The sequence below is a fragment of the Carcharhinus amblyrhynchos genome, chromosome 6, assembly GCF_965287045.1.
Source record: "Carcharhinus amblyrhynchos chromosome 6, sCarAmb.v2.hapA, whole genome shotgun sequence".
Lineage (NCBI taxonomy): Eukaryota > Metazoa > Chordata > Chondrichthyes > Carcharhiniformes > Carcharhinidae > Carcharhinus > Carcharhinus amblyrhynchos.
The window spans coordinates 69258185-69478808 of NC_137329.1; the positions used below are offsets into that span (position 1 = coordinate 69258185).

The 220624-nt window shown below is 44.6% G+C and overlaps 3 protein-coding genes across 7 annotated transcripts; 1 reads left to right on the forward strand and 2 right to left on the reverse strand.

The window, feature by feature from the left end:
* Positions 1-2876: 2876 nt before the first annotated feature.
* On the reverse strand, positions 2877-53401 carry LOC145343993 (differentially expressed in FDCP 6 homolog). Of its 2 annotated transcripts, XM_080190603.1 has the most exons (12): positions 53127-53400; positions 49202-49342; positions 39833-40015; positions 30166-30396; positions 20325-20471; positions 19318-19426; positions 16161-16351; positions 12679-12786; positions 10879-11045; positions 6506-6695; positions 5745-5865; positions 2877-3434 (listed from the first exon to the last, which is right to left on the reverse strand). In XM_080190603.1, exons 1-12 carry the CDS (start codon positions 53220-53222, stop codon positions 3166-3168), a joined length of 1953 nt encoding a protein of 650 aa, XP_080046729.1. In that variant the 5' UTR covers positions 53223-53400; the 3' UTR covers positions 2877-3165. The 2 variants fall into 2 exon arrangements, with proteins under 2 accessions (XP_080046729.1, XP_080046730.1); XM_080190604.1 differs by lacking the exon at positions 39833-40015 and having other exon boundaries at positions 53127-53401.
* A 9782-nt stretch (positions 53402-63183) lies between these two features.
* Positions 63184-85456, forward strand: LOC145344487 (wee1-like protein kinase 2-C). The gene is made up of 11 exons (XM_080191664.1): positions 63184-63501; positions 64906-65126; positions 71616-71673; positions 73117-73289; positions 74197-74318; positions 79260-79406; positions 79892-80002; positions 80346-80431; positions 82808-82978; positions 84106-84251; positions 84938-85456. Exons 1-11 carry the CDS (start codon positions 63184-63186, stop codon positions 85092-85094), a joined length of 1710 nt encoding a protein of 569 aa, XP_080047790.1. The 3' UTR covers positions 85095-85456.
* Positions 85457-89517: 4061 nt separating this feature from the next.
* Positions 89518-220021, reverse strand: braf (B-Raf proto-oncogene, serine/threonine kinase). Of its 4 annotated transcripts, none has more exons than XM_080190605.1 (20): positions 219923-220021; positions 210462-210563; positions 200220-200477; positions 188380-188483; positions 157148-157250; positions 151841-151989; positions 149096-149215; positions 146297-146456; positions 145433-145472; positions 142768-142887; positions 137503-137645; positions 131038-131155; positions 125925-126009; positions 112721-112897; positions 112200-112246; positions 110654-110772; positions 107785-107916; positions 105057-105191; positions 103864-104017; positions 89518-96468 (listed from the first exon to the last, which is right to left on the reverse strand). In XM_080190605.1, the coding sequence occupies exons 1-20, from the start codon at positions 220019-220021 to the stop codon at positions 96443-96445; spliced, it is 2391 nt and encodes a 796-aa protein (XP_080046731.1). In that variant the 3' UTR covers positions 89518-96442. The 4 variants fall into 4 exon arrangements, with proteins under 4 accessions (XP_080046731.1, XP_080046732.1, XP_080046734.1 ...); XM_080190606.1 differs by having other exon boundaries at positions 89518-96465; positions 219923-220006; XM_080190608.1 differs by lacking the exon at positions 142768-142887.
* Positions 220022-220624: the final 603 nt, after the last annotated feature.

A 220624-nucleotide genomic window follows, 5' to 3' on the forward strand; every position in this document is an offset into this window, starting at 1 on the left:
TTATTATATTCAAATGTCACTATCTACTTCAAGTCCCAAGGTCTTCATGATATGGCCAAACGGCATCAAAGAAGGAAAGACAAGGAAGTAAATCCTGTTCTCCGGATCCCAACATCTTCTGAGATATCCCCACCCCATATGCTCACAGATCCGCAGCTTGAGAATCGCTCACATGGCGAAATGCTGAGTAGATGTCACTCTCAAATCGGGGGACAGCACATCATGATAACAAAGAGTCCCATAATCTTCTGCACCTTGCTTAACTGATCGTTTCCCAATCATGATTCCAGTGCCTAGCTTCAGGATATTTAACAACAAGGGACACCACATCCAAGTCTGATCCTGCTCTCACCTGTCAGTGACTGATAACAGCAGCATTAGCTGATACTAACTTGCTCAGAGTTATAGAGTCATTGAGGTTTACAGCGTGAAAACAGGCCCTTTGGCCCAACCTGTCCATGCTGCCCAGTTTCTACCGCTAAACTAATCCCAATTACCATTTTTGGTTACTGACGTTAATTATATTGCATGTCATGTGGAATCCATCAGAAGCCCCCTTCTAACTGGGATCACCTCCTCTTTAGGGCCAGTTAACAAGAAAAGTAACAAGGAAATTAGATAAAAGAGGAGTAGTAGACATGATTTATTTAGATTTCCAGAAGGAAAGGTGCCGCATAGTGGACTGTTAAATGAGTTAAGTGCCCGTGGTGTTAAGTGTAACATTCTGGCATAGATAGAGGATTAGCTGACTGGCAGAAGGCAGAGAGTGGGGAGAAAGGGTTTTTTTTCAGGCTGGCAACCAGTGACTAGTGATGTGCCTCAGAGGTCAGTGCTGGGACCACAACTTTTCACAATATACATTAATGATTTGGAGGAAGGAACTGAAGGCACTGTTGCTAAGTTTGCAGATGATGTAGAGGGATAGGTAGTATTGAGGAAGCAGGGGGGCTGCAGGAGGACTTGGACAGGTTAGGAGTGTGGGCAAAGTAGTGGCAGATGGGAAACAATGTGGAAAAGTGTGAGGTCACGCACTTTGGAAGGACGAATGGAGGCACAGACTATTTTCTAAATGGGAAAATGCTTAGGAAATCAGAAAAGTGACTTGGGAGTCAGTGTTCAAGGTTCTCTTAAGGTTAACATGCAGGTTCAGTCAGCAGTTGGGAAGGCAAATACAATGTTAGCATTCATGTTGAGAGGGCTAGAATACAAGAGCAGGGGTATACTTCTGAGGCTGTATAAGGCTCTGGTCAGACCCCTTTTTGGAGTATTGTGAACAGTTTTGGGCCCTGTATCTAAGGAAGGATGTGCTGGCCTTTGAAATGGTCCAGAGGAGTTTCACAAGAATGATCCCTGGAATGAAGAGCTTGTCGTGTGAGGAATGGTTGGGGATTCTGGGTCTGTACTCATTGGAGTTTAGAAGGATGAGTGGGGGATCTTATTGAAACTTACAGGATACTGCGAGGCCTGGATAGAGTGGACGTGGAGAGGATGTTTCCACTAGTAGGAAAAACTAGAACCAGGGGGCACAACCTCGGGCCAAAGGGGCAATCCTTTAAAACAGAGTTGAGGTGGAATTTCTTCAGCCAGGGAATGGTGAATCTGTGGAACTCTTTGCTGTAGAAGGATGTGGAGGCCAGGTCATTGAGTGTCTTTAAGACAGAGATAGATAGGTTCTTGATTAATAAGGGGGTCGAGGTTATGGAGAAAAGGCAGGAGAATGGGGATGAGAAAAATATCAGTCATGATTGAATGGCAGAGCAGACTCGATGGGTCGAGTGGCCTAATTCTGTTCTTATATCTTATGGGCTTATGTTGACTGCTGGACCTCCCTTCAACCATGAGCTCTTTGGCCTATTCCCCCTTCCTCTCCCCCAAGACCCAGTCGCCCTCTTTATGACTCCCCCTCAAGGCTTTCCCTACCCTCCCTGTCCAGGGACCTCTGCCACTTACCTTGTCCGTTGTTTCCTGGGAGTTAGTGCCGGGCCCTCTTTTAAGGTCAAACCAAATAAATAAACTCAAATTAAATCAGGACAAAGTAAAAGGGACAGGTCCCCAAAAGGAAGGGGAACAGCCCGAACAAAAACAAAATACAAAGGAAACTTAAGAAACATCAAATTAAAATGTGATTATTCGAGTCAGTAATGCACCCCATCCCCTGCAGTGCCCAACAAGCGGAGTTAGTGCCAGGCAGCTCTCTGCAATTCCTCTTCTGGCCACTATGGCACTGTACCTGGAGGGACTGAAGAGTTGCTGGCCAATCTGATTGACTGGCTGTTCTCCAAGGTGGGACTTCCTCCTGGGTGAGGAGTAGGAGTCCTGCCTCATACCAATTACTATTTGTTAGAGTGAAATATGGCATTTGGGCTGCTGGGAATATGTTTACTGCTGATTTTTCAGATGGGGTTAAGCCCCACCTTTCTAAAATTCCAGTCCCTTATCTCCACCCCCACTGGCTCTGAACACCCCCAACATTCTGTCCTGCCCTCTGGCATTTGAACTCAACACCTGCTAGTAATCCTGTTGTGGGGAGGGGTGGTGGATGCTGGGGGTTAGAAATGTCAATCAAGCATCATCCAATTGGATAGTGAATCTTTTTCCTTTACAGTTGATGCGGGAAGGCAGTATTTCACTAGAATGGATGTGTTGGCCGAATGATGGAGGGCCTGCGGGAAGTGTGGGGCAAGTCAAGTGATGAAACCTCCAAGGATACATTTAATCATAGTTGGCAACCCTAACGTGGGCCCCTTTCCCTCAGTCCCAGTGTTGTCCTAGTCATTCAGATCTTCCTAATTGTACTAAGGTTTTATATTCTCCCCAGCACGATAAAAGTAACAGACAGGTGGAAACAAAATAAGGCAACAAAGAAGAATTGCAGTTAGAGATGTTTCTTTATCATTAGTTGGAGTAGAGTAAGATCCAATTTCTTCAAGGAGCAGTTTCAAGTCAGTTTACATTGACGGGTCAGTCCCTGTTGCTATTGACTACTGCAAGCTGCTCCCATTGGGCTCAGCATGTCCAATGAATACAACAGTGTCCCCAGATGTGCAGATATTAGATACTGTCTGGCATAATGAAAAACAGGGAGCCAATAGCTGGAACACACAATGATTAAGTGTTGGTGCCCTGTATGGAGTTGCAAGGGTATTCTCTCCACCTTCCTTGCACTCACCAGTCCATGCAGCCATCATGGCTTTTCATCTTGTGAGGCATCGCCCCTGTCAGTGACACATTCTTCAGAAATTCCTCTATGTTCTCGTAATCCTCGGAGTCGGACTCTAACGTCTCCACGGAGACCGGCGTTGAGTTCTTGGGATCATTGTACCTGTCCTGGGGCCTGGTTTTCCCAATGGTTTCCATAGAGCTGAATTCTTTGGAAGTGAAGGCCCCACCTCCTCTGTGGCTCAGCATATCACTGCTCGGCTGGTTCTGGGTGGCTGTAATGTGAGGGAATGCATTTTACAACAACAATTTACATTTATATAACTTCAGCAAGTTAGTAAAGCACCCTAAGCTGTTACGCAGGATCATTAGCAAGCATGATTTAACATTTAGCCACATAAGAAGATGTCAGGTAGGTTTTACGCAGCAGAGTAAAAGAAGGAGAGAGAGCAAGGTGGAAAGTCAATGAGTTTTAAGGAAGAGATTTCAGAGCTCGGGGCTGAATGGAAAGTTTGGAATGGTGGATATCAGGATGCACAAGAGGCCAGAATTGGAGGAGCATCGAAATCTTGGAGACTTATTGGGTTAAAACCACAGGATCACAGAAACCCTACAGTGCAGAAAAAGGCCATTCGGTCCATTGAGTCTGCATCGACTCTATGATAGAATATCCCATTCAGGCTCAGCCCTCCATCCCTGTAACCCCACACATTTTACCTTGACCAATCAACCCTAACCCGCATGTCTTTGGACTGTGGGAGGAAACCCAGGCAGCCGCCCAAGGCCAGAATTGAACCCGGGTCCTTGGCGCTGTGAGGCAGCAGTGCTAACCACTGCTCCACTGTTAGGGGAGGTGGTAGAGATAGGGAGGAAGAGACCTATGTGGAATTAAAAACATGGATGAGAATTTTAAGATTGAAGGCGTTACTGGAGCAATGTAAGATAGCAAGCACAGGCACAAGATGGATGGAACAAGAAGTGAGTTACAGCCAGGTTAGTGCTCCCATGGATAGGTTATGACAAGAATCATCACATCTGGAGCTCCGTCACCCAGTCAGGACTGCCCCAGGAAAGGATCGCAGACAAACCTCTTCCATTCTCGGGGTGGGGGTAAAGTTATTATCATGCACTCTAGGGTGACTCAGTACCATTTCCCTTCCAGTCAGAACAAAAAAACTGCTGAATTATTTCACCATAAAACGTTTAGGATGATGAATCAGGAAAGGGAGTGAAGGAAAAGAAGCATTTTACAAAGAGTATGGAAATACAGGAATGTGAGAAATTGGAACGAGTCTTCAGCAGTTTGAAGGGGAAAGCGATGAATAAATGGCCAACAGACAAGACCTGCTGCACTTAACCAGGATTATATTTGAAGATAGCATCACCAAGATTAGCTCGTGTTGATAAACTGTACCCAACGATGGTCACTGCTGACTCACATCAAAGTCCACACACAGTGCCTATCTCCATATTGCCAACCAAACCCACCCGAGTCCATACACACTGCCAACTACACCCTCCCACCCCTGAGTCCACACGCATTGCCTATCCCCATACTGCCACCCACCTCCTTCACTCTCAGAGTCCACACCCAGTGATAACGATGAAGAATTGTAAAACCAAGTTTGGAGGTGGCAGTCAGTTACAGAGACTGGATAAGAGCCAGACATTGCAAAGATTGAGCGAGTGGGCAAAAGCTAGCAATAAAACTCAACGTATGAGGTCATCCACTTTGGGTTCCAAGAATTTAACACTTGACAGTGAGAAACTCATGGTCCCAGTGGAGTAGGGACGTGGGCATCCAGCTGCAGAAACCACGACAAGTGGGTAAATGGGTTGTGAAAGTGTAGTCTATGTGCTAAAGAAATGTTGGCTTTTATGTTAAGAAGGCTAAAATGGGAGGATGTTACAGGTGTGTGATACAGATCTTGTCTGGGGTACTGAGGAACAAGATATCGGCCTTGGAGAGAGGTTGCAACACATCTTTATCTCAATGGTACTGGGGCTTAGAGGGCTGAATGATGAGGTCAGCTTTAAAGTCATGATGGACAGAATGACCTCTTGCTGTGGTGTAAAACTCTAATTTGTACATTTCCACCAGTATAGCAGGCTGAGGGATGATCTAACAAAAGATTTTAACGTATTAAAGGAATTTGTCAAGAATAATTAGGGAAACTATTTGAAAGGTGAATTGAGAGTGAGAGGACACAACCCTAACACTTGAGCTATGCCTTAGGAGAGATGGATGGGGAGGGTTGAATCTGGAATTTTCTTCCTGAAGGAAATGGGAATCCAGCACTCCCATCCCCAAAAGGTTGTGGATATTGCCAAAGCTCTTAGCCCTGGGATAGATAGGCTTTTGTTGGGTACATGTATCAATGGAAAGGGATCAAAGGTGCTGTTACACTGCACTCATAATCTGAGTGAATATGGGATCAGATATGAGGAGCTGATTGGCCTACACCTCCTCCCACTGGAAACCTCAGACCCGCTGCCAAGCCACTGCATCTCCTTCCACCTAACTCATCAGCTCACTACAAACCACCTTGCCCCAGGCACTGAGAAGCAGTGTGATTGGCCAATACCCTCAGCAGATGCCTTCCATTTTGCCTTATCCCCAGGCTCCACTGGCTTCATCAGTCGGTTCAGCTGCACATCCCAGTGTTTGACGTATTGGCTTGCTCGCTTCCGCCTCCGTTCTGCCACCTGGAGAAAAGGGAACAGGTCAGAATGGCTGCTCCCATTCATCTACACCCCATCCCCCAACACAAGAGCTGACAAACTGAGCTGGAGCCAATCACAAGTCGCCGCTGTCCCATTGCACAATGGGAAAGGTCTCAGCAGGTAAATCCCATGAGGCTGCTCTCCTCAGGGAGCAGAAGGCAGTCTTATTGTTTTGCTGCTCAGTGTCTGAGTTGTTCTCACTTCACTTGCTGGGTGAAATAGGTGAATTTAACCTGGCAGCGTCCCTATTGCCATTCAGGTTGAATGGTTAGTAAGGTCCAAACCTTCTGAAGAAACTTACTGCAGACTGTACCTGTCCTTGAGTATCTGGTGGGATAGTGCGAGGGGAAATTTGCTCTATATCTAACCCACACTTCTGATGATCGGGTGGCACAGTGGATAGCATGGCTGCCTCAGCGCCAGAGACTAGGGTTCAATTCCATCTGCCACTTACCTACCCATTTATAGCCCAAGACAGTCTGCCTCACTGTTAGCCACCCAGCCAATCTTTGCGTCATCCGCAAACTTACTAATCCTACCCCCCCACATAGTCAGCAATGTCATCTATGTAAATGACAAATAATAGGGAGCCCAACACAGACCCCTGAGGTACGTCACTTACAGCGAGATCCTGCTTATTGCGCTGCCTGGTCTCTCTCAGCTCCTCCATGGCCTGCTGAAGAGCCTGAGCCTTGCTGGTAATCTGCTGCTGCAGCTGCCTCTTCTCCTGCTGCGTTCTCTGGATGATATCCTGTTGCTCAAACTTCAGCCTCATCAGTTCCTTCAGCTTCTCCTCCTCCTCCTGTAACAGCCTATCACAAAACAGCAGCAAGAAGAGAAACATTCAAAAGCATCTTCACTCAGGCGATCACTAAGAACTGTCCTGACTGTCCGTGACCCTCCCAGCCAGGAAAGAAGTACATGTGTCTGTACCTCCCCGTCACATCCTCAGGAGTTCCCAGAGCCAGTTATGGACCATTGAAGTACGATAAGATTCTTGTGCCTAACATTTCCGAAAGCCTTTAACGTAAATCCATCTGCTCCCAATCCATCCCCTCCTTTCCTCCCCCCTAGACAGGAAAGTGTTATTAAGTTATCTCTTTCTCACTTACCTCTTCCTAACCAAATAATCTCCAATGAAATTGGAATGGTGCCATTCTAAATATTCTTTCCCTTCCCCCTCATCAGCACACTCAATGTGACCATCCACACCATTCCTGAAATCTTCAGGCCTGGCATTATTCTAATATTACCGTTTGATACATCGCTTGTTGTTGCATTTGCCTTTGTAGGCCACTCAATGGCCTCTATTCTTGTTAGAAGTCACATGCACCCCCGAAGCCAGGACAGTCCCAGGATGGCAGGAGGTCTGCAATAGACTACTGTTCCTTCTCTTATAACTCTAGGCCGAACAGACTAACTTAGAGTTTAAGAGCAGAGGGCTTATGCTGGAACTATATGAAATGTTCATTAGGCCACAGCTATAGTGTGCAGTTCTGGAATCCACATTGTAGGAAGGATGTAATAGCAGTGGAAAGGGTGCAGAGGAGATTTACCGGGATGTTGCCTCGGCTGGAGAGCTTCAGTTATGAAGAGAGATTGGGTAGACTGGGGTTGTTTTCCTTGGAGCAGAGGAGCAAGTTGGGGACCTAATTGAAACACGTAAAACTATGAGGAGCACAAATGAACAGGAAGAGACTTTTCCCTCTGGTGGAGGGCTCAATAATCAGCGGGCATAGATTTAAAGTAAGGACAGGAGGTTTAGAGGGGACATGAGGAAAAACTTTTTCATCCAGGGGGTGGTGGGTATCTGGAACTCACTGCATGAAAGGGTGGTGGAGGCAGAGACCCTCGTAACAATTAAGAAGTATTTATCATGGAATCTCTACAGTGCAGTCAGGAGGTCATTCAGCCCATTGAATCTGCACTGACTCTTAGCTATTCGTATTTTGTAGTCCTACATATTTACCCTGCCAATTCCCCCTAACCTACACATCTTGGGACACTAACATGGCCAATCCACTTAACCTCCACATCTTTGGGAGAAAACCAGAGGAAACCCACACAGACATGGAGAGAATGTACAAACTCCACACAGTTACCCAAGGCCAGAATTGAACCCAGGTCCCTGGCACTGTGAGGCAGCAGTGTTAACCACTGTGCCCCCTACGTTGATCCATTCCAGTGGACTTTGTATTGGATCCAGTTGGGTCAACAATTCTAGTGTTATGACGTGTTACAATGGTTCACTGGAGGGATCAGAGGTCCCAGGTTCAGTCCATTGTGCCACCCTAAATGTGCACTTTCAATATCAAGGCATACAAGGCCATGGGCCCTGTGGTGGGAAATGGAATTGGAACAATTGGGTGGTTTATCTTTGACTGGTGCAGACACATTAGGTCAGAGCCTTTTTCTGTGCTGTCAACCTACATGACTCTCTGAAATGAAATCATAGAAACCCTACAGTACAGAGAGAGGCCATTTGGCCCATCGAGTCTGCACCAACCACAATCCCACCCAGGCCCTACTCCCATATCCATACATATTTTACCCACTAATCCTCTAACCTATGCATCTGCGGTCAATTTAGCATGGTCAATCAACCTAACCTGCACATCTTTGGACTGTGGGAGGAAACCCACGCAGACACGAGGACAATGTGCAAACTCCACACTGACAGTGACCCAAGCTGGGAATCGAACCCAGGTACCTGGAGCTGTGAAGCAGCAGTGCTAACCACTGTGCTACTGTGCCACCCCAATGGAGCCCATCTGTAGTCAGAGAAGTCACAAACCACTTTGTCGTTCGGTCTCTGTACACAGCAGGCTCTCGACAGCATTCCCAAGTCCTCATGGAATACTGCCTCATTTAGTCAATTCCGGCTGGACATATTCCTGGAGGTCACCACACCACAGAGTCCAACTGCTTCACCACTGCTGCTCTGACATGGCCCAGCATCATTCGTAACCCTGAACAGAAGATAGAATAGACGTAGAAAATCGGAGCAGAAGGAGGCCAATTGGCCCTTTGAGCGTGCTCCACCGTTCATTATGATCATGGCTGATCATTCATTCGCCGAATCCTGCTTTTTCCCCATAACCTTTGATCCCATTTGCCCCAAGTGCTGCATCCAGCTACTTCTTGAATGCATTCAATATTTTGGCATCAACTACTTCCTATGGTAATGAATTCCACAGGCTCACCACTCTTTGGGTGAAGAAATGTCTCGTTACCTCTGTCCTAAACAGTCTATCTCTACCCTGTCTCCTCAGACCGTGACCCCTGGTTCTGGACCTCCCCACCAACAGGAACATCCTCCCTGTCTAGATCTGTTAGAATTTTATAAGTCTCTATGAGATCCCCCCTCATTCATCCGAACTCCAGCGAAAACAATCCTAACCTAGTCAATCCCTCCTCATACATCAGTCCTGCCATCCCTGGAATCAGCCTGTAAACCTTCACTGTACTCCCTCGACAGCAAGAACATCCTTCCTCAGAAAAGGAGACCAAAACTGCACACAATACGCTAGGTGTGGCCTCACCAAACCCTGTATAATCCCTACTCCTGTACTTGAAATCTCTCGCAATGAAGACCAACATGCCATTTGCCTTCTTTACTGCCTGCAGAACCTGCATGCTTACCTTCAGTGACTGGTGCACAAGGATACCCAGAACCTGCTGCTCACTGCCCTCTCCCAATTTACAGCCATTCAGGGAGTAATCTGCCTCCTTGTTTTCGCTTCCAAAGTGAATAACCTCACACTTTTCCAAATTATACTGCAAGTGCGATTGATTAGCCTACGTACCCAACCTGTCCAGATCATTCTGAAGGATCTCTGAATCCTCTCAAAGTTCACCCCTCCCATCCATCTTGATATCATCTGCAAACTTTGAGATGTTACATTTTGTTCCTTCATTTAAATCATTAATATATATTGTGAATAGCTGGGGTCCCAGCACCAATCCCTGTGGCATCCCACTAGTTACTACCTACCAATTTGAAAAGCACCCATTCATTTCTACTCTTTGTTTCCTCTCTCCCAATTAGTTTTCTATCCATCTCAATATACTTCCCCCAATCCCATCTGCTTTAATCTTGCCCATAAGAAATAGGAGTAGGCCCCTCGGGCCTGCTCCACCTTTTAATAAGATTATATCTGATCTGGTTGTGGCCTCACTCCACTTTCTTTCCTGTCCCCCATGATCATTGACTCCCTTGTCAATCAGCAATCGGTGTCACTCAACTTGAATATATCCAATGGGCCAGCCTCTACTGCTCAGTAAGAAAGAGAATTCCAAACACTAACCACTGTGAGAAAAGAAATTCCTTCTCGCCTCCATCTTAAGTCAGCGACCGCACATTTTTAAACCATGCGCACAATTCTAGGTTCCCTCAAATGGGAAGCATCTTCTCAGCTTGATTCTGTCAAACCCCCACTTAGATTTCTCAAGGAGATCATCTCTCGCTCTTTCATGCTCTGATTCAGATGGTGGGTGAGAGTTAGGAGTTTGGGAGGTTTGGAGGGCCCTGCAGAGACTGCCCACAGTAAGGGGTGTTTGAATGCAGGAGGAAATAGGTGGAGATGTTGCAAATGATCTTGTGCCCAAGGGGAATGGGACAGGCAGGAACAACAGAGGCCCAAACCTTCCCTCGAAGTATGAACGCACAGGTGCTATTTCTCTCAACCATCTTGAAGGGGGCTTTAATGTTCAACATGCTGGCTTATCGATAGCTTCCTCTGGTGACTCGGGTGAAAAGTGGAATGGCGATCCCTGTCAAGAATGGATTAATATAATGTTCTCTTAAAGTTGCATGTCATCATATAGCACCATGGTTCCCACTGGGCCTCATCCACTGCATAGGTCCACGGTTAAAATGGGACAGGGGATGGAGCCACACTATTTTAACTCTCTCCCCCCACCACTCCACCTCCCACTGTACCCAGTAATGAGGGATGAGTTACAATTCCCCCAGTGTCGTGTCCGTCACTGCACCTTGCCTGTGCGGATCGCACGGACTGCTCATGAGTATGGGCCTGGATCTCAGCCTTCAGAGCCTGCTCCATGCCTCGCTGCATCGTCTCCAGCTCCTGAATCCGATGGCGCTGGGCTCCAGCTTCCAGCTCCTTCTGCTCCATTACCAATTGCATCTGGAGTTTGTCCTTCAAAGAGGCAAGAACACAGAGAAAGAGAGAAAGAGAAATGAGAAGGACCATAATCAGAAATAGTCAACAAACACTCTCACTCCCTGAAGATTACTGACAACTTTCATCTGCAGAGGGGGAGGGTTTAAAACAAGCCGACACTTGGAAGGTTTCAGGAGTGGGATCCCAGCTGATTTCTTCATTCCGGGGGACCAGAAAAGAGTGGTTAAAAGTCCCACCCAAACTGGGGTCTGCAAATACACCCTCATCTAGGCCATTTATAAAAATGACAAACAGCAGTGGCCCCAAAACAGATCCCTGCGGTATACCACAGCATCTTGACAAGAGATGCTGTGGTACTCCCAGGACTTATAGATAGCCTGAAGGCAGCAGTAGTAGAAAGTAGATAACAATCAATAGTCTCCCTTCTTCCTGCGTGGATCTCCCAGAATTCTTAGGTGGACAGTGGAGCTTTCTCTAAAATCCCATTCAAATATTTTCCAAATTCCCTCTGGGGTAGAATTTTCAATCCGGATTGGGAATAATCTAAACACTTTCATCACATTGACCAAAGCCAAAGTGCTGTTGTTCTCTCATCTACAAAATTTTTATCAGAAACAGGAACAATTAGATGCTCACGCACCTCAGAGCTGCCTTCTGTCTTCAGTCAAAGAGCGAAAGAAGTTATTCAGAGCAAATCCTCTTCCCCACAGAAACAAAACCACACCATTCTCAGTAAAGAACAGGCCATTCAGCCCATCTTGCCTCTGCCAGCTCTCTCTCTGTGATCCAAAGCCATTGAGAAGGTAGCTTTCAAAGTTCAAGAGTTGGCCAATATGTTTATCCCTTCTCTCTTTCAGAAGGTAGCCTTTGTTGTTCTGGAATATTCCATTCCTCTTGTGGTTTTCTGGTCCAACCTCAGTGAAGTTTTCAGCCCCATAAATTCCGAGGGTAAATGCATTTATCCTTACTGAGCAAGAGATGTCAAGTCCGGTGGATAACGGTGATCAAATACTCCCAACACAGGTATAACACGTGGTTAGATACAGAGTAAAGCTCCCTCCACACTTACCCCATCAAACACTCCCAGGATAGGTACAACACAGGGTTAGATATAATGTAAAGCTCCCTCTACACTGTCCCATCAAGCACTCCCAGGACAGGTACAGCACTGGTTTAGGTACAGAGTAAACCTTCCTCTACACAGTCCCCATCAAACACTCCCAGGACAGGTACAGCATGGGGTTAGATACACAGTAAAGCTCCCTCTCTCTATACTGTCCCATCAAACACTCCCAGGACAGTACAGCACAGGGTTAGATACAAAGTAAATCTCCCTCTCACTACACTGTCCCATCAAACACTCCCACGACAGGTTCAGCACAAGGTTAGATACAGATAAAGCTTCCTCTACACAGTCCCCATCAAACACTCCCTGGACAAGTACAGCACAGGGTTATATTCTGAGTGCTGCACAGGACCAAGTTTAAAGTGCAGCCACTGAATGCCTGCATAAGTGCAGATGGTGACCTGGCATAGCCTTTTATTATGGTCCCTTTTCCAGTAGACACAGTAAACCAACTGAAACTCCAGGCCTCACTGTGCAGGCCTAGCCCCAGGCCTCGTTGCCCAGACCTCTTGCATTTCTTACCGTGTGGGCTTTCTGTAGCTCTCTCTGCAGTTTCAGCTGCATGTCCTGCTGCTGCTTCATCCAGTAGAGCTCTTTGGTTCGCCAGAGGACCTGAGCTTCATCCTGTGCCTAGGAGACCAAGCAAACTTTTGCTGAGAAAAGCCACAGGTGAGGGGCCTGAAGATTGGAGGGTTTCAAATGTTGTGCCTTGGTTTAAGAAAGACTACAGGATAAAGCTCGGGAACTACAGGCCAGTGAGCCTAACATCAGAAGATATTCTGAGACAGGATCTACAGTCATTTAGAGAGGCAAGGATTGATTAGGGACAGTCAGCATGACTTTGTGAGTGGAAAATCATGAATCATGAATTTGATGGAGTTTTTTGAAGGGCTAAGAAAGAAGGTAGATGAGGGCAGTGCAGTGGACAGTACATGGTTGTCTACATGGATTTTGGCAAGGCCTTTGACAAGATACCGCATGGTAAGTTGTTGCATAAGGTTAAATCTCACGGGATCCAGGGTGAGGCAGCAATCGGATACAAAATTGGCTGGATGACAGAATGTGGGTATGCCGGCGTTGGACTGGCGTAAACACAGTAAAAAGTCTGACAACACCAGGTTTTAGTCCAACCTATTTATTTGATAATATTATCAAATAAATAGGTTGGACTAAAACCTGGTGTTGTCAGACTTTTTACTGGATGACAGAAGACAGAGGTGGTTGTAGAGGGTTGTTTTTCAAATTGGAGACCTGTGACCAGAGGTGTGTCTCAGGAATCAGTACTGGGTCCACTGTTATCTGTCATTTATATTAATTATAAGAATTTAGGAGGTATGATTAGTAAGTTTGCAGATGATTCCAAGATTGGTGGCATAGTGGGCAGTGAAGGTTATCTAGTATTGCAAAGGATCTTGATCATTTGTGCCAGTGGGCTGATGAATGGCAGATGAAGTTTAATTTAGATAAATGCAACGTGATGCATAATGGTAGATCAAACCAGGACAGGGCTTACTCAGTTAATGGTAGGGCTTTGGGGAGAGGTACAGAACAAAGAGATCTAGGGGTACAGGTTCATAGCTTCTTGAAAGTGGAGTCACAGGTGGACAGAGTGGTGAAGAAGGCATTCAGCATGCTTGGTTTCATTGGTCACAACATTGAATACAGGAGTTGAAATGTGTTGTTGAAGTTATACAAGACATTGGGAAGGCCACACTTGGAATATTGTGTATCGTTCTGGTCCCTTATTTTAGAAAGGATATTATTAAACTAGAAAGAGTGCAGGAAAGATTTACTAGGATGCTACCGAGACTTGATGGCTTGAGTTATAAGAGGCTGGATAGACTGGGACTTCTTTCCCTGGAGTGTAGGAGGCTGAGGGGTGATCTTATAGAGGTCTATAAAATAATGAGGGGCATAGATAAGGTAGACCGTCAAAGGTTGGGGAGTCTAAAACTAGAGGGCATAGGTTTAAGGTGAGAGGGGAGAGATACAAAAGTGTCCAGAGGGGCAATTTTGCACAGAGTGTGGTGAGTGTCTGGAACAAGTTGCCAGAGGTAGTAATGGAGATGGGTAGAATTTTGTCTTTTAAAAAGCATTTAGGCAGTTACATAGGTAAGATGGGTATAGAGGGATATGGGTCAAATGTGGGAAATTGGAAATAACTTAGTGGTAAAAACTGGGCAGCATGGATAAGTTGTGTCAATGCTTCTATGCTGTAAACCTCTATGTCTCTATAAGTGAGATGATGGGGAGTCATTTTATTTTAGCTGCAGTCGGTCCAAAAACCTTGGTGGTATGGAGGGCGATGAGACCAGAGTGCCACCTGACTATGAAATGGGTATGATTTCCCTCCATGGCAGAATGTCCTGCCTAGCCAATCAGCACACAAAGACGCAAAGATGCCAGTCTCAATTCCTCCAGTCCATCTGAATTTGGTCTGAAGAGTGGGAGATCTCTCATACACTCAAACAGGAAAAAAAACACCGATGCACACACAGACATACAAGCATGAACACTGACACACTGGGTGGAATTTTACCAGAGAAGTTCTAAGTGTCCAGCTAGCATGAAAATTGGGGATATACAGATCTGTTTTTTGAGCATGTTTTTTACTCCCATACAGTGCATGAAAATACAGGCTAGACTGTTTCTAGCTACTGGAGGCAGTGAATGGGGCTTAATTTGCCAACCAGCAGCAGAGGGAGCTTTTGCGTATGTGGAGACTTCTATGTCCGCACATGTGGAGTTCCAGGAGCAGAGGCCCAACAGAGAGGGAGAGCTGTTAGGTCTCTGCTTTTGCAGCCAGACCTCAACTCAGCCCCCTGCCTGCAATTGTGAAGGCCAGCGGCCAATCATGAGCCCCACACCGCTCAAAAATGAAGTCCCTGCCACCACCCAGAATGATCATGCTCCATTCCCCCACCGATCTGATACAGCTTGGCAGCAGCCCATCCACCCCCACCCCTATCCACCCCATGACAATCATAGGCAGAATGCGCAGCAGAACACCTCCCTCCCCAATTGGGGCACCCTGGCGTGGCCAAGCCCCCATGGACCTGGCCCTCTAGGCCCTTCCACATCGTGGCAGCCCACAAGTCGGGCATGATTCTGATTTCTTGGCTCTCATGCAATTTAACAGGCTCGCTTTGCCCATTGAGGAGTGGGGCAAACCGGTAAAATCATGGCCACTGTCTCTCTCACACACAGAAACATGAACAGGAACACTGATACCCCCACACACTGATACCCTCACACCCACACACACACACACACACACACAAACAGGAACATTGATACCCTCACACACACACACACAAACAGGAACATTGATACCCTCACACACACACACACACACAAACAGGAACACTGATACCCACACACACACACAAGAACACTGATAGACACCACACACAAACAAGAACACTGATAGACACCACACACAAACAAGAACACTGATAGACACCACACACAAACAAGAACACTGATAGACACCACACACAAACAAGAACACTGATAGACACCACACACAAACAAGAACACTGATAGACACCACACACAAACAAGAACACTGATAGACACCACACACAAACAAGAACACTGATAGACACCACACACAAACAAGAACACTGATAGACACCACACACAAACAAGAACACTGATACACACCACACACAAACAAGAACACTGATAGACACCACACACAAACAAGAACACTGATACACACCACACACAAACAAGGACACTGATAGACACCACACACAAAGCAGAACTGATACACACCACACACACATACACACACGCCACACACAAACAAGAACACTGATAGACACCACACACAAACAAGAACACTGATAGACACCACACACAAACAAGAACACTGATAGACACCACACACAAACACTGATACACACCACAAACAAGGACACTGATACACACCACACACACACCGCACACAATCAAGAACACTGATACACACCACACACACAACCACACCACACACACACCTGCTTAAGATGTTCAATCTCCAAGAGTTGTCTCTCCTTCTCCTGTTGAAGCTCCACCAGATGCTCCTCCTCCATTTTCCTCTCCAGCTCCCTCTGTGCAGCTTGCTGCCGCTGCAACCGCCTTTTCTCCTTCTGCTCAATATACAGCGACCTCTTGTTCTCACTCTGAATCCAAATTGAAGCAGAGATACCTGCATTGCACAAAGAACAAGGAAAATTTAGTGATATCTGCACAGTAACAGAGCACAAAGAACCATAAGACCATAAGAATTAGGCCACTCGGCCCAATGGGTTTGCTCCGCCATTCAATCATGGCTGATTTTTTTCTCATCTCCATTCTCCTGTCTTTTTCCCACAACCCCCGATCCCTTTATTAATCAAGAATAGTATGAGTTGTTGTGGTTCAAGCCCTCCCCTCACCAGGACTCTATCCTTGTGTTGCTTTCTGTTGAGAGATACACAAACTGTCACATGGTCAGGCATTTGCCCATGGGTGGAAATCCAAGAGAAAGCAGGACATTGTAGATGAAGAAATAATGTCTCTCAGTCAGAACTCCTGAAGTCAGGAGCAAGGTTTTCACCACTGGGCACAACACTCACTGCTTACTGGCTGTACCAACTTAAACACTTTTGGGAGGCATCAAATGCGTGTGAGGCAGGAGAAATTAATCAGTAAGTACCTGGAGAGAGGTTGATGATTGCATTAATAGCAATGGTGGAGGAGATCTTGAATGCTGCAGCTGTGTGTGATAGACAGTATGTTGGCTGAAGATAGGATGTCAAAAGTAGCAGCACTCCTACCAATTCCAATGCCCAGTTCCCCAGCTACATTTCTCCTCAAAATGATCCCTTCATTATCTCATGGGATGTGGACATTGCTGACAAGGCTGGCATTTGTTGCCCATCCCTTGAACTGAGTGGCTTGCTAGGCCATTTCGGAGGGCAGTTAAGAGTGAACCACATTGCATGGCCAGAGGGTTGTCATCCCCTGATCTCTGCAGATGTGCTACACCCAGCAAGGACACCTGAGGATGAAGCAATGGCGTGTAGAACAAAGGAAAACACATCCTGGCTCTCAACGTATACTAACATAGAGAGGAAAGTGTGTAGATGTGCACCATGTAATACACTCAAGCCTCATCAAAGGAAAGAACCACTGCACCTCCACGAGGCCCCGGAACCTTCCACGATCACTCACTGCAGCAGATGTGTCTGAGCGGAATGGGAGACATCAACTGGTCCTTGTTGATTCATTCTCAGGGTGGTATGAAGCTAATTTCTAACCTGACTTGAAGAGCAACAGAGTATTTGGAAAGCTGAAGAGGCACTTTGCCACATACGGCATTGCCCAGAGGCTAATAACAGACAATGTCCAACAGCTTGTCTCCAGGGTGTTCAAGGATTTTGCATAGATGTGGGATTTTGAACATATTACAATCAGCTCCCTCTACCCAAACTCCCATAGTTTGGTGGAACGTGCAATACATTCAGCAAAGCACCTACTCAGAAAATGCCTCCGTGACAATGATTTCTTCACCGCATTATTTAGTCTGTACAATCTGCCTTCGCCAGCACTGACAATGTTCTCCAGATGCACCAGAACCATGATCCCTGTCACCAAAATCCTGCTGCAGCCTGAAGTGAAAACAAGTGTGAGGGAGCCCTCGTGGAATTGTGACAAAGAGAAAAAGATACCATGACCATAATGCCAGCAGACTCTGCACTCTGGATACCGGATGGTCAGAATGCAAATCACACGTGGCTATGACAAAACTGGCAGTGGTCTACAGCCACGGCTCCCCCCCGCCGCCAACCCAACAGATATGTGGTCATCTCAGGTGGTGCCCGGTATGTCAGGAACTGGCATCATCTGTTACAGACACCTAAACTGCCACAGAGGCTGACACACCGAGTTCACAATCGGTGCCCCCTGCACCAGTGGAGATGGAGTTCCCTCCTGCTATCAATGTTCTGCAGCCAGTGTGACCACCTAGGCTGCCTGATACCATCCTCCATGTGATCAATAACCAAGCACAGCCAACTGGTGTAATGATACTCTCGGGGAGGCTGAACAGACTTTCAACACTATGGTGTATGTAAAGTACAAAGAAAAGTACAATATAAGAAAAGGCAAGCCTTTTGCAAGCCTGCAAGCCTGTGCCAGTCATGATGCCCTAACTAAACTAAAAAAAACCTTCTGCCCTTATTTGGTCCATATCCCTCTATTGTCTCCCTATTCATGCACCCATCCAGTTGCCTCTTATATGTAAATGTGCACGCTGTTCCAGAAAAGATGGGGGAAGGTACACATTTGGGCTTTATGCCAAGTCTTGGTTCAAGCTTGTGTTCTGCGCATCCAAGTTATCTAATGATTTGTTACTGCCATTTCAGTATTGTTCTCTACAATGTAAGAAGTCTCACAACATCAAGTTAAAGTTCAACAGGTTTATTAGGTAGCAAGAGCTTTCGGAGTACTGCTCCTTCATCAGGAGTCCCCATCTGACAAAGGAACAGAGCTCCAAAAGCTCATGATTCCAAATAAACCTGTTGGACTTTAACCTGGTGTTGTTAGACTTCTTACTGTGTTTACCCAAGTCCAACACCAGCATTGCCACATCATGTTCTTATTATGGACTATGGGATTATGGATTGTCCCAGCTACAATGGGGAAGATGTATAATGTGTATACATGTGTATATTGCCATGACCTGGATATAGGAAGTGACATGTGGGCAGTGTAGGAGTTCTCAGCAGTATGGCTATGGGCATGGCATACATATCTCAGTGTTACACAGTGAAAGAGAAGCTGAAAATCCTATAGTGAAGCATTTGGGTTGTAGTCCTTTGTCATCACTCCTACACAACCCCACAACATTACAGTCACCATTACTGAGAATAGGTTTATATTCCAGATTTTACTCATTTCAATTCCACTAGCTGCCATGGTGGGATTTGAACCCGTGTCCCCAGATTACTAGTTCAGTGAAATACCCACCACACCATCCTTTCCCCAGCACCCCACCCCCGGCCAGCAGATTTGCTGGAATTCAGAATCTAGGTGACACACCATGCAGCAGATAATGTTTTGGAACCAAATCACCACCCGTAAGCACTTAACCAGCAGGCGCTACACAGAAAGGTTTGTCTGACCACTCACTGTCTATCCATTCCTGTCGACGCTTTGTGTCGGACGCACTCAACTCGTAAGTACGGTTTGCAGTTTTAATACAGAACAAACATCGCTTCCCTTCTTTATCGGGGAGGACCTGCAGGAGAGAACACAGCACACATTAAAGAATTGACGCAGCAGCATAACAGAACTAAGTCCAACTGAGGGAAAATGACAGAGCAATCAGAAGTAAGAACAAATATAAAAGAGCAGTAACCGAGAAAGCAGAATATTGCTCAGTCAATTAAAAATAAAGAGCCCACGTTTCAGATTGACAGACCTGTCCACCCGGTGATATACAGTGACAGACCTGTCCACCCAGTACTGTACCCCAGTGTTACATAGTGACAGACATGTCCACCCAGTCATACACAGTGACAGACCTGTCCCCACCAATACTGTATTCCAGTGTTATACAGTGACAGACATGTCTACACCAGTATTATAACCCAGTGTTACAGAGTGACAGACCTGTCAGCCCTTGTACTGTACCCCAGAGTTACATAGTGACAGATGTGTCCCCCCTTGTACTGTACCCCAGTGTTGTACAGTGACAGAGCTGTCCCCCCAGTATTTTACCCCAGTGTTATACAGTGACAGACCTGTCCCCCAAGTATTTTACCCCAGTCTTATACAGTGACACACCTGTCCCCACCAGCACTCTACCCCAGTGTTGTACAGTGACAGAGCTGTTTCCCCAGTATTGTATCCCAGTGTTATACAGTGACATACCTGTCCCCAAGAATTTTACCCCAGTCTTACACAGTGACAGACCTGTCCCCACCAGTACTGTACCCCACTGTTATACAGTGACAGACCTGTCATCACCAATACTGTACCCCAGTGTTATACAGTGACAGACCTGGCCCCACCAGTACTGTACCCCAGTGTTATACAGTGACAGACCTGGCCCCACCAGTACTGTACCCCAGTGTTATACAGTGACAGAGTCTATCCAATGTTTGACATGTCAGTCTATCCTCCATGGTTTTCACCTCAACTGTGCTGTCCATATCGAGTTGAATTTCCCCCTTCTTCTCCTTGAGGTCTTCATTGACATAATAGTGAATTTGGGAAGCCTTCAGGACAAACCAGCGCTCATTCCAATTCCGCCGCACCTGACCTTTCTTCCACATGTACCCCTGCAGGAAGTCAACAACAGAAAGCAGGAAGTGAGGTCAAACAAATAAGGGGCAGGAAAGCTTTATGGGAGACAGCCTGTCTGGTTGATTGTCAGAGGGACATGGATAATGCTGTCAAAGAGCATGATCACCTGATGTGATTCCACATGGTTCTCACCTCTAAAGCACAAAGGAGGTGCAGGGAACTTTAACAGACACAGTGTGGTACCTAGAAACTCTGAGTGGCCGGCTCCCTCATAGCGGCTGCTTGCAAAGTAACTTGAGGAAACCAGGCTCTTTATTTGCTCTGGATTCTCTGGCTCGTTCCCCCTCATCCTCCAATGGCTGAACAACACTGTAAACGACACGAATCACAGTCACAGTGCCATCATCTCAAGAAGACCGATTGTAGGGTTTCTCACCACCTCAGTTCAGTGAAATCCAAGGTAGGTTTGCGGTGGAGGTGACATGGTAGCATAGCGGTTAGCACTGCTGTCTTACAGGGACCCAGGTTTGATTCCAGCCATGGGTGACTGTGTGGAGTTTGTGCATTCTCCCATGTCTGCATGGGTTTCCTCCGGGTGCTCCAGTTTTCTCCAACAGCCCAACTAGGAATCAGGCTATTTTGGATCTGGCAATGTGTAATGAGGCAGGTTTAATAAAACAGTCAAAGAATAAGAGCTCCCCTAGAAAACAGTGATCATAACAAAATGTTACTAATTATAGAATTTACCAATCAGCGTGAGAGTGAGAAACTTCAGTCAGAAACAAACCTATATGAGAGTCATTACACAAGAGTCGGTTGGAGTAAATTGGAAAAGGAGTTAAGTACGTTTAGGAAAATAATTCATGATAAATCAACCATGGTTAACCAAGGAAATTAAGGGCAATATTAAACTAAAAGATAAAACATTCAATGTGACAAAGATTTGTGATAAGATAAGAGGATTGGGAAAGTTTTAAAACCAACAAGAGATGACCAGAAAATAATAAAGAGGGAAAAGAAAAGCTATGAGGACAAACTCACAAGTAATATAAAAATGGACAGCAAGAACATCTTTAAATATTAAGTTCCCTAGACCTGATGTGTTTCATCATAGGGTAACAAAAGAAGGAATGGACGCACTGGTGGCAATCTTTCAAGAATCCTTAAATTCTGGAAAACATCTCAGAGGATTTGAAAACTGCCAATATAACATCCTTATTCAAAAATGGAGACAGACAAAAAAAAACAATAGACTGGTGGCTTAATCTGTCATTGGAAAATGTGATGATACTGTGTTTATATATTTTCTGTCTCTGTAAAATGTTTTAAAATTCAATGTTTCTTTTTAAACAGCTCAGGTGCTGGACAGCAGAATCCTTACTCATTTCAGCCAAGTGCTTACTAAGATAGAGTTAATGGACTGTTTATAAATAGAGATTTCCCTTGGGTTAGATTTTATTAAAAGAATGGAAGGTTTTGCTTAGGTGTACAGGGTCGTGCCACGATATGGTTAACAGGAAGAGTTAGGTTTGTAGCAGAGAAACAGCTTCCTGTTTCACTTTAGAGTTCAGTTACTTTTCAAAGACAGAAGCCTGCTCTCTCTATCTCCACAAAATCTCTGTAGAAACTCCAAGGCTATTAACCCAGGTTAGAGCAAGTCTATTTTAAAGTTTATTTATTTATTAGTGTCATAAGTAAGCTTACATTAACACTGCAATTAAATTACTGTGAAAATCCCCTAGTTGCCACACTACAACACCTGTTCGGGTACACTGAGTGAGAATGTAGCATGGCCAATGCCCCACCCAGCACGTCATTCGGACTGTGGGAGGAAACCGGAGCACCCAGAGGAAACCCACGCAGACATGGGAAGAACATGTAGACTCCATACAGACAGTGACCCAAACCAGGAATCGAACCCAGGTCCCTGGCGCTGTGAGGCAGCAGTGCTAACCACTATGCCACCATGCTACCTCATATATCTATGATTGGTAACTATATTTAAAATGGGTTTTAAGTCTAGATGAAGAATGTTGTTTATTTGGAACTGAAAAAGTGATAAATTAGAAATTAGAATTATTTATTTTCATGTTTAAAGATTAGAATCATAGAATGATAGAATTCTGTAGTGCAGAAAGAGGCCATTCAGCCCATCGTGTTTGCACCAACAGTCCCACCCAGCCCTATCATCTTAACCCCAATATTTATCCCACTAACCTATGCATTCTGGAACACTAAGCAGCAATTTACCATGACCAATGCAACTAATCAACACATCTTTGGACTGTGGAAGGAAACTGGAGCACCCAGGAAGAGCGGTAGATGTGGTTTATGTGGACTTCGGCAAGGCGTTCGATAAAGTCCCCCATGCAAGGCTTATTGAGAAAGTGAGGGGGTATGGGATCCAAGGGGACGTTGCTTTGTGGATCCAGAACTGGCTTGCCCACAGAAGGCAAAGAGTGGTTGTAGATGGGTCTTTTTCTGCATGGAGGTTGGTCACCAGTGGAGTGCCCCAGGGATCTGTTCTGGGACCCTTGCTGTTTGTCATTTTTATAAATGACCTGGATGAGGAAGTGGAGGGATGGGTTGGTAAGTTTGCTGATGACATGAAGGTCGGAGGTATTGTGGATAGTTTGGAGGGATATCAGAAGTTGCAGCGTGACAGATAGGATGCGGAGAAGTGGCAGATGGAGTTCAACCCGGATAAATGTGTGGTGGTTCATTTTGGCATGTCAAATGGGATGAAGGAATATAATATTAAGGGTAAGACTCTTAGCAGTGTGAAAGATCAGAAGGATCTTGGGGTCTGGGTTTTAGGGCTCTCAAATCGGCTTCGCAGGTAGAGGATGTGGTTAAGAAGGCGTATGGTGTACTGGCCTTCATCAATTGAGGGACTGAGTTTAGGAGTCGGGAGATAATGCTGCAGCTGTGTAAGACCCTGGTCAGACCCCACTTGGAGTACTGTGCTCAGTTCTGGTCACCTCATTACAGGAAGGATATGGAAGCCATTGGAAGGGTGCAGAGGAGATTTACACGGATGTTACCTGGATTGGGTGACATGCCTTATGAGGATAGGTTGAGAGAGCTCGATCTTTTCTCCTTAGAGAGATGAAGGGTGAGAGGGGACCTGATAGAGGTGTATAAGATGTTGAGAGGTATTGATCGGGTGGATTCTCAGAGGCTTTTTCCCAAGGTTGAAATGGCTGCCACAAGGCGACACAGGTTTAGGGTGCTGGGGAATAGGTACAGAGGAGATGTCAGGTGTAAGTTTTTCACACAGAGGGTGGTGGGTGTGTGGAATCGGCTGCCAGCGGTGGTGGTGGAGGCAAATTTGATAGGGTCTTTTAAGAAACTTCTGGATGAGTACATGGGACTTAGTAGGATTGAGGGTTATAGGTAAACCTAGTAGGTAGAGATATGAAGGGCCTGTTTGTGCTGTAGTTTTTCTATGTTCTATGTTCTATGTTCACCCAGAGGAAATCCATGCAGACATGGGGACAACATGTAAACTCCATAATGACCAAAGCCGTGAATCAAACCCAAGTTTAATCAAAGCCGTTTAAGAGATCCGTGGATAGGTTTATGGATGAAAAGGGATTGGTTTAGGTTAGAGGGTCATTGTTTTTTTTAACTGGTCGGCGCAACATCGTGGGCCGAAGGGCCTGTTCTGCGCTGTAATGTTCTATGTTCTATGTTCTATAAGTCCCTGGAGCTGTGAGGAGTAGTGCTAACTACTGTGCCACCCCAAAAATGTGAAACTTTCCACTTTTGCAGGAAGAATAAAGGAGCTGAATATTATTTAAATGGAGAAAGACTGCAGAAAGCTGCAATACAGAGGGATTTGGGGGTCCTCATACATAAATCACAAAAAGCTAACATGCAAGTACACCAGGTAACAGGGAAAGCAATGGAATGTTAGCTTTATTTCAAAGGGAAGGGAGTATAAAAATAGGGATGTCTTACTAAAACTATACAAGGCATTAGTTAGATTACATATAGATTTTCTTTTATTCTTTCATTGGATGTGGGCACCATTAGCTGGGCCAGCATTTGTTGCCCATTCCTAATTGCCAATCTCAGTGGACAGTTAAGAGTCAACTGTCTAACTGTTAACTGCTCCTCATTGTTCCTGAGGAGCAGTGTCGAGAGGCAACGATTTTTGGGCGCGTGAGGAGGCAGCAAAAAGGTACATTTTTCTGTTTATATTTAACTTTTTATTTCTAGTTTTAAGTCGCGAGTTTCGGCGGGTTTTTTTTTTAAATTAGTTAGAAACCGGAAGTCGTCACTAGGACGCTTGCCGGTAGTTGTAGTTTTCTTTTTCTCGGGCCCCTAACCCTATAATTTAGCACAGAGAGGATACCCGATCCTCTACACTCGTAGAGAATCCCACCCTCCCACCTCCTCTAACCTAATTGTAAGTGTGGGGGAAGTTTTTTTTTTATTTTTATTTTTCTGCTGGTAATTGTTTCAGGGATGGCAGTTCAGGCAGTAAGCTGCATCTCCTGTGGGATGTATGTGGTGAGGGACTCTAGTAGTGTTTTACTTGTAAGAAGTGTGTTCGATTGCAGCTTCTGGAGGAGCGAGTAAAGGAGCTGGAGGTGGAATTAGAGGAACTCCGCATAATTCGGGAGGCAGAAGCAGATATCGATAGGAGTTATAAGGAGATAGTCACTCCTAGAAATGAGGCTTGGGTCACTGCCAGGAGGAGGGGAAAGAAGCAAGTGGGGGGACAATCCCCTGGGGCTGTTCCCCTCCAAAATAGGTTTTCGGTCCTGGAGGCTACAGTTGAGGAGGAATCAACTGGGGATAGCCAAAGGGAGCAGGTCTCTGGAGGTGAGCCTATTGTGAAAGCTCAGGTGGTTAGGGGATGTAAAAGATTGGGCCTCGTGATTGGGGACTCCACAGTTAGGGGGACAGATAGGAGAGTCAGAAGTAATGGTAGGGACTCAGGGCTGGTGTGTTGCCTACCAGGGGCTGGGGTCCGGGATGTATCGGAGAGGGTATTCAGGACTCTCAGGGGAGAGGGAGATCAACCCCAAGTTATAGTTCATGTGGGGACGCATGACATAGGGAGGTTAAGGGAAGGGGATATTAAGCAGAGATTCATGGAGTTGGGGTGGAAACTAAAGGCCAAGTCAGAGAGAGTGGTTATCTCCGGACTCTTGCCTGTGCCACGGGATAGTTTAGAGAGGAATAGAGAGAGGGAAAGTTTGAACTCGTGGCTGAGGGGATGGTGCAGGAGGGAGGGGTTCAGGTACTTGAGCAATTGGGGCTCATTCTGGGGAAGGTGGGACCTCTACAAGAGTGATGGTCTACACCTGAATCAGAGGGGAACAAATATCCTGGGGGGTAAATTTGCAAAGGCTATGAAGGGAGGTTTAAACTGATTCGGAGGGGGGGTGGGGTCCTGAGTAGAGGGGGTGAAAGTAAGGGGGGCTTAGATGGGGACTGCAATGCACCACATCGTGGGGGTGGGGCAGAGCAGGGTTTGAAATGCGTATACTTTAATGCGAGGAGTATTCGCAATAAAGTGGATGAACTTGCAGCGTGGATCAGTACCTGGGACTTTGATGTTGTGGCCATTTCAGAGACATGGATACAGCAGGGTCAGGAATGGATGTTGCAGGTCCCGGGGTTCAAATGCTTTAGTCGGAGTAGAGAAGGAGGTAGAAGAGGGGGAGGGGTAGCATTATTAGTCAAGGACTGTATCACAGTGTCAGAGAGGAAGTTTGATGAGGACTTGTCTGTTGAGGTAGTATGGGCGGAGATTAGAAATAGGAGAGGAGAGGTCACCCTGTTGGGAGTCTTTTATAGACCTCCTAAAAGTTCTAGAGAGGTTGAGGAAAGGATTGCGGAGACGATCCTGGTTAGGAGTGAAAGTAATAGGGTAATTGTTATGGGGGACTTTAACTTTACTAATATTGATTGGAATTGCTATAGCTCTAGCTCGTTAGAGGGGTCAGTTTTTGTACAAAGCGTGCAGGAAGGTTTTTTGACTCAGTATGTAGATAGGCCAACTAGAGGTGAGGCTATATTGGATTTGGTGCTGGGAAATGAGCCAGACCAGGTGCTAGACTTGGAAGTTGGTGTGCATTTTGGTGATAGTGATCACAATTCGGTTAAGTTCACCTTAGTGATGGAAAGGGATAGGCATGAACCTCGGGTCAGTAGTTTTAGCTGGGGGAAGGGTAATTATGAGGCTATTAGGAGAGAATTAGGAAGCATAGGTTGGACTAGGAGATTACAGGGACTGGGAACGTCCGAAATGTGGAGTTTTTTCAAGGAGCAGCTACTGCGAGTCCGTGACAGGTATGTCCCTGTCAGGCAAGGAGGATTTGGTAGGGCTAGGGAACCGTGGTGCACTAAAAAAGTTGATTCGTTGGTTAAAAAGAAAAAGGAGGCTTATGTTCGGATGAGGCTTGAGGGCTCAGGTAGTGCATTAGAAAGCTTTAGATTGGCTAGGAGGGAGTTGAAGAGGGAGTTAAGAAGGGCTAAAAGAGGACATGAGAAGACTTTGGCTGATAGGATTAAGGAGAATCCTAAGGCGTTCTATAGGTATGTCAAGAACAGAAGGTTGGTTAGGGCAAGATTAGGGCCAGTTACGGACAGTAGAGGGAAGTTGTGTGTGGAACCCGAAGAGATTGGAGAGGCATTGAACCAATATTTCTCTTCGGTGTTCACGCAGGGGGACATGAATATAGCTGAGGAGGACACTGGGTTGCAGGGGTGTAAAATAGACAGTATTGCAGTTGATAAGGGGGATGTGCTGAATATTCTAGAGGGTTTGAAAATAGATAAGTCCCCTGGTCCGGATGGGATTTACCCTAGGATTCTCTGGGAGGCAAGAGAGGTGATTGCAGAGCCTCTGGCTCTGATCTTCAGGTCGTCGTTGATCTCTGGTATAGTACCGGAAGATTGGAGGATAGCGAATGTTGTCCCATTGTTTAAGAAGGGGAACAGAGACTTCCCCGGGAATTATAGACCGGTGAGTCTTACTTCTGTTGTGGGCAAGGTTTTAGAAAAAATTATTAGGGATAGGATTTATAGTTATTTGGAGAGTAATGAATTGATTGGAGGTAGTCAGCATGGTTTTGTAGCGGGGAGGTCGTGCCTTACTAACCTTATTGAGTTTTTTGAGAAAGTGACCAAAGAGGTGGATGGGGGTAAGGCAGTTGATGTGGTATATATGGATTTTAGTAAGGCGTTTGATAAGGTTCACCATGGTAGGCTTCTGCAGAAAATGCAGATGTATGGGATTGAGGGTAGTCTAGGAAATTGGATCAGGAATTGGCTAGCAGATAGGAGACAGAGGGTGGTGGTTGATGGTAAATATTCGTCATGGAGTTCGGTTACGAGTGGTGTGCCTCAGGGATCTGTTTTGGGGCCACTGCTGTTTGTAATTTTTATTAATGATCTGGATGAGGGTATAGTTGGGTGGATTAGTAAATTTGCTGATGACACCAAAGTCGGGGGTGTGGTAGATTGTGAGGAAGGGTGTCGTAGTTTGCAGGGAGACTTAGACCGGTTGCAGAGCTGGGCCGAGAGGTGGCGGATGGAGTTTAATGCGGAGAAGTGTGAGGTAATTCACTTTGGTAGGAATAACAGATGTGTTGAGTATAAGGCTAACGGGAGGACTTTGAATAGTGTGGATGAACAGAGGGATCTAGGTGTATGTGTACATAGATCCCTGAAAGTTGGGAATCAAGTAGATAAGGTTGTTAAGAAGGCATACGGTGTCTTGGCGTTTATTGGTAGGGGGATTGAATTTAGGAGTCGCAGCGTCATGTTGCAACTGTACACAACTCTGGTGCGGCCGCACTTGGAGTACTGTGTGCAGTTCTGGTCCCCACATTACAGGAAGGATGTGGAGGCTTTGGAGAGGGTGCAGAGGAGGTTTACCAGGATGTTGCCTGGTACGGAGGGGAAGTCCTATGAGGAGAGACTGAGGGATTTGGGGTTGTTTTCACTAGAAAGAAGGCGGCTAAGAGGGGATCTTATTGAAACATATAAGATGATTAGAGGTTTAGATAGGGTGGATAGTGATAGCCTTTTTCCTCGGATGGAGAAAGCTAGCACGAGGGGGCATAGCTTTAAATTAAGAGGTGGTAGTTATAGGACGGATGTCAGGGGTAGGTTCTTTACCCAGAGGGTGGTGAGGCATTGGAATGCCCTGCCTGCTGCAGTTGTAAATGCGCCTAGTTTGGGGGCGTTTAAGAGATCTGTGGATAGGTTTATGGACGAAAAGGGATTGGTTTAGATTAGTGGGTCATTGTTTTTTAACTGGTCGGCACAACATCGTGGGCCGAAGGGCCTGTTCTGCGCTGTAATGTTCTATGTTCTATGTTCTAACTATATTGCTGTGGGCCTGGAGTTACAAGTAGACCAGACCAGGTAAGGACAGCAAACCAGACATTAGTGAACCAGATAGGTTTTTCTAACAATTGACAATGGTTTCATGATGAGAGCTTAAATTTCAGATTTTTTAACTGAATTCAAATTTCACCATCTGTCGTGGTGGGAATCGAACCTGGGCCCACAAAGCATTGCCTTGAGTCTCCAGATTACTAATCCAGTGACAATACCGCTACACCACCCCCTCCCCAGTCCCTTTATCTCAGGGAAGATACAGGTATAGGAGGCAGTTCAGAGAAGGTTCACAAGGCTGATCCTGGGGTATGGAGGGATTTTCTTATGAAGAGAGTTGAATAGCTTAGGCCTGTACCCATTACAGTTTAGATGAAGGAGATGAATTAGGAATTATAGGATTCTCAGGGGTCTTGATAGAGTAGATTCTGAGAGGTTGTTTCCCCGTGTGGAAGAGTCTAGGACCAGAGGGCAAAATAGAGTAAGGGTGTGGTGATTGTTTCTTTAAGGACAACACAGAAGAAGAGGGTCACCTAGCTTGAGTGGGTAATCACCCCACTCAGGGGGTGATCCATCCCAGGGGGTGGATCTCTCTCTTAGGCAGAAGACAGTCAGAAGTTTGTACCAGGGCAGCTAATGGACTGCTCCAGGGAAACTGTGTGTGTGTGTGTGTGTGTGTGTGTGTGTGTGTGTGTGTGTGTGTGTGTGTGTGTGTGTGTGTGTTGGAGGGTGGGTTGGTGCAGAGGAAGAAGAGGAGAGGTAGAAGAGAAGCAGAAATGGGACAGAGGAGGAGAAGATGGAGAGGAGGAAGATTGGGAATAGGGAGAACTGGAGGAAGAACAAGAGAAAGTAGTGTGGGTACAAAGAACAAGGAGTTGAAGAAAGAATTGCTAACGGGACATGCAGGAGAAGCAATGCGAATAGAGCATAGAAGAGGAAGATGAATAATAATCCATTTGCACCTTATCTCCCCTCGTATTACTTAAGGCTACTTCTCCTCTTTCTACATAGAGGTCCTGAGACCAGTTTAGCTGATGCAACTGAGATTAGCTAATTCCATATGAACGGAATCCACCTGCTCTCTAGACAATGAACGCAAGTTGGTGAATGAGAATGTCATCTTTCCAAGGGCATATTTACATTGCCTCAATCTTGTGAACTCATGAGCCCCTCCAAACCCAAGAGAGTTGTTAAATCTAGGTGTCAGCTCAAAATCCCCATTTGACATAGGCCTTCACTGATTCAGCTCTGAGAACCCCCTTGTGTTTTCCATAGGTTGGGGGAGCAGATATTGGTAACAATTTCAACATGGCTCTGAACATTGTGAAAACAGGGTTATGAGAGCTTTAAAAGATACCCACTGACCTTCTGTGTCACGTCCAATACCAGCTCTTCATAAACTGACTGGATCCCGAGAGCGAGGGACTCCTTACTGACGGATTTGGTAAACCTCCCTGACTCCATCATCTCCAGGAATTGCCAGACTGTGACCGCCCCTGCCAGGGAAGGATTCTGGGTAAAGTAGTCAGTCAGTTCCTCCTCATGAAGCCATTCCTGTCCCATGGCCATGAACAATTTCCTCAGCAAATACCCAACCTAGGCAGAAAAAGAATTAGAGAATACAGGAACAATTGTTCAAACAGGATTCTTTCTCTTGTTCCCTCCTCTGCTAACAATTGCTAAGAGTCAATGGGCATCTCTGGGCCTCTGCTACCTCATGGCACTAACCGTTTGGCTACTTGACAATGGACAGTGAGCAAAGATGGAGCTTCGAACACCGTGCTCACATTTGAACTCACTTAACTATGGGATCTAATGGCATTGGAAGTTACAGATAGTTCTATGGCTTAGGAGGTGTAGATGTGATTGGCACAACTTGTGGGCCGAAGGGCCTGTTTGTGCTGTAGTGTTCTATGTTCTATGTAACGTACACACACAAGCAGAGAATGCTCACTGGCCAGTGAGAGAAGAATGAAAGGATGACTGAAAGGGGAAAAGCATATGTTCTCCGTATACTACACTGCCACGCACTGACTCCCAGCATATATGACTTCAGTATACTACACTGCCACCCACTGAATCCCAGTGTATATGACCACAGTATACTACAGCACTTCCCACTGACTCCCAGAGTACATGATTCCAGTACACGACATCTGTGGACTTATGGGGCTAACAGTGAAATGTCTACCAAGAGCACGATGGAAAAGAGGGTGACTGCCCAGGCACAAAGACAGGAAGAACAATAAACAAAGAGACCATCAAACTCCATAATTGGCCAATAGCTGGTTGTACAGGAGTGTTCCAGAGGAAAATGGGATCTTGATTAACTTAACCTGATTAAACAGGAGAATCCTGTTTATTTCTACTAATAAGTTGAAGTCTTAATGAGACAGTAGAACTTGGGCCAGGTGTGTAAGTGTACCAGACTCAGCGCCAGGGAAAATCTGGATAAGAGAAGGAACATCAGAGTCATCGGCAGCATCGACCTGCAGGAACAACCAACACAAGAAGGAAGGTACCCTGAGTCCAGGACTTGGAGAAAAAGACCACCCGGCTGTAAGGGAGCCTGATCAACTTCCTGGAAAGAATAGTTCACGTTTGCTGTGTTTTTTTAGCCTTATTAAAGATTGAGTTGTACGAAATATTCTGTGCAAGTTATATTTCATTGTTCACCAATAGGGTATCCCAGAATACCCTATTCTGAAGGTCAACCTTTGGCATCCCTGTTAGGTACGGTTAAGTAATTGCTTTAATGAACAAATTCCTCAGCAATTACCCAACCTGGGCAAAAAAATAATTAAAGAGTGCAGGAACAATTAGAATCATAGAGGTTTACAGCATGGAAACAGCCCTTCAGCCCAACTTGTTCATCTTTTTAAAACCCCTAAACTAATCCCAATTGTCCACATTTGGCCCATATCCTTCTATACCCATTGTGCCCCTGTAACTATTTAAATGCTTTTTAAAAAATAAAATTGTACCCGCCTCTACTATCACCTCTGGCAGCTTGTTCCAGACACTCACCACACTCTGTGTGAAATAAATTGCCCCTCTGGACACTTTTGTAGCTCTTCCCTCTTCCCTTAAACCTCTGGCCTCTAGTTTTAGACTCCCCTACCTTTGGAAAAAGATGTTAACTATCTATCTTGTCTATGCCCCTCTTTATTTTATAGACCTCTATAAGGTCACCCCTCAGCCTCCTACGTTCCAGAGAAAAAAGTGCCAGAGTTTTCAACCTCTCCTTCTAACTCAATCCATCAAGTCCCAGTAGCATCCCAGTAAATCTTTTCTGCACTCTTTCTAGTTTAATAATATACTTTCTATAACAGAGTGACCAGAATTGCACACAGTATTCCAAGTGTGGCCTTACCAATGTCTTGTACAACTTCAACAAGATGTCCCAATTCCTGTATTTAATGTTCTAACCAACGGAACCAAGCATGCCGAATGCCTTCTCTGTCCACCTGTGACTCCGCTTTCAAGGAGCTATGAACATGTACTCCTGGATCTCTTTGTTCTGTAACTCTCCCCAACACCCTTCCATTAATTGAGTAAGTCCTGCCCTGGTTCAATCTGCCAAAATGCATTACCTTGCATTGTCTAAATTAAACTCCATCTGCCATTCGTCAACCCACTGGCCCAATTGATCAAGATCCTGCTGCAATTGGAGATAACCTTCCTCACTGTCCACTAAGCCACCAATCTTGGTGTCATCTGAAACTTACTAACCATGCCCCCTATAGTCTCATCCAAATCATTAATATAAATGACAAATAACAGTGGGCCCAGCACTGATCCCTGAGGCACACCGCTGGTCACAGGCCTCCAGTTTGAAAAACAATTCTCTACAACGACCCTCTGGCTTCTGTCAAGAAGCCAATTTTGTGTCCATTTAGATACCTCACTCTGGATCCCATGAGATTTAACTTTATATAACAACCTACCATGCGGTACCTTGTCAAAGTCCATGTAGACAACATCAACTGCACCGCCCTCATCTACCTTCTTGGTTATCCCTTCAAAAAACTCCATTAAATTTGTGAGACATGATTTTCCACTCACAAAGCCATGCTGACTGTCCCTAATCAGTCCTTGCATCTCTAAATGCCTGTAGATCCCGTCTCTCAAAATACGTTCCAACAATTTACCCACTACAGATGTGAGGCTCACTGGCCTGTAGTTCCCAGGCTTTTCCCTGCAGCTCTTTTTAAACAAAGGCACAACATTTGCCACTCTTCAATCTTCAGGCACCTCACCATTGTTCAAACAGAATTCTTCCTCTTGTTCCCTCCTAAGAGCCAATTGGCATTTCTGGGCTTCTGCTACTTCATGGCACTAACCATTTGGCTACTTGATAGTGAGCAAAGCAGGAGTTTCAAACACAGTGCTCACATTTGAACTCACTTAACATCCTCACACAAGCAGAGAGTGCTCACATGGCCAGTGAGAAAAGAATGAAAGGAAGACTGCAAGGAGAAAAGCCTTAATGTCACACCACGTCTCAATCACTGACATGCTGGACAAACGGTGATAACGGCAAGTAAAGTTCAGTACCCTCAGAGTGCCTGAGTCGGGGTCTGGACCCGTAGAAGTAGCCTAGTCAATCCTAGGGTGGGCACAGCTAAGTGATCGCCTTAATGTCACACAGTATCCCAATTAAAATAATGGCTGATAATAATCCAGATTGGGAGAAGTTACTCCAGGAGTACCTGAAACATAAGAACATAAGAACATAAGAAATAGGAGATAAGAAATAGGAGCAGGAGTAGGCCATCTAGCCCTTCGAGCCTGCCCCGCCATTCAATAAGATCATGGCTGATCTGTTGTGGCTCAGTTCCACTTTCCCGCCCTCTCCCCATAACCCTTAATAAAAGGCCAAAGTGGGTCAAATACACCGATTGGCGGGTCCAGGACTGGTAGGACAGAAGCATTAGGAGGATGTTAGAGAAGGACAAGTGAAATACATCTCTAAACTCAGTAAGGCTACAGTGATAGCCAGTGGTATGAAAGAATGTGAAAGTAAATAGAGATTATTTGGTTAAAAGCCGAACCTGAGGAAGCTAATTCCCAGTAAGCAGTCTCAAGTCAAGAGACAGATGATTTGCAGAAAAAAGCTTGTGAGGAGGAGGATAAAGCACAAATGTATTTATTCATATAAGTCATTTCAAACTCTCTCTCATCATGTGAGAGAGAGAGAACAGTGCTGGAGATGGAAGCAGCTAATTTAAATGTGAAATGTTATCATTTATAGGCAGCTTCTAAAGTGCTGCACTAGTCCAGCTTAGAAGGGCAGAATAAGAAAGTGTCAGAAAGAGATAGAGGCAGATAAAGAGTGATGAACTGAAGTCTCTCACTTCAAAGGGGAATCGAGGGGTGGATGGAGACAGTAATTCATTGAAGTCTCTACTATTGATTGTTAAGCTCCCATGGGGATTTGATTTGATTTGATTTATTATTGTCACATGTATTAGCAGACAGTGAAAAGTATTGTTTCTTGTGCGTTATACAGAGTATACTGAGAGTCAGATGAAGACAACAATGGGGACAGTTATTGATTGGTGGGAGGCATGGCAGATGAGGCCCTGGGGTATGGGGACAGGGCTGACCATGGGATAATCCTCTGTGTGACAAGTATTCACCAGCCTCACTCGCACCCAAGCCTCACTTGCAGCGCAAAAAACCCTGGGCCCTTTGCACCAGTACAAAAAAGGGGGAGAAGCAAATGGCGAGGTGCTAGAGAATGGGGCGGGGAAGGAACTATGTCCCTTCACATCATCGGGAAATATCATAAATTGATAAGATACAAAAGCAGGAGTGAGTTCCTAAAGACCCACCTCTGGGCATTAAGCATGATGATAAAACAGTGATCAGTGTTAAAACAATAACTCATGCCTGGAAAAATCTTTCTAACCATCTGGAAAATATTTTGAATCACTGCATTCTGAATGCACATTTAAAACACAATTTCAGTTTATAAGGAACATTTTTGTGGCTGTGTGTATGGCAGTATCTGTGTGCTTTTTTTCTCTTTACTGTGAATCATTGACATGCGTTACTTAACCCCCTCTGGTAGAATCCCTACAATACAGAAGGAGGCCATTCAGCCCATTAAGTTTGCCCCAACTCTGTGACAGAGTATCTTAGGTAGGCCCTTTCCCCCACCCTACCTCTGTAACCCCACACACTTACCACCGAATGAACACATTTTAGGACTCCTAAGAGGTGGCCAATCCACCTAACCGGACACCTTTGGACTGTGGGAGGAAACCGGAGCACTCAGAGGAAACCCTCGCAGACACAGCAAGAACGTGTAAACTCCACACAGACAGACACCCAAAGTCGGAATTGAACATGGGTCCTTGGCGCTGTGTTCTCACCTCAGATGTCTACACCATGGTCTGGTTCTGTTAGTTGTTTTTAAAGTTGCTTGCTTAAAGTTGTATTTTGAATTAGGTTCCTGAGTTTGCATTTTACTTTCGAGTTTAATCACAGTTTTGAAGAATTGTCCATTTCCCTTACATTCTTTGAATATTCTATTTTTATTTCCGTTTTAAATTAAGAGTGACTGAAAACAAAGTTAAACACTGTGGAGATGATGCATGAAAGGGAGGTTCCACGATCGAATGAATGTGTTGTCTAATAAAAAAATTGTATGGATTTTTCTTCCTTATGTTGCTAGCTTTAATGTTTTATGTTGTTTTTCCCTAAATAGAGAGTTTGCAACAGTAGTTTCAATACTGAGTTTAAAATTGAATGTGAGGCAGTAAACTGGATTAAAAGTGTAGAAGTTTGAAATTCCTTAAGCTTGTGCATGGTTGCTGGCCACAATCATTGCTCAGAACATTATTTGGAACACAATTCTCAGAAACTAAGTGAAAATTTTTAAAAATCAAAATATATAAATTGCAATTTGCAAATAACTAGTTTCAGCTTGGAATAATCCTGGATACTCTTAACGCAAATTGGGGAAGAAAGGAATCTGGATTGGAATTGGAAGACACTGATCGTTGTTTAAGGAGACCATGTGCTCCCTCCTTTATTATTTTGTTCTTTTAGGGTTTGTGATGAAGTCGGTACAATTTGAAAACTTTTGTTCTTTTTTCCTCAATGGGTGGAGAGTTCACTGTTTTCTGTTTAAATTCGTAGCGCATCTAATTTACAGACTGAGAATTTATATACAGGGGAGGTTATGAATTTTAATTTTCTTTCAAATTGATAGACATATCTTGTCCAAATTGACTCATCTGGCTCCAAGCCGCATGTACATTTTGTGCTTTTGTTCTTTAAACATCAGTAAATCATGAATCACAGACAAGAGCAGCAGCTTCAAGATTGTTTATCACATCATGGTGATAATTGAGGACCCAAAGGCTTTGCCTTTTGTAGAAAAGGTTAACTCATTCAAACTTAGCTGTTGACCTTTGAATGAAAGTGTTTGTGATTAGTTACTCTTAATTGCCATATCAATTGTAGGCATTATTGCTTCTGATAATTTGATTCTCCTCTTAAAACTACCATACCTGGATGTAATTGTGTTTGATATTTAATTGAATAAATAAATTTAGCGCATGGCAAATAATAACTCATATAAAAGAGGAAGTGACCTAAAATTCAAGAGGGTAATAAACAGTTTTAAAAGTTAGTCTGTATGGGTTTTTGAGTTTCAAAACCTTTTTGTTGTTTGAAAAGAGATAAACATATTCTCAGCCTGTGATGTCTCTATTCTGCTCAGTGGTAAATGGAATTCAATCCGCTAAGTGTGAGGTAATGTATTTATGCAGGACAAACAAGACAAAGGAATACATGGTAAGCAGCAGGGACATGGGAAGTACTGAGGATCAGAGGGACTTTAGTGTGGATGTACACTATTCCTCTTGGTAGGAGGACAGGTGAATAAAGTGGTTAAGACGGCATATGGTATACTTGATGTTATTAGCTGAGGCACACAGTTTAAGAGCAGGGAGGTTAAGTTGGAACTATGTAAAATGTTGGTTAGCCACACTGCACACAGTATTGTGTGCAGTTCTGAAGTTACTGTGAAAATCTTCATTGCAGTGTTAATATAACCGACTTGTAACATTAATAAATACATTTTCCAGCCGCACTAGTCCCAATGCTGAAAATCCTGCTAGTGGATAACAGACCTTTGCAAGGTCCGTGTCCAGCCCACTACGGTTCCTGTGGGAAAATACCACTCTGGGAGTCAGTGAGCGTGGGGTTTAGTATATTGGGATCAGTTATATGATCCCACAATACTAAACACCATCCTCAAGATCCCAGTGTCCTAAACCCCATCCTCACTGACCCTCAGTGCAGATTTGAGTGACTTTCTCATGAACTATTGTTGGTTGTATAGCATTGTTCTGATCGTTGACAATGATATCACCCTGTATTTGGAAAGAATGCGTGTCCTTAATGTGGCTTTAATACAAAGATTGTATCAGTTGGATGTCCCAATTGGTCATCCTCAACTAATTTACATACTTAAAGATGCCCTGCGTATAATTCTCTAGTGAACCAGTGAGAATGCACAGCGTTTAGAAGTAGCTATGTCTCCTTGGTTACCGTTAAAGGTCATCTTTCCATCTCCTTCTCACCAAGATCAGTTGATCAGCATGAGAGGAAGTGAGGGCATGACAAATATCTCACACACTGCCAAGACGTGTGAGTAACTGGGCCAAACTGCAAAGAGTGTGGTTAACCAATGACCACAGCTCCTGGGGCGGAGAGAGGAAAGATCATCAAACTTTACCCTAACTGATAGCTCCTTACTATTGACTGAAAACTAGAGAGACAGAACTCGGGGTCAGCAGGACCTTAATCAGCAGTGTAAGGTCCTCAAAGTGGGATAAACATTGCAATGGTGTAGTTCTGCTTTTAGACTAGTATCCCACAGATGGCGAATTCACAAAATTTCACCAGTTCACATTAAACAATTCATTCAATAACCCAGGAAAGATTTGTGTCAAACCTCCTTTAAAAATTCTGGGGAAGAATTGGATTATGTGTTAACTCTGTGGACTGGGGCCTTATCTCAGTGGCTCTGAGATAGAAGTGTTAGCCTCCTCTCCTACTGGTTTGGCCTACATGTGACTCCTGCCTCACCCTGCTGTGAGTTGTAAAATCCTCTGAAGAGCCTGCGGGCTCCTCACTGCAGCAGGTTTAGGGTTGAACCCAAGACTGGTAATAAATGAACCCTCGCCAGCAGGGTCCACAATCAACATCTCCCTGAATTGGCCTTCTCTCAGAGTATTGGTGAGAGTGTGGCTCGAGCCCCAGCTTCGGAGTTGGAGTAGATAATCTACACTGATAACACACTGAAGGAGGCGGTGCACAGAAGCGGGGGTGGGGGGGGGAATTATTCTAGGAGATCACAATTTGAGACACATTGAGGCTTTGAGACAGCAAATTGAAACTGGTTGCTTGAGACAAACTGATCGCAATCTCCATGCTGCAATTTGACATTAAACTGCTTCATAATTCCACCACACCTCAGTCTTTATAATTCAGAAATTATAAGGAATTACATAGCAATTACAAGGTGGAAACAAGCTATCCATCCCAACCAGACTGGAGAATTAACCATTGAATCTGGTGTGAGAGAGTGTGGGACTGGGAAGAATTAACGAAAGGAGCTAGAGAGAGATAAGAAATAGGAGCAGGAGTAGGCCATCTAGCCCTTCGAGCCTGCCCCACCATTCAATAAGATCATGGCTGATCTGAAGTGGCTCAGTTCCACTTTCCCGCTTTCTCCCCATAACCCTTAATTCCCTTGTAAAGAATGTGGATGTCCCAAGTGCAGCTACACAGAGAGAGAAAGGTGGGGCTGAGGAGAATTAGCTATTGGAGCTGGATAGAGAGAGAGAGAGAGAGCACGCTGGGAGAGGGGGGAGAGAGAGAGAGAGCACGCTGGGAGAGAGAGGGGAGAGAGAGAGAGAGAGAGCACGCTAGGAGAGAGAGCAAGCAAGTGTGGGACTGGAGAGAATTAACTATCGGAGCTGGAGACAGAGAGTGAGCGCTGGGGGAGAGAGAGGGAGAGTATGGGACTGGGGAGAATTGACTATCGGAGCTGGGGAAAAAAATGGGACTGGACAGCTGAATCTGGTCAATTTTGTTTCAAGATGTGTCAAATGGGATATGTAATCATGAAGTGGGAGAGAATAAAAATGAATACTGATGTTAAAATAAAACTATTTCATGATTTTTTTAAAAAACTCTGAAGCCCCTGTCTCTCAAACATTTTCTGGTGTTTTCCACCTGATCTCAGCACAAATAATACTATTCCTGGAATCATTTGAGGGAGAACAGGGACAACAGCTGTTTCTAACACATCTGTAGCTGAGGCTTGGAGCCTGGCTCTCTCTCTCTCTCTCTCAATTAAATCTGCGTTGACCACATTTAGTCTCCAGGATCATGTCAGATCTACAAATAAAATTAATGTCTGACATTGGAAGCCATCAGAGCGATGTGACCACCCAGCTGCTTCTAAACACCACTGCCCAATCAATCCCTTTATTGAACACGCTGCATTAACACAAAAGGAACCATGCCTCACTTAAACACAAAAGAGGGTTCAAATCCCACCCCCCTGCCTCCATTTGGCCCTGGCCCCTTCCTATCAGCAGGACCTCCTCCAGCCCTCTGAGATCTCCAAGATTCTCCAATTCCGGCCTCTTTAACATCCTTGATTTTAATCACTTCACCAGCAGTGCTCATACCTTCAACCTTAGCTGTGACACGCCCTCCAGAAACCTCTCTATCGTAATCTCCTCTTTCACAACATTCCTTCAAATCTGTCCCAGCCTCTCCTTCTCCGACTCGGCCTAAACTTTTATCTGATTACTAAGTAAATGCAAGTTGACGTTGTCTAACGATTTGCCTACTTAGAAGCTGTGGCAGACCCCTGTACATAAACACCTTTCAACAAACTTCAAAATACCTTACAAATCCCTCCCAACACCCTCTCATCACATCACGTCTAACCAGCCCTCTGCAGGTTCTCCCTTTGTGAGGAGCAATGGTATCTCACCTCCTCCTGAACCACGACCAGGGGATATTTGTCCTCTGACAGGAAGTTGAAGAGACACCACAGTTTGAAGGCATCTCTCTCGGAGATTGTGCCCTGCTCCCTCGGCGGTTTGTAGTTCTTCTTGGCTGTTAGAGTCCAGCAAAGTTCATTGAATGTCTCTTTGGCAAAATTCCCATCTTGCACCTGGAGGGAGAAGGGACATTCCATTGGGAAAGTCAGATGTTGAACGTCTTTCATACAAAAAACACTCTGAGAATTAGCAAAGGAGGAACAATTCTCCTGTTGACAACTCCTCTCGATAATAACTATTACCCTCACCAGCCAAACCTCGCATCTCAGTTACAGCTAACCAAGCTTTTTTCTTGTTTGTTCTATTTTCTGTGATGCTACACTGACCCTTCCTCTCATCACAGCACTGTCCTCCTGACAGGAAGATTAGCTGTGATTGAATTGAATGGGGGAGTAGGCTCAAGGGGCCGAATGGTCTACTCCTGCTCTATTACTTATGTCCATGGCACCTGGTGGAGATCCACTTGATCCAATGCAGATCCATTTAGGCTGAGAGGTTGATTCAATCCAAAACGGGAAAATTTCCTGCTCCCTATCAGAACTCTTTGATGTCGAGGAAAGGATTTCAATGATTATCTGAATCTCTGGATTCCTTAGAGCTGTTAGTTCTGACTGGCTGCATTCCTGGGGGTTTCATCACATGATCTCCTATCTCTAAATGTCCCTCCCCCAAGACTGAGCCATTGACACCCACCATAACCCCGCCCTCATTACACCCACCATAACCCCGCCCTCATTACACCCACCGTAACCCCGCCCTCATTACACCCACCGTAACCCCGCCCTCATTACACCCACCGTAACCCCGACCTCATTACACCCACCGTAACCCCGCCCTCATTACACCCACCGTAACCCCGCCCTCATTACACCCACCGTAACCCCGCCCTCATTACACCCACCGTAACCCCGCCCTCATTACACCCACCGTAACCCCGCCCTCATTACACCCACCGTAACCCCGCCCCATTACACCCACCATAACCCCGCCCCCATTACACCCACCGTAACCCCGCCCTCATTACACCCACCGTAACCCCGCCCTCATTACACCCACCGTAACCCCGCCCTCATTACACCCACCGTAACCCCGCCCTCATTACACCCACCGTAACCCCGCCCTCATTACACCCACCGTAACCCCGCCCCCATTACACCCACCGTAACCCCGCCCCCATTACACCCACCATAAGAGAGACTCTTCCCGCTCAGAAAGGATAGTAGGACTAGGGGGCACAGCCTCAAGATAAAGGGGAGGCGGTTTAGAACGGAGTTGAGGAAGAACTTCTTCACTCAAAGGGTGGTGAATCTCTGGAATTCTCTGCCTGTTGAAGTGGTGGAGGCTGCCTCGCTAAATATTTTTAAGACGCAGGTTGATGGGTTTTTGATAAGAGAGGGGATTAAGGGTTATGGGGAGAGGGCGGGAATGTGGAACTGAGCCACGACAGATCAGCCATGATCTTATTGAATGGCGGGGCAGGCTCGAAGGGCTAGATGGCCTACTCCTGCTCCTATTTCTTATGTTCTTATTAACCCCGCCCCCATTACACCCACCATAACCCCGCCCTCATTACATCCATCTTACTGCAGCAATCAACAAGTCAGCATACCCTTCGTACATGGCTGCATGAATCGCAACTTTGGTGCAACACATTTGTTTTCTGATCTTCAAACTCATTGACGAAAGTGTTCAATTTTCTTTTAAAACCCTGTGATTGTTTGAATGCTCTTATGGATCCCAGCAGTAGACTTTTCTCCAACTTGATCAGATCCTCCCTTCAGTCTTCTCTGCTCAGAGGAAAATAACTGGAGCCTAACCAGCCTCTTTCCACAGCTGAAACTCTCCATCCCAGGCAATGTCCTGGCAAATCTCCTCTGCATCCTCTCCAGTGCAGTCACATCCTTCCTATAGTGAGACAATCAGAACTGCACATAGCACTCTAGCTGTGGCTAAACAACTGTGTTATACTTGTCAGCGGCGTAACGGGGGCACAGTGGTTAGCACAGCTGCTTTGCAGCTCCAGGGAACTGGGTTCGATTCCTGGTTTGGGCCACTGTCTGTGTGGAGTTGCACGTTCTCCCCCTGTCTGCGTGGGTTTCCCCCGGATGCTCCGGTTTCCTCCCACAGTCCAAAGATGTGCAGGTTAAGTTCATTGGGTGTGCTAAATTGCCCCTTAGCACCCCAGGATGCATAGGTTAGAGGGATTAGCAGGGTAAATATGTGGGGTTAAGGGGATAGGTTTGATGGGTATGTTAAATTGCCCCAAATTGTCAGGGGGACTAGTTAGGTGATGGGGATAGGGACTGGATGGGATTGTGGTTGGTGCAGACTTGATGGGCTAAATGGCCTCCTTTTGCACTGTAGGGATTCTATATCTAATTCTATATAGCTTCATCATAGTGCCTCATTTAATAAAGTCAAGTATCTCATATGCTTTTTTCACTACCTCATCTACCTCTCCTGCTGCCTTCAGGGATTTTTGAACATGCGCGCCAAGGTCCATTTGGTCCTCTGTATTTCCTACCATTCATTATATATTCCTTTGCCTTGTCAATCCTCCCAAAATGCATCACCTCACACTTTTCAGGGTTAAATTCCATTTGCCACTGCTCTGTCAAGCTGACTAGCCCATCTGTATCATCCTGTAGTCTAAGGCATTTCTCTTCACTATTTCCCTGAATCATGGAATTTGGGGCAATTTAGCATAGCCAATCCACTTAACCCACACATCTTTGGACTATGGGAGGGAACCGGAGCACGGAAGATACCCACACAGACATGGGGAGAACATGCAAACTCCACACAGACAGTGACCCGAGGCCGGAATTGAATCTGGGTCTCTGGCACTGTGAGGCAGCAGTGCTAATCACTGTGTTACTATGCTACCCATACCACCAATTTACCACATCATTGATTTCCATGTCAGCTGTGAATCTACTGCTCATACTTTTTCCTCTGATGGAGAAATCTAGCACGAGGGGGCATGGCTTTAAAGTAAGGGGGGGTAGTTATAGGATGGATGTCAGGGGTAGGTTCTTTACCCAGAGGGTGGTGAGGGATTGGAATGCCCTGCCTGCTGCAGTTGTAAATGCGCCTAGTTTGGGGGCGTTTAAGAGATCCGTGGATAGGTTTATGGACAAAAAGGGATTGGTTTAGGTTAGTGGGTCATTGTTTTGTAACTGGTCGGCGCAACATCGTGGGCCGAAGGGCCTGTTCTGCGCTGTAATGTTCTATGTTCTATACCCTTCACTTTCATGTCCAACAGATAGCAAGGCAATCAGGCAAGGTTGGTAATCCTCGACTCCCCCATCCACCACTTACCCCAAGAGTTGGAAGGGTGACATTGGGAGATGGAGCACCCCCCCCCCACTGACATCCCTGAGAGGAATGGCAAGGATGGTGGAAAGCTGTGAAGGTGGGACCACACAGCACTCTCACCTCTCTGACTGGAGCTGGAGAAGCCCTGGACTGCCAGCCTCAAAACACAGCAAGTATATAGATAAAGTGTAAAAGAGTACGTAGCCTTTCAGTGCAATGAAGATGTCACATGCTATCCATCGTCTTGCTGGCTATAGAACCATGAATTGGAGTGGAAGTAACGACACGGCACAGTTGGTAGCATTCTTACCTCCTGACGCAGACACTTGGATTGTAAATTCTGGACTGGCATGCTACTATACCATAGAGAGAGTGCTGCACTGTCAGAAGTGCCATCCTCCAGATCTCATGTCCAACAAAGGCCCTCTGAGGTAGGCATATAAACTTCAATGGCCACAATGTTAAGACCAGCGGACTTCTCCTTGTCTCCTCGCTGTTACGTATTCCTCAAATCATGTCACTAAAACAGATTATCTAATCATTGTCATGTTGCTGACTGTGGGACCTGGCTGCCTTCAAGTTAATTTGGAAGGTAAAAGTTTGGGATGTGCAGGGGATGACAGCAGGCCTTTTCCAATCACAAAACATAACGGTAAAAAGTGAAAAAGGCTCAATGCTCCAGGGAAGGTGTGGAGTGCGGAGAAGGACATCGTCCCTCTGTGCTGCTGGATCTGAGCACTTGCTAGGAGATGTGACTCTTCCATTTTCCCAGGTCAAGTTCGAGGAGAACTAATAATTCCCCATTTAATTTCACAGCCCCAGCCAAGCCCAAGCTGCTGAATGAGGGTCTACAGTGGGTGAGATTGGAGTAACAGCAGAGTACGCAGCAGGAGAAACGGGACAAAAAGACAGGGACACATTTTGACAACCTCCACCTCCAATCAGGTTTTGCTGCACACACAGAGCAGCCTCCAGTTAATGATATTACACCAAGAGCACAACAAGGGAATCTTAGACAGACACCAACCTCCTGATGTTTCCAAATGTGAAAGTACAGTTACCCATTCTGTGTGTGTCACCCGGGGCAGTGTGACACAGACAGTTACACACCCACTGTGTCACCCGGGGCAGTGTGATACAGACACTTACACAACACACTGCATCACTCAGGGGCAGAGTGACATGGACAGTTATACACTGTGACACCCAGGAACAGTGTGGCACAGAGAGTCACACAGTGTGTATGACAGCCTGGGGCAGTGTGACACAGACATTTACACAACACACTGTCACTCAGGTTCTGTGTGACACAGACAGTTACAAATGCTGTTACACTCTGGGGTGTGACAGTCTTTGAAGGTGGCAGTGCAAGTGGACAGTGTGGTGAAGAAAGCCTATGGTATGTTAGCCTTTATAGGAAGGGGTATAGAATATTAGAGCTGGAGTCTAATGTTGCAGTTGTACAGAACGTTGGTTAGGCCGCATTTAGAGTACTGCGTCCAGTTCTGGTCGCCTTACTACCGGAAGGACGTGGAGACTCTGGAGAGAGTGCAGAGGAGGTTTACCAGGATGTTGCCTGGTATGGAAGGACTGGGGTATGAGGAAAGATTGAATAAATTGGGGCTCTTTTCCCTTGAAAGACGGCGACTGAGGGGGGATCTAATAGAGGTATATAAGATTATGAAGGGTATAGATAGAGTAAACAGAGGTAAGCTATTTCCTATGATAGAGACACATAGGACAAGGGGCCATGGACTTAAGGTGAGGGGGGAGAGGTATAACACAGATATTAGAGGGAGGTTTTTCACACAGAGGGTAGTGGGGGTATGGAATGCTCTGCCAAGTAAGGTGGTGGAGGCAAACACGCTAGAGTCCTTTAAGAGTAACTTAGACAGGCACATGAGTGGGTTGGAGATGGGTGGATATAGGAGATTGTTTTAAATAAGGGTCATTAGCATTGGGGCGTCCCTGGTAAGGTAAATGGATATGGTACAATAATAATGTTTTTTTTTCTTTTCTTTCACAGGTTTTAAGTCGGTCCGCCTTGTGTCCAATGAGGGACATACACGCGATGGGTCGTACTGGGGCTGCTCTTGGTTGTTTGAGATTGGCCTAGTGCCTCATGTCGTTAGTGTGTGCTTAAACTGGACCAGATACTGGGCAACACGACAGCTCAGTGACTATCACTGATTGCTGTGCAGACACATGGATTTGGGCCGGTGTCTGTGGGAGTTTGCGCATTCTCCCCGTGCTTGCGTGGGTTTTCTCCGGGTGCTCCAGTTTCCTCCCACACCCCAAAGATGTGCTGTTAGGCTGATTGGCAGGAATAAATTGTCCCTAAATTAGTTTCCCTCAATGTGGATGGCCATAAAGCATTAGATAAGGGTCATGGGTGGAGTGGGGGACTGGTGGTGTTGGAATGGCGGCACGGGCTTGTTGGGCCAAAGGGCCTGTTTCCTGGGCTGTTTTTGTTCTTTGTTCTTTGAGAGTCACACACTATGTGTGACACCCAGAGGCAGTGTGACACAGACACTTACACAACACACTGCGTCACTCAGGGGCAGAGTGACACAGACAGTTACACACATACCGTGTCACCCAGGGGCAGTGTGACACGAACAGTTACACACTGTATGACACCCAGGGGCAGAGTGACACAGACAGTTACACACTGTGACACCCAGGAACAGTGTGGCACAGAGTCACACTGTGACACTCACGGGCAGTGTAGCACAGAGGGTCACACACTATGTGTGACACCCAGGGGCAGTGTGACACAGACAGTTACACACATATTGTGTCACCCATGGGCAGTGTGACACAGGCAGTTACACACTGTGTGTGACACCCAGGGGCAGTGTGACACAGACAGTTACACAGTGTGTGTAACACCCATGGGCAGTGTGACACAGACAGTTACACACTGTGTGTGACACAGACAGTTACACAGTGTGTGTGACATCCAAGTTCAGTGTAACACAGACAATTACAAACACTGTGACACTCAGGGGCAGTGTAGCACAGAGAGTCACACACTATGTGTGACACCCAGGGGCAGTGTGACACAGACAGTTACACACACACTGTGTCACCCAGGTTCAGTGTGACAAAGACAATTACAAACGCTGTGACACCCAGGGGCAGTGTGGCACAGGGAGTCACACACAATGTGTGACACAGACATTTACACACATACTGTGTCACCCAGGTTCAGTCTGACACAGACAGTTACACACTGTGATGCCCAGGGGCAGTGTGACACAGTCACACTGTGACACTCAGGGGCAGTGTAGCACAGAGGGTCACACACTATGTGTGACACCCAGGGGCAGTGTGACACAGACAGTTACACACATATTGTGTCACCCATGGGTAGTGTGACACAGGCAGTTACACAGCGTGTGTAACACCCATGGGCAGTGTGACACAGACAGTTACACACTGTGTGTGACACCCGGGGCAGTGTGACACAGACAATTACAAATACTGTGACACTCAGGGGCAGTGTGGCACAGAGAGTCACACTGTGACACTCAGGGGCAGTGTGACACAGACAGTTACACACTGTGACAACCAGGGACAGTGTGACACAGACAGTTACACACTGTGACAACCAGGGACAGTGTGACACAGACAGTTACACACTGTGACAACCAGGGACAGTGTGACACAGACAGTTACACACTGTGACAACCAGGGACAGTGTGACACAGACAGTTACACGCTGTGACAACCAGGGACAGTGTGAACAAATAGTCACACACTGTGACACCCAGGGACAGTGTGACACAGACAGTTACACAGTGTATGTGATGCTTAGGGCAGTGTGACACAGACCATTACACATTGTGTGTGACACCCAGGGACAGTGTGATACAGACAGTTACATAATGTGTGTGACCCCCCAAGGGCAGAGTGACACAGAGAGTTTCACACACTGTGTGTGACACACAGGGCAGTGCAAACTTGCAAACAAAGGGCGCCCAACTGCTTTAAGAAATAATTTGAAAAAATCCAGTCAAGGCTTTTGTAATATGTGACAATCAAGGCCACCTTCAGATAAATGTATCCATGGAAACATGTAGAACCTGACCATTATTTAAACTGCTGTTGTTCACCCATAGCGGAGAGAACAACTCTCACATTACCATCAGCCTGGAAACAAGTGTACACACAACAGAGAGAAGTTAGACCTACAGATGGTGCACTGAGATAGGGAGGGAGGGGCTGTTTTACAGCATAGGCCCCAGTCAGAGTTAGAGCTGGGCCTACCACACTCAATAACACTTCACAATTGACCTTGAATAATCCTCCAATATAAAAAAAAGTAACATGTTAGTCTTGTGTCCCCAGCTGTGTTGAGATGCAAGAAGCTGTGCTCAAACTGCAACTGTTTCCTTCCTTGCGTGGGCTGTAGGCAGCCAGGCACAATGAGGGAAACATTTTTATAAGGGTTTAGCTGGGGCTAGGGCAGGGGTGAAAGGACATGGAGTAGGATGGTGTGGTCAAATGTGTCAAAGGCAAGGGATGAAAGGACAGTCTTAGACCCTCCTCCCATCCTATGAGGTATTGGGAGTGGGGTGTGATGGGAGAGAAAAGATCGGTCCATTTAACTTAGAGCCATAGGTGTGAGCAATTAATGCTGCCAATTTCCAATGTCTTGGTCTCAAGGCCTTGGAGAGGGTGCAGGAGTGATTTACTGGAACAGTTCTGGGGTGAGGGACACAAGTTTATGTGGGGTATCCACAGCAGCTGGGATTAGTGTTCTTCGAGCACAGAAGCCAGAGGTGGGATTTTTATTGGCGGTGTCCAAAATAATGACTTTTTGATGGGGTAAGTGAGGATTTCTCCTCCTTCTGGAACTGTTCGCAACCTTTGACACGTTTGACCACACCATTCTATTCCAATGCCTCTCCACTGCTGTCTTGCTGCTGGGACTGCTCTCTGCTGGTTCCATTCTGATCTATCTAATTATAGTCAGTCACTTGCAATGTTTCCTCTTCATGTTTCCACACCATTACCTCTGGCAAGAACCGATCCCCTCCTAGATTCTGCCCCTTGGTACCACCATCTGAAAGCACAGTATTAGTTTTCAGATACACTGATGACCGCAGTTCTGCCTCTAGTATCTTCCACGACTTCTCCACAATCTCTCAATCATCAGGCTGTTTATCCGTCACCCACTACCGATGACTAGAAACCTTCTCCTGATAAATTTTGGGAAGACGTTTGTTTGGAATCCCAAACCATCCTCCATTCCATTGCTACCTCTTGCTGGCGTCTGACTGAGGCTGAACTGGTCCATTTGCAATCTCCCTGTCACATTGATTCCAAAATGAGATGCCTCATCTATCAGATTCTCTCCTTCTGTAAACGTCACGCAGCTCCATCCCAACTCACCTGCTGCTGAAACTTTCACCCACTCTCTTCATTGCCTCGTGACTCGAGTATTCCAGCCAGTCACCCACCCACATTCTGACCTCTGTAAGCCTGAGGTCAGTCTAGACTCTACTCTCCATTCCTTGCACAGAATCCTGTCCACCCACCACCTTGGTGCTCCCTATGTTGGCCTCTTTTAAGGTCAAACCAATTAAACAAACTCAAGTTAAATCAGGAAAAAAGAGTCTCCTAGTTAAGCGATGTCTTGATTTTAAAATTGTCATCCTTGATTTCAAATCCATCATGACCTTATCCTTCCCATCTCTGTAAATCTCCTCCAATCCCTCAGCCCTCCGAGATTTCTGCCTTCCTCCAATTCTGGCCTCTGGGTTTCAGTTCAACCTTCCCTCACCTGTCTGAGTAGAGATCCCCCTTAAACCTCTCCACCTCTCTCTCCCTCCTTTCAAAACGCTTCTTAAAACCTGCCTCTCTGACTGAGCCTCTGATTACCTGTTTCAATATCTCCTTCGTGGCTCAGTGTTATTTGAGAATGCTGGGACAGTTTATGATTAAAAAAATGAGAAGGCTGAGTACTGACTCACTTTATCTAGGATATATTTGTTCAGGTAAGGCATGTAGCCACAGCTGGAAACAGGCCCGTCATTGTCATCACGGAAATGGTCCTCCAGAGTTGAGGGGTCATGAGGGATGTTCAGGACCGTGTACAGGTTGTGTGACAGCACCTGAAAAACACACAGCATTTCAATGGCATCCCATCAATGGGACCAAACAGCACATCACAAACTCAATCCTCCTCTCACACCACAGTCACTGTCTGCCCCTGAGCCAGCTCATTACACCACCCAGTCATAGATCATGGAACCCTACAGTGCAGAAAGAGGCCCTTCGGCCCATCGAGTCTGCACTGAACACAATCCCACCCAGTCCCTACCCCCATATCCCTACATATTATACCCACTAATCCCTCTAACCTACGCTTCCCTAGATACTAAGGGGCAATTTGTTTGCATGGCCAATCAACCTAACCCGCACATCTTTTGACTGTGGGAGGAAACCGGAGTACCTGGAGGAAACCCACGCAGACACGAGGAGAATGTGCAAACTCCACACAGACAGTGACCCGAGCCGGGAATCGAACCCAGGACCCTGGAGTTGTGAAGCAGCAGTGCTAACCACTGTGCTACCGTGCCGCTCGGGCTTCTAGCTCAGAGGTGGGCAACTTCTGACCCCGGTGGGTGGAGGGGGTAGCACATGTGGCCCATCTGGGTTTGGAGAGTGGCCCACAAGATATTTTTAAAACGGTTGCTCGTGCGCAGGTTTGTCACATTCCATTGCTTTGCATCCACATTGTTTCTTTCCACCAGTGTGACTAAAGTGATACACACATAAAGAAAGGGCAAGTAAACTGAAGGGCAAAGTACTAACAGGAAAGACACAGTAGATAAACTATTGAAGCTCAGACTATTCAGGCAGGAGGCACTTCTACATACAAAAGGTGATAGAGGTTTAGAACTCTCTTCCACAAACAGGAGTTGATGCTAGATCAGTTGCTCCTTTTAAATTTGAGATAAATTTTTTTTGTTAAGCACAGGTATTAAGGAATATGTGCCAAAGGCAGGCATATGGAGTTAGGCCTTAGATCAACCACGATCTCATTAACTGGTAGAATGGGCTCGATGGGCTGAATGGCCTACTCCTGCTCCTACGTGGTGGTGCACACAACATTGACTGTGAGAGCTGTGCGGATCCTCTGCATCAAAGATTAAATATTTATTTCGTTCTTACAATTAGAAGTTCACAGAATTATAAAATCCTGACAGTGCAGAAGGAGTCCACTCAAGCCTGCAGCGATAACAATGCCAACCCTACATTTTTACCCTACAAATGTTCCTGACACTACGGCGCAATTTAACATGGCCAATCAACCTAACCTAAAGCGGGAGGAAACCGAAGCACCCGGAGAAAACCCACATACACAATCACCCGAGGCCGGAATTGAACCCAGGTCCCTGCTGCTGTGAGGCAGCAGTGCTAACCACTGTGCCACCCTTGTTGAGTGTGTTTTATTAATATATAAATGTTAAGCATTTTCTACAACTCGCTATGAAATATTCAGCGTGTATTAAATGTATTTAATCTTATTCATGGAGTAATGGTCAGTGAACAAGCCCAATTTTAACCTTGCGGCCCACTGAGATGAAGGAGGGCCACTCATACGGCCCACTCACTAGCCCAGGTTGCCCATCACTGGTCTAACTGCACACTCTCAGTTTTCCACTTCTCAGTGTATCCAACTGATTACTCCCCACTCTCCAGTCCCTTCATATCCATTAATAACAGCTCATTATTCATCACTCTCAACTTTACTCACACTGATTCTCAGAAATCCAGCCCGCTTGGAGTCCTGCAGTCTCACCAACACATTACTACCTACTCTCTGACTCATTACTTCCCACTGTTCCAGTTCAGTATATCCAGTCGGTTGTTCAATGGTCCACCACTGTTCACACAGAGATGTGACAGGACTCCAGAGAGCTCAGGTCTGGTCTGTTGGTCATGGGCTTCCACGCTGCTTCTGCTGTTTAGTATGTCTGCTATGTTGTAGCCGCACCAGGATTGACAGCTCATTTTTAGGAACACCTGGTGCTGCTCCTGACATGCCCTCCCATAATCCTCACTGAATGGGTTTGAACCCCTGACTTGATGGTAATGGTAGGGTGGAGGATAAGCTGGGCCATGAGGTTACAGATTGTGGTCAAGTACATTCCCGCTGATGGCCCACAGCACCTCATGGATGCCCAGACTTGAGTTCCTAGATCTGTTCAAAATCTATCCCATTTAGCATGGTGGTAGTGCCACACAACATGATGGAGGTTTCCTCAACGTGCAGACATGACTTTGTCTCCACAAAGACTCTGTGGTGGTCACTCCTACATCTCCTGTCGTGTATAGATGTGAAGGCCTCAGAAAGGATGCAAAGGAGGATGTTACTAGGGATGAGGGACTTGGGTTCTGAGGTGAGATTGGAAATGTTTGGATTATTCTCTTTGGAACAGGGAAGATTGTGGGATTACCTTTTAGTTTCAAGAGATAAATATACTATTATCATGGTGAGTGGGTCAATAATCCGAGGTTAGAAACTTGAAATTGTCAAATGATCTGGGGGGGAAATGTACCAACTCAAGCACAGCTTCTTCCCTGCTGCTGTCGGATTTTTGAATGGACTTATCTTGCATTAAGTTGATCTTTCTCGACACCCTAGCTATGACTGTAACACTACATTCTGCGCTCTCTTTTCCTTCACTATGAACAATGTGCTCTGTCTGTATAGTGCGCAAGAAGCAATACTTTCCACTGTATGCTAATACATGTGACAATAAATCAAATTAAATCAAATGAGGAAAAGTGTTTTTACTTGGGAGGGTTGTCAGGATCAGAACAAAAGGCAGGACTATGGGACTAAGCAGGGCTCCTTTTCACAGGGTCAGAACTGCCATGATGGCTTCCTTCTGTGATGTAAGCTTCACGGCTTCTCTGTTTACTCCTCACTCTCTCTACTAATGCATTATCCTCACTCTCCTCAACTCATTATTCCTTATGTTCTCCAGTTCCCTGGGCTTTCTGTGTTCATTCCCAGGTTGCCCCATTAACTTTGGTCAATGATGTTGTCTTCCATTGATTTTTTTTTGCACTTTGCCATTTTGGACAGATGTGGACCTCACACCTCCCGGGTAAACGAGGAGGTATTAATGTACTGTGGGGTGATAACTCTTACCTTTCCCCCCTGGGAGTTATCGAATCAATGTGGGACACAGTTCCAGATGGCAGGGTGTGCGTGAGCACTGGGGGGGTGGGGGGGGGGGGCGCAGGGGAGAGGAATTTAGCAAGCTGGAAGGAGATTGTTACAGTCAGTCAAAGCTGCAGCAAAAAAAAACTGATTTGATGTAGTTAAACTATAATAGAGACAAGTTATCTCACTTCAGCAGTGCCCAATAAGGCATAGTTTTAATGGTACCTTCCTTTCCCAATTTGATGTGCCTATATCTTGGTTCTTCCCTTTAATTTGTATATTTAATAACTGGCCTCTTTCCCTTTAAGTTTTATTAATTTAACCCCCTTTCCCTTCTATTGGATGGCACCGTCAACTTCCAGGAGCCTATTCACTGGGCAAAACACCAGAGGGAGAATTACTCCCACTACTCCTCTGCAAAAGTACAAGCCATCACATCCTTAATGTCCACTTGAGAGGGCAAGAGGTTTCAAACTGCAGCAGGAAAACGGCACCACCGATAGTGCGGCTTCCCCCATCCTAGCCCTGGAGCATCAGCTTAAATCTGGGTTCAAATCGTCAGCCCCGAACCTCAGAGGGGCTGAGTACTGCCAACCCCAATGTTTCAAGGACACTGGGACAACATCCTGCACAATGCTTTCCGCACCTTACTGCACACACAAACACTTGTCCAGATACTCTGGACCCCAGGCACACTCCCCCAGCTCTGCAATTACCTTGAGTTGGGACTTGGAAACTTTGCCACTCCTCTCCAGATCTAGGGCGGTGAAGGCGTACCAGATGGATTTAAGGAGCTCGCTTTTTAAATCCATGGCGAACACAGCAGGGGAAGTTCAGCGGAAAACCCAGAAAGAATATTCAATGAGCCAAGAGGCAGGCATTGAGTGCAAACTGATCCACTCATGGAAGGAGGAGGGGGAACGTTCCGTCTTTCAGCCACACAATAAACTCACAGCTCTGATGATAAAAGCCGCTCCACCGGTTCTGCCTTTTCTCACTTTCTGCCTTCTGAACTTCCGCTCTCACTGAGCAAACTTTTCTCTCTCTCTGTGTGCTGGCAGGCAAATACGCCAGTAGCCCCATTGCCCTCACACCCAGGCTGCTCACTGCAAACCTCACTATCAACTCCCCTGAGCACCAGGGAGAAAGTTTGAAACAGAAAATCGAGTTTATCCAGAGATCAGTGACCGAAACATGTTCGTCTGCATGGTCTGTTAGTGATAATGCTCTGTCTGAGGCCAGAACCCTCCATTCACCTGACGAAGGGGCAAATCCCAAAAGCTTGTGAGTTTACTATCAAATAAATTAGTTGGACTTTAACCTGGTGTTGTCAGACTTCTGTGTTTACTCCCGGTCCAACGCCAGCATCTCCACATCATGACTAACAGTCACTGACCAGTGTGTGGACAGATACATTGACCAGTGTGTGGACAGAGTCACTGACATGACACTGGATGACATGGTGACACAGTGGTCAGCACTGCTGTCTATTAGCACTAGGGACCAAGGTTCAATTCCCTTGGGTCAGTATGTGTGGAGTTTGCACATTCTCCCCGTGTCTGCGTGGGTTTCCTCTGGGTACTCTGGTTTCCTCCCATAGTCCAAAGATGTTCAGGTTAGGTGCATTGGCCATGCTAAATTCTCTCTCCCTGTACCCGAACAGGCACTAGAATGTGGCAACTAGGGGATTTTCACAGTAACTTCATTACTTTGTAAATGTAAGCCTACTTGTCACTAATAACTTTAACTTTAACAATGTGTGGACAGAGAGACTGACCAGTGTTGGATAAAGTCACTGACCAGTATGTGGATCCAGACACTGTGACAATGTCAACAAAACGAAAGGAAGCATAGAGGAGAACTTGCCCCTGTCTACACCAACGGAAACAAAGTAGAAAGAGTCAAATGCTTCAAGTTCTTAGGTGTCCAGGTTACCAACAACCTGTTGTGATGACCCATGCTGACACTATAGTTAAGAAAACCCACCAATGCCTCTACTTTCTCAGAAGATTAAGGAAATTTGGCATGCCAGCTACAACTCTCACCAACTTTTACAGATGCACCATAGAAAGCATTTTTTCTAGTCATCACAGCTTGGTATGGCTCCTGCTCTGCCCAAGATTGCAAGGAACTACAAAAGGTCGTGAATGTAACCCAATCCATTACGTAAACCAGCCTCCTATCCATTGACTCTGTCTACGCTTCCTGCTGCCGCAGCAAAGCAGCCAGCACCCCCCGGACATCGTTCTCTTCCACCTTCTTCCTTCAAGAAAAAGATACAAAAGTCTGTGGTCACGTACCAATTGACTCAAGAACAGCTTCTTCTCTGCTGCCTCAAACTTTTGAATGGACTTACCTTGCATTAAGTTGATTTTTCTCTACACCCTAGCTATGACTGTAACACTACAATAAGAACGGTATGTTGTGTCTGTATAGCGTGCAAGAAACAATACTTTTCACTGCCTGTTAATACATGTGACAATAATAAATCAAATCAAAATAACATCAACAAATCAAATTGGCCAGTGTGTGGACAGAGACATTGACCAGTTTGTATAGAGACACTGACCACTGTGTGTATACGGACACTGACCAGTGTGTAGACAGAGACACTGAAACGTGTGTGGATAAAGACAGTGACGAGTGGTTGGACAGAGACACTGACCAGTGTGTGGACAGAGACACTGACCAGTGTGCGTACAGAGACACTGACCAGTATGTAGACACAGACACTGACCAGTGTGTGGATAGAGGGACTGACCAATATGATGACACATAGGTCGGAATTTTCTAGTTGTACTCACCCCAAACTGGAAAATGCCACATGAGGTTGATGGACTTTTGTATTGTCCACATCCCTTCCCCCGCACCCCCCCACCTCCCACCACTCATTACAATTTCCGTGGCGGGCAAGATGGCTATATTCCCTCCATAGACTCACACATTCAGCCATAAACATACACTGAAGGTGTACATATAAAAATACACAAACCCTACTGAGAGGGAGTAAGACCTCACATATATTGTTATAATTTTCATATAAATATGTCCATTGCTATTTCTAAGTTTTAAAAAATGAACAAAAAACCTTAAAATGGCTGACAGTGACTCCCCCTCCCCTCCTCCAAAGAAATGAAATAGTTTTGGGAGAACTTGTACTTTGTTATCTCTGAGGACCACTCACAATGGACTGCACAACTCAAATGCAAAGAAAACAATACAAAGGACATGTGCATTCAATAACCCAGACAGATGTGAATCATCTGACAAAGCCCCCACAACCTGCTTTGAAAGACACGCTAGTTAGATGCATTGACCCAAATAGGCGCCAGAGTGTGGCGACTGGGGGAATTTCACAGTAACTTCATTGCAGCGATAATGTAAGCCTTACTTGTGACACTAATAAATTAACTTTTTAATGGCTGAGATGTTTAACAGTCTTTGGACTCCAGATGATGGGTACACATCCTTTGTTAAAGACCCAGAGGAAAGTGGGAGTGTTGTGACATGAGCCTCTGGCCTGTGGAACAAGTAACTTGATGAACTACATAGTTCAGTCTGCTGTTTAACATGTGACTAACAAATGGAACTCTGGACATCTGGCCACATCCACCCTGCTTCTCACAGATGTTCTGTACCATCATGTAGAAGACTGATTCATCAAGTATGAAATCAACTCCACTGCAAAGTGAATTATCCAGCATTGGTTTTCAACCCACTGACATCAGAAAAGGAATAGCTGATTGGACTTTGATTCTGAACTCTGGGACTCACAAGATGCAATATTTATTTTCTCTGTGGTCTCTGTGCTGAAAACCTTCTTTTCTCTCTCCTCTCTTTACTTGAGTGTGGAGGCAACTTTGTAAACCTCCTTTTGTGTTCTGAGCTTTTGCAAATAAATTAACCCTTTGAGTTTATCCTACCTCAAGTTTAGGGCTATTGATAGAAAATTGGATCACATAAAACCAGGGGGTTGGGAAATACACCACCGCTTATAAAGAGAGAAAAAAATCAAAATATCATAGAACCCTACAGTGCAGAAAGAGGCCCTTCAGCCCATCGAGTTTGCACCGAACACAATCCCACCCTGGCCCTACCCCCACATTATACCCACTAATCCCTCTAACCTACACATCCCTGGACACTAAGGAGCAATTTCTTAGCATGGCCAATCAACCTAACCTAATCTTTGGACTGTGGGAGGAAACTGGAGCACCCGGAGGAAACCCACGCAGACATGAGGAGAATATGCAAACTCCACACAGTCAGTGACCCGAGCCGAGAATCGAACCCAGGACCCTGGAGCTGTGAAGCAGCAGTGCTAACCACTGTGCTACCGTGCCACCCTATTACCTTTTTGTTAATAGTCAGGTGGTGAGAGGAGAAATTAGTGCTGTTTAAATTAACATAAAATCACTGGCCAGTGTACTGGTCAAAGTTATTGACCAGTGTGTGGATAGAGACACATAACTGCCCGTGAGGTTAGTGGAAACAAAGGCAATCAATGATTTCAAAAAGAAATTGATGGGCATTTGAAGGGTTATGGCGTTACAGCAAGGGAGGAAACAGACTGGATTACTCCACAGAGAGCCAAGGTAAGCCTAATGGGCTGAATGGCTTCCTTCTGTGCCCTAAGTAACTCTACAGATACACAGGTATAGATATACATACATATTCACAGGCACAACTATATTCAGGTACACGCACACACACACTCAACACATTCAGCAAATGCAATGAGCTACATAGTGCTGTATGGTACTTCTCTACAGTAGGGATTAACCCATGGCCACATGCCAAAACCTTTCTTGCCCATTTCTATCTCCATAGATACAAATTTCAGGTGTCAATTTTCCAGTGTGATGAGAGTTTTTTAATACATCAGCATTGAGCGGCAGTGCTCATTATAAACAAATTTGAAAGAGACACCTGCACTCTCCAAGCAGCATTACAAGAGAAAGTGTCACAAGGTCAGAATAAAAAGACTATTTGTGAAGAGATTTGTTGAGAGTCAGTAAAGCCTCTAAAGAAACTTACATTGACTCTCCTTGAAGGACAATATCCTTGAGGTTCTAGGATTTGAGTGCTAATTGTCCTCTTGATATTCTGAGCTTTTTCTATGAGAGTGAGCAATCTGTGACAACATGTTGTTCAACCAGGGAAAGCAGTGACAATCAACTTGCACTTTCCAGCAGGGATTACTGATAGCTAGCAGGATCCCAGCTGCAGGTGGCATTTCCCATTCCAGCTTTGGGGCACTCAGGCCAACTGGAGCTGCTCCATAATCAAACTGCCTGAGAACAGCTAACAACTCAAACCCCAAGCTAGCCCCTCTATCTCCTACATAGCCCAGTTATATATCATGTAATGCTTCACTCCCCACATTAGTCCCTACCTTATGCAGTATCTGATCCTCAGAGTGTGCTGAATTAATGTGTCACTTGAGTCGATTAGGGAGCCAATATAGATTTCTAAAGGATAGGTTTTGTCAAACATACCCAGTTGAATTTGTTGAAGTTATTTTGATTTGATTTGAGTTATTATTGTCATATGTATTAGCATACGGTGAAAAGTATTGTTTCTTGCTCACTGTACAAAGCATACCGTTCATAGACAAGGAAACGAGAAAGTGCCAAATGTAGTGTTACAGTCATAGCTAAGGTATAGAGAAAGATCAACTTAATGCAAGGTAGGTTCATTCAAAAGTCTGATGGCAGCAGGGAAGAAGCTGTTCTTGAGTTGGTTGGCACGTGGCCTCAGATTCTTGTATCTTTTTCCCAACAGAAGAAGGTGGAAGAGAGAATGTCCGGGGTGTGTGGTGTCCTTTATTGATACCAGAGATGAGGGGGTTAGCTTATGAAGAGAGATTGAATAGACTGGGTCTGTACTTGTTGGAGTTTAGAAGGCTGAGGGGGGATCTTACAGAGACTTTCAAGATAATGAAGGGGCTAGATAGGGTAGAGGTAGAGAGATTCTTCCCACTTAGAAAGGATAGCAGAACTAGAGGGCACAGCCTCAAAATAAGGGGGGGGGGTGCAGTTTAGAACGGAGTTGAGGAGGAACTTCTTCACTCAAAGAGTGGTGAATCTCTGGAATTCTCTGCCTATTGAAGTGGTGGAGGCTACCTCGTTGAATATATTTAAGTCACTGTTAGACAGATTTCTGATAGACAAGGGAATTAAGGGTTATGGGGAGAAAGCAGGAAAGTGGAACTGATTCACTTCAGATCAGCCATGATCTTACTGAATGGCGGGACAGGCTCGAAGGGCTAGATGGCCTACTCCTGCTCCTATTTCTTATCTTCTTATTATGTTCTTATGTTCTTATTATGCTGGCTACTTTGCCAAGGCAACGGGAAGTGTAGACAGAGGCAAAAGAGTTTTTTGCGTGGTAGACAGAATGTGTCCAAGATGTAGGAGATAGAGAGTAAGGATTCTGGATGTGTCCTCAAATGGACAGGATGTGACTATCTGTACTGAGACCACAGCCTTTCATCATATGTATAAATGACTATGGTGAAGGAATAATGAGCTAGGTTTTACTGATAACAGTAAGTTATATGAAATTCTGTAGAAAGCTGGTTCAGAATATTTCTAAATTAGTGAAAATTTAACAACTATACAGGATGTTAAGATTCATTGACTAAAATAGGAATCTGGAGCTAGTCACTCTTTCCAATTCTCTTCTAGTGCTTCACTAAGACAGACTTTTGTTTGTTTCGAAAACTAGTAATTTCTGGAACAGATCACAAGTCTGATACCAGAGGGCTTATAGCTAAAGGGACATCACTCTGCGTCAAGTGTGGCTGACCAGGAATCTTACCACAAGCCATTGGTGTGTTTGGAAAGATTCTGCAGGTTGACACACTCAACCTGTTTGACCACGTTTGACTGTTTGACCTGGTCATCAAGTCCTGGGGTGGGACTTGAACCCACAGCTTCTGGCTCATAGACAGGGATGCTACCCACTGCACCACAAGATCCCTCAGTCATTCTTTAACATTGGTTTCTTCTCAGAAAATAGACTCTTTTATCTTTCCCTAACATGAGTAGAAACTGTTTTTATTTAAATATAGACTTAGGAATAATGGCCTAACGTTTCCCCAAATTAGTAACAGTTTCCCTCGCTCACAAGCAGAACACACACTTCATTGTGATAGGATTGCAACGTCAGAGAGGAGAGAAGGAAAGTTTTTTTCTTCAGTCCTCTGCCCAGAGGCAGGTCCAATCCACAGCACCGTGATTCCCACCCACCACAGGTGGGCCACGTAGATCTGGTCTGAATGGCGATTGGCACCAGTCTGATCCACACCAGCCGTCCTGCCAACTGAGCAAACTGCTCCCAGCCCCACTGGAGTCTGGCTGGCTATGCTAACATACAGTTTTACGCGGAGCTACGGATAATGATGGCAGAGGCTCCAACTTTCTTTCCATCACAGAGTTGACCCAGAATCTCTCTCACTCTTATCGCCTGCCATTAGCGTGTGTTGGAAGGATTTGCAGATTGGTATTCAACCTGGTCACATTAGGAATGCATCTCCTTGATCCAAGAATCAAAACACTAAAGGCTAATTGAACATAGAACATAGAACATTACAGCGCGGAACAGGCCCTTCGGCCCACAATGTTGCGCCGACCAGTCTTATTTTTAAAAAAAAACATTGACCCACTAATCTAAACCAATCCCTTTTCGTCCATAAACCTATCCACCAATCTCTTAAACGCCCCCAAACTAGGCGCATTTACAACTGCAGCAGGCAGGGCATTCCAGTCCCTCACCACCCTCTGGGTAAAGAACCTGCCCCTGACGTCCGTCCTATAACTACCCCCCCTTAATTTAAAGCCATGCCCCCTCGTGCTAGATTTTTCCATCCGAGGAAACAGGCTATCACCATCCACCCTATCTAAACCTCTAATCATCTTATATGTTTCTATAAGATCCCCTCTTAGCCGCCTTCTTTCCAGTGAAAACAACCCCAAATCCCTCAGTCTCTCCTCATAGAACCTCCCCTGCATACCAGGCAACATCCTGGTAAACCTCCTCTGCACCCTCTCCAAAGCCTCCACATCCTTCCTGTAATGTGGGGACCAGAACTGCACACAGTACTCCAAGTGCGGCCGCACCAGAGTTGTGTACAGTTGCAACATGACGCTGCGACTCCTAAATTCAATCCCCCTACCAATAAACGCCAAGACACCGTACGCCTTCTTAACAACCTTATCTACTTGATTCCCAACTTTCAGGGATCTATGTACACATACACCTAGATCCCTCTGCTCCTCCACTCTATTCAAAGTCCTCCCGTTAGCCCTATACTCAACACATCTGTTATTCCTACCGAAATGGATTACCTCACACTTCTCCGCATTAAACTCCATCCGCCACCTCGCGGCCCAGCTCTGCAACCTGTCCAAGTCACCCTGCAAACTTCGACACCCTTCCTCACAATCTACCACACCTCCGACTTTGGTGTCATCAGCAAACTTACTAATCCACCCAACTATACCCTCATCCAGATCATTAATAAAGATTACAAACAGCAGTGGCCCCAAAACAGATCCCTGAGGCACACCACTCGTAACCGAACTCCATGATGAATAATTACCATCAACCACCACCCTCTGTCTCCTATCTGCTAACCAATTCCTGATCCAAGTACCTAAATTACCACCAATCCCATACATCTGCATTTTCTGCAGAAGCATACCATGGTGAACCTTATCAAACGTCTTACTAAAATCCATATATGCCACATCTACTGCCTTACCCCTATCCACCTCTTTGGTCACCTTCTCAAAGAACATTCTCCTTTATCTCAAGAAGACTACAACACAAATGAGTAGAAATTATTTTACAATTCCATACTGCTTTGTTTCTACTTCATCTAGAAAGCTACATTCAGTTCTGGGCCTTATTTCTCAGGAGGGGTAAATTGGCCTGGGTCAGGGTGTAGCACAGATTCACTGGAATGAGTCGGAGGCTAAAGGGTGTAAAGTATGATAGTACTTTGAGTATTGAATGTTAAGGAGTGATCTAATTGAGGCATCCTAACTGGTTTACCCATGGGACCCTCAATCCAACTGGATTCTTGCCCCAGCTCTGTATACATCCCCAGTAATCACTGTGCAGAGACCAGGAATGATGGGACTGGGCCTGTTGTACAATCCCAATGACCCAAGACAGACTGATTATGGATACACTTAACATAATGTTTGAAACTTGCATTGCGAATGACAGACTTAAAAAAAACAAGATGCAGAGAGAACAAGAATCTCCAACAAACACATTTGTTGGGTGGCATGGTGGCACAGTGATTAGCACTGCTGCCTCACGGAGCCAGGGACCAGGGTACGATTCTGACCTTGGGTAATTACGCGTTTGGAGTTTGCACGTTCACCTTGTGTTTGCGTAGGTTTTCTCCAGGTGCTCCAGTTTCCTCCCACAATCCAAAGATGTGCAAGATAGGTCGATTAGTCATGGTAAATTGTCCTTAGTATCCCAAGACGTGCAGGTTAGGTGGATTGTTGTTTCTAAATTGCCCCTTAATGTTTAAAATGAGGTGGTAAGTACGCAGGGTTGCGGAGATGGGATAGGATAGTGTGCCTGAGTAAGATGCTCTTTCGAGAGTTGATATAGTCTTGATGGGCCGAATGGCCTTCTTCTGTACTGCAGGGATTCTATGGTTATGTGTGTATGTAAAGGTGAAATATGGAGCCACAGATTTATCACATCACTGGACTCCTGTGATGGAATTTTCTCCCTAATTGGCCAATTGTTTGGTGTGAAGGCAGTCATGTCATATCTGATGAGCACTGGAAGAGGACTTTTTAGAATCATAGAATCCTACAGTGTAGAAAGTGGCCATTTGGCCCATCAAGGCTTCACTAACCCAGGCCCTATCCCCATAATCCCAGACATTTATCCAAACTAGTTCCCCTAACACTAAGGGGCAACTTAGCATGGCCAATCCACCTAACCCACACATCTTTGGACTGTGGGAGGAAACCGGAGCTCCTGGAGGAAACCCACAAAGACATGGGGAGAATGTTCAAACACCACACAGAAAGTGACCCGAGGCCAGAATGAAACCCTGGCCCCTAGCACTGTGAGGCAGCACTGCTAACCACTGTACCACCTTGCTGCCCATTTGAAAAATGATTTTATTCCATTTTTAAAGCCAATGTGCAGAGTGGACTGGCAGACCCTTACTCCATCTCTCCACTTGCTCCAAAAGTCAAATACAAATTGAATACAACTCCCTACAAGAGAGATAAACAAGATTCAAGCTGACAAACAAAAGCATTGCACCCCACTCTACTTATCAAACAATTTACACATACAAAAAATGCATTACACTTTCAACATGCCATCTCACAATAATACATTCTCAAGGTGGCATTGCACCCCATCTGATAGAACTGAGTGGGTTCACTATTAATGCACACAGCAAACAGAACCGGATATTGATAGAACCCAGGCGGACTGACACATTGGAACCGTCCCGCCTTAATGACGCAATGGGGGGGGGGTGTGGTTACAAAAGAGATGAATGAGAATCAGGGAGTGAAATTCAAATGAAGGAGAAGGGCGGGGGAAACTAGAGTAGTGCCCGAGAGGAGAAGGGGGGCTTGTTCAACTGGGGGAAGAGATATTGGTGAAAGCGGGAAGTGCAGCTAATCCCACTCCACCCCAAAGCCCCCTTTCCAAGTGGACAGTCCCAGTGGGGGTCTCCACTCCCCCCACTCCCCCCCGGGGTACACAGTCACCGCGGAGATGAGCCGCTCAGCTCTCAGTGCCATCGCCCAGAAGCTGCAGTTCTCCAGCGAGGAGGAGGACGAGCAGGAGGTGCTGAACTTCTCTGACTTCCTCCGAGTCCGGGAAGAAGCTGCCGTCTCCTCCAGGCGGGCTTGTGTCTCCCCCTTCAGCCGCTTCCCAGTCGGTGCCGAATTGGCTGCACCGTCTGGGGAGAGGTGGCCGCCCCTGAGCCCCAGAAGGGTTCGCCTGCCCGGGAGGAGTGAGTGTCCCGGAACTCCCATCGACTGTATGAACTGGAGGAAGCTGCGGCTCTGTGATACCCCTTACACTCCCAAGGTGGGTGCCACAGTCTCAATGTCCCCCCTCCATTATATTCACTGCTGGATAACACCATGGAAAAGCAGGTCTACTGGTGTCACATTGATAAGAGTGTAAACAAACAAAACTGACCTTGGATGGAAGAGGTCCTAGATTTTTACAAGGCGGTGTGCCTTTGTCTCCCTAACCTAGGTTGACGCCGGGTACCTATTTTATTCTCCTTTGGTGTTTACAGAAAGCTTAGGGATGATCTTATAGAGGTTTATAAAGTAATGAGGGTCATAGATAACGTCAAATCTTTTCCCAAAGGTAGGGGAGTCTAAAACTAGAGGACATCGGTTTAATGGGAGAGATACAAAAGGGTCCAGACGGGCAGTTTTTTTTTTGCACTGGGTGGTGAGTGTCTAGAATGAGCTGTCAGGGGCAGTAGTAGACAGTACTGAGACAGTACTACTGCCCCTGAGTATAGAGGGATATGGGTTAAATGTGGGCAATTTGGACCAGCTTAGTGTCTTAAAACTGGGCAGCAAGGACAAATTGGACTGAAGGGCCTGTTTCAATGCTGTAAACATCTGACTCTAAATAGTGGTGAGCTGGGTTGCTTCATATCTGTGAAGAGTAAGCCACAACTTCAGCCATTGCCGCTGTACTTTCTGACCCACACAAATTTAAACAAAGTTGTGATTTTGAAAATTCCCCTGGTTTTTCAAATCCCTCCATAGCCTCTCCCTATCTAATATCCATCCTTGGCTATCTGCACTTCTCTAATCCTGACCCACTGAGCATTTCCAATTTTCTGTTGTGGCTGCCTGGGGTTCTCCCTCTACTTCCCTGAACCCACCACCTCAACCAGCTCCCTTTCCCCATTTAAAATGCTTCTTAATATCCTGTGGCCATGCTTTGGTTGGTTTAACCTAATGTCCCTCATGTGGACGTGTCAAATTTTACGTTATAAAATACCTGCAGCCCCTTGGAATATTTAATGTACAATAGTTTGTGACTAGATGTTTTCAGATTGACTTCTGACACAAGGGCCACTGGGATTTAAATACAAGTCATTTAAACTTGTATTGCTTTGAGTATAGAAATCATCTTACAGTCAAATTGATAGTGACCTTTAAGAGGTCATGTGGAGTGCTGTTGTTGGACTGAGGTGGGCACAGTAAGAAGTCTCCTAACACCAGGTTAAAGTCCAAGGCCAGCTGATGAAGGAGCAGTGCTCCGAAAGCTTGCGATTTCAATTAAACCTGTTGGACTTTAACCTGGTGTTGTGAAATTTCTTACTGCTCACAAGAGGTATCAGTTTTTAGTGCCAGTAACCAAGAATCTGGGCCTCCTGTTCCACACCACACCGCAAATGAATTTCCTACTATTGCTCCTCTCCCTTGAATCTAGAGAAGTTACACTCCATTTTATTTTCAGAGCCTCTTCTCCAAGGCTGGCCAGCTCTCGACTGCCACCAAGGGCCCAATCTCTAGGATCCGCCGGCCACTGGGATTTTCTGCTCACCCTGAACGTCTCCGGGTTCCGTCAGTGAACGTGAACCCTTTCACCCCAACTCTGTACCATGAACTGGGCCTCACCCCTGAGATTATGAGTGCAAAAACTGGAAAAAGGAAGAAAAGGATCGAAGAAAGGGGCAGGTAAACATGGCTGCAAGTTCTTGGGTGTAATCAGTTGGCAATTGCCCTCATCTGAGCTGAGATTGTGAATGAGCCAAGTTGACTTGAACTCTGCTAACAATGGTCAAAGTATCTGCTGTGCTCTGTCCCCCTTTAGCCTGGCACTGCTGTCAAAATATAGGGTAGTTTTCTACCATGTGCTGTGGTGCTAAAACATAGGTTGTCCAATCTGTACATCAGAACTCCCACTTACCTGATGAAGGAGTAGTGCTGCGAAAGCTAGTGGTTTGTGCTACCAAATAAACCTGTTGGACTTTACCCTGGTGTTGTGAGACTTCTTACTGTGTATACCCAGTCCAATGCCGGTATCTCCACATCAATCTGTACAACTGCAGGATTGTGCCGACACTGCCCCATTAAAGTACTAAACTGTTATAATCCTTTTGTTAGCTAAAATTAAAGTTTGTGCACATGAAGGTGAGAGCTGGTTAGGAACTGATTAGTAGTGAAAGACCAAGTGTGATTGATGAGCATATACCTGAATTGGAAGGCAGTGACTTTTGGCTCTGGTTTTTATTACAGAAAGAGATTGAGGGGAGGCATTGGCCTAGTGATATTATTGCTAGACTAATAATTCAGAAACTCAGCTAATGTTCTGGGACCTGGGTTCAAAATCCTGCCTTGGCTGATGGTGGAATTTGAATTCAATAAAAATATCTGGCATTAAAAATCTTCTGATCACCATGAAGCTATTGTTTATTGCTGGAAAAACCCATCTGGTTCACTATTGTCCTTTAGGAAAGGAAATCTGTTGTCCTTGTCTGGTCTGGCCAGGTTGCAACTCAGCAACGTGGTTGACACTCAACTGTTCTCCATGGGCAACTAAGGATGGGCAATAAATGTTGGCTAGTCTGTCATCCACAAGTGAATTTAAAAAAAAAATGACTGGTGGAATGTTATATTGATACAATGGCAAGAGTGTAAATAAAAGCATAAAATTGAGACATTGATAGATTTAATTGATCAAGATTGTGGCTAATAGATTTCAATGCAGGCAAGTGAGGCTATTCAATTCAAATCAAAAATACCAAAATGTTTGAAATGGAGATTGTATAGTAAAACATGACAGTTGCAATCCTGTCAGTGTTCTTGTTTTCAGAGAGCAGCTGTTACTCACTGGAGAAAGGTTTGGGCATTATTCTTGAGTATATGAACTGGCTGCAGATTCCTCCCTTGTTCAGTGAGTTATAACATGTATAAATGTATTCACAAGGATCAGGCTGTGTTGTGTTTGAAGGGTTGTAATGCAGGAAGTAGTTTTCCTGCAGTTGTGTGTAGCCCTAATGAGACCACATCTCCACTGCTGTAGACAGTCTGGGCACCACACTGGAGGAGGATTATATTGGATGTTCGTGAATTGACATGGCACCTCCTGACTGTCACTGAGGCTTCATGAATTAGAGTATTTCCTGAGCGTAGAAGGTTAAGGAATGTTTAGGATTTTGAATGGAATTCATAAAATTATACAAACTTGTTTAGGAGGTCATTTGGCCCATGGTTGTGCTTAGTCCCATATCCCTGCTTTTTGTCTGGAAACCTGTAATTTCGTCATCCTTGATCATCCAACTCTTTGAAACTAGAAGTTTCATCTGCCTTTCAAGTAGAACAATCCAGATTCTGGGTATTTAAAAATAATCTCTACCAATTTTAAATCTATGATCCCTAGTTATTTATCTACTCTAGAGAGAATAGATTTCCTCCGCTACAAAGAAACCGTAGAAAATTACAGCTCAGAAACAGGCCTTTTGGCCCTTCTTGTCTGTGCCGAACCATTTTTTGCCCAGTCCCACTGACCTGCACTTGAACCATATCCCTCCATACCCCTCTCATCCATGAACCCGTCCAAGTTTTTCTTAAATGTTAAAAGTGAGCCCGCATTAACCACTTTATCCGGCAGCTCATTCCACACTCCCACCACTCTCTGCGTGAAGAAGCCCCCCCTAATATTCCCTCTAAACTTTTCTCCTTTCACCCTTAATCCATGCCCTCTGTTTTTTTTCTCCTCTAGCCTCAGTGGAAAAAGCCTGCTTGCATTCACTCTATCTATACCCATCAAAATCGTATATACCTCTATCAAATCTCCCCTCATTCTTCTATGCTCCGGGGAATAAAGTCCTAACCTATTCAATCTCTCTGTGTAGCTCAGCTTCTCAAGTCCTGACAACATCCTTGTGAATCTTCTCTGCACTCTTTCAACCTTATTTACATCTTCCTGTAACTAGGTGCCAAAACACAATACTCTAAATTCGGCCTCACCAATGCCTTGTACACAACCTTACCATAACACTCCAACTTTTATACTCGATACTGTGATTTATAAAGGCCAATGTACCAAAAGCACTCTTTCTGACCCTATCCACCTGTGACGTCACTTTTAGGGAATTCTGTACCTGTATTCCCAGATCCCTCTGTTCAACTGCATTCTTCAGAGTCCTACCGTTTAGCCTGTACGTTCTACTTTGGTTTGTCCTTCCAAAGTGCAATACCTCACACTTGTTAAATTCCATTTGCCATTTTTCAGCCCATTTTTCTAGTTGGTCCAAATCCCTCTGCAAGCTTTGAAAACCTTCCTCACTGTCCACTACACCTCCAATCTTTGTATCATCAGCAAATTTGCTGATCCAATTTACCACATTATCATCCAGATCATTGATATAGATGACAAACAACAATGGACCTAACACCGATCGCTGCGGCACACCACTAGTGACAGGCCTCCACTCAGAGAAGCAATCTTCCACAACCACTCTCTGGCTTCTTCCATTGAGCCAGTGTCTAATCCAATTTACAACCTCCCCATGTATACCTAGCAACTGAACCTTCCTAACTAACCTCCCATGAGGGACCTTGTCAAAGACCTTGCTGAAATCCAGGTAGACAACATCCACCGCTTCCCCTCATCCACTTTTCTGGTAACCTCTTTGAAAAACTCTAATAGATTGGTCAAACATGACCTACCACGCACAAAGCCATATTGACTCTTGCTAATACGTCCCTGTCTATCCAAATATTTGTAGATCCTATCCCTTATCACACCTTCCAATAACTTGCCCACCACCGACGTCAAATTTGCTGGCCTATAATTTCCTGGATTCCTCTTAGAACCTTTTTTCAACAATGGAACAATGTGAGCCACCCTCCAATCATCCGGCACCTCCCCCATGAATACTGACATTTTAATTATGTCTGCCAGGGCCCCTGCAAGTTCAACACTTGCCTCCCTCAAGGTCTGTGGGAATATCCTGTCCAGTCCTGGGGATTTATCCACTCTGATTTGCCTCAAGACAGCCAGCACCACCACCTCTTCAATTTGTAAAAGTTCCATGACCTCCCTACCTGTTTGCTCTTTTTCTGTAGACTCCATGTCCATTTCCTCAGTAAATATGGACGCAAAAAACCCATTTAGTATCTCCCCCATCTCTTTTGGTTCCATACACAATCTACCACTCTGGTCTTCAAGAGGACCAATTTTATCCCTCACTATCCTTTTGCACTCTTATAACATCTATTTTGGAAATCTTCTCTCTCCAATGAGAGCAATCCTAACTTTTCCAATCTCCTTGGATCTGAAGTCCTGCACTCCTGACAATGTTCTGATAAACCTCCGTACTGTTTCTGAAGTTTGGTTCTGAATTGTCCCCAGTGCTTCAAATGAGTTCTAGTCAATGATTTTGTAAAGTTCTAGCATGTTCTGTTTAAATTTCATATTCAATTTCTCTATTTACAACCACAAATGACTTTAATTTATCAACTTGCCATCCAAGGTGCATGCAAGAGTAGACAAGACCCAATAAGCCTGCTCTTTTATTCAAAACCATCAATGACTTGCTGATCTTGGGCTTCAATTCTATATCTCTGCCCTCATCCCATGTCTCTTCATTCACCAAGACCAAAACTCAGTCTATCTCAGCCTTAAATATGTTTAGCAATGGAGCATCCACAATCCTCCTGGGGTAGAAAATTCCAAAGGTTCACAACCCTCTGAATAAAGAAATTTCTCCTCATTTTAATCCTAAATGGCCTCTTATCCTAAACCTGTGCCCCAGATTCCCCAGCTGGGTGGGGAAACCACCCCTTCTACACCCCCTCCCCCCACCCCAGAATCCCAGTGGGGAGACAGTGGTGTTATCATTATACCAATAATCCAGGGACTGAGCATAATATTCTGGGGTCTAGGTTCGAATCCCACAATGGCAGATGTGAAATTTGAATTCTATAAAACTTTGACCATGTAACCATTGTCGATTTTTGTAAAAATCCATCCAGATCCATAACAGCATGTTTGACTCTAAAATGCCCCTCGAAATAGGGGGTTAGTTAGGAATGGGCAAGAAATGCTGACCCACTCAGTGACATTTGCATCCTGAAAATGAATTTTAAAAATCTAGTGAAGTTATCCTTTCTTAATATGGAGAACAAAACTGCATACATGGTTTTGCCTCAAAACTCTGTGCAATTGTATTCTTGTACTCCACTTCCCTTGCACTTAAGGCCAACGTCGTCTACCATCTTGTTGTCCATATACTTAACCTACCTGTCTATATCTTCTTACGGCTTGCATTTCTACCTGGCTTCGTAACACAAGTTGTTAACATAGGTTGTAAATAGCTGAGGCCCCAGCACTGATTCTTGTAGTATCCACTTGTCAGTCTGTTAAGCCTATTCTTTACTTCATGTCAGTTAACTAATCCCCTCTCCATGCTAATATCACCCCCCAACTGAGCTAAATTTGCCATTTACCCTTTGTGTGCCACCTTTCTTTTGGCAATCCAGATTTGCAACATCTACTGGTTCCCCTTTATCTACCCAACTAGTTATAGCCTCAGAAATTCTTAATTAAATTTGTCAAGAAGGACTTCCCTTTTGTAAAGCTGTTTTGGCTCCAGTTATAAGAGCAGGAGGCCATTCAATCCTTTTAATCTGCTCCGTCTTTCAATGTGATAATGGCTGATCATCTACCTCAACACCATTTTCTTGTACTATATCTGTGTCACTGATGTTATTGGTATCTAATTGTCTATCAATCTCTGGCTCAGACAAGCTCAGTGACTGGTACTTAGAGTATTCTAAAGATTCATGACCCTCCGAGTGAAGCAATTCCTCAATGGCCACCCCCTTATTCTGTGACTGTTCCCCCAGGTTCTAGACTGCCCCCAACCAGAGGAAACATACAAATTGGGAGGAGTAGGCGACTTGGTGCTTCAAGCCTGCTCCACCATTCAGTAATTGATCTGATTGTAACCTTGATCTCACATTCCTGCTTGCCCCCAATAACCTTTCACCCCCTTGTAAATCAAGAATCATCGACCTCCGCCATTAAAAACATTTGATTCTGCTTCCACCCTCTTCCCAGCAAGAGTTTCAAAGATGCTCAACTGTCTGAGGAAAAATAAAATCTCTGCTTTCTAAACTGGTCTCAGACTTGGAATGTTAGTTCTACTACTCTCCTCACATTTCTAGCGTGTTGTGATTTTGTTTCCAGAATCCATCATTTTTCTTTTGTGCCAAACTTCTATTGCTCTTTGTGTAGGAGTATTTCCTAGCCTTCCTGAAATATTTGGCTGTAAGTTTTCAGAGATTTCCCCCTAGATTGTCCTACCCAGTGGAAATAGTTTCTGTCCCATTTACTTGGAACCTAATATGAAACTTTCACAATCAAGTTTGCACATTCTCCTCGTGTCTGTGTGGGTTTCCTCCGGGTGCTCTGGTTTCCTCCCACGGTCCAAAGATGTGAGAGTTAGGTTGATTGGCCGTGGTAAAATTGCCCTTATTGTCCTGAGATGTATAGGTTAGAGGGATTAGTGGATAGATATGGGGGTAGAGCCTGGGTGGGATTGTGGTTGGTGCAGACTCGATGGGCCAAATAGCCTCTTTCTGTACTGTAGGGATTCTAATTCATTCTAAGTCATAAGACAAAGGAGCAGAATTAGGCCATTCAGCCCATCAAGTCTGTTCTGCCATTCAATCATGGCTGATATTTTTTTCTTATCTCCATTCTCCTGCCTTTTCCTCCTAACCCCTGATCCCCTTATTAATCAAGAATCTATCTTTCTCTGTCTTAAAGACACTCAATGACCTGCCCTCCCCAGCCTTCTGCAGCAAAGAGTTTCACAGATTCATCACTCTCTCTGGCTGAAGAAATTTCTTCTCATCTGTTTTAAAGGATCGTCCCTTTAGCCTGAGCTTATGTCCTCTGGTTCTAGTTTTTTCTACTAATGGAAACATCCTCTCCACATCCATTCTTTCCAAGCCTTGCAGTATCCTGTAAGCTTCAATAAGATTCTCCTCCTGCCCCCCTCATCCTTAACTCCAATGAGCACAGAGTTTGTCACCCCTCCATTTGTAGTCCTGGATGTCTGTATAATGGGAGGCTTGGTGTGGTCGTAATCAGCACTTCATAAGAATGTCTATAAGCTAGGATTTGAAGTTTGTTTTAATTTTACTTTTTAGGCAAGATATTGAAACCAGAGATGGAGACTTGACTGAAGGATCACTGCTGCATTCAAAGGTGAGGGCATTGAGCCTATGCAACTCCCTTACCTCAGCAATGCTCCATAGAATGGGAATGATGACCTCCTATGAGCACCAGACTATTAATCCAGAAATTCAGCTAACGGAACTGGGTTTGAATACTGCCACAACCGCAGATTATTGAATTTGATAAAATGCCTGGCCTACCTGTGACTCCAAAGCCACAGCAATGTGGTTGACTTAACTGGCTTCTGAACAAGGGTAACTAATAATAAGGATAAATAAATGCTGGCCAGCCAGTGACACCTATGTTCCGCAAATGAATTTTTTAAAAAAAAAACCCCAGCTGAATCTTAACCAGAGACTGGAAACTTTTATACTAAACCTTTCACTTGCTGTTTGCAGTAACCCTGTTTCTGGAGCTAGCTATCCCATGTTTTCTCTTGGGCAACAAGTTTGTGTTTGTGGCACGGCACCAGCACACCCCACCCTCCCTCCAAACCTACTCTTGCAAGCCCTCAAAGTACCATTTACGTGATATTGCATTGTGAGACAGTTCCAAGTGCATCCAGTTATGTCTGTGCACCTCAGTCGGTTTGCCTACCCTCTACTGTGTCATCTGAACAATGGCATTTGTTCTGGGAATGGTTGAGTTTGTAGGGGGCTTCCAGGTATTGGAAAATAGAATTTGTGTCGTAAATGTTGTTGGAAATGTAATGGATGTGTGGTTGGGGGGGTGGGGGGGAGGGGGGGGGGGTGAAGTGAAATAAAAGGGGGTTAGTTTGGGAGGGTAGAGCCTGCCTGTCCAAGGCTTGAATGATAGCAAAACTGAATCAATGTTGGTGTTAGAAGAAACACAAATGCTGAATTTCAATAGATTAGCAGAAGAGGATACTACTTCATTGGCAAGTCAGTTGGAGTTTTTTCTCCTGTAGTACAAATTGTGATCCTTTGAAATTTGGCATTCTGGTATTTGTCCTGATTGAATGCCAGACACAAGCTTCGACTGAACTCAGTAACATCATTTGGGCCTCTCCCTTCCTTCTCTGGGAGAAGCTATCTGTTGATTTGGAAACCAGTTACAGGGCCATTTTCTGAGGGCAGTTAGTCTGACTGCATTGATGTGGGACTGGAGTCATATATTGACTAGACTGTGAAAGGATAGCAGGTGTCCCACCAGGTAGTTCACCAATGTGCTTTTGGGGTTCTTGTGAGCGGTTGGGTCCTTGCTGCACAGTATCCTGCCCCCATTCCTCCTCCATCACTGGGTCAAAATTGTGGATTATTCTCCCTAACAGCATTACACCTGTTTTCACCCATGTGGGCTATGGCAGTTCAAAAATTCCCTGCCACCATCCTGAGAGCAGCTCAGGATGAGTGATAAATGCTGATCAGTGATGTGCACATTCTAATAAATGAAAAGACCCCAGTGTCTCGGTAAATGGGTTTCTCTTGTTTTCTCTTGTTTTTCCTCTTCCAGAGATTAAACCTCCGTGAGAGTAGCATGGGCTCTCGTTATGCCATGGAGTTTTATGAATTGGAGAAGATTGGCTGTGGGGAGTTTGGTGCAGTGTTTAAATGTGTGAAGCGACTGGATGGTTGCCTGTATGCCATCAAACGGCTGAAAAGACCCCTCTCTGGCTCGGTCGATGAGTGAGTATCAAGCTACCAGGATCTTGTTCCAGTTTACTTTATTCAGCTGGAAATGAACGGAAGTAAATAATTCACCTTGTTGCCAATAACGGCAGCACTGTGGTTAGCACTGCTGCCTCAGTGCCGGGGACCTGGGTTCAATTCCTGTCTTGGATGACTGTGCAAACTCCACACAGTCATTCTCCCCATGTCTGCGTGGGTTTCCTCCCACAGACCAAAGAATGGGCTAAGCTAAATGCACAGGGTTATTGGGAATAAGTTGGAGGGGAGGGCCTTGGCAGTATGCTTTTAGAGAGTTGATGCAGACACACTGAATGCTGTCCTTGTGCATTGTAGGGATTCTATAGTTAATGCTCTGAATTGACTGCAGTGAATCTACCACAACAATATGGCTTGTGTGCACTGAGCGCATGAGTCTTATCTTTGCTTCAGTGGGTAGTACTTGCACCTCTGTCAGAACGTTGCAGGTTCAAATCCCATTAGATACTTGAAAACACAGCCCAACGATGGTATGGATTGCTGGAGGTACATCTGTTGCATGAGCACAAAACTGAGGGCCTGCCTACCCCCATCGGGTGGATGTTAACTCTCGGGTAGGGTGGATCTTGCCGATATTATTCTGCAGCCTGCCACTGAGTGATCTGGTCCTTTTTTTTCTCACTGTTTATAGGACCTGTGTACAAATTGGCAAGTTTCCACACTTGGGGAAACCCATTGGCTCAAAAGAGCTGGAAAGTAATGAGATTGAATATAAATCTTCCATTCTCTCTGCCATTGATGCTCTGTCTTGATTTTGTAGAATAACGAGTCAATTATTTAAAAACAAAACTGGATAAGTCAGAGTAGGGCCTGCCCGCAGATTGAAACCAGGTTGTTGTAATCTGGGTGCTGACTGTTTAATCTGCAGGCAGACTGCACTCCGTGAGGTTTACGCACATGCGGTGCTGGGACATCATCCCCATGTGGTGCGATACTATTCCGCTTGGGCAGAGGATGATCACATGCTGATACAGAATGAATATTGTAACGGTAAGGACCACCAGCATCTGACAAACCTAGTGATTGGTTCACTGGAGGGCAAGGACACAGCCACTCTCCTGAACAGGTATCTCAACCCCATTTACGTGTCTTGCTTCTGTAATCCTTGAACTTCGCAAATTGTATGGTCTCAGTTTTGATATTTCCCTGTTCGCCCCCAACCTTAAAACATCTTTGATCGATGGTACTAGATTTCCATTGCCCTTTGCATGTAAAACAAATGCTTCTGCTGAATGTCCTCGGTTTTGTCCTAATTTTGAGGAGATGGGTAAATGGAGAAGATTTCAGTGGCCCATCTGGGTTTGGAGTGCAGCCATGAAATATTGTGATTGTTGCCCACGTGCAGAATTGCCATTTCCACTGATGTCCTGACCGCAATGACTGAAGTGAAACATATGTGAAGTGTTGATTACACACAACACGGACTGAGAGTCAAGCACTGTGTAAATATTTATTATTTGTCATTTTGAAGTGGGTAGTTCTATTAACTTATAAGTATTGTATAACTCATTTGTGCATTAATTTTATTCGTAGTTTGTGGGCATGCCAGATTTCAATTATACAGCCCACTCACTAGCCTAGGTTGCCCATCACTGCTTTAGATCATCTTAAAATGCACAGGGTAAGCACTTTTCTTTGGGTGCAGGGCAAGGTAGACGTAGGGAATGATACAGACCGTTGTTCACAGCAAACTACCCAGCCTTCAGGAGAACAGTGACCACAACACCCCACAACCTTGCCACAGCAACCTCTGCAAGACATGCCGGATCATCGACATGGATACCATCATCACACGTGAGAATACCATCCATCAGGTACATGGTACATACTCCTGCAACTCGGCCAACATTGTCTACCTGATACGCTGCAGGAAAGGATGTCCCGAAGCATGGTACACTGGGGAGACATGCAGACGCTATGACAACGGATGAATGAACATCGCTCGACAATTACTAGGAAAGACTGTTCCCTTCCCGTTGGCGAACACTTCAGCGGTCACAGGCATTCAGTGTCTGACCTTCGGGTAAGCATTCTCTAAGGCGGCCTTCACGACACACAACAGCGCAGAGTTGCTGAGCAGAGACTGATAGCCAAGTTCTGCACACATGAGGATGGCCTCAACCAGGATCTGTGGTTCATGTCGCACTATCTGTATCCCCCATGACTTGCCTGGGCTTGTAAAATCTCACTTACCGTTCTGTCTCTTTAACCTATGCTAATGTTATCTCCACTCACATTGTTTGCATCTTTAAGACTTGAATAGCAGGTTAGCTGTAAAGACTTGCATTCTAATCAGTATTCTGTAAACTGTGTGTGACTTTATATGCCTTTCTCTGATCAGAACCTTCTACACACCTGACAAAGGAACAGCATTTCCGAAAGCTTGTGGGTTTACTATCGAATAAACTAGTTGGACTTAAACCTGGTGTTGTGAGACTTCTTACTGAGAAGTAGGGAACCCAGGATGACTTGGGATATTGAGGCCCTGGTCAAGAAGGAGGAGGAGGCATATGATCCCTTGAAGAAAACAGTAGAATTGAGAGAGATCAGGAAAGCAAAAATGAAACATGAGATTGCTTTGGCAGATAAAGCAGAGGAGAATCCAAAAAGCTTCTACAAATACTTAAAGGGTGAAAGAGTAACTAGGGAGAGAATAAGGCATCTTAAGGATCAAGGTCATCTATGTGCGCAGCCACAGAAGATGAGTGAAATCCTAAATGAATATTTGTCATCAGTATTTACTGTTGAGAAAGGCATAGATGTTGGGGAAATAAATAATGATGTTTTGAGGAGTGTACGTATTAGAGAAGGAGGTGCTGGAAGTCTTAAAAGCACATCAAGACAAATCCACAGGTTGTGGGAAGCTAGGAGGAAATTAAATCTCTCTGCTAGGGGACCTATAATCTTCAGGCACCTCACCTGAGGCTATCAATGATTCAGAGGGTGACAAATGTTGTTTCTTTGTTTAAAGAGAGCTTCAGGATAAAGTCTGGGAACTACAGGCTGGTGAGTCTCACCTGTAGTGGGTAAGTTGTTGGAAGGTATTCTGAGACAGAATCTAGAGGTATTTAAGAGGCAAGACATGTTTAGGGACAGTTAGCATAATTTTGTGTGGAAAAATCATGTCTGACAAATTTTAAGTTTTTTGAAAGGTTAACCAAGAAGGCAGATGAGGTATAGAACATAGAACATTACAGTGTGGAACAGGCCCTTCGGCCCACAATGTTGCGCCGACCAGTCTTATTTTTAAAAAAAAAACATTGACCCACTAATCTAAACCAATCCCTTTTCGTCCATAAACCTATCCACCAATCTCTTAAACGCCCCCAAACTAGGCGCATTTACAACTGCAGCAGGCAGGGCATTCCAGTCCCTCACCACCCTCTGGGTAAAGAACCTGCCCCTGACTTCCGTCCTATAACTACCCCCCCTTAATTTAAAGCCGTGCCCCCTCGTGCTAGATTTCTCCATCCGAGGAAACAGGCTATCACCATCCACCCTATCTAAACCTCTAATCATCTTATATGTTTCTATAAGATCCCCTCTTAGCTGCCTTCTTTCCAGTGAAAACAACCCCAAATCCCTCAGTCTCTCCTCATAGGACCTCCCCTGCATACCAGGCAACATCCTGGTAAACCTCCTCTGCACCCTCTCCAAAGCCTCCACATCCTTCCTGTAATGTGGGGACCAGAACTGCACACAGTACTCCAAGTGCGGCCGCACCAGAGTTGTGTACAGTTGCAACATGACGCTGCGACTCCTAAATTCAATCCCCCTACCAATAAACGCCAAGACACCGTACGCCTTCTTAACAACCTTATCTACTTGATTCCCAACTTTCAGGGATCTATGTACACATACACCTAGATCCCTCTGCTCCTCCACTCTATTCAAAGTCCTCCCGTTAGCCCTATACTCAACACATCTGTTATTCCTACCGAAATGGATTACCTCACACTTCTCCGCATTAAACTCCATCCGCCACCTCGCGGCCCAGCTCTGCAACCTGTCCAAGTCACCCTGCAAACTTCGACACCCTTCCTCACAATCTACCACACCTCCGACTTTGGTGTCATCAGCAAACTTACTAATCCACCCAACTATACCCTCATCCAGATCATTAATAAAGATTACAAACAGCAGTGGCCCCAAAACAGATCCCTGAGGCACACCACTCGTAACCGAACTCCATGATGAATAATTACCATCAACCACCACCCTCTGTCTCCTATCTGCTAACCAATTCCTGATCCAAGTACCTAAATTACCACCAATCCCATACATCTGCATTTTCTGCAGAAGCATACCATGGTGAACCTTATCAAACGCCTTACTAAAATCCATATATACCACATCTACTGCCTTACCCCTATCCACCTCTTTGGTCACCTTCTCAAAGAACTCAATAAGGTTAGTAAGGCACGACCTTCCCGCTACAAAACCATGCTGACTATCTCTAATCAATTCATTACTCTCCAAATAACTATAAATCCTATCCCTAATAATTCTTTCTAAAACATAGTATAGTATAGGTATAGTATGGTATAGGTATAGTATGGTATAGGTATAGTTGACATTGTCAACTGCACTGACATTTGACAAGATGCCACGTGGTAGGTTGTGGCATAAAGTTAAATTTGTCAAGATCCAGGGTGAGGTAGCCAGTTGGACACAAAATTGACTTAATGACAGAAGATGGAGGGTTGTTTCTCAAACTGGAGGCTTGTGACCAGTAATGTGCCTCAGAAATCAGTGTTGGGTCCACTGTTATTTATCATTTATATTAATGATTTGGATGATTTAAGAGGCATGGTTGGTTAGTAAGTTTGCAGATGACACCAAGATTGATGGCATAGTGGATAATGAAGAGGATTATCTAGAATTGTAATGGGTTCTTGACCAGTTAATCTGGGTGAGATTGTGGTTGGTGCAGGCTCTGGGCCAAATGGCCTCCTCCTGCACTGTAGGGATTCTATGAATTGGGTCAGTGGCCTGATGAATGGCAGATTTGAGTTTAATTTAGAGAAATGCAAGGTGATGCATTTTGGTAGATTGTACCAGGGTGAGACTGCTCAGTTAAGAATGTTGGAAAGAGTTTTATAGAACAGATCTAGAGCTTACATGTTCATAGCTCCTTGAAAGCAGAGTCGTAAGTAGACAGTGTGGTGAAGAAGGCATTGACATGCTTGGTTTCATTGGTTAGAATGTTGAATACAGGAGTTGGGACATCTTGCTGAAGTTATACCAGACATTGGTAAGGCTACTCTTGGGGTGACCAGAACTGCACACCATCAGCTATTAAGCTAGAAAGAGTGTAGAAAAGACTTACTGGGATGCTACAGGGACTTGATAGTTTGAGATACAAGGAGAGGCTGGATAGACTGGTTCTCTTTTCCCCCAGAGTGTAGGAGGGTTAGGGGTGATCTTAGAGGCATATGGAATTAATGAGGGGTAGAGATAACATCTTTCCCAAATGACACATCTAAAACCAGAGGGCATAGGGTTCAGAGGGTGGTGAGAGTTTGGAATGAGCTGCCAGTTGTAATAGAGGCAGGTATAAGAATATTTGGTTTAGTGAGATTTGATACTAAACAATATGTTCTTTTGATTTTATTTTAAATTTGAGACCTTCCCCTTGGGCAAAGTGATCTGTCTCTTGATTAACAAATTGTTTGATTTATGTGGGGCACCTGTTTCACTGACCTTTGGATGGTGGAGTGAGGACATGCTGTATGTTTCTGCTCAAGTTAATTTAATCCTGAACCAGCCCATTTCTGAACTGGGGTGAATCCTTGGAAGATTTGATATAATGAGTGGTCAATTTCACTGTCTAGTCAGCCATTTCCTGATCTCATTCAGAGGAGTGATGAAATATAGTGTGTGCTATACCTGTGATTTCACCTCCCTGACTTGGATCTGGTGGGATTTCAGGGGGCAGTCTGGCAGATGCACTGATGGAGAACTCCAAGGAAGGAATATTACTGGCCGAGGGTGAGCTGAAGGAAATTCTACTGCAGGTTTCAATGGGATTGAAGTACATTCACAGCTCCAGCCTCGTTCATATGGACATCAAGCCAAGTGAGTATTGGAGTTCAGTATGAATTAGAGGGAGAGGACAAGCACTTGTGTGCTTGATGCCAAGAATTTAACAAACTATTTTGAAATTTGAGACAGAACCAGCTATATAAAAAAAAAACTTGCTTTCAATATTTTCATTACTGACTTGAGAGATTCCCTCTTAAATTGGTCTTAATGAACTGATGCGTAATTGAAGTGTTAATCGTATACTGGGCGCTCAAACGTGGATGTTAATTGTTGTTCTCTTAGTCTATTTAACTAGTTTCTTTGAGGAAGCTTTGAGCTGAAGGGTTGTTGAACACTGGAGGAGGTGTGAATCCAGTGCTGTTCATCTGGATGCCTCCTATTGGTTGGCATCAAAATTACAGCTGGCTTTCCAATTCTTGAATTTTAAATTCACTCCCCTCCACAGCACCCATCCCCCAATACCCCTATTGAAGATGTATTCAGTAATAGTGTTGCTATTTGTTGCCTGTATCCCTTAGGTAATATCTTCATCTGTCAAAGAGTCACACCTGACGTAATTGGATGTGTAGAAGAGGACAGTGATGCTGATGAGGAGAGTGCCTTGGCCACCAACGTACTGTACAAAATTGGTATGTCTGATAGCTACAGAGACATTGGGGTGCAGTTTGTTATTCATGCAACATGGTTTAACTGAATACTTGCCCTTGGGAGCCAGTTCAATGAGTAAGGGAATCTTGGGATCTCCAAGAAAAGGAATTGGTGGCAGAAATCTTGCCGTAATTAATTTGATTTAAGGCTTGAAATCCTATTAGTTTCCCATCCTGGCTTCAGTTTTTCTTTATTTGTTGCATGTTTCCCATTGGCCAATAGTTTGGAATGCTAATACTGACTCCTTGATTTTAATTTCCCTTGTTAATTAGCATGTAGCTTTGTTTCTTTTTGACTGCTTACTGAAACGTCTCTGCCTTTCAGGTGACCTTGGTCATGTGACATCCATCTGTAATCCACAAGTGGAAGAAGGAGACAGCCGCTTCTTGGCAAATGAGGTCTTGCAAGAGGCAAGTCCAATTGCTAGAAATGTGGCTAAGGGCAGCTTCCCCTCCAAACTAGGGGTTGGAATGGCAAGTGTTGGAAAATGTGACAGACCCCCTCCATTCCTATTGGAGTCCCTGGTCTATCTTTACACTTTTCCTTTAATCTTGTTGACCCATCTGTCTGAGAATCTGCCTGATGAGCTCTTCTACAAGATGGCTGAATATCGATCTTTTGTCTGCACAGCAATACAACATTCCAAAAACATTATTGCGCAGAGAAGATCCTAAAACCAAAACAAAAGAATACTGAAATTGTGACCATCTTGGCTTTCTGAAAGCACTCGCTGAATCCCACTCTGCTTTTTCCCTGCTGTCCCCTCTTCAGAAAATTATTCCATTTGCTTTCAAAATACTTTGTGAATTCTCTCAAATCCACTAATTCAGACTTTGAAGAGAAACGGTGTGTGTACCATCTACGATGTTCATTTATCTTTCGGGATTTAACTAACCTCCTTCAGGAGCTCTTTCCTGAGCTCTTTTGCTCAAGTCCACGTTGGAACTGCCTATAAAAGGCTGCAGTTTTTAATTTATGGCATGTGGGTGGTATTAGCTAGGCCAGCATTTATCACCTGTCCCTAATTGCCCTCAAGCTGGTGGTGAGCTGCTGCCTTTAATCACTGCGGCCAGTGTGGTGTAGTACACCCACAGTTGTTAGGGAAGGAATTCCATGATTTTGACCCAGTAATATAACTTTCAGGTCAGGCTTGGAAGGGAATATGCAGGTGATGGTGTTCCTAGATGCCTGCCACCCTTGTCTTTCCAGGTGATAGTATCACGGGTTTGGAAGGAAAATTGGTATAAACCAATTTGCAATCAGTTTATCTTGCCTCTACTTTGAATTGTTCCATGACCTTAAATTGAGTTGAATTATTTCGCCAGTTTTAATGTTTGGAATCGAGACCATTTCTCTGTAAAATGATGATGAACTGTGACAGTCCATGTGGTTGCTCTATTTATATGTGTATCACTTCCCACACATATTGCGTCCTGCAACCAATATTCCTTTGCAATGTACTGCATGGGTTCCAATCTCCCCTTTAAACTGCTAGTTCACACTGATTTTTTTAATTAGCTATGTTCAGTGTTTAGCCTTTTTATTTCAATGTGTGATACATTTACACACACACACACCTTGGTGGGAACCTGGCGATCAACACGAATAGATTCTTTACTGAAAACAGTGGCAGAACACTGGCAAGTGTTTCACTTTACTCCAAAACCAAATGGCTGGGATTTCTGAGATGTTCTGAATCACCCAGCTAAAATAGGATGTGGGGGAATTTTATCCAATACTTGATTGAGAAAGTTATTAGAATTATAGGATTCTACTAATAACTGGTGTATATCCTTGTGGGACAGTTTTTCATAAATGACAGAACAGATCAACATTTCCAGGGGAACATGTTAGAAATAAGCTGATTTTATACGTGATATTTACTACAAGTGTGAAGTCAAATTTGCTGAACTTGTAGTCTTGCTTTCTTCCGGGTGTCCGAATCCCTGAACTGGAATTTGCTGGAGAGAATCCAGGTGCAGTGCTGTACTGAGCAAGTGTTGCATTGTCAGAGCTGCTGACTTTCAGATGGCGCCACAGTGTCTGTTCATGTACACTGAGGAAGCATTTAGCATGGCCAGTGCACCTAATCAGCAGTCTTTTGGACTGGGAGGAAACCAGAGCACCCAGAGGAAATCCATGCAGATTCAGGGAGAATGTGCAAACTCCACACAATGACTCAACCTGTGAATCAAAGCCAGGTCCCCGGTGCTGTGAAGCAGCAGTACTAACTGCCATGCCACCATGGGGTGTGTCTCACCCCAATGCCCAGGGGCAATGTAGATGTCAGAGTCAATTTTAATCCCTGTAACAATATGGTTAGAACTGATGCTTTGCAGTGCCAGGGAACTAGGTTCAATGCCAGTTTCTGGTCACTGTCTGTGTGGAGTTTGCACATTCTCCCTGTCTGCATGAGTTTCCTCCAGGTGCTCTGGTTTCTTCGCACATTCCAAAAGATGTATAGGTTAGGTTGGTTGGCCATGCTAAATTGTCCCTTAGTGCCAGGCGGATTAGCACAGTAAATAAGTGGGGTTACAGGGATAAGGCATGGGTGGGATTGTTGTCAGTGCTGACTTTGGACCAAATGGTGGCCTCTGGATTCTACAACACCCCTACTTTCAAGGGCGATCTGGTCATTGTCTCCTTGTTTGAGATTTGCTTTTTCTTGAACAGGAAGTACACTTCAGAGCTACTTAATTAGCCGTAAAGCAATTTAATATATCCAGTGTAAATGCAATTCTTCCTTTAGGTTGCAAAAATATGACCGATGCATTCTGATCCCTCAGGACTATTCAAACCTGCCCAAAGCTGATATCTTTGCATTGGGTCTCACTATGGTACTGGCTGCAGGAGCAGAGGAACTGCCTCAGAATGACATAGCTTGGCATTACATCAGGAAGGGTAACCTTCCCACAATTCCTCAGCAGCTGTCACATGACTTTTTCAACCTGTTGGAAGTAAGTAAATTAGTTGTCATTTTTATGATTTTGATAAATCTAACATGGGGCCAGGGTTGATTTTGTCTCTGGAGGTATTAAGTAGCTTGGGGCCTGTATTCATTGGTGTTTAGTAGAATGAGGTGACCTTACTGAGATATAGGAGTCTCTGGAAGATTGACAGGGTAGATGCTGAAAAATTGTTTATCCTTGTGGGAGAGTCTAGGACCGGAGGGCATAATCTCAGTAAAGGGTCACTCATTTAAAACAAATGAGGAGGAATTTCTTCTGAGGATAGTGAACCTGTAGAATTCTTTACCACAGAGGGATGTAGAGGCAGAGTTATGTGTTCAAGGCTGAGACAGATGACAGAGACCATTTTTAATCAGTGAAGATTATTGGGATAAGGTGGGAAATCAGATCAGTCATGATCTCATTGAATGACGGACAGACTCAATGGACCAAAAAGCCTACCTCTGTTCCTACAGTCTCGTAGAGTTGTGCACTTTAATGAACATGTCCAGAGCCAGTGCTGAATGCAGCTCTACCCCTACACCAAAGAATTTGATGTCCTCCATGACTCGATTGCTGGTGCACTCATTCACTAGGGCTTGAGCACAAAAATCAAGGCTAATGCTCTAATGCAGTACGGGAGGAGTGCTGCGCCAACAGAGATACCATTTCTCTGATAAGAAACTAGGAAAAAGTCTGACAACACCAGGTTTTAGTCCAACCGATTTATTTGATACGTTTACTAAAACCTGGTGTTGTCAGACATTTTACTGTGTTTACCCCAGTCCAACGCCGGCACATCCACATCAAGAAATTAGGACCCATCAGCCTTGTGTGAATGTAAAAGATGGCATGGTACTTGGAGGAGCAGGGGAGTTATTCCCAATGTCCTGGCCAATATTTATCCCTCAATCAACATTGCAAAGACATAATTTGATTATCACATGGCTATTTGACAGCTGTTCCCTGAGTGCTTATTGGCTGCTGTTTCCTACCTTACCACAGCTAAGTTGTTCGTTGACTGTAAAGCTCTTGAGACATTCAATCTATGTTCGAATCATAGAACTATAGAATTATTAACAGTGGCTGTGTTCATCACCACGATGTCTGTTTACAATGGCTCTGTATTCTTTCAGCTCCTCATTCATCCCAATCCTGTGGAGAGACCATCCTCGGCTGGTCTGACAAGACACCCAGTCCTTCGCAGGAATTCCAAGAAGTTGGCCTCGCAGCTCCGGAAAGAGCTGAATGTGGAACGTTTCAGGACAGCAATGTTGGAGAGGTATGGAGAACAAAACCTAGAAATTGAGTGCTTGAAAAATCTCAGCAGGTTTGGCAGCATCCGTGGAGAGTTTTCATTTGGAGAACAGGAATTTAGTTTGATTGGATTGAGATTGCAGCATTCCCCATCTCTGTTCACCTGGTGGCTTTACTCCAGTTTGACAGATGGATATTTCAATGGGGCTTTTCCAGTGTTCCTTGGTACTGTTACCCAGGTGATTCTGCTTTGCCAATCACCTTAACGCTGGGGACTGTTTTTATTCTTGATATTGGCAGTTACGAAGACCCACACTGCTTTGCTTTGGGTCTGAAGTCACACAAGCCAAACCAGGTAAGGCCTGCACTTTCCCTAAAGAACATTAGTAAACCAGACGTGTTATGACAATTGATTACTGAAACCACTTTTCCTAATAGAATTTAAATTGCACGAACTGTTGTGGTGAGATTTGAACCCAAGTCCCCAAAGCTTGAATCTGAGTCTTTAGTCCAGTGATATTACCACCATCTTGCTACCTCCCCCCACCCCCAGTCTAACCCCTAATAACAAATAACGACAGTACTGATTTCAGAAGAACTGACTTGACACAAATCTGTTTCCACTGCCTCCAAGTTGACTTGTACAATATGTTGGTACTTGGGGCTCAGTGCTCCCTTTTAAACTTTTTGTATTTTCTCCCAAATCTCTAGGGAGTTGATGAAGGCCAAACTCTCTCAGGATTTCCCACAGTCTGATCCTAAATCCCTGCACACAGTCAAGAAACCAATTCTTCCAGAGAAGAGAAGCCGAAGGCTAGTGGGAGGTAGAAGCAGCCGGTCAATGAGCTTTAATTGTGTTGGATACTGAGGATTGGGAAGGTGATGGCCAGCCTTCAATAGGGCAATAGATCTTTCTACTTGTAGTTCAATCATTGTACCCAAAGTGAAATGAAGACTACGTAAAACAGAAGTTTGACTAGTTTTGTTAAATCAAGAGTCTTAACATAAGTTTTAATCACCTATCATGTTTAGCCCTTCTCTTGATAATGTCACAACTTCAGTGTGTGTAATAGTATTTTTATATTGTCCTCTACAATCTGAGCTTCTAAATCTTTTAGTTTTCATCACCAGGAGCTGACACACTAAGATATAAACCACCACCATATAGTTACAGATATTTGGAATGCTTTTAAAATCCCTCAAGACAGCAATAATTGTGGTGGCTCTTCTATAGACAGTAAAAAGTCTGACAACACCAGGTTTTAGTCCAACCGATTTATTTGATAATAGACTCACAAGCTTTCGAGGTTTCCCTCTTCGTCAGGTGAATGGAGAGTTCTGGCCTCAGACAGAGCATATAAAGCACAGACAGTTTAGAGATTACTGATTAGAACTGTCTGTGCTTTATATGCTCTGTCTGAGGCCAGAACTCTCCATTCACCTGACGAAGAGGCAGTCCCCTCGAAAGCTTGTGGGTCTATTATCAAATAAACCGGTTGGACTAAAACCTGGTGTTGTCAGACTTTTTACTGTGTTTACGCCAGTCCAACGCTGGCATTCCCACATCATGTCTTCTATAGACGCCAGGAACATTCTTGGGAGAGATCCTGAAGCATCAAAAAAGTTTGCAACTGTTGAATTGTCTATATATTTGTTGGTTAGAAATGTCAAGAGCAGACCTGTCCCGTTTGTGGGTTTGATTTTAACTTTGCCCCTCTCTGATTATGGGATATTCCAGCCTCTCTGGTTTGGAGTGAGCCTTTAACAAGAAAGTTAGCATGTCTGATTTCAATTAGAGGAAAGCAGAGTCTTTATTCATGGTACATATTTGAAAGGGAAATGTCCCAAACTCTGTAAATGGCAATAGAAGTGCCTTGTTTTATCTAATTTTATTTAATTTTAATGGATAATTGAGTTCTGTGGAAGTATCAACTAATTAAAGTTTTTTAATTTTTATAATTCCTGTCATCTTCTCATTGAATTCTTTGGAATCTTATTTTGTGGGTCAGCTGGTGTCATGTAGCATGAGGGAGGGTTGACTCTTGGAACCCTGTCCAAAGCTGCTGCTACTCCTAGCCATTCGTTGCAGAAAAGGCCCTTTGGCCCATCAAGTGTGCACTGACAATTACCACTAAAGGCACATTCCCATATCCTTAAATGTTATTTCAAGTGCTCATAGGCAGTGCGTTCCAGATTCCCATCACTCTCAATGAAAACTCTTTTTCTCAAATTCCCCTTGAATCTCCTGCCCCTTGTGATTGACCTCTGAACCAAGGGGAACAGTGCTCCTTACTCACCCTGTCCATACTCTAGTCTGGTTGTAACTCAAATGCTCCATCCCAGGCAACATCCTGGTGAACCATCTCTGGTGCTATCACATCCTCCTTATAGTGAGGTGACCAGAACTGCGCACAGTACGCCAGCCATGGCCTAACCAACATTCTTTACAGCTCTACCAATTACCTCCTTGTTCTCGTACTCTATGGCACCAATGATTTTAAAAACAAGTGTCCCATATGCCTACTTAACTATTCTATTCACTTGTTCTGCTGCCTGCAGAGATCTGTGAATAAATTATCCCAAGTCCTAGCACTGATCCTTGTGGACACTAGCCTCCAGTCACTTGAACAGCCTTCTGTGTCCTCTTACTAAGGTGTGGAGATGATGTTGGACTGGGGTGGGCACAGTAAGAAGCCTCAACACCAGGTTGAAGTCCAACAGGTTTATTTGGAATCACGAACTTTGAGTGCTGTTTCCTCATCAGGTGAGTGGAGATAGGTTTCACAAACACGGCATATAAAGACAAAAACAATTACAAGATAATAGTCAAAATGCAAGTCTTTACAGGTACAGACAGAGCAAGTGGAGAGAGGGATAATTGCAGGTTAGAGGTGTGGATTGTCTCAAGCCAATACAGTAGAATTTTACAAGCACAGACCAAATGGTGGGAGTCACATGTAATGTGATACGAATCCAAGATCCCAGTTGAGGCCATCCTCATGCATGCAGAACTTGGCTTTCTGCTTGGCAGTTCTGTGTAGTCATGTAACTTGAAGGCTGCCTTGGAGAGTGCTTACCTGCAGATCCAAGGCTAAATGTCCTTGACTAAAATATTCCTCAACTAGAAGGAAACATTGCCTGCTGGTGGTTGCATGGTTTGTTCATCTGTTGTAGCGTCTGCATATTCTCACAATGTACCATGCCTCAAGACATCCTTTCCTACAGCGTATGGGGTAGACAATGTTGGCCAAGTCACATGAGTATGTACTGTGTACCTGGTGGGTGGTGTTCTGATGGATGGATACTACTATCACGCGAGGGAACACCACCAAGTACACAGTACATACTCGTGCAACTTGGCCAATGTTGGCTACCTCATACACTGCAGGAAAGGATGTCCCAAGGCATGGTAAATTGGTGAGACCACGCAGACACTACAACAACAGATGAACAAACACCATGCAACAAGCAGCAGTGTTTCCTTCCAGTCGAGGACATTCAGCCTTCAATCTTCAAGTAAGCATTCTCAAAGGTGGCCTTCAAGACACATGACAACACAGAATCACCGAGTAGAAACTAATAGGCTATCCTCATGCATACAGAACTTGGCTAAACCAGGATCTTGGGTTCATGTCACACTAGATATAACCCCACCATTTGGCCTTATTTTGTAAAATCTTAATGTCCTGGCTTGAGACAATTCAGATCTCTTCAATCTATGATTATCCCTCTCTCCTGGAATACTTGCATTCCAACCATTATCTTGCAATAGTGTCTTTGTCTACATATGCCATGTTAGTGAAACCCTACCCCTGCACTCTGAAGGAGCAGTGTTCCAAAAGCTCCCAGATCTCCTGTTGGACTTGAGAGATTAGTTAAAGTTTCCCTTAATTCCATGTGCTTCAACCTTATCAGTCTCCAGTTTAGGACCCTGCTGCCAAAGGCTTTGCTAAAATCCACATAAACTACATCAGTTACACTTCTCTCAACCACACACTTGGTCATTGTTTTGAAAAAATCAAATTTATTAGGCATAACCACCCTCAGATATGGCCATTCTGACTATCCCTAGTTAATAACTTGGACAGACATGGGTTATGAATTTTCTCCAATTTCTCTACTATTGCCATGAGCGTCAGCAATCTAATTTCCTGGTTCAGCTCTGCCACCCTATCATGTGGGTTATGGCTGCTACCATTTAAATGCACAAGGTTCTGGAATGTGGATGAGGAACAGCCAGACCTTGGCATTCATGTGGGAGTCTGAGAAAACTTTACTCTGGATTATACACTGGACAAATTGAAGAATAAACATAATTGTAAAAGGAACGTGCGAAAGAGTTTGATTTTTGGAACTCTCACATTTTTTTGGGACAGTTCTAAACTAATTAATGTTTGGGAGGGTCAAATCACATTGGTCATAGGATGTGAGCTACCTACAGATTCAATAGATGAATGTGCACAATGTAGCTCCCATTGAGACTTGGTGTAATTTGAAAGCTAAAATACTCCCAAGTTATTTGATCTTTAGAAAAGAAAATTGGGAGGCATTGTAACAAAGTCAAAATTGCAAGAATATGAAGGGGATTCTGTGTCATGGACATGTATAAAGAACCTCAACTTTTAAAGTGAAGATGGGTGAACAAAATGTGGTTTCTAACCTACATGGGCTCCTAGTTAAGCAACACTCCCTCCAAACTGCTCTGGACTTTTCAGCATTCCTGATTTTTAATTGCTGTACAAGTGGTGGCTGTCTTTCAACCATCTAGATCCTAAATTCTCATTCTCTCACTCCTCACTTTCCTCAATATACTAAGACATGTCAAAAACTGATGAAACTTTTATTTTTGTCCAGCAACATTGCTTCTCTTGGGATTTTTATATAAAAGATGCTGTTTAGATGCCAGTTGTTATTTTCACATTTTTATTCCTGGGAAAACATGTTTATGCATGTTGCTTACTGAGAGCAGTAATGACTAGAATGAGGATTCCACCAATCCTCATTCCTGGGAAAGGAGCCCAAAACCCTAGTTTCCCTATGTTCAGAGATACCTAGCCTTGTGTTGAACTGCCTCTCTGTAGATTCCAAACTTGCTTCAGCAATGATCTATTGGCCATTAATAGCAGGCTTGTGGACCATGTGGATTTCATTCCCTTTCTTGGTGATTCCCATTGTGAAGAGGAGAATTAGCCAGTGGCTAATTCCTCCTACTCTTTAACTAGGCAGGTTGGTCTGGCTTACTAATCAAAGCAGAGAATAACCAACTTAATAACAGGCTAGAAATAGCCCTCTTAGTTCCATGCAGGTCCTTTATTATAGTGTTTCCCATATTCACATACATATAACTTTTTATAATACAGTCTTTTAAATAACTTTACACAGAATAAGGTTTTTGAATTAATTATCTATCAAAATTTAATATCCATGCTCTATAGCAAACTGACAATATATTCCATTGTACAAATTTACAGTGAGAATCCAAGGGACTGGAGAGGGAGGAAAATGCAATGTGGATATGGTTAGTCTTTACACTCATCCAAGATGAAATAGAAGACTGACTAACCACTTGAAGCTACACTTTAATTTTATAGAAAGAACATGAACATGAGACAATGACTTTTTCTAACTAGGAACCTGCAGCACCTTTGACTTGGCAGGTGTTGAATATGGCACTGGAGTAACTCCTGAAAAATGCAAAGAATTTCTGGCCCCGGAAAAATACCAAAAGGGACAAGTTAATGAGGAATGTACCAAAGGAAAAGGTTGAGGAAAGAGTGGGTGAGTGGATTGCTCTTTCAAAGAGCTAGTATGAGTGTGATGGCCCAAATAGTCTCCCCCTCTGCTGCACCAGTGGGTTTTTTTTTGCTGGAGGGATAGAAATGGTTTATAAGCTTACATTGAACATATTTCTTTTCACAGTACAAAACCTGGCTCCCTATGCTGAGCTCTTGTCCCTCACCCTCCACCTCTTTGGAGAAAAAAAAACTTTACAAAAGCTCTCTACTGTAGTTTCACTATGAGGCAGTATAACAGCAAGTACTCCATGTCTGATACTAAAACAGATCAACAAGTTCGCCAATGGCCAGCAGCTTGCCTGCTCTATTTTTAACCCAGATGCTCTAAAGCAATCCTCAGAGTAATGGCAGCAAAACTCAAAGGAAATGAGTTGAGGATGTAAATGAAACACCATCGACTGTGCTTTTGTTCACATCGCATGCAAAAGCTGAGGATTCTGCCATCTGCAATTGTGGAGTTTGTTTCTTTGTCAAAATGAATACTGAACTGGCCTCCTGAAATGTATGGTTATAGCTGAAAAACACTAAGGGGAAAAAACCATTAGTGGGGGTTATACATAGATCCCAAAACCATGGTGGTGATGGGAATTATATTAAACAGGCAATTAGTGATGCGTGCAATAAAGGAATGGGCGATTTTAATCTCCATACAACTTAGTAACAATACCACCAAGGAGGAATTCCTGGAGGGTATACAAGATGGTTTTCAGGATCAATATATCAAGGAATAGACTAGGTATTTTGTATAATGAGAAAGGAATAAATAGCAATCTCATTGCAAGACCGCTTGGGGAGAACCATAACATGATAGAATCCTTCAGCAATGATGTTGTTTCTGAGATGAGGGTCCTGAATCTTAGTAGAAACTATGATGATATGAAGCATGAATTGGCTGTAACAGTTTGGCAGTGTTACCTAAGAGGGACAAAACTGCAACAATTGTTTGTTCCCTTCTGCCAAAGTAAAACCAGAAAGATGGTCAAACCATGGCTTGCGAGGGAAAGTAGAGATTTTGGATCCAAGGGAGAGGTATACAAATTGGCCAAGAAAAACAACAGACCTGAGGATTGGGAACAGTTTAGAATCCAGTAAAGGAGGACCAAGGGAAGAAGGGAAAAATTGAGTTCGAAAGCAAGCATGTAGGGAAATAAAAACTAACAAAGTTTCTATTAGGTATGCAGAGAGAAAAGGATTGAAGACAAATGTAGGTCCCTTAGTTAGAAATGGGAATTTATAAATGGAAGAATGAGATGGTTGATCAACTAAATATATTGGTTCTGATGAACTAATAGAAATGGTGGGGAACACAGGGTACGGGGAGAGGGAGGAACTAAAGGAAATCAGCTTTAGTAGAGAAATGGTGTGGGAGAAATTGATGGGATTGAAGGCTAATAAAGCCCCAGGACCTGAATCTACATTCCAAAGAATTTACGGTGGTGGATCTGGTAATAGTGGATGCTCTGGTGGCCATTTTTCAAGATTTGATAGACCACAGAATAGTTCCTACAAATTGGAGGGTAGTTAATGTAATCCCACTATTTTAAAAAGGGAGGTAGTGAGAAAGCAGGTAATTATGGACCAGTCAACTTGATGTTGGTAGTGGGGAAAACTCTAGCATCGATTATAAAAGATTTTATAGCAGAGCACTTGAATCAGTGGCAGAACTAGACACCATCAGCGTGGATCAATGAAGGGGAAATCAAGCTTGACTTGCAGTTCTTTGCAGATGTAACTAGTAGAATTGATGAGGGAGAGCCAGGAGATGCTGTTCATTTGGACTTTCAGAATGCTTTCAAACTCCCACTCAAGAGATTAGCATGTAAAATGAAAGTGCAAGGGATTGGATGTAGTGTATTGAGATGGATAGAATTCTGGTCGCCACAGGAATGAATGGATCTTTTTCCAAATGACACACAGTGACTAGTGAGGTACTGCACACATCAGTGCTAGGACCCCAGTTATTCACAATATGTATTAATTATTTAGATGTGGGAACTAAATGCAACATCTCCAGATTTGCAGTTGATACAAAGCTGGGTGAGAGGGTGAGCTGTGAGGAGGTTGCATGGTTAGATGGATTGGCTATGCTAGAATGACCCTCGTGTTGGGGAGGTTAGCAGGGTAAGTGTGTAGGGGGTAAGGGAATAGGGCTTGGGTGGGATTGTTGTCGGTACAGACTTGATATTCCAAATGGCCACCTTCTGTGCTGTAGGGATTCAGTGATACTTCCATCTGATTTGGACAAGCTGAGTGAGTGGACAAATGATTGGCAGACTCAGTATAATGCAGAAATACGTGAGATCATCCAATTTGGTAGGAAAAACAGGAAGGCAGATTATTACTTGAATGGCTACAGATTGAGAGAGGGGAACATGCAACAAGACCTGGTGTCCTCATACACCAATCAAGATGAAGGTAAGCATGTGGGTGCAGCAGGCAGTAAAAAAGCAAACAGTATATTTGCCTTCACAGCAAGGAGCAAGGATGTCTTGCTGCAAGTTTACAGGGCATTAGTGAGGCCACATGAGGAAAGATTGAGTCAGTTAGGATTATATTCACTGGAGTTTAGAAGAACAAAAGGGGATCTGATAGAAATGGGGACTATACAGGGTAGACGCAGGAAGGATCATAATGGTGGGAGACTCCAGAACCAGGGGTCATAATCTAAGGAAACAGGGACTGAGGTGAGAATTTCTTTACCTGGAGAGTAGTAAGCCTGTGGAATTCACTGACACAAAAAGCAGCTGAGGCCAAAACATTGAGTTAGATATAGCTGTTGGGGCAAAGGAGATCAAAGAATATGGAGGGAGAAGGTGGAAACAGGCTATTTATTTGGATGATCAATCATGATCATAATGAATGGTGATGCAGGCTCAATGTCCTACTCTGCCTCCTATTTTCTATGTACTTAGAAAATCTATCCAATACAAGCAGAAAATGATAGTCTAAAGGTGACAGGTCCCCAGGGGTTATAGACAAGGACAGACAAATGGTTATACAGTGATTTTGACTGAAGCACTCGAATCACACTCCACATTACATGAAAGCCAAATTGCCTGACTGGTGACATTTACAGATGCTCCCAGCTACATCTGCAGATATGATCACAGCTTGCTGACAGTGGGGTCTGCAAATGTTTTGGGGTAGTATAGAGTCAGCCGCACACAGTGCTGTCTTCAGTGGATTACAGCAATTTCTTGAGCACCCCAGTGAGGAATGAAATACCTTCCCTTCAATTTGGGTGCTTCTTAAACATGGTGATTTGTAACAGCCTTTTTCCTATTAGTCAGTACCTAGTACTTTTCATTACAATCTCAAGTAGAGGTCCCTTGATGCTGGTTTCTCACGTTTCAGGATTAGAGGCTAAACAATGAATAAAGTACAAAACACAACTGTGTGGAAACTACTTCTGACAAACTGGATCTAATGTATCTGAATCTGCCCAAGTGAGGAGCCACTACTCAGCTACATGACCTGAACAGCACAATGCCTAGTCTGATGGGGAAATTAGGGGATAATAAATTGCGGATGAAGGATTGGCTAAATGACAGCACTTCACGAGATGGTTCCTGACCCGACTCATTGATTCTGTCTCTCTTCTAAGGCCGCAACTACATACACAGTGGCACAGTGGTTAGCACTACTGCCTCACAACACCAGGTCCCGGATTCAATTCTAGCCTTGGGTGACTGTCTGTGTAGAGTGTGGGTTTCCTCTAGGTGTTCCAGTTTCTTCCACAATCCAAAGATGTGCAGGTTAGATTGATTGGTCATGTTTAATTGCTCCTTAGTGTCCCAAGGTATATAGGCTAGGGGGAAATCAATGAGGTAAAAATATGGGGCTACAGGGTAAACCTGGGTAAGAAATGGCTCCTTTTGTACTGTAGGGATTCTATGATGCTACATATAATCTATATGAATGTGTTGGAGGAAGGGACTCAATGTCCTATAGCCAAATTACTGATGATACAAAGATATGCAAGTTGTGGAGGACAAAATGGATGAAGTATGTAGATTTCCAGAAATAGCCATTCTGATGGTCGGAACTTAGTTCTGAGTAGGTACATAGCAGATTTTTAACCTAAAAGCTTGTAACCTCCAACTGAACACCACTAGCACAGCACTAATGGCAATGATGAACACACTATCAAATGAGATGATTTTGGCTCTTTTAAACGCTCATAACTTGAAATGAAATCAAGAAACACCCTTTCCATTAAAACAAAATGGACCAATCTTTTAAAAAAAGATTCAGTAAAGAGCTATGCCTCAAGTGTGTTACTAGAAGCGGGAAAATCTGTTTTTTTGTCGTTTGGTCCCTCTGCTTTTCAGTTTTAGCAATGGGAGGCTACACCCAACTCACCCTCATAAAACTCCATCTATCAAATCAGAATGAGTAGCACTATTACTGAGTTGCTATTGATGTGCAAGATACAATCAGCACCATGGAGAGAGCTGGTCAAATCCCAGCAACTCGCCACAATGAACGCACTGACCTGCTATCAAATTCTATCTTTCTAAGAGTTGAGTTTTACTCCCCTCAATATTACAAACAATCTTCAGAACTAATCCTGGCTGGTATAGAGAACAAGATAAATAAATAAAAACAGTTTTCAGAACAAAACTACATTTACTGAATGCTTCAAAACATCTGTCAAGGTAAGATGATGGAGACACAGGCAGTTAGATCCTGAGTTAAGATATGAAAGATATTAGATTAACAGGGCACTCTGCTCATTGTTACTGTTCAATGTTTGTTTGTGAATTATGAAGTGTAAGGAGATGGAAAAAGCCACCTAACTAACGTCAGGTCTGACGTAAGTGAGTCACTAGTTCTGAGCTCTGCTTTTCAAAGAACATAGAACAAAATCAGCCCGGGAAACAGGCCCTTCGGCCCAACGAGCCCGCGCCGCCATCTCAACACCACCAGTCCCCCTCTCCCCCCCACGACCTCGGTCTACTGTTTTATGGAACCAATAGGGAATCACATCTCTGATCCAAAAGGACTCCAGATTCACATGGGCTGTAGGCTATAGGTATTCTTGGGCTAACTGGTCTCCCACAAACAGTTCACTACAAAGTTCCTGCAAACTGGACGAGTGAAAAGACTGTAAGTGTCCTAAAGTGTCCAAATATAGGATAGGGTCATTAATGCTTTATCAAAGCCATGATCCCTAATGATGAGTAACAAACACTTCATAAAACCTGAATCTCAAGCCTCTGTCCATTTTTTCTCCACCCTTCCTCATGGAATACTATTCTATGGGGTCCTTCAGTACCTATAAGTCTTGGGGTGACTGCCATCAGGTTATTCCACAATAGGTAGTATCACAATGTCCAATCGCTCATGTCCTAACACCCCCACTGTGCCCTTTATCATATAGAGGTCACTGGATAGTAATCCGGATAGCCCAGGAGTGCTATCCATCTCAAGGAGAGATTCATAATCTCAGCTAGGACTGGGGATCAACATTCAGTTCGCTGGTCTGTACTTAAAACCTATTCCTTGATTCAGTGCAAGGATTAAAAACTTATCCCATGAGCTCCTTGAGGACGAGAGCTATAAAACAAGCCAAATTTCACCCACTGCAACCCAAAGGGGCAGAGTGCAAGAAGAGCTTTTGGAGGAAGTTTTCTCCAGGTAAGAAGAGTGATAGCCCAGGGACTGTGCTCCATCCTCTGGTGCTGTTAGTTAATCATTTAGATCTCTGGATGTGTGTGAATGTGTGTGGGTGGGTGGGTGGGTGGGGGGCAGCTCTAGACTTCCAAAAATTCCAAGCATCAAATGGAGAACTCGAGCAGCAGGGATACCAAGTGACAGGAATAGTATGGTGAGCTCTCGGCAAGAAAGGACGAATAAATTATAAAATATATATAAATAAAAGTGTCTCCACGCTCCATCACGTGGGTGGCCGAGGGACACCAGCCAATCAAGTCATTTGACTACAGACCCTCTATTGTAACAGGGCCTTAACTCATCATAAATAAGGTTATTGCACAACCACATCTGGGCAGAGAGACAACAGGAGGGCGCCGGGAGTACAATTTACGATAGGAGGATCGCATTCTATCATAAGCATCCCCTGGTCCCGCAAATACCAAAGACTCCTCTTCACCCTGACTCTGTCCCTCTCCCCAACAGTATCCAGACAAGCCATTTTGTTCTTCCTTGAGGGAGACGACCAATGCATTCAGCTTCTACAGCTGCTTAAAGGGGACTCGCATTTGTGCGTCAAGCAATTTCAAAACTACAGCTTCACAGAAATTGGCAGCAGAGTCTGTCTTTAAAATGATACAAAGGATCTCGGGCAGCTCAATCAGTAGCTGTAGTTTTAGCTTTGCAGGTTAAACCCCGGAACAACTGGGAGGACACAAGATGCGATGGCTGACACCTGCTTTGACAGCTGGTTGTGAAGCTCCATCTACTTGAATGCAGTAAATTCTCCTGCTAAACGAAAAACAGAATTTGAAGATTAGCTTCCCAGAGTGATGATGACAGGCTTCAACATCAAGCTCAGTCAACACTGGCACTGCAAGTAATTGGTTACAACGCGTTCCCTGTTGGCTCTTCACCTCTGGATGTTCGGTTCAGGTGTAGCTCAGTCTGAATGGGCGGCCATCTCTGCTGACTGCAATATTCTGTAGGAGATTGGTTTGGTCAAACACCAGTGAGTATAGCCCAGCACTAACAGTTTCTCTCACAGAGAGAAACTTGCTGTGGGAATTGGGACAATTTGCACTCATGAGACCCACTGTTGAGATAGAGTGAAGGGAACCTCTCTGTGCTATACCTATATCCTGGGAGCGAGTGCAAGCCCATATGGTGCCTGAAATCTAACTCACTCCAGTGCCTTGCACAGTCACATTGCCCACCATAGTGAACACAAGAATGGAGAGCTGTGAAACATTCTGACGTAGCCATACCTCCCAGGAGAGGGATGCAGAGCAAAACGTCTGAACTATTTCTCTAGCAGCGTTTTTATAATCAAAAGTTGTCAGAGTTTGACTTTCAAAATAGCACACAGTAAAAGTGAAAAGGAAAGAGAAAAAATCTATCCAATCACATTGTCAGTTTTACAGTAGCTGTGTGCAGTCTCAGCAGCTTTTCACTTGCAGGACTCAATTGCTGTCACTAGATGTCAGCCTTCCAGAGCCTTTGGATGCTGTGGAATATTTATTTATCCTAGATTCAGAGAGGGGGAACAATCTCCCTGACCGCTAATGAATCCGTATCATATTGCTTTTATGGGAGCTTGCAATGTTTTCTTTTAACAGTGACACCCTTGTTTTCAAATTCCTCCATGGTCCCACTGTTCCCTACCTTGTGAATCTCATCTAGCTTTACACCCTAAGGAATGCACAGGTCTCTTAAGTCTGGCTTTGCGCATCTCTGCTTCACCACCGATGATGTGGAGATGCTGGTGTTGATCTGGGGTAAACACAGTAAGAAGTCTCACACCATCAGGCTAAAGTCCAACAGGTTTATTTGGTAGCAAAGTCCATAGCTTTCGGAGTGCTGTTCCTTCATCAGCTAAGTGGGAGTTCTGTTCACAAACAGGGCATATAAAGACACAAATCAATTTACAAAATAATGGTTGGAATGCTAGTCTTTACAGGTAATCAAGTCTTAAAGGTACAGACAATGTGAGTTGAGACAGCATTAAGCACAGATTAAAGAGACATGTATTGTTTCCAAACAGGACAGTTAGTGAGATGTTGCAAGCCCAGGCAAGTCATGGGGGTTACAGATAGTGTGACATGAATCCAAAATCCTGGTTAAGGCCATCCTTATGGGTGTGGAACTTGGCTATCAGTCTTTGCTCAGCAATTCTGCACTGTCATGTGTCGTGAAGGCCACCTCGGAGAATGCTTACCCAAAGATCAGAGGCCGAATGCCTGTGACCGCTCAAGTGTTCCTCAACAGGAAGAGGACATTCTTGCCTGGTGATTGTCGAGCGGTGTTCATTCATTGTCGTAGTGTCTGCATGGTCTCCCCAGTGTACCATGCCTCTGGACATCCATTCCTGCAGCGTATCAGGTAGACAGCTTTGCCCGAGTTGCAGGAGTATGTACCGTGTACCTGGCGGATGGTGTTCTCATGTGAGATGATGACATCTGTGTTGATGATCCGGCACGCCTTGCAGAGGTTGCTGTGGCAGGGTTGTGCTGTGTTATGGTCACTGTTGTCCTGAAGGCTGGGTAGTTTGCTGCAGGCAATGGTCTGTTTGAGGTTGTGCGGCTGTTTGAAGGCAACAAGTCGGGGTGTGGGAATGGCCCTGGCGAGATGTTGGTCTTCATCAATATGTTGAAGGCTCTGGAGAAGATGATTTAGCTTTTCCGCTCCGGGGAAGTACTGGACGATGAAAGGTACTCTGTCTGCCGTGTCCTGTGTTTGCCTTTTGAGGAGGTCAGTGTGGGTTTTCGCTGTGGCGCATTAGAACTGTCGATCGATGAATTGAGCGCCATATCCTGTTCTTATGAGGGCATCTTTCAGTGTCTGGAGGTATCTGTTGTGACCTCCTCATCTGAGCAGATCCTGTGCATACGAAGGGCTTGTCTGTAGGGGATGGCTTCTTTAATGTGTTTAGGGTGGAAGCTGGAGAAGTGGAGCATCGTGACGTTATTCGTGGGTTTGCGGTACATGAACTGCTGAGACGATCGTCCTTAATAGAGATGCGTGTGTCCAAGAATGCAACCGATTCTGGAGAGTAGTCCATGGTGAGCCTGATGGTGGGATGGAACTTGTTGATGTCATCATATAGTCGTTTCAGTGATTGTTCACCATGAGTCCAAAGAAAGAAAATGTCATCGATGTATTTAGTGTATAGCGTCGGTTGAAGGTCCTGTGCAGTGAAGTGTCTTGTTCGAACCTGTGCACGAAGATGTTGGCATATTGAGATGCAAATTTGGTTCCCCGTGGCTGTTCTGGTGTGTCTGGATGAAGAACTGGTTATTGAAGGTGAAAACATGGTGGTCCAGGATGAAGCGGATGAGTTGTAAAATTGCATCTGGAGACCAGTAGTTGTCGGCTTAAGTACTAAGACAGTTGCAACAATGCCATCGCCCCAGGGGTGCTGGTGTAGAGTGTCGAGACATCCACTGGCTTTAAATTAAGGGGGGGTAGCTACAGGACGGATGTCAGGGGTAGGTTCTTTACCCAGCGGGTGGTGAGGGATTGGAATGCCCTGCCTGCTGCAGTTGTAAATGCGTCTAGTTTGGGGGCGTTTAAGAGATCTCTGGATAGGTTTATGGACGAAAAAGGATTGGTATAGGCTAGTGGGTCATTGTTTTTGTAACTGGTCGGCGCAACATCGTGGGCCGAAGGGCCTGTTCTGCGCTGTAATGTTCTATGTTCTACTGTGACGAGGAGTGTTCCTGGTTCAGCAGTTGCTCCATGTGTTTCGGTAGGAAATCCAAAGCATTGCGACAGAAGCTTGGGGTTCTTTGTACAATGGGTTTCAGGATGACTTCGACATAGCCAGAGAGAGGTTCTTGCACAGAGTCCCATTGCCCGATACGATGGGACGGCAGGGTGTGTTTGCCTTGTGTATCTTCGGGAGGCAGTAGAGATCTCCAACGCGGGGAGAACGTGGGACGAAAGCACAGAGGGTGCTCAGAAGGTCCGGATCAAAGGTCTTGATCAGTCTGTTGCATTGACGACTGTGTTCTTTAGTCAGATTTGCGGGTAACTGTCTGTAGTGTTCCTCGTTGTTCAGTTGTCGTATACTTCGTTGCAGTAATCCGTTCTGTTCAATATGACGATGGCCCCTCCTTTGCTGGTTTGATGACAATGTTGCAGTTGGTCTTGAGAGCATTGGTGGCCTTGTGTTGTGCTTGGGTGATCTTGTGGGTGCGGCTGATGAATCTGTGTGACGTACCTCCTGACAGCTTGGGCATACATGTCAAGTCAAGGGCAGCAGCCTTCCAGAGGAGTCCAATTCAACTCTTTCCTCTTCGGATGCTGTACTGCGGATCTCTCTGTTGGCTGTTCTGGTTCACGGGCTGTCTCATTGTGTTCGCTGTTGGCCTCTTGGGGTTTGTGGAAGAACTTCTGCAGCCTCATTTGCCTGATGAATTCCTCTGTGCCTGCTGCAAGACTGATGGGGTCTGTTTTGGTGATGGGGCAGAAATTGAGCCCTGGGCTGAGAACTTTGATTTCATCTCGGCATCACGACCAGCAACAACCAACCTCTCCTTGGTACCACAGTAGAAAACAGTACCACTGCAGGGAAACCCATTGTCGCATTTCAACCAGATGAAATACTGAACAGAACGGATTACTGCAAAGAAGTGTACCGACAACTGAACAATGAGGAACACTACAGACAGTTGTCGCAGATCCAAACAAAGAGCATATCCATCAACTCAACAGACTGATCAAGACCTTTGATCTGGACCTTCAGAGGGCCCACCGTGCTCTCATCCCAAGTATTCCCCTTGCCTCCCGAAGATACATAAGGCAAACATACCCTGCCGTCCCATTGTATCGGGCAATGGGACAGTGTGCGAGAACCTCTCCAGCTATGTTGAAGTCATTCTGAAACCCATTGTACAAAGAACCCCAAGCTTTTGTCGCAACACTACGGATTTCCTACCAAAACACTTGGAGCAACTGCTGAACCAGCAGCACGTCTCGTCACAATGGATGTCTCGACACTCTACACCAGCATCCCCCATGATGATGGCATTGTTGCAACTGTCTCAGTACTTAAGCTGACAACTGCCAATCTTCAGATGCAATTTTACAATTCATCTGCTTCATCCTGGACCACAATGTCTTCACCTTCAAGAACCAGTTCTTCATCCAGACAACAGAACAGCCATGGGGACCAAATTTGCACCTCAATATGCCAACATCTTCATGCACAGGTTCGAACAAGACTTCTTCACTGCACTGGTCCATAGGGCGGAAGTTGGAGAAGTGAAGCATCGTGAGGTACCCATGGGCTTGTGGTACAATGAAGTGCGGACGTGACCGCCCTTAATGGAGATGCATGTCCAAGAATGCAATCACACACACTCACCAGATATATGGTACATACTCTTGCAACTCGGACAATGTTGTCTACCAGATAAGCTGCAGGAAAGGATGTCCCGAGGCATGGTACATTGGGGAGACCATACAGACGCTACGAAAATGGATGAATGAACACCGCTCAACAATCACCAGGCAAGAGTGTTCTCTTCCTGTTGGGGAACACTTCCGCGGTTACGGGGATTCAGCCTCTGACCTTTGGGTAAGTGTTCTCCAAGGCAGCCGTCACAACACACAATCACTGAGCAGAGATTGATCGCCAAGTTCCGTACACGAGGACGGCCTTAACTGGGATCTTGGGCTCATGTCACATTATCTGTAACCCCCATGAATTGCCTGGGCTTGCAAAATCTCACTAACTGTCATATCTGGAGACAATACACATCTCTTTAACCTGTGCTTAACGCTCTCTCCACTCACATTATCTGTACCTTTAAGACTTGATTACCTGTAAAGATTCGCATTCCAACCATTATTTTGTAAATTGAGTGTGCGTCTTTATATGCCCTGTTTGTGAACCCACTTACCTGACGAAGGAGCAGTGCTCCAAAAGCTAGTGGATTTTGCTACCAAATAAACCTGTTTAACCTGATGTCATGGAGAAGGTTGTGAAGAAAGCCTATGGTATGTTAACCTTTGTAGGAAAGGGTATAGAGTGTAAGAGCTGGAGTCTAATGTTGCAGTTGTATAGAACGTTGGTTAGGCCGCATTTGGAGTACTGCATCCAGTTCTGGTCGCCTTACTACCGGAAGGACGTGGAGACTCTGGAGAGAGTGCAGAGGTGGTTTACCAGGACGTTGCCTGGTATGGAAGGACTGGGTTATGAGGAAAGATTGAGCAAACTGGGGCTGTTTTCCCTTGAAAGACGGCGACTGAGGGGGGATCTAATAGAGGTATATAAGATTATGAAGGGTATAGATAGAGTAAACAGAGGTAAGCTATTTCCTATGTTAGAGACACACAGTACGAGGGGCCACGGGCTTAGGGTGAGGGGGGAGAGGTACAACACGGATATTAGGGGGAGGTTTTTCACACAGAGGGTAGTGGGGGTATGGAATTCTCTGCCAAGTAAGGTGGTGGAGGCAGGCACGCTGGAGTTGTTTAAGAGTTACTTAGACAGGCACATGAGTGGGTTGGAGATGGGAGGATATAGGAGATTGTTTTAAATAAGGTTCATTAGCATTGGGACGTCCCTGGTAATGTAAAAGGATGTGGAATGATACTAACGCTTTTTTCTTTTAATTCACAGGTTTTAAGTCGGTCCGCCTTGTTGTCCAACGAGGGGCATACACGCGATGGGTCGTACTAGGGCTGCTCTTGGATGTTCGAGAATAGCCCAGTGCTTCATGTCGTTAGTGTGTGATTAAACTGGACCAGATGCTGGGCAACACGACAGCTCAGTGACTATCACTGTTTGCTATGCAGACACATGGATTTGGGCCAGTGTCTGTGGGAATTTGCGCATTCTCCCCATGCTTGCGTGGGTTTTCTCCGGGTGCTCCGGTTTCCTCCCACACCCCAAAGATGTGCTATTAGGCTGATTTGAGGTAATAAATTGTCCCTAAATTAGTTTCCCTCAATGTGGAATGCCATAAGCATAGATAAGGGTCATGGGGGGACTGGTAACGTTAAAATGGCAGCGTGGGCTCGTTGGGCCGAAGGGCCTGTTTCCCAGGCTGTTTTTGTTCTTTTTTCTTACGGTGTCCACCACTGATCACCATACCTTCAGCTACCTTGGCCTTGCGCTCTGCAATTCTGTTCTGCTACCTCATTTGCCTTCCTAAAACTGAGGTGCTCCTTTGACAAAGCTTTTATTACCTGTCTTAATGTCTCCTTAAGTGGCTCAGGGTCATTTCTTTTCTATATGTGTGTGTGTGTGTGTGTGTGTGTGTGTGTGTGTGGTGGGGGTGGTGGGGGGGGCATGGTGGCATAGCACTGCTGCCTCTCAGCGCTAGGAACCCAGGTGCGATTCCAGGCTTGGGTCACTGTCTGTGTGCACATTCTCCCTGTGTCTGCGTCGGTTTCCTCCGGGTGCTCCACTTTCCTCCCACAGTCCAAAGATATGGGGGTAGGTAGATTGGCCAGGCTAAATTTTCCCTTAATGTCCTAAGGTGTGTAGATTAGGCAATTAGCGGGGTAAATACATGGGGTTACAGGGTTATGGGCCAGGCAGGATTATTCTTGGTGCAGGCCCGATGGGCTGAATGGCCTCCTTCTGCACTATAGGGATTTTATAATATTTAGTCATATTATATTCATGTTATTGCTATTTTTGACTGTACTTCAAATGTCTTTGCTCCCTCTGGTTGTGCTAGAAGAGGACATCAGCCAAAGACAAATCTTGGCTGATGCTTGTAACACAAAGTACAATCACCTCACAGTATAGGTACACAGGTCAGGAATGGCCCACTGCAGTGAGGGAATCCCTGGAGACTGAACCCCCAACAAGGAACTGATGGTCAACAGAACATTAGTCTCATAACTGATCTCTAAACAGATCCAGATGTGGAGATGCCGGTATCGGCTGGGGTGGACAAAATGAGAGGGCACACAACACCAGGTTATAGTCCAACAGGTTTATTTGAAATCACAAGCTTTTGGAGTGCTGCTCCTTCATCAGATGAAAATCTTGCTCCACTTCACCTGACAAAGGAGCAGCACTCAGAAAGCATGCGATTTCAAAGAAACCTGTTGGACTATAACCTGGTGTCATGTGACCTTTTCATCTTTTACAAATCAATGAGCAGCTTTTCGAGGGTCGAGAGTGGACAATCTGGATAAAGGCTCACTGTGTTCTCACACACTCACCATATCCTCCGGCCTGGATGGGTGTCTTTGGGGAAGCACAATTGTACAGGCTGAAGTCCTCGGTCTGGAAACCAGCCCGATTGAGCGAGGGCTCCGATGCACTGCGATGAATCTTTGGCAAGGATCTGGCCAGCAACTCAATCGAGGCAAGAATCTGCAATGCAGAAGTGCTTCATTATTCAGTAGTCTGAGAACCACTTGTACATCATCAGTCAGCCCTCACTGGAACTCCTCCATCTCCCTATCCATGTCAGAGGCTTCTAGTAAGAACATTGAATTAACGGCTGAATCCATAGATTTAGACACATTTACACTAGAGAAGAAGGCCATTCAGCCCACTGTGTCCATGCTGGTAAACAAAGATCTGACCACATTTGTCACATTTTGCAGCATTTCATCCATTACTCTGGAGGTTATGGCAGCACAAGTGAATATCTAAATATTTATCCAAAGTTACAAGAATTTGTGACTTGCCTTCCCTTTCAGGCAGTGTGTTCCAGACTTCCACTGCCTTCTGGGTAAAAAAGTGTTTCCTGAACTCCCCTCTTAGCCTTCCACCTCTTACCTTAAATCCATGCCCCAGGGTTATTGATCCCTCTACTAATAGAAAAAGTGCCTTCCTACCCACCCTATCTCTGCCTCTTATAATGTTATATACTTCCATCCGCTCTTCTCTCAATCTTTGCTGCTTGAAGAAAACAACCCCAGTCTGTCCAACCTTGGTGCAGAGAGGGCAATGCCTTTTGTTTCCAAGCCTTTGTTGGATTCAAGTCTAGTCTCTTTGCTGGCTCTGTTCCACAACTTCTCGAATAGGTGCTATATGCCGACTGTGACCCCAACAATAAATAAAACACTAAGGAGGCTTTTCAACTCATCAAGTCTATGACAGCTCTTTGTAGAACAATCCAATCAGTGCCATTTGCCCAGTCTATCTCCGTTTCCCTGTCATGCTTAGACAAATCAAAAATCACTTCTTTCTACATTCAGAACCAGTACGAGGGTCAAGAGAACAGGGACCTAATCTCCAGCAGTCAAAGTCACAGCCATAGAGTTTACAGCATAGAAAAAGGCCCTTCAGCCATTGTCTGCTCCAGCCATCTAACACCTACATATTCTAATCCCAATTCCAGCACTTGGTACTGTGACAACATTCTGACTAATATTCGGAGGGAGGAGCCAAGTCTAATACTTACCTGAGGGAACAGAGGGCGTTCATCCCGCTTCTTCTTCAAACAGTCCACCATTAACCTCTTCATTGCCTTTGGACAGTTACTGCGCACCTTACTGAGGTCAGGGGTCAGATAACCTCGGCCAACCATGAAGATTATCTGAAAGCCAATCAAAGGGGAAAACACATCAAATTGACAGCAAACTATTAAACTTGTATGGTATAGATCTACACCTAACCTAGCTGCAGGCCTTAACATATCACTGGAACATTTCAAAACTGCTTTCAGTATTCATAGAATAGAATCCCTACAGTGTAGAAAGAGGCCATTCAGCCCATCATGTCTGCACTGACCACAATCACATCCAGGCCCAATTCCTGCATCTACCCTGCTAATTCCCACTGACACTAGGGTCAATTCAGCATGGCCAATCAACCAAAATATACTGGACATTTTACCTCAGCTGGAGCTGCAGGAATGAAGAGATGGAACAAGGTGGGGCATAGATGATGGGTGACACTCAGATTATACATACAACATTCCTGTTAAAGTGGGGCATACTGTGGCTAATACCGACTCGGGACTATACTTTTCCCTGTCAATTTTTCACCAGAATTCACCAAAAACTTGGATCATTGTTACTTTTTGAAATACAGCAAACTCATTCACAAAGGCACTTCAAGACAGGGTGCGGCTGCTGATGGGCAGGATGGGAGAGGGAATGGGGCTGTTTTGTCTTGCCAGTTTCCCCCTGGCCCCAGTGACAAGCATTCCCAGGTATCTAACAACTACCTTCACATAGAAAATTGTGTCTTCACATAGAAAATTGACCCAAGGTGCACAGTCTGGGCCAGGAACTGGCAAATGGAATTTAATGTTGGCAAGTGCGAGGTGGTCCACTTTGGTAGGAATAATGGTAGGAAGGATTATTACTTACATGGAGAAAAACTGCAGCAGGCGGCGGTGCAGAGGGACCTCGGGGTCCTTGTGCATGAGTCGCAAAAACCTAGCTTGCAGGTGCAGCAGGTGGTCAGGAAGGCGAATGAGATGCTGGCCTTCATAGCGAGGGGGATTGAATATAAAAGTAGGGAGGTCTTGCTGCGGCTGTATAGGGCATTGGTGAGGCCGCAGCTGGAGTACTGTGTGCAGTTTTGGGCGCCGTACTTACGCAAGGATATTTTGGCCTTGGAGGGAGTGCAGAGGAGGTTTACTAGGCTGATGCCGGAGTTGAGGGGGTTGAGCTATGAGGAGAGGCTGAATAAATTAGGCTTGTACTCGTTAGAGTTTAGAAGAATGAGGGGAGATCTCATTGAGACGTATAAGATGATGAATGGGATGGATAGGATAGAGGTGGAGAGACTCTTCCCGCTCAGAAAGGACAGTAGGACTAGGGGGCACAGCCTCAAGATAAAGGGGGGGGGGCGGTTTAGAACGGAGTTGAGGAAGAACTTCTTCACTCAAAGGGTGGTGAATCTCTGGAATTCTCTGCCTGTTGAAGTGGTGGAGGCTACCTTGCTAAATATTTTTAAGAAGAGGGTTGATGGGTTTTTGATAAGAGAGGGGATTAAGGGTTATGGGGAGAGGGCGGGAATGTGGAACTGAGCCACGACAGATCAGCCATGATCTTATTGAATGGCGGGGCAGGTCGAAGGGCCAGATGGCCTACTCCTGCTCCTATTTCTTATGTTCTTATAACAAATCAGTCAGAAATGATCAACTTATTTGAACTTAACAACATAAGTAACACTTCAAAATAGGAATTTCCTGTTAAAAATGTTATCAGGTGTTTGAATTAGATAACTTCGAATGAACAGGATTAAACTTCAGACACAGAACAAATCTACTGTCCTCTCTCTATTGGAGAGGATGGAACAAAGTATGAATGACATGAGCTTGGGCAGTCACAGCCTTGTACACGTGGGATAGGCCAGCAACACTGAACTGGGAACTGTACAAAGAGAAGCAGCCTCTTGGTTGGAAAATGAAGAAATATAGTACTGTTGAGCAGGGGGGACATTCGAGCCTGGAGGCGAGACAGATTTCTGACAGCATGGAGAGTTTTACTCTGTCCCAAAACAGCTCCAGTATATGTTACATACAGAGTAAACCTCCCTCTGCACTGTTCCCATAAAACATTCCCAGAACAGTTACAGCATGGGGCCAGATACAGATTAAAGCTCCCTTTACACTATCGCCATTAATCACTGGAAAACCGGTACAGCACGTGGTTAGATAAACAGTAAAGCTCCCTCTTCGTTGTCCCCATTAAACACTCCAACAACAGTTAAAGCACGGGGTTGGATACAGAGTAAAGCTCCCACTAAACTGACCCCATCAAACCCTCCCAGGACAGATAGAGATCACAGGGTTCAATACAAAACTCACTTGACACGGTCACCATCAAACACTCCCAGGACGGGAATAGCTTGCAGTTAGATAAAGAATATATCTCCTTCTACACAGTCCATATCAAACACTCCCAAGAAGGTACAGCATGGATTTAGATACAGAACATAGCTCCCTCTGCACTATCACCATCAAACACTCCCAAAACAGCTATAGCACTGGTTAAGTGTATTGTCCATGCATTTTTACAACATATCCAACTGATGGTCTTCCTGCTCTGGGTGTTTTTGATGGACACTGATTAATAAGTCTTTCCATTCTCAATTATAAGATTCTCATCTTGAAATTTCATTTTAATCCAATAATGAAAATAAAATAATTCTGCAGCAGGTATATGTTTACTCACCTGATCTCGGTTATTGATGTTTGAATAGGGTAACTGCCCACTCATTAACTCATAAAGAACGACCCCAAACGCATAGACATCAGACTGAAAACTATAGGGGTTTTTGTCTTGCATTCGAATCACCTCAGGTGCCTACAAAAAGGCAAAAGGTTGGATTAATAAGGGTAAGCATCTGGTCTACTGGTGGAAATCAGGTCATTGAAGGGCAGGGAGGTCAGTGAAAGATTCAGAGCTTCCAGAAAGGACAGCTTGCTTCCCAATCTCCATCCAGCCACTGTTGTTTCCAGATGCACTCCTCACTGGGAGTGGTGGATGGTGAAGTAACCTCAGGCACAAGAGAAAGCCATTGTACTCAAGAGCAAAAATTCAACATAACGTAAGCAATAGCTCACAAACTAGCTGGATGAGTTGTGACCATCAACAAAAGAAAAATACTGCAGATGTTGGAAAGCTGAAATAAAAAAAATGCTGGATACATTCAGCAGGTCAAACAGCATTTATACAGGGAGAAACAAAGCTTTATAGCAGTCTTCTGGAAGTTTAGCACAGGAGAAAATAGTGCAAACTGTATAATGAAAAGCCAATTGGCCTGCAATTGGCACACACTTGCTTTCTGCCAGCCTTCTGGTACCTGATCCAAGTGACTGAGGACTGTTAGTGGGGATTATGTCTGTGGAGGGAGTGATGAAATGCTGATCAGCAGCAGGAATCCCTTCCCTTAGGCCGATTTCAACTCAACTGGAAATTGAGCGGGGGAGACTTGGCTGGTGCTGATCTGTGCTACACTAGCCACTCAACCCTCAGTTTTGAATATGCAGCTCATTATTGACTCCTGTCATCAGATCCAAGTCCAGCCCCACTGTACAAACATCTCGCCAACCTCAACTTCCACTGGTAGGAAATTCTCTTCAATGCTCAAAAAGATGAAGGAAATGCCACTTAAAGATTTTTGAACTTGTATTCAACTGCCTCTCACCAAAACAGCTGAGAATCTGTTGGGGGAGAAACTTGCTCTGGATGCCATGTAGAAGCATCACAAAAAAGGACAATTTTTTAAGCTATTTCTGGTGGAACGATGCTGAAAAGCACAGATTTACTGCAAATTAATAACCAGAGGGACTCTCATTATTACTTCACAAGAAGAGCCTCTACCCAGAAGCTTAGTTGTGCAGCCTCCTTCTTAAGAAGGATAGCCAACAAGTAAAAACAAAGCAGCAAAATACTGCAATGCTGGAAACCTGAAATAACATAGAATGCTGGATAAACTCAGTAGATTCGGCAGCATCTGTGGAGAGAGCAATAGAGTTGAGTCCATATGACCCTTCTACAGAACTGAAGAGGGATAGAAATATAATGAATTACATTTCGCTCTCGGTGTTCATTCCAGCCTTCTGGACTCAGCATGGAGTTCAACAACTTCAGACTGTGAACTTTCCCCTCCATCTGGTTTTTTGTTTACTTGGTTTGCCCCAATTCAATCCCATCCCACTCCAGGGCCATCTGTCACTTATTTTTCAGTTTTGCATTCACTGAGCATTGATAATTTGTTCTCTTAGTAACACATTATACTATTTTACCTTTATGCTACTATTAGCCCCTCTTTAGTTCTTAATGGCACCATTAACACTCGCTTTGTATAGTGTCTGGAACATCTTTGTCAATCTGTCCATAGCCATGGCCTATCTCTGGCCCTCCATCCTGCCCTACCCTCCCTTTACAACTAAATATTTCATTACACTTTTATTCCTCTTCAGTTCTGTAGAAGAGTATACAGATTTCAAACATTAAAGGCAGGATTTTATGGCCTTGCTCATCCTGAAACCGTAAAATCCAGCCCAAGGTCAACAGACCTTTCCATGTTCGACTCCTTGCCTGCTCCAATTCCCGTGGTGGTAAAATTCTGGCCTAATCTTTTTCTCTCCATAGATGCTGCCAGACCTGCTGAGTTTTTCTAGCATTTTATGTTTTTACTGTAGTGAAAGATAGCCTCAAATAGAGGGAGGGTTGGTGTGAGAGAAGGAAGGAACAAATTGTGTTGGTGGCTTTGTTGGTTAAAATTTTAGCTAAGGTAAGTGATGTGTTACAATGGGACATAATGCAGATTTCTGCAGCAAATTTGCAGGAGTCCTGGCCTACTGGTGGAGCTGAAGAGCTTCTGATACCTAGCCATTTACTTTATCTTTTTTATTCATTCTGGCTGGGCCAGCATTTATTGCCCATCCCTAATTGCCCTTCATTCCAGAGGGCATTTAAGAGTCAACCACATTGCTGTGGATCTGGAATCACATGTAGGCCAAACTAGGTAAGGATGGCAGATTTCCTTCCCCTAAGTGCTGCTAGTAAACCAGATGGGCTTTTTACAACAATTGACAATGATTTTCAGGATCATCATTAGATTTCCAGATTTTTATTGATTTCAAATTTCACAGTCTGCTGTAGTGAGGTTTGAACCCAGATCTACTTCTGGGTCTCTAGATTACTAGTTCAGTAACAATACCAGTACTCCACTGCATCCCCTATAAAAGTAAATGTTTTCTAACAGGACTGGGTTTTCATCCACTGGGTAACAAAGACATTGATTGGACTGAAGGATTTTACTTTGCTGACCTTGATGCTACAGATGGAAACTGAATGATATGAATGGGTCTTGACATCTGCAATTGATCTTGTATAAATCAGAGTGAATTAAGCTGAAAGAGATTTGACAATTAAATGTTGTTAACATGTATTTAATCTCCTGGTTATGAATATGTAGTACAGGTGCTGACTGAACTGAATCAGTGTACAGTCAAGGTAATACCACACATTGCTCTTCCCTTTCAGCATTAATATTATAATTGCCAACTTCAGGTACAGTTTCAGCACTCACCATCCACAGGATAGAACCGGATAATTGTTCAAATTGGTGGGACCCGCTCCACCGTGATTTCACTGTTGCCAAGCCAAAATCCCCAATTTTCACTGTAAGGTCTTCATGTAGAAAAATATCTTTGACTGGAATTAAGGAACTCAGAGACAACAAGTCTGCACAATACATGTTTCTATTCCCAAATTCCCAAAGTATGAACAAAAGTGTGGCCTTTTGCATCTTGACCCAACTGTCTTCTTGAATTGAAAGCAAATATACCCCACGTGATTTATACAGGAGTTTAAGTATTTATGTCCGAGGACATTTCTCAACTTATTCAGTACAAGAAAACAGAAACAAAACTCTGCTTAAAGTGCAAAAGAACAATTTTCCATCCCATTGACCCACCATTAATTAATTAATTTCACTGATTTACAGAATATATGGTTAAAGGGAATGAAGTGGATATAGACTTTCAAAAGGAGTGTGATAAACTGCCACAACTAGCTATGAAACCTAAGGCACAGAGTATGACAGGGATTGTAGTGGCTTGGGCAGAGGGTACGTGAGGGCAGATATGGTGGTGAACTTTAGGGCAAAAGGTTTTAGGCAATAGTATGCCTTAGGGAGCTATGCCAGGGTCTTGGCACCCGAGGACTGATTTTTGCAGGCTAAAGATACCAAATCAAAAGGCATGGAAAATTGATTAAATATTAAAGATATCAGAGTGCATAAGTTAGTACGGAAACATGGGGAAAAAGGAGGGGAATAGACCTGGGAGAAGGAGGGAGGCAGATGGGGGTGCGGTGGGGAGGGAGGCAGATTGGGGGGTGGGGGGTGGGGAGGGAGGCAGATGGGGGAGGTGGGGAGGCAGGCGGTGGGAGGGGAGTGGTGGAAAGATTGCTGAGCTGATTGTTAGCCCATTGAAAATACTATGAATACTCCTTCCATGGCCATCAAGGTGTGGCATTGGACTTGAACCCAGAGGTTCTGATTCAGACATAGGGGAGCCAACACTGTACCACAAGACCTCCTCATTTCTTCTCACACGAAGACAGCACAATGATCTTTTCAGCTGCCCCAAAGGCTTCTGCAATGCTTTTACACAGAAAAAATTGTGTCATTAGGTCAATAACATCAAAGCTGTTGGGGGGGAGGGGAGGGGGTTCAGGGGCTGCCAACACTAGATGGTTAAATTTGCAACCTTTGCTAGATCGCAACTAACACCACCAGTGCATGTGGTTCAGTTAACTAGCACCATCAGCACATGGTTCAGTTGACTAGTACCACAAACACATGTGGCTCAGTTAACTAACACTACCAGTACCTATGGTTTAGTCAGCTAGAAGTTTCAAGTTTATTCACACTGCAATGAAGTTACTGTGAAGCACCAACATATGATTCAATTAACTCGCAGCACCAACATGTTTGATTCATTTAATTAGCATCACCAACACACAGTTCTGTTACTGACTCCCTCTGCCAACTGTGCTATTAGGGAGGGTTTACTCGTTAACCGTTAAACAGCCACTGCCTCACTGCTCACACACAAAGTATGAAAGGATACTATTACTCTTCAGATCTCTGTGGATAATGGACTTTGCGTGTAGGTAGCTGTGACAAAGAACTGTCGTCATTAACATTTTCAACTTCAGTGTTCACTTTCTATATGAGGCATAAGACTGGTTTATAGGACAACTGGCAAATGTCCTCAATGCCGGCCATTTCATTCAGCGGCTGGTATGAAACACCCCAGGATACACAGAGCTCCTTTACTTCCATTTCTAAGTTTGCTTGCTCCATTTTTGGCAGCACGTTATGATTCACCTCCAGGAAGGGTGACATAGAATAAGGGCATTGTGTCATTTGTAAATTCCAAAAACAAAGTGTTAGCAAAAACTGGGGTTGGGGTCGGCCAGAAGGTGCAACCTTCACCCACAAGGTGAGTGGGGAGGGGGTCACTTTTCTACTCAATGATCTATAAAATAAACCACAAGTTCCTTTGAAATCCCAGTTTTCTTTCTGTGACTCAGGCTCTCAGTTGTCCTACACAGGTTTCTATGGTCAACAGTAAAGTATTGGACTTACTCCATGCCCTGTGCAGTCTGGCGGGCAATGTCAATGAGCTTGATCATCTCAAACTTGGTCTCGATGATGTGAAGGTGGTGATAGAGACTGGAGCCCTCACACCACTGTGTCACAATGGCCAGCTGAGGCTTTGTGGTGTAACCCATAAATAGGAGGATGTTAACGTGCCGGGTTTTTCTATACAGGAAAAGAAACACTGATATTAATTCATCATTCAGAAAATGTTCAGTCAGAAGGTGAGGTAAATCTTTCAGCATCCAAGTCTTCTGGAGTACAGTACTGAGGTAGGCCAGGTGAACCAGATAATGATGAAAGAAGGGACAAGGTCCACAGAGAAGGAAACAGGCTGTTACAGACTAATTCTATTCAGCATAGAATCCTACAGTGCAGAAGGAGGCCATTCAGTCCATCAAATCTGCACTGACCACAATCCCACCCTGGGCTGATTCCCTATCCCATGCATTTACCCTAGCAAGTCCCCCTGATACTAAGGGTCAATATATATGGCCAATCAACCTAACACGCACATCATTGGACTGTGGGAGGAAATTGGAGTACCCGGAGGAAACCCACGCAGACACGGGGAGAATGTGCAAACTCCACACAGACAGTGACCCAAGCTGGGAATACAACCCGGGTTTTTAGCACTGACAGGCAGCAGTGCTAGCCACTGTGCCACCCCCTATTATAAATTCTTGTGTGTTTATTTCCATCCCATGTCAAGCTGAGGATAATGCTCCTGTAACATTCAATAAATTTCTTGGTCCATTTGGTCCAATATTTTACTTGCTCAACCCCAGCAATGAAGGGATTCAATGTTCTGGGCTCATTTCCTGTCATGAGCAGTGGTGGGAAAGAGACAGCCAAAGTGGGAAACATGTGGAGGGGCCTGTAGTGAGAGAACAGGAGTGGAGATGGTGGAGAGGAGGGGAAGGGGAGTAAAGAAAGGAAAATGGGAACGCAGTGGGGAAAGAGGAGTGAAGAAAGAGATAGCTCGCAATTGAGGAGCTGTGAGTGAGGAATGGAGTGTGGATAATGTTCATGGGAAATCAACTGGGCACAATGGTTAATAATCCACACTAGTTTTTTCCAGCTAATAAGCCATTCACATTTTATCCATGCTTTTGTTTCACCCAGTTTTCTCTCTCCTGAAATCACTAACACCTGGCTGGGGTTCAGCTCGCAGGACAACCCTCTCAACTATGTAGCCATTCATTGTACGACCCACAACAGTAAGTATCAGCCGGGCTTCAATGTTAAAACCAGGCATCAACCCACACATCACCCAGTGACAGACTGTGCAGAGCTTACATGACAACCAGAAGTCCCAGACCTCAAATAAACACCGTGAGTTTGTGTTGCTTTGATAGATGGATGCATACCTTAGCTATGTATACAATAGGGAAAATGTTCACTCCAAGCATTAGAAACCAAGATTGCACTGGATACTCCATGAACTGAAGGTTAATTGCCTGGATACTGCTGACAGCAACTCAGAAAATTTACTGAGATTAAAAAAAAGTTACTTTAAATTTACCTGTAAATACTTTACCTTATCAGTTCTATAAAAATATTGAATTTGGGAAGCAACTTGACAGAGTGAGGCAGGAAGATGTGATGAAACCTCCAGCAATGTAGTCAAGCAGAATTGAAAGTTTTACTGGAAATGCATTAAAATATAGGTGGAATCTACATTCATAAAGAGCTAGAAGCTGCCAACAGAAGATCGAAGATGAAATGGGGAGCAGAAGCACAGAAGTTTCAATTTTAGAATGTAGTTTTGAGAGGATTATGTACTATATGTACAATGAAGAGCTATTATACAGCAAGAAATTATGAAGGCAGATGGGATGTTGGCTTTTATTGCAAGGAGGATGGAGTATAGAAGGGAAGTCTTGCTACAACTGCACAGGTATTGATGAGACCACAGCTAGGATACTGTGTATGGTTTAAGACAATAGGATATAGGAGCAGAATTAGGCCATTTGGCCCATCGAGTCTGCGTGCCATTTGATCATGGCTGATATGTTTCTCAACCCCATACATTTGCCTTTTCTCCCTAATCTTTAATCCCTTACCAATCAAGGATCTATCTACGTCTTAAATAGACTCAATGGCTTGGCCTCCACAGCCTTCTGTGGCAATGAATTCCACAGATTTACCACTCTCTGGCTGAAGAAATTCCTCCTCATCTCACTCTGAAGGGTTGCCCTTTATTCTGAGGCTGTGCCCTTAGATCCTAGTGTCTCCTTCTAATGGAAACATCTTCGCCACACCCACTCTATCCAGGCCTTTCAGTATTCTGCAAGTTTCAATGAGACCCCGCCCCCCCCACCCTTCTAAACTCTATCAAGTGCAGACCCAGATTCCTCAAATGCTCCTCATATGTCACCTTATCTAAGGAGGGACCATGATTGCATTTGAGGAAGTTCAGAAAAGATTCAAAGAACAAAGAAAATTACAACACAGGAACAGATCCTTCAGCCCTCCAAACCTGCACCAACCATGCTGCCCGACTGAACTAAAACCCCCTCCCCTTCCTCCATTCCCATCCTATTCATGTATTTGTCCAGACACCCCTTAAAAGTCACTACCATATCTGCTTCCACTACTTCTCCTAGCAGCAAGTTCCAGGCACCCACCAACCTTTATGTAAAAAACCTTGCCTTGTACATCTCCTCTAAACCTTGCCCCTCGCACCTTAAACCTATGCCCCCTAGTAACTGATTCTTCCATCCTGGGAAAAAGCTTCTGACTACAACTCTATCTATGCCCCTCATAATCTTGTAGACTTCTGTCAGGTCGGCTCTCAACCTCCATTGTTCGAGTGGGAACAAACCAAGTGTCTCCAACCTCTCTTCATAGCTAATGCCCTCTATTCTAGGCAACATCCTAGTAAATCTTTTCTGTACCCTCTCCAAAGCCTCCACATTCTTCTGGTAGTGTGGTGACCAGAATTGATCACTATGTTCCAAGTATGGCCTAACTAAGGTTCTATAAAACTGCTACATGACGTGCCAATTTTTAAACTCAATGCCCTGGCCGATGAAGGCAAGCATACCGTATGCCTTCTTGACTACCGTCTCCACCTGCGTTGCCATTTTCAGTGACCTGTGTACTTGTATATCCAGATCCCTCTGCCTATCAATAATTTTCAGGGTTCTGCCATTTGCTGTATATTTCCTATCTGTATTAGACTTTCCAAAATGCATTACCTCACATTTGTCCGGATGTCACTTGGGTGATTCCTGGGGTGAGGGGCCGTCTCATGAGGTAAGATTGAGCAGATTGGGCCTGTACTCACTGGAGTGTAGAAGAATAAGAGATGATCTTATTGAACGTTTAACATTCTGAGGGGGTCTGACAGGGTAGATGCTGAGAGGGTGTTTCCTCTTGCAGAGACAAATTAGAACTAGGCGAGATATTTCAAAATAAGACATCCCCATTTAAGATGGAGGCGAGAAGGAATTTCTTCATTCAGAGAAATTCTCTCCCTCAGTGAGCAATGGAGAGTGGGTCACTGAATATTTTCAAAACTGAGTTATACAAATTCTCTATTAACAAGGGAGTCAGAGCTATATGGGGAAGGCCCTTTGGCCCACTGAGTGTGCACCAACAATAATTACCACTAAAGTCACGCAATCCCATTTTTTTAGCACTTGTCCTATATCCTTATTTCAAATGCTCATCCAAATACTTTTTAAAAGGTTGTAAGGTTTCTGACCTGCACAACCTTCTCAGGTTGTGCATTCCAGATTCTCACTACCCTCTGAGTGAAAAACATTTTTTTCGAATGCAGTCTGAATCTCTTGCCCTTCACCCTAAAATGATGCCCCCTTGAGATTGACCTCTCAACCAAGTGGGAACAGCTACTTCCTATTCACCCTGTCCATGCCCTTCACAAGCTTATACACGTCAATCATGTTCCCCCTGCAGCCTGCTCTGCTATAGACAAAACAATCCCAGCCTATCCAGTCTCTCTTTATAACTCAAACGTTCTACCCTAGGCAACATCCTGGTGAATCTTCTCTGTATTCCCTCCTGTGCATTCACATCCTTCCTATAGCGAGATGATGAGAACTGCACACAGTACTCCAGTGGCTTAACGAACATTCTGTACAATTCCATCATAATCTCCTTGCTTTTGCACTCTAATGCCGAGCCTGATAAAAGCTAGTGCCCCATATGCCTTATCTACCCTATTCGCCTGCTCTGCCACCTTCAACGATCTGTGAATAAGTGCCCCAAGATCCATCTGTTCCTCTGAGCTTCTTAGAGTTGAGGGTTATGGGTGTTGGGTAGGACAATGGAGTTTAAGGCAACAATCAGATCAGCCATGATCTTACTGATTAGCAGGACAGGTTCAATATGCTGAATAGTCTATTCCTATCTACTCCTGATAGTTGTAATGAGGAAATAAAACATTTACAAAAGGATATAGACAGATTAGGTGACTGGATCAAAATGTGGCAGATGGTGTTTAATGTGGGTAAGTGTGAGGATATCCATTTTGGTCAGATAAATGGAAAGGTAACTTACTGTCTAAACGAAGAGAGACTTTGGGACGCTTCAGTGCAGACGGATCTGGATTTCTTTGTGCATGAGTCACAGAAATTTGGTATGTAGGTACAGCAGATAATAAGGAAGTGAACGGAATTTTAGCATTTATAGCCAAAGGAATAGAGCGTTGCTGTAACTGTACAGTTTTGGTCCCCTTTTTGAGGAAGGATGTAGTGGCATTACAGAGGTAGTTCAGAGGAGGTTCATTAGATCGATACCAGAAATGAGGGGCTTATCCTTATGATGAAAGATTGAGTAGTTTAGTCCTATACTCTCTAGAGTACATAAAATGATACTCTTTATAAGATGATAATTGTATTGACAAAGTAGACGTAGAAAGGACGTTTCCTCTTTTGTGGCAATCTAAAACAACAGGTTTAAAACAGAGATGAGGAGAAACGACTTCTCTCAAAGGATGGTGAATTTGTGGAATTCACTACCTCGGAGTGCAGCGGACACTGAATAAATTCGAGGAGATAGATTTTTAATTAGTGATGAGTTGAAGGGTTATGGAGAACAGGCAACAAAGCAGGGGTGAGGCCAAGACAAGATCAGTCATGATCACAATGGACATCAAAGCAGGCTCAAGGGATTGAATTGCTTACTCCGGCTCCTAGATTTTATGTTCTATTTCTTATGTACTGATATTCATACAAAACATTGGAATTAGCAGTACATCATATTAAATCTATCCACAGTAGTATACTTTTGTTGCTTTAATGACAGAGTGCTTATTACATCACTGACACTGAGCCAAGGGAGGGACCAGAGTAGTTTATAGGGCTGGACATTAGTTCTGGTGTTTCTTCTGTCTGGACTGCTGAGCAACTAGGAATTCAAACAATCAAAGACTCCAATTTGGTACAAAGGTCCATGTTGGTTCAGGTCTCCACACTGCATGTTAGCCCTGATTCAGCAACTCTTGGACAGCATGGCATGGAGACAGACTGGGCTACTGTATCCTGAGTCTAGGAACAAGAAAGCTGGCTTGCTTTGGACTTGGGTAAACAGTTACCACTGTTCTATCATCTGGAGATCGATTTTATCAACTATTGAAGTTGCTGGTGACATCAAGTTGTCCAGGTTTGACTGGGATTCACCACATGACATCTTGAGTACTTTCTCATTTGTTTAGCAGATTCAACAATAACTTCAAAAGGTAATCTGACCAAAACTTAAGGGGGTAACATTTATAGGAAAAGGGCAGTGGTGTGGAACTAATTGGAAAAGTAACTGATGGTACAAATATGATGGACCAAATGGTCTCTTTGTATGTTTGATAATCTATAATTCTAGAATGCAAAGCAGATACTTTGTTTTTTGATAAGAGAGAGGGTCAATGAAGGTAACATGGTTGATGTGGTGAAATTTTAACAAAAACACATCTGTTAAAATTTCACATTATAGGTTTTTCAGCAACATTGAGGCCCATGGAATAAAAGGGACATTGGCAGCCCGGATACAAAGTTGGTAGAGCGACAGGAAACAGATTAGTGGTGAACAGTTGTTTTTTTGGACTGAAGGAAGATTTATAACAAGGGATCCTGGGTTGGGTATTAGGAGCACTGCTTTTCCATATAGTATTAATGCCCTAGATGTGGGATTACAGCCCTTAAATTCAAAATTTGCAGATGACACAAACGTGGAAGTATTGTGAATAGTGAGGTGAATAGTGAGGAGAATAGCGATAGATTCCAAGAGATCACAGGTTAGTGGAACGGCAGACAGATGGAAAATGAATTTTAATGTAGGGAAGCATGAAGAAGTGAAACATTTTGGTCTAAAGAACATAGAGAGACAATTTAAAATAAAGAGCACAAAGCACACTGAAAAATCAAATACTAAGGCATACAGAATCCTGAATTTTAAAAATTGAATAGAAAAGCAAGGAAGATAAGGCGAACTATTAAAAAACACCGGTTTGGCTTCAACTAAAGTATTGTGTCTAATTTTGGACATCACACTTAAGGATGTAAAGGGTTTAAAGAAGATGTAGAAAAGATTTACTGGAATGGTTCCAGGAATAAGGGGTTCTAGTTACATGGATAGATTGGATAAACTGTGGCTGTTCTTCTTGGAGAAGGTTGAGGTTCAAAATCATGAGGTGTCTAGACAGTGTAGATAAAGGGAAACTGTGGCCACTGGTGGAAGGATGAAGAATTAGACTATGACAAGATAAGGGGAATGGCAAAAGAAACAATGGCAACATAAGGAATAAATCTTTCCATGCTGTCACTGCATGGAATCTGACTGCACTGCCTGAGCGTGTGGTGGAGGCAAATTCAATCATGGTTTTCAAGAGGGAAGAAAATAAATTGCAGGGCTATGGGGAAAGGCAAGGGGAGTGGAATTAGCCGAATTGCTCTAGTAGACAGCGGGCATGACCACACTGGGTTAAATGATCTGCTTCTGCGCTACAACCATTCTATGACCTGGGCTCAATTCCAGCCTTGGACAACTGTGTGGAGTTTGCATCTTCTCCCCGTGTCTGTGTGGATTTCCTCTGGGTGCTCCAGTTTCTTCCCACAGTAAAAAGATTAGATGGATTGGCCATGTTAGATTGCTGCTTAGTGTCAGGGGACTAGCAGGGTAAATATATGGATAGGGCTTGGTGAGATTGTGGTCGGTGCAGATTTGATGAGCCAAATGGCCTCCTTCTGCACTGTAGGGATTCTATAATTCCAAGGTGCTATTCCCAAGTAAAACCTTTAACATGGGGGTACGTCGTCCTCCTTTCACAAAGAAAGCAATAGCATGTTTTAACTGTTTATGCTGATGAACTATTAAGCTGATGAACTTGTGCTGCCCAATTCCACTCATCTCTAACTGTAGAGATTCAGTCACCTTCAGGCAAAAAGATGAGATCTGGCGGGCAAACATCAACAGAAGGAACATTACTATTCACAACATCCAAATCATCAATCTAGATGACAAATGAGGAAGTACTAAACATACTTTCTCAAAAGATTCATGAATGGGTGTTGCAACCAGACACTGGACATTCTTCTTGTGGATAGGCAACATGTTTTCTATTTCAATAAGACGTCCATGATTTATAGCAGCAGTTGAAAATGCCCCAGCAGTACCTGAAACAAAGCTGGAGAAGCTGAGCGTACTGACAGCAACTTGAGACTTCACCTTTCAGAGGGAGCATTTAAAATATGCCTTCACACAATCTGGCTTCAAGATTTTATCAAACGATCAGTGCAAGAACTTGGTTTTGCTTTATAAACAAAGTTGAATGATTGCACCTTACCCAAAGAGATAAACAAAGATCAATCTACACATTACTGAGCTAAATAATCCCAGTCACAGCTGCATACAGAGCATACAGTTAGCCTCAGGCTGAGGTCAGACAGGTGTGAAAGAAGAGCTAGGATTTCCACTCCTGATCTCTGATGTACATCAGGAATGTGAATGTACATTTAGGGACACTGGATGAAGACAAAATTATGGTGCCCTCCAGAGTCAGGTAATCTGCTGACACTCAGAGTCCTGGCTCTGGGCAGAGGACACCATCCACAAACCGCTAATGACATCACATCATTGAGATATCTCTATCATTGTCAACCTATCCATATATCTTTTTATTCATTCATCGGATGCAAGGTCAACTGTATTGCCCATCTCCAGCTGTCCTTGAGAAGATGATGGTGAGCCACTTTCTTAAACTGTTGCAATCCATTTGCACAATTAAGGAGGGAATTCTAGATTTTCACCCAGCAATGAAGGATGTTTTGCAACATCCTTTTGGAGGGGAACTTGTACCTGGTGGTGCTTGCTGCTCTTGTTTCTTCTAGGTAAAGTTTGTGGATTTGAAAGGAGGACCTGTCAAAGTAGTAATGGGGAATTGCTGCAGTGTATCTCATTGATGGTGGACACTGCTTCACAGGGCATCTGTGGTCAAGGGAGTAAACACAATGTGGTACATGGATCAAGCGTGCTCCTTCGCAACAGATGGTGTTGAGTTTCTCTGTTAAAGGTTTAACTTGGAATAGCATCTTAGAATCACAGAATGGTTACAGCACAGAAGGAAGGCTGGGCAGCATGGTGGCACAGTGTTTAGCACAGATGCCTCTCAGCACCAGAGACTTGGGTTCGATTCTGGCTTGGGTCACTTCTGTGTGGAATTTGCACATTCTGTCCATGTCTGCATGGTTTCCTTCAGATGTTCCGGTTTCCTTCCGCAGTCCAAGGATGTGTGGGTTAGGTGGATTGGCCATGTTAAATTGCTCCTTAGAGTCAGGGGGGCTAGCTAGGATAAATGCATGGGGTTATGGGGATAGGGCCTGGCTGGGATTGTGGTTGGTGCAGACTCGATGGGCTGAATGGCCTCCTTCTGCACTGTATGATTCTATGATATCTGCAAAACCATTCAACCAAGTATATTCATGTCTGCTCTTTGCGAGAGCAATTTTGCTAGTTGCACCCCCCCTTCCATTTTCTCCGTAGCCCTCCAATTTATTTTCGTCACGTACTTATCTAATTCCCTTGCTGTTGGATTTGCACTCATCAAGGTAAACGGAGAGTATTCTATCATTGGGCCTTGTAGATCGTGGGCAGTCTTTGGGGAGTCAAGAGGTAAGTTACTCTCTGCAGACTCACAACCGTTGATCTGTTCTTGCAGCCACAGTATGTATTTGGTCCAGTTCAGTTTCTGATCAATTGTAATCTCAAGATGTTGATAGTGGGGGATTCAGCAGTGGCAATGCTGTTGAATGTCAAGGGGAGGTAATTAGAATCTCTTGTTAGCGATGGTCATTGCCTGATGTCAATTTTACTTGGCTCTTAGCAGCCCAATCCTGAATGTTGTCCAGGGTTTTGCTGCATATGAACATGGATTGCATCATGATCAGTAGAATTGTGAATGGAATCAAACACTGTGCAATCATCAAAAAACTTTCTCACTTCTGACCTTATGATGGAAGAAGCCCTTGATGAAGCAGCCTTTGGTTGGGTCCTAGGAAACTATCTGGGGAACTCCCAGCAACAATGTCCTAGGGCTGAGATGATTGGTCTTTAATTATCTTCCTTAGTGTTAGGTATGACTCCAGCCAGTGGAGAGCTATCTCCCCATTCACTTCAGATTTTCTTTGACTTATTATTGTCACATGTATTAGCATACAGTGAAAGTATTGTTTCTTGCACGCAATACAGCCAAAACATACCGTTCATAGAGAAGGAAACAAGAGAGTGCAGAATGTACTGATACAGTCATAGCTAGGGCGTAGAGAAAAATCAACTTAATGCGAGATAGGTCTGTTCAAAAGTCTGATGGCAACAGGGAGGGAAGCTGTTCTTGAGTCAATTGGTACGTGACCTCAGACTTCTGTATCTTTTTTCTATGGAAGAAGGTGAAAGAGAAAACGTCTGGGATGCGTGGGGCCTTAATTATACTGGCTGCTTTGCCGAGAAAGTGGGAAATGTAGACAGAGTCAACGGATGGGAGGCCAGTTTGCATGACGGCTTCAGCTGCATTCACGACCTTTTGTAGATTCTTGTGGTCTTGGACAGAGCAGGAGCCATACCAAGCTGTGATAAAGCCAGAAAGAATGCTTTCTATGGTGCATCTATAAAATCTGGTAAGTCGAAGCTGACATGCCAAATTTCCTTAGTCTTCTAAGAAAGTTTTTGGGCTTTCTTAACTATAATGATGACATGGAGGGACCAGGACAGGTTGTTGGCAATCTGGACACCTAAAAACTTAAAGTTTTTGACCATTTCTACTTTGCTCTCATTGATGTAGACAGGGGCACGTTCTCCTCTATGCTTCCTGAGCTTGATGACAATCTTCTTCATTTTGTTGACATTGAGGGAAAGATTATTGCCGTCGCACCAGTTCACCAGATTCTCATTCCTGTACTCTGTCTCGTCATTGTTTGAGATCTGACCCACTACGGCGGTGTCATCAGCAACTTGAAAATTGAGTTGGACAGAAATTGGCCAGTCATAGGTGTGTAAGGAGTATAGTGGGGGCTAAGAACACAGCCTTGAGGCAGCAGTGTTGAAACTGATCATGGATGAGGTGTTGTTGCATATCCTTACTGATTGTAAGTTCAGGATCCAGTCGCAGAGGGAGGAGCCGAGGCCCAAGCCAGTTGAATTTGGAGACGAGTTACATAGGAATAATGGTGTTGAAGGCTGAGTTGTAGTCGATAAATAGGAGTCTTTGTTATCTAGGTGATCGAGGGTTGAGCGCAGGGCCAAGGAGATGGCGTCTGCTGTGGGCTTGTTGTGGCAGTAGGCAAACTGAAGTGGATCTAGGCAATCCTGGAGGCTAGGATTGATTTGTGCCATGGCTAACCTTTCAAAGCACTTCATAATGATGGATGTCAGAGCCACTGGACAACAGTCAGTAAGGCATGCTGCTTGGCTTTTCTTTGGTACTGTTATATATCTATGATATCCTTGAGGCTCTATTCAGTCAAATGGACTGAAGTCAAGTCATTGATGTCAAGGGTAGTCACTCTCACCTTGCCTCCTTTGCTGAGAATCCCTACAGTGCAGAAGGAGGCCATTTGGCCCATCATGTCTATATCAGAGTGCCATACCCAAGCCGAAACCCCATCCTATCCTCATAACCCTATGAATTTGCTCCATTAATGCCCCTAACCTACACATCTTGGGACACCGAAGGACAATTTAGCATGGCCAATCCACCTAACCTGCACATATTCGGTCTGCAGGAGGAAACCACAGTACCCTGAGGAAACCTACACAGACATGGGGAGAATATGCAAACTCCACACAGTTACCCAAGGCTAGAATTGAACCTGGGTCTCTGGCACTGTGAGGCAACAGAGTTAACCACTGTGCCACCGCTTGGAAAGCTTGGCCCATGGCTGTAATGAGTTCTGGAGCCTAGTGGCTCTAGTAGAACTCAAAAAGAGTACTAATGAGTAAGTTATTGCTGAGTAAGTGCCACTTAATAGCATTATTGACAACAATTTCTGTCATTTTGCTCATGATCTCAAGAAATTTGACGGGGCAGTAATTGATTAGGTTGAATTCATCCTGCTTCTTGTGGACAGGATATCCACATTTTGGGTGGATGCCAGTTGTACTGCAATAGTTTGGTTAGAGACATGGTTAGTTCAGGAGTCTAACCATTTCAAAACTATAGCTCAGATGTTGTCTGGGCCCACTGCAGTATTAAGTGGGTTCAACTGTTTTCTTGAGCGAATTGAATTGGCTGAAGACTGGCATCTGCAGTGGCACACATCTCGGTAGGAGGCGGAAACAGATCATCCCGTTCAGTGCCTTTGGTTGAGGGTGGTTGTAAATGCTTGTGGCTTGCCTTTTGTACTGATGTTTTGTTACTGCATATATTACTGGACTAGTAATCCAGAGACCTGGATTAATCATCTGGAGAAGTGTTCAAATCCCACCACGGCTGCTGGGGAATTTAAATGTGCTTAATTGAAGAACAAGCTGATTTTGGTGACCTTAGCTCTGGATAACCAGTCCTTTGTCCTGCAGAACTCCCCTTACCCATATCTTGGAACTTGTGATAAAAGTGGGAGAGCTTTCCCACAGATTAGTCAAACAAGAGCTTGGCGTAGTCAGTGTCACCAAATTATAGCTATCACTATCGGGTATGTCCTATCCCAAAAGGAGGACAGATCCATCAGAGGTTGCAACAAAGAGGTATACACTCAAGGAGAGTGTCATTGGGAAGCCTTAGCATTGACTCCAGGACCCCATGAAGTCAAACATGCGCAAGGAAATGTCTTGCTTATTCCCACCCACAGCCTATTTTCAGTTGATGAATCTATATTGAACAGCACTTTGAGAAAGCCCCGAGGATAACAAGGCCACAAAATGTACTCTGGATGGGGGTCATCAATGTCCATCATCAACGGTGGCTCACTAGCACCATTATTGACCAATCTGGCCAAGTCCTGAAGGATATAACTGGCAGAAGTGTCCCAAAAATGAAATACCAAACCACTGAAGTTACAGTACAGGACTACATGCATAGGAACATAGGAACAGGAGTAGACCATTCAGCCCTCGAGCCCATCTGCCATTCAACAAGATCATAAAGAGCAGTAGAAACAGCATGCTATAGGCAGAGCTAGGCAATTCCACAACCAACAGATCAGATCAAAGCTCTAAAGTTCTTCCAAATTCAACCAAGAATGTTGGTGGAATATCAAACAACTGGAAGAAAGCAGTGCCATAAACATCTCCATCCTCAGTGATTTTGGAGATCCTCTGATGGGTCTGTCCTCCTTTTGGGATAGGACATACCCGATAATGATAGCTATAATTTGGTGACACTGACTATGTCAAGCTCTTGCTTGACTAATCTGGGGGAAAGCTCTCCCATTTTTATCACAAGTTCCAAGATGGGTAAAGGGAGCTCTGCAGGACAAAGGACTGGTTATCCAGAGCTAAGGTCAGCAAAATCAGCTTGTTCTTCAATTAAGCACATTTAAATTCCCCAGCAGCCATGGTGGGATTTGAACACTTCTCCAGATAATTAATCCAGGTCTCTGGATTACTAGTCCAGTAACATAACCACAATACTATCGCACCACCCTTCTAAAGACATCCAGAAGGACAGCACATGACCTGTAAAACAATCATCAACACTTCACTTGTGATTATTTCTTTCAGGATTTCTCTGTCACCCTCTTACCTGAGGACTCCCACTTCATTCTTAAAGGCTTGTAGCTGTTGAGGAGTTGGAGCGGTAACATTCAGCATCTTCACTGCAACATCACCTGTGAACAAATAGCATTTACAGAACAGAACATGGTAACCCTAAAAGACAGTAAATGGCTATCGCAGCCACCAAAATACCAGGTGAGTTAGCGCGAAAGAAGGTATACTCACCCAGTGGATGACAATTTATCTAATCAGTAACTAATCTATGAATCTAAGGAATGAAAATTCTCAGGCAGCATGGTAGCACAGTGGATAGCACTGCTGCCTCACAGCGTCAGGGACTCAGGTTTGATTACCGACTTGGGTTTGTGTGTGATGTTTGCACGTTGTCTCCCGTGTCCGCATGTGTTTCCTCCGGCTGCTCCAGTTTTCTCCCACATTCTGAAAGACGTGTTGGTTAGGTGCATTGACCTAAACAGGAGCTGAACTGTGACTACTAAGGGAATTTCACAGTAACTTCATTGCATCGAAACGTATTTGTAAGTCTTACTTGTGCCTAATAAATAAACTTGACTTTTACTTTATATGTTCTAATCTCCATTAACTCAGGTAGGATGGATACTCTCTGAAATGGATGGAAGGGGATGGACAGGGCCACTCTTAACAGCTGCCCAATTACCCGTATTGGAAAGTGAGTGTGCATGGACGCTGTGTTGGGGCAGGATTAGACTCCGCTGAAAGCTAACATGCAGATACAGCAAGTAATTGAGAAAGCAAATGGTATATGCCTTTATTAAAAGACAATTTAAGTAGAAGAGAAAATATGTCTTACTGCGATCATATAAAGCCTTAGTGAGACTGTACCAGGAGTAGTGTGTGCAGTTTTGGTCTCCTTACCTAAGGAAATATATTCTTGTCATTAGAGGGAGTGCAACAATGGTTCACTACATTAATTCCTGGAATGGAGGGATTGTCCAATGAGGAAAGATTATCGATACAGGGCCTTTATTCTCTAGAGTTTAGAAGAATGAGAAGTGATCTCATTGAAACACACAATTTTTACAGGACTTGACAGGATAGGTGTAGGAGGGGTCTAGAACTGGGGGACACAGTCTCAGAATAAGAGGCAGATCATTTTGGACTGAGATCGGGGGAAATACTTCACTCAGAGGTTGGTGAATCTTTGGAATTCAGATGGCTGTGGAGTCTCAATCATTGAGTATGTTCAAAACTGTGACTGATAGATTTTTACATATTAAAAACATCAAAGGACATGGGGGAATAATGCAGGAAAATGGTATGAAGGCAGAAGATCAGCCATGGTCTTATTGAATAATGAAGCAGGCTCTAAGGACTGAATGGCCTACTCCTGCTCCTATTTATTATATTCTTATGTAACCTCCCTGCAGTCAACAGTCTGCTGACACTAGCTGCCAAGGTGACAAAAAAAAACAAGGTGAATGCAGCAGCCACAGAAACCTATTACAGGACAGAGTCTGGGCCTTCAAAGGAGGGTAGGAAGAAAACTGGCAAGTAAAGACCCTAGGCAATTCCAATTTCAGGGAATTGGCAATGTTTTCAAAGGTGACCCTTGCAGATTAATTCCATAGTCAGCACCTTCAGAAGAAAAGGGATGTCCAAGAATCAAGCCGTGTTTTGCACACTTTTGCCAATCAGGTCTTAGGATGTTACTGAATCCATCCAATACTTTTCCTCAAGCATCCTATTGTAAAAGCTGTGAGCCTATCCCATCACTCATTAAGTCCTGTCTATATTCAGCTCTTTTTCCTCACATCTGATTGACATCACTTGATCCCATTACCAAATATGTATTGATCTCAATCTTGAATGTTTCAATTGACCAAACATTAGTATCCATTTTGAGCAGAGTACAAATACGTGCGCAATGCTGTTACTGGGTAGCCGAACTCATGATTCATCTGGACACCATATACGAGGTTATTACTGGTCTCAAACTAATACACCTTCAATTATATCAGAAGTCTTCAAAATATAGTTGGAGGCTAGATTGTGAATAATAGAGACAACTTCAATGGCCTAAATGGTTTTTCCTCAATCTTCTCCCTCATTGGCTATACTACCTGACCTGGTTAAACAAATCTCACCTATCATGGTGAAGGCTCATGGGATACAAGGCCAGGTATGTAGATGGGTGGAGAACTGGCTTGGGAGGAGGAGACAGCGAGTAGTAGTGGAAGGCTCCTTTTCCAATTGGAGGTCTGTCACCAGTGGTGTGCCACAGGGCTCGGTACTAGGACCTCTTCTATTTGTGGTATATATTAATGACTTGGAAGAGGGGGTAGGTGGTGTGATCAGCAAATTTGCTGATGACACTAAGATGGTTGGATTGGCGGGTACTGAGGAGCAGTGCCTGGCAATGCAACAGGACATAGACAGGCTGGTAGATTGGGCAGATAGATGGCAAATGGAATTTAATCCGGAGAAATGCGAGGTGATGCACTTTGGCCGGAATAATGTGGAGGGGAGTTATACGATAAAAGGTAGAACTATCCGGAGTATAGATACGCAGAGAGACCTGGGGGTGCAAGTGCACAAGTCCCTGAAGGTGTCGGTGCAGGTGCAGAATGTGATGAGGAAAGCGTATGGTATGTTAGCCTTCATAGGAAGGGGTATAGAATATAAGAGTAGGAGTCTGATGTTGCAGTTGTATAGAACGTTGGTTAGGCCTCACTTAGAGTACTGCGTCCAGTTCTGGTCGCCGTACTACCGAAAGGATGTAGAGATCCTGGAGAGAGTGCAGAGGAGATTTACCAGGATGCTGCCTGGTATGGAAGGGCTGTCTTACGAGGAAAGATTGAACGAACTTGGGCTGTTTTCCCTTGAGAGACGTCGGCTGAGGGGGGATCTAATAGAGGTTTATAAGATTATGAAGGGGATAGATAGAGTAAATGGTGGTAAGCTTTTTCCGCTATTAGAAATGGATAGAACGAGGGGTCACGGGCTTAGGGTGAGGGGGGCTAGGTATAAGACAAATATTAGAGGGCAGTTTTTCACGCAAAGGGTAGTGGGGGTGTGGAATGCACTACCGAGTAAGGTGGTGGAAGCAGGCACGCTAGGGTTGTTTAAGAGTCACTTGGACAGCCACATGAGCAGGCTACATATAGGGGGATATAGCAGGCCTTACTAAACATTGTAGGCTTGGGATTACGTTTTTGCCTCAGGGATGTTACAGTCTTTGCCTGTTTAATAATGAATTTTTTGTCTCCACAGGCATTTAAGTCCAGCAAGGGGCATGCATGCGGCAGGTTGTAGTGGGCTGCTCTTGGACGTTGCTTCGGGAGTTGCCTATTGCTTCATGTCGTTAGTGTGCTTAAACTGGACCATCTCGAGGGCAACATGACAGCTCAGAGACTATCTCTGTTGCTGTGCGGACACATGGATTTGGGCCTGTGTCTGTGGGAGTTTGCACGTTCTCCCCGTGGTTGCGTGGGTTTCCTCCGGGTACTCCGGTTTCCTCCCACATCCCAAAGATGTGCTTTTAGGCTGATTGATTGGGTACTAAATTGTCCCTAAATTGGACCTCCCTGATCCTCGCACATTAGGCGTAGACTAAAATCATGAATAGGTCACTGAGACAATGGGACGGCGGCGTGGGCTCGTTGGGCCGAAGGGCCTGTTTCCCGTGCTGTGTTGTTCTTTGTTATCATTGTTACACGCCAGGAAAGTTAGTTACATAAAATATATTCTGCATTGATTCCGTACAGTGCTTGGCATTATTTTACTTTTGTCTTTGGGGAAACGGGGGCACTCACTTTCTGTGACTTTCTGCTTTTTTGCCCTGTGAAAAGCAAGATCCTGGAACCTTGGCAATGAAATTAAAACTTAAAGGTTAAAGCTGCAAGAATTCTCTACCACAGCAAGCAACTGAGGCCAAAACATCTTTATGTTTCCAAGGAAGCTTTTGGGGGTGAAAGAATATGGGCAGAAGGTGAGATCAGGTTATTGAGCTGATGATCAGCCATGATCACAATGAATGGTGCAGCAGACTAGAAGGGCCGATTGGCTTACTCCTGCTCCTATTTTCTATGTTTCTATGACATTACATTAAACTGATCATGGAGAGAGTCGGGGTTGTAGCCACATATTCCCAACCAGTGCGCAGAAGCTTCTTAGTCCTCCAGACCTTCAAAGACATTTCAACAGCACCCAGTGCATTCCAAAAATATAAGTTAAAGTTTATTTATAAGTCACAAGTAAGGCTTACAATAACACTGCAACGAAGTTACTGTGAAATTCTCCTAGTCACTGCAGTCCAGCGCCTGTTCCAGTCAATGCACCTAACCAGCACGTCTTTCAGAACGTGGGAGGAAACCAGAGCACCTGGGCAAAACCCACACAGACAGGGGGAGAACATGCAAACTTCACAGAGTGACCCAAGCTGGAAATCGAACCTGGGTCCCTGGCGCTGTGAACCAATAGTGCTAACCATTGTGCCACCTCTAATACTGAATCCAGGAAATAATCACCAGCTAAATACCTATCCACCACTTTTCTAACCAATAAAACAACGGTTAGTTGCTATAAGCATTTCAAATGGGTGGCACACTTGTGACAGTACCTCACATACAGTAGGGTATTCTCACACTCTCAGAGCAAGATAGGGTGAGAATTAACAGCGCATGTTTCATTCTACACTAAATTCTTCACTTTTGGAGTTAGTTCACTAACTCATAAACGCAAAATTCTGGTGATTTGTTGATCATTTTCAGCCAATTTATCTTCTGAGAGCAAATCAGAAGCTTCTTTTAATACCTTTCCTCGGCTCCTGATTACACAATGATATACTGCCATTACCCAATATGCTTCCTGATGAGGATAGATAAATTACAGAACAATCCTATTGCTTTTGAGAGGGAACTCAAATTTTAACATGAAGTCTTTATGCAAATTGTTCCATTATTGACTGCATTCTTAAGAACACCCATCAGTAAAACGCAGCAATTACACACCATAGATGATTCTCAGATGAGATTGCACGTGCCTGAGATACTTCCACTGGGGAGTGACATACACTGAAATGTTTCGGGATCATTGAGATGCTCTGACATATGTCAAATAGCAGCAATCCTTTCCCAAACAAACCCACCCTCTTCACTACGTACCATGCCACTTTCCCTTGTACACTGTTCCAAACGAGCCTGATCCTATCCTTTGGCCCAGTGTGATTTGACCTTCTGAAATCTCCCAGTCGTCACTGGAGTCCCTCCGCCCAAGAGTTTTCTACAAAGCAGAACAAAAATAACAGAAGATAATGAAATCCACAAAGTTTTGTAGCACAACTATTAAACAGCATTCATGATGGAAGCCCCATTTACTTTCTGACTCAATTCATAACAAATGCCATTCACATTTGACTCTCTGTAAGGGCCCAACATTTCAACCATTATTTTGCTCAAAGAATTTTGCAATGTGCAGTGGGACATGCATTTGTCACTGTGAGCTCCCAAATAGCATGTTCTGAGTTCTAATCTCTCTACTGAAAGGCCTGACGCTTCATGTCTTAGACATCTTTCTTGAACTTTGGCAGGATGTGCGCATTTCTATGCCTTTCCATCAATGGAGAGGATAATCAAAAGAATGAACAAGTTACCAAGATGGTCAGACAGATGTGGTACAGATATGGGCTCATTAACAGCCACATGGGAATTTGGTGGTGTTGGTATTCTGGAATGATGGAATTGAGTAGGCCAAAGGGCCTTTTGTATCATCTGAACAGACCACTAATTAAACTCCACACGAGGTGAAACAAATTTGAAAATGGGCCAAGATTACAGTATCACAAACTAACATCAGTGGAAAAGGCATCTAACCACGAAGAACATCCATTCCATCTGATGTTATCTACCCTTCTTTTCCCTCCAACTCCGTACCCCTCCCCGTTCCATCTTGCCATGCCCAGCCGTCCTAGCCCATGGAAGCTAACAATCACTTTTGCCTCCCTTCAGGCCTGAAACTTTACCTGTTGATTGCGCAAATGTTCCAGCAAAGTAGTTTGGCCCCTCACTGCCATTATGTGAGAGAGGGCACGCGCATGAGAGAGAGGGGGAAGAGCGAGAGAGCGAGAGAGGGGGAAGAGCGAGAGAGCGAGAGAGGGGGAAGAGCGAGAGAGCGAGAGAGGGGGAAGAGCGAGAGAGCGAGAGAGGGGGAAGAGCGAGAGAGCGAGAGAGGGGGAAGAGCGAGAGAGCGAGAGAGGGGGAAGAGCGAGAGAGCGAGAGAGGGGGAAGAGCGAGAGAGCGAGAGAGGGGGAAGAGCGAGAGAGCGAGAGAGGGGGAAGAGCGAGAGAGCGAGAGAGGGGGAAGAGCGAGAGAGGGGGAAGAGCGAGAGAGCGAGAGAGGGGGAAGAGCGAGAGAGCGAGAGAGGGGGAAGAGCGAGAGAGCGAGAGAGGGGGAAGAGCGAGAGAGCGAGAGAGGGGGAAGAGCGAGAGAGCGAGAGAGGGGGAAGAGCGAGAGAGCGAGAGAGGGGGAAGAGCGAGAGAGCGAGAGAGGGGGAAGAGCGAGAGAGCGAGAGAGGGGGAAGAGCGAGAGAGCGAGAGAGGGGGAAGAGCGAGAGAGCGAGAGAGGGGGAAGAGCGAGAGAGCGAGAGAGGGGGAAGAGCGAGAGAGCGAGAGAGGGGGAAGAGCGAGAGAGCGAGAGAGGGGGAAGAGCGAGAGAGCGAGAGAGGGGGAAGAGCGAGAGAGCGAGAGAGGGGGAAGAGCGAGAGAGCGAGAGAGGGGGAAGAGCGAGAGAGCGAGAGAGGGGGAAGAGCGAGAGAGCGAGAGAGGGGGAAGAGCGAGAGAGCGAGAGAGGGGGAAGAGCGAGAGAGGGGGAAGAGCGAGAGAGCGAGAGAGGGGGAAGAGCGAGAGAGCGAGAGAGGGGGAAGAGCGAGAGAGCGAGAGAGGGGGAAGAGCGAGAGAGCGAGAGAGGGGGAAGAGCGAGAGAGCGAGAGAGGGGGAAGAGCGAGAGAGCGAGAGAGGGGGAAGAGCGAGAGAGCGAGAGAGGGGGAAGAGCGAGAGAGCGAGAGAGGGGGAAGAGCGAGAGAGCGAGAGAGGGGGAAGAGCGAGAGAGCGAGAGAGGGGGAAGAGCGAGAGAGCGAGAGAGGGGGAAGAGCGAGAGAGCGAGAGAGGGGGAAGAGCGAGAGAGCGAGAGAGGGGGAAGAGCGAGAGAGCGAGAGAGGGGGAAGAGCGAGAGAGAGAGAGAGGGGAAAGAGCGAGAGAGAGAGAGAGGGGGAAGAGCGAGAGAGAGAGAGAGGGGGAAGAGCGAGAGAGAGAGAGAGGGGGAAGAGCGAGAGAGGGGGGGAAGAGCGAGAGAGGGGGGAAGAGCGAGAGAGGGGGGGAAGAGCGAGAGAGGGGGGGAAGAGCGAGAGAGAGAGAGAGGGGGAAGAGCGAGAGAGGGGGGGAAGAGCGAGAGAGGGGGGGAAGAGCGAGAGAGGGGGGGAAGAGCGAGAGAGGGGGGGAAGAGCGAGAGAGGGGGGGAAGAGCGAGAGAGGGGGGGAAGAGCGAGAGAGGGGGGGAAGAGCGAGAGAGGGGGGGAAGAGCGAGAGAGGGGGGGAAGAGCGAGAGAGGGGGGGAAGAGCGAGAGAGGGGGGGAAGAGCGAGAGAGGGGGGGAAGAGCGAGAGAGGGGGGGAAGAGCGAGAGAGGGGGGGAAGAGCGAGAGAGGGGGGGAAGAGCGAGAGAGGGGGGGAAGAGCGAGAGAGGGGGGGAAGAGCGAGAGAGGGGGGGAAGAGCGAGAGAGGGGGGGAAGAGCGAGAGAGGGGGGGAAGAGCGAGAGAGGGGGGGAAGAGCGAGAGAGGGGGGGAAGAGCGAGAGAGGGGGGGAAGAGCGAGAGAGGGGGGGAAGAGCGAGAGAGGGGGGGAAGAGCGAGAGAGGGGGGGAAGAGCGAGAGAGGGGGGGAAGAGCGAGAGAGGGGGGGAAGAGCGAGAGAGGGGGGGAAGAGCGAGAGAGGGGGGGAAGAGCGAGAGAGGGGGGGAAGAGCGAGAGAGGGGGGGAAGAGCGAGAGAGGGGGGGAAGAGCGAGAGAGGGGGGGAAGAGCGAGAGAGGGGGGGAAGAGCGAGAGAGGGGGGGAAGAGCGAGAGAGGGGGGGAAGAGCGAGAGAGGGGGGGAAGAGCGAGAGAGGGGGGGAAGAGCGAGAGAGGGGGGGAAGAGCGAGAGAGGGGGGGAAGAGCGAGAGAGGGGGGGAAGAGCGAGAGAGGGGGGGAAGAGCGAGAGAGGGGGGGAAGAGCGAGAGAGGGGGGGAAGAGCGAGAGAGGGGGGGAAGAGCGAGAGAGGGGGGGAAGAGCGAGAGAGGGGGGGAAGAGCGAGAGAGGGGGGGAAGAGCGAGAGAGGGGGGGAAGAGCGAGAGAGGGGGGGAAGAGCGAGAGAGGGGGGGAAGAGCGAGAGAGGGGGGGAAGAGCGAGAGAGGGGGGGAAGAGCGAGAGAGGGGGGGAAGAGCGAGAGAGGGGGGGAAGAGCGAGAGAGGGGGGGAAGAGCGAGAGAGGGGGGGAAGAGCGAGAGAGGGGGGGAAGAGCGAGAGAGGGGGGGAAGAGCGAGAGAGGGGGGGAAGAGCGAGAGAGGGGGGGAAGAGCGAGAGAGGGGGGGAAGAGCGAGAGAGGGGGGGAAGAGCGAGAGAGGGGGGGAAGAGCGAGAGAGGGGGGGAAGAGCGAGAGAGGGGGGGAAGAGCGAGAGAGGGGGGGAAGAGCGAGAGAGGGGGGGAAGAGCGAGAGAGGGGGGGAAGAGCGAGAGAGGGGGGGAAGAGCGAGAGAGGGGGGGAAGAGCGAGAGAGGGGGGGAAGAGCGAGAGAGGGGGGGAAGAGCGAGAGAGGGGGGGAAGAGCGAGAGAGGGGGGGAAGAGCGAGAGAGGGGGGGAAGAGCGAGAGAGGGGGGGAAGAGCGAGAGAGGGGGGGAAGAGCGAGAGAGGGGGGGAAGAGCGAGAGAGGGGGGGAAGAGCGAGAGAGGGGGGGAAGAGCGAGAGAGGGGGGGAAGAGCGAGAGAGGGGGGGAAGAGCGAGAGAGGGGGGGAAGAGCGAGAGAGGGGGGGAAGAGCGAGAGAGGGGGGGAAGAGCGAGAGAGGGGGGGAAGAGCGAGAGAGGGGGGGAAGAGCGAGAGAGGGGGGGAAGAGCGAGAGAGGGGGGGAAGAGCGAGAGAGGGGGGGAAGAGCGAGAGAGGGGGGGAAGAGCGAGAGAGGGGGGGGAAGAGCGAGAGAGGGGGGGGAAGAGCGAGAGAGGGGGGGGAAGACGAGAGAGGGGGGGAAGAGCGAGAGAGGGGGGGGAAGAGCGAGAGAGGGGGGGGAAGAGCGAGAGAGGGGGGGGAAGAGCGAGAGAGGGGGGGGAAGAGCGAGAGAGGGGGGGAAGAGCGAGAGAGGGGGGGAAGAGCGAGAGAGGGGGGGAAGAGCGAGAGAGGGGGGGAAGAGCGAGAGAGGGGGGGAAGAGCGAGAGAGGGGGGGAAGAGCGAGAGAGGGGGGGAAGAGCGAGAGAGGGGGGGAAGAGCGAGAGAGGGGGGGAAGAGCGAGAGAGGGGGGGAAGAGCGAGAGAGGGGGGGAAGAGCGAGAGAGGGGGGGAAGAGCGAGAGAGGGGGGGAAGAGCGAGAGAGGGGGGGAAGAGCGAGAGAGGGGGGGAAGAGCGAGAGAGGGGGGGAAGAGCGAGAGAGGGGGGGAAGAGCGAGAGAGGGGGGGAAGAGCGAGAGAGGGGGGGAAGAGCGAGAGAGGGGGGGAAGAGCGAGAGAGGGGGGGAAGAGCGAGAGAGGGGGGGAAGAGCGAGAGAGGGGGGGAAGAGCGAGAGAGGGGGAAGAGCGAGAGAGGGGGAAGAGCGAGAGAGGGGGAAGAGCGAGAGAGGGGGAAGAGCGAGAGAGGGGGGGAAGAGCGAGAGAGGGGGAAGAGCGAGAGAGGGGGAAGAGCGAGAGAGGGGGAAGAGCGAGAGAGGGGGAAGAGCGAGAGAGGGGGAAGAGCGAGAGAGGGGGAAGAGCGAGAGAGGGGGAAGAACGAGAGAGGGGGAAGAACGAGAGAGGGGGAAGAACGAGAGAGGGGGAAGAACGAGAGAGGGGGAAGAACGAGAGAGGGGGAAGAGCGAGAGAGGGGGAAGAACGAGAGAGGGGGAAGAGCGAGAGAGCGAGAGAGCGAGAGAGGGCGTGTGCATGAGAGAGGGGGAAGAGCGAGAGAGGGCGTGCGCATGAGAGAGGGGGAAGAGCGAGAGAGGGCGCGCGCATGAGAGAGGGGGAAGAGCGAGAGAGAGAGAGGGCGCGCGCACGAGAGAGGGGGAAGAGCGAGAGAGAGAGAGGGCTCGCGCACGAGAGAGGGGGAAGAGCGAGAGAGAGAGAGGGCGCGCGCATGAGAGAGGGGGAAGAGCGAGAGAGGGCGCACGCATGAGAGGGGGAAGAGCAAGAGAGGGCGCGCGCATGAGAGAGGGGGAAGAGCGAGAGAGAGAGAGGGCGCGCGCATGAGAGAGGGGGAAGAGAGAGAGAGGGCGCACGCATGAGAGAGGGGGAAGAGAGAGAGAGAGAGGGCGCGCGCATGAGAGAGGGGGAAGAGAGAGAGAGGGCGTACGCATGAGAGAGAGGGAAGAGAGAGAGAGAGCGCGCGCATGAGAGAGAGGGAAGAGAGAGAGAGAGAGAGAGAGAGGGCGCGCGCATGAGAGAGGGGGAAGAGCGAGAGAGGGCGCACGCATGAGAGAGGGGGAAGAGCAAGAGAGGGCGCGCGCATGAGAGAGGGGGAAGAGCGAGAGAGAGAGAGGGCGCGCGCATGAGAGAGGGGGAAGAGAGAGAGAGGGCGCACGCATGAGAGAGAGGGAAGAGAGAGAGAGAGAGAGAGAGGGCGCACGCATGAGAGAGAGGGAAGAGAGAGAGAGAGGGCGCGCGCATGAGAGAGGGGGGAGAGCGAGAGAGGGCGCGCGCATGAGAGAGGGGGGGAGAGCGAGAGAGGGCGCGCGCATGAGAGAGAGGGAAGAGAGAGAGGGCGCGCGCGTGAGAGAGGGGGAAGAGAGAGACGCATGAGAGAGAGGGAAGAGAGAGAGAGAGGGCGCGCGCATGAGAGAGAGGGAAGAGAGGGAAGAGAGAGAGAGAGCGCGCATGAGAGAGAGGGAAGAGAGAGGGAGAGGGCGCGCGCATGAGAGAGGGAAGAGAGAGAGGGCGCGCGCATGAGAGAGAGAGGGCGCGCGCATGAGAGAGAGGGAAGAGAGAGAGAGGGCGCGCGCATGAGAGGGGGAAGAGAGAGGGCGCGTGCATGAGAGAGAGGGAAGAGAGAGAGAGGGCACGCGCATGAGAGAGAGGGAGAGAGAGAGACAGGGCGCGCGCATGAGAGAGAGGGAAGAGAGAGAGGGCGCGCGCTTGAGAGAGAGGGAAGAGAGAGGGAAGAGAGAGAGAGAGGGCGCGTGCATGAGAGAGGGAAGAGAGAGAGACAGGGCGCGCGCATGAGAGAGGGGGAAGAGAGAGGGCGTGCGCATGAGAGAGAGGGAAGAGAGAGAGAGAAGGGGCGCGCGCATGAGAGAGGGAAGAGAGAGAGAGAGAGAGGGCGCGTGCGTGAGAGAGGGAAGAGAGAGCGAGGGTGCGCGCACGAGAGAGAGGGAAGAGAGAGAGGAAGAGAAAGACAACACAGAAAGAGAGACAGAGAATGATCTGCTGCTTACCATCTTATTACGGTCTTCGGTTGATGAGGATGATGACTTCCTCTCTCTGGGCTGGGTACCAGGTGACTTCTGCAACGTTTTGACGCTAGTCAGAGAACCGGGCAGCGAAGCAGGTGGGGTGGCAGAGAGCCCCGATGTGGACCCTGGTTACATTTTTTTTAATAGAAGTGTGGCAGGAGGGGCAGAGAGGAATCAAGAGATAAGAGAAAGTAGAATCATTACTACAGCAAAGATTCATCCAAAAAAAGGCAAGGAGCTAGACTATAAAGTTGGACAGTCCATGCAGGGTACAACACTGGTGAATGATCTCGCAGCCAAAGTGACTCCCAAGATAAGGGGTGACCATGCACATAACCGATGCTATACCTTTGATTAAGAGTTGAGGGAGGATACAGAAATAGAGAAGCGTGAAGCTATGGCCGTTAACAGGAAATTTCCCGTTCATGTTGCAGTGAATAAGCTAAAGCAGCAACTTGAAAAAGCACCTCGCCCTCTCGTTACTAACTGTGCAGTGGGTAAGCTATCAGCCGGAGGTCAGGGTTGCCATGTAATTCAAACTCTTCAAGCTTTTGTGCCCATTTTCGGTTGGAGCAAAAAATAAGACTGCAGAGTAGCTTAAATATATTGGATGTCTTGATAGGAATCCAGTAGGGCAGAAACCAATGTGCTTTATGACTGTTATTTTTAGGGAAAGTTTACAGTTGACAACTGCAAATGCTACTTTTATTTAATCAAGGGCTCACGCTCAGACTACTACTGAGGATGACTACATATAACAAACAGACTCTCTGTAAGGGCCACGTACAACAATAGTCAACAACAGGTGGTCTGCATGAGTGAGTTTCCAAACAAGGGAGTAGCTTGCTTTAGGATAGGCCCAAAAATCAAACAGGCTGCTACACTTCATGATTGGATTCACATAGAAAAAAATGCTATTTGGCTAAGGGAGTGCAGGGGTTAGCTGGCAACCTTGAAACCGTATCCAGCAGGAGCCAGCACTGGCCGTACTGCACCCCAGAAAGAATCAGCAGTCTCATGGGCTAACTACACACTTGTCTATTGATTAACTGTCCGCATAACCAGCAAGAAATGTTCATTAGTTACGGTGACTAGAGTAAGCATACTAGTTTAAAAAGAGTTAAGTATATTTTGAGCACAATCTCAGCACCTTTTGGTTTTGCACATCAATCTCAGAGAATCCTTAGTGATAACCTGCTCTAAAAAGTGAGTACATTATTGGGAAAGAATGAAGGTAAAAAAGAACATTTAGAAAAATAATTCTTCCCCCACCCTCATCCCCAAAAAGCACAGACTACAAATGTGAGAAAGAGCACAATATGGAAACTGTGTGCCTTTCAATCTGGCTCAGACTGCATATCAAAACCACTTCAATTAAGGTCAATTCTGCATTTAGTTTATGAAAGATAAATTGCCTTCAAAACAATTTTTAATGAATAAAGAATTTTTTTCCAAAGCATTTACAATTGTCCTGATAATTTCTGTTAATGAGCAGTTTGATAACCCAGAGAAAAGGCACATCATCTCTATCACTAAACTTAAAGAGTGAGTCTAAATTATAAAACAGTGCAGGAATGTTTTCAACAAGGAAAACAGGTGCTGATCAGAAGCAGTATTTTGTTTCTAGGCCTTGAGAAAATTCAATGTGATTCTCGGTTACATCAGACTAAGACTTGTACGGCAATGGCTTTCTCTCTGCTCTTCCCTCTTCAGATTCCCATCCCATCTCCTCTCCTGCTTTTCCTGATCCCAGGATATTATTGCTAGCCACCTTCTTGTTGAGGGCCACAATCACAGTCACAGAAGTAACTGCACAAAGTATGCAACGGGCTTGTGAAGAGCTTTGGAACATGTGGGAAGGACAAAGTTGCTCTTCATTCTTAAAAATTACAAAGCCAATGCACACGCTGGATTGGACAGACCTAAATCCACCTTCTTGCATGCTCTGAAAACCAATTTCAAATTGAATCCAATTCACAATCCCCACAAGAGAGAAATACAAGATCCAAGTTGACAAGAAAAGGCATTGCACCCCCATCTTGAGCTCAATCCTAGCCTAAAGGTCTCCAAATGCAGGTTTGTTGACTCGTTGAGAGCTCATTCTCATTACTGCTCCAACTTTGATGTTCTAACATTGGAGCCCAAGCAGAGAGTAGGACAGGTGGAACCACAGATCCTGTGTCAAATTGTCTAGTTGGGCTAAAAATCATTTGCTATAACTGACACTAAAGGAATATTTGAACTATGCAGCAATGTAATCTGCTGAACACAGCAACAATATTCCCCACAGGAGGGAGCAGCCAAATTCAAACTATTCTTACTGCAAACAGCAGGTGGAATTACAATTCCTGATAAACGTAGCAACGGCATCAAACAGACAACCGCACACTGACGTTATTGATTACTAATAAGCTGCTAGTAAGGTCTCGCACTCAGTGCCATGCATTGAGAATCCACTGAATTCTACAGTGCAGAAGGAGGCCATTCAACTCTCCAAAAGAGCATCTTACCCAGATCTACTCACCATCCCAAACATGGGCTTGTCCTTTGAAGTTATTCCACAGAATAGCTGCCAATTTCTTCCCCATAACCCCACAAATACAGCATGGCTAATCCCCCTAACCTAACATCTTTGGACACTAAGGGGCAATTTACCATGGCCAATCCACCTAACTTGCACATCTTTGGAATGTGGAAGGAAACCAGAGCACCTGGAGGTAACTCACACAGACACAGGTAGCATGTGCAAACTCCACACGGCCACCCAAGGCCAGTATCAAATCTGGGTCCCTGGCACTGTAAGGCAGCACTGCTAACCACTGTGCCGTCCCAACTATCACACACTGTTCAGCTAATAATCTCAAAAAGAAAAATAAATTCCAACATCCGGATAATATCAAACATTGGCTGCATCTAACAGGCAAAGGGTACTCCACCAGACTATACCCAAACAGCAGGGATGGCCCTCATAACAATGTCCACTTAAATGCATCGCAAGTGCTATAAAACATCCACCTAAAGCATTTCACAAGGGCCCAGATCAGTCATAGGCAGGAACAGAGAAGAGGTTAAGAGGGCAATCATGCATGTCAAAGAGTTAGATTGAGGAGGTGACTAAAGGTGGAGTGGTTAGCTGCAGGTCGTGGGGCATATAGACTGAAGATTGTGCTCTCATGTGTGGCAGGTAGCTCTGTGAGGAGATGAGACAGAGTATGGGTGAGTTGGAGTTAATTTAGGGAATATCACGTTAGTCCAGAGGTCACAGTCACAAACTAGAATGGTTTGCTCCCACTATGAACCAAAAAGAAATTAGGTGGAAGAAAGTGAAATTAATTTTTAAAACTGATTGATGTGCCACCTCCTATGCCACTTGTGGATTGCACAGCTTGGAAATTGTCCATATTTTGCCAATAAGCCAGCAGGTATTCTGCAGAATAACTTCAAATGACAAGCCCACATTTGGAATGGCAGATAGATTGAAAGTCCAGTTACCAGTGTAACCTGTGCCAAATGGCTGAGAACTAGGAACCACTGGGTCGATTGGAGATTTGGAGACTGAGATGACTTCAGTTTGTCGTCCTTTAGACAGGTGCCACAGAAATACATTTTAAAAATCACCTTTGAAATCAACTCTGATCAACCAGAGGTTCCTTTTTCAGGGGCTAGTCAAAAACTGAGGTCAACCTATCCCAGTGCACTAACACCTGGATATTAATTGCATATAGGGCTTCCCCAAATTTCCCCAGCTGCAATACGATCATTGTCCTTCCTACAGGTCAGAGGAAGAGCACAGTCCATGCACAAACAAACACATCCAATAAAATAATACAATGTTAACATTTTTAACAATTAGGCTGAGACAGCATATTTAATAACATATGGACTTGTGCCATATACCACTTGTGTTCACCAACTTTGATGCTTTCTGCAGATCCCATTTGAAATGCCAACTTTCCACAGCTCCTGACCAACCCAAAAACTGACGGCCACTCCACTGCCACAATATTCTACCCTACATTTCTGGTTAGCTTCTTCCCACCCCAGAAAATGCACTGACACTGACATAGCCTTGGGCATGTTTTGGAAGACACTGGTCTACAGATGAAAGGTTACAGAAGCATTACCTCTGTTTCTCAGTTCACAGATACTGCTCTAACCTGCTGAATTTTTCCAGTACTTTTTTGCTCTTATTTCAAATTTCCCACATTTATAACAATTTGTTTTTGTATAAAGTTTCTGGTGGCTTGTTTAGTGCATTGGCTAACACGTTCAATTTTACTTAATGTTTCCTATATGTTAAACAAGAGACAACCTTCAAGGTAGCACAGTAAATACAGGTTAGAGAAAATTAATCTCAACTGGCCAAATTTAAATTTTCAAAATAAGGTATAAACAAATGTAAAACACTTCTTTTCTCACAAGATCACTTCACTGCATTTAGTGATGTATATGTTACTTCAATCATTTCAAATGTGTAATATACACTGCTTCTCAGTAATGTAATTTTACATGGTTAGTGTTGGGTTATTATTTGTGGCTTTTGCTGCAGCAACCACAAATGTTCTAGCACTGTGTCTCTGTGACCAAATTGAAGGAAGTGTGTGAAAAGTCTATTTTTATGCATGTTTACCACAGCAGCCAATGTGACTTTTAAACACATGCATACAGCTTAATGGTATGTTAACTATATTGTTAAGCTTTACAGGTAAAGAACATTGTTTAATTAAGTGCCCAGAGCACTTGTAAAGAGAGACTGCTGGAATACAGGGATACTAGGTATAGGAAATAGGATATGTGAGACTGCATTCTGTAACTCAATCTATCATCAAGTATTAGTGTTTGATTTCATACTTCATGTTCTTACGTTATTAATCTTAGGATATATATCATTTAAAGGCTTGATTTCCTTGCACGTTTACATTAGAATTTAATAGATGGGCAGCCAGAGAATCAATCTCACGTGTAAAGCCCTGGTTAGGATTTGGCTTGCTCGTGTACTTGTTATCCACATGTCTGCTGTTTCTAATGAACAACGTTTACGGCTGGATGAACCTTCTCTTGCCAGGCCTCAGTTCAATACTGCTTCTGATCAAGCTACCTGTTCCACAGTTCCTGTACACAATGGGTCCGAGGAGTGGACATGAATTTCAGGTGGAGAAGCAGCAGTGAGAGAATCGGTGCAGTGCAATGTAAATGTTTGTGAGGGAGCGTGCATAGGTGGGTAAGCGAGGAGAGGTGCCCATGTACCTCTGAATACGGGACCAGGTTCAAAATCAAAGACAATGTCATTGGGATAAGATTGCAACAAAGGGCTGGGAGTCCGGGAGCGGTACTTCCTGAGGCACCTGACCGGCTGCGTCAAGGGGGCTGCGGGAAGAGAAAAGAAAAGGAGTAAAGGAGCAGGAATGAAAATCCCTGCAATAGGGTTCTTATTGGATAGAGAAAAAAATTTAAAAGGGCAAAAGAAGTCTTGTGTACTATAGTAGGGTTTCTGCTGGGGGATCTTCCCTGTTTTGTATTGTGCATGTCCATCAACACTTTTTTCTAACCAGAAGAGACAGAAGTTTTTATATCTGCACAGTGTTCTCAAATGTACCCATGACAGCCAAGATAAACTGCCTTGGAAACATACAAGTGGGCAGATATCAGAGCCTTTTCAGAAAGGCTGCTACAGCTAGACTCTACCTAATGTATTGGAGCTGTGTCAGATGGAGAAGGTCATACGTTATTTTAGATCAAAATTTGCATTGCCAGAAAGGAATCATGTACTTAAATGGAGCTAATGCTCAGTTTTAAATTCTTTCCTATTATGCTTTAAAAAAATAGGTGAAAGTCTTTGTGGTTGCTATTTGTGATTTTGCTAATTCCATTGGGGTTCAGCAGCAGGACCAAGCAAGAATGAGCCAGATTTTAATCACAGCTCTGATAATCACCTTTAAACTAACTCAAATTCCCTCTACTTTAACTCACCCAGAACAGAAGTAACACAGGTTCTGAGATAAATTAATATTGTAGTTACAAATTCCTAATGAATACTTTTGCAGTGTCTCAACTGATAAAGGCAGTGTAACTGAACCAACACAGGCCACAAGAAATGCAATCTATTATTAACCCATGCCCAACGCACTAGGAAACCTGCAGTAGGTGAGGAACAGCTCACTGGCTTCCCATTCTCTCCAGGATAAACATCTGGTTCTAGTTTCGCGGGCAGGAGGAGTGGGAGGTTATTAATGAAAATGAGGAAGTGACAGTGAGAATATCTAGCTGCCCATCAAAGTTAATCTCTGAATTCCTTTCCTTCATCAGCAGATACTCAGCTTTTGAAATAGTTCCTAAAATTTCACTGAACTATAACTATAGGTAATTGCTCCTTTAAAATAATGCGAAGTCTGGACTGTGACAAATTAACCCGGGGTGGAGGTTGGATGGTGGAGTGGGGGAGTTAAAGGCAACTGTGGAATCAAGAGTGTTGCATTAAAAATATAGGCCGCGCCGTGATTATTTTTTAGTGAACTAGGTGAGCTTTTACAACAATCAGTTTTAGTTTCATGGGCATCTTTACTGAGACTAACTGGATATTACATATTTGTTACATGAACTGTATTACAGATTTACAACTGAATTCCACCAGCTGCTGTCATTCCCAGAGTATTATCCTGGGCCTCTGGAATCCTAGTCCAGTGACATTACCGCTATGGCACCATCTCCAGCCCTATATTTTGAATAAATTAGAGACAGCATTGGCTCCTCACTTGCGCACACACACTAGCACTGGCTGCAGGTTTGACTGCCCAGTTCCAGACTATAAAACAGAGCATGACAGTCTTTTATATCTGGATCAAATCAAGATAGAATACACAGAGAGCCCACAGGTTTATCAAACAAGTTACTGAACCACACTGACCCAGTGATCGTCTCTTGCCTATGCTGAGCTAACTCATTGCAACCAGCTGGGGCTCTGCAATTGGCCTTAGTTACCCAGTGATAGGGACGGTGTCATTTTGCGTTAAAGAGGCAGCTAAGATTCCTTCTCCTCGTCACTAGTTAAGGATAGCTGCTGGAATGTGAATAGGCAAGAAAACAATGAGGCAGGTTTGGACTCATGTCTGCACCCTGTGTGGTCCAACCCATAATTAGTCTCTCAAATGGAGAACACTTGGGGTGAATTAAGAGGTCACGTCATTCTGTTGCAAAGGGTCAGTACCTTGCCAACAAGCCAAGAGGGGAATGTAAACGCAACAAAGAAAATCTATAAATGGCAGAGAGACACCAGAGGTACAAACATGTTGAATTTTAAAGAAGGAAGGTATCAGGGCATTACCACATCAGGCAGTGACATTTTGAAGGTCTTGCTCTTTGCATGGTCCGAAAGGGGTTTCATTGTATGACTATTTCAGTACTCCTCCAATAAATTGACTGACATTGACTCTAGCATTCAATTGAAATTTACACTCCATTAATAAGAGACCACACTGGCAGTATGCAATGGGAGAACCAAGTTCAACTATAAGCAGAGTCTCCTCTGCCTGTTGGATGAAATATATTCCCTGTGGGCACCAACCCATAGTACATTCTGCCATAATATGGTTCTACCAGGAGCAAATTGGCATCACCACTCACGGCACACATAGGAAATGGAAAAGTGCCACCTTAGCACAATGAAGGAAGGTCCTTTGACAAATGTTGGTGGAAAGGGGGCTTTAGTCTGCATTCAACTTTTCACAACAGTGTTGCATAATCCCAGCACAAACCCTTCACCTCAAGGAGTACAAAATGCACATGAAAAATAATTTGAGGTGGATAAAAAATAATGAACATACTAAGCCATGAAAATCTTGACATTTCCTTAAAATCTCCACGCAAGAAACCCACAACTCTCAGGGGAACAAAGTGTGACAGAACACGTTCTTACCTCCGTCGGTGCGCTGTAGACCCTGATCTCGGATCAGACCCTAAGAGGTAAGGAGCAAAGATTAGTTGTATACATTCATATTTTTGGGGACTCCTGGGTGAAGTTAGGTTACTAAGGAGGATGAGTTTCTGTTATAAAGCCGCAAGAAAGGTGGTCTGAAGGTTGGAAAGAACCATGGTTTCCATTCCTGCCATCCACCTGCATGCCCTGCCCCATGAGAGCCAAGAGCCTCAATGGTTGGTACTACAGTTGAGAACTAGGGAGAAGATATGAGAAAAAACTAACCATGGTTCCCACTAGTGAACGTTACACATTCATCCCTGTTGCAAAGGACACGGTTCTGGGCAGATTAGCACCTCAGCTGATGCCCCATGCTGGAATGGCCTCCCTACCCTTAATAGCTAGGATTACATAACATAAGAACGCAACTGACATCTGTGGCACCATCGTCCAAGAAGACAACATCTTCAGGTATGGTAGCTAAAGTCAAAAAAAATGAACAAAATGGTGGGGGGTATTACCATATAATCACATTTGTGTGATGTTAGTTTGAGTGGTAATATTAGGCAGTACACCAGGGAAAACTTTCCTGATGTTCTTCAATTAGGGGCCATGGGATGTTTCACCTGAGAACATCTTGTCTAAAAGATGGCACCTCCAACACTGCAGCATTCCCTGGCTATAGCAATGAAATGTTAGCTTAGGCTGAAGCTTCTGGAGGTTGAACTCAACCTCAGACTCAGAAGACAGAGCGTTATCACTGAGTTCTGGTCAACACCATAAAGCGATTGCCCTGAGGTCACTGCTCCTCCCCCTACCCTTTTACAACCATAGTTAGCATTGGGGTGGTGTGAGGATACTTACATCAATATTGACTTGCTCGATTGTGTTGAGGTGTACATTTGGTGCAGAGGACGATCGGTCTCGCTGCCCAAACTGATTGCGTTGGTCTTCCTCCCCAGGTCTGAAAGGCTGTGGGATTGGAATCGACTTTGTTGGGGAGGCAGTTGGGTGGGATAGGGACCTGAGAATACAAAATACTATTATATTCTTGCTCTCAACAGCAGCGTGCTCTCTCTCCTGCTTTGCTGTACTGTCCTGACTCAGACTGAGGTCTGGGTCCATTTGCATCAGTGGCTCAATCTGATAGCTTAACCTATCTGCTATTCTGATAGTGAGTATCATGAGGTTATTTGACCGAGAGAAGTGATTATGACAAATAGTACCGAACTCTAGCTGGTTTCTCTTTTGCCAAACTGGGGTTGATGAGATACAGTTCAGCATCTACTGGCTCAAAGCAGAAACTGATCCTCCTTGATCAGTGTGGTATAGCAACACCATGATATAACGTTCAGACTGGCATTTCCACCCTCTCTGGGAAAGCAATTACGTAGCAAATCACACTCTACTAAATGTCAGCATCGTTGGCATTTCTCGCTAGGAGGTCACATGTCTATACATTACATCTGTCCATTATGCATTCCACAGAATCGCAGAATGGTTACTGAAGGGGAACTTTTGACAACAGTAATTCAGCTAGTTCACTCCAGTGTCCCTTATCCCCAAAGCTCTGGAATTCTTTCCTATCAGCTACTCATCCAATCTCCTTTTGAAATCCAAGATTGAATCTATCTTCACCACACTCTCAGACAGTGCATTCTAGATCCTAATCATTCACTGTCTGAAAGGTTTTTCATGCTACTTTTACCAATCACTTTTATTTAGTGTCCTCTGATTCTCAATGAATGCCAACAATTTGTATCTACCCAGACCAGACTGAGGCCACCTCTATCAAATTTCCTCCCAACATATCCTTCTCTAAAGGAGAACAACCCTGCTTCAACAATCTATTCATCAACTGAATCTCTCATCCCTAGAGTTATGCATGCCAATCTTTTCTGCACCACCTCTAGTTTTCACTTCCTTCCTATCGTTTAATGCCCATTTGGACACCATTAAGGTATTTTATAAAGGTTCAACATAACCTCCTTACATTTGTACTCTGTATCTCAATGTATAAAGCCCAGCATTGCAATTACCTTTTCAACCATTTTCTCAGTCTGTTGTGCCACTTTCAATGATTTGAGCAGGGCCCTCTGCTCCTAAAGCCCCTTTCAAATTGTATTCTTTAATTTGTATTGTCCATCCTCACTCTTCCTTCAAAATATATCACTTCACACATCTCTGTATTAAGTTTCCTCAGCTTGATGTCCACGCCATTCCACCAATCTACCTATGTCCTCTTGAAGACTTTTGCTATTTTCCTCACAGTTTACAATACTTCCAAGTTTTGAATCAAATGCAAATTTTGAAATTGTGTCCTGTACACTCGAGCCTAAATCATAAACATAGATCAAGAAAAACAGTGGTCTGAGTTTTGACTCCTGGTGAACTGTCCAAAATAAATTTCCTGTCAATCAGGCAACTTTGCATCAACTCTCTTTTATTCCTTGGACTTCAACCTGGGAACAGATGCTCTAATGTCTGCATCACCAGACCAAATTAACGGGAGAGTTGTGATAAATTATACCATTTGTTAGTCTGACACAATTATGACTGTATGTGAAATGCGACTCAGACTGGTATGCATTCCTTGAAATAGTAGATCTATTTTTTGGACTCTGGACTGGTTCCTACAATTTGGAGTGTAGCTAATGTAAGCCTGCTATTCAAATGGGGAGGTAGAGAGAAAACAGGGAACTATAGACCAGTGGGCCTAATGTCAGTACTAGCGAAGTTGCCAGATTCCGTTATCAAGGATTTCATAACTCAGCATTTGCAAGGCAGTGAAATAATTAGACAAAGTCAGAATGGATTTTCAAAAGGGAAATCACGGTTGACGAATCTATTGGAATTCTTTAAAGAGAACCAGTGGATGTGGCTTATTTAGCCTTTCAAAAGGCTTTCGACAAAGTCACACATAACAAGTCACTCACATTGGGATTGCAGATAATATCTTGAGATGGATAGAAAGCTGGCTAACAGATAGGAAGCAAAGATGGGTCTTTTTCTGATTGGCAGTCAGTGACTAGTGGCATTCCGCAGGAATCTGTGGTAGAACCCCAACTGTTCACATAATATATTAATGATTTGGAAGAGAGAACTGAATGTATTATCTCCAAATTTGCAAATGATACAAAGTTTGGTGGGAAGGTAAGCTATGAGAAAGATGCAGAGATGCTTCAGAATGATTTAGACAGGCTGAGTGTGTGGGCACATGCATGGCAGATGCAGCATAATGTAGATAAATGTGAGGTTATCCGCTTTTGTAGCAATAATAGGAAGTCAGATTATTACTTGAATCCAGGGAATAGATGCAGTAAACCAAAACTACCGACTTTGGCAGGAGACTTGAGGTTGATGCAGAATGGGAGGACGAGGGACAGATGCAAGGGGCAGGCTTGAGGAGTTGGGGTTGGGCGCGAGGGGCAGGGACAGCAATGATAACATCTTTAAGCTCAGTCACTGCTTCCTGCGCCAATAATGCAAATGGTGGTCAAACATTGATGGCAAATGTCCTTGTGAATCATCAAACCGTTCACCACTCTCGAGCTCACAACTGATGGAACAATTGTGGCATTGACAAAATAAACTTAAAAGCCACAATGATTGAGAAATAAAGTGCACCATGTGAGGAGAGGGAGATTCCTGCAAAGGACTTACCCTGTGGAATCAGAGGGTGGGACTGAAGGATACATCCCCGAGCCAGGTGGAGTTGTTCCGGATGATACGTCATCTTGTGTAATGGGATGGTTCTCATATATTCGGGAAAGGATTAACAAACTGGAGGAAGATAAACAAAGGAAAAGCCCGGAAAAACAAAGGGATGGGAAAAAAGTTAGAAAATCTCAGCAATACTGCAGCAATTGATTTTTTGCTAGCTTGACAAAATCAACACACACAACTGCACAAGTGGCTAAAAAATACAGAAAACATGTATTTATATCAGGACATCTAAAAGTGGTCAAGAGCCAATGAAACACTTCTGAAATTTAGTCACTATTCAGTTATAGAGGAACATGACAGGCAATTTAAGCTCCCACAAACAAACAATGAGATATAAAACCAGATAATTTGTTTTGTGAAGTTAGCTAAGAGAACAATATTGTTGAGGATGTGAAGGACAGCTCCCTATTCTTTTTCAAATTGCACCACAGGACATTTTCTGCCTGATAGGATCAATAGGGCCTTGACTTAGCAACTCATCCACCAAATGACACTTACTCGTGGTGCCTGCCTGGATTATTCGTTCAAGACTTTGGAAGTGGGGCTTAAAACCACAACCTTCTGACTCACAAACAAAATTCCACAGAGCCACAATTGGATATCTACGCTTGGTCAAAACAAGGAAATTCCTGCCAGACTTCAGTAATGTGTAGTGATACATCTGAGTTTTACTGAAGTCCGTGTGGAGAAATACAAGTAAAAGGTCATGTGCTTGCAAATCTGGATTGTCTTTGTAGTGAGTTGCATATGATTAGGAGCAAGCACTGATCATTTACGCCTCAGTTATAATTGGGAACAATGTGATGTGACAATATAGGACCATCAAACGTGAAATACGCAGTGCATGAATTGTACTTCCTTCCCCCCAAGAGTCTTTTCCAGACTCTATTGCAGAGTTATCTGCAATAACAACTTTCAGTTGTAAATCTACTTTAACATAGTCAAATGTCTTGCTAAGTAAGCTTAGTGACAAACAGCACCACAGAAAGCAACTGCATTATTTTTAAAGAATGCTTAAAGAATAAGCATACAATTTTAAATTAATAAAGTTGTTCTATGTTCCTCAAATAAAGCTGCACTGCCCATCCCAAGCTGCTCTGGGATGTCAATGAGCTTCACTGGGAGCATAACATGATTACAAGTAATAGGTGAAGGCCCAGACAAGATGTGATGGCAGGTTCCCTTCTCTGAACCATTTGGGTTTCCACAACAATCCTTCTCCTGGCCACAAATGACTAAAACTCCCAGTGGGAGTTTTGAACTCACATGCAAGAATGTGAGAAATAGGAACAGGAGGCAGCCATTCAGCCTCTCACAACTGCTCTGTCATTCAATAAGATCATCTATCACACCAATGCCAATATCCACTGATTCACATTAACTGAAACGCCCATTAATCATTCATTCAAATATACTCAATGACTGATCAGCCAAAGCTCTCTAGGGTAGAGAATTCCTATAGTTCACAATCCTTAGAGTGAAAACATTTCTCATCTCTCTCCTAAATGGCCAACCTTTTATTCGGAGATGTATCCCTAGTTCTCGACTAATGCCATGGGATTCAGCCTCCCATCATTTATCCTATCAAGACCCTTGGGAAAATGATTTTACTCTCCAAAGGTTATCTCTCCTTCAAAACTGTAGGAAAAATAGTCTATGCAATCCCTCCTCATAGGGCAATCTCCTCATCCCAGGAATCAGATGGGCCTTCATCGCACTAAGATAAATATGAATTCCTGGGGTGAGGAAATCAAAACTTCACACAGTACTCCAAGGGTGATCTCACCAAAATCATATACAATTTTTAAAGTTTTAAATTTATTCTTTCATGAGATGTGGACATTGCTGACAAGGCCAGCATTTGTTGCCCACTCCTAATTGCCCTTGAGCTTGCTTGGCTATTTCTTAGAGTCTTAGATTCAGAGGGCAATTAAGAGTCAACTATAGGTCAAACCAGGTAAGGAATGCAGATCTCCTTTCCAGGAATCAGATGGGCTTTTGCAACAATTAATAATAGTTGTCATCATCACCATTATGGAGACAAACTTAATACACCAGATTATTTTAATTTAAATTCCACTAGCTGCTGTGGTGGAATTTGAAGCCCTGACCTCCAGGTAATGAACTTGGTCCTCTGGATTACTAATCCAATGATGCTACCAACTCCCCTAATCGTAGTATGATTTATTTACTCTGAATCACATTAGAATAAAAGGGTAACAAGCTAGCTTTCCCAATTGCTTGCTGTGCCTTCATGTTAACGTTCTGTGATTCATGTGCAGATAACTCCAACAAATAAAATTTTCCAGTCTCTCACCATTTAGAAGATATTCTGCTTTTTTATTTTTCCTACTATCATGTAGGTTCCCCATATCCTCTATATGGCTTACTTTCCCATCTGACTTTGTACTGTCAACAAACTTGGGTACCTTACACTCACCTCACTTAAGTCATCCTTTATACAAGTTAGGGATGAGAGTTACCAGCTATCTTCCGGATTTCATAAGCCGATCAGACAAAAGCTGTGGAAAGGTACTGGTCGTTTGCAGTGACCTATACCTGAGGCTGCTCAATTAGAAGACTTCATCCAAAGTCAATTTTAAAATTGCCCCAGACTGGTGTCACTCATCATCCAAAGACATTCTTTCCTCAGCCCCTCTTTTGTTGTGTGGTTGTACTTACTCTAACTGGTCAATGTTAACACACATGAGGGGCACCTCCGTGCTGCAGCGTTGGTGGAATTTGTACCCACACGTCTGACAACGGAAACCCTGGAACAGCAGTTTACGGCAAAAATCGCAGAAAGCCAGCGTGAAAAAAGTCTTTCGAACCTGGATGGGGAATAAACAAAATTATAGACTGACAGGAGGAATGCCCCAGATACAATAAATTCAATAAAGCTTTCAAAGGAGTCAGTATTGAGGTCAGTTTCATATAGGATGCACTGAATTGGTGCCTCAGTTAATTAAATGCTAATTTTTCTGCACACAGTGACAGAGTGCAGAGACAGGTTGAAAGGTGACACAAGGCTACCCAGAACTGTCATCTCTGTTTATTTGGCTATTTCAATTTTAGCAAGGACACTGAATCAGACACCTATGTCTGATGACTATGTTACATTGAGATTTCAGCAGATGCTAATTTTTAAAAGAAAATTCTTTAATGGAATGTCAGCCTCACTGGTTAGTCGAGCATTTGCTGCCCAACACAAACTGCCCTTGAGACAGTGGTGTGAGCTGCCTTCTTGAACTACAGCAGTTCATGCAGTATAGGTACACCCATTCGGGTGGGAGTTTCAGGATTTTGCGCTACCGGCAAGTGAACAAACAATATACTTCCAAGTCAGGATGGTGTGTGGGTTGGAGCAGAACGTGCAGGTGGTGGTGTTCCCATGTACTTGCTGCCTTTATCCTTCTAGGTGGTAGAGGTCACATTTTGGAAGGTGCTGTCAAAGGAGCCTTGCAAGTTATTGCAGTGCATCTAGTAGATAATACACACTGCTGCCATTGTGTGCCAGTGGTGAAGGAGTGAGTGTTTTGGATGGGGTGCAAATAAACTGGACTGCTTTGTCCTGGATGTTGTTGAACTTCTTGATTGTTGTTGGAACTGCACTCTTCTAGCAAGGGGAGCGTATTTCATCACACTCCTTGCCTATATGAGTGCAGCCCCAACAACACTCAAAAAGCTTGACACCAAGACAAAGCAGCCCGCTTGATTGCAACCCCTTCCACAAACATTAAATCCCTCCACCACTGACAAACAGTGGCAGCCGTGTGTACCATCTACAAGATGCACTGCAGGAAGTTACCAAGGTTCCTTGGACGGCACTTTTCAAACCCCTCAACCACTACCATTTAGAAGGACAAGAGCAGCAGAACACCACTACCTAGAGGTTCCCCTCCAAGTCACTCACCAACTTGACCTGGAAATATATTGCTGTTTCTTCACTGTCATTGGTCAAAATCCTGCAATTCCCTCCCTAACAGCACTGTGGATGGACCCTATATCTCAGGGATTGCAGCGGTTCAAGAAGATAACTCATCGCCAAGTTCTCAAGGGCAATTAGGGATGGACAATAAATGCTGGCCTAGCCAACAATGTCCACATCCAGTAAAATAAATTTTCAAAAAGATTGAGATAGAAAGCCGGAAACTATAGGCTAGTCAATGTAACATCTGTTATTGGGGAAGTGCTTAGTGTGGGGAAGATACTGAGAGAATGCTTCCCCTCATGTGGCAACCTATAACTAGGGGACAGTGTTTCAAGCAAGGGTTTTAAGACAGAGATAAGGAGGAATTTCTTCTCTCACAGGTCACTAATTTTTAGAATTCACTTCCCCAGAAAGCAGTGGAAGCTGGGCTATTGAATATATTCAAGGCTGAGTTAGATAGATTTTTGATTGCCAAGGGAGTGAAGGATTATGTGGGGCAGGCAAGAAAATGGAGTTAAAGCCACAACCAGCTCAGCCGTGATTTTATTGAATGATGGAGCAGATTCGGGACACCAAATGGCCTAGCCCTGCTCCTATTTCTTATGTTCTCACGTAAGTGATGGTATCACATTATGATGCTGGCTGTTGTGCAGCTGTTCCTACGCTGCATTAGTAGCATTGTGACTAATAGGTTAGGTGACAACGCTGATGGGGTCAGTATTTATCAGCCCAAGGTTTGAGAAGCATAGCAATGAAACACTTGCATCATCAACATGGGCTTCATGGAGAGGCAGGCCCACTCTCCAGACATAGGCTAAGCCCTTCCAGCACTGTGAAACATCAATAATCACAACAGTGCTGCTTGAAGGAACCAAATACAAACAGAAGGAAACAAACAAGAGGAAGGGCATGAGATACACTGAAATTCCAAAGACAATAAGAAATAAAGGTGCTGTGGAGGTTAGGTGAAAGAGAAAAAAGAATCATTTTTAAAATAAAACTTAAAGAAAGAAAACTCATGGGGAAGTGAAGAAACCAGATTGATGTTGCTGTTTGTTCAGTGATATATTGCCCAGAGAAACATAGAATTATAGAATGGTTACAGCACAAGGGGCAACTTTTCAGCTCATCTTTCTCATACCTTCCTCTGCAAGGGAAACTTGGTTAGCCCATTTTCCCCACAATTGCTTCCTCTTCATATAATTATCGGATTTCCCTTTTGAAAGTGACAATCAAATCTGCTGTCACACACCAGTAAAAAGTCTGACAACACCAGGTTTTAGTCCAACCTATTTATTTGATAATAGACTCACAAGCTTTCGGGGTTAGCCCCTTCGTCAGGTGAATGGAGAGTTCTGAGGCCAGAACTCTCCATTCACCTGACGAAGGGGTTAACCCCGAAAGCTTGTGAGTCTATTATTAAATAAATAGGTTGGACTAAAACCTGGTGTTGTCAGACTTTTTACTGTGTTTACGCCAGTCCAACGCCGGCATACCCACATCATCACACACTCAGGCAGGGAGTTCCAGATCCTAATTATTCACCATATAAAAACTTACTTTTGTATGGAAATGTTGCCTCCTTTGCCAATCGCCTATATCAGTACCGTCTGGTATTTGACTCACATATCAAGGGAACAATTTCTCCCTCGCTACTTTGTTCAGACCTTTCATAATGTTGAGTGCCTCTTTGAAATCTCCTGTCACCCTTTTCTTTTCAAAGGAAGATAACCTCAACTTCCCCAATGTAGCCACACAACTGAATCCCTCATCCCTAGAATCAAACTCTCCTAAACCCTCTTAAAGACCAGTCAGGGAAGTCTAATGGACTGCCAAGGTGTTAGCTCATCTCAGCTTTAGCAGCATTAAGGGTTTGGCCTCAGACCACCCAAGGTAGGAAGTTAGGAGAGCCAAACACAATCAAAAGATCACTAAGCACTGACCCATGTTGGAGGTATGTGGGGAAAGTATGCTGGGCTTTCATACTCAGCTGACTCCTCTGTCTGTGATAGCTCATACAACCACCTGATTGTGATAATGGGGGAGGTGGCAGGCTATGAGGTTAGCGGAATAATGAAAGTTTGTGCTTTCAAAGTGTGGAAAGTTGAGGTTCTCCAATAAGGCACTGTAATCATTTATTAAAAATTCTCCAAGGCTGTCAATGGTGACTCTATATTCCTACAATCCATAATTACAATCCACACACAAGCTCTTTTAAATGCCTTTAAAGAACCAAATCCTTTAATTATACAGCACCATTGCACAGTGTTGTCCTGAAGTTTAATAAACTTCCTGGAACTAGTGGGGTAGAACAGCAATTACACACACCAGCATGAACTATATGGAGAGGAAGACCAGAAGCAAGCTCTCAACAGCAGAGTATTCTGGGCATTGATGGTTTTGCCCTTGTTACATCTGACTAAGGGAACCTATTTGCTCCTTTTACTGCTAGCTTGGATGAGCTTGCTTGCAAAGGATCATTTTGCCATTGTCATTCCGTTTCTGCTGGCTAACATGGAGGAGACTAACACCTTGTCTCCAATTGTGCCAGGTGAATACATTTTCCTGCAAGTGGAAATGGTTTGTAACTTGAGACCCCATATTCTTAATTCTGAAGCTAGATTAGTGGCAGACAGAGGAGTCAGGGAGACTAGCACCCTGCATCCATCTTTACAACACAGAATCAGTATCTGCCTTTTAGGATGGAGGTCGAGAGGGTCAGGCAATCAGAGGATTCAGCAACAGTACTGAAATGGCAGTACTCCCATTATTGGTGGGCCTCCAGAAGGTGTTTAACAAGGTGTCACATAAAAGACTGATCCAGGTGAGATTGCAGAGGATTGGGGTAGAGTACTAGATTGGTTTGAGCATTGGGTGGGATATACTGGCTTGCGAAATATAACTAATGGGGTGCCGTAAGGATCAGTTCTTGGATCTCCACTGTTTACAATCTACATAAACGATCTGCAAGTAGGGACAGAGTGTAACATAGCAAAATTTTTGGATGATACTAAAATAGGTAGGAAAGTGAAGAGGATATAAAGATTTTACAGACATTATAGATAGGCTGGGAGAATGGGCCAAAATTTGGCAGGTGGCATTTAATGTGGATAAGTATGAGGTTATCCATTTTGGCAGAAAAAATAGAAAGGCAAATTAATACACAAATGGAAAGCAAATTCAAAATGTATCCAGGCAGAGGGATACAATGTTCATGAACTGCAAAAAGTGGGTGGCTGCAGTATGCAATTAAAAAAGGCAAATGGATATTGACAGTTATGGCAAAAGGACAGGAGTATTAGAGATGTGTTGTTGCAATCATATTGGGTGTTGGTGAGACCACACCTGAAGTATTGTGTTCAGTTTTGGTCTCCTTATTTGAGGAAGGATGTGGGGACATTGGAGGCAGTTCAGAGAAGGTTTGCCAAATTGATTCCAGGAACAAAGACATTGACAAATGAGTAAAGATTAAACAGTTTGGGCTTATACTCGCTGGAATTTAGAAGGATAAGGAGAGATCTGATTGAGATACATAAAATACTAAAAGAAATTCATAAAATAAATGTAGACCAAATGTTTCTGCTTATGGGAAAATCGAGAACAAGTGATCACAGATATAGGTTGACAGATGGTAAATCTGAAACCAAGATGAGGAGAAACTACTTCTCAGAGAGGTAGTGAATTTGTGGAACTCTTTGCCCCATAATGTGGTGGAGTCTGAATCGTTGAATGATTTCAAGAAGGAGATAGACATATTTCTAATAAAAAGGAATTAAGGAATATGGGGAGGTGGAATCGAGACCGGGAGAGATCAGCCATGATCTGATTGAATGGCGGAGCAGGCTTGAAGGACTGAATTTGCCCCCTTTCTGCTCCTAATTCCTATGTTCCTAAGACGACTGGAAGTGCCCCGTCTGACATCAGGCAAGCTCAAGGATACCATGTCACAGACACTAGGTGCAGACTGTGTAGATCAAAGTGGAATGATCCCTTTAAACCTGTCAATCTCCTACCATTTATACAACGCAAGTTAGTGGCCAATGCTGCCAAATACTCACAAAGTTGTGCGTGGTTAGTGGAACATGTTCCAGCACCTCTACCTGTAGCTCTTCCCCCGTTAACCAGGACATGTCCGTGTCCCAGCCAATGGGTTTCTTCTCCCTGAAAGAACACAAAACTCAGTTGGTGCCGATCCAAACTGGACAGGAGGAAAAGAACATTCAACTAGACTGGACAAAACCATGCTCTCCTTAAAGCAAACAGACTGTATTGAAAAGCAGACTGAAATTCTCTTTCTGTAACCTATCAGACTCAAATGGAAATGATACAGATAGACATTACAATACCACAAGAAGTCAAATAAATCAACCTTTCACTCTAACCCATTGGCTCGGTTTCACCTCAGTTAGCATGGCTGCATTCAGAGACAGTGGAAAGAACCACAGCTTTCAATTCAGGTTCAAGAAGATCCAACGGCAAAGTGGCAAAGAAGAAGCAAAAAAAAAAATCAATGGCTGAGATGGTCACAGGTATTGGTGACAGCTCTAGGATTATGATTAGTATAGAAGCAGAGTGAGTACACACTGATTCCATTCACTCTGTGTCAAGATTTTTTGTCTCCGTTTATACTGACAGTTAGTGCAACCTATGAGTTTGGTGTAAGAATAGGTACACACTGCAGAATTGGTCAGGTTTCGAGAAACACAAGATCATTCAGTTTTACTCCTTTGTAAATTAATCACATGGAGCATATGCTCTCTACTATAGGTACTTACAATTTATAACTGAATAATGCAATTTGGTTGATGGACAAGGCTCACCAAATAGATCTTAAAATAGATATACATAAGAACATAAGAAATAGGAGCAGGAGTAGGCCATCTAGCCCTTCGAGCCTGCCCCGCCATTCAATAAGATCATGGCTGATCTGTCGTGGCTCAGTTCCACATTCCCACCCTCTCCCCATAACCCTTAATCCCCTCTCTTATCAAAAACCCATCAACCCGCGTCTTTAAAAATATTTAGCGAGGTAGCCTCCACCACTTCAACAGGCAGAGAATTCCAGAGATTCACCACCCTTTGAGTGAAGAAGTTCCTCCTCAACTCCGTTCTGAACCGCCCCTCCCCCTTTATCTTGAGGCTGTGCCCCCTAGTCCTACTGTCCTTTCTGAGCAGGAAGAGTCTCTCCACCTCTATCCTATCCATCCCATTCATCATCTTATATGTCTCAATGAGATCTCCCCTCATTCTTCTAAACTCTAACGAATACAAGCCTAGTTTATTCAGCCTCTCCTCATAGCTCAACCCCCTCAACTCCGGCTTCAGCCTAGTAAACCTCTTCTGTACTCCCTCCAAGGCCAAAATATCCTTGCGTAAGTATGGTGCCCAAAACTGCACACAGTACTCCAGCTGCGGCCTCACCAATGCCCTATACAGCCGCAGCAAGACCTCCCTACTTTTATATTCAATCCCCCTCGCTATGAAGGCCAGCATCCCATTAGCCTTCCTGACCACCTGCTACGCCTGCAGGCTGGGTTTTTGCGACTCATGGACAAGGAGCCCGAGGTCCCTCTGCACCGTCGCCTGCTGCAGTTTTTCGCCACGTAAGTAATAATCCTTCCTACCATTATTCCTACCAAAGTGGACCACCTCGCACTTGCCAACATTAAATTCCATTTGCCAGTTTATACCTGACAAAACAATTTTTTTTAAAAAACCACATCCCCTTTTACTCATTTTTATGCAAAGTTCAACAAGCTGGACCACCTGCCCACTCCTAATCCTATGAATAACAACCCTTATCACAGGAAGGCAAGGTGGCCTAATCGTGAGCACTGTTGCGTCACAGCGCCAGACACCCGGGTTTAATTCCAGTTTCAGGTGGCTGTGCGGAGTTTGCACATTCTCCCTATGTCTGCTTGGGATTCCTCTCGATGCTCCAATTTCCAAAGATGTCTAGGCTAGATGGATTAACCATGGTGAATGTGTGCAGTTATGGCGATATGCTGGGGAATGCAGCCTGGTAAGACAGAGAGTCGGTGTGAGTTAATAGGGATTCAGAATCGGCACATTCCTATAAGGATGAAGGGTAAGTATGGCAAATTTTGGGAACCTTGGATAACGAGAGATATTGTGAGCCTAGTCAAAGAGAAAAAGGAAGCATTTGCCAAAGCGAGGCGGCTGGGAACACATGAAGCAAGTGTGGAATACAAGGAAAGTAGGAAGAAATTTAAGCAAGGACTAAGTTGGCTAAAAAGGATCACGAAAAAGCATTGGCCAGCAGGATTAAGGAAAATCCCAAGGCTTTTTATACTTATGTAAAGAGCAACAGGATAGCCAGGGAGAGGATTGGCCCACTCAAAGACAAGAGAAGGAATCTATGCGTGGAGCCAGAGAAAATGGGTGAGGTATTAAATGAGTGCTTTACGTCAGTATTCACCAAAGAGTAGGACTTGGTGGATGATGAGTCCGAAAAAGGATGTGTAGATAGTTTGAGTCATGTTGAGATCAAAAAGGAAGTGGTATTGGGGTTCTTGAGAAACGTTAAGGGTGACAAGTCTCCAGGGCCTGATGGGATATACCCCAGAATACTGAGAGGGGCAAGGGAGAAAATTGCAGGACCTTGAGAGAAATCTTTATATCCTCACTGGCTACAGGGGAGGTCCCAGAAGACTGGAGAATAGCCAGTGTTGTTCCTTTGTTTAAGGGTAGCAAGAATAATCCAGGTAATTATAAGCCAGGTGAGCCTTACATCAGTGGTAGGGAAATTATTGGAGAGGATTCATCAAGACAGGATTTATTCCCACTTGGAAATAAGTGGGCATATTAGTGAGAAGCAACATGGTTTTGTGAAGGGGAGGTCATGTCTCACAAACTTGATTGAGTTTTTCAAGGAAGTGACGAAAATGACTGATGAGGATAGGGGAGTGGATGTTGTCTGCATGGACTTCAGTAAGGCCTTTAACAAGGTCCCTCAAGGCAGACTGGCGCAGAAGGTGAAATCGCAGGGGATCAGAGGTGAGCTGGCAAGGTGAATACAAAACTAGATTGGTCAAAGACAGAGGGTAGCAGTGGAAGGGTGCGTTTCTGAATGCAGGGCTGTGACAAGTGGCGTTCCTCAGGGATCAGTGCTGGGACCTTTGCTGTTTGTAATATATATAAATGATTTGGAGGAAAATGTAACTAGTTTGATTAGTAAGTTTGTGGACAACACAAAGGTTGGTGGATTTGTGAATAGTGATGAGGACCATCAAAGGATACAGCAGAATATAGATCAGTTGGAGACTTGGGCAGAGAGATGGCAGATGGAGTTTAATCTGGACAAATGAGAGGTAATGCATTTTGGAAGGTCTAATACAGAAAGGAAATATACAGTAAATGGCAGAATCCTTAAGAGTATTGTTAGGCAAAAGAATCTGGGTATACACAAGTCACTGAAAGTGGCAATGCAGGTGGAGAAGGTAGTCAAGAAGGCATACAGCATGCTTGCCTTCATCAGCCAGGGCACTGAGTTTAAAAATTGACAAGTCATGTTGCAGCTTTATAGAACATTAATTAGGCTGCACTTGGAATATAGTGTTCAATTCTGGTTGCCACACTACCAGAAAGATGTGGAGGCTTTGGAGAGGGTACAGAAAAGATTTACCAGGATGTTGCATGTTATGGAAGACATTAGCTATGAGGAGAGGTTGGAGAAACTTGGTTTGTTCTCACTGGAATGAAGGAGGTTGAGGGGTGACGTGATAAAAGCCTACAAGAGGCATGGACAGAGTGGATAGCCAGAAGCTTTTTCCCAGGGTGAGAGAGTCAATTACTAGGGGGCACAGGTTTAAGGTCTGAGGGACAAGGTTTAAATGAGATGTACGAGGTAGATTTTTTACACAGAGTGGTGGGTTCCTGGAACTCATTGCCAGGGAAGGTAGTGGATGCGGATTCGATAGTGACGTTTAAGGGGTATCTTGACAAATATATGAATAGGATGGGAATAGAAGGGTATGGAACCTGGAAGGGTAGGGGGTTTTAGTTCAGTCAGCAGCATGGTTGGTGCAGGCTTGGAGGACCGAAGGGCCCATTCCTGTGCTGTAACTTTCTTTGCTCTTTGAAACTTTGGCTATACTCTCTCTCCACAGATGTTGTCAGACCTGCTGAGATTTCCAGCATTTTTCTGTTTTTGTTTCAAATTGAACTAAGTCTTCTACAATAGTATTCACAACATGAGGGACTAAAGAAGTTGCTAATTCTGGCGATGATTCTGAGAAATTATTTTGAGCTGGCCACAATTGGTGGGCAGTGGCATCACCAAACTAGTTCAGCTTCAGTTTGAGCCATGTAAGTGATTGGATCTGTTTTTGCTAAAACTACGGCAAGTAACCACTTCTTGTTCGTGACATAATTGCATGTGCACACTCGATCTCCTTGTTGAAATGAGTATTAGTTTCACTTCTCACCTAGCAACTTGAGATTGTTGTTGATGCTCTTATTATCTCTGAAGTTTCTGGAGATAACAACAAATTAAACATAGTTCTCAACTTTTTAAGTGTATAGTGCAGGTGAACTTTGGGTCGTCATATTAGTATTGTTTCTGTAAGATGCCAAAAAGCTATGGTCATAACGAACCTCACTCTCTTTAGACCTTTAAGAAAATGTTTCAAGGATTGTATAAATCTTTCAACTAATCCATTGGTTGATGGATGATAGGTGCAGATTTAATATGCTGAATTCCATTTACTTTGAGGTAATTCTCAAACTCTTGTGAAGTAAACTGAACCATTATCACTAACAATCTACTCCGATTTACCAAACATTGAAAAATTTGACAAAAGTTTTACAAACATTTGTGCAATTGTAGTAGATCTCACGATAACTTGGAGAATATAAAAGCCATAAGGTTTCTGTAGAGTTTGTAATCTCATGCTGTCCTGCACGTATGCAGAAGTGCCATTAATCACACTCTGTAGTCTAGCTGTGCTTAGTACCAAGTGTTTTAACTGTTGTGTAAGGATTTATTGTGATGAGAGTGTGTGTACAGAGTTGATTGGTTTTCAGAACATTATGAACTGTGCATGCAGCTATACTACTGCTCTATTGGTGTAAAAGAGTCAGGGACAAGTTGTAACAGGCTAATGCTCTGGAAGCCTGCCTACAGACTGGGATAAGTGTTTGGAAAAAGTAGAACAAAGAAGTTAGTTTTGCCTGGGTGTGCGGGACCACTGATGCCTGCCCACCCTAAGGAAAACTAGTTCCGACGTCATAAAAGAATAAAAGGTATAAATCTTCTATCCGGAGTTGACTTGATTATTATCAAACCAAGCCAAATGCAGAACGCTGAACCTTAGAAATTGTCAACTTCTGGCCATTTTGAGTGTGCATCAATTATGACAGAGAAATGTAACCCTCAAACGGATCAGCAGAATCTGCATGCAATTGTTGCAATGGCATTTTAGGCAACTCCAAAAGGGTGTAAACGGGGCTCCCACTTTTTCTTTACTCTGAGCATCCAGATCCAGCCACCAAAATTAACTACGTGCTAATTCATTCAACCAGATAATATCAGGATGTCCATCATAGGAGGAATGATCGTTTGGATTCCCCAGAATAATCACCCACCATGGGCAATCAACTCAAGCTTTCGCACATCTGGTTTCAAATCAGGATGTGTGCAATGCATTCCAGCAATGTAATTCCCTTCAATACCATATCCACCACTCTCCCCAACACAGGTCATTTCTGGTATATCTCTGAACTTGAGAAGCTGTCATAAGCAAATGATCTGCTACGAAAAAATGAATAATCAAAAATTAATGCTCAGTACCAGACCAAGCTAGAGTCCCATGCCTCTCACGTGGACCCCCACTGGCAATGGCAAGGTCTGCAGCAGGTGGTCAGGAAGGCGAATGGGATGCTGGCCTTCATAGCGAGGGGGATTGAATATAAAAGTAGGGAGGTCTTGCTGCGGCTGTATAGGGCATTGGCGAGGCCGCAGCTGGAGTACTGTGTGCAGTTTTGGTTGCCACACTTACGCAAGGATATTTTGGCCTTGGAGGGAGTGCAGAGGAGGTTTACTAGGCTGATACCGGAGTTGAGGGGCTTGAGCTATGAAGAGCTTGAGCTATGAGGAGAGGCTGAATAAACTAGGCTTGTACTCGTTAGAGTTTAGAAGAATGAGGGGAGATCTCATTGACACATATAAGATGATGAATGGGATGGATAGGATAGAGGTGGAGAGACTCTTCCCGCTCGGAAAGGATAGTAGGACTAGGGGGCACAGCCTCAAGATAAAGGGGGGGGTGCGGTTTAGAACGGAGTTGAGGAGGAACTTCTTCACTCAAAGGGTGGTGAATCTCTGGAATTCTCTGCCCGTTGAGGTGGTGGAGGCTGCCTCGCTAAATATTTTTAAGACGCGGGTTGATGGGTTTTTGATAAGAGAGGGGATTAAGGGTTATGGGGAGAGGGTGGGAATGTGGAACTGAGCCACGACAGATCAGCCATGATCTTATTGAATGGCGGGGCAGGCTCGAAGGGCTAGATGGCCTACTCCTGCTCCTATTTCTTATGCTCTTATAACAGGCTACAAGATGAAGGCATGTAAAATCACTAGCTCCAATGCCAAAGAGCTCAATGCATTCAATGCCCGTTTTCAGCAAGAGGTTAGCGAGAGCACACCCTCCACCCCAGAAGCATCGGATGAACCTGTATCTGAGGTCACCATTGCAGAGGACAGAGCAGTATTCTTGAAGCTTGACCTATGGAAAGCGACTGTCCTAGATGAAGTAACCGGATGAGCACTCAGATCCTGTGCGGATCAGCTGTCGGGGGTATTCACAGACATCTTCAATCTCTCTTTACAAAAATCCGAAGTTCCTATCTGCTTCAAGATGACGACTACCATCTCAGTACCAAAGAAAAGGCATGCAGCATGCCTCAATGACTATCATTCGATGGCTCTGACATCATCATTATGAAATGCTTTGAAAGGCTAGGCATGGCATGAATCAATTCCAGCCTCCTGGACTACCTGGATCCACTACAGTTCACCTACCGCCGCAACAGGTCCACAGCAGATACCATCTCCCTGACCCTGCACTCAACCCTGGAACACCTAGGTAACAAAGACACCTATGTCAGATTCTTATTTATCAACTACAGCTCAGCCTTCAACACCATTATTCCTATAAAACTCATCTCCAAACTCCCAGGCCCACGCCTCGGCTCCTCCCTCTGTGACTGGATCCTGAACTTCCTAATCAGTAAGGACAGGCAACAACACCTCCTCCATGATCATCCTCAACACCGGTGCCCTACAAGGCTGCGTCCTCAGCCCCCTACTATACTCCTTATACACCCAAGACTGTGTGGCTAAATTTCCCTCCAATTCGATTTTGAAGTTTACTGATGACACCACCACAGTGGGAGAGATTGCAAACAATAACGAGACACAGGACAGGAATGAGATAAAGAATCTGGTGAAGTGGTGCGATGACAATAATCTCTCCATCAATGACAACAAAGGAGATAGTCATCAACCTCAGGAAGTGTAGCGGAGAACATGTCCCTGTCTACGTCAATGGGGACGAAGTAAAAATGATCGAGAGCTTCACGTTTTTAAGGTGTCTGGCTCACCAACAACCTATTCTGGTTCCCCCTTTGCTGACGCTATAGTTAAAGCCCACCAATGCCTCTACTTTCTCAAAAGACGAAAGAAATTCAGTATGTCAGCTACAACTCTCACCAACTTCTACAGATACGCCATAGAAAGCATTCTTTCTGGTTGTATCACAGCCTGGTATGGCTCCTGCTCTACCCAAGATTGTAAGAAACTATAAAAAGGTTGTGAATGTAGCCCAATCCATCACGCAAACCAACCTCCCATCCATGGACTTTGTCTACATTTCCCGCTGCTTCAGAAAAACAGCTAGCATAATTAAGGACCCCAGACACACTCTTCCACCTTCTTCTGTCAGGAAAAAAATTAAAAAGTCAGAAGTCATGTACCAACCTAATCAAGAAAGCTTCTCCGCTGCCATCAGACTTTTGAATGGACCTATCTCGCATTAAGTTGGTCTTTCTCTAAACCCCAGCTATGATTGTAACACTACATACTCTTTTCCTTCTCTATGAACAGTACGCTTTGTCTGTATAGCACAAGAAACAATACTTTTCATTGCACCCTAATACAAAGAAATATAGAAGACAGGAGCAGGAGATGGCCATTTGGCCCTTCAAGCCTGCTCCGCCATTCACTACAATCATGGCTGATCATCCAACTCAATAGCCTAATCCTGCTTTTTCCCCCTATAATCTTTGATCCCATTCGCCCCATGTGCTAGATACGGCTGCTCATGAATACATTCAATGTTTGGCACCAACTACTTCCTGTGGTAATGAATTCCACAGGCTCATCACTCTTTGGGTGAAGAAATTTCTCCTCACCTCTGTCCTAAATGGTCTACCCCGAATCCTCAGACTGGTTCTGGACTCCCCCCACCATTGGGAATATCCTCCCTGCATCTACCCTGTCTAGGCCTATTAGAATTTTATAAGTCTCTATGCAATCCACTCTCATTCTGAACGCCAGCGAAAACAATCCAAGCCTTAGTCAATCCCTCTTCATACATAGAACACAGAACATTACAGCCCTCAATGTTATGCCGAGCTTGTCTGAAACCAAGAACAAGCTATCAGACTTCCTTTCATTCTGGTGTGTTTCACATGCCTATCCAACAACCGCTTGAAAGTTCCTAAAGTGTCCGACTCCACAATCACAGCAGGCAGTCCATTCCACACCCCAACCATTCCCTGAGTATATCTCCCACTATGAACCTTATGGTTATGCCCCCAGTAACAGCTACATCTATCCGAGGAAATAGTCTCTGAATGTCTACTCTGTCTGTCCCCCTCATCATCTTATAAACCTCTATTAAGTCGCCTCTCATCCTCCTCCACTCTAAAGAGAAAAGCGCTAGCTCCCTCAATCTTTCCTCATAAGACCTACCCTCCAAACCAGGCAGCATCCTGGTAAATCTCCTCTGCATTCTCTCCAATGCTTCCACATCCTTCTTACAATGAGGTAACCAGAACTGCACACAATATTCCAAATGTGATCGCACCAAGGTCCTGTACAGTTGCAGCATAACCCCACGGCTCTTAAACTCAAACCCTGTTGATAAACACTAACACACTATAGGTCTGCTTCACGGCTCTATCCCCTCGAGTGGCAACCTTCAGAGCTCTGTGGATAGAAACATAGAAAAACTACAATACAATACAGGCCCTTCAGCCCACAAAGTTGTGCCGAACATGTCCCTAACTTAGAGATTATTAGGCTTACCTATAACCCTCCACCTCCACCACCGTTGCCGGCAGCCCATGCCACACACCCACCACTCTCAGTGAAAAACTTACTCCTGATATCTCCTCTGTACCTACTCCCCAGCACCTTAAACCTGTGTCCTCTTGTGGCAACCATTTCAGCCTTGGCAAAGAGCCTCTGACTACCCACTCGATCAATACCTCTCAACATCTTATACACCTCTATCGGGTCACCCCTCATCTTTTGTCTCTCCAAGAAGAAAAGGCCGAGCTCCCTCAAACTATTCTCAGAAAGCATGCTCCCCAATCCAGGCAACATCCTTGTAAATCTCCTCTGCACCCTTTCTATAGCTTCCACATCCTTCCTGTAATGAGGCGACCAGAACTGAGCACAGTACTCCAAGTGGGGTCTGACCAGGGTCTTGTACAGCTGCAACATTATTTCTCAACTCCTAAACTCAATGCCTAGATTGATGAAGGCCAGTACACCATACGCCTTCTTAACCACAGCTTCAACCTGCACAGCTGCTTTGAGTGTCCTATGAATTCAGACCCCAAGATTCTTCTGATCTTCTACACTGCCAAGAGTCCTACCATTAATATTATATTCCACCATCCTATTTGACCTGCCAAAATGAACCACTTCACACTCATCTAAGTTGAACTCCATCTGCCACTTCTCCACCCAGTCTTGCATCCTATCAATGTTTCGCTGCAACTTCTGACATCCCTCCATACTATCCACAACATCTCCAACCTTTGTGTCATCAACAAACTTACCAACCCGTCCCTCCAGTTCCTCATGCAGGTCATTTATAAAAATCACGAAGAGTAAGGGTCCCAGAACTGGAGCACTCCACTGGTGACCGACCTCCATGCAGAATATGACCCATCTATAACTACTCTTTGCCTTCTGTGGGCAAGCCAGTGCTGGATCCACAAAGCAATGTCCCCGTGGATCCCATGCCCCCTCACTTTCTCAATAAGTCTTGGATGGGGTATTTTATCACATTTCTTGCTAAGTCCATATATATTACATCTACTGCTCTTCCTTCACAATGTGTTTAGTCACATCCTCAAAAAATTCAATCAGGCTCATAAGGCATGATCTGCCTTTGACAAAGCCATGCTGACTATTCTTAATCATATGATACTTCTCCAAATGTTCATACATCCTGCCTCTCAGGATCTTCTCCATCAACTTACCAACCACTGAAGTTAGACTCACTGGTCTGTAATTTCCAGGACTATCGCTACGCCCTTTCTTGAATAAAGGGACAGCATCCACAATCCTCCGGAATCTCTCCTGTCTCCATTGGTGATGCAAAGATCATTGCCAGAGGCTCAGTAATCTTCTGTCTCGCCTCCCACAGTACCCTGGCGTATATCGCATCCGGTCCCGGCGACTTATCTATCTTAATACTTTTCAAAAGCTCCAACAAATCCTCTTTCTTAATATCTACATGCTGAAGCTTTTCAGTCCGCTGCAAGTCTGCACTACAACCACCAAGATCCTTCTCTACAGTTAATACTGAAGCAAAGTATTCATTAAGTATCCCTGCTATTTCTTCCAGTTCCATACAAACTTTCCCACTGTCACACTTGATAGGTCCTATTCTTTCATGCCTTATCTTCTTGGCCTTCACTTACTTGTAGAATGCCTTGGGGTTTTCCTTAATCCTGCCTGCCAAGGCTTTCTCATGACCCTTTCTGGCTCTCCTAATTTCCTTCTTAAGATCCTTCCTATTAGCTATACACTCTAGATCTCTAACATTACCTAGCTCTCTGAACCTTTTGTAAGTTTTTCTTTTCTTCTTGACTAGATTTATTACAGCCTTTGTACACCACGGTTCCTGTAACCTACCATAACTTCCCTGTCTCACTGCAACATTGCTATGCAGAACTCCAGACAAATATTCCCTGAAAATTTACCACATTTCTTCCATACATTTCCATGAGAAAACCTCTTGCCAATTTAAGCCTCCAATTTCCTGCCTGATAGTCTCATAATTCCCGCCTGTTAGTCTCATAATTCCCCTTACTCCGATTAAACACTTTTCTAAATTGTCAGATCCTATCTCTCTCCAACGGTATTGTAAAGGAGATAGTGATCATAATTCTATCTCCAAAATGCTCTCCCACTGAGAGATCTGACACCTGACTAGGTTCATTTCCCAATACCAAATTAAGTATAGCCTCTCTTGCAGCTTTATCCACATACGTGTCAAGAAACCCTCCTGAACACACCTAACAAACTCATCTCCATCTAAACTTCTTACCCCAGGGAGATTCCAATCGATATTTGGGAAATTAAAATCTCCCATCATGACAACTCTGTTATTATTACATCTTTCCAGGATCTGCTTCCCAATCTGTTCCTCAACATCCCTGTTGCTATTGGGCAGCCTATAGAAAACACCCAGTAAAGTTATTGGCCCCTTCCTGTTCCTAAACTCCACCCACAGAGACTCTGTAGACAATCCCTCATAGCGTCCATCTTTTCTGCAGTCGTGACACTATCTTTGATCAACAGTGCCACTCCCCCACCTCTTTTGCCTCCCTCCCTGTCCCTTCTCAAACATCTGAAACCTGGCACGTGAAGTAACCAGTCCTGTCCCTGAATCATCCAAGTCTCTGTAATGACCACCACATCACATTTCCAAGTAGTGATCCATGCTCTAAGCTCATCCACTTTGTTCACAACACTCCTTGCGTTAAAACAGACACATCTCAAACCTTCGGTCTGAGTGCTCCCCTTCTCTATCGCCTGCCTATCCTCTCTTTCACACTATCGACAAGCTTTCTCTATTTGTGAGCTAACCTCCTCTCTCCCAGTCACTTCAACTTGATTCCCACCCCACAACGGGAGAGTTTAAACTCTCCCTGGTAGCCTTAGCAAACCTCCCCGCCAGATATTGGACCCCTGCGATTCAAGTGCAACCCATCCTTTTTGTCCCAATGATCCAGAAACCTGAATCCCTGCCCCAATCCCTCAGCCACGCATTTATCCTCCACCTTATTCCATCCCTACTCTCACTGCCTCATGGCACAGGCAGCAATCCCGAGATTACTACCTTTGCGATCCTTCTTCTCAACTCCCTGTATTCTCCTTTCAGGACCTCTTCCCTTTTCCTACCTATGTCATTGGTACCAATATGTGTCATGACCTCTGGCTCTTCTCCCTCCCACTTCAGGATATCTTGGACGCAATCAGAAATATCCCAGATCCTGGCACCAGGGAGGCAAACTACCATCTGAGTTTCTTGACTGCGTCCACTGAATCACCTGTCCAACCCCCTCACTATACAGTCCCCTATCACTACTGCCTTTCTCCTCCTTTCTTTACCCTTCTGAGCCACAGGACTAGACATTGTGCCGGATGCATGGCCAATGTTTCTTTCCCCAAGTAGGCTTTACCCACGCCGCCGCCAAACAGTAGTCAAACAGGAGTACTTATTGTTAAGGGGCACAGCCACTGGGGTACTCTCTAGTACCTGACCTTTCCCCTTCCTAACCATAACCCACTTGTCTGCCTCCCGTGACCCCGGAGTGACCACCTGCCTGTAAGTCCTCTCTATCATCTCCTCACTCTCCCTGACCAGACGAAGGTCATTGAGCTGCAGCTCCAGTTCCCTAACGCGGTCCCTTAAGAGCTGCAGCGCGACGTACCTGGCACAGATACGGACGTCCAGGGGGCTAGAAGACTCCAGGACCTCCCACATCCGACACTGAGAACAAACTGGCCTCACACTCATAATTTCCCCTTTCTTACCCTCAGCACTCCTGCCATGAATCACTCCCTCTCTGCCTTGCTCTCTTCGAACAATGAGCCTGATATTCCCTCACCCCCTTGGGTTTGAAGAATAAGTGAAAAGAAAGAAAAAAAAAGGAAGAAAGCTTACCTGCCCACACTCCAAGTCTGTTTTTAGGTTAGAGGAGGGGGAGGGTGGGAGACTCTAGAAGCATAGAGTCTCGGGTTTCCTCCGTGTTCAAATTTATTTGGGGCTGGGGGGCACCCTCCCAGGTCTCACTGGGGCCTACTTCCAGTTTTACACTCCCGGTTTAGAAAAAAAAACTCCAAAAAGGCAAGGTAAAAATCCCTCTTATCTACAAGCTCACCATTCCAACTGCTCCTCTGGAAACAGTGAAATGAACTCCAAGATCTCTCCGTTCCTCCACATTCCTCAGAGCCCTGCCACTGACCCTGTAATCCACATTCAAATTTGTCCTACCAAAATGAATCACTTCACACTTATCAGGATTAAACGCCATCTGCCACTTTTCGGTCCAGCTCTGCATCCTATCAATGTCTCTTTGCAGCCTACAACAGCCCTCCACCTCATCCACTACTCCACCGATCTTGGTATCATCAGCAAATTTACTGACTCACCCTTCTGCCTCCTCCTTCAAGTCATTGATAAAAATCACAAATAGCAGAGGGCCCAGCACTGATCCCTGTGGTACTCCGCTGGTAACTGGTCTCCAGTCTGAAAATTTTCCATCCACCACCACCTTGTCTTCTATGAGATAGCCAGTTATTTATCCGATCAGCCAAATTTCCCTCTATCCCACACCTCCTTACTTTCTTCATGAGCCTACCATGGGGAACCTTATCAAACGCCTTACTAAAATCCATGTATACGGCATCAACTGCTCTACCTTCCTCTAAACACTTAGATATCCCCTCAAAGAATTCAATCAAATTTGTGAGGCAAGACTTACCATTCACGAATCCATGCTGACTATCTGGGATTAAGCTGGTCATAAATGGTCATAAATCCTATCCCTCAGGACCTTTTCCATTACTTACTGGCCACCAAAGTAAGACTAATTGGTCTATAATTACCAGGGTCATTCCTATTTCCTTTCTTGAATAGAGGAACATCAGTCCCACTATCCCCAGAATCAGCCTGCTAAATTTATCTTTCCTCAGAAAAGGAGACCAAAACTGCATACAATACTCTAGGTGTGGTTTCACCAAGGCCCTGTATAGTTGCAACAACACATCCCTGCTCCTGTACTTGAAACCTCTCGCAATGAAGGCTAACATGCCATTTGTCTTCTTAACTGCTTGCTGTACCTATATGCTTACTTCAGGTAATTGGTGCACAAGGATACCCAGGTACTGCTGCACACTCCCCTCTCCCAATTTACAGCCATTCAAGTAGCCTTCTTATTTTTGCTTCCAAAGTGAATAATCTCTCACATCCAAATTATACTGCATCAGCCATTGATTAGCCCACTCATCCAACCTATCTAGATCATTCTAAAGGATCTCTGCTTCCTCGTCACAGTTCACCCTCCCACGCAACTTGGTATCATTTGCAAACTTTGAGATGTTACATTTTGTACCCTCATCCAAATCATTAATATATATTGTGAATAGCTGGGTCTAAGCACCGATCCCTGTGGCACTCAACTAGTTACAGCGTGCAGTGAATGAATATTGTCTCTCTTTCTCTCTCTGATGAATTTCCTTGGTTCTATCTACTCCTGATAGCTGGTGGTGATGCCGTACCTGATGCTACTTCACAGCTCGACGAGGCTGGCATCTGGCATCAAACTAAAGGAACAGGTATTGGTGATTGATGAGGCATACAACCTGATTGATACCATCGCCGGCATTCACAACTACAAGGTGACAGGATCTCAAGTGGGTACCGCCTCAATGAAACTAAAGCTGTGGTCATTTAGAATCAGAGTATGATATAGCATGGAAGTCCAATTGCCCTTGAGAAAGTGGTGGTGAGCTGCCTTCTTGAACTATTGCAGTCCATGTGGTGTAGGTATACTCAGTGCTGTTAGGAAAGGAGTTTCAGGTTTTCAAACAGTGAAGAAATGGTGATTATTGAGGCAAGTCATAATTGGCATGTGGCTTAGAGAGTAGTAGCATTGTCCTTCTTGGTGGCTGAGGTCACAGATTTGGAAGGTGTTGTCAAAAAACCTTGGGAAGTTGCTGCAAGGCATCTTGTACATGGTATACAATGCTGTCACTGTATGTTGGTGATGGAGGGAATGGATGTTTATCATGGTGGATGGGGAATCAATCAAGCAGACTGTTTTGTGCTGGATGGTGTTGAGCTTGAGGGTTTTTGAAGCTTCACTCATCCAGGCAAGTGGCAAGTATTCCACCTGACTTATCCTTTGTAGATGACGGACAGGCTCTGGGGAGTTGGGAGGTGAGTTACGCACACAGAATTCCCTGATATCTGAACTCCTTGAATTCCCAAACTGCTCTTGTAGTCACATTGAACTGGACCAGACACGTAAACAGTTTCTGATCAGTGGTAATCGTACGGTTTTGATAGCAGGGGATTCAGTGGTGATCATGCCATTGAATGCCAAGAGGGTGAGATTGCCTTTTGTTGGAGATGTTCATTGCCTGATGTTGTGTCACTTGTCAGCCCAAGCCTGAGCGTTGCCCAGGTCTCACTGCTTATAGAGATGGACTGCTTCAGTAACTGAGAGGTTGCAAATCGTACTGAACGTTGTGCAGTAATTAGCAAACATCCCAACTTCTGACCTTATGATGGAGGGAAAGTCATTGTTGAAGCAGCTGAAGGTGTTTAGGCATTGGACACTACCTTGAAGAAATCCTGCAGTAATGTCCTGGACCTGAGGTAACTGACTTCCAACAATCACACCCATTTTCCTTTGTGTTAGGCAAGACTACAACCAGTAAAAAAATTTCCCCAATTTCTATTGACTTTGATTTTGAACAAGTCATATTTGACTCAAAACATTAAGTTTCTCTCTCCACAGATGCTGCAACACCTGTTGAGATTTCCCAGTACTTTTTGATGTCAGTTGATGTCACACTTGCCTCAATGTCAAGGGTAGTCACTCTCATCTGAGCTTAGCTCTCTGGTCGATGTTCGAAGTAAGGCTGCAATGAAGTCAGGAACTGAGTGATCCTGGCAGAACCCAAACTGAATATCAGTAAGCAGATTATTGCTGAGTAATTGCCACTTGATAACATGTTGATGACATCTTCCATTACTTTGCTAATGATCAAGAGTGGACAGATGAAGTGATAATTGGCTGGGTTGGATTTGTCCTGCTTTTTATTGACAGGTCGTCTACATGAACAATTTTCCATATTGCTGGGTAAATGCTAGTATTGTAACTACACTGGAACAACTTAGCTTGGGGCACAGCTAGTTCTGAAACGTAAGTTTTCAGTACTGTCGTCAGAAAACTTTCAGGGCCCATTGCCTTTGCAGTGTCCAGTGCCTTCAGCCATTCCTTAATATTACACGGAGTGAATGGAATTGGCTAAAGGCTAGCATGAAGAATGCAGGGAACATTAAGAGGAGGCCAAGATAAATCATCCACATGACACCTCAAGCTGAAGAGGATTGCAAATATTTCAGCCGTCTTTTGGACTGATAAGCTCCCTCATCTTTGAGAGTGGAGATGACTGTGGAGCCTTCGCCTCAGATTAATTATTTAACTGTCTACCACCATTCATGACTGGACATTAGAAATTAGACCTTGCCAATTGCATACTATTTCCATGGTTTATCATGGAAGTAGCCCTGTGTTGTAGCTTCACCAGGTTGAAACTTCATTTTTAGGTATTCCTTACGCTACTCCTGGCATGCCCTCCTGAACTCTTCATTGAACTAGGCATGGTCCCCTGGCTTGGTGGTACCAGACCATTAGGTTACACATTGTGATTGAGTACAATTCTACTGCTGATGGCCCACAGCGCCTCATAGATATTTGAGCTGCTAGATTTATTCAAAACCATTCCCATTTAGTACAACAGTAATGCCATACGCAGAAAGGAGGGTATCCTCAATATGAAGGTATTATCACCATAAACGCTGCATGGAGGTTACTCCTACCAATGCTATCACGGACAAATGCATCTGTGACAGGTAAAGTGAGAGACAAGGTAAAAAAGTAGATTTTTCACTCTTCTTGGTTCTCTCACCACCTGCTGTACACTTAGTCTGCAGCAATGTCCTTCAGGATCTAGTCGGCTCTGCCAGTCATCGTGCAGGTCTTGATGGTGCATACTGAACTCCCCTGTTGTCCTCAGTGATTCCTCTAAGTGGTGTTTAACATTGAGGAGGACTGACTGCTGAGGGAGGATGACAGGTGGTAACCCAGACGAGTTTTCATGTGATCCCCAATTAATGCAGAGGATTGTGGGAGGGAATTGTGATGGGGAAACTGGGACGGAGGAGGTTAGCTCCCAGGTAGGGGAGGACCGCAGGCAGTATGGGGGGGGGGAGGTTAGACAGGGGGTGGAGAAGGGAAATGCCCAGACTGAGGGGGTGAAGTGTATATATTTTAATGCAAGGAGTGTAGTGAATAAGGTAGATGAGCTTAGGGCGTGGATTGCTGCTTGGGATTGTGATGTGGTGGCCATTACAGAGACTTGGATGTCTCAGGGACAGGACTGGGTACTTCAGGTGCCAGGTTTCAGATGCTTCAGGAAGGACAGGGAGGATGGCAGAAGAGGTGGTGGAGTGGCACTGTTGATCAGGGACAGTGTCATGGCTGCAGAGAAAGAGGATGCCGTGGAGGGACTATCTACAGAGTCTCTGTGGGTGGAAGTTACGAACAGCAAAGGGTCAAAAACTTTGCTGGGTGTATTCTATAGGCCACCCAATAGTGACAGGGAAGTTGAAGTGCAGATAGGGAAACAGATTCTGGAGAAATGTATTAACAACAGAGTTGTCGTGATGGGAGACTTGAACTTCCCAATTATCGACTGGAATATCCCTAGGGTAAGGGGTTTAGATGGGGAGGAGTTTGTTAGGTGTGTTCAGGAAGGTTTCCTGACACAGTATGTGGATGAGCCTACGAGGGGAGAGGCTGTACTTGACCTGGTACTGGCGAATGAACCAGGGCAGGTGATGGATCTCTCGGTAGGGGAGCATCTTGGGAATGGTGACCATAATTCTATCTCCTTCACAATTGCATTGGAACAAGATAGGATCAGGCAGGCTAGGAAGGTGTTTGTCTGGAGTAAGGGGAGATACGAAGAAGTCAGGAAGTTACTTGGACAAATAAACTGGAAGGAGACGTTCTTAGGGAAAAGTACCGAAGGAAGGTGGCGGATATTCAAGGAATGTTTGTCTGGAGCTATGCGTGACAACGTTCCGATGAGACAAGGGGGTTTTGGTAGGTCGCGGGAACCGTGGTGCACGAAGGCTGTGTTGAACCTAGTCAGGAGGAAAGGGAAGGTGTACAAAAGGTTCAGGGAACTAGGAGAGGTTAAGGATGTTGAGGAGTATAAGGACTGTAGAAAGGAGCTTAAAAGGGAAATTAGGAGAGCCAGAAGGGGTCATGAGAAGACCTTGGCGGGTAATATTAAGGAGAATCCCAAGGCCTTTTATAAATATGTGAAAGGTAAAAGGATGAGAATAGAAGGGATAGGACCTATAAAAGGTGAAGGGGGAAAGGTCTGTGTGGAACCAGAAGAAATGGCAGAGGTGCTTAATGAGTACTTTGCCTCAGTATTCACGGTGGAAGCTGATCTGGGAGATTTTGCTACGGATTTGCAGCAGATGGAAAAGATTGAGTTTGTGGATATTAAGGTGGAGGATGTGTTAGAACTTTTGAATTCTATCAAGATTGATAAGTCACCGGGACCAGATGGGATATACCCCAGGATACTGTGGGAGGCGAGGGAAGAGATTGCAGAGCCCCTGGCGATGATCTTTGCGTCGTCAATGGAGACGGGAGAGGTTCCGGAAGATTGGAGGATTGCAGATGTAGTCCCTATTTTCAAGAAAGGGAACAGAGATAGCCCGCGAAATTACCAACCGGTGAGTCTGACCTCAGTGGTTGGTAAGCTGATGGAAAGGCTTCTGAGGGACAAGATTTACGACCATTTGGAGAGGTTTGACTTGATCAGGAATAGTCAGCATGGATTTGTCAAGGGCAGGTCGTGCCTTACGAGCCTAGTTGAGTTCTTCGATAATGTGACTGAACACATTGACGAAGGAAGTGCCGTGGACGTGGTGTACACGGACTTCAGCAAGGCGTTTGATAAGGTCCCCCATGCAAGACTTCTTGAGAAGGTGAGAGGGCATGGGATCCAAGGGCCTTTGGCCTTGTGGATCAAGAACTGGCTTGCCTGCAGAAGGCAGAGAGTGGTTGTGGATGGGTCTTTTTCTGAATGGAGGTCAGTCACCAGTGGAGTGCCCCAGGGATCTATTCTAGGACCCTTGCTGTTTGTCATTTTCATAAATGACCTGGATGAGGAAGTGGAAGGATGGGTAAGTAAGTTCGCTGATGACACGAAGGTCGGTGGTGTTGTGGATGGTCTGGAAGGATGTCAAAAGTTGCAGCAGGACATAAATAGGATGCAGGACTAGGTGGAGAAGTGGCAGATGGACTTCAACGCAGATAAATGTGTAGTCGTCCATTTTGGCAGAACCAACGGGATGAACGAGTACACTATCAAGGGCAGGAGTCTTGGTAGTGTTGAGGAGCAGAAGGATCTTGGGGTCCAGGTCCACAGGACTCTTAAATCGGCCTCGCAGGTGGAGGATGTGGTCAAGAAGGCGTATGGTGTACTGACCTTCATTAATCGAGGGATTGAGTTTAGGAGTCGGGAGGTAATGCTGCAACTTTATAAGACCCTTGTCAGGCCTCATTTGGAGTACTGTGCGCAGTTCTGGTCGCCTCACTATAGGAAAGACGTAGAAGCTATTGAAAGGGTACAGAGGAGATTTACAAGGATGTTGCCTGGGTTGGGAGGCATGCCTTATGAAGTTAGGTTGAGGGAACTGGGTGTCTTTTCCCTGGAGAGACGTAGGTTGAGAGGCGACCTGATAGAGGTTTATAAAATGTTGAGAGGAATAGATAGGGTGGATTCTCAGAGGCTATTTCCAAGGGTTGAAATGGTCGCTACGAGAGGACACAGGTTTAAGGTGCGGGGAGGAAAGTACAGAAGTGATGTTAGGGGTAAGTTTTTCACTCAGAGGGTGGTGAGTGAATGGAATCGGCTGCCGTCAGTGGTGGTGGAGGCGAACTCGCTGGGGTCTTTTAAAAGACTTCTGGATGAGTATATGGGGTTTTATGGGATTGGGGGTTATAGATAGGTGTTGATGTGATCGGCGCAACTCGTGGGCCGAAGGGCCTGTTTGTGCTGTAGTGTTCTATGTTCTATGATTCCCAACTTCCTCCTGACTGTATAGCACCTACGGTCAGTCTGTCTTGTGTTTGGGCAGGACATACCTAGGGATGGTGATGGTAGTGTCTGGCACATCATCTTTAAGGTATGATTCTGTGAGCGTGATTATATCGGGCTACTATGGGACAGCTCTCCTAATTTTAACAAAAGTCCCCAGACGGAGAACTTTGCTGAGTTATAAGGCTGGACATGCTGTTACCGTATCCATATCAAGGTCGATGCTGGGTGGTCCATTCAGTTTCATTTCTTTTTAATTTTGTAGCAGTTTGTAAAGAGCATTTAAGAGTTAACCACATGTAGACCAGGTAAGCATGACAGGTTTCCTTTCCTAAAAGGATAACAGTGAACCATGAGACACTTCGAAGGTCGACAACAACTAAGACCAGCTTTCAATTCCAGATGTTTGTTGCTTGAATTTAAATTCCATCAGCTGCTGTGGGGATTTGAACCCATGTTCCCTGAGAATTAGTCTGGGCCCCTAGATTAATAGTCCATTGACATCACTACTGAAAAGTCTGACTCTAGTAGAAGATATTGGCATCGTGGTAAAGTTAGGAAACTTGCTAAACTCTGAACAGATGCAGTATCTAATTATCTGCAAATGTTATCTGGCTTCTGATCATAGGACATGCAGGTCCAGCTTCACACGCCTAGTAGGTCAGGTCGAGCAGCACTGGCTCCACCCAGGGGAAAGTGTAATGGGAATCTCTCAGTGGCATTTCAACTGTCCATGTATCGCAGTGGGATTAACAAGATGCACAAAGCATCTGACCACTGACAAAGGTTTCATATGTAATCTCACTTTGCTTTAATGTGAAAAACATACAACACAGGCAACCTACAATGAGCACAGTTTAGCAGAGTTGCTTCCTGTCCCAGTAACACCATTTGGATTCAGATTTCACACCTCTGCTTTATACCAATAACTTGCAAATGACCGCCAGAAGCTTCAGACCAAGTCATAGACTCATGAGCTCAAAAGCACAATTGCAAAATACATGGTCCTTCTACAATTCATTTCAGGTGAGTTTGCAAAGTGCTGGTCTCACAAATATACACTAGCCATTGAATCATTCAGACACAGGAGGCTGCCATTCAGTCCATCAAACCTATGCCACCTCTTTGTACAGCAATGTAGTCAGTCTCATTTTCCCACTATTTCTGCAAGCATCCACTCAATTTCCTTTTGAATTCACTCAACGCCTCTGCTTCCACCACCCACGCAGGCAGTGAGTTCCAGATGGATTCTCATCATCTCTGAACAGACAGCAAAACGAGTAATAGGTTGTACACCTAGAGCAGCTGCTTTACAACATTATGTCAAAGTAACAGAGGGGATAGTTTGATTGATGTACATGAACTTTCAAAGGGAGTTTGATATAGTACAAAATAATTCCTCAAGCAAAATTGAAACCATGATATTCAAGGGAACAGTGGCAATTGGATAAGAAATTGGCTAAGAGAGTGAAAACAGACCATAGCAGTATAAGACTACTTTTCAGGCTGGAGGCTAGTATACAGTTGCATTCCCCTCAGGTTGGTATTGGGACGTGGCTCTTTTTGATACATATTAATAGCCTTGGGCATTACAGACATAATTTAAAAGTTTGCCAAGGAAATGGAATTTGGAAATGTAGTGAACAGTAAGGAAAATAATTACAGAAAGACAGACTGGTATAATTGGTTGACACAGTAAGAAGTCTCACAACATCGGATTAAAGTCCAACAGGTTTATTTGGTAGCAAAAGCCACTAGCTTTCGGCGTGCTGCTCCTTCGTCAGGTAAGTGAGAGTCTGAAAGCTTGTGACTTTTGCTTCCAAATAAACCTGTTGGACTTTAACCTGATGCTGTGAGACTTTTTACTGTATTTACCCCAGTCCAACGCCGGCATCTCCACAACGTAATTGGCTGACACAAGGCAGAAGCAATCTAACACAGAAGTGTGAAGTGATGCATTTTAGTAGGAAGAGTGAAAAACAGAAACATTATTTTATTTGTGAAGCATATGCAAAGTGCCTAAGCCAAGCAGTTTCTTCTGGTCCTGCTGTGTTGAGTGCAAATAGGCCTCTGCTGAGTCTGTGGATTGGACACTCTTCTATGATATGCTGCATAGTTTGTTCCTTCCCACAGGCACGAAGGTGGTTTGCACTAACGTCCCATTTGTGAAGACTGGCCAAGCAAAGGCTATGGTTGGGCTTGAACCTGTTGAGGGTGGACCACTCTTTTCTTGGAAGGTTGAAGCTAGGCAACTATTGGGTTGGGTTGGGTTTGAGACTAAGTACTTGTTTGTCATATTCAATGATTCCCATTCATTTGTCCAGGTGGAGTCCGTGTTGAAGTCCTTTGTGGGAGGGTTTTTCTCATCGGCTTGCTTGATGGGAGTTGTATCTTGGGTGGGCTGAATAGATCAGCATGAATTGTGGGTGGGAGGGGGCATTGTGAACTTTTAACTTTGTACAGCAACATAAACTAAATAAATAATTTTAAAATGGGTGCAGAGTCCTGGGCGGTGGGGTTAGGGCATGGGATATAGTATGGTGATGCAAGTATATATACATTTGAAAAATCGAAGGAGCAGCTGAGAAAGCTTTTGAAAAAGGATAAATATCCTTACCTTTACCTATAGAGGGAAAGAGTACAAAAGCAAGGAGATTTTAAGACTGTGAAATATAGGAGCAGTCTCTTGTCTTTTCCCCATAACCTTTGATCCCCTTACCAATCAAGACCCTAACTCCCTAACTATCTCTGTCTCAAATATACTGAATGACCCAGCCTCCATAGCCTTCTATGGCAATGAATTCCACAGATTCATAACCTTCTGCCTTAAGAAATTCTTCCCCATTGTGGTTTTAAAGGGTCTTCCCTTTACTCTGAGGTTGTGTCCTTGGATCCTAGTTACTGCTACTGATGGAAACATCTTCCCCAAGTCCACTCTATCCAGGCCTTTCACTATTCTGTAAATTTCAATGAGATCCCCCCTCATCATGCAAAACTCCACTGAGTACAGACTTAGTGCTCAAAAGCTCTTCGTACATAAAGCTTTTCATTCCTGGAATCATTCTTGTGAACATCTTCTGGACTCTCTCCAAGGCCAATACATCCTTTCTTAGATAAGGGGCCCAAAATTACTCCCAATACACAAAATGTGGTCTGGCCAGAGCCTTATAAAGCCTCAGCAGTACATCCCTGCTTTTGTATTATAGTCCTCTTGAAATGAATGCTAACACTGGCCTTCCTAACTACCAACTCAACCTGCAAGTTTATCTTAGGAGAATCCTGAACTAGGACTCCCAAGTCCCTTTGCGCTTCCCTTTCTGCATTCTCTTCCCATTTAGAAAATAATCTACACCTCTATTCTTTCTATCAAAATGCTTTACCTCACAATTTGTATTCAATCTGTCACTTCTTCGCCACTCTCCTAACCTGTCCAAATCTTTCTGCAGCCTTCCCACCTCCTACATGTCCCTCCACCTATCTTTGCATCATCTGCAAACTTAGCCACAGCGTCCTTAGTTCCTTCATCCAGATCAATGATGTATAAAGCGAAAAGTTGTGGTCTCAACACTGACTCTTACCGAACTCTGTCAGTCACTGGCTGCCATACTGAAAAGGACCACTTTATCCCCACTCTATGCCTTCTGTCAGTCAGCTAAACTTCTATCCATATTAGTAACTTGTCTCCAACATCATGGGCTCTTATTCAGCAGCTTCCTGTGAGGCACTTTGTCAAAGACCTTCTGGAAATCCAAGTAGATAATTCCACCCATTCGTTATCTCCTCAAAGAATTCACAGATTTATCAGGCATAACATCCCCTTGATGAAACCATGCTGACTGTGCCCTATTTTACCATACACTTCCTGTATCCTGAAATCTCATCCTTAATAATAGATTCTAAAATCTTACCAACAATCAAGGCCAGGCTAACCATCCTATAATTTTCCCCCTTTTGCCTCCCTCCCTTCTTAAACAGGATGTTACAATAGCGATTCTCCAATCCTCTGGGACCCTCCTTGACTCCAGTAGTCCTGAAAGATCACCACTAATGCCTCCACAATCCCTTCATCTATCTCCTTCAGACTCTGGGGTGTAGTCTATTTGGTCCAGGTGATTTATGCACCTTCAGACCTTGCATCTTCTCCTTTGTAATGGCTATCATAGTCACATCTACTTCCTTGGGTCTCTTAAATTTTTAGTATGTTACTGGTGTATTCCACCATGAAGACTGATGCAAAGTATCTATTCAGTTCCTCTGCCATTTCTTTGTTCCCCATTACTACTTCACCAGTGGTCCAATGTCCACTCTTGCCTCTCTGATCCATTATATATCAAAAATAAATTCTCTCCTCTCAAACTGCAGGGTGACGTCTATTGTATTATGGTCATCGTCTCCAAAGGGTTCCTTCACCTTAAGCTCCCTTATTATGCTGAACCATCAGTGGTTAGGCTCCAGCTGGGGTATTGTGGCCATTTCTGGCACCACATTTGTGAGGGCACAGATGACATTTACTAGAGTAGTATCAGTTATGTGGGACTTTAACCATGTGGAGACTAGAGAAGTAGGGGCTCTCCTTAAAGCAGAGCTGGTTAAAATGGCATTTGACAGAGGTGTTTAAAATCATGAAAGGATTTGACTGAGTAAATAAGGGGAAACTATTCCAGGGTTGGTTACCAGAAGGGAGAGATTTATGAACACCAGGTGTGAGATGAGGAGACCTGTAACAAGTTATGATCTGGAATGCACTCTCAGAGGAAGGTGGAAGTAGGTTCAAAAATAATTTTGCATAAGCAACTGAACAAACACTTGAACTGGAAGCATTTGAGGATATTGCTGCAAAGGCCAACATATATCATCCATCTTTAACTGCCTTGGCAAAGTGGCAGAAAGCTGCCTTCTTGAAACATGGCAGACTGTGCAGGAAAGGCACTCACATAATGCTGTTAAGTGGAGATGCTGATCCAGATATTATAAAGGAATGGCATTAGATGTCCAAATTAGAATGGTTTGTGACTTGGAGTTGATGATATTCCCATGCATCTGCTGCTCTTGGCTGTGTCCCAACATTCCTAATTCAATGAAATATGCAAAAAAAGATGAACTGATATCTCAGATGGTAGTTTAGAGATCCTACTGTGCACAACATGGCTTCAGTAGTTAGCTACATAAACTCTTCAAAGTGACCTTTTACATATGAAACTATACAATATTTCATATATACAACTCTCAACCAACTTTCACAGATGCATCATAAAAAACATTCTGGTTGTATCACAGATTGGTACGGCCCCTGCTCTGTTCAAGATTGCAAGAAACTACGAAGTTGTGAATGAAGCCCAGTCCATCACTCAATCCAGTCTCCCATCCATTGACTCTGTCTGCACTTCCTGCTGCCTCGGAAAAGCAGCCAGCATAACTAAGGACCCCACACACCTGGATATACTGTCTTTCACCTTCTTCCAAAAGTCTATGTACATGTACCAACCAACTCAAGAACAGCTTCTTTCCTGCTGCCATCAGACTTTTGAATGGGCCTATCTTGCATTAAGTTGATCTTTCTCTACACCCTAGCTATGACTGTAATACTACACTCTGCACTCTCTCCTTTCCTTCTCTATGAATGGTATGCTTTGTTGGTATAGCACGCAAGAAACAATATTTTTCACTGTATACTAATACATGTGATAATCAAAATGTTTGCAAAGCAGAAGATGCCATGTAGCTTTTTGAAAGGGCACTCAGATAGTCCTCCACTCTCTTTCTTGATCATGCAGATTTTTTCTCTTCAGATAATTACCCAACTCTCTACTGACAGTCATGATTGAATCACTTCCCAGCACACTCAGGCCATGCATTCCAGATACTTTACCACAAGTTGCATAAAACAGCTTTCCATGCCATCCCTGTTCTTTTGCCAATTATCTTATAATCATGTCCTTTGCTTATCAACCTGTCTGGCAACAGAAACAAGTTCTCCCTATCCATTCTGGTTAGACACCTAATGATTTTGAAAGCTTCAATCAAATCTCTCAATTTTTTCTTCTCTAAGAACAATTTTAGCTCCTGCAAACCAAGACTCTCACCCCAGAACCATTTTCATAAAAATCTTTTGCACACCCTCTCTTCACATCCTTCTAAAGTGTAGTGCCCAGAACTGAAGCAAACCAGTGTAGTATAAAACTTCAACATAACCTCCTTGCTTTTGTACTCTGTGCCTCTATTTATCAAGCCAAGGATGTGCATTTTCTGGCAAGGCCAGAATTTATTACATCCCTAATTTTTAAAATTCCTTTTCACAAGATGTGGGTACTGCTGGCTAAGTGAGCATTCTCTTGCACATCCCTAGTTTCCCTTGAGAAGATGGTGGTGAGCTGCCTTCTTGAACCACTGCAGCCTATGTGGTGTAGGTACACCCACTGTGTTGGTAGAAAGGGTGTTCTAGGATTTTAAATCAGTGACCATGAAGGATCACTGAATTATTTCCCAGTCAAGATGGTGAATGGCTTGGAAGAAAATTTCCCTTGAACCAAGTGGCTCACTAGGTCACTTCAAAGGGCAGTTAAGAGTCAACTACATTGCTGCGGGATCTGGAGTCACACATCTACGCCAGATGTGATAAGGATGGCAGATTTCCTTCCCTAAAGGACATTTACAACACTGATAGTTTCATGGACACTTCTGTTAAGATTAGCTTTCAATTTCAGATTTTATTAACTGAGCTTAAATTCCACCAGCTGTCATGGTGGGATTTGAACCCATGTCCCCAGATTACTAGTTCAGTGACATTCCCATCACACCACCATTTCCCATTATACCTTATTAACCACTTACTCAACCTACCCTGCAACATTCAAAGATTGCAAACATAGTCTCTCTGCTCCTGCATTCCCATTACATTTTACTTTTTTTAAAATCATATCAACTCTCTACAGTGCAGAAGAGGCTATTCGGCCATCAAGTCTGCACCCACTCTCTCGACAAAGTATCTTACAGAGACCCTCTCCCCCACCCTATTCCCCATATCCCCACACATTTCCCATGATTTATCCACTTAATCTACACATCTCTGGACACTATGGGTCAATTTCCCACGGCTAATCCAGCTAACCTTCACATCTTTGGACTGTGGGAGGAAACTTTGATTTTGATTTGATTTATTATTGTCACGTGTATTAACAGACAGTGAAAAGTACTGTTTCTTACATGCTATGCAGACAAAATATACTGATCATAGAGAAGCAAATGAGAGAGTGCAGAATGTAATGTTACAGTCATAGCTAGGGTGTAGAGAAAGATAACTTAATGCAAGATAAGTCCATTCAAAAGTCTGTCAGCAGTAGGGAAGAAACTGTTCTCGAGTCGGTTGGTCTCTGACCTCAGACTTTTCTATCTTTTTCCCGATGGAAGAGTTGAAAGAAAGAATGTCCAGGGTGTGTGGGCCCTTAATTATACTGGCTGCTTTACTAAGACAACTGGAAGTGTAGACAGAGTCAATGGATGGGAGGCTGGTTTGCATAATGGATTGGGCTACATTCACAACCGTTTGTAGTTCCTTGCAGTCATGGGCAGAGCAAGAGCCATGCCAAGCTGTGATACAACCAGAAAGAATTTATATTGCTTCTCCTCAGTCTTCCTACCAAAATGCATCACTTCAAATTTCTCTGCATTAAATTTCATCTTGTTGCATATGTCCATACGTTCCACAAGCCCATGCCATCTTGAGGTTCATCACTATCTTTCTCACAGCATTTTCAAGTTCTGTGTCGTACTTGACAACGTAAATACAAGACCTTTTATTTAATAGCAGTGAAAATCAGCTGACTGAAGCAGCAGCTAGAGCTGATGGGCTGCAGTGAGGGCTCATGTGCTGTGAACTAACTAGTTGAGTACTTCACAGGTCAGGCATTGCCATGTTTTGCTTCAGGGATTGAGAAGTAGAACGTGCTGAAATATAGAAAATAAGTCAACATCAGAAAGAAAATGCATCCTCCTCGGATGGAGTCCAGCTTTCACCACACAGTGTTTTCCTTTCAAATGCCGACTGACATATGGCAAATTTCCTTTGCATCTGTCCCTCAGTATCCAGCACTCCTTACAATGCAAATCTATCCAAATGCCCCTATGCGCAACTGAAGTTTCCACCTGGTGATGTCTTATTGATCCAATAATTGAATAAGGACAGTGACATAATTTTGATTGAGCAGCCCGGTTTGTCTCACAGCATAACTTTCACACCGAACCATCACTACAAATGGGATGGGACTGGACTCATTGCAACAGCTGAGGGAACAGATGGTTCTCAGCCACCTTCATTTTCAGGCATGCTTAACTAACAGGATTTCTGCATGCTCCTCACTACTGGCACACAATGATTTGCTTGCTATTTATACATGTTAATTCTAGTGAATTTTGTCTGCTCCACATGCCTCGTACCTGCTAGAATGGGCTGCATGGATTAACATTCTTTTGAGGGTCATTCATACTCATGGTGAGTAGCCAGCTATCAGACACCCCAGCTAATTTCCTTTCTACCGAAGTGCAAGTTGCTCCTCAAATAATACAAACTGGGAGTCTACCACCTTTAGAAAGCAAAGAAACACAAAGTCTGTGTTTATATACCACCTTTCACGCAGTAAAACATCCCAACATGATTCACAGGAGAGTTACAAAGCAAATACATAAAGGAAATAGTATGGCAGTTGGCCAAAAAGCTTGATTAAAGGTTTAAGTTTTTAAAGAGGGTCACAAAGGAGGAAGAGGAGGTAGAATGGCAGAGCAGTTTTGGTAGACAGTTCCAGCTCAGGGGCTCTGGCAGCTGAAGGCACCAACGATGGGTTGATAAAATTAGGGAGGTTCAAGAGACAGAATGCAACTATCTAGATGTGTTGTGTGCTTGAAAGAGATGGTATAGGTACGGAAGAGAGAGATCTTATAGAGAGATTTAAATTTTTCAATCTTATAAATTGAGGCATTACTCAACCATGGGCGAATATAATTCAGCAAACATGGTCGATGGGTGAACTGGACTTGGCGCAAATAAGAACTGGACAACAGAGGAGGCCACGCTTACAGACGGTAGAATGTAGGGAGCTGGCCAGGAGAGCTCCGAAATTGTCAACAAAGGTTTCAACAGAAGATGAGCTGAGGCCGAGGTGGAGTCTGATGAAGTTAGAATAGTCTTAATGATAGCATGAGTTTGTAGTTTGAAACTCAATGTGGAGTTAGGATGACAATATTACAAACAGTTTGGCTCAGCTTCAGACAATTGTAAGAGGAATGGAATTTGTGGCAGGGACTGAAGACAATGGCGCTGGTCTTCCTGGTTATTAACTCAGAGCCAGCGGAAGAAGGAGTGATAAGCGTGTCAAAGGCTGCAGACATGGAAGGTTACTTTATCTTTATCACAGTGACATGGCAAAGTGATTGAAAATTCCCATTCCTGTCTAATCTGGCGTTTATACTACTCACACTCGCTCCAAACAGAAGGTTGATTTAAATGAGTTACTTAACTTGAATAATAAGCAAAGAACCAGAGTACAAGCACAAAGTGCTCACGCAAGATCGGAGATGAAAGCATATAGGTGTGTCAGACAGCTATAGACAATAGTAGAAACAGTGTCGATGGACCACCAGAAAAGGATCAGATCAAAAAGAAGATTAGGAATTGAAGAACTACCACATGACTTGACACTTTATAGAAGAGGGGCTCCTTAATTTACATTCCTCCCTATTTTAAACAGTTGGTGGTTAGGGAGGATTTGAGCTTTACGTCTCTGGTTAGAGTAGTTTTGATAGGCTGAATGATCTTCCTTTGTACTACGGACTTTGCTTCTAGATTGCAGCTCTTTAAAGTTTACAACAGAATATCCTCAAAATAAAATGTGAACACAAAGCAGAAGACCAAAAACCGCATTACCTTCTGGAAAATCTCAGCAGACACAAGTCAAATAAGCAAATGTCTCAGGTGGAATGGCTATGTATAACTACTATATGAATTGCAAGGTCCCTTCTCCAGTTAACAGTCTACGATGAAATATCCAGGCTGGAAAAATATGTTACAATTGCAATCAGTGCCATTAGCACAAAGACGCCATTAGTACCACATTTTTAATCTTTCGCCTTTGTTGAGAAAGATTGTGTGCACAGGTAGCAGTGTTAGACTCAACCCAAGATCAGGTCCAGCTATAATGCTCTTCTTGGTGACATAATTTGTCTGGATTTAAAGGTGAAGGTCATGGGCAAGGCACCAGGGACAATAGACCAACAAGAATCAACACTTGCAGGAAATGAAAGAAACCCAAAGTGAAAAACTGAAAATGATATTCTGCAGCTCGAGATTAAATGAAGCTCATCATTAATACCTCATTATTATTCAAGGTGAGATTGATTAAGGATGGCATGGTGGTCCAGTGGTTAGCACTACTGCCTCACAACACCAATTTAATGACTAAGAGAATAATAATCTCACTAACTACTAACTGAGGGAACACTAATTTCAGTAACCGCTAATTGACAGAAAATAATCTCACTTGATACTAACCGAAGGAACATTAAACTCAATGTTAACCGTGGTAACACTGACCCTGACAACTACTAACTGAGGTAATGCTGATTCCACTTACTAGAGCTAAATTGATTAGAATTAATCTTCTACCTGGATATCATGGTAATTATTTAAAATAACTCCATACACGTAAGGGCTGGAAGCCTACAGCCTATCAGAGCTCCAAATTCTCAATGGTCACTCATCAACAGAGATTTCTTCTGCCCAAGCCCAGAGCCAGCAGGTTCTCTCACCAGCCATAAGTTCCTCAGTATGCTACTCACCCATCCTGTGTCCTGTAGACTGCACAGCAGTCTGCCGTCAGTCCCCTCATCATCAGAGCTTTCTTCAGGCTGTCTCTCACAGTCACCCCACACCGTGCTGGGACCTACAAAAAAGGCAAAAGATAGTAAGTACCCAGTTCTGACTAAGAATCATCCAGACTCAAAACATTAGCTCTGTTCGCTCTCCACAGATCTGCTGAGATTTTCCATAATTTTCTGTTTTTATTTCAGATTCCAGCATCTGCAGTAAATAGCTTTTATATTAAGTACCCAGTGTTTGGCACTGGCTGCTATTCCACTCACAACACTGTCCTAAGTGGAAGATCTCCAGTGTCATTTCAGAATGCCTATTGACATTGCTGTGTTAGACAAGACTGCACTTGGTGATACTATTCCCAAGCAAAATGGAAATCATTGGGTAATTCTTCTGCCATTCAAACCTGGAGACCTCATTCCTGTGGATTATTTACAAGCAGACTCTGTAATTAAACTTAGTTTGTTGTAAAATACATCCTACCACAAATCTCACCACATGTCCAACTCGCAGCCTGACCAGAGTGGCGTAAGAAAAACGTGAGGCTGAGTTCATTCAAGACATATGATCGATCCCATCCCATTCACACAACATGCTGTACACAGTCATTATTAAATCTTTCAAAGAGGATTTGGGTTTGCCCACTACCATGTACAGCAGGCATGCACCCTGACCTGTGTTAAGTTGACATGCACCCCAGTTACAACTAGGGTGGGTATATCCCTCAGTACATACAAATGGGCAATGCAGCCTGGGTTGATGTGCGCTCCCATATACGGAAAATGATATTTTCCCTTAGCCAAAGGTAACAAACGCACTAAAACTCAGCTCAGGTCCACTGATTCAATAAACATTGAGTGCAAGCTGGAACCCTGCAGACTGCATGGCTTGCTTACACACAACCTTTAGCAGAAATCAATCACCTGAAGAGTCACACTAATAATTATTAGCCTTCTAACATGGAGATTGGTACAGTGCTTTCAGCTGGATAAAGAATCTGGTGAGACGGTGCGACGACAATAATCTCTCCCTCAATGTCAGCAAAACGAAGGAGGTTGTCATCAACTTTAGGAAGCGTAGTGGGGAACATGTCCCTGTCTATATCAACAGGGATGAAGCAGAAATGGTCGAGATCTTCGAGTTTCTAGGTGTCCAGATCATCAATCCATGGTCCCACCCATGCCAGCACTATAGTTAAGAAAGCCCACCAACACCTCTACTTTCTCAGAAGACTAAGGAAACTTGACATGTCAGCTACAACTCTCACCAATATTTACAGATGCACCTTAGAAAGCATCCTTTCCAGTTGTATCACAGCTTGTGACCCCTGCTCTGCCCAAGACCTCAAGAAATTACAAAAGGTCAAGAATGTAGCCCAATCCATCATGCAAACCACACTCCCATTCACTGATTCTGCCTACACTTCCTGCTGCCTTGGCAAAGCAGCTAGCAAAATTAAGGACCCCATTCACCCCTGACATTCTCTCTTCCACCTTCTTCCATCAGGAAAAAGGTACAAAAGTCTAAGATCACGTACCACACGTACCAACCGACTCAAGAACAGCTTCTTCCCTGCTGCCATCAAACTTTTGAATGGACCTACCTCACATTAAGTTGATCTTTCTCTACACCCTAGCTATGACTATAACTCTGCACTCTCTTGTTTCTTTCTCTCTGAACGGTATGCTTTATCTGTATAGTGCAAGCAACAATATTTTTCACTGCATACTAATACATGTGACAATAATAAATCAAATCAAAATTTGCTTCCACTTTGACCAGAAAAAAATGTATCTGTGTGTTGTGGACATGGAGGAAATGGCACTAAAAACAAAATCGAAATAAATCTGCAGAGAAATCTTAACTAAAGACGCCATAACTTACCCTGGAAGTTATATGACTGGGGATATTATTCTACAAAAGGGCTTAGATCAGCAATTAACCAACAGTAACCTTCCTGCTTCAATACACTAAAGCCAAGCCCCATTAATTGGAATGCAAATATTGATGGTAACATTGGGTGGACAATAAAAGGGTTTGACCAAGTAACATCAAGGGATCAAGGGTCACAGTCCACTCAATAGATTAAAGACATTCCATTGAAACTGCCAATGGGCAGCTACACAAAGAGCACTGGGAGAGATGGTTGATCAGGGTTACTGGTTAAATCTCATCCAAAAAAATGGCAGCTCCGATAGCGTAGCTAGCATCTCTTCAGTACAAAACTACACTGTCAGCCTAGATTTTGTGCTCAAGCCTTGTGAGCAAAGCATGAACCCACAACTCCTGACTCAGAGGACAGCATTTCAACTACCAAGGATTAAATCAGTAGAAAATGTTGGGGTTGCCATACTTCCCAATGCAATGTTTTGGGAAGGCAATATTTGGGGAAAGATGCACATCAGCCAATTGCCAGAATCCTGAGTTATGGAGTGGAGATATCAGGAATCTTGAAAAATGGTGAATAAGCAGTTACGTCATGGAAGTCTACCCAAAAGGTTTAAAATGATCAGAAAAATTAATTTGAAGCACCACATCAGAGGAAAAAGATGACAGTTGATATGGAGATACTAGCTATCAGGACAGACTTCTGGGTAGGACAATAGAACATAGAACATAAAACATTACAGCACAGTACAGGCCCTTCGGCCCTCGATGTTGCGCCGACAAGTGGAACGAATCTAATGACCCTCTAACCTAATCTATTCCAATTTTATCCATATGCCTATGCACTGACCATTTGAACGCCCTTATAGTTGGCAAATCCACAACTGCTGCAGGCAGGGCATTCCATGTCCTTACTACCCTCCGAGTAAAGAATGGAATCTAAATCTTGGGGCTCAGAGTTCAAAACCATAATGTGGGATGGCTTTTGACTAATGAACATCAGATAGAATTGAAAAAACAATAATGCCAATCTCACAGAATGACAAGATTGTTACAAACCAGAAGGATGTCATAATGACCATCGTGTCTATACTAGCTCCCAAATCAGCAATTCTCTCAGTGCCACTCTTCCATCTTCTCTCCACAAACATGGACTTTCTTCCTTTTCAGATAATAGTCTAATTTCCTTTTGAAGCTGCTTCCACCACACACACAGAGCATTTCAGACCTTAGTCACTCACTAAGTTTCTCATGTCTCCTTTGGTTCTTTAACTAATTATTTTGAATCTGTACCTTATCATTTTTGATCCTTTCATGAGTGGGATCAGTTTCTTCCCATCTACCCTGTCCTGATTCCTATCTTCATAATTGAAATTTCTCATCCCTGGAACCATTCTCATAAATTTGTTCTAAACTTTCTCTTCAACACCTTCACACCTTTCCTAAAGTGCACCGCCCAGGACTGGACACAAAGCTCTATCCAAGGCCGAACTAGCATCCTATAGATTCAACATTCCACTTTTAGTCTGTGCCCCATTAATAAAGTCCAGAATCTTGCACACCTTTATCAACCATGCCTCAACCTTTAATGACTTAAGTAGATTAGTGATGGGTGGAATTTAACTCTGAAAAGCGCAAGTGATGCACTTTGGAAGGAGTAACAAGACAAGGGAGTATTTAATGAATGGCAGGACATTAGGAAGCTCAGAAGAACTGAGAGACCTGGAATGCTTGTCCACAGATCCCTGACCGTGACAGGATAGGTTAAGAGGGTAGTTAAGAAGGCATTCATGACGCTTGCCTTTATCAGCTGTGACATAGGTTATAAGAGCTTATATTGAAGCTGTACAAAACTTTATTCCAGCTGTGGTCTAATTACTGAGTGCAGTTCTGGTCACCTCACTAAAGGAAGTATCTAATTGCACGGGAGTGGGTACAGAGGAGATTCACCAGGACGTTGCCTGGGATTTTTTTCCCCCAGAGCAGAGAAGGCTGAGGGGGGCCCTGATTGAAAGTTAAGAGTAGTGAACAGAGTGGATAGAAAACAGCTGTTCCCCTTCCTTGAATGGTCAATAATGAGACGGCATAATTTTTATGGTGAATTAGAGGTGATTTGAGGAAAAACTTTCACCAAGAGGGTGATGAGAGTCTGGAATGCACTGCCTGGAGAGTGATAGAGGTTTGAAACCTCACAACCTATAAAAAGTACATGGATGAGCACTTGAAATGTCATAACATTCAAGGCTAAGGGCCAAGTGCTGGAAAATGGGATTAGTGTAGATTTAAGTGTAGTTTTGTCAGATTTGACAGGCTCACGGGCCTCATCTGTACCCCATGACTCTATAAGCACATATATACCCATGTCCCTCTTCTCATGCACCCTCTTTAGAATGTGCCCTATATTTTATAACATCTCTCTATTTCTTCTAAGAGAATTGTCCATTTGGAAAACCAATGCAGACATGATGGGCCAAATGGCCTCCTTCTGCACTGTAACAATTCCATGATTCTGTGAGAATTGCATTATTATTGTGTTTTTGCCATCGTGTCTAATGGTAGCCAAGTTCCCCACACACGAGGACAGCCTCAACTGGGATCTTGGGGTCACATCACACTACGTGTAATCCCCACCATTTGGCCTGGGCTTGCAAAATCTTATGAACTGTCCTGGTTTGAGGCAATTCACACCTCTTTAACCTGTCATTATCCCTCTCTCCACTCGCACTGTCCGTACCTGTAAAGACTTGATTACTTGTAAAGGCTCACATTCCAACCATTATCTTGCAATTGAGTCTTTGTCTATTCATGCCCTTTTCGTGAACTCCGCTCACCTGATAAAGGAGCAGTGCTCCGAAAGCTGGTGATAACAAATAAACCTGTTGGACTTTAACCTGGTGTTGTGAAACTTCATATTGTGCCCACCGCAATCCATCACCAACATCTCCCACATCATTGTGTGTGATGTTCATTTGTCCATGGCCATCCCATATCATGACACTGAACTGAAAGATCTCTCAAAGTTTGGATCCCACTATCCCATTCCTCATTCTTCCTATCAAAATTACTTTACAGTTCCCTGCCTATTCCACCAACCCGCCCAAGTTTGTCTGAAGTTTCATGTTACCCTCTGCGCAGTTCACAATGCTTCCAAGTTTCATATCATTTATAAAATTTGAAATTGTGGCCTGCCCATCCCACATCATGGCACTGAACTCTTTGAAATTAATCCCAAGTTTTCAATCCAGAGAAGTGCGAGGTAATGCACTTAACAAGGCAAGAACTGCACAATAAACTGGAGGATATTGAGTACGTAGAGTCCACAGATCCACAAAGGTGTTTTCTTCAGTGGGAAGATTAATAACCAGAGCGTGCAAATATAAAGTAATCAGAACAAAAGATTAAAGGGTAATTGAGGATAATTTTTTCACTTGGAGATTGTGGGGCTCCAGAACTCACCTGACTGAAAAAATGGTAAAGGCAGAAACCATCATTGCATTAAAGCAAAGTACTTACATGTGTATTTGAAGATTTGTAATTATGGACTAAAAGCCAGAAATTATGCTGAATAACTAATTTTCAACCATTACAGACATTTACTACGGCAAATCTTGTGTTTTTCTAAATCTTGTGTGCTGAGGATCGCAGTTATATAGCAAGGGTACAATTAATAAAAGGCAAAGTTCAAAACATTAGGTAAATAAGGTTGGACACACTTCTGGTTGGAATAAGTAAATTCAAGCACACAAGTATTCTCTCCCTCTTCCAGTCAGTGGATGGTCAAAAACAACATGTATCTATATAGTGCTTTTAATGTAGCTAAGGGTCTCAATCCACTTCACAGGAACAGAAACAATATTTGAAGCTGGACCACGTTAGAATGTATGAGGAAAGATGGCCAAAAGTTGATTCAAATAGGTAGGTTTTAAGAAGCCTCTCTGTTAGAAAGCATTATGGAGCAAGATGATAAAAAGGATGAAAAGACAAATGCCAAGAGGTTAATGCAGGAAATGAAAGAAGGTGAATCAACTTGATTAAAAAGGCAGGGATTCAAATTACAGCTCAATATTCTTGTGGTCTTGCGGTGTGAGGAAAACTGGGGAAGAGCGGACTTCAAAAGGGGCAAGAATGGAGCTGGGTCCATTAGACTGGAACGAGATGTTTGCAGGAAACATGGTAAGTTGAACAATGAACCATCAAAAAGATGGTTGGGCACATCAAGGTAGGGCAAGCAAAAAGATAGAGGAAACAAATCCAGAGCTCACTGGATGCAAACGAAGATAGAAATTAAGATAAAGAAGAAAAAGTGTGCTTATGACAGCTGTCAGGTAGAAAATTGAGAACCATGGGGAACACAGAACGTTCATAGGGGAGGTTAAAAAAAAGTATATTAGAGAAGAGAAATTATGAGAAAAGATTGACAGCCGACATAAAGGTGAATCCCAAAGTCTTCTGTAGACTTCCTGAGTTTCACTCAGAAGGTGGTGAGTGAGTGGAATCGGCTGCCATCGGTGGTGGTGGAGGCGAACTCGTTGGGGTCTTTCAAGAGACTTCTGGATGATTACATGGGATTTAATGGGATTGAGCGTTATAGACACGCCTGCTAGGTAGGGATATGATCGGCACAACTTGTGGGCCGAAGGGCCTGTTTGTGCTGTAGTGTTCTATGTTCCATATATAAAGAGTAAAAAGGTGCTAAAAGGAGTAGGGCTGATTATGGACCAAAAAGGGAGGCAGGGGCATGACTGAGGTATTAAATTAATACTTTACCAAGTTCAAATTTTATTTAAATTGTCACAAGTAGACTTACATTAACACTGCAATGAAGTTACTGTGAAAATCCCCTAGTCGACACACTCCAGTGCCTTTTCAGGTACTCAAAAGGGAGAATTTAGCATGGCCAATGCACTTAACCAGCACACTTCCAGTTAGTGAGAGGAAACTGGAGCACCTGGAGGAAATCCATGCAGACACAGGGAGAATGTGCAGATCCACACAGACAGTGACCCAAGTCGGGAATGTACGAGGGGCCACGAGCTGGAGGGGGAGGGGGTATAATTTGGATGTTAGAGGGAGATTTTTCACACAGAGGGTAGTGGGGGTATGGAATGCTCTGCCAAAGCAAGGTGGTGGAGGCAGGCACGCTGGAGTTGTTTAAGAGTTACTTAGACAGGCACATGAGCGGGATGGAGATGGAAGGATATAGGAGACTGTTTTAAATAAGGTTTAGGAGCCTTGGGACATCCCTGGGAATGTAGAAGGATGTGGATGATCCTGATGTTTTTCTCTTTTAATCCACAGGTGCTTCGGTCCGCCTCGTTGTTCAACAAGGAGCATACATACGATGGGTCGTACGAGGACTGCTCTTGGTTGTTTCGAGAGTAGCCTAGTACTTCACGTCGTTAGTGTGTGCTTAAACTGGACCAGATGCTGGGCAACACGACAGCTCAGTGACTATCACTGTTTGCTGTTCAGATACATGGATTTGGGCCAGTGTCTGTGGGAGTTTGCGCATTCTCCCCGTGCTTGCGTGGGTTTTCTCCCAGTGCTCCGGTTTCCTCCCACACCCCAAAGATGTGCTATTAGGCTGATTGGTGTAACAAATTGTCCCTAAATTAGTCTTCCCTCAATGTGGAATGCCATAAGCATAGATAAGGGTCATGGGTGGAGGGAGGACTGGTAATGTTAAAATGGCGGTGAGAGCACGTTGGGCCGAAGGGCCTGTTTCCCGGGCTGTTTTGTTCTTTGGCACTGTGAGGCAGCAGTGCTAACCACTATGCCATCCCACAGGGTGGTGCCAGAGGACTGGACAATTGCAGACAATATGCTTTTATTCAAAAAAAGTTTGTAAGGATAAGCCCAGCAATAATAGACCAGTTTAACTTTAGTGGGGAAGCTTCTAGAAACAATTGTTTGGGATTGAATCAGTAGTCACACAGAAAAATGTGGGTTGATTGGAAGAGTCAGCATGGATTTCTAAACAGGAATTCGTGTTTAATTAACTTGGTGTTTTTTGGAGAAGGTAACAGAGTATGTCGATGCTGTTGGTGTGGTGAACATGGGCTTTCAATAGTCATTTGATACTCTGCCACACAACTGATTGTGAGAGAAGTTATAGCTCATAGAATAAAAGAGATACAACGTCGATACAAAGTTGGCTGAGTAATAGAAATCAGAGAGTAATGGTCAATGTGTATTTTTCAGGCTGGACGAAGGTTTATAGTGGAGTTCCTCAAGGGTTGATATTGGGACCTTGTATTTCCTGATACATATTAATATCTAGATCTTGGTGTGTAGGGGACAATTTTAAAGTTTGTAGAAAGCACAAAACTTGTAAGTATTGTAAACTGTAAGGAGGGCAGTGTAGAACTTCAAAAACACAGCAAGTTTGGGAGAGTGGGCAGAGAAGTGGTAGATGAAATTGAATGCAGAGAAGTGTGGGTGATGCATGTTGGTAGGAAGAAAATAGGCATTTAATATAAAACAAGGGATGCAATTTTTACGGGGATGCATGCACAGGGTGATCTGGGTGTGTATGTGCACAGATCATTGAAGGTAGCAGTTAGTAAAGCACATAGTATTCTGGGTTTTAATGACAGGGACATAGAGTACAAGACCAAAGAGGTCATGATGAACTTATACAAGGACTAGTTTAACCTCAGCTGGAGTAGCGTACACAATTCTGGTGCCGTATTATAGGAAGGATGTGAATGTATCGGAGAGAATGCCAAGGATGAGAAATTTCAATTATGAGGGTAGATTGGAGAGGTTGGAGCTGTTCTCCTTAGAGAGAAGGCATTCGAGAGGAGATTTGATAGAAATTTTCAAAATCATGAGGGAGCTGGAAGAACAGATAGGGAGAAACTTCCCGCTCAAAAAAATTAAGAATGAGCGGGCACAGATTTGAAGTAATTTGCAAAAGAAGCAACTGTGATAGCAGGTCTCGAATGAACGATCTGAAATTGTGGTGGATGCAGGTTCAATCAAAGCGTTCAAGAGGACATTAGATGATTACTTGAACAGAAACAATGTGAAAGGTTATGGGAAAAGTCAGCAAACAGCACTGAGTCATCATACACCTTTGTAGGGCTGGTGCACGCACAATGGGCTGAATAGCCTCCATTGTGATTCTGTGAAATGTCATTTTAATAACATTAGCAGTCTTATTGCAGCAATGAATTCCTGTAATCTTAACAGCACCTGCACTTGCAGATTGGAAGTGGAAGGCTCCAGGCCTATTATCAGTATTTAATTAGGATGGAGAATGTAAACCACAATCCACCAACATTCTTACCCTTGTGCACATCTACTCCTTGCTCATCTTGTTGGCCATTAACTATGCTGGATACTCTGCTCCTTCCAATCCTCCAATTCCATCTCAATAGCTCCAGTGTAGTGAATCTTCTCACTCTGCAGCAATACTGCTGGGCTGTGCCCTAGCAGCAAGAGCCAGAAGTGCTGTTTCCATTTAAATACACAACACTGAGGCAAGTCAGATACGGAGACAGAAGGGGTCCTTTCACAATCTTTGGCAGTATTATTTTGTTTAGAGGGAATCCCCAAAAGGTGACCTGTACATAAGACAAGCCAACCCACCAGGCAGTTGCCTTGAGGCTTAAACACAAACATATGCAGTGTGCTCAAAGTGTAAGTGAAATAAAGTACTCATGAACAAAACTATGACTCAAGATCCAAAATCAGTTTTGAAATTTTTTTAAACCATTTTTCATCAGGAAGGGGATGGAAAACTCTGTTGGCAATAGATCAGCAAACTGAACCTATGGGAGGTACATGGCAGCAATCACATTTAATGTGGTGCACCAGGTACTGGAGTAGGGGACCCATTTAATGGTGTACATGATTAGGGAGTGCATGTGACAGAACATGCCAGATACATGATCGTGTGAAATGAACTTTACAAAATCACAGGACCGTTAGAGCGTAGGAGACAGCCATTCAGCTCTTTGTGAACTCTCTAAACGAGCAATTCACTTAGTGCCATTCTCCTGTCCGTTCCCCATAACAGTCTAATTCCCTTTTGAATGCTTGAACGAATCTGCCTCTGCCAGTCAGTGCACTCCAGACCTTAAGCAACAATTGTACGAAAATTCTCATATTGCTTTTGCTTCTTTTACCAGTTACTTCAAATCTGTGTCCTTGTTTTCACAGAATCCCTACAGTATAGAAAGAGACCATTCGGTCCATAAAGTTTGCACCTACTCCCCAACACAGCATTTTACTTGGGCCCCATTTCCGTAGCCCCACTTATTTACCCCTCTAATCCCTGTAACCTACACACCTTGGGACATTAACGTATTTACCATGCAATCCACCTAACCTGCACATCTTTGGGAGGAAACCCATGCAGACAAGGGGAGAGTGTGCAAACTCCACACAGCCAGTCACCCAAAGCTGAAATCAAACCTGGGTCTCTGGTACTATGAAGCGGCAGTGTTAACCACTGTGCCACCATTCTCAATCCTTTCACAAGTGAGAACAGTTTCTTCCTATCTGTTCTGTCCAGATACATCATAATGTTGAATTTCTCCACCAAATCTCCTCTCAGCCTTCTTTTCTCCAAGGAAAGCAGCCCTAACTTCTCAAACTTATCTTCGCTGATGACACGAAGGTCGGTGGTGTTGTGGATGGTCTGGAAGGATGTCAAAAGTTGCAGCAGGACATAAATAGGATGCAGGACTGGGCGGAGAAGTGGCAGATGGACTTCAACGCGGATAAATGCGTAGTCGTCCATTTTGGCAGAACCAACGGGATGAACGAGTACACTATCAAGGGCAGGAGTCTTAGTAGTGTTGAAGAGCAGAAGGATCTTGGGGTCCGGGTCCACAGGACTCTTAAGTCGGCCTCGCAGGTGGAAGAGGTGGTCAAGAAGGCGTATGGTGTACTGGCCTTCATTAATCGAGGGATTGAGTTTAGGAGTCGGGAGGTAATGCTGCAACTTTATAAGACCCTTGTCAGGCCTCATTTGGAGTACTGTGCGCAGTTCTGGTTGCCTCACTATAGGAAAGACGTTGAAGCTATTGAAAGGGTACAGAGGAGATTTACAAGGATGTTGCCTGGACTGGGAGGCATGCCTTATGAAGTTAGGTTGAGGGAGCTGGGTCTCTTTTCCCTGGAGAGACGAAGGTTGAGAGGCGACCTGATAGAAGTTTATAAAATGTTGAGAGGAATAGATAGGGTGGATTCTCAGAGGCTATTTCCCCGGGTTGAAATGGTCGCTACGAAAGGACACAGATTTAAGGTGCGGGGAGGAAAGTACAGAAGTGATGTTAGGGGTAAGTATTTCACTCAGAGGGTGGTGAGTGAATGGAATTGGCTGCCGTCAGTGGTGGTGGAGGCGAATTCGCTGGGGTCTTTTAAAAGACTTCTGGATGAGTATATGGGATTTTATGGGATTGGGGGTTATAGATAGGTCTATAGATTGGTAGGTGTTGATGTGGTCGGCGCAACTCGTGGGCCGAAGGGCCTGTTTGTGCTGTAGTGTTCTATGTTCTATTAAAACTTATGTTCCTTATTTCTGGAACCGTACCCATGAATCTTTTCCGCAATCTCTCCAATGCTTTCACATCCTTTAGTTTCCAGAACTTGAAGCAATACTTCAGCTGAGGCTGAACAAGTTCACCATATACTCATGTACTCTCATATTATTCTCATGTACTCTATGCTTCTATTGATAAGGCTAACTTAGGAAAATTAATAAACAACCTTTAAGCAAGAGGTTCCTGTGATTAGGAATTACAGTAGTTGCTGGTAGATGTTAAGGAAATATATTTGTATTATGTCCACAAAGGTCCACAATACAAATTACCTTATTATTTTCCAGTCTTCATGAACTTAGGACCACTTGTTGGCCTGCAGCTGGTCCTCAGAATCTCATGTCACTGTCTTCACTGTTTTTACTCACCACAGTTCTCTGTTTGTTGGGCAGGAAGACGCGAACAATGGGTTTCTGAGGCGATTTGGGGTTGGCTCTCGAACTGTCACTTGGGTTCTGTAACAGATTTGAAGAGTTCGGAGTGACAGAAAGATGGGTGCAGGGCTCCATCAGTTCTGTCAGGATGGGATTAGTGTTTGGGAACTCCGTATCATTCCCCATGGACTCCAACAATTGCTGTTCTCGCTGTTGCAGTGCATCCAGCTTGCTTGTGTACTCTTCATATGCCTAGAAAAAAATTCAGAGTGCAAGCTACTTAGCAATTAAAGAGTGAGGCACTTTTGGCATGTTCACACATCCATCTTTATTAATAGGTTCAGAAATAAATCATTTGAGCACACGTTCAATTAAACTTCAGTTGACGGCATGCAAGTTTAAGAATATACTATCATATATTGTTTGTTAAGTATTATTTTAAGGCCTTAAACCATTACGTTAAACCTATGCAAATTGTTCTAAATCACAGAATTATTATGGCAGAAAGAGACCATTTGGCCCATCATGTTGGCACCGTCTCTGTAAATGAGCATGATGATTTAGTGCCATCCCTCTGTCATTTCCCTGTATCCCTGCACATTGTTTTTATTCATATAATCATTTAATGCCCTCTCGAATGCCTGGACTGAACCTGTCTTGGCAGTGTGGCATTCCACGCCTCAACCACTTGCCTTTTCTCACACAGGGTTAGTACCACTTAACCAGGGAGATAGTTAACAACTATAGAGTCATGCAGCACAGCAGATCATTCAGAACATTGTGCCTTTGGATGAGTTATTCTATTAGTCACCTCCTTATTCCCTATACATAGCCCTGTAAATGTTTCCCCTTCAATCACTCAACCAATTCTGTTATCAAAGTTATTACACCTTTCATCACCCGTTCAGGTTTGTAATGCAGATCATAACTACTCTCTGAATAAAACAAACATTTTCATATTTCCCCTCTGGTGCATTGGCCTATTAACATCTGTGGTCTCTGATTCTGATGTTAGTGGAAACAAATTTGCACTTATTCAAACCACTAAACATTGCTATTAACTCTCACCATGACTTTCTCGGCTCTGAGGAGAACAATCCCAGCTTCTCCGGTGTCTCCACACAGCCAAAGACCCTTGCAGTAAACTTCTCAGATTGTGAAGCAAAGACAATTGCAATATGTGTGCACTCTCTAATGTCACAGTTGATTACTAAATCTCTGATATCACAGCAGTTTGGGGCTGCTACAAGTTCTTCCACAGCCTCTGGGCTGTGAGGGTGAGGGAGGTACACGAGTGTGTAAAAAGTAAAGATTTTAGCTTAAGATTGTCAGAGACAGTTCTTGGGCAAACTTTCCACCAACATTTGCAGGTAGCCGAAGAAGTCAGAGCCTATGGGACAGGGGTGAAATGCACGGAGGAACCTAGGTTAAAAAAAAGCTTCAAAACATTTTTAAAATCAGATCTACAGATCACTGAATTATAAATACCATGAAACATAAATGAAACGCAAAGAATAACATCCAGCCCACTCTCACCTTTGAATCTCTATCTCCCCTTCCAGACTGATGGCATTCTTTGTAGGATGATTTCATATATTTCAAAAAAGTAAAGATAACTTTGATTTTGGATAACGTTGTGGAATGGACAATAGTGATTCAGGGGCCTGCCTGATTTTCATTCCAATTGACTCTGGGTCATTCAGGCACAATCGTGTTCCAATAGAGTACAACCCATGTTTCATTTGTACTCAGGTGGAGTATAGTCTCAGCAAATCTCACAGCGTCTGTGGAGAGAAAATTGAGCTAATGTTTTCAGAGTGGATGACCCTTTATCAGAGCTAAGAACGAAGGAAATCGGACAAGATTTATACTAAGTGGGGGAGGGGGTGTAATTGGACAAAGAAAATATAAATGGTGATGCCGAAGGCTGAAAAAAGGTGCTAAAAGTGCCCATTAAGTGCTCAGAATATCAGAATGTGTGAATGGCAGAATAGAGGTACAGACTGCCTGAGGAATGTGGCAGTTGTCCTGAAGGTGGGGCTGGGGTGGTTTTGGGACAAGATGGAGAACGAGAATGGAGAAGTGGAAAAATGGATGAATGAGATGAAAAAATGAAATAAAAAATAAATGGAAATGGGGTGAAGGTATTGATGTTCGGTGGCAAGGTCGTGGTCCAGGGGAAAGTAGGAGGAAGCGCCTAATAGTTGGTGATCAGCCTCTGCTGTAGAGGTCCATACACCAGACAACAACAGCACCACCCTTGACGGTTGGACCTGAGAGAACAAGTGCAGCAAGTTAAAGGAGACAAGTTAGGGTGGTTGAGAGGAGCAGAGAAACTAAGACGGTCAATGTCATGCCGACAGTTCTCAATGAAAAGACTTTTCTCAGCCTTCTTCATCATCATTCATATTTCCTCTGTCCAATTACAGAGCCCCCCCCACCCTCACAGTATAAATCTCAACAGATTTTGTTTGCTCTTAGCTCTGATGAAGGGTCATCCAGACTCAAAACATTGGCCCTATTCTCTCTCCACAGATACCATCAGATTTGCTGAAATTTTTCACATTTTCTGTTTGTTTGGTATGCATGTGTCAGACTTCGATTGACAGAAAATCCTCCACAAACCCATGTAAAATAGGCAGATGGAGATTTGTCAGGAGCATGAATGCTCTAACTGCTAAAAGTTGTGGAAGCTGATTCCATAATGTAAGAGGGAATTGGACAGACACTTGACATGAGGAACCTATGGACGAAAAGCGGAAAGCAGGAGAATAGAACAAAGCAAAATTGTTCTTTCAAAGTGCCAGCACAGGTACAATTGACTGAATGGCCTCCTCCTGTGCTGTATGTCTTTATGATTCAACATAATTAGCACTTAATGTTGCTATATAAACTAATTAATTGTCTGTTGACCAATAGGAATCCTGCACAGTCTCAATCCAGTACCCAATTGATAGATTAAATGAAAAAAAATTGATATAATTTCACCCACCTTGGCAATGGGTGAATATTATGGGGAAAAGGTAGGGGAACTTTCATCTGCACTAAGTCATTTTGTACCTGACCTGGAACTGGTCAATAACAACATTGGATGTCTGAAATAGAAAGTGTTCAATTTCCCAGTAAAAATAAGCCCTTTTTTTTTTTACATACACGGAAAAGTTCAACTGTTCAGAATAAAAGACATTCAATGGTATTCAGATGAATGCAGCAAATTCACTTCAAAAGCACCTGTTTACAAGTGAGAAATAAAAGCAGAAAATATTCAGGTTTGACAGCAACTGGAGGAACAAAGTCATAAGAACATAAGAAATAGGAACAGGAGTAGGCCATCTAGCCCTTAGAGCCTGCCCCGCATTCAATAAGATCATGGCTGATCTGAAGTGGATCAGTTCCACTTTCCCGCTTTCTCCCCATAACCCTTAATTCCCTTGTCTGTCAAAAACCTATCTACCCGTGACTTAAATATCTTTAGCGAGGTAGCCTCCACCACTTCAACGGGCAGAGAATTCCAGAGATTCACCACCCTTTGAGTGAAGAAGTTCCTCCTCAACTCCGTTCTAAACTGCCGCCGCCCCCCCCCCCTTTTCTTGAGGCTATGCCCTCTAGTCCTGCTGTCCTTTCTGAGTGGGAAGAATCTCTCTACCTCTACCCTATCCATCCCTTTCACTATCTTATACGTCTCTATAAGATCCCCCCTCATCCTTCTAAACTCCAATGAGTACAGACCCAGACTATTTAGTCTCTCTTCATAGTCCAACCCCCTCATCTCCGGTATCAGCCTAGTGAACCTCCTCTGCACTCCCTCCAAGGCCAAAATACCCTTGCGCAAATGCGGCAACCAAAACTGCACACAGTACTCCAGCTGCGGCCTCACCAGCGCCCTGTACAGTTGCAGCAAGACCTCCCTGCTTTTATATTCTATCTCCCTCGCTATAAAGGCCAGCATTCCATTCACCTTCCTGATCACCTGCTGCACCTGCAGACTGGGTATTTGCGACTCATGCACAAGGACCCCCAGGTCCCTCTGCACCGTAGCATGCTGCAGCTTTGCCCTTTAAATAGTAATCCCTCCTACTATTATTTCTGCCAAAGTGGATAACCTCACACTTGCTAACACTGTACTCCATCTGCCAGGTCCTCGCCCACTCGCTCAGCCTATCCAGATCCCTCTGCAGACTTTCCACACCCTCCACGCAATTTGCTTTTCCACTCATCTTCGTGTCATCAGCAAATTTCGTTACCCTACACTCAGCCCCCTCTTCCAGATCATCTATATAAATGGTAAATAGCTGAGGCCCCAGCACCGATCCCTGTGGCACTCCACTAGTCAACCGTCAATCAGAATAGCACCCATTGATACCAACTCTCTGCCTCCTATTAAACAACCAATCCTCTATCCACGCTAAACACCTTACCCCCAACTCCATGCCCCCTAACCTTCTGAAGCAACCTTTTGTGCGGCACCTTATCAAACGCCTTTTGAAAATCAAGAAACACACATCCACTGGTTCCCCTCTGTCTACCGCACTAGTCACATCCTCATAGAAATCCAATAAATTCGTCAAACACGACTTCCCCTTAACGAATCCATGCTGCATCTGCTCTATCAAACCATTCTTTTCTAGGTGCCTCACTATTTCTTCTTTGATGACAGATTCAAGCATTTTTCCAACTACAGATGTTAAACTAACCGGCCTATAATTCCCTGCCTTTTGCCTGCTACCTTTTTTAAACAGCGGCGTAACATTAGCCATTTTCCAAGCTTCCGGCACTTCCCCGGAATCCAGCGAAGTTTGGTAAATAATCACTAAGGCATCTACTATCACCTCTGCCATTTCCTTCAGGACCCTGGGATGCATTCCATCCGGTCCTGGGGACTTGTCCACCATCAGTCCCATTAGTCTATCATAGTCATAGGGTTTTTGATGTGTAGAGCCTTTTAGCACCTGTCAAACTGTGGGCAGGAACTGAGCAGCTAAGAATATATATGAGACTCATGGAAGGCAGGATGGATATGGAAGAATCTGGAGGTGCACAGTGCAAGTGTTCATACCACCAGTGGAAGAAAACATCAGGACAAAGAAAGAGCTTCTCCTCCTCTACCAGCTGCAGATAGCGTGGATACAATGAACACTCAAAGCAAAACCATGGATTAGCATCTACTGCAAGCAACAGATATCAATGCTGTCACAACTGGATGGCCTTCACCCTTTGTCAGCAAGTGGTGGGAGTTTGCACTATGACCTGTTTTCCATCCCTTCTCAGCAAAGGCTGGAGAAGCACTAAACACAGTAGGCCATCAAGTCCCTCGAGTCTGCTCTGCCATTAAAAGTTATCAATATCATTTCTGACATTTTCAAGTGACGATGACACTTGGTATGAAAAAAAGCTTCCTGGCCTCACCCGTTGAACAGCCTAGCACTAACCTGTTAAGTTAGGTTCCTTTTTTGTAAATTCTTTCACAGGATATGGGCATTATCCATCTGTAGTTGTTTTCAAGAAGATGGTGATGAGCTACCTTCTTCAACTGCTGCAGTTCATGTGATATAGGTACACCCTCAGTGCTGTTAGGAAAGGAGTTCCAGGATTTTGACCCAGCGACAGTGAAGGCACAACAATATAGTTCCAAAGCAGGGTGCTAAAAGCCTTGGAGGGGAACTCCCAGTGGTTGTGCTCCCATGCAATTGCTGCCCCTGTCCTTCAAGGTGGCAAAGGTCAGAATTTGAAAAGTGTTGTCAAAGGTGTCTTGATGAGCTATTGTGGTGCAACTTTTAGATGGTACACACTGCTGCCACTGTGTCAGTGATTGAGGTGGGGCGGGGGGGTTGGCGGTGGTGGAATTAATGTTTAAGGTGGTGAATGAGTGACAACCACTTTGTCTTGGATGGTGTTTACCTTCTTAACAGTTGTTGGAGCTGCACTCATCCAGGCAAGTGAAGAGTATTCCATCACACTCCTAACTTATGCCTTGCAGCTGGTGGACAACCTTTGGGGAGTCAGGAGGTAAGTTATTCTCTGCCAAATTCCCAGCCACTGACTGCTCTTGTAGCATTCTACTACCAGATAAAATGATTTTCCATCTATCCATCATCCATCTCCTTTGATAATCTTAATGCGGAGATGTCATTGTTGGACTGGGGTGGGCACAGTAAGAGGTCTCACAACACCAGGTTAAAGTCCAACAGGTTTATTTGGTATCACGAGCTTTCAGAGAGCTGCTCCTTCATCAGGTGAGTGGAGAGTTGGGTTCACAAATAGGGCACATATATAGACAAAGACTCAAATGCAAGATAACAGTTGGAATGCGATCCTTTACTGGTAATGTGGAGGTACAGGTAATTCTTTACAATGCGAGTGGAGAGAGATTTAATCACAGGTTAAAGAGGTTCAAATTGCCTCAAGCCAGGATAGTTAGTAGGATTTTGCCCATGCCAAATGGTGAGGATTACATGTCGTGTCACATGAACCCAAGATCCCGGTTGAGGCCATCCTCATGCATGCGGAACTTGCCTGTTTCTGCATTGTCATGTGTCTTGAAGGCCGCCTTAGAGAACGCTTACCTGAAGATCGGAAGCTTAATGCGCTTGACTGCTGAAGTGTTCCCCGACAGGGAGAGAATACTCCTGCCTGGTGATTGTTAAACAGTGTCTGTTCATCCGTTGTCGTACTGTCTGCATGGTTTTGCTAACGTACCATGCCTCGGGCCTTCTTTTCTTGCAGCGTAACAGATAGACAACATTGGCAGAGTTGCAAGTGTATGTACCGTGTACCTGGTGGTGATGGTATCTGTGTCGATGATCCAGCATGTCTTGCAGAGGTTGCTGAGGCAGGTTTGCATGGTGTCGTGGTTCTATTCTTGGATTGTCCATTCTTGAACACATGCATCTCCATTAAGGATGGTCACCTCAGCACTTCACAGTACCACAAGCTTGCAGATAACCACACAATGTTCCACTTCCTCAGCTTCGGCTCTAAACATGTTAAAGAAGCCATCCCCTATGGACAAGCCCTCAGTGTACACAGGATCTGCTCAAATGAGGAGAAACACAACAAACATCCACAGACGCTGAAAGATGCCCTCATAAGAACAAGATATGGCGCTCAATTCATCAACTGACAGTTCCAACTCGCCACAGCAAAAACCACACGGACCTCCTCAGAAGGCAAACACAGGACACAACCTACAGAGAACCCTTCATCATCCAGTACTTCTCCAGAGTGGAAAAACTAGGACATCTTCTTTGGAGCCTTCAACATGTCATTGATGAAAACGAGCATCTCACCAAGGCCATCCCCACACTCCTGCTACTTACCTTCCAAAAAACCACACAACCTCAAACAGACCACTGTTCACAGCAAACTACCTAGTCTTCAGGAGAACAATGACCACGATACCACACACCCTCTGCAAGGCATGCCAGATCATCAACATGGATGCCATCATCTCACATGAGAACACCATGCACCAGGTACATGGTACATACACATGCGACTTGGCCAACATTGTCTAACTCACACGTTGCAGGAAAGAATGTCCTGAGGCATGGTACTTTGGCGAGACCATGCTGACACTACGACAACGGATGAATGGATACTGCTCGACAATACCAGGCAGGAGCATTCCCTTCCTGTTGGGGAACATTTCAGCAATCAAGAGCATTCAGCCTCCGATCTTCAGGTGACCGTTTACCAAGACAGCCTTCAAGGCACACCACGCAGAATTGCCGAGCAGAAACCGATCACCAAATTCCGCACACGAGGGCAACCTCAACCATGATCTTGGGTTTATATCACACTATGTGTCATCCCCATCCTACTAACTGACCTGGCTTTAAATAATTCACACTTCTTTTAACTGTGATTAAAACTCTCTCCACTTGCATTATCTGTACCTGTAAAGACTTGATTAACTGCAAAGACTCACATTCCAACCATTATCTTGCAATTGAGATTTTGTCTATAAATGCCCTGTTTGTGAACCCTACTCCCTACTCACCTGGTGGAGCAGCAGTGCTCCAGAAGCTTGTGATACCAAATTAACCTGTTGGACTTTAACCTGGTGTTGAGAGACTTCTTATTGATAATCTTAAATAGCTCATTCAGATCATCCCTTAATCCAACATGCAGAAGGCAATGAGTCTAGTCTATGTAACCTGCTCTCATCATTTCACCCATTCAAGAACCAGTAATATTCTGGTGACTCTGCACTGCTTTAGTTCCAAGGCTGACATACCCTTCCTGAGCTGTGGTGTTCAGAACTGAATACTCTTCATATACAATGAATATACTTGTGGTGCAAGTGCATCATCCATCTAAGGTTGAACTGGTGCAACCCAGTGCATGTCTAACATAACTTCCTTGCTTTTGTAATCTATTCCCTGTTGGAAAAACTTAGGATACTGTATGTTTCATTAACCACGCTCTCAACATACCCTGTCATCTTCAATGACATACATTTATACATCCAGGTCCCTCTGCTCCTACACCCCTTTCAATTTGTACCCTTTTATACTAAATTGATGCAAGTTAAGAAAAGGACAGCAGAGTTTCAGATCATTTTAAGTTTACGGAGGGTTCAAGGTGGAACCCAAGCCAGGTGTGTTTTGGAATAGCAGAATTTAGCATTAACAGAGGCATGAACGAGGGCTCCAGCAGCGGATGGGCACAGTTGAGCAATGTTTTAGAGATGGGAGTAGCTGTTTTAGCGTGGTTCAAATATGAAGATCAAAAGTGACACCGAGATGACAAAGTGATGTTGCCGGGGGAGGGATGCAGTTGGTAGCTAAGGAATGGAAAAAACATTGGCTTCAGCCTTCCCAATACAATTGCAGGAGCAGAGATAATTGCCATCTAATAATCACAACCATCTTCCTTTATGCCATGTATGACTGTAACCACTGATGGGTTTTCCTTCATTCCCACTCACTTCAATTTTACCAGGGTCCACTTCTGTAGTTCAGCTCCTTTGTCTATGTTTTGGCCAATGCTGTAATGAAGTCTAGAGCAGAGTACTAATGCTTTGATCGGATCAATTATTGTCACATGTATTGGTACACAGTGAAAAGTACTGTTTCTTGTATACTACAGACAAAGCATACCGTTCATAGGTAAGGAAAGGAGAGGGTGCAGAATGTACATTACAGCCATAGCTAGGATGTAGAGAAAGATCAACTTAATACAAGGTAGGTCTACTCAAAAGTCTCATGGAAGGAGGGAAGAAGCTGTTCTTGAGTCGGTTGTTATGTGTCCACTGAGTTTTGTATCTTTTTTCATATGGAAGAAGGTGGAAGAGAGAGTATGTCCAGGGTGCACAGGGTCCACCTTGGCAATGCGTGAATATTATGGAACAGGTAGGGGAACTTCCATCTGCACTGAGTCATTTTGTACCTGACCAGTTCCAGGTGAATGTCATGACACTGAGCTATCACCCCTGCTGGGTCTGTTCTGCCAGTGGAACAAGGCATATCCAGAGAATGGAAGGCAGGCGCTGTCATTGACTTAAAGATATGATTCTGTGAGTACGAACACATTGCGTTGTGACCTGACTCATGTGGAAGGACTAAATTTAGACAAGTTCCCAGAAGCCAGTGAGGAGGACTTTTCAGGGTCGACTTGGGGTTTGCCCCTATCATTGCCTAGTTGTCTGTCTACTTTTAGCCTTATTGTTTCTCATTGGTTTGATACAACTTCTAGGGCACTTCAGGGGGCAGTTACAAAGCCACACATACTGCTGTGGGTCAGGAGTTACATGCCAGCCAAACAAGATAAGGATGGAAGATGTAATTTGCTAAAAGGATATTAGTGAATCAGTTGGGTTCTTACAAGAATCCAGTAGTTGTATAGAAACTGTTTTTTTTATTCCAGATCTTATTTAATTAACTGAATCCATGATGATGAGATTGAATTAATGTTTCCTAATCATTAGTTTAGGCCTCTGAATTATTAGACCAGTAACAGAATCAGTGTATTAATTTACTACCACACTATTTGAATATATCAATATACTAAAATTTCATTTATTCAGTGCAAACCTGATTTCTTGCCTTCACAACTTTGGTTGTGCTTATGCATCCATATTTACTATTATAAACTGCAATGTCAACTTTGTCCCATCATTCTAAATGAGAGTCTGACCTCATGTTTCCCAACTTGCTCTCCATTTTGCATAAATGGTTCATTTATCAACTAGATACAGCCAATGCCACAGCATATTTAATAATTGTCTGCACTCACCTCCAGATAGATAGAGGGTGGATTATGGTCCCCACCAAACTTGTCCAGCAGGGCTTCAATATGCTCCTGTGTTAGTTTGATCATCTGCTTGATGTTCCAGACCTGGTTGTAGAAAATAAAAGCACTTTAAGTTAAAGCAAGATGGGGTCCAGAAAGGATCAAGTGAGGAAGCGGTGGTGGGGAGGAATGTACCTTGGACCGACACAGTTTTATTTGTTGCAGCTCAGTCAACATTTGGGGATGCAAGCTTCAGCCTGCGACCATTTCCTTTGCAATAGTTCCAACCCTTTGCACCAACATCACCTGATAGCAGAGTGGTTAGCATTGCTGCTTCACAGCTCCAGGGACCTGGGTTCAATTCCCGGCTTGAGTCACTGTCTGTGTGGAGTTGCACATTCTCCTCATGTTTGCCTGGTTTCCTCTGGGTATTCCAGTTTCCTCTCACAGTCCAAAGATTTGCGGGTTAGGTTGATAGGCCACGCGAAAAATTGCCCTTAGCGTCTTGAAATCCATAGGTTAGAGGGATTAGTGGGTAAATATATAGGGGTAGGCCTGGGTGGGATTGTGGTCGGTGCAGACTTGAAGGATTAAATGACCTCTTTTTGTGCTGTAGGGTTTCTATGTTTCTATCACCTCTCATTGGCACTCACAGTTTGCAAAATATATGCTTGGTGTCCGTAACTTCTTCCTCCGGGATCTGCAGTCTTCTAATTCTGGCTTCTTGACAACTCCACCATTAGCATGTGCCTTCAGCTGCCTGGTCTCAAGGCTCTGGAATTTCGTTCCTAAACCTCTCCACCTCTCTATCAATATTGATGCTAAAGTGTGCATGCAATGCAGCAGCCTGGAAAGTATCATGCATGCCTTGTCGGTTGCATTTACTTGTATCTGCATAAATCAGCAATCGGCATTATGGTATTTAAACCTCAATCTAAAACATCCCCTGGAATCCTACTATCACTGATGTACAGATGTTCAACCCCACTGTAGTCTAGAACAGTAATGTAGAACATCCACTATTGGTCGGGAGGGAGTTCCAGGATGTTGTCCCGGCAACAGTGAAGGAACAGCAATTTAATTCCAATCAGGATGGTAAGAAACTTAGAGGAAACTGCAGACGATGATGTTCCTATATTTCTGCCCTTGTCCTTCTTGGGGAATCAGAGATTTGGAAGGCACTGTTGAGAAAGCCTTGGTGAGTTGCTGCAGTGAACCTTGTAGATGGTACATACTGCTGCCATTGTGCATCAATGGTGAAGGAAATGAATGTTGAACATGCAGATAAGGTGCCAATCAAGTAGGTTGCCAGATGGTGTTGAGCTCCTTGAGTGTTGTTGAAACGATACTCGTTAATGCCACACTCAGTAAATTAATGTCTTGATGATCAAGGATAGGTAGTCTCAGAATCATAGTCATTACAGCATGAGGAGGAAGACAGTCAGCCCATCAAGTCTATCCCTACTCTACGTAAACAATCCAGTAAGTCCCACTGCCTACTCTATTTCCATAATACTGAGACTTTTCCCCCCTCAAGTACCGCTACCTCATGCCTGGTATTTAGCTTTTTTTGCCATATTTGGACCAAGCTGTACTGAGGTTTGGGTCTTGCCTGGATAAGTGCAGCACAGGATCACTCATGCAACTCAACACTAGTTTTATTTAAAGTTTATTTATTTATTAGTCACAAGTAGGCCTACATTCACACTGCAATGAAGTTACTATGAAAATCCCCTAGTTGCTCCACCCCAGCACCTGTTCGGGTACACCTAGGGAGAAGCTAGCATCGGCAATTCACCTAACCTGCACATCTTTGGATTGTGGGAGGAAACTGGAGCACCCGGAGGGTACCCACACAGATACAGGGAGAACATGTAAACTCCACACTGACAGCGACCCAAGCCAGAAATTGAACCTGGGTCCCTGGCACTGCGAGGCAGCAGTGCTAACCACAGTGCCGCTCCATTTTGGATTCCGAGTATCCCGGGTAAAGCAGCATAGACATGATTGGCTTTTACTCCACTACCTTCACCGTTTTAATATTCATTCCATCCCTCACTGACGCACAATGGCAGCAACATGTACCATCTATAGGATGCACCAGAGGGATCCACCAAGGCTTCTTTGACAGCACATTCAAAACTAATGAACCCTATTGCTTTGAATGTCACGGCACTGGCTTATGGAAACAAATCACTTTCAATTTCCTCTTCAAGCCGCATGCCATCCTGAATTGGAAATATCATTCCTTCTGGTTGGTCAAAATTCTGGCGCTCCCTAAGAGCATTGTATATGTACCTACACCACAAAAGTCAATGGCTCCATGTGGCAGTTCAGCAGCAGCTTCACATGGACAGCAACAGCACCACTCTCTCTACAGGAATTAAGGATGGACAATGTCACATTCCATGCCCAAATGCAAAATATTTCTATGCCAGTATTATACCTAGAAAGATTTCTATCCAATAGTATAACACACCACAAACACAACATTGACCAGTATCTGAATGATAGTAAATGACAGATCACTTATCCATCATAACAGTGAACCATTGTTGGAGAGACAGGCAACAATACCCAACATAACATTACACTGAATATTGTGCAGTGACAGACCTATCCTCACCAAAATTTACCCCAGGGTGTACACTGCCAAGACCTGTTTCCACCAGTACAGTAATAGTGTTATACACTGACAAATCAGTAACTTACAACAGTATTACACAGTGACAGATCTATACCCATGAAACAGATCTGTATTCCAGTTTCGTACTGCTACAGACCTGGACACATCAATACTGTGCCCCAGTATTACACAGCAACAAACCTATCTTTACTAATACTACAACTGATTTAATTTATTGTTACATGTATTGGTATTATACAGTGAAAGTATTGTTTCTTGCACACTATACAAAGCATACCGTTCTTAGAGATGATGAGGAGATGCCGGCATTGGACCGGGGTGTCATGGATCATAGAGGTTTACAGCATTGAAACAGGTCCTTCGACCCAACTTGTGCATGCTGCCCTTTCTTTAAACTCCGGAGCTAGTCCCAATTGCTCGCATTTGGCCCATATCCCTCTATCTTACCCATGTAATTGTCTAAATGCTTTTTAAAAGATAAAATTGTACCTGTTCTACTACTGCCTCTGGCAGCTTGTTCCAGACACACACCAACACTTGTGTGAAAAAATTGCCCGTGGACACTTTTGTATCTCTCCCCTCTCGCCTTAAACCTGTGCCCTCTTGACTCCCCTACCTTTGGGCAAAGATATTGACTATCAAGCCGATTTCTGCCCCTCATTATTTTATAGACATCTATAAGATCACCCCTAAGCTGCTTACGCTCCAGAGAAAATAGTCCCCGTCTAACCAGCCTGTCCTTATTACTCAAACCATCAAGTCCCGGTAGCATCCTAAGAAATCTTTTCTGCACTCTTTCCAGTTTAATAATATCCTTCTACAGGAGGGTGATCAGAACTGTACACAGTATTCCAAGTGTGGCCTTACCAATGTCTTGTACAACTTCAACAAGACGTCCCAATTCCTGTATTCAATGTTGTGACCAATGAAACTAAGCATGCTAAATGCCTTCTTCACCACTCTGTCTACCTGTGACTCCACTTTCAAGGAGCTACGAATATGTTTCCTTAGCTCTAAGGTGGCACGGTAGCACAGTGGTTAGCACTGCTGCTTCACAACTCCAGATTGCTGGGTTCAATTCCCAGCTTGGATCACTGTCTGTGTGGAGTTTGGACATTCTCCTCACGTCTGCGTGAGTTTCCTTCAGGTGCTCTGGTTTCCTCCCACAGTCCAAAGATGTGTGGGTTAGGTTGATTGGCCATGCTAATATTGCCCCTTAGCAACCTGGGATGTGTAGATTAGAGGTATTAGCAGACAAAATACGAAGGGATATGGGGGTAGGGCCTGGGTGGGATTGCAGTCGGTGCAGACTCGATGGGCCAAATGGCCTCTTCCTGCACCGTAGGGATTCTATGATCTCTTCGTTCTTTAACTCTCGCCAATGCCCTACCATTAATTGAGTAAGTCCTGCCCTGGTTCAATGTACCAAAATGCATCACCTCGCATTTATCTAAATTAAACTCCATCTGCCATTTGTCAGCCCACTGGCTCAGTTGATCAAGATCTCGTTGCAATCCGAGATAACTTTCTTCACTGTCCAGAGGACACCAAGATTGGTGACACGATGAAAACTTACTAACCATGCCTCCTATAGAACATAGAACATAGAACATTACAGCGCAGAACAGGCCCTTCGGCCCACGATGTTGCGCCGACCAGCTTTTAAAAAAAAACAACACTAACCCACTAATCTAAACCAATCCCATTTCGTCCATAAACCTATCCACAGATCTCTTAAACGCCCCCAAACTAGGCGCATCTACAACTGCAGCTGGCAGGGCATTCCAGTCCCTCACCACCCTCTGGGTAAAGAACCTACCCCCCCTTAATTTAAAGTCGTGCCCCCTCGTGCTAGCTTTCTCCATCCTAGGAAAAAGGCTATCACTATCTACCCTGTCTAAACCTCTAATCATCTTATATGTTTCAATAAGATCCCCTCTTAGCCGCCTTCTTTCCAGCGAAAACAACCCCAAATCTCTCAGTCTCTCCTCATAGGATCTCCCCTCCATACCAGGCAACATCCTGGTAAACCTCCTCTGCACCCTCTCCAAAGCCTCTACATCCTTCCTGTAATGTGGGGACCAGAACTGCACACAATACTCCAAGTGCGGCCGCACCAGAGTTGTGTACAGTTGCATTATGACGCTGCGACTCCTAAATTCAATCCCCCTACCAATAAATACTCTCATCCAAATCATTAACATAAAATGACAAATAACAGTGGACCCAACACTGATCCCTGAGGCACACCACTGGTCACAGGCCTCAGGTTTGAAAAGCAACCCTCTGGCTTCTGTCATCAAACCAATTTTGTATCCATTTAGACACCTCACCCTAGGTCCCATGAGGCTTAACCTTATGCAACAACCTACCATGCAGTAAGTACCTTGCTAAAGTCCATGTAGACAACAACTGCACTGATCTCATCTACCTTCTTGGCCACGCCTTCAAAAAAACTCCATCAAATTTGTGAGACATGATTTTCCATTCACAAAGCCATGCTGATTGTCCCTAATCAGTCCATGCATTTCAAAATGCCTGTAGATCTTTCTCTCAAAATGCTTTCCAACAACTTACCCATCATAGATGTGAGGCTCACTGGCTTGTAGTTCTCAGGCTTTTCCCTGCAATCCTTTTTAAACAAAGGCACAACATTTGCCACCCTCCAATCTTCAGGCACCTCACCTCATCGACAATCGATGTTTCACATATCTTGCTACGGGACCCGCAATTTCCTCCCTAGCCTCCCACAAAGTCCTGGGATACACTTCATCAGATCCCAGAGATTTATCTACCTTGATGCAGTTTAAGACTTCCAGCACCTCCTTCTCTGTAATATGTACACTCCTCAAGACATCACTATTTATTTCCCCAAGTTCCCTAACATCCATGCTTTTCTCAACAGTAAATACTGATGAGAAATATTCATTTAGGACCTCACCCATCTCATGAGGATCTGCACAAAGATGACCTTGTTGATCCTTAAGAGAGCCTACTCTCTCCCTTGTTACTCTGCTCCTTCAACAGGTTGCTCCAAAAGCTCGTGCTACCAAATAAACGTGTTGGACTTTAATCTGGTATTCTGAGACTTCTTACTGTCCATAGAGAAGGAAAGGAGAGAGAGTGCAGAATGTAGTGTTACAGTCATAGCTAGGGTGTAGAGAAAGCACCAAATCTGTAAGAGATTGAATTAAAGGATGGTTAGAAAGCTTAAAAGAGTTAGAATGAAGTTTTAGAAGCATAGAACGAGAGTAGGGCACACCTTGCAAGAAGTTGCCTCACATGGGCGCCATCTTGGGAAAAAAACTGTGCCAGAAACAGCCCTCTACACATCAGTACTGTAGTCCAGTGACAGACCCCTGTATCCACCAATAACATACCTGTGTTCTACAGGACAGAGCTGTCCACACAAATACTGTTGCAAAGTTTTCATCAGTGACAGATGCAAGCACACGACTGCTAACAGTTATAGAAGACGGCCATTTTGGCCATCAAATCTGCACCAACCACAATCCCATCTAGACTTTATCACCACAATCCCACATTTATTCTGCTCGTCCCCCTGATACACTAAGGGACGATTTAGCATCAACCTAACTCGCACGTCTTTAGAGTGTGGGAGGAACCGGAACACCGGAGGAAACTCATGCATGTGGGAAGAACGTGCAAACTCCACACAGTCACCTAAGGCTGGAATTGAAACTGAGTCCCTGGCAATGTGAGGCAGCAAGTACTGCATCCCAGTATTGTACACTGGCAGATGTGTACCCACAACTTATGAACTTGTTATAGACAGAAAGACCTGTATCCACCAGTACTGTAACCAGATTTTCACACTTGAGACTCACCAATACAATACCCCAGAGTTATACAGTGACAGATCTGCCCCACCAGCACTGTAATCCAGTGTATACAGTAACAGATCTGTCCCCTTTAGTACCGTACACTAGTGCTTTACAGCAACAGAGCTACCTCACCAATACTGTACACCAGTGTTATAGAGACAGAGCTGCCCCACCAGTACTGTACCAGTGTTAGTGACAGACCTGTCCCCACCAGTACAGTACCCCAGTGTTTTATAGTGACAGACCTGTCCTCACCAATATTGTGATCTAACACTATACAGAGACAGAGCTGCCCCACCAGTACAGTATCACAGTGATAGACCTGTCCCCACCAGTACCATACGCCAGTGCTATACAGTGGCAGATCTGTCCCCCATCAGAACTGCACTGCAGGATTATACAGTGACAGACGTCAATCCACCAGTAATGTAACAGTGTGATATAGTGACAGAGCAGCACAAACGAGTACTGTGCCTCATTGTTATACAAGGACAGGACCTGCGTCCATTAATACTGTACCCAGTGCTTTACAGTATCTGACTTTTCTCCAGTGTTATACATTTACACACCTGGCCCACCAGCAGGGTACCTCAGTGTTTTCCAGTGACCAAGCTGTCCACATCAAGACTGTACAAGAATGCCATACAGTGACAGACCTGTCCTCACCAGTAATGCATCCCAGTATTATTTGGGTACTGACTAGTACCCAAAAATAATGTACGCTAATATTACACAGCAGATGACCTCAGGCCCACCAGTATTGCACCCTAGTGTTAAAAATGATAGGCCTGTCCCCACCGGTAGGGTACCCCATTGTAAGACACTGACAGACCTGTCCTCACCAGTACTGTAGCCCAAGACTATACAGTGACAGACAAGTCCCTATGAGAATCATGCCCCAGTGCTATAGTGACAGATCAGTTCCAATCAGTACTGTTGCAGCGTTTAAAGAGTTACAGACAGACAAGTCTCCACAAGAACTGTGCCCCAATGTCACGCAGTTACAGACGTGCCACCACCAATGTTGCATCCCAGTGTTATACAATGACAGTCCTGTGTTCACCAGTATTGGACCCTAGAGTTTTACAGTGACAGAGCTGTCCCCACCAGTCCTGTACTGCAGTGTTGAATAGTGACAGCACTACTAACGCATACAGTGTTTTACAATGACAGGACTGTCCCCAACAGTACTGTAACCCATGTTGTACAGTGAACAGGTCTGTCCCCACCAGTATTATAGTTCACTGTTATAGTGACGGAATTGTCCACACAGTACTATACCCTGGAGTTATTCAGTGGCAGACTTGTCCACCCGAGTAGTGTACCTACATTTATACAGTGACAATCCTGTCCCCATCAGGGCTGTGCCCAATTTTTTTACAATTACATACTCTTTCCCCCTCATAACGTGTCCCAGAGTAATAGTGATAAACTCATATCCACCAGTACGGTATCCAAGTGTTACATGCAGGGATAGACTTGTAGCCCATCAGTGTTATGTATACCCTGTGTTACGTAGTGAGAGACATGTACCTGCCAGTATGGTAAAGTGTTATACAGTGCAAGGTGTATTCCCACTAGTCTGGTTCCTCATTGTGATATGGTGACAGACCTGTTGCCACTTGTACTGCACACCTCTGTATGCAATAACAGACCAGGTCTGAACCAGTACTGTAATCCAGTGTCAGTGACACACCTGTCCCCACCAGGATAATACCCCAGTGTTATAGAGTGACAAAACCATCTCTTTCAGCACTGTATTCCCATGTTATACAGTGACATAACTGTCCCCACAAGTACTGTGCCCAATGTTATAGAATGTCAGACTTCTCCCCACCAGTAACATTCTCCAGTGTTTACACATTGACAGACTAATAATCATCAGTATTGTACCCTAGTGCTAGACAGTGATAGACCTATCCTCATCACTACAGTACCTCAAGTGCTACACACTGCCAAGCCTGTCAAAGAAGCACTGTATCCCAGTGTAACACAGTGACAGACTTGTCTCCATCAGTACTGTACCTCAGTGTTATACAGTCTCAGAGCTGTTCCATCCATACAGTGCATCAATGTTACACAGTAACAAGCAGTCCCCAGCAGCACTGAACCCCAGTGTTATACAGGGATAGACTCATGTCCCAGTAATGTATACCAATTTTATACTATGACAAACATGTCACCATCAGTACTGACTCCCAGTTTTATACAGTGACAGACATGCTCCTACCACCACTGTATTCCAGTGTTATACAGTGACAGATCTGTCCTCAACAGCACAATACCCCAGTATGATGCAGTGGCAGACCTGTCCCCACTAGTACTGTAGCCCATTATTATACATTGACAGGCCATTCCCCACAAGTACTCTACACTGGGGTTTTGCAAGGACAGGTCTGTACCTCAGAGTTACACAGGACTGTCCCATTACTGTAGCCAAGCACTGTACAGTCACATAAATGACCCACAAGTACTGCATTCCAGTGTTAGACAGTGAGTGAGCTGTCTGCACTGATACATAAGAGAGTAACAGACCTGTTCCTCACACCCCCCCGCCAAATCAGTATACCAAACAATTATACAGTGACAGACCTTCCCCATCGATACTGTACCCAGTCCAGCGTTGTATACCAGTGTTATACAATGTCAGACATATCCCCACCAGGATGGAACCCCAATATTATACAGTGACCCTGTGCCGCACAGTGACAGACCTGTCCCCACCAGCACTCCACCACAGTGTTATACAATGACTGGCCTGTCTCCACCAGTGCTGTACTCCAGTATTATACAGTGACTGGCCTGTCCCTATCACTACTGTACCTAAGTGATACACAGTGGCAGGTCTGTCACAGGTGCACTGAACCCGAGTGTTACACAGTGACAGTGCCGGGTTTTGTCTAGAAGCGGCTCCGGCAATGTCCAGATGTGCGTGCCCCTTTTGCTTGTTCCGCCTTTTGACCGGTTCTCACCTCCTCGGGGACGCTCAGGCCCTCAACCTCCTCCCCTGCCGAATCCATCAGCTCCTCGGGGCCGTTTAGCGCCGGCGGATCGGGGCTGGCGGCCGCCATCTTAGAGCCAGGCCCGGCCGGATGTGACGTTAGCGGTGGGGGGGAATGCACGGACCGGCGTGTGACGTCAGCCAATGCAGGGGCTGCTGGGAGTGAGGTCCTGTCAGATGGGGAGAAAGTGAGGCACAGGTCCTATCAGGATGAGGACTTTAAGAAAAGCAAGTGTGAAAAGACGAGCATTGCAGTTATGAACACCACAGTAATGGTGTAAGAAATCATACCATGGTTCATGAAATGTTCTGTAAGATCTTAGCCAACCAACCAGATTGTAGGCTAACATCTGCCCAGCTATGTACAGTCCATGCAAATCATCTATTTCAAATGGTTGGAAATATAGCTCATATCAGTTGTTTATGGGAAGAATCCCAAAATACTTTCTTGTGCTGTGTGATAATCATCCTGCCCTAGAAAGTACTAGTTGCCCATTTTCTGTGCACTTGAATGTTCTTGGTGCAGGGAGAAGGGCCCACCAAGGCAGAGGGATCAAAGAAAACTTAGTGAGCTTTCCAGCATTGCACAACAGATGAACTTCAATCCCAGGAATTTAATATAGTGTAAAACAGAGCGTGTGTTAGGAAGACAGTAGCTCTCCAATATGGCATT

What these genes read in the sequence shown, in the direction of transcription:
- LOC145343993 (XM_080190603.1), bottom strand. Translation starts at nt 53,222, where the DNA reads ATGGATTTAAAAAGCGAGCTCCTTAAATCCATCTGGTACGCCTTCACC. An exon ending in TGGTCGTGGTTCAGGAGGAG is followed by an intron (nt 30,397 to 39,832) that starts GTGAGATACCAT and finishes TTTTCTGCCTAG; the next exon opens with GTTGGGTATTTGCTGAGGAA. An exon ending in ATGGAAGGCATCTGCTGAGG is followed by an intron (nt 3,435 to 5,744) that starts GTATTGGCCAAT and finishes CTCACATTACAG; the next exon opens with CCACCCAGAACCAGCCGAGC.
- LOC145344487 (XM_080191664.1), top strand. Translation starts at nt 63,184, where the DNA reads ATGAGCCGCTCAGCTCTCAGTGCCATCGCCCAGAAGCTGCAGTTCTCC. An exon ending in AGGATCGAAGAAAGGGGCAG is followed by an intron (nt 65,127 to 71,615) that starts GTAAACATGGCT and finishes TTTACTTTTTAG; the next exon opens with GCAAGATATTGAAACCAGAG. An exon ending in CAAATGAGGTCTTGCAAGAG is followed by an intron (nt 80,432 to 82,807) that starts GCAAGTCCAATT and finishes CTGATCCCTCAG; the next exon opens with GACTATTCAAACCTGCCCAA.
- braf (XM_080190605.1), bottom strand. Translation starts at nt 220,021, where the DNA reads ATGGCGGCCGCCAGCCCCGATCCGCCGGCGCTAAACGGCCCCGAGGAG. An exon ending in CAGACTGCACAGGGCATGGA is followed by an intron (nt 112,247 to 112,720) that starts GTAAGTCCAATA and finishes TCTTTGTCACAG; the next exon opens with CTACCTACACGCAAAGTCCA. An exon ending in ACATCAATAACCGAGATCAG is followed by an intron (nt 105,192 to 107,784) that starts GTGAGTAAACAT and finishes ATTGGCTTTCAG; the next exon opens with ATAATCTTCATGGTTGGCCG.